Source organism: Lissotriton helveticus, chromosome 7 (assembly GCF_964261635.1).
Source record: "Lissotriton helveticus chromosome 7, aLisHel1.1, whole genome shotgun sequence".
Lineage (NCBI taxonomy): Eukaryota > Metazoa > Chordata > Amphibia > Caudata > Salamandridae > Lissotriton > Lissotriton helveticus.
This window is the reverse complement of record NC_136068.1, coordinates 1,555,773,423-1,556,061,780: the sequence shown is the minus strand read 5'-3', so window position 1 is coordinate 1,556,061,780 and position 288,358 is coordinate 1,555,773,423. Positions and strand designations below refer to the sequence as shown.

At 44.7% G+C, this 288,358-nt stretch overlaps 2 protein-coding genes across 4 annotated transcripts; one reads left to right on the top strand and one right to left on the bottom strand.

Annotated features, from left to right (window-relative positions):
• Positions 1 to 136,318: 136,318 nt before the first annotated feature.
• Positions 136,319 to 272,024, top strand: TMEM150B (transmembrane protein 150B). Of its 3 annotated transcripts, XM_078655047.1 has the most exons (8): positions 136,319 to 136,406; positions 137,967 to 138,019; positions 219,461 to 219,548; positions 240,155 to 240,214; positions 243,688 to 243,755; positions 246,060 to 246,187; positions 265,617 to 265,794; positions 269,107 to 272,024. In XM_078655047.1, the coding sequence occupies exons 2-8, from the start codon at positions 137,998 to 138,000 to the stop codon at positions 269,301 to 269,303; spliced, it is 741 nt and encodes a 246-aa protein (XP_078511173.1). In that variant the 5' UTR covers positions 136,319 to 136,406; positions 137,967 to 137,997; the 3' UTR covers positions 269,304 to 272,024. The 3 variants fall into 3 exon arrangements, with proteins under 3 accessions (XP_078511173.1, XP_078511174.1, XP_078511175.1); XM_078655048.1 differs by lacking the exons at positions 136,319 to 136,406; positions 137,967 to 138,019 and adding an exon at positions 167,492 to 167,946; XM_078655049.1 differs by lacking the exons at positions 136,319 to 136,406; positions 137,967 to 138,019 and adding an exon at positions 167,495 to 168,046.
• LOC144767537 (uncharacterized) lies at positions 160,610 to 165,074 on the bottom strand. Its single transcript, XM_078650958.1, has 2 exons — positions 163,874 to 165,074; positions 160,610 to 161,472 (listed from the first exon to the last, which is right to left on the bottom strand). The coding sequence occupies exon 1, from the start codon at positions 164,828 to 164,830 to the stop codon at positions 163,901 to 163,903; it is 930 nt and encodes a 309-aa protein (XP_078507084.1). The 5' UTR covers positions 164,831 to 165,074; the 3' UTR covers positions 160,610 to 161,472; positions 163,874 to 163,900.
• Positions 272,025 to 288,358: the final 16,334 nt, after the last annotated feature.

The following is a 288,358-nucleotide window of genomic DNA, read 5'->3' as shown; positions in this document are numbered from 1 at the left end:
AATAGAGGACGATGTCCTTTGCCTCCTCAATAGTTCTTTGGAAACTGGAAAGGTCCCCTCTAATTTTAAGGAGGCACGCTTGATTCCACTATTGAAGAAGCCGGGTGCAGATGCTAAGAACTGGAAAAATTTCAGGCCCATCTCCCAGCTGCCGTTCCTAGCAAAAACTCTGGAACAACATGTTCTTACACATCTTTCCAGCCACCTCGAAAATAACGGGCTGCTAGAACTAAATCAGGCGGGCTTTAGGGCACACCATAGTACGGAGTTGGTGATGCTGTCCATACTTGATGATCTGAGATGTAGAGCAGATAAAAAGATCCCGGGCGCCCTGGTGCTGTTAGACCTCTCCGCGGCATTTGACACGGTTAATCATGGTCAATTGTTGTCGCGGTTGGGGGATTTCGGCATCCAGGGAACTGCGCATGCCTGGCTAACCTCTTTTCTTCAAAATCGATCCCAGAGAGTACAACTGGCAGACCTGGTGTCATCGTCAGCTGGTATCTCGTGTGGAGTTCCTCAAGGATCGCCACTCACCTCTCCTTTTTAATGTGTATCTGCAACCATTGATTTCGGCATTAAATCAGATGGAATGCCACATTTATAATTATGCAGATGACACCCAGATTGTCATTCAAATTGAGGACTCACCTTTTGCACATAAAAGTTTGCAAAACATCCTGAAATACACGGTCAACTGGATGACTGCTAATTCCTTAAAGATGAACCCAGATAAAACAGAGGTGCTGCCAATTACCATCTCTGGTAGCCCTTGGAATGATTTATTTTGGCCGAAGGAATTAGGGCCTTTTCCAGAACCGGCAGTAGCCGTGAGAAGTCTGGGTATCCACATAGATGGCAAACTGACTATGATAAAACAAGCATCTTCAGTCGTCGGAACGTGTGTAGGCCTTCTGAGACAACTCCGGAAAATCTATCAACTTCTGTCCCCGGCAACCCTTAGATGCGCTGTATCAGCCATGATATTGTCGCGCTTAGACTATGGCAACTCGCTGTGTGCTGGTCTTCCCCAACAACAGCTGACTAGGCTACAAACAGTCATGAATGATGCAGCCAGATTGGTCTTTAAAAAACCAAGGCGGACACACGTCACACCTCTGTTGCGCAAACTACACTGGCTGCCAATCAGACAAAGAATAATGTTTAAGGGACTTTGTATTACACATAAAGCCCTATATGGAAATGCGCCAAGTTACATCAAAGCGCGTTTGGTTCCATATGTCCCCAGTAGGGCTCTCCACTCAACAGACGCCGCCCTTCTGGTCCGCCCCCGTTTCAGACTATCAACTATGGGTGGGCGGGCTTTCTCAAATGCAATCCCAGTAGCCTGGAACAACTTGCCAATAAATCTGCGCAAGGAACCAAGGGCCAGATGTAGGTAATTCTATTTTACCGATTCATAAATACCGAATTTTACCGATTCGGTATTTATGAATCGGTAAAATAGAAGTAGTGAGATGTAGGTACATTTCTATTTCAATTTACCGAATCTGTAAAAATCGGTATTTACCGAATCGGTAAATACCGATTCGGTAATGCCCATTGATTCCTATGGGCATTGAAGCCCATAGGAATCAAGGTAATGCCCATTGATTCCTATGGGCATTAAAGCCCATAGGAATCAATGGGCATTACCGAATCGGTATTTACCGATTCGGTAAATACCGATTCCAGCAAGGGCGCAGGGGGTGTCACTTTGACACCCTCTAGCACCCCAAATACAGGCATGTGTGCCATGTGGCACACAGACATGCCCTAAGGGCATGTCTGTCTGTCACATAGCATAGGTGTGCATGCACACATGTGCATGCACACCTGGATTCGGTATTTTACCACCCAATTGGATTGGGTGGTAAAATACCGAATCTGAAAGGCCTTTGGGACTCCCACCTACATTTGGAAGTTACCGAATCGGTAAAATTACCGATTCGGTATTTTACAGAATCGGTAAATTTACCGAATCGGTAAATTTACAGATTCTGTAAAATAGGGCCCCTACATGCCAATTCTTAAATACCGGACGGTAACGGACGAAATCGGCCGTTACCGACCGGTATTTAGGCTTCTACATCTGGCCCCAAGCCTCCTGTCATTCAGGAAGATGCTCAAAGCTGTGCTCTTCTGGGAGGCTTGGGGCTTGTCCTAATGTGCTCTGGCCTGGTGAATATTTAGGGGGTCATTAGGATGACGGGCAGACTTTGTCCGCCCGCCATCCTGTCGGAATTCGGGACCGCCCGCCATTAGGGCGGGGGTCCCATGGGGGGTATTAGGATGTGCCCGCCACAGTGGCGGGCACATCCTGCATTTATAGCATTGTGGCGGGCGGTGCTCTCTGCACTGCCCGCCACAATGCTATACATGCATCAATGCATTTGCATAAACTAAAGGGGGGTACCACAGGTACCCCCGTGTGCAGACCCCACCTCTCCTTCACTCAGGGGGCCCGCAGGGGACCCCCAGAGTGAAGACCGCCATGGAAAGGCATCTCTTTGGGCCCATCATAATATGGCTGGCGGTGTCTATGAGACACCGCCACCATATTAATCCTTTTCCGCCCCAGCCGCAAGGCGACCGGGGCGGAAAAGTGGCGGACGGTCTTTCAGTCCGCCGCGGTCCCCCCGCCATTCTAATATGGCGGGGGGAATTCAGGAGAGGATGTCGGGCGGATTGCCCCCGCCAGGCCGGCGGTGGCTACCGCCAGCCTGGCGGGGTGAATCCGCCCGACATCCTAATGGGCCCCTAAGTGTGTACTTCTGGACAAGCGCTTAGAGACTTCTGGGTGATAAGGCGCTATACAAATCTAAATAAATAAATAAATGTATAATATGCGCCAACTAGATAAGGGCGACTCCCTAATAGATAAAATCAGAGAGGAAGGCGGGGTGGGAGTGGAAGCCTTAGTAAGGCGTAATCAGTAAAGGTATTGCATGATATAAAAAATGTACCTGTTTGAAATAGAAAAAAATTATAACAGCAGGGTGAGTCTCAAGAGGAAATAGAAAATAATAAGGCCTCGTAGCTGAAAAGGGTCAGTCCATTAGCATCAAGTGTAGAAGTATTTTCCTATAGCCACACGTCAAGGGGGGTTTCTGTCCAAGGGCGTATGCCCAGAGGAAAAGGGAGGGTTCCCGAAGGGTGTGGAAGATTGATGGGGTCACAGGGTGTAGGTGGGTGGGGTGGTGTCAGGGGGAGCTCGGGTGGGGTAGCAGTGGGAGAAAATATTTAAAAAGTCCTCATTTTTTATTATATTGTAAAGAGTAGGACGTCTCTTAGTTTGCCTGACCTATGGAGGAAGGGGGGGTTGGAGAAAACTGGTATAGTATGACGTCTACAAAAATAAAGTTTCTGTCATGGAATATCAATAGGTTGCGATGCCCTCGAAGACAAAGGTTGATTATGAAATACCTGGAGCAATCTTCTGCCCAGATTCTTCTTTTACAATAGACTCATTTGAGTTATCTTGCGTCTAGAGTTGTCTTCTGTAAATATAAATGGGTAGAGTGCTTTCGCTGCTCTGAGCAGACAATACATAGTAAAGGAGTAGCGGTCTTGTTTAGATCTAATTTAGGCAGCTCTATCAAGTCCACGTTAACTGACCAATCTGGGAGGTGGATCCTGGTGCAAGTGGCTATAGGGGGGGCAGAACTTGCTATCGTATCTTATTACGGCCCCAACATCGATGACCCGCTTGTCTTTTCAGAGTGCAGACCAAACTTGTAGAAGTTACTGTCCCAATAATAATCGGTGGCGATTTTAATGTCCTCCTTAATCCCTCCAAAGATAGGTCTAACCATAGCCGACATGTGGTTGCCCAGCGTACACGTCAGTAAAAAGCATGGCCACTCCTCAAGATTAGACTACATCCTTACGGATAGATGGGGTTTAGAGCACTTAGTGGATATCTCCATCCAGCCATCTATTCCATCCGATCATGCCCCAATAACTTTCCTAGACTTAAGTGGTAAACCGAAACCCACTCCAAGGTGGACACTAAAAAGGGCAATGGTGTTGAATGAGGAGCTAATAAGTGTTATCAAAACATCGACTGAAGAGTACTTTACCGAGAATATAGGGTCAACATCTTGGGAGTATGTTTGGGATGCATTCAAGGCCCATATTCACGGAGTGCTACATAGTTGGATATGCTCCAAAAATAGGGAAGAAATGTTAGAACTTAAAAAGGTGGAGAATGGGATATCCATGTTGGAAAATGATAGATCTAGTTGCCCTCCTGTTCACCTGCCACAAGCCCTTAAGGATCTGGAGAGCCAACGTTTGGTCTATAGATACATACAAGGACCGGCTGGACAACAACGCACACAACTGCAAGGAACTCTTCAACATCGTGAAAGAGCTCTCCAACCCCAACGCCGGAAACAATGACATCACCCCGTCGCAAGACCTCTGCAACTCCCTCGCGTCCTACTTCCACAACAAGATCGCGGACATACACAACAGCTTCAGCAACCAACCAACGCAAGCCACAACCGCAACAACGCCACCCACCACCGCCCTCCGCACCTGGACTCCGATCAGCACCGAAGACACCATCCGCACAATGAACTCCATCCATTCCGGATCTCCAACTGACCCCTGCCCTCACCACGTCTTCAACAGGGCCGACGCTGTCATCGCACCCCACCTGCGGGACATCATCAACACCTCCTTCGACACCGCCACCTTCCCTGAGAGCTGGAAGCACGCCGAACTCAGCGCTCTTCTCAAGAAACCCACAGCAGACCCCACCGACCTCAAGAACTACCGCCCCATCTCGCTCCTCCCGTTCCCGGCCAAAGTCATCGAGAAGACCGTCAACAAACAGCTGGCCGCCTTCCTCGAGACGAATGGATCCCTCGACCCCTCACAGTCTGGCTTCCGAGCGAACCACAGCACCGAGACCGCCCTCATCGCTGCCACCGATGACATACGAACCCTGATGGACAACGGTGAAACAGCGGCCCTCATCCTCCTGGACCTCTCCGCGGCTTTCGACACTGTCTGCCACCGCACCCTAGTACAGCGCCTCGGCAACATCGGAATCCAGGACAAGGCACTGGATTGGATCAGCTCCTTCCTCGACGGAAGAACACAGAGAGTCCGCCTACCACCATACAAGTCAGAGGCCACTAAAGTCATCTGCGGCGTCCCTCAAGGATCCTCACTGAGCCCCACCCTCTTCAACGTCTACATGAGCCCCCTCGCGGCCATCGCACGCCAACACAACCTCAACATAATCTCCTACGCCGACGACACCCAGCTGATCCTCTCCCTGACCAACGACCCCGCCGCCGCCAGAGCCAACCTGCACGAAGGGATGAGAGATATAGCCGAATGGATGACGACCAGCCGCCTGAAACTGAACTCGGACAAGACGGAGGTCCTCATCCTGGGCTCCTCGCCCTCCGCCTGGGACGACTCCTGGTGGCCCCTCGCCCTGGGCACCGCACCCAAACCGACGGACCACGCACGCAACCTGGGATTCATCCTGGACTCCTCCCTCTCCATGACCAGACAAGTCAACGCCGTCTCCTCGTCATGCTTCAACATCCTACGCATGCTACGTAAGATCTTCCGGTGGATCCCCTCCGAGACGAGGAAGACGGTCACCCAGGCCCTCGTCACCAGCCGACTGGACTACGGCAACGCCCTCTACGCCGGAACCACCGCCAAGCTCCAGAAGAGACTCCAGCGGATCCAGAACGCCTCGGCCAGACTCATCCTCGACATCCCCCGACGCAGCCACATCTCCGGACACCTGAGAGATCTGCATTGGCTCCCGGTCAACAAGAGAATCACCTTCCGTCTCCTCACCCACGCGCACAAAGCCCTACACGACCAAGGCCCGAGCTACCTCAACAACCGGATCAACTTCTACACTCCCAAGCGCCTCCTCAGATCAACCAGCCACGCCCTCGCCGCCGTCCCCCGCATCCGAAGAGCGACAACAGGAGGAAGGTCCTTCTCCTACCTGGCCGCCAAGACCTGGAACTCACTCCCGACCGACCTGCGCCTGACCCAAGACCACCTCTCCTTCAGGAAGAAGCTCAAGACCTGGCTGTTCGAGCAGTAACGGCACCCCCCCCCCCAACCCAGCGCCTTGAGACCCTACGGGTGAGTAGTGCGCTCTATAAATGGCCTGATTGATTGATTGATTGATAGAGGTAAACTGGACCAAAAAATTAGAGTTCAATGGGCAGTCCATAAAATGGAAAACTATGAATATGGCGAAAAGGCAGGAGCCACTTTGGCATGGAAGATTAAAACCGACAGAGTGAGGAATAACATCAACAAATTGATCGAGATGAGACTGGCACGACCTCATGTGACCAGGAGGAGATGCAGAGGTGCCTCCTGTCTCTGTTTTCAAAGCTCTATAAAGAAGAGAGGGTACCTTCCACTGATTTAATTCAAGACTGGCTAAAAAGTAACGCTTTACCTAGTCTGTCAAGAAAGGGCTGGGACTTAATAGAAGGCCCCATCTCAGAAGAAGAAATTAAGAGCAGCTTAAAAAAGATAAAAAATAAGAAAGCAGCAGGGATGGATGCTCTCCCCGGCAAAGTGTATAAGATCTTGGAAGACGTCATAGTGCCTAGACTTAGTGAGCTGTTTAATTTTATTTATAGCCCTGAAGGTAGGATCCCTCCGTCCTGGAAGGAAGCAATAATAGTGCTAATCTTGAAGCCCAGAAAAGACCCGCTTAAAGCTGACTCTTATAGACCAATCTCCCTGCTGAATGCAGATTATAAGATCTTTACTAGCATTCTGGCAGGGAGGTTGGTCAGAGTCGCCCCCCAACTGATTAATGAAGACCAAAAGGGTTTTTTGCCAGGAAGATACATTCAAGAGCAAACCTTGCAACTAATTGGTTGTATAGAGCTGGCGGTGGAACGGTCGGAACCATTGGTGGTGGCCGCTTACGACGCCCCCAAGGCATTTGATCGTGTCAACTGGACATATCTTTGGGAGACCCTAAAGGTAATGGGGTTCGGCCATCATTTGTAGGTACCCTTACTAGGTGCTATGAGGGGGCTTCAGCCGTCATTCTACTTAATGGTTTATTGACATTGAGTTTTAGTATTCAAAGGGGAACACGACAGGGGTGCCCCATTTCAACCCTGTTATTTAACATCTACATTGAACCCCTGGGTCAAGCCATGAGACTCGATGTGCAGATCACCCCATTTCAGGTATCTGATTTCAACTGTAAGTTGGCCCTCTATGCAGATGACCTGCTGGTATACACTAACAACCCAGCAGAGGTGCTTCCCAGGGTGGAGGATACCTTGGACGAGTTTTGCCTGTACTCTGGATGCTCAGTCAATTTCTCCAAGACTGAGGCAATGTGCTGGGGCATCGAGGGTTGGACGGGAGGTGCTGGGGGGAGTTCAGGTATTTGGGGATCACCATAACACAAGATATAGAGGATATCCCCGTGATTAACCTGAGCAAAGTGTCCGAGGACATTGACCATCTTTTCATGAAATGGCAGAATCTCCCCCTTACTATTTTTGGCAGGGTAAACCTGGTTAAAATGATTATTCTACCAAAGTTGACGTACTTGTTTAGTGTTGTCCCTCTAGGTTTCCCTGGGAAACTTCTGGGTAAAATCCAAAGCAAAATAGGGAGCTTCATATGGGCTAATAAAAATTCCAGGTTATCCTGGAAGAAGTTAAGATGGAGGCTACTAAAGGGAGGCCTCGCCCTCCCAGATGTGTTTCTGTACTCCCTCGCCTTTCAGTTTAAAAACATCCGTTGCTTACTCTCTAGCTCTGCTAGATCAAACTGGGGGAAGATTCTAAATGCCATGGTCCATCTCGAGGGAGGTAGAACTGGATTTTTAAACAAATTTGGGGCTCCCAGATTTTTTTTAAAAGGTACGATTAAAAGTAATAAGGTCATCTCTCAGTGTATTGCAAAACATTAAAGCGAGATTGGGAACAAGATATTATTCTGATTTTGCCCCAATTTGGGGCTCTCCGGGGCTTCCCGTTTGCCTAAATGATAACTTGCCCATTCCTATTAAGAGGGCGGGAATCTTTATCTGGTTTGATTTAATATCTTCGGATGGAGTCCATCCATGGGATGTGCTAAGGGCAAAAATAAGCGATTCCTTCTCTCGCTTTAAATATCTACAAAATATGCTCCTGGTATGCTGCTGAGAAGGACCTAAGGAGGTGGAAACTGGGAGATTGATAATACACACCAAAATGTAAATCCCAGGAAGAACGAGGTGGGGCTATAGTATAGGTGTCTCCTTGATGCGGAGGACGCAGATCTCCCTCCCCCTTACACAGCATGGAATTCATCAGTCCTGGAAGATGCATCTATTAATTTTTATCTTTTTTCCCTCCAAAACCTATACAACTATGTTAAGACAACTTCTTTAAAGAAGAATCACTTCTTTGTTTTAAATAGGTTATATTATACGCCCAAACAAAATTGCAAGGTTTGCCCCAAATTCATCCCCTAAGTGTCCAAGGTGTGGTGTAGTGGAGGCTGACGACCTACATATGTTTTTTGATTGTGTTCACTTAAGGGTCTTTTGGGAGAATGTGAAGAGGGCACTGGAGGGAATTTGTAGAGTTAAATCAAATCTTAATCTTCCATTGGTTGTTTTTGGTACCGACAACAACCTTACAAACTGACTAACTAATAAATTAAGGGGTGTATTCCTTTGTTTGATACTAATGGCCCCTAGAGAGATCTGTAGGTTGTGGAAGGACCCCAGACCACCGCAGCATGAGAGCTGGTTGGGAGCAGCATTAAGCATGGTGAGACTAGACCAAGGAGGGGAAAATATCTGGTTACCATTAATCACCCGGGGTACGGAAATGAGGTTGGTTAAGCCCCCTATGGTCCAATGATTACACCAAGCCTCGCACAAAAGAAGCTGGCCTGGTTGGCCCAAAAGCGAATGCAAGAGCATGGACCCAGGGCGCCCAGGTAGGAATAGGGTCTTCAATGTGAAAATTGCAGACGCTTATGGTAAAATGAGGACCCAAAAAAAAAGGGGGGGAGAAAAAGAGAAAATACCATAGTCACCAATAATGAATCATACTGAGAACTAACACGATACTATGCATGTTAGTGGACTGGGGGCCAGGCCATTGGCAATGAGTTTGCACTAAAAGGGAAGGGGGGAACCTTATTACAATATATCAATGGATCGGACCCGAAGCATTATGAACACACCTGTATACAGACAGTATCCAATCAGATCCGAAGTCATGCAGAAAAATATATAGGTCCGATATTAATCCAATGTGAGAAACAGGTAGACTCAGTAGTCTGTGCGTGGCTGAAAAGCCAAAATAAGCAATGAAAATTAGGTTAAAGAAAAAACATACATATTTAATACAACCTGGATAGATAAATCCTCCTCACTAATAAGGATAATTTTTGCGATACAATAACACACCTGTACCTTGACTCTAGCTGTACCGGAAAAGCAGACCTAAGTCAGTATAGAGTGGCAAAAGATGTCCGGTCAGTGTGGAATCGGTAAAACACGCTCAATTCGTCCAAAATCTAGTATAAGAAATAGTCAAAAGATAACCAAATTAGGAAACCCTGTGAGGGCCTCAGCGGCCTACCGGAGTGTTATGTAAACCAAATATTACATTTAGTATCTTTTAGATAAAAGTCTGCAACCCGTCTAACACTCCCCAGTCTAATTTCTTATAAAAATGGAAAGTCCCTACAGACACACCTGTAATTATAACTCAATCGTTCCAAAGTGGGAGGCGCAGTGATCCCAAATGACAATAATACCATTAAATGAGGATCCAAAAAACGAATGTCTGCAATTGCAAGGAAAAACAACAAATTATTGCAAAAAGAGGTAAACATTTGGCCACAGCGAGAGATGAGTGAAAAGCAGGGCCGTATAATAACAAACATTGCCTGTAAACGATAAATCACAACAGTCCTGGTTGGACCTGCACATGAATGGGCAGGGATATATTGTGGTGACGCAACAGGTAAAAGGGACCCAGGGCATAGCTCCACAAGAGTTACTTTATAATAAGTCATGTAGAGACATATCATACCTATAGACCCGATCTATCCGGTAACTCCCACACGACGACAGGGACGACTGCGACTCAAAAAGATCCACGTGTATTGCATCGTAGTCCAAGAGTGATGAATGGTGTGAACACAGTATTCCTAGTACACAGTGAAATAACAAGAAAGATAAATATCAGCAAGTGCCTTTCAGTGAAAGCACTCATCCTCTATAGAACCCACTTAAGTTATAAGGAACGATCCCTGATGTAATATTGTTCGACTCCCCGACGATTCCTAACAGGACCACATGTCCCAGAGTTCCCCAGTATCTAAATATCCATTGAGGGACAGAAATTATAGACAGCTATCCCAAGCCAAATATGTTTGTGAATGACTTAACTCAAAATGATGCTCCCTCTTGCCCCCACATCCCCCATACAGAATGTGGTGAGGGGCTACAACGTCTTCCATATCTCACCGATATTTATAGAACTGGGGCTGAATAGGGGCTCCCAGACGCTTCCTGCCCCCTCTCACCCAGGAGCTGTAGTGGTCTGTGTCACTCCCCTGAGTGCGCTGCTGTTTGCCCCCCGGGGTGCAGGGCGAATCTGGAAGCGGGGCGCGTGGATAAAATGTACACAACAGAAAATCAAGTCAGTCACGGAGGGGGACTGTGGCTTGGCAAAAATCAGATTATAGACAATTGGCGACAATCGTGAGAGGCCCCCTGCAGCGGAGAAAAGGTCGCAACAAAAAAGGCATTCGTTGTTGTATATTGGAAGAGAGGAATAATCAAAGGGGCACGTCCGGGCTGTCAGACATAGCACATCTTGCGTCGTTTGTGTGTTTTTGATGGCGGACATCACTATTAATCAGATTTATTTTATCCGCTGTGCTGGAGGGGCGCGAGACAGTACGGGTGGAGAAGGGGTGCCCGGTGGCCGACACCACATCCCTCCAATTATCTGTCGAAGTGTGTCCATCAGACGGGTGCATGTGAGCTTTCTACCGGGGACTGGGGCCGATTTAAAATGGCGGTAGGACACGTCATGTGTGTCAAGTAGGATTGCAGGGCGCTGCCCTGTCGGATTACCTCCAGACTGCATCTGCTCAAGTCCTGCTGATCTACATTGACCTTCGAGACATCTACTAATTTCTCCTTTGTCCAGTTCGACTTTGTTAAATTTTCGCTGTACGCAGGAGTACAGGCATCTGAAATATAAAAGTACAAACAAAGAAAATATACAAATAGTATGAAACAACTGCTGGGTATGTTTAAAGAAAACTCACCTGCTGCAATAGTTTAAAGGCCAAAAAAAACCCAACTCTTAATGAGTATAGTTGAAGACAGGCACATCTTGCAGCGACTTTAACGTGTTTCTATATGTAAGAAACTAGGAATGCCCACACAATGTACCTATTTTATGGTCACAAATGATACCATTCGCCAAAAAGCTGCGCTTGCAACCACAGAATAGATTTTTACTATGTACTAATTCCATTTCCGAAGCAGGTAAACTTTTGGCGACTCTTCAAGTGGGATACGAATGGATATCGACTTGCAGTTTGGAAGGGACCCATTCTAAATTGTGAATCAGTATGAGATGTATCATTTTTTTTGCAACCATAATCTAGTTGTAAAACACTGAGGGATATATTCTCAAGAACGTGTGATAACTATCGCAAGCGTAGCATAACACAACTTTCAACATCGCAGTCCATCGTGGGAAAATAACCCTGTGACAACGTGGAATTCACAACACAGGATAACATGCGATAGTCTGCCGAAACCGCGGACAATGTCCGCGATACAACCACCACGATGGAAACAATAACACAAACCACAACACCAAAAAACCTTTGATGTGCCTAAGTGCCATGAGGAAACCAGCGATAAGCAGCACCAGGCCTGCAACACACACCTGGCAGGCGGGAAAAATCACCATAAAAGTAGAAAAAACACAAACAAAACTGACCAACACCCTAGCACCATGGAGGCTGCCGGAGCAAGCGCAGAAGATGAGCGCAACTCCCCAGCACCCCAGACGACCAGCCTGGGACCTCTGGGACAGGGAAGGGCAAGGACAAGAAGAAGAGGAAGACGAAGTTCAGTCCGCAGGCGAACAGGATCATAGTCACGGAGTTGACGCAACACCATCAACAACTGTTCGTCACCTCCAAAGTGTCATTGGGCACCAAAAATGGAATATAGCGGGACATAGTGGACAAGGTGAATGCCGTTGGGGAGCACAAGAGGACAATGGACGAGATCAAGAGGCGATGAAATGACATCAAGAGGCGGACCAAGGAGAAAATCTCCGCCAACCGGAAGGCAGCAACGCAGATTGGAGGTGGTGGCCCAGCGCCACAGCCTAAGCTGGATGACATGGAGGAGCTGGTGTCGACAGTCCTCAGTGTGGAGACTGTGGCCGGAGTCAGGGGATCAGACACTGCTCGACAGGACACAACACAACCGCTACAGGGTGAGTGACCACCAGGTACTGGGGGGGACGGGAGGAGATGGGCACAATGTACACAGGCACAATCAAGCACAGAACAGTGCACACCCACAATGACTCGGGCTCCTCGCTCAGATCTACAGGCTGTCACAATGTACAATGCCATGCAGTCTGAATGTCAACATGTAGCATGCGGCTACAAATATGTGGACACATTGTAGTACACCATCACCCCTTCACATCGCAGCGGCATTGTCAACACCTCCTGCAGAGCAGTCCCAGCCACTCTTTACTGATGACGAGAAGGACAACACCACCATCGACACCCAAGCCATCCAAGACATCATGGACCTCATCGGCAACTCACCTCCAAGATCAGGGCAGGCCAGCTACATTGATGAGACCCCACTCACTACTCAAACCACGCAGCAGTAGGCACCTTACATCGGATAGAAAGGAATTGAAATTAGCTCAGGCCAGATATAAAGAGTCTATTGCCAGGGCTAAAGCAGGCTTTTATGCCTAATAATGTCAACAATCAGTATGACTTGACTGAGAGACCAGTGGAAGGGCTTGAGACAGCTTCTTGTCTGGAAAACGTTCAAGCCCCCTCAGAGGACCTTTTCGACAACTTAGCCCAAAGTATCACCTCGGGCTCCCCCCGGGATCCCTTCCCGCATAGAATCTGGAAAGTATCTGGGAAGAAAACCCTTCCTTGGTTGCGATTAATCTGCAACCAATCCCTGGAAGAAGGAGTGGTTCAGGGGGCTTGGAAACAGGCGGTAGTCACTCCCTTGCTTAAGAAACCCTCCCTAGACCCCTCGGTCCTGGCCAACTTCAGACCTATATCCCGTCTGCCATACCCGGTTAAAGTCCTCAAGAAAATAGTTAGTAAACCTTTGTCAGGCTATCTAGAGGACAATCATCTACTAGATAGAGATCAATTTGGCTTTCGTTCGGGCCACAGTACTGAGTCTGTCCTGGTTACCGTAATGGACAATTTACGGATGCGTGCAGACAAGGGAGATTTCTCTGTTCTAGTATTACTAGACATGTCGGCCGCATTTGATACGGTGAGCCACACAGTACTGATGGAAAGATTAAAAAACATGGGGATAAAAGGACGAGCCTTGCAGTGGCTACAATCCTATTTATCAGGGAGGCAACAGACTGTGACTATGCCACCGTTTGCGTCCTGTCAATCCCCTGTACTTCACGGGGTTCGGCAGGGGTCTGTGATAAGCCTCATCCTCTTCAATATCTACCTGCATCCTCTACTCTCTCTAATCAAGTCTCATGGAATCAACCTGGTTAACTACGCAGACAACACCCAATTGGTGTTCTCCCTGGAAGGGAAACAGGCGGTGTCCATGGACAAGTTTCAGGAGTGTATTCTCCAGACAATAGGCTGGCTCAGGCAAAACTCTCTGCAATTCAATGGTAGAAAACAGAGGTGATATTCTGTCCGCCAACCAGCCTGCATCAACATCCAATGATGGAGTTTAAGCTCACCCCAGAGGATGATCCCCTGGTTCCTGCCACAACAGTGCACAACCTGGGGGCACTAGTGGATGATAGTCTCCAAATGGAGTCCCAGGCAAATAAAACTGCTAACGTTTGCTTCTCTCTGCTACTGATGCTACGACAGATCCTCCCACTCCTGCCGAAAGATACTCGCTCGCTTGCAGTAAGGAGCGTAATCCTTACCAGACTGGATTACTGCAATGCTCTGTATTTGGGAGCCCTGTAGTACATCTTACAGAGACTGCAGAGAGTCCAGTCTATGGCAGCAAAACTGGCGTTGAATAGGAAACAAAGGGCCTCTACGACCTGAGCCTTGGGAGATCTACACTGGTTGCCTGTTAAAGAGAGAATCTTCTTCAAATCTCTTTGTATTGTGTACAGAGCGGCGCATGGCTTGGGCCCCACCCCACTACAGAAAAGATTTACCTGGCATAATCTGAAAAGGCAGCTTCGCTCCTCTAATGCAAACCTGATAAGGACCACCAGGTTTAGAGATCAGAGGCAAGATGGCTGCCGTGGGGAAGGCTGTGTAGGCAGCTAGTTCCCTCGCTCCTGGCGTTTTTGTTGTGAAGGGAAGAAGAAATTCAGCTACTTTCCGTGTCTAATCACTACAAGAGTCGACTTTGCGATTCTCTGCCAATTCTGTTGATTCTTTTAACCAGCGGGGTCATTTTACCTGCAGATGAGTACGCTGGAACACGTTGGTCGATTCCGGCTGGTTGATGCCATTACCACAGGCTGCCCCGGGTCGGGCTGCTTAGAGACGGAGACGGAGCCGGAGTTGTGCGGAGCCTGAGAGGCGTTTACCATTTCCGCTTACTACCTTCGGGGCCGGACTCGGAGCTCCGCAGCTGCAGAGAGGCGTCGGCTGTTTCCCGGAGGGCTGCCGTATTGGCAAGACTGTTTGGTGGCTGACGCTGATTTCTTCAATGGTCGACCGGCGTCAGACAGACAGACAGAGCCTTGGAGGTAGAGCACCCCAAACTGGTGGAAGACAAGCGCATTACGCTATACTTGCATATAGCTCTAACAAATTGCTATAAATTACCCCTACAACAAACTATCCCTGCGACAGGCGGAGTTCACGAATGCTACTAAATTTCTCTGAGCTCCGACGGCGGTCTCCGCTGTGGCGCGCTACACTTTGTCTCTTTTGGGTACAGAGTAGCGTTTTTCCTGGCAGAGGGGGCTCACGAAAGAAAAAGAGGACGCCGCTTCCATCCTCTATTGCAACACGCAGCAGCAAGAAAAACGACCTTGGGCCCAAGCTGAAGGACGTGGGACAAGTGAACGAGGAGATCGCGATGGCAGAGGTAACACCACTGATCCCTGGTAAAATCGCTACAAAACAGGGTAAGAGTTCTAACAAGGGGGCTGCTACTAAATCAAATGAAATACCTGGTATGAAAAGCACTGTATCACAAACATTACCAGACCTGTTTGAAAAGCATGCTGCTAAAAAGAAAACTATTGATAATGGCATGGATAATCAAAGCACCGATTTAACTGCTACACAATCTTCTAATCAACCATCTATAAGTGGCGACAATCAGAATAAGGTTAATAATCCCTTAACTTCGATAACAGCTTCGATACCGATTGACTCTCTGAGGAAGGGTACTATGGGAATTGTAGTCCCAGGCGGAGCCATTACCAATCGATCATGCTCACTTCCATCATTATCACTGTTATCAAACGATTTATTTAGTGATCCACGAATTGAAAAAGAAACTATCGCGCAGCAACACAATCAGGAGCTTACTGAAAACTTTTACTCTCTGTCAGATCTCTCATCCGATGAAGCGACAGGCTTAAATAAAGATTGGGCAGACCTTAGTTGTGAGAGTCTATCTGCCGTCGGAGAGATTAGCTCCAGCCCTGATAATACTAATGCGGCTACCATTATTAAAAAGAGGCTGAAGAAGAAAAGATCTTTTCGTGCAGCGAGTAAAGAGACTATTCTCAGGCCACTAAACGACGTGAACTCCCTATCTCCCAATTTAATATCTACCGCTTCTGCTGCTGATGATACTTTAGGGCCTAGTCATAATGGTATACCTGACCCAACTCTGCCACCAGACAATAACGAAGAGATCACACTGAAAACAATATTTGATACTATGATGACTCACAGGGCAGAAAGTAAGGCCGAGAATCAACGCACGCAAATGACATGTGCCAAAGTTAAGAATGCAGTACGCCGTGCAATCAAATTATGTTCAGAGACCGCTGATAGGGTCACTGAAGCAGAGGTCAGGTTATCCGTGCTGGAAGAAGAATGCATGACCCAAAGACAAGAAGTGGGAGACTTCAAAGCACAAAAGGATGATCTATCTGACAAGTTAGCCAGCTTGGAAAACCAGGCCCGCAGAAGTAACTTGCGCTTTTTGGGAATCCCTGAAAATAAAGAAGGAGGCGACCCGAGGCGGTTCATTATCAATTTATTAAATGATGCTTATCCAGAAATCACTGATTGGGACTGGGCTCGGGAAATACAACGAGCACATAGATTCCCTTTTACTGCAAGGAAACCGCGACAAGGTCAAGAAAGCTATCCCAGGGCCATCTTGGTGTCATTTAATAACTTTCTTGCTCGTGAAGTCATCTATGCAAATGCAAGACCAGATAAGAAAGCGGATGGTCTAGGCTGTCAGTTTTTCGTGCGAGCAGACTATTGCCAAGCTACTGTGGCTCAACGTTGGCATTTGAAGCAATTAATTCCTGATTTTCAGAAGAAGGAAGTAGCAGTATTTCTTCAAGGTCCTGCAAAACTTAAAACTATATTCAAAGGTCAAACAAAATATTTCATTTCTACAATTAAAGCTAAGGAGTACTTGGACTCTCTCTGAATGATTTTGATTAACTCAGATGTATAGTATGAAAATTTCAGAAATTGCGTCTAGTAATTATATTGATTAATAATTATTTCAATGCAGGACTATTATGCTTTTTCTTATCTAAACTTTTCTAAACTCTTCTTATTCTTCTTTTGAATTTTCTTCTTCTCTTACTTTTCTTCTTTTTCTTTTTTTTTTTTTTTTCTCTCTTTGGTAAAGACGCTAGGGGTTGGGGACACGGCATCCATATGTTTCAGGAACTGATAGTTCCTGTGCCTCCTATAGTGGGGAGGGTGGGGGGAGGGGCTTTGGGGTCAAGGGTGGGGGTGGGTATGGGCAGCGGGTGGTGGTGGGGGTGTAAGGCAGAGGTGTTCAATGCAGGGATGGTTATAAGGCATCTAAATCATAATATAGACGAGCAAATGTTTGTGATGATGGTCAACAATCGTTCTTTTACACTGTTTTTGAAATGTATAAAAGGCTGAAAATATGTACTATTAATATTAATGGTCTCAATGATTTAAAGAAGATTGCCATGTTTCGTACAATGCTTCAAACTCTGAATATTGACTTGTTATGTATTCAGGAAACTCACATCTCATGGGATAAACGCTTTCTCTTGAATAATTTGGGATTAGAAGTTTTGATTACATCTAAACAAATGGGTATCAAGAGAGGCGTTGCAATTTGTATGCGAAAGGGAGTAGGGAAGTGTGTAAAAACATCTTCTGATAAATGGGGGAGATGGGGGCTTGCTGAACTAAAAATTGGTAGCTGCAGATTTACTCTATGTTGTTTGTATGGCCCCAATCTGGATGACGCTGAATTATTTAATTCTATGAATACAGAGCTATCCACTTGGACACAACCGATAATAGTGTGTGGGGACCTTAATATCCATATACCAGCCGATTGGAACATCAAATCAGGAAAGAGATATATGGGTCGTAAGATTCAAGTCTATAAAGCTCTTAGAGATCTGGTATTAAGTAACGGGCTAACCGATGTTTGGAATAAATTTCATTATAATGACCCTGGTTATACTTTCTTCTCTATTCCCCATCGAAAATTTGTCCGTTTAGATTATTTTTTTGTATCCTCAGTTTTTCTGGAGAAAATCCGTATTGAAATATTACCACAGGTCATTTCAGATCATAATCCCATAATTGCAGAGATTCAATTCCCTACTGACTGTCAAAACCTAAATAGATCTTGGTCATTCCAGAGAAGTTTACTATTAGACGAAGAGTACCTCCAGTTTATGGTTACAATTATTAAAGATTATTTTCTTATAAACAATGATTCTGCCTCCCCACAGGTAGTCTGGGATTCTTTTAAATCCGTTGTACGGGGGGAGACAATTAGTTTTGCAAATTACAGGAGGCAAAAAAATCAAAAAGACTTCAAGGATAGGCTAAACAAGGTCAGGTTGGCTGAGCTCGAATTATCTACCGCTTGTAAAAACAATGTTAGTATAGAGGATGTACAAATTCGACTAACAATTGAACGTTCAGGACTCCGTATACATATCGCCGAAGAAGTAGCTGTAAAATTTAAACAATATAAAACTGAACGTTATGAACTCAGCGAACGTACGGGGAAAATCTTAGCACAGCGCCTACGTCAAAAATCTTCTTTTAATGAAATACAATGTGTCAAAGACATTAATGGGGTCTTTCAAGAAAATAAGGAAGGAATACTAGACGCATTTCATGGCTTTTACAAGATGCTGTATAACGATCATAACAATGAAGTTGACAAGACTCTTAATCCCATAAACTATCTTCAAAATTCTAATCAACTTTCATTGTGTACAGATGATATCGATCTCTTCGCTAGGCCAATAAGCTGGGAAGAGATTGAAAAGGCTATTTTGAGTCTTGCTGCTGGCAAAGCCATGGGGTCCGATCAGATACCTCTTGAATTTTATCGGACGTTTAGACATCTGTTGAAGACAGAATTATTAAAAATTTTCAATGTAGCATTTCAAGATAAACCTCCTGATTCTTGGTCTACTGCCATTATAGTTGTTTTTGTAAAAAAGAACAAGGATCCAAAGGAACTTGGCTCGTATCGTCCCATTTCCCTTATCACGGCAGATAGCAAGATATATTCTAAAATTCTCGCCAATAGATTAAATGACGTCATGGCCGGTTTGGTTTCTCACATTCAACATGGGTTTATTAAACATAGGGATACTACAGATCACGTTAAATGTGTCATTGCACTGTTGGATTGGGCCCAAGCAAAGGAATCCCCAGTCGGAGTGATCTTACTCGATGCTGAAAAAGCGTTTGATAGAGTAGACTGGGGGTTCCTTTGGTCGGTGTTAGAATGGAAGGGTTTCCCATCACAATTTATCAAAGCTGTACAGTCACTTTATTTTAATGCAAAAGGAGTAATAAGACTAGGCACGGATACTTCCAGACCATTTTCCATCACTAGGGGGACCAGACAAGGCTGCCCCTGTTCTCCACTTTTATTTGCACTTTATTTAGAACCTTATTTGAACAGATTAATTACAGAACCTGGCATCCCACCAGTCCGACTCCATGAAGTAGATCACAAAGTCTTAGCATACGCAGACGATGTGGCCATTGTAACTTCCGACTCTTCCACTGCTTTACCCAAAATAATTGAAGTTGCTAGCGAATTTGGTAAATTTTCTGGTTATAAATTGAATGTTTCAAAAACCCAAATCATACATTCTAAAACTGGTACACCCACTGATCTTCCAATAAATTCCACTGCTACATACCTCGGTGTAACTTTATCTCCCAAAATAGACGACATTGTCGGACTAAACCTGGACCCTTTACTTTTATCCACTAATAGGACTTTAGAAAGGATAAATAATTTTCATTTATCTCTATTTGGACGGACCAATGTTATTAAGATGTTAATTTTTCCAAAATTTCTTTATTTTTTTCGTACTATTCCTCTATTTTTTTCTATGTCTCTTTTTAATAAAATAGATAGGATGTTGTCCAGATTTCTATGGGGGTACCGTCGGTCAAGAAGATCTCTTAAGTGGTGTACTCTTCCGCAAGGGCGTGCTGGGTTGGGATTTCCGAATTTTAGGATATACTATTGGGCTATTACTCTTAAAACTATCAAGGTTTTACTATTCCATGATCATGCTAACGAAACCTTTAAGGCACCTTCTATTTTTGAAATGCTTATGGGTGACCATGTGTGCCAATCGTTACTGATATTTATGGAGCGGAGCTATTATAAAAAAACGAAAGTTAAGATCTTTCTCTCTGCTTTCTTGGCTTGGAGACAAATGAATAAAGCTTTACGGATTATTCCCAAATATAATTTTTACACACCTATTTGTTGCAATATTTCACTATCAGGGATTTCTCAAAGTATCCCTATTCATCGATCTCGTCTGGGACCGATCCACTCAATTGGGCAACTGTACTTAGATGGGACTCTAATGTCCTTCTCCGAACTCCAAGACACATTTGGTCTTTCTAGAAATGATTTTTTTAAATATCTACAAATCCGTAGTTTTTTGGAAAAAAAAAACCTTCTATATAGTGATGTAATGGAGACTAATGATGTCTTGGAGAGTGGTAGGAAGGATGGCCGTATTGGCACAGTTTATCAGTTAATGATTAATAGGCTGCATGATGACCTCGATCAACAAGCCCAGAAATGGGAGAGGAAACTGTCTATAGTAGGGATAGACTTGGCAAGGGCATTCGAGATCAGTAACACAATACTAATCAACAGCTCTCTTAAAAGCCAACACTATATGGCTTCTTTAGATCTTTATTATACACCTGCTAAACTGGTTAAATGGAAAGCTACGAAAGGTATCAATTGTAGCCGTTGTGGAATTTTAGCAGCAGACTCATGTCATATGTTCTTCAGTTGCCCCAAACTCACTGTATATAAAAATAAGATAGAAAAATTTTTGACCAATTTGCTCAATGTTAATATCAAATTATGCCCTTCTGTTACTATCTTTGGTGTATATTTTCCATCCGAGAGTTTATCTGTTGATCAAGAACATTTTCTTTTCATTGGAATGTCTATTTATCGCTTTTGTATTACTTCAAGATGGCTAGATGGTGATCCACCATCATTTGAACAATGGCTAGGAAAGTTGTTAGACATTTATCGAATGGACAATGCAGTCTACAAATTGAAAGGACGGAGAAAGAAGACATTTGCCAGGAAGTTATGGTTTCCTATTGATAATTGGATTTAATTTAACCATGACCACATCTGGAAAGAGAGAGCATTTGAGTTATATGTTTTAATTTCTGTCATTGAGTGTCATTGCCTTATTGTTGTACTTTGTTCCATCCTTGTATCTGTTCTGCCTCTGCCATTGAAAAAAAAAAAAAAAATTTATAAAAAAAAAAAAAAAAGGACCACCAGGTTTAAGAAAACCAGGATGGGGGGAGAGCCTTTGGCGTGGCAGCCGCACGTCTTTGGAATGACCTGCCTCAGACCATCATACAGGCCAATTCGCTGACCTGTTTAAAAAAATCCCTGAAAACTTGGTTATTTCCAAGGGCGGAAAACTAGACCCTCTACTGCCAGCTTAGGTTTGCCTGCCTGCTGACTACTCTGAAGTCTAAGCGCCAGGACACCCGCAGGACAGTTTTTGTGCTATATAAATGTACCATACAATACAATACATATAGAGTGGCAGACATTCCACACCGGCACCTGAGGTGTCTGTGCCACACAGTGTGGCAGACATTCCACCCCGGCACCTGAGGTGTCTGTGTCACACAGTGTGGCAGACATTCCACCCCGGCACCTGAGGAGACAGTGACACACAGTGTGTCATAAAGACCACCTCCGGCACCTGAGGTGACAGTGCCACACAGTGCCGCAGCCGGTACAGCAACCCCCCCCCAGGTGGAGCAGGGCAAATATCCAGGGACGAGGACGTGGATGGGCTTGTGATCAGAAGGGCTCAATAGCATACATTTCCACCACCTGGCCTGTTCCTGGTCGGTCCCGCATGTGGCCTCATGACCTTCCACTGACCCCCAATTCCCTCACCTTGGACAGCGACATGGACTGCCACATCCTGTTTGATGACCAATGACACGGCGACCAGACTGCGGACTGCACCCCTCCTTTTCCGCAGTACTTGTCTTCCACGGATGGACTCTGGCTGGCCCTCCACGGGCACAGACAGTGTGGTGTATTCGGCATTGCCCTGTACCGCTCCAGTTGCGGAAAAGCACTGGATGTGCAATAAACATCCAGTGATGCAGTGCTGTGTCATGTCTTTCCTCAATCATGTATATATGTGTGGATGAATGTAGGGACAGTGATTTCCCTTGCGTCACTGATGCACTGATTACAGTCAGAGAGGGTAATATGGCAATTTGTGTCAGGGGTCCCTTGGACACCACAACAGGGACACACGCAGCAGCCACTTTCTAGTCTGGACATGGACTGAACCATGCCCAGTGCCCACAAGCATTTTCTCAAGCCCGACCCTGTTTCGGCAAACTGCATGCCAGACCACTCTGCTCACAATCCGGGGAGGGGGGATTCATTGCTACCCATCGATGGTGTTGTGCAGGTCACTGGTCTAGTTGTCAGCATGTCACAGCCACTCCCTGAGGGCAGGTTTGTACACACACCGCACCCACCCGGCACAGGTGTCACAGGCCATGTGAACGGGCAAATATAAGGGGCCGACGACGTAACATACTCCTCTGCCTGTGGTGACTGGATGGCGGACCCAAGGCCCTGCGGCCGGCACGGGCCTACCACCACATGGCACTGACTGGGTTTGCATAGGGTTTGTGGCAGTCACTGCATTGCAGCCTGCACGGACCTACCACCACGTGGCGCGAACTGGGTTTGCACAGTGTTTGTGGCAGTCGCTGCGGAGCAGCCTACACAGGCACCCTGCCATCGGACGCTGACTGGGGTTGGACAGGGTTTGTGGCAGATGCTGCATTGCGCCCAGCACAGGCACCCCGCCACGAGACGGTGACTTAGTGTGCACTGAGTCATTGGCACCTTGAGCAGCTGAGCAGGTGTGCAGCTTGCGATGATAGCTCATCCTGGTGGTCCGAACTGACCAGGATTTGTGTGTCTTGCTGTACTGCAGTGTATGTTATGTTATGTTAAAATTTCTTATAAAGCGTTCGTTCACTGATTAGTTTCTTGGCGCTGAACCTAGAAAAAAATAATTTGCTGGGACCTCATTTAATTAGTTGTCAACAAGTCTAATTATAGGCTTGGAGAAATAGCCAGGTCTTAAGAAGTCTACGGAATCTCACAAATTCCGTACAGGTTCTAATGTCTGACGGGAGAGTGTTCCAGAAGCGGGGGGCCAATACTGCAAACCTGCAACCACCTATTAGTTTCCGTTTATAGGAAGGAATGGTTAGAAGATTCTTGTGAGCAGAGCGTAGACTCGGTGCAGGTAAATATTTTTGGACAAGTCTGGATATACATTTTGGGCTAGCACCATGCAAAGCTTTAAATATAAGGCAATCAACTTTAAACACACATCTTGGCAAGATGGGGAGCCAGTGTAGCTCTCTCATAGTGGGAGAGATGTGTTCCCATCTAGGTTGTTGGGAGATCAGCCTTGCAGCCTGGTTCTGAACCATCTGCAGTATTTTTGTAAGATAGAGCATAATGCCAAAGTAAAGAGAATTGGCATAATCCAGGTGAGATATCACCATGGCTAGGACCACCTGGATTAAGCTTCCCGAGTGAGTAATCTCCTAATCTTCCTTATCTTCCTCAGCTGGAAAAAACAGGTGGAGGTCACAGCTCTTATCTGAGATTTCATAGTGAGATAACTATTGATGATCACTCCCAGACTTTTAGCTGAGGAAGAAGGGTTAGGTGGGGAGCCATGATCACTTGGCCAGAAATGAGTGTTCCAGGGGTTCAAGGGACCACCTATCGGAATCACCTCTGTTTTATCTGGGTTCAATTTTAACTGGTTGTTATTCATCCAGTCACGTATATGTAGCATTGTTGCCTGGAATTCAGAGATCGAATCCGATGAATTATTGATTGAGAACACCAGTTGCAGATCATCTGCATAATTATACGTGCATACCTTCCTGTTTTTGAAAGAGTGAAGTAAGGAGAAGAAGGTAAAGATTAAATAGGTGAGGGGACAATGAGGAGCCCTGTGGCACTCCACATGTTGTTGTAATTTTAGGTGCAGAGGATTGTGAAAGGCGCACTGGCTGAGTGTGTTCCTTAAGAAAGAACTCAACCCAATTGGATACCATGATCGACCATGTACAATGCTGCTGACAAATCCAGCAGTACCAAGGCCTGGGGGAGCCCTTATCGGCTTCCTTTCGAAGCATATCCAATACAGTGAGTATTACTGCCTCGGTAGAGTGGGCTGGGCGGGACCCTGCTTGGTTAGGATCAAGATACTCCGACTGCTCAATAAAAGTACAAAGACATTTGGTCACGTGAGATTCCAATATTTTGTTCAAACAAGGAAGCAGGGAGATAGGCTGTGCCAGCGTCCTCCGCGGGCCTACCGCAACGTGGCCCGCTTCCGGGGTCACAGAGTTAGTGGCACCCATTGGGCTGAGTGGCTATGCAGGCTGCGATGTTGCCGGGTGCCTTGGTTCATACCATGCCATAGTGTAATATGGTCCCAGCACCAGACGTGTGACCTGGTGGCCAGCGCAGCGTGGATGCATGGTGAGGAGGGTACCATGTCTGCGGGCCCCGGCCTAGTGGCTTGCAGCGGCACGTGGTGGGACCTGCAGTCTACACGCCGGTGGCAGAAGGTGAGCAGTGAAACCTGTGTGTGCATGGGTGGGCATGCTCTGATGGGCGGCGGGAGTGGCTGGGATGCCTCTGGCTGGGTGTGCATGGGGGGGCGGGCGATGTTGTCTTGTGCAAGTGTGTGTACTGTGCCAGTCATGTCTCTGGACTCTGTTTCAGTTGACGGCCCTGTCTCAGATGTGTGACCTGGTGTGCAGCTCTACATACCAGCCAGTAGTTGGAGACACACCTGTGGCTGCTGTGTGGCCTGGGTGCACAGGGTCAGCTCTCTCTCTCTCCCCATCTCTCTTCTTTTCTCTCTCTCTCTGTCTCTCTCTCTCTCTCTCTCTCTGTCTCTCTCTCCCTCTTCTTCGTCTCTCTCTCTCCCTTTCTTCTTTCTCTCTCTCCCCCTTTCTTCTCTCTCTCTCTCTCTTCTTCTCCCTCTTCTTCTCTCTCTCTTCCTTTCTTCTCTCTCTCCCTCTCTCTTCTCTCCCTTTCCCTCTCTTCTCTCTCTCCCCCTTTCTTCTCTCTTCCCCTCTCTTCTTCTCTCTCTCTCTTTCTCTCCTTCGCTCTCTCGCTGTCCTTTGATGTGCGCAGGACACTCCTTCTCATCATGTTTTTTGTCTTGCTGGTTGTGACCAACAGAATGTGTCGAGGGGAGCCGCCATGTGTCTTAATGTCATTTCTGTGTTGTTTCAATAAAGTTTAATTGTTTGCTTCAATACTTAATGTGTAATGGTCATTTCTGTCCCGACACATGCATGTCACCACTTGTGATTGTGTGACATCAGGCAGATTATTTTGTACATGTTTAGGTGTAGCTGGAGTAGCATGTCTTTGCCTAGGGGAAGCCCGGGGCGGTTGGGCTCCTGAGTGTGGTGACGGTGGGTGCTGTGGCCCTCTTCGGTGTCCGGTGGGCTTAATCAGTAGCTCCATGGCATCTGTTGTTCTTCTGGCGGGTCTCCCTATTGTGGTTTAGGCTGCCGTCCGACTTTACAGCAGGTCAGAAAGTGTAAAATTCCTGCTGCTAACGCGCCTTATCGTGTGTTTTGTGTTCTTATCGCCGATCTGTCTGGGTATTGTGAATGTTGAGGTGTGGTGTTGTCCCGGCTTTTGTCATGGGAACGCCTACTCTGTATCTTATTAGCAATAGATGAGGGGGTTCTCTGCGGCGATGTATTTTGTGGCTGCTATCGCGGGAAAAGTGGTGCTGTGGGCTGTTAGCACCTGCTTGTGAATGGTGTGGTAAATTTATCACGACTTTGGCTGCGATAAAGTGCAGTTAATTCCATGATAGCCCCTTGTGAATATGCCGCTGAATATTTTCCAATGCCTGAGGTGCAGTGGGATGCCTTCGTAAAACAGAAGGGGTCTCCTTGAAAACCCTACCACTTAATGCCCTCCCCCCCAAAAAAACTTTGTTAAGAAGAATTTGTAGGTCCAGGGGATGGCCTCCAATTGGAGGGAGTTGCAATTTGCACCCAACCTCATGAATATTAATGACATAGGTCAAATTGCGATTTTGAATTACTTTTTTGCAAACCCATCATTTTGTATATAAGTTGATTCACAAAAACCTTTCAGCTCGCAAGTTGCGACGAGTATACATACATCAGGCCCAGGAATACCACATGTACTAGGCTTTTACTAAAGAAAAAAGACACTCATAGCTTCCTTTCCCCAAACAGCCTAGTGAGAGCAATTTCTTGTCATTCCTTCCTGCTAAGTCTAGGAAAAAAACTTGTACCCTCCAATGCCACACCTTTATTAAGAACTTAATCTACTATATTATTTTATTCTGCTATGTTATTGTATAAAGTTATACCATAGCATTGCATGGATTGTTGCATTAGTACATTATCTGCAGTTTAACAGCATGTACCCAGCCTATAAGTACCATAGTTTGAGTGTAAAAATTACAAAATAATGAAGTAATACTATCACAAAATGTGCCGCAATATGCTGCATAATTTTGCCTTTTCTTGCTGAAAAATTTACTCTACCCTGCTGCATAATTTGGCCCTCCCTTGCCGCATAATTCCTGTGGCCATCACTAATACTTACAGTGAACTTGGGCCTGTTCATTGATTTCTATTGGTCAGCTTTCTTGTCAGTCTCATTCAGTTGCTCCTTATTCTAAAGCTTTACTTCCTCTACTTGTGTTTCTCCATCCCCTGGAGCACAGGTTATTTACCATACTTTTGACAGGATTGTATCCTTCCTTGGTTCATGTTGGACTCTCCCCTTTCTAGCTCATCTATTTCTTTCCCCACACCACTAGGCTTTTTTCAGCTTTATTTTTTTTATATTTCTCCTCCCCTGCCTCAAACTCCTCCATTGCTCTCTCGTCTTCATTATTTCCTGGTGCTCCCTCCATGTTGACTTCTCCCTCCACTTGCTGATCCTCCATTGCTCCCATGCTCCTCTTTGTCTTCTAAACATTGTTTTCAATCTTTTTTTGAGGGTCCAGCAGATACAATTTGTTGTTGGGCCACTCCTTTTTTAAAGAGTGATTTTGCACACATTCACATTATTTATTTTTATTTACAGATCCAAGAGTGATATCTGCCATCTTGTAACATTCAATAGAAACAACAAATGGCGACCGATAAATGCTGTATGCAGGCACAATGCGCTGCGACACATGAGTGCATATGTATCCTCACACTAGGACTCCATAGCATCCTGACACATGTACATGCATGTGTGATGCTATCGCAGATTTTCCCTGTTTTTGCCAATCATGTACGATATTACATGAGTACGGTAGGAAAGTGCCCTTTTTGTATGGTCACCTACCTACCCCACTTTTTAGTCCAATGCTGATGGGTATGGCTTTGAAAGTGTACTGACGCCTGCATCCCAGATCCCAGTGTTCACCCCCAAAAACTGCCATGCGGAAATTAGCATTCCCAATTGACATGAACTTTGTCCAGCTTATAAATCCTTAGTATATGGTACCAGTGGTACCCAGGGCATGGGTGGTAAAGGAGTCCACAGGGCTTGCGGCACTGCTTGTGCCACCCTGAGTGACCCAAGTAAACTACTGACAGCAGGTCTGACATTGCAGACTGCAGGAAGAAGTGGAAACTGCTCCATTTCGGCTTTGCCCTCACCATGTGTCAATGTCAATGCACTGCTTTTAATATATGTCAGCCACCCCTAAGGAAGGTCTCCTGACCCAGAAGGCAGTGTGTTTTTTGAAGGTATGAAGCAAAAGACACACAATTGATGGAGGGAATGGAGAACAATTCAAAACATTCACCCCCAGTCAAGAGATCTGGCTTAAATCCATCATTCCTTTGCTCACCATGCCATCCCAGTTTATACCTGGCCATATGCAAATCAGTCTTGACCCTGTGCCTCATGGAAACTGTCCAAGCCCAACTGCCAAGCCAGGTCCTGGACCGAAAACAAGCATCCTAGGGCCGGTCAAATCAAAACATTCACCCCTAGTCAAGAGATCTGGTTTAATCCATCATTCTTCTGCTCACCATGCCACCCCAGTTTAGAACTGGCCATGTGCAAATCAGTCTTTACCCTGTGCCTCATGGGAACAGTCCAGACTGAACTGCCAAGCCAGGTCCTCCCTGGTCCAGAAACAAGCATCCTAGGACCGGCTTCAGGGTTTCCCCCCTCATCAGCCAGGATAGCTTGAATCCAGTGGCACAGTGAGCCCGGTACCCACATCTTGGCATACCCGATGCACTTCGGCGAGGAAGCAAAAGGCACACAATTGATGGATAGAATGCAGAACAAATCAAAACATTCACCCCCAGTCAAGAGATCTGGGTTAAATACATCATTATTTTGTGCACCATGCCACCCCAAGCTGCAGGGGGCCCCCTCAACATAGTACTCAGACCCAAGAGCTCCAGATTAGATCGGGAGCGGAGGCCCCTCCGTGTACTTGGCAGTGGAGCCCCCTCAACTTTCGCTATGCCACTGACCTGGTCATATGCAAATCATTCTTGAACCTGTGTCCCATGGGAGCAGTCCAGACTGAACTGCCAAGCCAAGTCTTCCTTGGACCGGAAACAAGCATCCAAGGACCGGGATAGCTTGAATCCAGTGGCACAGAGAACCCAGGGCTCACGTCTGGGCATACCCGGCGCACTTAGGGTGTGGGCATGCAAATGCGACCTATATGTCCCTGTAGTGGCCTTTACCATTAAAATGCATTATAAGTGATAGGCATTCCATAGGATAACATGGGCTGAAATTCAGGCACACCTGGTGTCGCTAGCTTTATGATGGTACCACATAAATATGTCACGTTTGGTATCAAATAACATACCTTTGTACTCAAGATATTAATCTTGTTTTGAGGGCGATGTGGCATGCATCCCTACCCTAGAGGTTGCTCACCTGGTTGTCCCAGCCTCTTAATGCTCTGGAGTGTAAACATTCCCAGGGGTCAGGAACAAAGGCCTGAGCGGAAGGGAGGTCTCACCTCCTCCCTCTCTCTCAGGATGGCTAGTGAAGTGGCACATTAAGGTGGTGAGCTTCAAAGGCTGCACTGCCTCTGATATGCATCAGAGCTGCCTCCCAGAGGAGGGAACTGCCATCCCCCTGTCCCAGGCTCAGTTGCTTCCATACAGGCAGGAAATTAGGTATACCTCTAGGGTGAGCTGCATGGTCTGTACAGCTAAGGAAGTCTTCTTCCATATTAAAAAGTGGTTAAATTAGTTTGTTGTATGAGAAATGGTGACCTACAACCCAGGTGTGGTCATCTCAAGGGCGGATTAGCCGCTGGAGCAAGTAGCCCATTGACCACTGTCACCCACACCCCTATTGCCCCTAATTCCAGGATTTAAGGGCTGCCTCTGACACCAGAACCTCAGCTCTGAATCAACCTGCATCAAAGGGGACAAAAGAAGAGAATGAACATTCTCAGATTTACATGAATAGAGAATCAGGATTTCATTAAAGACACTAGGCTAACATTACGCATTATATCTTTTAATGCCACTCCTGAGCAGCTCCTTTAAAGAACTTCCATTACAAAAACAATCCAGAACAGGAATAACATTAACACTAATAAATTCCTCCTGCCCGGAATCTTAATCCTCTTTTAAATGCAATCCAGCATGGAGAAACTTCCTTTTCTTCTTGATCCTCAATCCATGTTAAATATGCGTTATTCTGAAATAAAAAAATACAATTAAAAAACTATAATCAAAATATTGTTCTTATTCTTAAACAAAATTAGTTAGTCAACATATTCTACATTTAATCTCCTTAGAATTTATTATTTAAAATTTAATTGTATACAATAAAATACAGGGGGAGAATGGACCACTTGTCCTGTGAAATCAGGGTCTTGGCTAGATTGGAACCATATAAAAAACCCTCATCAATCGTACACGGGCCTGGGGCGGTATATCTTGATTTTCCGCCTTAGTGTAACATTACAGCATCATCATAGGGTTCTTAGATTGTCCACATGCTGTCCTCCACCCGAAGGTAGACCAACTGATTTTCAGTAGTGTTCAGAGATATAAGAACAGTGAATCAAGGGCAAGTGCTCAAGTACTGTGAGTAAAAAAAATTCTACACCACTTTTGCGCAAAATTTTTATTCTTTAAGAAGTGATGTGAGAAAAATAAAAACATATTCAGTGCGATCGTAGACCGAGTTATCAGTCTACAGCACTACTAGGTCGACATGTTTCAGCCTTCTCGCAAAATTCTCAAGGCTTTCTTCAGGACCGAGATTCTTAGGTGACTTATTGCAGCCCCTCATTGCAGTGGTTAACTTACCACTCACATTATGAGTTCAGATCTGTAGTATATTTCTTCTTTGTTAATGCTTCATTCTTCAGGATGCCGTCGAGCAATACGGGCGTTGTCCGATACCGACAAGTCACTTGCTTGTGCTGGCTCTGAGCGGCATCCTGAAGAGCGAAGCATTAACAAAGAAGAAAGATACTACAGATCTGAACTCATAATGTGAGTGGTAAGTCAACCACTACAATTAGGGGCTGCAATAAGTCACCTAAGAATCTTGGTCCTGAAGAAAGCCTTGAGAATTTTGCAGGAAGGCTGAAACATGTCGACCGAGTAGTGCGGTACACTGGTAACTGGGTCTACGATCGCACTGAATTTGTTTTATTTTTCTCACATCACTTCTTTAAGAATAAAACTTTTGCGCAAAAGTGGTGTAGAGAATTTTAACTCACAGCACCTGAGCACTTGCACTTGATTCACTGTTCTTATATCTCTGGACACTACTGAAAATCTGGGTGGAGGACAGCATGTGGACAATCTAAGAACCCTATGATGATGCTGTAACGTTACACCAAGGCGGAGAATCAAGATATACCGCCCCGGCCCGTGTACGTTTGATGAGGGTTTTTATATGGTTCCAGTCTAGCCAAGACCCTGATCTCACAGGACAAGTGGTCCATTCTCCCCCTGATTATTAAATGTAACCTCTGGAAGCTGAATGGATCATAGCTTCTTTCTCCCTCAACATTGAGCTAGGCATACAATAAAATACACCAATCCCATAAAGGAAGAGACGGGAGGGATAATGTTAGCCTCCGTGTCTTTAATGAAATCCTGGTTCTCTATTCATGTAAATCTGAGAATCGTCATTTCATTACAAGACCGGAGGCTACCATTATGCATGTTGAAAGCCTTTTAACACCACTTCATACATATGTTCTACCGGTCTAAAATAGTGTCTTGCAAATGTATCCACATTTGACCAATCTGCAGCTTTCAAAATATTCTCCAAACTTCCACCATAAAGACAAGACTTACTTGCCATAGCACCCACCTCTAATAGAATATGCTTTGAATTTTCCAATATCTACACCAACTTGACTCATCACACATCTCACCCACCTAGATATTGTAGCCATACTCCCCGCCCTGAAAGGCTTTACAAAGGAAATCAATAATTGATGTTCACCATCCCGCCTGTTTTCTGCCACTCTACACTCACATTCTTTTAAACAATTCACCACACATAACTTCCTGCATTCATAATACTTAGGATAAAACACATAAGAAGACATGGTCTTAGTCCTCTTATGAATTTCAAAGTACACACCATCTGGAATAAAATATTTGTTATTAATCTCTAAACATTTCACATCAGAAACCCTCCTACATGAAATCAAACATAACAGAGTCGCTACATTGATAGAAATATTCTTATTATTCATGTATCTATTTGATGGCCAGTCACAAAATAATTTCAATATCAAATTCACATCCCATAAGACATTATAACGAGCCTTTGGAGGGCTCTTTAACCTCATACTCTTCAACACCCTATAAACCAAAACATTAGATCCAACAGATTTTCCACCTACCATTGCATGACCTGCCAAAATTGCAGATCTACAACAATTAATGGTACGATAACTTAAACCTTTGTTAAACTGCTCCACTAAGAAATTAACAAATTCGACTACAGGAGCTTCCATTGGATCCAAACTCCGTTCCAAGAACCAACACTCCAAATTCTCCATACTCCTTTGTACCTCCTCCTAGTTCCTGGAGCCCAAGATTCCTCGAGTAACTCTGCAGCTTTAATGCGAAAGTCCCTCGACAAAACTGTTCCCCTGATACTCTCCAAACAAGAAGGTCCAGCACCCCGCTCAAAATCAAAGGATGAACTTCTCCCATTTCGTTTACCAGCAAATCCTCTTTTACTTTTATTAAAAAAGGAATTTTTCATGCCAATTCCAGAACCGCCAGAAACCAAGCTTGAGAAACCCAAAAAGGAGTGACCAGAACTATTTGAGACCCTTCTCTCCTCACCATCAACAGTACCCTCTGAATCAAGGCAAATGGAGGGAACGCATAACCTCTCATGTTCATCCATGACTGTTGAAATGCATCTATAGCTAGTGCCTCTGGATCCGGCATCCAGCTGAAAATCTTCTCCAAGTGATGAGTCAATCTTGATGCAAACAAATCCACCTCCAATGGACCCAAAACTTTCAGAATCTTTCTGAAATAATTCTTTCCCAACATCCAATCGCTGAAATCCCTCACATGTCTGGAATTCCAATCCACTGCCACATTTTTTATACCATGAAGATACTCCGCTCTCAAATCTATCTTATTCTTTAGACAAAACATCCACAGCTCTTTTGCCACATTCGAAAGATCTCTCGATCTGCAACCTCCTAACGGTTTACATACGCTACAGCTGAGATGTTGTCCATCTTCAAAAGCACCGTTTGACCCTGCAATCTTTCCTTGAAACTCATCAACACATATAATGCCGTTGTCAATTCTAAACACTTTATGTGCTGAACTTTCTCTTCCATCGACCAAGCTCCACCTGTTTCTAGTTGACCCAACGAGCCCCCCAACCTAACAGGCTCGCATCCGTCTCCAGAATAACATCCGGAAGGCAACCAAAAATTGCTCTTCCATTCCAAACCTCCAAATTCTGCATCCACCACTCCAGCTCTTCTTTCACTTCCGCATCAAACACTACCTGGTCTCCATACCATAAACCCGCTCTCAACGCATTTGCTTTTACTCTCTGCAAAGCTCGATAGTATAGAGGACCTGGGAAAATAGCTTGTATCGAAGAAGAAAATAAAGCTAGAATCCTTGCCAAATCTCTTAAACATAAACTCTCTTTCTTTTGAACTCTCTCTCAAAACCTCTTTCTTTATCATCTTTACTTTCTTTGAAGGCAATCTCAATACCTCCTCGAGTGTATCTATTGTATAACCAAGAAAATCCAAACTCTGAGCAGGAATGAAGACTGACTTCTTGTGATTTATTAAGAAACCTAAACTCTCTAACATATCTACTACACTCTTGAGTTGAACTTTTAACTCCTCTGCACATTGAGACATTAATAAAATGTCATCCAAATAAACAATTAAACAGAATCCTCTCTCCCTGAAGAATGCAACAACTACCTTCATCAACTTCGTAAAGCACCAAGGTGCCGAAGACAGGCCAAAAGGAAGACAAAGACATTGGTACAACTGACCTCTCCATCTGAATTGAAGGTTACTCTGGCTGTCCCCTTTCACTGGAACAGTGAAATAAGCATCCTTTAAATCCAACTTCACTAACCAATCCTTCGATTGCAACATTTCCCTTAGGAGGTGAATCCCCTCCATTTTGAAATGCCTGTAAACCAAAGAATGGTTCAGAATCTTCAAATTTATCACAGGCCTCCAACCTTTTTCTTTCTTTTCTACCAAAAATAAACTGCTTACCTAAACTTTTTATTGCTCTTCTACCATACAGATCGCTTCTTTCTCCAGCATCTCTTTCACTTCTAAATCTACAATCTCCATCTGTTCCTTTGATAGCATTAACTCTTTTGGTTCCACATACTCGATTGGCCTTTCCACGAAATCTATCTCGAACCTTCGAACAACACTTAAAACCCAAAGGTCTCTTGTAATCTTCCTCCAAGCATCTACATAAAACCTTAAACGGCCTCCTACTTTTCTGAGGGAAGAACAAAAAATAGTCAGTATACTCACCTCTTGATCCTTGACCCTACTGACTTCTTCCTCTTCCCCCTCTAGACCTCTGGAATCTTCCTCTTTGTGGGAAAAAAATTGAGGATCCTTGAAAACCCCTTCCTGATCCTCTATCTGCATAACTGTATTGGTTGTTATATTGGGACTTTTGCCATCCTCGGCCAGCATACGGTCCCCGTCTACCGGCCTTTCCAAAAATACCAAACACTTTTCTCATGTTGTTTTGCGCTTTGTCTAGCAAAGTGAAAGTAGAGACATGTTTGCCTAAAGTTTTTATAAAACCTTCTCCAAACAACAAACCTTTTGCATCCTCTCTAGGCTCCTTAACTGCCAGATCACTTAATTTAGGGTTGATCTTCATCAAAACAGTCTTTCGCCTCTCAGTTAGTAAACAATAATTAGCATTTCCTAAGAGAACCATAGCTCTCTGACTCCAACCTCGCAAAAGTTGCACATCCACTTGATCATCATTAATATGTGCCTCTTCTGACGTATCTAATATTTTTCCTAAAGGACCTAAAACATCCAATAAACGATCCTGACAAATTTTCAACGATCGTTCCAATCCTTTTCTAGGATCTTTCCCTATTTTAAAGGGATACAATATTAGATCTGGATCTAAATTCGGAGTTTGACAGACTTTGTCATCAATTTGTGGCCTTGAGCATTCAGCTGTCAAAACACTCCTCACCTCCTTTTCAAGAGGCTTCCTCAGCCAATGTTCAACAAATTTTGCAACATGATCTTGAGGCCACCAGTCTGCACTTCTTGGATGCCTTAATTCATAAGGGCTAAACATTTCCCCTCCAAGAGCATCTTGCAAAATAACTTTTGAGGAAGATGCTTGATCATTTTTTAGATCATCTTTAAGATCATCATCATGATCAACATCAAAAACAGACTCATCAATCATTTTTTCTACTCCTGCTTCATTACTCTCATCCACATCCATATCATACTCCTCTTCGGAGTCATCCTTTGTGCCAGGAAGGACACCTTTCCTATTTGCACCGCAATGAGTACCACTCTTTTTCATGGACTTAAATCCATCATTGCCCTTCTTATTCAATTGCTTAGTTTTTCTTGCTCTTTTAGTACCTCTTTTCACTCTCCTTTCTTCTTCTTCATCAGAAAAAGACCAAAAATCCTCTTCAGACTTACTATTTTTTCTCTTTTTGTCCATAACAATCTCTATAACCTCTCTCATAGAACTCTTTACTTCCGATTGTATTAATATCCTTAAATTCTCCTCACTAATTCTCCCCTCAACCACCTGTTGAGTCACATTTGTCTCTTTAGAACTCATTTTGACACCTTAAAGAATTAAATCCCTCAATATCAAAAAACAATATCAATCTCTCACAATAACAGCTGTTGCCAACTCTCCTCTGACTCACAATGTAAATAATAATTTTTTGTTATTCAACTAACGTGTACACTCTAACAAACGCGTACATAAAACCTATATTTATAAAGTATATTTTCCCAATTCAAGATGGCCGCCGTATTCACGCTAGAATTCGGCAGCCAATCACAATCAACTAACTCTGTGACCTCACGCTCATGCGCGTGACGCCTCTACTCATACTGCCCAGATTTGAAAAATCTCCAAACGGCAACACAATTTCAAGCGCAAGAAACCCAAAGATAAACAGCCTCTCCACGCGCATGCGTCCATTAAAATAACACTCGCTCATCACGCTCGAGCAATAAGGTTTTCCCATCTATTTACACAAAAAAAACTGCAAGGGGGCGCGTGAATCTTGTCAAAGGAAAACAGCCTCTCCACGCACTCCCTTCAATATAACTAACGTTCGCGCGTAAAATAAACCGCGACATTAATGAACTTAAAACCTGTAACATAATCAATGAAATCTCCACAAAAATATCCTTACACATTAAAAAGTCTTGTAATGAATGTTTACATAATACTTAAAGTAAAATATACGATAACTTACAAGCTATATAAATGATTAAAATTCATACAAACAAACTCAAATATACCGCTTCTGTAAATTAGAAGCTTTCTTCTTTTAAACTATATCATATTAATGTACACTCCTAAACATTCAATCCATAACTCAACATTCATTTAATAAGGAATCACCTTATCTGTTCAGGAGCAGCATTTAAAAGAGGATGAAGATTCTGGGCAAGAGGAATTTATTAGTGTTAATGTTGTTCCAGTTCTGGATTGTTTTTGTAATGGAAGTTCTTTAAAGGAGCTGCTCAGGAGTGGCATAAAAAGAAATAATGTGAAAATCAAAAAAAGGTTGTTAGTCGTGCACTGCTACATTTCAGTAGGTTTACTATTTTACCGTACTCCTGAGAATCACCCCCCACTCGGGGGTGTACATCAAATGTGTAAGTTGCACTTCTGCTACTGCAGTGTGTCTCCCTGGGCACAGGTTGATTAGTGCTGTAGCTGCAGCCAGTATTGACAAAAAAATGCTCTTCACGTTGTTCTTTGTTTTCAAATGATCATATATTTTACATATTATTTCTCCAATTCATTGCTTTACATGGATATCTTCATAAAATGTAAAACTTCCTTTCCCATATTGCATCATGTTTGCAATATATTCGTTTAACTCCCAATGCATTTCGGCATAGAATGCCTTCATCAGGGGAGTATCTGTAAATGATACAACCATGGTTCAAGTAACTAATTGGGATTCTTTGCCTTAAATACAACCTCCACCATAATGGTTAGTAAGTGACTGTTTGTGTTTGCACACTCAACGCAATTCAAATTCAAAACTCCGATATAAACATAACATAAAGCTGAAATGTGAGCTGCGAGCCGATTGTGTTAAATTGTGATTGAGGTATTGACTCGGACATTAGCAAAACGCAGTTCCGATCTACGGGCCGGGAAGACACCACGTTACTGGTAACCGGTAAGCTAAATTAAGATACCAGCTACATGCAGCGCGTTTACATTTATACTCAACTATAATTTAATGATGGCTGAGAAGATTAAAACCTGGTTATAACAGTACACTCATAACGCGCACCCACGCGTTTCACCGTATTTTTGGTACCATTGACTAACGCCTGTGTCAGCACCCTTAACACAGCTTCACACAACCGGCCCGTAGATCGGAACTGCGTTTTTATTTGGTAACCTAGCTTGGCTATAATTGTGAAGGTTGTTTTTAAGGCAAAGAATCCCAAATAGTTACTTGAACCATGGTTGTATCATTTACAGATACTCCCCTGATGAAGGCATTCTATGCCGAAATGCATTGGGAGATAAACCAATATATTGCAAACACGATGCATTATGGGAAATTAAGTTTTACATTTTATGAAGAAATCCACGTAAAGCAATGAATTGGAGAAATAGTATGTAAAATATATGATCATTTGAATACAAAGAACAACGTGAAGAGCATTTTTTTGTCAATACTGGCTGGAGCTACAGCACTAATCAACCTGTGCCCAGGGAGACACTCTGCAGTAGCAGAAGTGCAACTTACACATAAAAAGATATAATACATAATGGTAGCCTCCGGTCTTGTAATTAAATCGTGTCTGCAACAACATGAATTGCACAAACCAAAATAGGAATACTCTGTCCCTGTGGCATCGTTCCTGCAACTGGCTGATCGAGACTCATCCTAGGCCAAAGCTCAGTTCCCGCAGACAGAAGGACCCCTGTGAAAACCTGAAGTACCCTCAGAGTCCACTGGACTAATGGCACTATTCCCCTGCAAACTGCAGGTAAAACAATGCTTCGGATCCCTAGAATCTCTGCCCATTGGGCCCTCCGAGGGATTGCCCAATTCCACTTGATCTAGGGTATCATGAGAACTGTAGTCCTGCCTTACATGAAGTTTCAAGCAGCTACCATGTTTCCCTGAATCATAGGACATCCAAGTGACAATCTGCTGTGCGTACAGCTACCAAGGCATGTTGGTCAATGTTAGAAATGTGGGGGCGGAGATCAGGGTAAGGGGGATACACACTCTAGGTAACCCCTGCTGACCCTCTTAAAAGCTTGGCACTAGCAGACAGGCTCATCCCAAAGGCAATGTGTAAAGTATTTGTACACCAAACACACAGTAACGCAGTGATAACACTGCAAATGGACACCACACCATTTTAGAAAAATAAAGCATTTTATCTAAACTCAACAAGACCAAAACATTAAAAATCCAGCATACATTTTGTAAAATGGCACTTCAAAACAGTTATTTCAAAAATAAAGCTTATAGAAAACAAATAGCTCCACCTGGAGCTATTAGGACGTTGTGACAGCAATAAATACAAAGTGCAGCACCGACCGCGAGGTTCACCGCATCGGGCATGGAGTCACACGAACCCCCAATCAAACACTACCTTGGAAAACAATGTCTGTGACGATGCACGGCGTCGTGCAGGTGCGGCGTCGGTGCCAAGGTTGAGGCCGGTTCTCTGGCTGCCACAGGAGAGGTGAGACGTTATGTCTATGAGGAGGCAACATGTCGAATCTAGGACAGGGGAAGTCAGTTGCATCGGCAGTGGGGCAATGCGCAGTCAGTGAGTTTGTGGAGTCACCCTCTGCGGTCATCGGTGCCGCGATAACAGAATGCAAGCACTGGTGGTGAGGGAGTCAGTGCCAGCGCTGGCACTGGGAACGTCAATGACTGCAGACATCAGCAGGCATCAAAGGGTGTCAGAGCTGCAGTGCAGGCCAAGAGGTGCGTCATGCACTTCACGAGCGGTGTCCCTGGCCTAGGTGCAGGTTGCCGTAACCAAAACTAGGTCTGGGCTCACGGGCAATAAGGACAAGCCTCACTTACTAGAACTAAATTAACAAATTAAAAATAATTGATTTATTCAGGTAAAATATAGTCCTGTGGCTCACTGTTTAATTCAGTTTGTTGCGAGGGAAAATATAGCCCCCTGTTGAAACAAGTTGGCAATATTGGTGCTCGTTTTTGGTTTGTTCTAGGTGCAGGTTGCGGCATCACAGTGGCATCACTGAGGGCAATGGAGATTGCTTTTCTTGCTTCTCTTAGATTTCTTCTAGCTCCCAAGAGCAGGAACAACCATCCAGAGGCTCAAAACTGAAATAGGAACCTCCTGGCAGGTCAGAACTCTCAGCAATAGAGTTCACGGGACCTGGGGGTGAAGTGTTTGTGTCCCTGAGACTTCAGAACAGGAGGCCAGCACACAAAAGCCCTTGGAGATTATTCTTCAATCAGGTTTCTCAGCAAAGTTCCAGTCTTTGTCCTTTCCTTGGCAGAAGCAGTAACTGCAGGCCAACCCCACACAGCACACAGCAAAAGGGCAGTACTCCTCCTCACAGCTCTCCATCTATTCTCCTTGGCAAAGGTTCCTCTTAAGTCCGGAAGTGATGTACAGTTTTTGGGTTTAAGGTCCACTACTTATATCCCATTTTGTATTTTGTTTGTCTATGTGCCATGGTCTCTGAGCCCAGTCCAAACCAGTTCCATTTTCACTGGTGCAGTGTGACCACAGGGGGTGGAGATAGTATTGTGCAAGGTAGACAGACCCTATTCAGGTGCCAGGAAAACTCCCCCCACTACTCTAAATGGAGCCAAGGTCCATTTAGATCAGCTCTGAGTCATCCAGGAAGAGCCAGGCACACCTTACCCCCCCCCCCAGTGGCTGTCTACAGTGTATGCACATCCCTAGCCCCTGTCACTTCAAAACCAGACAGTCAATCTACAAACAGGCAGAGGCACACATAATGGTTAAACAAGAAAATTCCTACTTTCTAAAAGTGGCATTTTCAAATACAGAATTTAAAAACCATCTCTACTAAAAGATGTATTATTAAATTCTGAGTTCAGAGAGCCTACACGTTATTCCTCTATCTTGTCCCAATGGGTAATTATACTTGTATGATGTTACAAAGTATCTCCCATGGCTATTCTGTGGGACAGATAGCTTTTCAATAGTGAAAACGAAATTGGCAGTATTGTACTATCAGGACATGTCACACACACAAGTACATGCCCTTGTTTTTACATTTTACATACACTGCACCCCGCCCATGGGAGTACCGTAGGTCTACCCGAGGGGTGTCTTACATGTAAGAAAAGGGAAGGTTAGAACCTGACGAGTGGGTGCACTTGCCAGGTCAACATGGCAGTAAAAACTCCACGCAGACACTGCAGTGGCAGGTCTGAGATACATTTACAGGGCTACTCGTGTGGGTGGAACAACCAGTGCTGCAAGCCCACTAGAAGCATTGGATTTACAGACACTGGGCACAGTTAGTGCACTTTACTAGGGACGTAACTGTAAATCAAATATGTCAATCATGGATAAACAATTATAATCATAATTTACACAGAGAGTATATGAATTTTAGCACTGATCAGCACTGGTAAAGTGCCCAGAGTCCTGTAGCCAACAAAAACAGGTCGAAAATCGGAGGAAGAAGCAAAAAGTTTGTGAATAACCCTGCAACAAGGGCCATTTCCAACAGTCACCAGTGCAGCACTCAATGCTGCACCTAGAAGGCACTCCATCCGCTTTTCATCCAAATTCAGCAGCTGCCCCGTTGTGTTTTTGCATCTTGTTCCCCCAGCACTGTGTAAGCCTTAAAAATCAGCTCTCTCATGTTTCCTGTTCATCCCCACAGACAGCCAGGACAACCCAGCACCCGGGCTCCATGGGCCAAGTAATATTAAACTGACTGTCGAAGCCTGGTCCAGGGACCCACACCTCTTCTATCCTCTTTGGGTTCTATACAACTCAACCGGCAAGTGACCGATTGTCACTAGCATTTTTCCCATTGACTGCAATGCAAAAGTTCAGCAGTATTGAATTGCTTATGTCTTCTTTTAAAATCCATTACTCTGGTTATATGTATGCTATTTTGCCCATTTGGTGACTAAATTAAGAAACAAATGACACATTATTTTTTATAAATTGGTGTCAGATTTCTATGGAATTGTGTCAATTACTTAGGGCTAGATGTAGGTAATTCTAATTTACTGACTCATAAATACCGAATGTTACAGATTCGGTATTTATGAATTGGTAAATTAGAAGGAGGGAGATGTAGGTGAATTTAGTTTTTGAAATACCGAATCTGTAAAAATCGGTATTTACCGATTCGGTAAATACCGATTTGGTATTGCCCATTGATTCCTATGGGCCTTGAAGCCCATAGGAATCAATGGGCAATACCGATTCGGTATTTACCGAATCGGTAAATACCGAATCCTGCAAGGGTGCAGGGGGTGTCACTTTGACACCCTCTAGCACCCCAAATACAGGCATGTGTAACATGTGGCACACATACATGCCCTAAGGGCATGTCTGTGTGTCACATTGCACAGGTGTGCATGCACAGATGTGCATGCACACCTGTATTCTGTATTTTACCACCCAATAGGATTGGGTGGTAAAATACCGACTCTTAAGGGCCTGTGACACTCTTTGAAGTGCCACCTACATCTCATTTAAAGAATCGGTAAATTTACAGATTCAGTATTTTACCGATTCTGTATATTTACAGATTCGGTAAATTTACGGATTCTGTAAATGACATGCCCCCTACATGCCAAATCCTAAATACCGGTCGGTAACGGCCGACCGGTATTTGCTCTCCTACATCTGGCCCATTGTGTCCATGTTGATACTCTTAAATGCTTTACACGTGTTCCTCTAGTTAAGCATCACTGCTCTTCAGCATTCTACCAGAACTGAGTTAAGGATTTATTAGTGTGAATTCACAGACCATCTTTGGGGTTTGTGATAGTATTAGAAGGTAAAGACTAACCAACATCTCCACGTCTCCACATATTACTCCACCTTCCTGAATGTACATTGCGTGAAGTGACATCTTGGTGCATTAGAGTAGTGCAAGAAATTGGATTATTCGTTCAAGGTAGTGAGAACCCACTTCAAGAAACAGTCACAATCCTTGTCAGGCGGAATCACAACTGTCAATAAATAAACCTGTTCCTAACCCTCTGGTTACTTGCCACAAAGCAGTCAGGCCTAACTTGGAGGCAATGTGTAAAGCATATATGCAGTTTTCAAAAAAAATAAAGTGAAAAGACAACTAAAGAAAAAATCCCAAATTAATTTAGAAAGATAGAGAATATGTTACTGTATTAATGAACAAAATAACACCAAAACAACAAAAAATCAATCAGTAGAATCTGACTTATGTAAGGTTCAAAATAGCACCAAAAGTTTGAAGCGCTGACTGCTGGTCGCACTGGACCAGGACAAAGTGACACGTCCAGGTCGACCACAATGGGTGCTGTATCTGGTGAGTATCTGGTGGGGTTCTGCGTTGCTCTGCAGTGTGCTAATGTGGATCCACTGATACCCTCATTTAGGAGCTGCATAACTCTGGATTAAGTGCCGGACCCTGTCTGAGGTCTGCTCTCTCCCCTCGCCCCAACAGCTCCGTGTTGCTCTGCTCCGACGCAGACCCCAGTGGCCCAACGCAGGCAGGGTTTGAGCCTGCTCTGTGACACCTACAGCTCCTCATCTTTTTTCCCTCATGCCTTTACAGTATTTTTTCCCCTTGTACTTCTGTGTTTTTTGTACCTCGTCATTGTTGACCTGTTTTGCCTGTATCATCTGTACGCTGCCATTGTATTCTGCCCTCAGGTCACTCTACCCTACCACCCTCTCTCGCTGGTTTTTCCCACCGTTCCCGTCCTCGCTCCCACCTCCCAGCTGCATGCTCCCACCCCCTCCCCTACATAATGGCGGCCGCTGCGCAGTCGCACAGCCGATGCACCGCTGGGGCACCGAAGGCAAGCCCATCTGCACCAGTCTGTGCCTGGACCGCGCCCAGCACCAGAACCCCTGGCCCCCGCAAGTGCCACGACACCCGACGCCACTACGACACCAACTTCCTCCACAAACTCAACACCGGCCGATCATCCACCTGCTTCCAGGCCACCCCGAAGCTCACCCACGGACCCCTCACCTGCCGTAGCTGCAGCCTCACCAGCCAACGTACATCAGAACGTCCTGCCTCCCCCACCAGGGCAGGTCACAACCACTTCAGATGCATACTATTCAACAACCGCTCCACTCACAAGCACACCATCGAACTCTGGGACCTACTCAAATCATTCTTACTGGACGGCGCCTTCAGAATCTCGACCAGCACCGAAGACACCCTCAGCACTGCCGAACACCTGCACTTCCAGATCCACATCTACCCCAACACCACCCTCAGAGGAACCCTTGTCTACAGACCCCCCCGGACCCCAACCACAGTTCAGCGACCCCATCACTGACGCCGTCAGCACGCACACCCTTGCTTCCACAGACTACATCCTCCTTGAAGACCGGAACTTCCACCTCGAGAACGCCAATGACAGAAACTCCGCCACCCAGCTCGACAATCTTGCCAACCTCGGACTCAAACAGCTCGTCACAACACCCGCCCACTCTGCCTGACACACGCTTGACCCTATCTTCTCCTCCAGCAACCATGTCACCTCCAGTTACACTACCGAACTCCACTGGACCGATCACCGCTGCATCCACTTCTCCTTCAAGAAACACAACATGCACAACCGCCCACAACGAATCCCCCACAGCAGCTGGAACAAGGTCCCCGAAGACTAACTAATCACCATCCTCGCCTGAGACCCACCAACCGACCCCACCAACACCGACACAGCCGCCTGCAACTTCAGTCATTGCGCCAACACTTTCGCCCCAATCAGGAAACCCTGAAACAGATGCACCAACAGGAGGGCCATCTGGTTCACCTCCAACTTCCAGGCATCCAATCAGAATCGCCGAAGACTCGAGAAGAAGTGGCGCCACAAACAGTTACCGGACAACCACGCAGCCCTCAAGAACGCCAGCCACAAGCACCACCAACTCATTCAAGCTGACAAAAGGACCACCTTCAAGGAAGTATAAGCTTTATTCGATTTTATCAAGAAAATCATAAAAGCATACAAGTACAATTTATGCACAAAAATTTAAAAACAATTTGAACAAATTTAAAAAATAGTTAAAACATTTCTCTAAAATTTAAGATCTGCGAGCAATCATTAAACAAAGAGTCTCATATTCTGCTGATCAATACTGACATGTACTACTTAACACATTGAATTTCTAAATTTCATCACTGACTTCAAAAAGCAAGAAACAGCAAAGATAATATCCGCATCTTCTAAAAGCAATAATTTCAGATATGCAAGTTTACAAGTTCTTATCCCCCAGCGCTTAAGTAGTGGTAAAAGAAATAGTTTCCTGGGGCTAATATACAGTTTACAAAAGAACATGATGTGAATATTGCTTTGTATTGAATGGTCGTCACATGGACATATTAGTTTCAGCGAGGTCCAATCGTTCTGTTTCGGTAGAGTGACCATGCGGAAGAAAATCCCTAGGCGCAGCCTAGTCAGGAGCATGCGAGGGTAGGGTGCTATTTCAATCCCAAGATACGATTGTAAGCCCTCAGTAAGGGTAATTTGCTGATAGCTTAGGATTGTACCTTTAAGTTTCTCCCTGTCCCATCTTGCACTTTCCAGATGTGTGATTAATGATTTTTTTAGGGCCAGCCTAGTCATGCTTTGTAAACTCTCTGGGTCATCATAAAATTCAGGGTGTCCAATGTTAAGGAACATCGTTTGTACATGTCGCAGCCATTTGATTTTTGCTACACCATCCAGAACCATACAGTCTTTAATGAGGTTTCTATTCAATAAACACTCCTCATTGGTCCAAATCTTATGCCAAAGCAGACATGGTGATATTTTTATGCTGTCGCTAAGATATTTGACACCAGTCTCAATGTGGGTCATGAAAGTCGACGTGGTTTTTGAGACGCCCAACAGATAACAAATGAAAATGTTCTCACAGGTTTGTAAAGAGGACACATTCTCAAAACCTCATAAACCAGCGCCATACATGGCCGTGGATATGCACTTTGCCCGGTAGATCTGTATCATTTCTTCAATGGGTTTACCCCCAATTTTGCCTGAGAAGGTTCGTAAAGCACCTATGGCGCGAGTGAAAGCAAGTTTCCTTGCTGATACTGCATGTTTCCACCTTCCCCGCCTATCAAACACAATACCCAGATAGCAAAATGTGTCTGTTAAAGCAATCTTTTGCTTGTCCAGAAACATTGAGCATGGGGGTCTATTGGTCTTTTGAGAGCAGGACATTGAAAAAGTTTTCGAAATGTTTACCTTCAAGTTTCTTTTACCCATATAGGATGAGAATTCGGTTACTGCTCTCTGCAAGCCTACTTTTGTCCTTGACATGATTGCCGCGTCGTCGGCATATAAAAGAATGGGTACGGGCCTACCATTGACAGCCGGATAATCGCTTGACAGGGTTAATAGACTCTCCGCAATAGAATTTATATAAAAGGTAAAAAGCAATGGCGCGAGTATGCAGCCTTGCCTCACTCCTCTATTTATGGCAAATTTTTGAGAACATTCCCCCTTAGTCCCGAACCTTACTCTGGCCCCTGCATCTCTGTATAATTCCTTTATAAATGTGAGAATTGTTGAGTCCACCCCAATGTCCTCCAATGTCGACCAAAGCAGCGCATGATCCACGCAGTCAAATGCTGAGCTGAGGTCGACAAAGGTTACAAATAGGTCCCCTTTCTTAGCCTGCGTGTACTTAGAGACTAATAGGGACAAGTTTAAACATTGCTCAAGTGTCCCTAGTCCCTTCCGGAACCCGTATTGGAACTCCGAGATGACCTTTTTCTCTTCTTCCCAGTGTTGTATTTTCTTGAGAAGTATCCTACCTGCGACTTTCATGAGTCCGTCCAATAACGATATTGGGCGGTAGCAAGCTGGGTCGTCCCTATTCCCTTTTTTGAATATGTGAACCACAATCGCATCCGACCAGGTGGTGACGAACCCGCATTTATTTCCCATATTCAATACGTTTGTAAGCAAAGGGACCCAAAAATGCGGCTCAGATTTATAAACATCCACTGGGGTGTGATCAGGGCCGGGGGCTTTACCTGAGGCACTTTCCCTGAGGGCCTCTTCGACTTCTGAGGTAGTAAATACCAATTCAATCGGGTAAGGAGATGCTGGAGAGACAGTTAGCTGGTTACCCTGTGTTATATTATCTACAGGTGAAATCGCCCTACATGGGCTCGAGGCATTCCCCTGAATATTATTAGAATAGAGGTTACCGTAATGTTCTGCCCAGAGCTCACCCGTAATAGCTACTTCCACAGAGTTATCTCTATCACTTAAATTATAGACGGATCTTATAACTTTCCAAAAGGCATTGCTATCCTTATTCCTAGCGGCTTCCCCCAAGGCTTCCCAGGCCTCCTTCTTCAGTTTCGCCCTCTGCTGTTTAATAGCCAGCTTGTATTCTTGTCTCGCCTGGCGGATTTGGACCCTATTTTTTGGGTCAGCGGATAGAGCTTTCTTTAAATTTTTCAGTGTGGATGTACATCTAGAGTCAAACCACCCACGGGTATGCCTCCCATTATCCTTATAGTTCCCAGTAAGTGCATTTTTTATGTGACGCTGAATGTTAGAAAATGCAGCCATAATGCTCTTTGGATCGGTATCTTCCTCTAGGCAGGCAAGAATGTCCGTGGGACAAGAGGATAGGAGGTTTTGGAAGAAAGATGTTGGATTCATTTTCTCCCATTTAATTGCGTACCCGTTAGTCTTGGTTAGGGTAACATCATATGGGTATGAAACCCTGCTCGGTTCGTGTGGTTTATCCCCCAACAGTTTTACCCCGAAGGTGATGGGATAATGATCGCTCATAGGGTCATCCCCAATTTCCCAGTAGGTTATGAAGTCAGGATGAGTTGGTGATATCAACGCAAAATCAATTGTGGTTTTACAACCTCTTCCATTGTACGTTGGGGCAAAGGGTACCGGGGGGGAGCATGCCTGGTTAATAAAAGTGAGATCAAAGGTAAATATGACATTATTAAGGAGAGATCCCATGTTGGTGTGTGAGAAGTGCAAGGGACCATCCTCCCTGAGATCTGAGAGGCCGCACAAACCTAACTCACAAAACGGGCAGATGGTACAGTTGAAGTCACCCACCCACAACATTATGTGATCCCCTGTACCTTGTTCTCTCAGTTTGTGGATATGATGGATCATAATGTTCATATTTGATTCCACTTCGCTAATTGGCAAGTTATTATAAAAGTTCACAAGAACCACCCTTTGCGAAGTGCCCCATTTAAATGATATAATTTGGAAATACTGACTGGAGTGAAAATCACAAACTTTTACATCCCCTACATTCGAGCTATATGTACACAGGCCCCCTCTATTACGACCCTTGGCTGAAGGCACAGCAGGTGAGTGAAAGGTTCGATAGCCCAGCATGTGGGCTTCCTCTGTAAGCCAAGTTTCCTGAAGACAGAGGATGCCATACTTCTGAACAATCTCCAGCCAAGGTTTGTGGGTGATCTTACTACCAAGGCCTGCTACGTTCCAGGAAAGAAGAGAGTGCATTGGGTTTCTACATCCCTGGGGATGAAGCCCTCCAGTCCCCTTTATGCCTTTCAGATCTTGCGAATGTGCAGGCTCTTGCGAATGTGTAGGCTCTACCGGTCGTGTAACCTGGGGAGTAAGATCTTGTTTTATAGGGGGGCTTGAGTCTAGCCCAATGTGACTTGGAACTTGGGATCTAAGCATTAACTTTTCACTAGAATCAGTTTCCATTTGGGGGTTATGGGCATTGGTAAGAATTGGAGCAACACTCATTCCCAGTCAATCCACCTGATCCAGGCACTCAAACCTATTCCTAGTGGGCGCTCCTTCCCACCAGTTGTTAATAGGTTGCCAACCATCCCCGTATCCTTTCCGTCTTCGATTGCGAACTATTGACCAAGCCCCAGGTGGCTCGACAATCTGTTTTGGGGGGTAGAAAAAAGTAAGTGGTCTGATGACAATGGATTGGTCAGTATCACCTGGGCCCCATGAACTAATATATTGGGCTGTGTGGGGGTCTGCAAATGAAACCACTATACAGTCGCCATGAATGGATTTATATGTAGGACCCACCCATGGCACTCTCCTAACCATTAATACCCTACTCCTAAGAGTGTTAGGAAGCTGCCTATTGACATTAAGCCAGTGAGTCACCTTATTCCTTAGGGACCACTGGGTCTCCATGGAGTGTGGGTCAAGTGCTGGTACACCAGCCAATACAACAACATAAGGTCGGGCGTCAGGAGGGAGATCAATATAACCCCCACGAAAGTTCTGGCGACCATGGTGCTGATTGGCTATAGATGCAATAGGAGGCATATTAATGTTATTGGGCTTATTGGCAGCCTTAGGGACTGGTTTTGGTAAAGTCACGTCCTCAGGGCCTTTTGTCACTGGTAATAAGAGTTTTGATGAGGAGAGATCTAAAGCATTAAGCTTAGACCGGGGTTTGGGTATTGGAGTGGGCTTACGTAAGGGTGGCGGAAGAACAGGGGGCACTGTTGCAGGGGCAGGGGGACTAACATCAGTCACTGGGGCCGGGTGGATACCATCATCACCATCCTGGTGAGTACCTTCAGCAATACGAGGAAAACTTGCTTCCAGTTGCTTCAGGCTAAGAGTGGCCAGGGAGACTAAGGTCTTATCCATCTCTAAAAGATTATTCTCGATGCGTGACAGTCTGAGTTCAAGCGGTGACAGTAACTGTTTTAATGTGGCCCAAACTGTTTTGAGAAAATCTTCGTCATCACTCCTCTTGTCTCTGTCCCTCCCTGACTTACTCTGCCCTCCCTCTGTAAGTTTCTCATCATATGTGGGAGAAGGCCCTAAAGTCGGGTCCGGGAGTACATTAAGATTGCTGTATTCATTACCCCCCCCCTATTAGGTGGCTATCCAAATTTGTGGTTTCTATAATCTCCCCCGTGGTAGGTAGTGTTCGTCTATTATTAAAAAACTGCAACCTTGCGATTTTAGCTTTCTTGCGGGCGTAGGCAGAGCTCGCATAGCTTTTCTTTATTTTTAACGTTGGTCCTTCTTTGTTTTTATTTTTCGCTACGGGGGGAGGAGGGTCGGATTTTTTGGGCAAAGTAATGACAGTCCCAGGCCCAATGGGCACAATTCCCTCCGGAGTTTTGGGGGGCACGGCAATTAGAATGGGTGTAGGCTCTGGTTGAAGAAAAAGGGGAGCATGGTGAACATCGGCCTGAATTAACAGTGGAGGTGGGCAGGAAACATGTTGTGGCGAAACAGCAGACGCAATTGTCCCCAAAGAGGATTTTTTGGAATGGGCAAAAGTCTGTGAGAGCCTACGTGCCGCGTCAAGCTCTAATGACACCCTCTTTTGCATTTTTGTAATCTCAACATCAATTGCCAAGTTAGTCTTTACAATAAAATCATCCAGTGTCCCGCTAGGCTTACTCAGCCCCATGGCAGTTTTACTACGGCTACCCCGTGTATTCATAGTAAGTATGAATCACAAAACCAACAATGTGCCTAATAATTGCAATGAGCAAGCTAGCAAACACAAACCAAGGGTGGTGGGCCAGGCCAGTCCTCTATGTCCTCGAACGGCCTCAAACGGCCCGCTCTTAGCCCGGTCTTCGCCCCGAGCTGCGTCCCGCGCTGCGGGAGAACAAATACTGTTTATAGTGGTGGGAAAGGGCGGGGGTGGAGATGCAGGGAGAGCGGACCGGAAGCTGGGCTCGGTCTCGCAGGGACACCTGGGTCAGGTAGTCCCTGCACGCTCGCAGCCCTGCAGCGTTACTGGCCCCGTGGTCCAAACAGGGGTTCCCCCACAGGAAGCAGGCAGAGTTAGTGCGATGTCCCACGACGAAGCGGCACCCGCGGAGCGGGTGCGGCGAGATTCAAAGTGCTGGTGCCGGTACAGAAGGTGAGCGCCAATCCAGCGATGCGCTTTGCAGTGAACAGAGTATCCCAATGGCAAGGGCTGGGCCAGGTGGTTTTGGCAACCCTGTGATGGGCGGTGGGTGGAGCTGCAGGGAGAGCGGACCGGAAGCTGGGCTCGGTCTCGCAGGGACACCTGGGTCAGGTAGTCCCTGCACGCTCGCAGCCCTGCAGCGTTACTGGCCCCGTGGTCCAAACAGGGGTTCCCCCACAGGAAGCAGGCAGAGTTAGTGCGATGTCCCACGACGAAGCGGCACCCGCGGAGCGGGTGCGGCGAGATTCAAAGTGCTGGTGCCGGTACAGAAGGTGAGCGCCAATCCAGCGATGCGCTTTGCAGTGAACAGAAACAAATCAACAACAATGCGCACAATATCAAAGAGCTCTTCAACATTGTAAAAGAACTCACCAACCCCAGCTCCAACCACATCCCGCCGTCCCAAGACATCTGCCACTCCCTAGCCAACTTCTTCCACTGCAAGATCACAGACATCAACGACAGCTTCAACACCCAGACACGCCGACAGCCACTGACACTTCAGACTCATCGTCCTCCAACCACACTGGCCTCCTGCTCTCCTGGAACTACATCAACAACGACAACACCATCAAAATCATGAACACCATCCACTCCGGCTCACCATCCGACCCCTGCCCTCACCACATCTTCAACAAAGCAGGCTTCATCATCTCACCCCAACTCTGGAAGATAATCAACAGGTCCTTCGACACCGCTACTTTCCTGGAGAGCTAGAAACACGCCGAGATCAACGCCTTACTCAAGAAATCCAAGGCGCACCCAAAGTACCTCACGAACTTCCGGCCCATCTCCCTGCTCCCGTTACTGGCGAAAGTCATCGAGAAGACTGTCAACAGGCAACTGACCCCCTTCCTCGAGGAGAATAGCATCCTGGACTCGTCCCAATCCGGATTCCTCAGCAACTACAGCACAGAAACCGCCCTCCTCACCGCCACCGATGACATCAGGGCCATGCTGGACAATGGCGAAACCGTGGCCCTCATCCTCCTGGACCTCTCGGCCGTGTTTGATACCGTCTGCCACCACACCCTACGTACACACTTCCACAACGCAGGGATTCATGATAAAACCTTGGACTGGATCACCTCCTTCCTCACCGGCAGAACACAGAGAGTCCACCTCCCCCTTTCCGATTAGAAGCCACCAAAATCATCTGCGGCGTAGCCCAAGGTTCATCCCTCAGCTCAACCCTTTTTAACGTCTACATGGCACATCTCGCCAACATAGTCCGTTCGCACAACCTCAACATCATCTCATTCGCCAAAAACACCCAGCTGATCCACTCTCTCACCAAGGACCCCGTCACCGCCAAAACCAACCTCCAGGAAGGAATGAAGACTGTCGCCGAATGGATGAAGAACATCCGCCTGAAACTGAACTCAGACAAGACGGAGGTCCTCATCCTTGGTTCTACCCCTTCCACCTGGGATGACTCTTAGTGGCCGGCCATGCTGGAAGCAGCTCCAACTCCCTCTGACTACGTACGCAACCTGGAGTTCATCCTGGACTCTTCACTCTCAATGAGCCAGCATGTCAACGCTGTCTCCTCCTCCTGCTTGTACGCCCTCCACATTCTTTGCAAGATCTACAGATGGATCCCCACCGTAACCATAAGGACGGTCACACAGGCCCTCGCCAGCAGCAGGCTGGACTACGGCAACGCCCTCTATGGGGGAACCACGGCCAAACCCCAGAAAAGACTTCAACGCATACAGAACGCCTCCCCAAGTCTTTTCCTCGATATCCCCTGCCACAGCCACATCAATGCACTGGCAACAAGAGGATCACCTTCAAGCTCCTCACTCATGCTCACAAAGCACTCCACAACGCCAGAGCAGTATACCTCACCAAACGACTCACCTTCTACACCCCGAACCGCCAGCTTCGCTCCGCTGACCTCGCCCTTGCCACCCTTCTACGCATCCACAGAACGACCACCAGTGGCAGATCATTCTCCCACCTCACCACCAAGACATGGTACACCCTTCCCATACACCGACAACAAACCGAGGACCTGCTGACCTTCATGAGACTTCTCAAGACCTGGCTGTTCGAACAGTAGCAGCACCTCACACCCACCCCCTCACCGTTTAGCACTTTGAGACCCTCACGGGTGAGTAGAGTGCTCTACAAATGTTTGATTGAATGATTATTCCAGCGAAACCTTCGGTATGCTAGGGAGATGTACACTCTGACTGCAGCCAAGACACCAAGTCCTTGAGGACAGCAATTGGGGGTCAGAACTCACTCCCATAGAGACCAGCAGAGGGGACCAGATTAGGTCCAGTTGGGTCTGGTCAGCTGGGAATGTCCTTTGAAAACTTGTTGTATTCCTGTAGCTCAAACTGGAGGTCAGCCAACTGGTCCTTGGAATTACTTTTGGGGCCCTGGGTTCAAGGCAAGCAGGCCCAGTCATCCTTCAGGATTTTCAGATAGCAGAGCAGGCCTCCTTCCGAACTTTACAGGTGAAGGAGTGTTCTGATTTCAGGTTCTGAGAGTGTCACTTTTATACGCAGTGCCAGCCAGTGAGTGGCGGGCAATCCATTGTCTATCCCCAAAAGTAGTTCTGGTCAGGTCTCCCTCTTACCTGATTTAGCTCCAGCCTCGTTAGTTAAACAAAAGTCAGGGCAGGCCTGGTGCTAGGCTCCTTTGTATGTTGTGGCAAGACCCTTTGAAGGGTAATCAGGGCAGGATACAGATCACGCCAGCCATCCTGTCAGGAAGTCTCACTGCCCTCTGCCTCCAGGTCCTTTGTCCAATGTCTGGCCTCGTTCGAATAAATATTTCCCTGTGAGGAAGCCATCAACAGTCCAAGGCAGCTGGCCACTCACAGAAAAGCCCCAGAAACTTTAAGCAGGAAAATGGCAACTTTCTAAATGTGGCATTTTCAGAATAATAATTTAAAATCTGACTTTACCATTAAAGAAAATGTTAAATTACAATTAAAATGAGTGGCGACGTATTGTTCTAGCTGTACCCAAACTGCATTTAGCACTTATTAAATATAATATTGTAAACCAGTGTTAGTATATGGGAGGCCAGTCTTGTCATAGTGTAAAACGACTTTGGAGGTTTTGTCAGCACCAGAACATGTAAAACATTAAATATGTATGTCCTACATACTTTTTAAATACTATGCACCCAGCCCTCTGAGTATTTAGGGCCTACCTTAGGGTTGAATTATAAGTATTAAAAAGTAAGGTTTAAGCCTGGCAAAAGATTTATTTTAATACCTCTAAGAGTTATCCTGCACTCAAAGTGAATAAACATGTACATAATCCACATGAATTATGTGACCTACTATTATAGGCATTACAATTACCTACTTTGCAGCCTGTTGCATCAATTTACCTGAACCTCCTGATTTCGCCTGTTATACGTTTTTCAAATCTCCAACGTGAACATAAGTCCCATTCTAATAGACAATGAAAAAGACCACCTGAACATTCATCTAGGGGCATGGATAAAATGCTTATAACCCAAGTTCATTAAGCCGCTTAGCAGTCGATGGTAGCCAAAACTCACAAAGCTTAAATGAAATGTGCCAAATCTTACAAAAAGCCTAGCTTCCCAACTTCAAGACATAATTTATCTGATTACCTCCAAAAAGACCAAGTTGATGCTATTGTCAAAATGTGAACAGAAACCACACAGGAAAAAGATGTAAAATAGATGAAAAAGAAAGCCAAAAAGAGAGCAAGTAGATGTTTAATACTTTTGACAATCAGAAAAAAAAATTCAAACTGGTATTACATTCTTTGACAAGTGGATTGCATTGACCGAAGAAGGTCTTTGAAACATAGTGTAAACTTCAGATTTACTTATATAATTCCGCGTACAAATGTATGTGTTTTCGTATCACTGTGTTAATAAAAAAAGCATTCTAGTTTATCATTTAATCCTTTGAGAATTGAATTGTCTAGATATCTGATCCAAAAAGTTTCTCTTTGCACTAATGTTTTTTGTACATCGCTGTTAAGTTGATGATGAGTCTGCCTAAAACTGTAAAACGAGATGAGCTATGTTATGATTATTGTGAAGCCAACAGATAACTAAACAGGAATTGTGATTCTTGGTTCTGATCATGCTCTTGTGTTCTGTATTCTTGTTTTGATTTGGCATTCTGTCCTGCTGACTTACAGTTGACCACAAGGACATTTAACAGCAAAATCAATGTATCTGAATTACATTCCGATGTGTGGCGTATTTTGAGGGTTATTCCGTTAGTGGATGTGTTTTAAAAAAAATGTTTATTGAGCAGAGCTAACAACAGTCAGACGATACTTGCACTCTACAAATGCTGAGAACTAGGTCCAAAACACAAAATTGTGTTAATTAATTAACAAAACATATTCAGCAAAATTGATCATGAAATTGACAATCAACAAAATGTTCCCAAATCCGCGAAAATGTCTTATTTGCCCCCACCCGTTTGCCATAAGCTTCTTCGAATTGCTCTGTACGTTTCATTTTAATAAGCCATTTCTCGAATAAAGGTACTTCCAATGATCTCCAATTTTGTAAAATTAACAAACAAGCAAACAACGTTAAAATAGCAAGAAAATGGCCCTCAGTTTTCGAGAGTATAGCCTCCCTACTAGTTATCCCAAACAGAACAGCTTCTACTGTAGGTTTATACGTTTTTCTAATGGCCCTACTAAAATATTCAAATATTTTCTCCCAAAATGTTATCAACTTAGGGCATGAGAAAAAAATATGCCGCCATCCCCCTTCTAATAAGGTGCCACAACAAAAACAGCTATTTTCCACCTCTGGATACATTTTATTTAGCGCTTCTAGGGTATAGTATACCATCTACTGAGCAAGAAATGCCATTCTGTTATAGTTTGAAGTTCTCAATATCTTGTTTCCTGTAATTGATATTTTTTGCCATTCTTGATTAAAAAAAACACATTGAGTTTGAACTGAAACTTTTTTCAAAAATGTTAATACCGGAGAGGATTCATCTAGGGAGCTCATTAAGCGATACCAATTACCCACTCCAGTCAACTTCGAAATATACAGTGCAGTGGCTATTTTTCCATGGGGGCTATTGAATATGAGATTATATATTTTTTTTAAATGAATAATTTGAATACATTAAAAAAAAGGAAGTTTGTTGTGACGAAGACATCTGGCCTGCACTTCTTCCCAAGTGATCATCCTGCCCTGTATAAAAAACTGATTAACTATCCCCAAACCAGAATAGTTGTATGTTTTCAACTGAGTGGAGTGAATATGTAAACCCAAATCTCTACACTCAGTTAATTTTAAGGAAAAAAAACAGAAAAACCCTTTTGTTTAAAAACAGTACGAAGTCTATTTTAAAAATCGAATAACGTTTTACATCTTGTTTTCTTTGGGAGCTTTGCTGTTTTTAAGAATGTGGGAACTTGAGTTCCAGATTCTTGACTCATTTTATCAATAAAAAAGTTATCGACCTGTTTCAATTTAGATAATAAACACGCTACATAGTCAAAAAATTATAATTAATAATATGAACGCATATTTGGAAGTGCTAAGCCACCTAACTGAGTATCTAATTGCAAAATCGGCTACTTAACTCTAGCTACCTTTGTATTCCAAATAAATGCCCTAATCATTGAATCGATCTCTTTAAAAAAATTAAAATTCACCTAATCGGAATATTGGTCAATAGAAATATCAAAAGGGGTAGAACAGACATTTTGATAAGTGCCACACAACCTATTAAAGTTAAAGGAAGATTGGTCCATTTTTCAAATAGTTTCTGGATCTTTATACTGGTGGCTTCGTAATTCAGCTTAACTAGCTGCCCATATTGGCCTGTGACATAAATACCCACATACCGTATGGGATCGGCTTTTAAAGCCTATTGTTTCAAATCTTCTGCAGAAACTCAGACCCGGTATTTAAAATTACAACTTCAGTTTTGCTTGGATTCATTTTACAACCCCCTATTTGTTCGAATTACCTGAATTCGGGGCTTTCATATTCCTATTGACTCGTATTCTAATTGCCAAAGGCTAAAAAAAAAGGTAAATAGAATGGATAATAAGAGGCAACCTTGCCTAGTCCCACGATTTATGTCCATTAACCCTGTTTGGGCCCCATTAACTATTAACTGGGCCGGCGCCTCTTAATAAATATTTTGAAGCATAGTAATTACTGGAGACGGAATCCCAAACCTAAAAAGTCCATAAAATAAAGTGACCCAAATAAATAAAGCAAAAGCTTTTTCTGCATCTAGCATCATGATGCAGGCTGGTGTCTTATTAACGCTAACCCCTTCCGTGCGGCCGCGATCCCCCCGTGTGCGGCCGCGGAACGAAAAGGGCGGGGTTGTGACGAACCCCAGCCGTCATCCGCACACGAGCACCGTGGAGCGTGACGGCTGGGGTTCGTCACCAGCATGGAAGGGTCTTAAAATAGTCTAGAGCTTGTATCAAGAAGTGAGTATTTGATGTCATAGTACAGCCCGCTATAAAACCTGTTTGATCTGAGTGAATTACGCAAAAATAAAATGCTGGGCCCAGATCTTCATAAGAATTTTATAGTCAGCATTTAAAAGACCGTTCGGTCTATATATATTAAGATTATTTGGTGGTTTACCCTTTTTTATTAAACTAATTACTGTCGCCGTTTTAAATTCCGAAGATACCATCCCACCAGTTTTGATATGATCAAATAATGTTTTCAAAAATGGAGTCAACTCCTTAAAAAAGGTTTTATAGAATTCGATTGGAATTCAGTCTTCGCCACGGCCTTTTGCCCCTTCCAAAGATTTAATAACAGCCGATATTTTAGCCTCTGTAATTTCCTTCTGAAGCTGAGTGGCTACACTCTGTGATATTGTTGGTAATTGAAGTGAAGCAAAATACTCGTGGATCATATCCAAATTAACTGAATATTTTGTGGTATATAATTGTTGAAAATGTTCAACAAAAATTTGAGCAATGTCAGCTCTGTCAGTTGCTGTTGCATTAGTTTTTGGATCAGTCATTTCTACAACACAGGCGGATTCTTGTTGAGTCCTAGTTGACCAATCTAGCATCTTCCCAACCATTTGGCTTTCTTCATACATCTTCTGCCTATAAGTCTGAGAGCTATGTATTTCTTCTAAAATAATAAAAGTTTCTAAATGCCTTCCTGGCCTGTTCAACTGGCCCCGAGATGAGGAGCCCACAGATTTAGAAGCATTGTCCAGCGAATGCTTCTAAATCTATATATATATATATGTGTGTGTGTGTGTGTGTGTGTGCATAACCAAGAAACCCCTATGGAAGAACCAGCCCCCTCACCTGATTGTTAAGAATGAAGGATCCCATCTATACTTCGAGGATGACACCCCGCAAGGGTCGTTAGACCGCTGCGTGTGGAAGATTCAGCATGCAGGACCCCGTGTCAGCTCAGAAGGAATTCCCCTCTAATTTGTAGGGGGAGTGAGGGTCTTTTATACTAAAGTGGTCACTCCAGGGTTTTTTCCTAGATTCAATATTTTTTTAAACATCAAAGATGCTTTTGAAAACAGTCATAAATGTTTTGAAAGCAATCACCACTGCTTTTCTAAACAACTGCGATCATGCACAGCTGGCTGTGGGCCAAGGATTAAAAAAGTGGTGACTCTTATACAGAATAATTCTGCCATGCCTGGGGACATGTTTATGTATGGATTACGATAGAATACTAAGAGCCTGGTGTCGAAGAGACAGGAGCAAGCTACTAGATAAAAGGTCACCGGTTTAGAATCGTTATTGTCGTGTGGATGTGACAAATGTATGTAATAGGGGTATACATGACAGGAATAGCCGAAAGGACATGACAGTGGATGAAAACTATTGAAATGTAAAGCATAATTTCTGTCTGTGGGTTTCTTAAAAACTTTGGTAGTTAAACCCTTCAATGTCATATCTACCAAACATGCACAAAGATCCTAAGGACCCTCCATTCAGACCCATCGTTTCGGGATGTGTATCTATACCTGTGAACGTCTTAAAGCTAATAAAACATTTCTTCTGGGACCCCTCCATTTCAGCCTGTTTTGTAGTTATTTTTCATGGGACAACTCATTCTTTTTACAGAGGATGGGAAAATCTATGGGCTTTTCTGGGGCACCATCATATGCCAATATTTTCATTGCGAAATTTTAACAACAACACATCTATGAGAAGAGATCTTGGATGGACAATCTAATCTCTTACATGTGGTACATAGATGACATTTTGGTAATTTGGAAAGGTACTAAAAATCAATTGGTGGACACCGTTATGGAACTGAACCAACATAAATCCTGCATAGAATTTACACACAACATGAGTCAATAGAGCATTCATTTTTTGGGACATTCATTTTAGACTTGACATCGAAGGGTTTAACAACCAAAGTCTTTAAGAAACCTACAGACAGAAATAATGTCTTAATATTTCAATAGTTTGTATCTACCAGCATTAAAGCAACACCTGCCAAAATCCCAGTTTATCAGAGTCAAAATGATCACCTTAGAAACGGATATGTGTAATTTGTCCACACAGGAGTTTTACTCACAATATGAGAAAATAGGTTACCCTGTTAAGGTATTGGATAATGCTCTCAGAGGGTGCATACTATGAAATGCGGGAGTCTTTTACAACAATCCATAAAACCAAGTCAATCCAGAGAGGTTTACATAGTGAAGTTCTCCACCAAGTCACCAGTTATCAAACGAATCATCAATAAAGGATGAGAAGTGATTCGACAAGAATTGGATTTTGGAGACCTCTTCAAAGAAAAACCTTTATTTGTGTGCACGCATTCCAGAAATCTTACAGAAATGTTAAAGACTCCGCTATTCCACAGACAAAAACCCATAAAAGAATTGGTGAATGTTTCAATAGCATCCACTGTAGCAATGTGATATTGGGAAACACGCTATCACATCCACAAACGGGAAAAACCATCAAGTTACGTCGCACATCGGACTGTAATGCAGATACATTGATTTATGTCCTTGTGGTTAAATGTATGTCGGCAAGACAGAAAGCAAAATAAGAATTGGGGAGCATAATCAGAACCAAGTATCGCAATTCCTGTTTAGTTACCTATTAGGTTGACAATAATTACAACATAGCTGAACCTTGTTTTACAGTTTTACGTGCGTCCAACCGGCATCGTAATAAGGTCCAGAGTTTGTGAATAACCCAAAAATTTTAACTTACACAAAAGTGTACATTTACCTTTGTGGATCAGGCCCAAAATTTGGGGGAAGACCGCGGAAAAGATGGTAATTTCTAATAAGTAGTTAATGCTTTGAGCCATACCTGGTACAATGTTGCATTTGTATCTTCGTAACAGTGACACCACCTGTTGCACTTGAGTGGTGTATACTTGAACACCACTTGGCATTGGTGGTCCGTGCAAGTAAGCGCGGTGAGCTGGTGGGGCGGTAGGGTGGGCTGGGATGGGGGGAGGCGGGTGGGTGGAAGTGACATACAACGGAATATGGAATATAAAATACATAAATAGGTAAAACCACTTACCTTGCGCCTCACCACGCTTACCTGCATGGACCGTCACTGTCACTTGGCACAGCGTTACATAGCTACATTTTCAGCAGTCACCTCCTGGTGCATTGCAGAAGAGTGTGCTTGGAGATCCGCGGTACACAATGTTACATGGGTCCATTCTTAGGGGTCACCTCTGTGTGCATTGGGGAAGTGAATACTTAGAGATCTGCCTGGCTCAATAGTACCTGGGTTTATTGTAGCAGCAACCCCCCCTGGTGCATTATGGTAGTGTATGCTTCGCTGTCTGCATGACATATTGTTGCAGGAGTACATTTTTATCAGTGGCTTCATGGTGCACTGGACTGATATATGCTTGAAGCTCAGCCTGGTACAATTTTAGATACACACATTTCTATGAGTCACCTCATGGTACTTTGGAATAGCGTATACTTTGAGCACTGCCTTGTACAATGTTACAATATTTAGCAATGACCATGTGGTGCACTGGGGTAGTCTTAGATGGGGCTCTGTCCAGCAGTTTTACATGGGTACATTTTGAGTAGTGACCCCTGGTGCACTGGACTGATGTGTATTTTTGGGCTGTTCCTGGCACAATGTTACATAGGTAAATGTTTTATCAGTGACCCCCTTAGTGAATCGAAGTGGGATATTTGGAGCTGTGCCTGGACACAATGGGCCACATGTATCAAGCTATTTTGTGTTTGCAAATGGTGCAAATTGCAAAATTTGGTCATTAGCGAATGCAAAATGGATGTAAGCAATGTATGAAAATAATTTGCAGAATAACCATGAAAATTGCAAAATTTGTGATTCCCTATTTTTCGAATAACAAATAGCAAATTCGCTATTTGAAATTCCCAAACATATGTATGATCCATTCTCAATTTTCGAATTCACGTAGCTTCCAAGGGGTAATATCTACGGCCACAACCCTATCTTAACATCGGGATGAAAATAAAAATTAAAGAAAGGTTTCTAAAACTGCGCCTTGGGGCTATCCCGATATCACCACACCTGCCTCCATGGGAGAGACCCCACGCCTCGGACTTGTGTCGCATGTGTAAATCCGGCAAAGAGGACATTGTCCACGTGATATGCATATGCCCGAAATTAAGGGACCTGAGACAGAACCTGCTGCTACCATTTTTTAGATCACATGCCGTTCAGACTTGTAGGCAGGCAGTTAAACTGTGTTTCACCACTAGCAATATCAAACTGAACTGTCAGGTTGTGAAGTTTTTTGACCTAACAAAGGAAAGACTAAACCATACTTGAAAGACCCATTGTGGCTTAGTAAAAACCTGGAATTGATCACAGTAATTGTTGCATTTTAAAAAGTAATTCATTTTCTTTTATTGTTAAATGGCTTTTATACTTTTGTAAAGATTTTAATTAATCATATACAAATCAAATAAAAAATATACTATACTATACAGCACAAGAGGTCTCCCAAAGGGCACTATGGCACCTTTTCAATGTGTTCCTGGACGCCATGTTCCAGAGGATGCACCACCCCATAAGATTTCCTACAACACTGCAGGAATTGCATTAAACTAAATTAGACTTTTATCAGCTAACCCATTTTCCCCATGTAATTAGGTGCATTGATGAGAACCATGTAGCTATATGTGCCCCTTCAGTGAATGAGTTCTTATACAGGAAATCATATCATTCACTGAATATCCAAGTCATATGCAATGGCAAAAATATAATCATAGACTTAGTGGAAAGATTCCCAGGTAGTACGCATGATTTGTACATCTTCAGACACAGTGGCAAACATAAATGTCTCCTTGGGGGTGAATTTGGCGAAAGATACCTCCTCGGTAAATGTATGTAACACTGTCTTACTGACACTCTGGTTGGTCATGGTGAAACATTGCAGTGAGTAATATATTGCCTTCTTCCTTTTTGGTGACTGCACATATGCTGTGCGCTTGTTTATACTGACACCATACCTGAATCCGACTACACCAGGTGAACAGCGGTACAATGCAGTGCACATATCGACACACAATGTGATAGAGAGGACCTTTAGTTTACTGAAGAGTAGGTTCCGCTGCCTACATAAAAGTGGAGGTGCTTTGCAGTACAGGCCAGCGACATGTTGCAAAATTGTGGCCACTTGTGCCATGTTGCACAACATTGCAACTTCAAGAAGCGTACCCGTGGACCTTAGATATAGTGAATCTGATGAAGACGATGAGCCACGTCAACATCAACAAGCAGCAGAAGGAAAACAGAGATGTGCAGAAATACCACTGAATTATTTTAAGGTGGGTAACGATGAGACAATACACTACTTGGTTTCCTTGCTATTGTGATTTATTTCAAACAAAACTCAGGTACTGTAAATGCACACATAACAAGTAAAATACGTGCAGTGAGAAAGCAATAATGCAACTAGATAACATTGCCATGGTAGTTGAACGTCAGCCCTGACAAATGAATGCTACTGGTTACCTCACCTAATGGCATTCCTGGGCTCAATACCACACTATTTTCTGTGGCTATGCACTGCTGTGGCATCGGTCTGTGTGCATTGACATGTCCCCTGTTGAAGCTTCTGATGCAGAAGTATTCCTGGAACTGCGGCTTCTGCATTCAGTAACTGTTGCAATTATGCTACTGAGGCTTGAGGCCTCCACCCAGTACATTACTACCACCAACTGTAGCAGTTTGAAAATGCTCAACAGCTTTGGTGACCTGTATCAATCCTCTTGCAACATCTCCACAACAATGGGTCATTTCTACCTGCATGCCCACAGCGCGTCGAGACAAGAGAGCTGTTGTGCTGCTCAGGCAGGTTGATGGCCCTAGTGTAGTCATCTAGGCGGTCAAGTGATTGATGCTACCTTTTGCGGTGGGATACATGGTCTTCCTGGATTACATTACATATTTCCTTGAAGGCTTGTGCCATGTGACTGAAGTTGTCTGTTGTTTCCTTCTGTCCTTCCACCACTGCTGTAGTGAGCTGTGTGATGCTGTCCTTCATATCGACCATATTTGTTTTAATGGAAATCACTGTGCATGTATTGAATGCATGTGTTTATATTGCAGGCGCTGCACCTTCAACATTGCATTCTCCAGCCCACTGCAGAAAGATGATACATCGCCTTTACCACCTTGCCATTGTGCCCTTGCCATGCGCCTCCTGATATTTCTGTGTCCCCCATGTGGACTTGGGCTGTTGAGGTGGGTTTATGCTCAGCCTGTGTTATGGGAAGGTCAGGTTGGCTCTCCTCTTCCATTTCAATCTCAGGTAGTGGTGCCACTGTTGTCTTGAGTCTTGTGAGTGCAGGTGTTGGAGGTGATGGGGCCACTGTGTTGTCATCTCCTGACTGTGCCTGAGTCTCCTGAGGGTCATGGTTTTCGCTTTCATCTGACTCCTGCACGGGTGTATCTGTGATGTAAAACAATACTATTTCAGTTTATAATGTTGGCATGTATAACACATAGTGCATTGTTTTGTCTAATAAAGCTATTAAGCAACACACAGGTGTATACAGTCTGCTTGCTTGTCAAACTTAAATGCACCTGTGCTTTCAGATTTTCCTCCTTGCCTTTCCTATTGGGGTTTCTGACTACTAATCTCATAAGGCATTTGTGTGTAGCAAGTCAAATGTGGACTGGAGTAGTATTTGCTCCTCTGATCTCACTAAAGGGGTATTTTGTTACATTTACCATGCATATGGTACTTAGCATGCATCTTACCTTGGGCAGTACTGGGTGGTGCAGAGGTGTCTATCTGCGTCACTCCAATGATAGCTTCAGTCGGAAGGGTAGACTCCACCAGGTCCTCTAAGGGTGTTGACGCAGTTTGTGTGAATGGGCCTCCTTCACTCTTCTTCACCTCTTCAAGCCTTGCAGCATACTTTTCCTTGGCCCTGCTCCACAGATCATACCACCGCATACGTACATCCGTAATGGAGAGCACTGTGAACCCCACTGCACTTATGTTTCTTTGGATACACATCCATAGTTTTCTTTTTTCACTCTCTAGGACATGGAGTAACTGTTTTCCAAACAATTTCTTGTGGCTCGTCACCACTTCCTCTATGAGGACTTCCAACTCTGTCTCCCTAAACGTTAGCGTTCTTTTGGGCACTGCAGGTTCTTCTCAGTGTTTTTTTTTACGTCATGCTTGTTTTCTTGTACAAATTTGGCTGTCAAAACAGACTTCCTAGTGATGTGCTCCTGCTGTCTGCCTCCTGCTTTCACTCAGTAACAGCATGGCATAACTCACTACCTGGTTGTGAGGTTATCATGCTGCACCGGAATGTTAGATTCGCTAATAATGATTCTCAAATAGCAAATTTTCTATTTTGGGAATTGAATTTAGGTAATCTCCATTTGTAAATCCAATTTTTATGGAATCGTACATTTTTGCGATTTTCTACATACATACGCTTTTGCAATTATCAAATAACGATTCGTTAAATGTCGCTATTTGGTCATCGTAATTTCCAAGTGTGATACATGTGGCTCAATGTTACATCTGTAAAATTTTAGCAATAATCTCCCTGATACATTGGGCAGTGTGTGACTGGTACAATGTTGCATGGGTAATATATGGCACTGGCCCCTTGTGCACTGTACTGGTGTGTGCTTGGAGCTCTACTTGCACAAGAATAACAAACATAATAATAACATTATTATTATTAACTCCTTCTATGCGTCGGACGGCCGGGAGTCGTCCGACGCAAAAGTACTCATGTGCGTAGGACGGCTCCCAGCCGTCCCCGCACATGTCAGAGAAAATCCCTTTGGTGCGGGCACCAAAGGGATTTCCTTTCCCCCAAGCAGACTCGGGAGCTGGGCGCGAGCTTCCCCAGCTCCCGAGGCTGCTTAGTTATTTTCACTGAAATGATGATCAGCACGCACGCTGCGCTGACGTCACTACAGTGAAAGTGAAATGATCCCATCAGCTTGTTTCAGTTTCAGTGCCTCTTTGCTCAGAAGGCTATCTCAGCACCCTGAGCACCGAGGCAAGCAGGAGAGGTATCATTGGAAAGGGACTATCTCCTCTTTCCAATGATACCCTCCCTAGTGGATTCCTGCATGGTGATCCCTTCATTAGGGCAATCCCCAAGTTGGGATCCACCAATGGACACCAGGGAGGGGGGCGTGACCCCTTGGGCGGTAGCCCCTAAGCTGAGCACACTAGATACCAGGGATTATTCTTTTAAGTTGCATTTAGGCGAGGGGGCTGGCCTAAATGGGCCTGCCCCTCCCTCCAAACAACCTCCGCAGACCTTCTGTCTCTCTTAACCCGTTGGCCACTTCCGCGATTTCACGGCAGTGCGGCCGTTTTAAAAAACGGGCGCGGCTGCGTCGGCCATTGGCTGACGGCAGCACCAGTGAGGTAGTGCTGACGTCGGCCAATGGCCAACGGCAGCATGGAAGGGGCTAAGGGGAAAATTAGGGGTATTCCCCCAATCTGCCCCCCAGAGGGGCAGAAAGCCCACTAGACACCAGGGATAGATGGGGGCAGTAGCCGAAGGGTATATTTGTTTACAGTATTTAGGGGTGGGGCTGCCCTAAAAGGGCATGCCAATACCTCTATCCCCCAGCCCCCCAAACAACCTCCACAGACTTTCTGCCCTCCATTGGGGGCAAATGAGGGGATTATCCCCAGACTGCCCCCCTGGGGCAGAAAGCCCACTATACACCAGGGATTTGTAATTTGTTTTATAAAAGTGGGGGGAGGTCTGCCCACAGAGGGCAAGACCATGTCCCCACCCAAATATATTTGCGAACAGTGTTTCTGCGCACTAGATACCAGGGATTCTTTTTTACAGTATTTAGGGGTGGGGGCTGCCCAAAATGGACTTGCCAATGCCACCCCCGCCTAGCCCCCAAACAACCACCACAGACTTTTATCCCCCCCCCCCCGGGGGCAAATGAGGGTTATTACCCATGATAGACCACCCGGGAGGGGGCAGAAAGCCCATTAGACACCAGGTTTTTTTTATAAAAGAGTGGGGGGGACTGCCCACAAAAGGCAAGACCATGCCCCACCCACATATTTTGAAAACAGTTTCCCTGCTCCACAGGGGGTCTGAGAGCACACTAGGGGCCCGATGTAGGTCGGTCGGTAACGGCCGAAAATCGGTATTTTCGGCCGTTACCGATCGGAATAGAGACAACGGGATGTAGGAGGGCGAAATCCGGCGAAATCGGCGATTTTACCGAATCGGAAATTCACCGAGTCGGTAGAATCCCGATTCGGAAAAAAGTACAAAATACTAATTTAAGACAAAATCCTAATTTAAGACAAAATACTAATTTAGGACAAAATACTAAAGACAAAATACTAACTTAGGACAAAATACTAACTTTACTACTACTAAATGCCTTCCGTGAATACCAAAAGTAGTAAGTTTAGGATTTTGTCTCAGGTTAGTTCTGTGAATCAGCACCAATGTGTAAAAAAGAAGTCACTTTGAAAAATGGCCCCTAATTCACATGCTAGTGTGGGTACCCATCATTTCGGAGATGTGCAAATAAGTACGACTTCTAAATTCTATATTCTTTTCTCATTTCAGAAATACATAGGTGTCCTTGATACCTATTTTTCACTCTTTAGATTTTTCCAAATGAATTGTATATACCCTGTAAATTCTCAAAACCCATTGCAAGGCGCAGCTCAGTTATTGGCTCTGGGTACCTTGGGTTTTAGGTGAACCTACAAGACCTTTATATCACTACAACCAGAAGGGTCCAGCAGACATAACTGTATATTGCTTTAATAAACTTGCCATAGTTAGTAGAAGTTACAGGTGAAAATGTTTTCACAAATGGCTGTTTTTTTCAACTCGATTTCATTATTTATTAATTTCAACTGTTATTTTCTATATGAATACCTCAAAGGATCTCAACAAATTACCCCTTGCTGAATTCAAACTTATGCCTACTTTTCTGAAATGTATAGCTTTCTGGGATCCATTATTGCTTTCTGGGATCCATTATTGCTTTCTATCACTAACTGGAAGGAGGTTAAAAGCACAAAAAATAGTAAAAATAGGCTATGTCCCAATAAAATGCCAAAACTGTGTAGAAAATGTTGCTTTTCTGACAAAAAAGTCTGCCTGTCCTTGAAATATGTGAAGACGGTGATTTCAGCACCACAAACACTTTGTTGATACCATTTGCAGGGAAAAAAAACAGATGCTTTCTTCTGTAGCACTTTTTCCCCATTTAAAAAAAAAAGCCAAAATGTTGCTCTTTTTTGGCTAATTTCTGGGTCCCCTCCAGGAGAATCAACAAACCCTGGGAACTTTTAAAATCCTCAGGATGTTGGAAGAAAAGGACACACATTTGGTGTGGATACCTTATGTGGACAAAAAGTTACAGGGGCTTAAGCGCAAAGTACCCCAAATAGTAAAACAAAGGCTTAGCACAGGGGGGAAGGCCTAGCAGCGAAAGGGTTATTAATAATAATAATAATAATAACAATAACCCTAATAATGACAACAACAATAATATTAATAGCACTAATAATGATAATAATTATGATGAGACTCAGGTAGGTCGAAACCTGTCTGCAAGGTGCTTGTGCTACCGATCACAGGGAACCTGACCTGACAGTTTGGCTAGACTTCCTTTTGGAGCAGGACAAAGGTCCATTTGCATATTGTTGGTTCCTGTCTATTGCGACACGGTGAGCAAACACCGATGGATTGGATTATGACTCACTGTAAATACTAGTGACTGAGATTAATTCAAGCATTCAACCTGTGAAAATGAATTTATAATCTTGTTTAGTCTAATAGATTCTCATGTAATGTTGTGTAAACAACCACACATATGATCCTGAATATAGCAACTGTTTGAATCAAATATGGTCATATTAGTCATGTTATGGTCATATTCGTTTTATGACTCTAGAAAGCTCAGAAGCCATAGTAGTCAGGGTTGTACTGTGTACTTTTTTAACAGTATAACTTCACTTTCAAACCTGACAAGTGGAAGCAGGATTTTGTGAGAATAGTGAGGCTACTAATGTAGATATGAATGATACCTTCCCCTCAGGCCATTCAGTGTTTCCTCATGGTGGAAGATCCTGCCACCTGCACATTAGATAAGTTTTCACTGAGAGTAACATGTTACTTTCACATTGTTAGGGTCCATTGACTTGTATTTAGAGAAGACGTATATAAAGTAGGTTGATTTTCTATGAATTTTCACTCTTTGATTCAACTGACCGTTACAGAGTTGGGTCCAAAGTTGCTAAACCTTGTGCCCCCACACCGTGACCATTTAAAGGGGTCTGTGCAGATAGTCGAGGCAGTCCTTGAGTGCAGCAGCCAAGTGAGTTGGAGCTGAGTTACTAAATTAAATAATAAAAAACAGCCTGATCCCTGCGAGTAAAGCAAAGGGCCTTAAAATGGATCCCACTTTTCACTGGGAGGCAACAACAGGCCATGTCTTTTTTGAGATCTATTAATAAAGTTTCTGAGGCCATTAACCAGTCTCACATTCTAGACCCTTTGCCCCTTTTACTTGGCCTGATCCTGAAGACCTAGGTATATTGCATTACAGTAATCTACATAGGAAAAAATACAGAATCCTATCAACTGATGCAGCTAGGTTTGAAGATAGTGTGGGCTAGAAAGGGAAGCCAATGGAGTACCATAACGATGGTTGTGATATGATTAAATTTCTTTAGGACCTGGATGAGACATGCTGGAGTGTGTAGGATACCCTTAAAGGGTGCCTGTATGGAGTCTTGAGGGCCATGGAGTAGAGTATTACCACCATCAAATGCAAAAGTAAGAGCTTGAACAGCACTTCTGAAGTCACTCTCTGGAAGAAACGTTTTGAATTTTTTTAGGGAGCTGGTACCAGGCTGCTTTACTTTTTTTTGCCCACGTGCTCCTTGAGGGTGAGTTTGATGTCCAGGATGAATCAAAGTGGCTTGCCATTTGGTTAAAGTTCAGGTTTGAAGCTGTCAGTGTTTGTACTGTTTCTTGTTGCTTGTACTTGGCACATAACTGGAATTCTGTCTTGGATATGTTGAGCTTGAGGCAAGCACTGTAGACCTAGGTCTGGGTGAGGTCCAAGCAGTGTTTGAGGTGTTAGATGTGTGAATCAGAGGAGACTTTCAAATAGAGTATTGTATCATTGGCATATTAGTAAATCTTGATGCTGTTACCTGGGAGCAGAACACCAAGTGGCTCCATGCAAAGTTTGAACATGACAAGAGACTGTATGAAGCCCTAGGGGACTCCACAGGTGATGGGTATCTATTGTGACGTTGAGGTGCCCATGTGGTCAAACTGGCATTGGTTGAAAAGGTAGGAGGAGAAATAGTGAATGGTATTACCAGTGAATTCCATTCGAGACTCCGGGGAGCATATGAAGGTGGCATGGGTAACTGTATCAGAGGCAGCTGAAATGACCAGCAATATCAGGAAGCAGGGGTCATCTTAATCTGTGAGCAAAATAGTATAATCTACAATGTGTAAGGTAGATGTTTTTTTACTGTTGACTGATCTGAAGCCAGACTTGGAGTTGTACTGTAGACAGTTATCATTGCTGTTATCTTGGAGTTGTACATAAACTGCCTTTTCAATGATCATGTCAATAAGTGGTAGGTGAATGATTGGCTGATAGTTGGCGGGGTCATCATAGCCCAATGTAGGTTTCTTTAAGAGTGGAAGTAACTTAGCTGTTTAATGAACATGAAAAGAGTATATGCGTGTCATCCGCGTAAACAGTTTCCAACCTGATTGATTGTGGAAGGCCACACAGTGGCTGGATATGCTGTAAATAACATATGGGAAAGAGCTGAGCCCTGTGGAACTACACATGGCAATGAGTTATCACTTGAACCATACTGGCTGGGCTGTTGGTGTGGTCAGTCCAAGGCTGATGTTCTACCTTAAAATCCATTCTCTGGAGGAGGATGAATCACCTCAACGGTTTGAGATTCTAACCCCTCCTCTGCATTATCCACCTGAGGAGTCTGAAGACTGTCTGAACCCGGAAGTATGGTCTCAACCTCTTGATTGCACAGGCCACTGTAAAGGATTCCTTTCTATTGCACTCCATCTCTGTTCCTGGGGAGGTAGCTTTCTGTAATGTAATGTAAATGTAATGTAAATGTAAATTGATACTTGTATAGCGCACTACTCACCCGCAAGGGTCTCAAGGCGCTTGTACGAATACCGCTGTGGAACCCATCCTGGCTTTCCCTGTGAGGTGTCCACTCCTGGGCACCCCCAAGGTGGAGGCCATGCATCCTTAGCGTTGTGGGGGCCGTTGTGGAGATTAAGCAAGCTATTGCCCAGAGTTGCAGAGTGGGACTCCATGATTGGAATAGGCACCGAGGCGAGAATTATCAGGTCCGTGGAATTTTGAGCACAAGACCCGCAGAAGCAGGGAATTGAACCCTGGTCCCGGGCTAGACCTCTACATCAGGGTCTGCCGCTCTAACCATTGAGCCACACTTCTCCACTTTCTGCAGATGAAGGCTCCAGGCAGGTCCATGCCCTCATCAGTTCACGAAACCAAAAACCTTGGAAAGTGTCCTCGGTGCGGAACTAGAGGCTATAGGGTTTCAGGGTGAGCTGGCCTCCTAACAGAACCCATTCCACACAAAAAAACTGCTACAGTGTTTTCATTATCAATTAATAATTTACCACATTTTGTAAATGTTCATACCTCCCAGCCTACGCCTAGACACACACAATAGTCCTCCCACACCACCAGGTGTCATGCTTCATTATAGGACATCCCCATGCTCTAAAAAAATCCAATTTGATGGCGAGATGGCCTACGCCCTGTATTCGGGGAGGCACTTACTAACAACTCAGGATCCGTGAATGATACGATTAAAAAACAATGTGGTGACCCAGTCTCGTTCTTTTTTTATATAGGGTACTGCTTGTTAATAAAAACTCAGGAATACAGGAATATTGGAACTATTACCTCGACCCCATTAAGTAGTGGTGTGTGAGAACATTCTGTTGCATAATGAAATCACTTGGTTGGCTTTTTTGTATGAAACTGGTCTATGGCCTCATCATTTAGCTGGTTGAGAACAGCACCAATGCCATGCTCTGATGCATCTGTCTGCACAAGGAATTCTTTGGTGAAGTCGTGTGCCTAGAGCACTGGTGCTGTGTAAATGGTGTCCTTCAAGGTTTGAATGCTCTCTGGTACAAATCAGTTCTGCTCACCTTTTTTAGCTGCTTCTTGGAAGTCCAGCTCTATTAAGGGAACAACAATAGGGCCGTACCTCTTAACAAACCTCCTGTAATATCCAGTGAGGCCTAAGCAAGGCTCTCACCTCAAAGAGTTCCCAAGCCAGGATGGCCCCAATCTTGGGCTGAAGGGGTTGCACTTTGCCCCCACTGATGTGTTGTCCCAAGCACACAACTGAATTATGCCTTATCCGACACCTTCTGGCTTTGATAGTTAAGCCAGCCCTTTGCAGTGCCTAAAAGCACTGCTTGGAGGTGGTGCAGGTGGTCATCCCAACTAGAGCTGAAGACAGCAATGTCATGTAGGTAGGGGGCACTGATGTCCTCCCACCTGGCCTTCACCCAGTTGACTAACCTCTGAAAGGTGGCAGGGGCGGTCTTTAACCCAAAGTCTATCACCCTTTATCGGAAGTGGTCCTCTAGGGTGGAGAATGCAGACCTTTCCTTGGCCCCCTTGATTAAGGCAATCTGCCAAGTCTAAGGCACACAATAAATTGGTGGCTTCCAACCAATAAATGAGCTCATAAACTCTGAGGATGGGGTGTATATCAGTCATAGTGACTGAATTGAGGCCCTTGTTCTCCATGTAGAACCTCAGTTCTGAAGTGGTGTTTGGGGGGGAGGGCGCAGTCTTAGGTACCAGTACCACTGACTGGACCAGGGACTACAGGAGGGTTCAATCATCCCCAATTCTAACATCATGGATACTTCATCTTTATTACTGGCTCTCATTGTTTCAGATAGCCTGTAAATTTTATTTTTGGCAGATATACTGTTCCCCATGTCTGTGTTATGTTATGTTATGGAACACTTATACAGGGCAACGGTTACCCTGAGGTGTCCTGGCGCTTGCTGCAGTCCTCCCACCGTTCACAGATTGCTGCCAGAGTGTTGTTCAGAACAACCATGTTTTCAACGCCTTCCTAAAGACCAATAGATCATTAGAATTTCTCAGATAGAAAGGGAGCTCATTCCAAGCCTTTGCTGCACCAGCGGCAAAACTTCTGACTCCTCATCAAACTTTTTTGATAGGTGGTACTACTACTAATTTCGCTCCTGACGAGCGCAGGGATATTTTGGGCACATACCACTGGAATTGTTGTTTCAGGTGAGCTGGGCCTGTACCTTGAAGAGCTAGGAAGACTAAGCAGAGGGTTTTAAAATGGACCAGTTTTTTAACTTGCAGCCAATGAAGTTTTTTGATTGCACTAGAGATCAATGCAAATTTAGGGGTTCCAGTCAACAATCTGGCTGCTGCATTTTGCAACATCTGTAGTTTTTGCATGAAGCGCTCCTGCATATTCAAGTATAGGCTATTGCAGTAGTCTAGTCTCGACATAATCAAGGCTGTAACCACTGTGCGCTGGCTGTCTTCCGGTAGAAGAGGCAGAATTTTCCTCGTTGTCCTGAGAATATATGTTGGGGCTGAGACAACGGCATTGACCTGACCTGACCGCACATGTCAAGGTGGTCATCTATCACCATTCCCAGGTTTTAAACTTTCCTGGAGAGTATCGGTAGAGTCCCCATTGAGTTTGGCCACCAACTTGGGGTCCAGAAATTAACATCCTTCCCAAACAGGATGACCTCTGTTTTGCTTGAGTTTAGCTTTAAACAGTTTTGAGTCATCCAGCTTCCTACTGCCTCCATACATTCCTGTGTCATAGGTACAACAATCAGTGAGCCCTGGTATTAGTGAGAAAAGAGAGACAAACTTCCCCAACAAGTGGAAACAGGCTCTCTGTTGCTCTGGGGTCAGGGTAGGGGAGAAGACAAGACCTTACACTGACCCATTTTCCTCCTTGGTAGACAGGAATTTGGGGAGGGGCTCGCTTTCCTCATCCCCATCATTATCTGTCACCAGGAGCATGGTTACTTTGAGCCTCTCAAAGTGGGGCTTGAGGCGGTCCACATGTAGGACCCTTAAGGAGTTCCTAGATAGTGGTCCACCAGCTAGGCGACCTACCCCTTCTCTCTTTTACCTCATAGGGCTTGGTCCACTGGCTCAACAGGCTCCATCGCTCACACTTTTTGGTTAGGGTGAAACTTCAACTACATTCTAAGGGTAGTTCTTTTGAGCTTGTTCCCATTCCACCTTGACAATACTGAGAGGTTTAAGGACTGGGTGCCAAACAGAAGTTCAAAGGGACTTAATCCCACTCCTTTCTGAGGCACTTTGTGATATGCAAAGAGAAGGCATGGCAAGAGACATGGGTTGTAGTAGGTCCAAAATCAGGGTCTTGTTGAACCCTTCAACAAGCCATTGGTTTGGGGGTGGTATGGAGTGGGGAACTTGTATGTGAACCCACACTGTCCCACATAGACTCCATGTAGGCAAACATAATATTTTGGGAAACCCACCGGGGTAAATGTCCCTGGCCACTGCGGACACAGTCACATCCTCTGAGAAATGGCTTCCGGGTACCGTGTGGTCCACTAAGACCATGATAAACCTGTTACCTAGGGTAGTATCGTGTCTATACCCACCTTCGAAAAGGGTGTTTCCACTATGGGGAAGGGAAGCAGAGGGGCTTTGTCCTTTGCCACTGACTTTCCACTGGCCTGGTAGGTTACACAGGATATGCAGAATGCAACTGATCGCATTCTAATCCGGGGCCAAGTGAAGTGGGTGACCAGTTGGCTAAGGGTTTTGGCCTGCCCAAGATGTCCTGCAAGGGGGATATTATGAGAGTCCAATCAAGTAGAAATGATATGTAGCACTGGGGAACCACCAACACATGGGTTGCCCAAGGCTCAAGGACCTTAGGCTCGCTATACATGGGAATATTGTGCCAATATATAAGGTCACGAGAGGTGTCACCAGCTGCCTGGGCCTTGGCATGCCGCTGTAGGCACTCGAGGGTAGATCACCCCCTCTGAACCTGAACTTCACATCTTACCAGGTGGTGTGCTCCAGGTCATTCCCCAGCAGGCAGTTAGCAGGCATTGCCAGAACCACTGATACCTTTAAGGAACCTGAGACCCCTCCCCATTTAAAGGAAACTAAAGTCACTGGATAATGGCTCATCTGGTTGTCTTCTGTCACAACCTGGTGGACTACATCAGGAACCACCTGCTCTGAGGACACCTCATGATGACACCTAACAGTGGCCATACTGGCTCCTGTGTCTCTCAGAGCCGTCACCCTCTGCCCATTGATGGTGACCTAATGGCTATATTTCTTGGTATTGGCAGGCATGTATTGCCTCTTCCCCGCTCTCTTTATCACCAACACCAACATTAACTGGGGAAATCTCCTTCCTGATCACTTCTCTCGCTATTTATGGGATCTGCCCGCCATTGGGGGGCTGTTTCCTGTGCTTGAAGATGGTATCCCCCTTAGAGTGCCCATATGGGTAACACTCATGGCAATTGAGCTTGAAGGAGCCTGGGGATTTCTTCCCATTAAAACCACCCTTCTTTTGTTCAGGGCTAGATTGGGAATCCCTCCCCTGGAAACTCTTTTGGGGGCCCTTTGAGAACTTTTTAGGTTTTTCCTTGTCTTCCTCTTCCTTCTTCTGGTGGGGACCCTTTCCACCCTTTCACCATTTGGTGATCCCCCAGTTACCTACTTGTGGTCCCTTGTGCTGAGCCAGAGGTCCACTTCCTTATCAAGCTCCCTGGGTATAGTGAGCTAGGAATCTATTAGGTGTTGACGCAGCAGTTGATAATTGCTGAACATGTGCTCTTTCACAAAAAGATTGTACTGCTCATGCAAATACTCTCTTAACAGCCTTTCATCTAACCATTAAGTGCCTTACAAGAATACTCCACGTGACCTACCTGACTGGTGACTTCTTCTGACAGTCCCTAAACTCTAGCCTGTACTTCTATGGGGAAAGACCCTATTTCTCAACAAGGGCATCCTACATTAGGGTATACGTCATCCGATCCCCTTTCACAGGGCCAGGAGGTTATCCCTCCCTGAACATGTGTTTCCACAGATGAGCCCCCCAATACTCCTCCACATTTCTAGGACCACCTCATAGCCCTCAAACCATTTTTCAATGTCATCCCCAACGCATAGCTTTGCACCAGGTCTTAAGGTATTTGGAGCATTTTACCTCCTCTACGCATCTGTGTATCGCTGCCACCCTCTATACTGGATTCTGTGATCTGTCTGGCTTTTAAGTCCAGCTTATTCTGGCTCACTTTATGAGCCATCAAGATTTTTGTCTTCTCCTCCAGAGTTAGTTCTGTTTTGCCAAGGCCATTTCATCCAATTTCTGGACATTTCACAGTGGGGCAAACACCAACACACTCTGGATGCTGGTGCTTGCCCCGCGGGGATTGCCCATGCTGCCTTTCCCCCTGTGCCCACAGGCATTACACCACCTATAACTGCAGTGCTGTTTAATTATTTCCTGCAGTGCAGGCATCAAAATAACCGTCTGCATAGTTAACATAGGCCAAATTCTGCATACCCTTTCAGGCTCAGCATTTTTATCCTCAATGGCCAGCCTTCTCTACTCTGCAGCTACTTTCTTTTCTTTTGTAGTCTATTTCAGCTGATCAGGCTACAGGTTGAGCTCTATTTCGTCTCTCCTGTCCAACAGTTTCTCAAGCAACAAGCTGTATGAAGACACACTGCTCCTGGCAGGATGCATGACTTCTGTGGACAAGTTTTCCTCCTCGTCTTGTTGCAGCTCTTGGTTTGTGGCCAAACCATCTCCTTCCTCGTTCTCATCCTCCTCATCCACCTCTGCATCCTCAGGGTCGTCACCCTCCAGCTCCTTTATTGCAGCTTGCATCCTACGGACCTCCTCAGAGTCTCTGAGGCCAATTTGAAAGTCCACTTTTGTTGGCCCCTTTTCCAAGGATAGCCCTCTCTCCTTGCAGAGCTTCCTTAATTCTGCTACCTTGAGGCTATCAGTGCTGCAAAGCTCTAACTCCATTTTTGCAGACAAGCATCCAGATGCACAAATGTGAGGCAGGAATGGAATTTGGAGAAAAGGAAATATATGGCCAATCATAGAGAATTTAAAAATAATGATTTTGGTGTCAGATTACTACAAAAAAATGTTGGTTTTACACAGATTAGTAAGTGGCACTGCACAAACAGAAGTACCGAATCCCACCACTGGACAATAATGTAAGAAATGTGGTTATTAGTTGAGAGGCATGAGAGCTCCACTCAAGTAATAAACACAAATATTTTCATAGTGAACCACAGACGTTGCTAGATGAACCTGTGCTTAACCCTTGGGTAGCTTGGCACGAAAGCAATCAGGCCTAACTTAGAGGCAATGTGCAAGGTATTTACGAAGCACTCAAAATTGTAAACGCAACACAAATAAAATCCCAAACCAATTTAGAATTAAAGTCATTTGTAATTAATATAATGGAACCAAAAATGAGAAAAATTCGATCAGTAGAACCAGAGTTATGCATTTTTAAAGTTCTAGGTGAAAATAGCATCAAAAAGTACATAGTGCCAATTGCAGTTAACTGGTCCTACTGGATCAGGTAAAATTCACAAATTCAGGTTTACCACAATAAACGTGGGTCTGATTCAGAGACCATGTTCATCCCCCAGAAGAGTATTACCTTCCCAAATCCAATTCCACACAAGAAACTGCTGTTGGAGTTTTGGGCTGACGGGGACTGCAAGGAGATGGTTGTCGGCATATCAGGTTGAACGACGATGACAGTTGCTGTTTTGGTGCAAAGAGTTAGTCGTCATTGGAGCTTCATGCTGGTGGTCAACGCAGACTGTCACTGATAGCCCAGAATGTCATGGCTGATGCAAAGAGCAGTTGTGATCAAGGTTTGTTCCGGCAGGCATCGGGACAGTTGTTGTTTGCCACAAGGAGTCCATTCATGGTCACATAGAGCCCAGAACTTGCAGTTCATTTTCCTCAGTGTTAGAAATGGGGGTCTCTAGTTGGCAGAGGTAGATACCTTTGTTCAAGTAGGGACCCTTCTTCCTAATTCGTATAAGGGGGATACACTTCTATATTTACCTCTGCTCGCCCACTTAGTCAATTGGCACGAGCTGATAGGCTTATCTCAGAGGCACTTTGTAAAGCATTTGTGCACACATACAGTAATACAGTGAAAACACTACAAATGGAAACCACACCAGTTTAGAAAAATAGGTAATCTTTATTTAAACCAAAACAAGACCAAAACGACAAAAATCCACAATACAGTAATAAAAATATGATTCTTAAAAGGTATAAACAGTTCTGTTCCAAGAACATTTAGCATGCAACACTTTTACAAAAAATGCATCGAAAAATGCAAGCAAAAAGGGGTGCAGGGAAGGTGATGCGTCAATTCCTTACACTCTGGGAAGGTGATCCGTCTGTCCCTTGCTCCGGGAGAGGTGATGCATCGGTTCCTTACTGCTGTGCAGGGGAGGTGATGCGTCGCTTCCTTACCAGAGAGGAGGTGATGCGTCGGTTTTTCACTGCATGGGGAGGTGATATGTTGGTTTTCTTACTGCGTCCCCCAAGGATGCGACAGACTTGGCGCTAGAATGCGATGGCATGATGATCCGGTAGGATGCAATGCGTTAAAACCCGGGATGCACTGCGATTACTTCAACCCCGTCCCTTCGATGCGTCGGTTCTTGTTTAACAGGGCCTGTGTCAGAATCGGTGCGGTGATCTTGGACGTCGGAGATCAGTACACACGTTTTATCGCACATCAGACACTTCAGCTGCAAGCAGGCACTGTGTTGATTCTTCAGCAGTGGCGATGCATCGGAAAATGATTCTTGCACCGCTGCTATGCGTTCGAAACAGGCGATGCATCGATTTTCACAGTTCTTGTACTTTCCAGTCCCAAAACAACCTCTAGAGGTCCAGAACACTGGCAGGCACCTCTCAGCAGGTCAGAAATCTGAGCAGAGGAGTTCAGGGGGTACTGGGGTGAAGTCTTTGTGTCCCTGAAACTTCAGGGCAGGAGGCAAGCTTTAATTCAAGCCCTTGCAGATCCTTCTCAAACAGGGGACACTGCAAACAGCAACGTCCTTCTCCTTTTTTTCACAGAAAGTGGCCACTGCGGGCCAACCCCAGACAGCATACAGCATAGGGGCAGTATTCCTCCTCAGTTTCTCCAGGTCTTCTCCTTGGAAATGGTTCCTCTTGATTCCCAGAAGTGATCTAAAAGCCTGTGGTCTGTACCCCTCTTTTTATAATCAAAAATCCTTTGTTCTCTGTGGCAGAGGTGCTCTTTGCCCAGCCAAAACCAGTTCTGTCCTCTGTGGTGCAGCTTCCTGGCAGGAGGTGGAGACGGCATTGTCTAAGGCAGACCAGGCCATTCAGTTGTGAAATAAATCTCCTCCCCTTACTCTGTATGTTGCCCAGGTCTAATCAGCCCAGTCGTGACTCACCCTAGAAAGGCAGGACACACCTACCCCCTCTCCCCCACCAAGTGGCTGACTGCACAGAATGCACATCCCCAGTCCCTGTCACTCCAAAGCCAGACCGTCAATACACAACCTAACAGAACCACTTCTGAGGATCCTGGCTTCAAGGTAGGTATGTTCAGGCATAATTCTTCAGACAGCAGGGCAGTCCTTCTGAAATATAATCAGGGCAGGACATAGCTTCTCCCCAGGCATATTGTGTGGAGGACTCACTCCACCTACACCCAGGCCCCTTTTGTCCCCATATGTGGAAGGAATACACAACCCACAGCAGGAGAGCCATTCACAGTCATGTGACCCTAGACACTGGCAGAAAGGTACATTTGGGGCCAGATGTAGGAGCCCTAATACCGGTCGGTAAAGGCCGAATTCGGGCGTTACCGACCGGTATTAGGGTTTTCTGATGTAGGGGGCCTATATTTTACCGATTCTGTAAATTTACCGAATCGGTAAATTTACAGAATCGGTAAAATACTGATTCGGTATATTTACCGATTCGGTAAATCCATATGTAGATGACACTCCTGAGAGTGCCACAGGCCCTTAAGAGTCGGTATTTTATCACACAATCCTAGTGTGTGGTAAAATACCGAATTCAGGTGTGCATGCACATCTGTGCATGCACACTGTGCAATGTGACACACAGACATGCCCTTAGAGCATGTATGTGTGCCACATGTCACACATGCATGAATTTGGGGTGCTAGAGGGTGTCAAAGTGACACCCCCTGCACCCTTGCAGCATTCGGTATTTACCGAATCGGTAAATCGGTAAATGAAAAAATGAAAAAATATAACAGCAGAGCAAAGATATATGCAAACAAATCAAACTGAATTAAAGATTGGTAGCATATGCACATAGTTCCAAATGTAATGGTTGCTCCATTTTATGCAAATTCTGCTAGAAAAAGTGCTTGTGCAAAAGTGATAGGTTACTCAGAATTTTTAAACAATAAGAACTAAAGTATGATTTGTAGTGCACGCAGCCAGCTGCATGTAGCATGTCTGTAGTCAAGGTAAGTAACCAAATTAACATCCATGAAGTAGAGGTGGGTGCTTGAATACATGTATTTCCTCTATGAGCTTACTAGTTCAGTCCAGACTAAGCTACTGAGGTTGTCAACATTTCGACTCAAAAAGAGGAGTTCAGTCATAACCTTATGTATGGGTCTTCATCGGGACAAGTAAGGATCGGGCAACCTGTGTGAGCATAGCAGCAATTAAAAACATAAATTGTGTTGTTTAAAACCTAAACTCACTCCCCCATGTATGCAAACTCACCTGGAGTTGTACACTATTCATCCCAAGGCTAGGCGAGCATAGTGGCTGAACAAACAAAGGCACGTGGTCTTCTCGTCTGTGGCAATTGCGTTTACTGTGTTCTTAAAAAATTAGATACCACTAGTGAATAAAACTGTCACTGTTGGTATAGGAAGCAAATGACTAAGTGCAAACATTCACTCACCCGCTGGGGAATCTAAGGATTCATGGAATGCACCTCAGAGTATGAATATCTTTAAGTGGAATGAAGTCAGGTCTGTAAGAAAGCCAAAGCAAAAATTGTAGGCTACCTTAATAAAACATAACCCCATAAAAGTGGGTTTATGCACTTAATACTAATGAGTACTCACCGAGAATGAAGACTTAATCAATCTATTTCAGGGTGAGAGACCCCTTCTTTATCTTCTCTCTCTGGACCGCTCTCTGTGATACCGAGAAGGAGATAGGGATACTTTGCATCAGGAGCAGTAGGCGAAGCGCTCAGCCACTCGCTTTTTCCTTTTAGCGTTAAATCATTTTCCACTATTCCGTTTTGGACAACCTTTGTAAATACCTCCTTTTTACATTTTTCTTTGCAGCTCATTCACTAATTTACGTATGAAGGGCTCTCCCACCCTGAAATAGATTGATTAAGTCTTCATTCTTGTTGAGTAATACTTGTCATTAAGTGCATAGACCCACTTTTACAGGCTTATGTTGTATTTAAGATAGCCTACCATTTTTGCTTTGGCTTTCTTACAGCCCTGACCTCATTCCACTAAAATAAATTCATACTTTGAGGCTGCATTTCATGGATCCACTGATTCCTTTGCGGGTGAGTGAACATTTACACTTAGTCACTTGCCTCCTATACCCACAGTGACAGCTTTATTTACTAGTATTATCTCATTTTTTCAGAATACAGTAAACCCAATTGCCCCAGAGGAGGAGCCGATGTGCTTTTGTTTGTTAAACCACTTCACTTGCCCAGCCTTGGGACGAGTTGTGTACAACTCCAGGTGAGTTTGTGCACATGGAGGAGAGAGTTTAGGGCCAGATGCATCATGCAAAGAAATAGCGATTCCTATTTAGCGATTATTAAGTGTTGGACCTGGCCCTCTTGGCAGGGTCATCCCTAAACTTTTTGCCTTCCTCCAATACTCTCTCTGACCTGTTTTTGTTGGTTTAATGACTCTGGGCACTTTACCACTGCTGACCAGTGCTAAAGTGCATCTGATCTCCCTGTGCAAAATGTATATGTGATTGATTTCCATGATTGGTTCATTGGATTTACTGTCAGTCCCCAGTAGAGCGCACCAGGAGTGCCAGGGCTTGTGAATGCCAATACTGCTAGTGGGCCTGCAGCGCTGGTTGCCCCACCCACAGAAGCAGCCTTGTAAAATGCGTGTAGGGTCTGCCATTGCAGAACCTGCGTGCATTATGGCACTGTCATGCTGGCTGGGCAAGTGCACACACTTGCCAGCTTCTAAACCTTCCCTTTACTTCATATTAGTCACACCTATGGTAGGCCCAAGGGCAGGGTACATTGTAAGTGTAAGGTAGGACATGGCCTGATGTGTGTGGCATATCCTAATAGTGAATTACAGCCAAATTCGTTTTTCACTATTGTAAGGCTACCTGTTCTCTTAGGCCAACGATGGGCTGCTGGAATTATTACACTCTATAATCCCAGCAGGCTCAGGGAACATGGCAGAAAGTCAAGTTTAGTATGCCTGAACTCAGAATAATAAAATACTTCTTTTAGTAAAGTTTATTTTAATATCCTGTGTTTGCAAATGCTACTTTTAGAAAGCTAGCATTTGCTTGCCTAACCATTTCAGACCTCCTCTGCTAGGATGTGTATCTGGCTGTCTGGGATATGTGAGTGACAGGGCTGGGGGATGACAGGTGGTGAATGCAAGGATTGCACCTTAGTGGGAGGTGGGAGTGCCCCTGGACTCTGAATAGGGCTATGCTCTGACACCACAATGCTGGCTCCACCTCCTGGAGAGCGACTGATGACTCAGCCCGACACCTGGCCCAGGAAGGGAGAAGCACTGTCAACAAAGTCATCCTGGCTGCCCCTGACCACACAATCCTGGCTCCACCTCCTGCGGAGCGTCTGATGTGCCATCCCTGCTCCCTGAAAGGAGACACCAGAGTACACCCAACAAAGTGCTCAGAGACTGAAAGAATCTATGCAAAGGCCCCCCTGGCCTGCAAGAACAAAGAAAATGCTGTATAAAAGTAGGAGCCCTGCTCCTTGTAAATCAGAATCCTGTTTCCCACAAATAACCTCTGCCCAACTAGAAGGAGAAGAAGATGCTGGAAGGACTGGCCTGCTGATTGCCTTGCTGAGGAAGGAAAGGAAAAGACTTGCTGAAAAGACTTTGCTGACTTGTGTTAGAAACTTTCTCCAAGGGCTTGTTTGAGCTTGCCCCCTGATCTGAACCCCAGGACTAATGGGTTCTTGGCGCCTTCGCTCGCTCTCATCTAATCCGTGAGCTTTCTCCTGCTGGAGCTGACACCTTGTGCCCCCTTTGCCCCCTCCTAGGGCCGTGACACCCAGGAGCCTGGCCGCCCGTATCCTGTGAGAGCCCCGCTCGTGCAGAGTCGCTCTCTTCCCCGTGGACCGGGCCGCCTGCTCCCCTGTTGCCTGCCTGTTACTGGAGCGCGCTGTGTGCTCTCGCTCGCCCCTCCCGCCGGAATTTTCTTCTCGAGCGTGATCTATGCCCCGGGCAGCCACCGTACGTCTCCAGCATACCCGGCCGCCCCGCTTTGCCCTCTGACCTGGAAAGAGGCCGTGCGCCCCTTGAAGCGCCCCCAGTACGGACCGTACTGGAGGAGCCGGGCCGCACCTGCCTCCCGAGAGCCGCCGCCGCCACTGAGAGTCCGAAGGTTCCGCCCCGCCGCGCACTGAAGGAGTGCGGGCAGTTGCTGCTTCCCCGGATAACCTGAACAGCGCCAAGACATCTTCACCGGGCTTGGGGCCCGCAATGTTTTAGTTCCCCGTTCGCACCACCCGCTCCGTGTGGCCGTGAGTAAACTGTACGCTTTTAGATCTGTACGCCTCGCATTGCCCATAAGCGTTAAATCAACTGTGCGCATCGTATATCTTACTGACTGCCTTGTACGCCCCGCATGTGAGGAAGTGAACTGGGCGCTTCAGTGCTAAAGGGAGAACTGTGCGCCTTGCCTAACCTTCAGAGACTGCGCTGTACGCTCCGTCTACGGTGAAGAGACCTGTGCGCATCGTATCCGAGGCTTACAGCGGTACGCTTTGCTCCTCTCTTGCCGAAGTGTACACCACGTACGGGTGCTCACGCTAGATGCGTGAACCTTGACAGAGTGTCCCGATTCCACCCGTTCTGAGCGCACGGAAGTGATGCGAAGCGTTCAGCAGGCCTAAGACTGGCCTTGCGCACCTAAAAGTACAGAAGGAGCATTTGTGAGAGGAGTATCACGTTTTGGCCAAAGAGGCTAACAGGAAATATGCGAACTGTAACTAAGAGACTAAAAGGAAGCAGCTTATAATTCAAAGAAACGCTTGCCTAATTACAATCTTGTCGCCCAAACTGAATTGTTATATTGGTCTTGTGATAAGTCTTAACTGCTCAGATATATTTTTTATATAAAGAAGACGTATTTTTACATATTCCAAGCCTGGTGTCCATTTGTGGGGAGATTGGCACATTTACTGTGTGTGATTATAAATGCTTAACTCAGAAACGCCTGAAGAATAGCCTTGGCTGCTCACGCCACGCACCTAGAGGGTGAGCAAGGGTAATTCTAAGGGGTCATCCTTTGCGCCAACCAGAGACCCCCAATTCTAACATTGGACGCAGCGGTGAGGATTTGCGAATTTGCATTTGTGGTTTACATACAGTGAATTATTGATCACCACATAGTGAGAGCAGACCTATAACGCAGCCACAGATTTTATTGTTTTGCTGTGTTATTGAAACGTCTTGCCTGGTTCAGTGAGAATGCAAAAGGCAGCAACCAGATGTCTGTCGCCAGAGGAGTTGGCAGACAGGGCAGCAACCAGGGCACATGAAATGGAGATGGCGAGATTAAAGGGACAAATGGAAATGGAGAAACTGAGATTAGCCGTGGAGGCGCAAAAACGTCAAAGAGATCACTACTTGAAAATGAGAGAACTTGATTTGGAGCTCAAGGAGCTTGAAGCCAGGAGGGCTTCAGCCCAGCAACAAGAGATATGTGTAGCTCAGAGACTGAGCTTTTCTGAGTTGGAGGTGGAGTCCCGCTCAGCTGGTGGCAGCAACATTCAGGTATCTAGTGCTGACAGCATAGTGCGCCCACCTAGAGATATGGCACCTGACTTGGAGGAGGTTAACTTACACCAGGAGGTTCAAGGGCATGAGGTAGCTCCAGTAGTGCGCAGCGTCCCTGAAGGGAATAGGTTGGCTGGAGTAGGAGTTTATGGTCCTAGTGGTGGGAGGGATTCCCCCATGGTTGAGGTCCTGGTGGGTGAGTGTAAAGACCGCCCAGAAGAGTGTGGGTTGTGTGACAGAGACAGTCCCCTACTGTCTGGCCAGTCTCAGAAGAATGGTGTGGAGTATGTGTGTGAGGCACTGGATGGAGAGGTGAAGGATAGTTTGGTTAACCCTGCTAGGGGGCTGTGTAATCCAATTGTGGGAGAGCATACCTTAAGTCCCGGTTTTCCAGAGCTATGCCAACACCTGTTTGAGAGTGAGTTCTCTGATCCCAGGGAGCTCACATTGGAGGCAGACCTTGTGGTGGATTCCAGAGGGTCTGGAGAGGCATTGGGGTGTGATCCTGTGGGGAGTGGCTCAGGTATATTCCAGCCCAGAGTGGTGGAAGTGGCGCAGAGTAGCCCAGCTAGGTCCTGTAGTAGTGACAGGGGTGTAGGGCCTCACGTCCTGTCCTTAAGGGGAAGGTGTGAGAATGGGTTTTGTCCCGGTAGTGCCCAACCTCAGTCTCAGAGCCTGGATGGTTCTTTAAGGGAACACCAGGTGGGGAGCCTAGGCTGTCCGGATGAGTCACCCTCTGAGGGGGATCCCCCAGTGGCTAGAGAACGTGGAGGCTCTGTAAACAGAGCTCCAGTAGTTCTGGTGTCTGGCAGTACCCCTCCAGTTGGGAGGGTGCAGAAGTTCAGAATGAGGGGCGAGAGGGGGAAAGAGTCCCCAGTGGAAGAACCAGTGGGTCAGGGGCCAGCCAGCAGGGCTGCGCCCCCAGGGAATGACCATGGGGACATCACTTCTGTCGTGGGGGATCTTCCCGCACTGTCAGAGGGACAGGGGTTGGGAGGTCTGCGCCAGGCAGACAGTCACACGACACATGAACTATGTGCCACGCTCAGGGGGCGCATGCGTGCTCCCCGGGAAGTCCTGGTGCGCCAGGCAATTGTTCAACTGCAGGGCTGGGTCCCTGAGTTGGAGAGCCAGGTTCAGGTGTTGTCTGACCTGGAGGGTTGGACCACTGTAATCAGTGTCCTGACCCATGTCACTTCTAGGGGTACTACTCCAGTGGGGAGTGGGCAGTACTCTGGAAGGGGGTGCAGAGGGAGGGAGTCCTCGCCTCTGACCCCGGTGCAGTTTGAGGGTTTAGACCCTAGGATAGAGGGCCAGGGGGAGGGTGTTCCCCCTGACCTGGTACCCCAGTTGCAGGATAGCACCCCTGAACTGGTGGGTGAATTGTGCAGGTCACCTGCCACAGGTGCCCTGACAATTCTGGAAGGGGGTACCACTCCAGGGGGAGGGTACAGAGCCCCAAGGAGGAGGACCGGGTATGGGAGAGCCCACCCCAGTCTTTGGTCCAGCCGCCAGGTACAGGCCTGGGGCTGGTGGGTCAGTGCCAGGATGTCATACCGGGACTGACAGAAGAGAGAATGGACAAAAGGTGCCAAGCCCCTGGGGCTACTGCCCCCCGCTCTCTGTGGCCACCAAGGTTTGAGAGCCCTGAGAGGCATGAGGCCTGGGTCTCAGCCCTGACTACTGTCAGTGGCCACTGTGATTTGATGACTGTCTGTTGGGACACACCTGTGCGCAGGTTAAGGTTAGATGCTGCACAGGTGGTGTCCACAGAGGAAGAGAAGGGTGCCCCATGGATTAGTTGGATGGACCCTGAGAGTATGGACAGAGGATTTGAAATAGGCTCAGATTGGCGTAGAACTGGAATGTTCCCCTGCTATTGCGGGCCAGGTCCATGTTCTATCGCCCAAAGCCGGGAAGTCCATCACAGTGGTGATTGGTCTACCCTGCATTTTGGCTGGAAGGGGGTTGTGTTGGACCTAGCCCTCTTGGCAGGGTCATCCCTAAACTTTTTTGCCTTCCTCCAATACTGTCTCTGACCTGTTTTTGTTGGTTTAATGACTCTGGGCACTTTACCACTGCTGACCAGTGCTAAAGTGCATATGCTCTCCCTGTGCAAAATGTATATGGGATTGATTTCCATGATTGGTTTATTGGATTTACTGTCAGTCCCCAGTAGAGCGCACCAGGAGTGCCAGGGCTTGTGAATGCCAATACTGCTAGTGGGCCTGCAGCGCTGGTTGCGCCACCCACAGAAGCAGCCTTGTAAAATGCGTCTAGGGTCTGCCATTGCAGAACCTGCGTGCAGTATGGTACTGTCATGCTGGCTGGGCAACACACTTGCCAGCCTCTAAACCTTCCCTTTACTTCATATTAGTGGAGAAGTGTGGCTCACCGATTAGAGCGGCAGACCCTGAGGCAGAGGTTCAATTCCCGACGCGGCAGGGTCTTGGGCTCAAGGTCCACGGACTCGATAATTCTCGTCTAGGTGCCTACTCTAATCATGGGTCCCACTCTGCAACTCTGGGCAATAGCTTGCTTAATCTCCACAACGGCCCCGAAAGGGCTAGGATGCCTGGCCTCACCTTGGAGGTGCCGAGTAAGGGGGCATCTCACAGGGAAAGCCAGGAAGGGTTCCACAGCGGTATACAGCGCCAAGATACCTTTCAGGTGATAGTGCGCCTTACAAGTATACACACATTTACATTTACATTTGTCACCCCTATGGTAGGCCCAAGGGCAGGGTGCATTGTAAGTGACATGCCCTGATGTGTGTGGCATGTCCTAATAGTGAATTACAGCCAAATTTGTTTTTCACTATTGTAAATAGGCCAAGATGGGCTGCTGGAATTATCACACTCTATAATCCCAGCAGGCTCAGGGAACATGCTAGAAAGTCAAGTTTAGTATGCCTGAACTCAGAATAATAATATACTTCTTTTAGTAAAGTGTATTTTAATATCCTGTGTTTGCAAATGCTACTTTTAGAAAGCTAGCATCTGCTTGCCTAACCATTTCAGCCCGCCTCTGCTAGGATGTGTATCTGGCTGTCTGGGATATGTGAGTGACAGGGCTGGGGGATGACAGGTGGTGAATGCAAGGATTACACCTTAGTGGGAGGTGGGAGTGCCCCTGGACTCTGAATAGGGCTGTGCTCTGCCACCACAATGCTGGCTCCACCTCCTGGAGAGCTACTGATGACTCAGCCCGACACCTGGCCCAGGAAGGGAGAAGCACTGTCAACAAAGTCATCCTGGCTACCCCTGTCCACACAATGCTGGCTCCACCTCCTGTGGAGCGTCTGATGTGCCATCCCTGCTCCTGAAAGGAGACACCAGAGTACACCCAACAAAGTGCTCAGAGACTGAAAGAAGCTATGCAAAGGCCCCCCTGGCCTACAAGAACAAAGAAAATGCTGTATAAAAGTAGGAGCCCTGCTCCTTGTAAATCAGAATCCTGTTTCCCACAAAGAACCTCTGCCCAACTAGAAGGAGAAGAAGACGCTAGAAGGACTGGCCTGCTGCTTGCCTTGCTGAGGAAGGAGAGGAAAAGACTTGCTGAAAAGACTTTGCTGACTTGTGCTAGAAACTTTCTCCAAGGGCTTGTTTGAGCTTGCCCCCTGATCTGAACCCCAGGACTAGTGGGTTCTTGGTGCCTTCGCTCGCTCTCATCTAATCCGTGAGCTTTCTCCTGCTGGAGCTGACACCTTGTGCCCCCTTTGCCCCCTCCTAGGGCCGTGACACCCAGGAGCCTGGCCGCCCGTGTCCTGTAAGAGCCCCGCTCGTGCAGAGTCGCTCTCTTCCCCGTGGACCGGGCCGCCTGCTCCCCTGTTGCCTGCCTGTTACTGGAGCGCGCTGTGTGCTCTCGCTCGCCCCTCCCGCCGGAATTTCCTTCTCGAGTGTGATATATGCCCCGGGCAGCCACCGTACGTCTCCAGCGTACCCGGCCGCCCCGCTTTGCCCTCTGACCTGGAAAGAGGCTGTGCACCCCCTGAAGCGCCCCCAGTACGGACCGTACTGGAGGATCCGGGCCGCACCTGCCTCCCGAGAGCCGCCGCCGCCACTGAGAGTCCGAAGGTTCCGCCCCGCCGCGCACTGAAGGAGTGTGGGCCATCGCTGCTTCCCCGGATAACCTGAACAGCGCCAAGACATCTTCACCGGGCTCGGGGCCCGCAACGTTTTATTTCCCCGTTCGCACCACCCGCTCCGTGTGGCCGTGAGTAAACTGTACGCTTTTAGATCTGTACGCCTCGCATTGCCCATAAGCGTTAAATCAACTGTGAGCATCGTATATCTTACTGACTGCCTTGTACGCCCCGCATGTGAGGAAGTGAACTGGGCGCTTCAGTGCTAAAGAGAGAACTGTGCACCTCGCCTAACCTTCAGAGACTGCGCTGTACTATGGTGAAGAGACCTGTGGGCATCGTATCCGAGGCTTACAGCGGTACGCTTCGCTCCTCTCTTGCCGAAGTGTACGCCGCGTACGGGTGCTCACGCTACATGCCTGAGCCTTGACAGAATGTCCCGATTCCACCCGTTCTGAGCGCACGGAAGCGCTGCGAAGCGTTCAGCAGTCCTAAGACTGGCCTTGCGCACCTAAAAGTACAGAAGGAGCATTTGTGAGAGGAGTATCACGTTTTGGCCAAAGAGGCTAACAGGAAATATTCGAACTGTAACTAAGAGACTAAAAGGAAGCAGCTTATAATTCAAAGAAACGCTTGCCTAATTACAATCTTGTGGCCCAATCTGAATCGTTATATTGGTCTTGTGATAAGTCTTAACTGCTCAGATATATTTTTTATATAAAGAAGACGTATTTTTACATATTCCAAGCCTGGTGTCCATTTGTGTGGGGATTGGTACATTTACTGTGTGTGTGTGATTACAAATGCTTAACTCAGAAACGCCTGAAGAATAGCCTTGGCTGCTCACGCCACGCACCTAGAGGGTGAGCAAGGGTAATTCTAAGGGGTCATCCTTCGCCCTGACTTAGAGGAGAGGGTCCCTGCTTGTAACAAGTGAATACTTGCGCCAACCAGAGACCCCCAATTCTAACATTAAGGAATCGCAAATAAGGACTCGCTGTTAGCTATGCATGATGAGGATAGCGAAAAAATAAAGAATCGCTAAAATCGCTAAATACAATAGCGATTCCATGTTAAGGAATCGCTATCGCAAAAAACAACCATTCTCGCATATTGCAATCGCGCTATTTGCGATATCGCGAATAGCGATATCGCAAATAGCGATTTCGCAAATAGCGAGATCGTGAAAACTACAGAGTCGCATTGGGAGCAGGCTGATAACATCACAACCAGGAAGTTAATCAGCCCATGCTGCCAGATGTGCACAGAGGAACAGGGAGGCAGAAGCTGAGTGCTGGGAGAGAGAGCAGAAAAAACAAACTGTAGTTTGCTTACAGGTGGAGACAGCCAAAATGTCCCAGCAGCTACAGAGGAGGGTGCAGTGGCCAGGAAGAGAAAAACCAAGTTCAGTGAGAGTGAACTTGAGCACCTCATTGAGGAGGTGGCAAACAACCATGAGAAGCTATTTGGAAAGCTCTCCCTCAAAGTACCAGAGGCTGCGAAAAGAAGGATATGGAACCGGATTAAAAACAAGGTCAATGCTGTGGGGGTCACAGATCGCAGCATAGATGATTTAAAGAAACGCTGGTACGACCTGCGTAGCCGTGCCAAGGAGCGGATAGCGGAAAGGCTGAAGGAGGCAAAGAGGAGCCGAGGAGGAAGCCCAACAGTCCCAGACAACACAGCCCAGGTGGACATGGTTGAGGGCACAATCAAGCCTGAAGCAGTGGTGGGAGTAACGCAGCTGGATACATCCGGGGCGGCCAGTAGCACACAGGGTAAGATGCATGGAAATCAACATATCAATGTACATACTGATAGTGCCCAAATTTAAATCAACCTGCAAACTCACAGTAGAAATAGTCCAGTCCACATTTTACATAGGGACACCAATGCATCATGGGACCTGTAGTCTGTAGAACCCAATTGCCTGTCAGAATCCAACATAGTAAGCCCAAATGCTACCAAAATGCAGTACAGTCGTTGATGAGAGACAGTGAAAGCATAAATGTATTGATTTTTAATGTTGCTCAACTAATGCAACAACATAAAATAACATTGCACTGTTTCACATCACAGATGCAGCAGAAGTACACACTGATGACAGTGATAGTGGAGACAGCACACAGGTCATCCAAGAGGCTGCCGTGTCAAAACCTGTGACACCACCACCCAAATCCAAGGCACCAGCAAAACGCAGGGCCACAGTTACACCACTGGAGCCAATGGAGTCAGAACAGGTACCAGTTACTGCTCCTGGGACAAGCCGTCCGAGTGCGAGCCACACAACTACACCGCAGGCACATGTCCGTCCAGGAACAAGACGCAGGCCAAGGACCCATACCCAATGAGTGGGGTGGCGTGGAATCACAGATGTTGCGGGTGCAGCGCCTGCAAGCGAGGCATATGGGAGCCATCAACCTGCAGATGACGAAAATGAACAAAAACATATCAGTAATGGCCGAGAGTGTGAGGGAGCTCACTACTGCACTAATGGAAGCAAACAGACAATCAAACAACACACTGCAGGAGTTGGCGCGTATGATGCAGGAGGGAATCACCACACAGAGGAGGAGGCATCACCAGTTCGTGACCTGCATGGGTGGCTATACCAGGTCCAACAACAAGATTTGCGCCAGCATGGCACAGCTGTCACGTCGGTCGGTGGAAATGCAGATTGATATGGGCCATTGTTGTGGGGATGTGTCCAAGGCACTTGGCCAAATTACCACTGCCGTTGAACTGATGCAGTCTAGCACTGGTGGTCAGGGCAATGTTACAGGGGAAGAGGGTAGTGAGGCATCCAGCCTAAGCAGCATCACTGCGCCACTCACCACTGTCAGGAGGAGGAGTAGCCGTAGACAAACACCTCCCGCTGCATCTGGGAATGCAGATGCAGATGCAGGAGAAAGACATTTGGGTGTGAGAGGGAGGAGACGCTAAACATTATCAGAAGGGTGTAAATCATCATGGTGACGTAACCATGTCCAAGACATTCTTTGTGACTGCATTTCAAGTCCTTTGTGTGTGTCTTGTGTCCTTCAGTGCATGCAGTTAATGTGCTAATGGCCACCAGCTCTGTTCAATTTTACACCCCTACCGCCTGACATGGTGATAAATACTTTATCTTCAAATGCAATTGAGTGTTGTGTGTCATCATTACATACCTTAGAAATAATGCTGGGTGATGTCTGTACGTTTTCTTTGCCCCTCCGCTGAACTTCCAAGATGTGCCCGGCGTGGGTGTGCTGGGGGGTGGTTGCCCTCTGTGTCGGATTCCTCAATGGGGATACCTCTCCTTGTTGCTATGTTGTGCAACATAGCACATGCCGCAATTATCCTGCAGCATGTTTCCGGTTGGTACAGCATTGCTCCTCCAGTTTTATGCAGGATGCGGAAGCGACTCTTGAGCAATCCAAATGTCCGTTCTATTACATTACGTGTCCTTCCTGATTTGGGCTGCATTGTACCTCTGTTGTTGTGGGCTGGCTGGGTTCAGGTATGGAGTCAAGATGTAATGCCTCCCCGCGTATGCACTGTCACCTACATAGTTACAAACAATATGTTAGTGTCAGGTATGCATTGCCATTACATAATTCAGTGATGAGTATTGTATTCAATTTACCTAGCAGGTGTCTGTCACCTTTGGGTCACAAGAAGGTAAGTAGCCAACACTGAAGGGGGTCGAGTTAACGTTATTTATTGTGGATAACACAAAGTTAGAGTTCTCAAACAAAAACACAGTGAGGGTCCAGGGTCCTTCCTTGGTGTCCTCAGCGTCAGGTATTGTGGCGGATGTCCGAGCGTCCCAGAGCATGTAGGGAAACACAAAGAAAACAACGAGGCTATTAGGTACTGGTCACGCTCTCAGAAGGTAGGGGAAGGGAGTGAGGGGAACAGTCAGAACCACCACCATCAAATGCGTCTACCCAGGCACCCGTGCACAGTGCTCGAGAGGTCCGGTGAGATATCCCGGTACTACAAAGGCAGTATTGACAGACCTCCCCTCCCATCTCTCTACTCGCTCCCGCCCTTCTTAGCTCGGAATAGCGAACCCAAACGAGCACGCACCTGGGTGAGCCACGCGTCCTCCTTTGCGTGGCTGGGCGATACACGGTATCGTTGGCCTCCTGGCGTCTCCTTTGCCGGTCTCTGCCTCACATCCGGTTCTGTCCTGGCGCCTTCTGCCCTCGCTGTGTCGGCTCCCGTGCAGGATTCTGCCGCCTGGGTCCCGTCCTCCTTTTCGGTTGTCTTGGTCTCGTCCTCGGTACTCCAGCTCGCGTTCTTCTTCTCCTGGCGTTGAACCGCAGCTTCCCACGAGTCTTCCATCCGCGACCCGGCGTCTTCCGGATCCTCCCTGTTAAGTCCCCATCCCGCTCCTGATTGGTTCCCGAAGTCAGCTGGTCCAGAGGCAAGAACCTCGTCATGACCAGAGCGGGTATTCTTAAAGGGCCAGTAGTCCTCCTGTGGAGAAGACGAAGAATCCATTAGCCGATCCGGAACCAAGCAGGGGACCGGCCAGGGGACCCCGTGACAGTGTCCATCGCCAAAATCACCCCTGAGCAGACGTGTGTGCAAGCCACTATGGTGGAAGATGTAGGAATCGTGAGTGCTCCCAGGGTATTGTGCTACGAGTTTGGTGATGATGTTTTTAGCATTGCACACAGCTTGGACATTTATTGAGTGATATGCTTTCCGGTTGCGGAAGATATACTCATTGACGACAGGGGGACATATGGCTACGTGGGTGCAATCTATGCATCCGATCACGTGTGGAAACTGGGCAACTTGGTAGAAGTCCTGTTTTGTTTGGCTCAATTCCTATTGGGTTGTGGGGAAGGTGATGTGGTTGTTGATCAAATACATCATGGCGGCCAGGAAGGATTTAAAGAACCGCGAGAGGGAGCTCTGTGATTTTGTTTTTTTACCACCTGATTGTGATTCCCTTCAAACTGCTATCGCAAAATAGCGATTTTTGTTATAATCGCTATTAGCGATTTTCCATGAATCGGGTTTGCGAATATTTAGCGATTTCGCAAAATTGATATTGCGAAATCGCAAAATATTTCGCAGTATCCTTGGATTCTCGCTAATTACGATTTGGGGGTTCAACCTGGATTCTGCAATTTATTTTGCGAATTCGCATATTTGATTTTGCGAATTCGCATTTTTTGATTCAAGGACCCACCTCTACTTCATGGATGTTAATTTGGTTGCTTACCTTGACTACAGACAGGCTACATGCAGGCATGTGTGCCCTGCGAATTGTACTTCAGTTTAAATTGTTTAAAACTTTTCAGCTACCTATAACTTTTGCACGAGCACTTTTTCCAGCACCTTTTGCACATAATAGAGCAACTATTACACTTGGAACTATGTTTATATTGTAACAATCTTTAATACAATTTGATTTGTTTGCATATATCTTGGCTCTGCTGTTGTTTTTTTCTTTTTCCCTCTCTCCTTCTTTGTTTTGATCACTTGCAGGATCTAAATACTATGATGAAGTTTGTATACTCTGTGGGAATTTGTTTTTCTCTTTTATATCCTCCTTTAGAACTATTGTGTTGTCTATGGGCCTTCACGGCCTACATTAGGGTGACATATAGGTATTAAAAGGAAGGCTAGAGCCTGTCAAAGAGTTTATTTTGCCAGGTAGCAATGGTGGTTTAAAGCTGCACTACAGGCTGCAATGGCAGGCCTGAGGCATGTTTTACAGTGCTACTTTAGTGAGTGACACAAGGAATGCTGCAGCCCACTTGCAGCATTTAATTTACAGGCTCAGGTTCATGTAGCATCATTTACAAGGCATGTATTCGTACATTAACTGTGCCAATTGAGTGCATGACAATTTTACGTCTTTATCATTGGTTAGTAGGGATAAAGTGCACAGAGTTCTAAAGCCAACAAAAACTAGTTCATCAAAAATGGAGGAGTGAAGGCCAAACGTCTGGGGGAATAACACACTAAGGATGTCAGTTCTACCCGTTGCCATAGGCACTATGGTGCAGCAAGCCTATATCTGATGTGAGGAGATCATTCCGTCTTCCAGGGTACAGGATCTTGTTGACAGTGGACAGGACACTGACTACTCCAAGCCATGGAAGAGGTGGAAGTCAATAGCAAGACTACCACGTGGATGTAGGCGTTTTGGGCAAGAAAGGAGTGGCTTTCCTCCTCAGGAATGGCCTACGAAAAGGTGGGCTGGATCCATGGCCTGAAGTTGACATGGCATGGGCGAAGTCAGCAGAGCTTGCCAGAGCAAAGGCTACACGTCAATCTTCTAGTAAGGCAAAGTTAACAATGTGAGGGCTAACTCTGTGAAGGTACTTGTCCAGGTGCCAAATATCCCTGTTCCAGATGAAAAGGCGGATGAGCACCCTTAGATTGACCCGGTGTTGGAATCTGGGGTCCAGGTTTATGAAGCCATTCCGTTGTTATTGCATCACGCCAGGAGGAGCAAGGCAACGCAAGAGCTTCAGGGACATTTACTAAACCATACAAAGACACTCTGTGTAGCTCTGCGTGGCTTAGTACATCAGGAGTAACGTAAGACAGCCCAGGTTGCTGCCATGAGTTACTGTGCCCTGGGAAGGCGTACCATGGGTGGATAATGGGTTTTCCCAAGCATCCACCCCTGTTTTTTGGCACATTCCCAGATTTACTAACACTAGTAAACCTAGGCACGAGTCAAAAATTCTACGCCTTCCCAGGTGAGACATAACGAGGACAAATATGTTTATTTCTCCTTTTTGTGTTCTTTTTCTACATGTGCTGCATTCTGTGAGAGAGGAAGAAGCCTCAGAGGATCCTTTTTGTGCGGGGAGGTGTCCGTTACTGCATAAAAACAATCCTGCTTGTAAAGCAGGCACTCTTGCACCATGGCACAATGGTGCCTACCTTAGCACTGGCTGCACTTAGTGCGCCTGTGCATGGAGGGTGCAGGAATGCGCCATATCTTAGTAGATATTGCGCATTCCTGCTTTCAACCCATCATGCAACAGAGCACAGAAAATTGTTGTGTTGAGTGATTTGTTAGTAAATCTGACCCTGGGTCCCCACCATAGCTACAAGAGTTCTTAGCTGCTTGAGGACCTACCCAGATAGAATTTTGCAAGGCCCAGACAGAATGCTCTGTCCTTGTTGGTCTCAGAAATTTGGGCCAGAAGTGATGAGTAAGTTCAACGTGGCTTGGAAAGATGGATTCCTTTATAGTGGGCCTGCTTATCCAGAGCCAGTAGCAAGTAAGTTCCTAAAAGTCTTGCAGGTTCACAGGAATTTCGTATTGCAGCTAGCTGATAAGGTATTATTAGCCGGGCAACTGAGCATCAAGAAAACTAAGAAATGTGATGTGTAGAGATTCTGTTCGATCTGTTGGAGTAAGGTCGACGGTTAGACCAAGCCATCTCTGGTACCTTTTCATCATTGAGGTACCATTTGAGTGGGTGGAAGTCAAAATTGCTAACCCCTTTGAGCCCCTCATCTTCAGGGACCATTGGTACATAATTGTGGTGAATCATACCTCCAAGTATCCTGAAGCGGTGTACTTAATGGGCACTACCGCCAAAATAGTAACGACTTTCTTTTCCTGGGTCCTTTTTCTCCAGATGGTGATTTTGATGCAGATGGACTAAGTTTATTTCATCTTGCATGTGGGCTAAGTGGGATGAACATGAAGTGGCCTGCTGTGTTCCCATAGCTTACCACTCTCTAGGCCAACACAGGTAAGACCTTAAGTGACCAAGTCAAAAGGGGTCAACAAGTAAGAATATTTTCAAATTAGGGCATTAGAAAATGTTAATTAATGTATATCTTTAAAGGTCGATATTCTCACTTAACAAAAAGGAATGAAAGAGGCGGAATCAACAAGATCCGGCTACTTATGGTATTGACACAAACACTTTTACACATATTTTTTTGTACCTAGACATGGTTAAGGATAATGCATAAATCACTATGGCCATCATTATCAGCATCCTTATGATAAGTGGGGCAATAACTCTGGATTGAATTCCTCTATTCACTAATGAAAGCGACCTAGTGTCTCTTACCAGGTCTGCCAGTTCTGGACCCAGGAGTCTTGGGTCACAAACTCGGATTCCAATGTTTCCAGGTCCAGAGACACCAGATGATCCTTGATATCCTACTGGTCTAAGCAGATAGAAGGTAAAAGTATTAGCAGATAAACACAATGGAAAAGTAAATAGTATTCAAATGTTCATATGGTTAATCCTAATTCCAAAGACAAACTTGTAATTGCCGAATTGTAGTGTAGGGATACCTGCCAGAATCAGCAATTTTGCGCCCCTCCATCCCCCAGAACTCTAATGAGGGCCCATGTTTAGACATCTTCTATTTTTATTATTTGCCTACTTTTAGATCCTTTTAACCCTTTTAGTAGAAAGTGTGAGATTTTAGACATGTTTAGAAGTGTTTGTTTCATGTCTGCCTCCTATCTAGGCAGATGTATTTTTTGTTTTTGGTATGGACACTGCCATAACATGATGGACACTTACTGTGGAAGCTGACATGCTTTTATTGTTTTAGTTATAGTAGCATATCATCTCTACATGTAAATCGAAATGACACATTTATTGTCATAGTTGTTATTTGGTCATGTTGAGGCATTAGTGCCTGCAGGTACTGTTTTATTTTATAACTATGAGATAAAATCGTTGATCAGATACTGTGCTGTGCCCTGGGCACCCCCCAACTTTTTGCTGACTGGTGCTGGGGGGACATACCATGTTGTTTCTTTTGTTTGTCGGGGCATCTTCAGTCAGCCAGCAACACCCTGGTGGGATTTTCATCCCAGGGTGCACCACAACCCACCCGCTCTCCCCGCAGGGCCGCAACAAACCCTGGTGGGACTTCAAGTCCCATGGTGCCCTGGACCACACGCTGCTGCTTCAGGTGTGGGGGAGGCACCCAAACCGCTCTCAAAAGCGATGTCATTCCTCCCACGGCGCGGGACACACCACGCTGTTTCTTTTGTTTGCCTGGGGCATCTTTGGTCAGCCAGCAACACCCTGGTGGGATTCTCATCCCAGGGTGCACCACAAGCCTCCCGTTCTCCCCGCAGGGCTGCAACAATCCCTGGTGGGACGCCAAGTCCCAGGGTGCCCTGCGAGCACACGCTGCTGCTACAGGTGTGGGGGAGGCACCCAAACCACTCTCAAAAGTACTGTCATTCCTCCTGCGGCACGGGACACACCATGTTGTTTCTTTTGTTTGTCGGGGGTATCTTACGTCAGCCAGCAACACCCTGGTGGGATTCTCATCCCAGGTTGCACCACAACCCACCCGTTCTACATGCAGGGCCGCAACAAACCCTGGTGGGACTTCAAGTACCAGGGTTTCCTGCGGGCACGCGCTGTTGCTCCAGATTGGGGGGGGGGGGCCCAAACCACGCTCAAAAACGCTGACATTCCACACGTGGTGCGGGACGCGTGCGGTCGGGCCCAGGTGCCGGTCCTTGCCCTTCATTGCCAGGAAGAGGCAGGACAGGGCCACCCACCTTGACTTTGAGTTTTTAGCGGTCTCTAGTCGGTACGAATTTTCTGGACCTCCAAACTAACTCTTTGCACCCTGCATCTGTCCATAGTTTTGTATAGCTGCTAACATTTTCCCCTTACTCACCTGTGGGAGCTGGTGGTGGAACCAGGAAACTGTAACTCAGTGACCCACATAAGCAACTTGAGAATACATCCAAGTTATGTATTACGTGGTGTATTAGCAGAGACATTTTCATCTTGTCCATTGACTACTTGACTTCCTCGTTCTAATTATTTATCTGTATTATTTTTCCAATTGGTTCATTTGATTGTATCTTTTTCCCCAATTGTAATCCTAGTCTTGTGCCCAAGTCTACCCTATACTTATTTGGCCTACACTGGGAGCGAGGTGGCATTATACCCTTCCTTGGTTTGAACATGGGCAAGCGTGCTTGTGCAGTAAAAAAAAAACACCTCCAAGAACCCATTCCTGCTCCTTTGCCCCAAACCTCAATAGGCAGGATGCTCCAGAGGGCTATAGGGGTGGTAACGGCCAAAATAGAGCTGACAGAGAGGCACCTATCCTCAACCCCAGATATCTTCTGTCCGGTGCCTGAGCCATCTACCTCCCATGTTACAAACCCTGGATCTGCATTTAGGATAATAGAATTTACATCTGGGGCAATAGAGTCCCTCCCACATTAACCCCAAGAATTGTCAGTGAAGCCATCAACTCGTAAAGGCGGCAGCACCACTAGATCATCTAAGAACGGGAGTCGCAAAACAGGAACTGGGGCAGGAGCTAAGATAAAGAAAGATAGGGAGTTTACACCTAGCAAAGAGGAACTAGCTAACACCGGGAGAGTGACAGAAAACCCCACTAACCCCCAAACAGTTTCTGATTGCCCTTCTTGAGTGAGGAATTTGACAGCGGATCTAGAGACCCAGATTAGAGTTATTTTAAAGGAAGAGTTAGCTCACCTACTCAACCTCATAGGCACAGGACATTTAACGGGTCATAGCAGTCAGGCTAACTCTACTGATCGCACTGCCCATGCCCCAGAGAAGAGGAATGACTGTAGCTCCCAGACGGACATCGCAGGACATTCCCCTCCCCCCCAGGCAAACAAGGTCCCCCGAGGGCTGTACCCCCCAGTGTGCCAATGGGCACTAGTAGGGCAGAGGATCTTAACACAGAGTCAGCTGAAATCATTCTCGCTCACTCAGCAAAGACAGGTAGTCAGCAGGCCCAAGATAGGAGGACAGTAATTGGCCCCAGGAGCTTCACTAATGTGAATGGGAACCACAACCCTGCTTCCAATAAAGAGGATTTAAACAGAAGAAGGCCCATCCATATAGAGCACAGGGTAGGCCAGGAAAGGGTGGACCCTGTAGAGGTAGATGATAGTGGACCAGGAGTATTGACCCCCAACGATAAATATACCCCCAGCCTCTCTTCCTTACGTTATTATACTGACAGGAGTACCCAAGATCAAAAATGGCGAGAAGGAAACACAGCTGGACCTATGGAACAAGTTGCTCTTTTGGCTGGCCAGGCACAAGCAGTACTCCTAGGGCAGGAGAAATTTTAATGGTTCGCAGAGTTGGCTGGGTGGGTAAGAAACCAAAATCAACGCAAGGGACTGCATAGTCATTAATTTCAGTAATCCCCTGATTGTACACATCCTAGCTGGCCAGATGGCCTGTCCCTACACACCACACACAGGGGTCAGAGCCCATACTCGGGACTATTTCTATTCCCATACCCACAGCCAACCTTGGCCCCCAAACTCCAGGACCCCAGCTAACTGGGTTCGAGAACAACCAACTGCAGACCTATCCCCTACACCCCTTATATTTAACATCCTAGTAGTAAACAGATTTGGGGCCTTTGAGGAGGTAGACTGACTTGTGCTGAAAGGTGGCCATGATTCTAGTTATGGGTCCAGGGGGGCTGCCAGGGAATCTGGAGAGAGCAACAGTGGGCAGCAGAGCCAGAACACCCTTGGCGGCAATGGGGATGAATCAGGTGGTCAACAACTCGAAATCCATCGCGCAGCCTCAGACCATGAAAGGACCTGTGTAGATGTGCTTAACATACCAGCTCTTTCTACTCCCGACCTTTTAACTTTTAGCCCATGTAGGAGTGGTCCCTCATTGGAAGTTGCAGAAGTAGTCCCCATGGCCCAGTTGGAAATCTCTCAAAGCCCCAACCTTAACAATCGTAATGCCCTAGGTGACAACTCTAACCCTGGCCATAAGCTGAGAGTCTTATCCTGGAACATCTTCGGAATAAAAAGGAAACGTCACTCCCGAGATTGGGAACAATTTGTAGGCAAATATGTTGTGTGTATAATTCAGGAAACATGGGCAAGGGAAGACTTTGTGAGGCTGGGCCATGCAACTTACAATGTGTTGGCTACGACGGGTGGAAGAGGCAGACCTTCGGGGGGCTTATGCACTTGGGTTGCCACCCACCTGGACTGCACTGTGGAGCAGTTGAATACCATGTCCAATGAAATTCAATGTATTGTACTCACCTTCCCTTCTAGTATTAAAATTGCCTTCATCAACATTTTTTCCCACCCTGTAAGCATTAGTCAGGAATCCCTGACCATATATCTACTAAACACATTTATTGACTCAGCCCCCCTGAATGTAAGGCTAGTTATAGTGGGAGATTTTAATTGTCAATTTTTGCCCCTTGCTGCCTCCAATGATGCATCTTCTAGTGATGAAAATAGTCTTTGACTAATCTCTGACTCTCAAATTCCACTGATAAAGGCCTGGACTCCTTTGGCACTCCAGATTAATGCAGCATCATTAAGCCATTCCCTGAGATCGTGCAACAGCCGCACCAAGTCAGATCAGCCAGGAAAGTTAACCTTTAATAGAACAGGACAATCCTCCCTGCGTGATTATACCCTAGTGGAGATAAGATTATGGCAGTGGGTTGTTGACTTCGCCCTCATGCCAAGACATGACAGTGACCACAACGCCCTGACTCTGGAGCCGGAATTCCCAGACCTTTATATTCCTACGCCACTAGTACTCCTGTTGATAGCAACCTAACTCTGGTCAACAACAGGAGAATTAGATGGGGGACACTCAAGCAGTCACCAGACAAGGTAGCCGCACTATACTCTCTAACTATTCTGCCCTTATCGGAATTGGAGGAGGTTGTCATGGCACCGGACTCTCCCAAAACCATTAGTAGAATTGAGGCACTGCCCGTAGACTGACAACTAGCCTGACTAATACTTTTAACCCTCTGACATGTTCTAAGGCGAACAAGGGTGCCAAACAAACTTGGTTCAATGATACCTGCCGCAAGGCAAAGGGAGCCGCCATAAATGCCATCAAAAGTAAGGATAGATTCTTAATCAAACAATTGAGGGCCCTTTATCGAGGCAGTATCAAGCTAGCAAAGAAGAACTAGGAGCTAGATAGATGGCATGCCATTAGAACAGCACTATCTAAAAGGGGCATGAAGATGTTCTGGTCACTAGTGAGCATAAACAGTAGTGAATTGAAGCTAGCCCTGGAGCTGAACATCGCTGCAGCTGCATGGAAGTCTCACTTCAAGCACTATATTCCACTGACAAAGTTACAGAACCAAAATGTGTAACATCTCTAGAAATTACAGGGACTTCCCAAGAAGAAGCCCATGGGTTTACATTAACAGAAGTCTTAAATGCAATTAGGTAGCTTCCCCTTGTAAAAGCCCCTAGTCTAGACAAGATTCCAGGGGATTTATTTCAGGAGGAACCAAATATATAGGGACCCTACCTTTGGGCAATTTTGAATGCTATCCTGAGTGGTATAAAGGTCCCGGACACCTGGCTTGGGGCTGAAATTTTCCCTGTTTTCAAGAAAGGCTCACCTCTCCTGCCGACCAACTATAGGCTGATCAGCTTGATTGATGTCACTCAGAAACTGTTTGCTAGGATCCTCCTCGATCGCCTTCATTTGTGGATGGATTAGTGTGAAATTCTGAGCGGGTAACAAGCTGGTTTCCAGAAAAACATCTCCACTATTGACCACATTTGTAGGCTCCAATTAATATATTGGAAGATGATGTCAATAGAGGGTGGCAGCCTCTATCTGGTATTCGTCGATCTGAAAACGGCCTTTGATCTGGTCCCCCTAGATAAACTATGGGAGGTTCTTGAACAACTGGAAATTCCTCCCTACCTTTTGTCACTGATCATGCGACTGCGTGCAGGCAGTTTTGCGAGAAACACAGGGAATTTACCCCCCGCTTCCCAGTCAACAGAGGAGTAAGGCAGGGGTGTGTGCTGGTCCTTACCTTGTTTGGTCTTTTTATCAACGCTCTGGTGGCCCAATTAAATGAGGTGGAGGACAACGGTGCCCCAAAGTTGGTGCATAGTAAGGTGCCTGCAATGATGTTTAAAGATGACACATTGTTATTATCTAAGTCCCCTATTGGCATTCAGAGCTTCCCGGATAGTTTTTCATCATTCTGTAAAAACAGGGGGCTAGCGAGCAATACATCAAAGACCACATTTATGGTCTTTGACCCAGCCAAAACATTTCGTCCAAACCCCTTTTTAAATGGCACCTTTTTAGAGAGGGTGGCTGTTTTTGACGATATAGGTGTCACGCTGTCTGAAACTTTTGAATGGGGCACGCAACTAGCCAAAGCAAGCTTGAAGCTAGCTCAGACGGTAGGGGGACTCACAAAAACCTATAGGAATTCCTCCCACTCACCGCCTAGCCCGGTGGCTGAGATATACAAAGTACAAGTCAGAAGCGCTGTAATGTATTGGGCCGAACTTTGGGGTCATCGTTCCATGAGTGGACTGTCCAGGGTAAAGAACAATTTATGAGACAGTTGTTGGGCCTACCGCCTAGCACCCCCTCATCCCCCTATGCCTGGATCTAGGAAACAGGCCTATTGCAGAGGAGATTGGAATCAGACCATTAACCTTTTGGCATAGATTGTGGGCGACCCCGGAATTAGCTGTCTACCAGTCAAACTAAAAGGGATTTTGGGACTCCCGGGGCAGGGAAACTACCATGGTTTTTACATATAAGAGATGTATGCCTTAGAATAGGCATTCCAAACCTATGGAGTGATCCTGAGGTAGTGTGCCCGACAATCTCACATCTAGAACTAGTAAGTGCATATATATATCACTCAAACTAGCCGGCATCCAGGGGAACACTAAACTTGGTCAGCTAACTGCTGACTTCCTTAATATTAAACCTGAGTACCTAATTGGGCCTTTTTCTGGATGACATACAACCTACTATGGCAAGGAAGTTATACATTCAGTTTAGAATAGGGATCTTGCTGCTGCGTGCAATTACGAACAAATGGCTAAAAGCCCCTTCCCTTGGGTGCCCTGCCTGCAACTGCACAAATGAGTCAGACATTCATGTCCTCTTTTTTTGCTCAGGATATAAAACAGCCAGAGGGCATTGGCCTGTACCACTTTGTAGAAATATGGGGTGCAGGCAGTGTTCGGAGGCATATAGAATACAGAGAACTGATACCCACCCACCTATTGTCTTTGCCGTGTCCCGATGCTTGAATTTCATGTGGCATAGTCGTAGGGTGCTGTTAAGTTCACCACTGCAAGTATAAATATCTCTCTCTGTACACTCTGCCATATTTTAATTATTTTTAACTCTTTTAACTTTTTTTACTTGTTTTTTACCATGTTTTTAAAAATATTGATGAAATGTTACCTGACTAATCAAAAATCCAGTGTGGCCATCTGATGAAATAGTAATATTGTTGAAAATAAAGTTATCTTTGTATCTGTATCACCTACTTTGTATGGTCTATACTGACAGAAATAAAGTTTGTTGGAATGGAATGATAACTGACTCTGACTGACCCTGGGCTCTGCCTAACCAGGGCAAGTGCTATGCTGAAGCACACTTAGAATACAGTGAAAACACCTACATATACTAGGGTACACTATTGGTTGGGGTACCCCCGTGATTGGCATGACCTACCCTATAAGGCCCTAGTACATAATAGGGCAGGGGGATTGAAACTACCACTCAGTCCCTGGTATGTATTAGGGCATGGCAGTTTAGAGGTCAGCAGCCCTTTCTGCACTTGCATGTGTGCACTGCTGAAGCCTGAGGTCAGTTTAAAGTGGCTCTGTGCTACAGGACTGCTTTTAAAAAAATCAATTGTGCCCAAACTCGACTTTGGTGTTCGGGGCACTTAAAAATGGATAACCTACAATGTTTGGGCATATTAGGTACCCCCAGGGTCTCCCCTAGGTGTCCAAGGTGTGGGGGTCAGGTAGTTATAAGGAGGAGCCTGATAAAAGGAGTTTTATATGCCCTGGGTTAAGTTCAATTGCACCTTTGACTCCCCACATTGTGATACAGTGCTGCACAAAATCGACGTTGGAGCTAGGGGCACTGTGGAGGGAGGATCTGCAATATGTGTACATATCCAGAACCCCTAAAGTCTCACCTAGGTGTGCCAGGGGTGGGGGCCTGTAGATATAGGCAGAGTATCTATAAAATATGTTTTTATAAGCCCTGGTGCTGAAAAAATGACCCAAGTCATTTTCCAATTGCAAATCCCATGCCACATAGGTTAACATGGCAAGAAGTTATTAACTACTAACTCTTGATAGGAGAAGGCTGAAAGTACCACTCAAAGACAACCCAGAAAGGTATTAATAAATCCAATAGGATATTGTTGAATTTCTCCTAAAATGTACAGATAAGAAGTTATAAGACGTTCTTGTTTGTAAGCCCAGATTCAGGTTCCAGTGGTCTATCCTGATTGGTCAGAGTTAAGTGGATTAGCCAAGCTTCTTTTAAGAGGTGATAAAGAGCTCCCGGGGTTGACCAGCTCTGCTGTCAGGGCAGTGTTCTGTTACACATGAATGCCCGAGCAGGGAGAGGAGTCATGAACAATGGACTTCAAGGGAAGGGAAAGACACCAGTGTCATTTACAACTCTACTCTTTTGAACCCAGCCAGATGCTAGGCTTAAGGAAGGAATGAGCAGATGCAAGGGAGAGAGACTATGGAGATTAGCCATCCTAGGGGTGTGTTTAGCCAGCTCTTCTCTCCCTGCTGGAAAATCAGCCACAATGAATTTGGAAGAATTGGTGCACTCTGGGACAAAATAGTGCTACACTCTGCAGGAAGTGGTCAGACCTTGGGGTGGAACCCTTCACCCCATTAGACATGAATGACCTCTGCTTGACCCAGAGAACTTGGAATAAGTATCTGAGAGGGGCAGAGCCTCTCAGATCTGCAGCTTGAAACCTAAGAAAGCTAGACGGGCCATGCTGAGAAGTTTGATGTGCATTTCCTAAGGCCTGCACTCTGAAGATTGCATCTTCTGCACCATCTGAAACTACAGCATGAGTATTACCTTGCTGTAAAAGAACTAAAGAGTGGACTACCTGCAAGCTACAGTCTACAGAGCTCACCTGGAACATTACCACCAAGAATCCTCAACCTGAAGAACTACCAGTTGATTTGTAAGGGTTTTGTCCAAATAGACTGCGGGAACTGAAGTCCTCAACTTTCAAGGACCATCTTGGAGATTACAGACCATTGGGTGAGTTTGAGAGACTTTGGGACCCTTTGGGGAACTTCAGGAAGAAGTTCCAGAACTTTGGAGAACTTTGGAGCAACTTTGGAAAAAAGCTCCATACGTGGACCGTTTCAACCTGGTCAGCCAAGCCGCCTGCCTTCAACCGTGAGTTGGCCTGCCGTCCAAGTTTGTCCTACTGAAAAGCTCCGCAGGTCCTACTTCCAGAGTTTGACCCGGAGTAGGCGAAATCCGAGGCCAGTTAACCCTCACCTAATCCGGTCTGGTGAAGTGCATCAAGGGACCTCGTGAGAAAAATCTCTGTAAGAGTTTCTAAGTCTGAACGAAGAAAAGGTGACCGGAAGCATCCGCGAGAGCCAAGCCGCCTGCCTTCAACCGCATGTCAGCCTGGATCCTTGGTTTGTCCCGCTGGAGAGCTCGGGAGGTCGTATTTCCATAAGTTTGACCGGGAGCTCGTCGCAAGGCAATCCGGCGAACCCTCACCGAATCCGGACTGCCTGAGAGCTTTGAAAGACCCCGGGAAGAAAAACTCCAGAAAAGTTTTTAAGTAGGAAGGTAAAAACTTTGACTGAGACTTACCGCGAGGAGTAGCTGCCCAGGGCTCCTTTACGGTCGTCCTGGAAATTTGACTTTGACCCGGTCTATCACGATCAGATGTCCCGATAAGGCGATATAGCTTTCTATGTGCTAGATAATGCTAAATCTTAGAAAATTCATACCTCCAATTCCCAAATTGGACTTTTGCCATTTTGGTATCATTTTAATGATAACAATATTTCCTATTTTTATAAATTGGTGTTAGATTTTTATTGTGCATTGTGTCTTAATTGTTTACTGAATTGTTGTTTTTAAATGCTTTACATGTCTCTCTTTGAAGTTAAGTCTGCCTACTAGCAGCCAAGCTACCAAGGATTGAGCATAGGAATCATTTTCTAAGACCTATTCTGAGCCCTATACTGTGTTAGTGGCCTTATTGCAAGTGGCAGATCTACATTTGCCCCTACCATTAATCCACTTTCTAACAGATACTATCTAACCATAAGTTGGAGGGGCTTCGCTCTAGGAATATCACGCCAGAGCTCATGCCGTTTTGTAGCGACAACCAGCCTCAGTCGGAGGCACCTCTGGGAATGGTACAGAGAAGTGGCATTCAGCCTTTCATTGCATATCATTCCTGAGAAAAAGCTGTGATTGAGAATAGTGAAACATCCCATTTTTACTGAGAGAAGGTATGCTGTGCGATCTATCTTAAGGAACTCGATTTATAGACTTGTTATTGCTTCTGCTCAAATTCAGCATAGCACTTGGAAGTAGCTATGGGTGTTAGGGTGATAGGAACTTGCTAACCATGATAGGAATGTTCATAATGTTTTTGCTGGCTATATCATACATTGCTTCAATTATTTTTTTCATTCTGTGTGATTACCTTTTATATTTTATTCACTTCATTTGGGTTTTAGAAATACACATTTTCAAGTTTATACCCTGTCTCTTAGTGCTATTTTGAGTGTGTTAAAAATAGTTGAATTAGCTGATTAGTTGTATTTATTGATTCTTGTCTTAATAATCCTGTAATGATTTTTTTTACTGTGTCTATGAAATGAAATGTCTACGGTTTTTATTTTTTGTATTGTTGATGCTTTTATGATTTTTAATCTAAAAAATCGAATAAAGCTTATTTGACTTGAGTGTGTTTCCCATTTTCCAAAGAGGGTTTGGAGAACCACAGTGTCGCTGAAGTGTACTAGTGGGACTGATTGTGACCTGAAAACTCTTACTACACGTTACTGCTCCATGGTTTATGCACGGGTCACATTCCAACTGGATTTCTAGTTCATATTGGTGCATTGAACTACGTCCTTGCACCAGGAGGTTAGAAATCTGACCTCTGTGGCTCTGGGGGGAATAGGAGCCCAAATTCTAACACATGTATAGGTATTTGAACAATATATGGGCATGGTTTATTGAACGGGATTTGTAGGAACCTTTTAGACCAGTTAAAGTAATTACAAGGACAATCAAAGTGTATCATTTATGCAGTGGTCGAAGTGGGGAATAAAAAGAAGGGGAACTGAGGGTGGAGAATCAGGCGGCGGGAATAACCGAAGATTGGATCAGTGGGCGGAGTAAGGGGTGTGGCTAGAAATCGCAAAACATACCAATTTATTGTACGTTTGGCATTTCACTGACCAGTTACAGCTTATAACGTTATTTAATTCAAACAATGGATAAACATGTTTATTTGAGGTTTAATTCAGGAACAGCAAATAATCTTAGGGAATACAGGTTTATGTAAAGCGTGCAAAATTTAAGCAGGAACAATGGCATGGGCGCAAATTCAGGATGGAGAGTGTAAAAATTCAGGACAAGGGGTCAAATTTCAGGACAAAAATTCAGGACAGGAGGACAAAATACAGGACAAAAATTTGGGGCAACACGTATGCTTTGCAGACACATCAGTGGATGTCATGCAATAGTATATAAATAAATAGCCAAGGAACATAAGTACAAGTCACTTCTCCTGCCCTGTCAATGCTCCTTCGCTGTCATTTCCCCTGCCCCGTCACAACTCCTGCCCGTTCACCGCTGCTGCCCATTCACCGCTCCTGCCCGTTCACCTCTCCTGCCCATTCACTGCTCCTACCCATTCACCACTCCTGCTTATGCCTAACCACTGCTCCTGCCCAATCACTGCTCCCACCCAGTCACTTCTTCTGCCTCGTCACTTCTCCTGCCTCGTCACTTCTCCTGCCCCGTCACTTTTCCTGCCCCGTCACATCTCCTGCCCCGTCACATCTCCTGCCCGTCACTTCTCCTGCCCGTCACTTCTCCTGCCCCATTAACGCTCCTGCCCCGTCACCGCTCCTGCCCCGTCTACCGCTCCTGCCCTGTCCACCGCTCCTACCCATTCACCGCTCCTAACCATTCACCTCTCCTGCCCCAGCACTTCTCCTGCCCTGTCCACCTCTCCTACCCATTCACCGCTCCTAACCATTCACCTCTCCTGCCCTGTCACTTCTCCTGCCCCTTCACTTCTCCTGCCCCGTCACTTCTCCTGCCCCGTCACTGCTCCTGCCCCATCCACTGCTCCTGCCCCATCCACTGCTCCTGCCCCGCTCACCTCTCCTGCCCCGTTCACCGCTCCTACCCATTCACCGCTCCTGCCCCGTCACTTCTTCTGCCCCGTCACTTCTCCTGCCCCGTCACTTCTCCTGCCCCGTCACTGCTCCTGTCCCGTCACACCGCTCCTGCCCCGGCACCTCTCCTGCCGTTCACTGCTCCTGTCCCGTCTACCGCTACTGCCCTGTCCACCGCTCCTACCCATTCACCGCTCCTAACCATCCACCGCTCCTGCCCCGTCACTTCTCCTGCCTCGTCACTTCTCCTGCCCGTCACTTCTCCTGCCCCGTCACTGCTCCTGCCCCGTCCACTGCTCCTGCCCCGCCCACTGCTCCTGCCCCGTCCACTGCTCCTGCCCCGTTCACCTCTCCTGCCCCATTCACCGCTCCTACCCATTCACCACTCCTGCCCCTTCACTTCTTCTGCTCCGTCACTTCTCCTGCCCCGTCACTTCTCCTGCCCCGTTACTGCTCCTGTCCCGTCACTGCTCCTGCCCCGTCACCGCTCCTGCCCCGGCACCGCTCCTGCCCATCACCGCTCCTGCCCCGTCTACCGCTCCTGCCCTGTCCACCGCTCCTACCCATTCAGCGCTCCTAACCATTCACCGTTCCTGCCCCGTCACTTCTCCTGCCCCGTCACTTCTCCTGCCCCGTCACTGCTCCTGCCCTGTTCACTGCTCTTGCCCCGTCCACTGCTCCTGCCCCGTTGACCTCTCCTGCCCCGTTCACCACTCCTACTCATTCACCGCTCCTGCCCAGTCACTTATTCTGCCCCGTCACTTCTCCTGCCCCGTCACTTCTCCTGCCCCGTCACTGCTCCTGTCCCTTCACTTCTCCTGCCCCGTCACCGCTCCTGCCCCGGCACCGCTCCTGCCGTTCACTGCTCCTGTCCGGTCAGCACTCCTGCCCGATTACTGCTCCTGCCCCGTTCACTGCTCCTGCCCCGTTCACCACTCCTGTCCTTTCATTGCTCCCGCCCGGTTACCGCTCCTGCTCATGCCTAATCACCACTCCTGCCCTGTCACTTCTCCTGCCCCATCACCTCTCCTGCCCCATCACCTATCCTGCCCTGTAACTTCTCCTGCCTGTTCACCACTCCTGCCCGTTCACTGCTCCTAGCGTTCACTGCTCCTGTCCGGTCAGCACTCCTGCCCGATCACCACTCCTGCCCCATCACTTCTACTGCCCCATCACTTCTACTGCCCCATCACTTCTCCTGCCCCGTTCACTGCTCCTATCCGTTCACTGCCCCTATCCGTTCACTGCCCCTATCCATTCACTGCTCCTGTCCATTCACCGCTCCTGCCAGGTTATCTCTCCTGCACATGCCTAATAACTGCTCCTGTCCCGTCACTTCTCCTGCCCCGGCACCTCTCCTGCCCCGTCACCTCTCCATCCCTGTTGCCTCTTCTTCCCTTTCACTTCTACCTGCCCCTTCACTTCTCCTGCCCTGTCACTTCTCCTGCCCTGTTACTTCTCCTGCCCCGTCACTTCTCCCGCCCCGGCTCCTCTCCTGCCCCGTCACCTCTCCATCCCTGTTGCCTCTTCTTCCCTGTCACTTCTACCTGCCCCTTCACTTCTCCTGCCCCTTCACTTCTCCTGCCCAGTCACCTCTCCCGCCCCATCATCTCTCCTTTCCTCTCTCCTCTTCTGTCCCTTCATTGCTCCTGCCCAGTTGACTCTGTGTATAACATCGACAAATTTCACATGGTGGCAAGTTCCCCACAGTACTCTGTCTGGGGAAAGCTCCTCTGTAATCACTAACTCAGCATGATATGCTAAAGTCAGAAGGCAGCGCATTGTCATTCGAAAGGGGATAATCAGCCTCAATCGGAATGACAATGGGCCTGCCCTCAGCCTGTGAGAGCTCAGGGAGGGGCTGCTGCAGGGCCCGCCCTCGGTCTGTGAGAGCTCAGGGAGGGGCAGCTGCAGGGCCCGCCCTCAGCCTGTGAGAGCTCAGGGAGGGGATGCTGCAGCGTCTGGAGTTCAAGAGAAGTTCGAGCAGCCCCTGGAAGCTGAAAGAAAAAGTTATCGTTTTTAAGTTGGACTATTCTTGCCGTCCCGGGAAGTAGGGGAACGGACTGAAATCATTTTTAAAAGTAGGGGCACACCGTGCCCTTCCGATCCTGCCCACTTCTACCACTGCCTTTAAGAAATAAGTTACAACAGTGTGGTCCCAGGACACCACTGATAACCGGCTCAAATTGACACTGTCAAACCAAATTTCAAGAACAAATGAGTACGACTTTGGATGTAGCGAAGAGAACCTACGCAAACACATGCTGGCTCATTTTTATGGGATGGCTTGACAGGCCAGCTGTCGCCAGAACATTATGAGACACGCCCTAGGAATGGGTTTTGGGTCGGTCCACTTAATGGAAACTAGGAGTACATGTTTTGATTGGGAAGAAGTTGTGTGCTTCTACAACAAGCATTTTCAATGCAATAGGTCTCGCATTAGGAAAGTTTGACCTATTGGTATTGTGAATGACAACTTTTGTATTTATGTGTTGGTTTTGAAAATAGCGAAATTAATAGCTTTGTCATTTACAATGCCAATAGTTTTAACTTTCGCAAATGTGACACCTATAGCATTTGTAATGCAATATGTGTTGTATTTACGAGACTTAGATGTATTGATATTACAAATAACAATGGCTTTTATTTATTTTTAATAATGAATACTTAAATAAAAGTTATTGTAATTTATAATGGCAATAGCTTAAACTTTGGTAAATAACTTTCATGAAGATTATGTGCAGTGTATTATATTGTGACGAAAATCCAAGAACAGGAGTGAAATATTAACATATTTATGTGACATTTGTAATAAAGCTTGAAACATTGAGAGAACATATTTGAATCAGTTGTTGTTGAATGGTTGCACAGATTGATGCTGGGGTAGCGTTCAGTGATGCTGTAGTCACGCATAGTGATGTTGTGGTGCCCCTGAGTGATGCTGTGGTGGTGCTGAGTGATGCTGTGGTGATGCAATAGATAGAGTGAGTGTGATAGATAGATAGAGTGTGTGCGATAGATAGATAGAGTGAGGGCGATAGATAGAGGGAGGGCGATAGATAGAGGGAGGGCGATAGATAGATAAAGTGAGGGCGATAGATAGATAGATAGATAGATAGATAGATAGATAGATAGATAGATAGATAGATAGATAGATAGATAGATAGATAGATAGATAGATAGATAGAGGGCGATAGATAGATAGATAGATAGATAGATAGATAGATAGATAGATAGATAGATAGATAGATAGATAGATAGAGGGCGATAGATAGATAGACATAGATAGAGTGAGGGCGATAGATAAGAGTGCGATAGACAGATAGAGTAAGGGAGATAGATAGATAGACAGATAGATAGAGTGAGGGCGATAGAGAGAGGGTGATAGAGAGATAGATAGAGGTGTAGAGAGAGGGGTGTAGAGAGAGAGAGGGGTGTAGAGAGAGAGGGGTGTAGAGAGAGAGGGGTGTAGAGAGAGGGGTGTAGAGAGAGACGGGTGTGGAGAGAGAGAGAGGGGCATAGAGAGGGGGTTATAGAGAGGGGGGTGTAGAGAAAGAGGTGTGTAGAGAGAGAGGGGTGTAGAGAGAGAGGGGTGTACAGAGAGGGGTGTAGAGAGAGCGGTGTAGAGAGAGAGGGGTGTAGAGAGAGAGGGGTGTAGAGAGGAGGGTGTAGAGAGAGGGGTGTAGAGAGAGAGGGGTGTAGAGAGAGAGGGGTGTAGAGAGGGAGAGGTGTAGAGAGAGAGGGGTGTAGAGAGAGAGGGGTGTAGAGAGAGGGGTGTAGAGAGAGTTTGTTTATCCTACTCTCAGCTCCTGTTCCTTCTGTTATCGAATTACAACAATCCATTACTCAGTGAAATGATTTGTTTATCAGACTGACCGTTTGCATGAAGTGTTTTAATGACTCTAAATTTCCGGTGTATGATATACGATTTCACACAATTGTTCTGCGTTACGCAATTCTACATTGTGCTAAGAAGTACTCAATTCCTAAACAAATATAGTCACATCTCGAATCTGCTACCATTAGATTAATAAAAGAAAAAAAATTATATTTTGTTGAACGATTACAATATTGTTTTGCTTAGACAACTCAGCGTTTGAAAAAGAGCATTGAATGTTGAATTAAAAAGTGCGTCAGCTGGCTACTCAAGTACCTGTTAGTTGCTTGATATGCACCACTTTCAACATTTCATAGTCTTTTCGTGGCTGTGTGCATCTTAGACTTAAAACGTCTTTGGCCACACTGATTGAACTTCACAGCAAAACGCGCCATTAATAGTACACTCCCGAACACGGGTCGTTTATCAATACATTCACGACCCTTAGGGCAACCCATGTCATCGGGGAAGTAAGTCCCTCTTTCCATTTCACATTATTTACTTCATCTTGCAGTCACTCAGATTGTTTACAACTTACAGATGTCTTGTTTCTGTAGATGTTTCATGCTACGCATGACTCTTCCACAAAGCATGCACTGAACGGAACCTCTAGATATCTAGATGATGTCAGGTCATGAGTGGGTGTTCATCAAAGGCCCCCATTAAGCAAGGCGTGTTTCATGAAGGAATGCAGATTGCATGCTCATGCAATTATTGGCCTCTCAGAGCGATGTTCGATTGTGTGACACAGCGCGAGTCTGTTGCACGTGTTAGTCTTTGTGTGTGTGCAAGGGCATAGTGAAAGGGTTACACAGGTAGGAGTCTGAAAAAGGTCCGAGTGACCAGACAGTGATGAAGTAGAGGGAGCTGATGTGTGAAATAAGCAGGGGCGCATTTCAGCAAAATATGGATGCAACAGAAAGAGAGAATGCATGGAAAGAAGGAAGAACTGGAGTGAATTTTTAACTCCTAATCTGCCTCTGACTTCCACAGAACTGTAAAATTCAGTGCAACTGAAACATCTTCTATTCTTGTTATTCACAACGTTGTGACTGGTGCTACTCATTCTATGATACTGACAGTAAGCATTGGTAAAGTCAATAGATCTGGCTTGTGTTAGGTGCATGCCATTGTTGTGCGATATATATCTGATGCACTTAAAGAAAGCTCCGGTACTAAATCATGATCACGGGGTGCTCTGTCTCAAGAACAGGATTTGGGCTCAAATTTTTAAAGCTTTTTGGAAAGTAATTCTCGCTATGCTTTTTTTTTCATGCCCCCTTTGGACACCTAGCCCTCACCTTGCCCTCACCTTTTTGATCCCTCTTAAAGCACTGAGAATGGGCGGGGCAGAGATCACTTAAAATTCTAAAAATACGTCTGTGGAAGAAGCCTTTACTTGTACATTTCTGGCTGGGCTCTATGTTGAGCAGGGTGCATGCAGCTGGGGGGCAGCAATGGCAGTGACTGCACACTGGCATCACCAGGTCTCTGTGAGGCATTATATTACGGTTGGTAACTTTAGAAAAACAAGGAGCACCCACGCCAGTCAGTTAGCTGTTTTTAGTTAATTATGCGGCAATTACTCTTCATTTCCAAGTTTCCTTCTACCACCAATATTACAGCATAGCCTGCTTGCACATGGAAAGGGTAGTCAACAGTAGAGACAGCGAGTGTGGTTGCAAAAGCCAATGAGAAACAGGACGGTGAAAAGATCCCCTACCTACACATTGTAAAAAAAGATCAGTATGTGGGTCTGTGTGATAAATATCTAGTGGGCCGAGTCCTGACATGGGGCAACTTCAGAGTTTTCAACTTGATCAGTGGTCTCTCATGTGATTGTGGGGAATACTGTTTTGATATTCATACCGTAAACACAAAATGAAATTTCCCTAAAAGGAAATAAAATAAAACTGACGATTTTAACTCCGCACCACTTCTCTGCTTGCGATAAAGGATTACTCAAGCGTGCCACACCACGTGTTATGCAAACATCATACTAGGGGCAACCTTAAGTAATTTCACACATTTTGTGTCAGACAAGTAGTGAACTATGAATAGGCATGGGAACGATTACTGCACCCCGATGCCAAATATAGCGCTTTGCTGATAGTATTTTAGAAACAACCCCAGGCAAGAAGCGGGATATTCTGTCCAGTGAAGCAAACACAATGAAAAAAAATTTAGACAAAGTTTTGAGAATTTATATCAGCACTCCGGTCACCAAATAAGCATAACAATTAGGGCATAAGTAAAGGACCCTGCCACTCTCAAAGGAAATTTTCTAAATCAAACTCTATTGGTTCTAGAGCTGTTTAAAGATATCAGCATATGTCTTTATCAAGACAGGGATTCCAAAGATGTATAGTCCACTTATTTGTTTCTTTCTTTTCAATCTTTATTTTTTCAAACAAACAGGTATTTCCAGCAACAAGTAGAGATCATCAAGATCACCAACACGTGTTTCGTCCTCCACAAGGACTTTTTCAAGGCTGGAAAATATACAAATAATGTACATTGTAAAATCAATTCATAATTCTATATCCTAAATCTATATACATTTCATATACAAATTCCTAAATATTAAAAAAGAGCTACATATTTACATGCCTATGATCAAACAAATCATATTTACACTGAGACATGACACACAATTGTTTGTGGTATACATAAAAGTGCATAATGTAATAACTCAAGCTGAAATGAAAGCAGTTAACAAATGGTCTAAATTTGTACAGATTAAAATAGGTATTCCCACCAAAAGTGGGTTAACCCACCATGAGCGGGGCATATGTGATTAAACAAAGTCACTCATATTAGGCACCCAGAAGCTTCATACTGAAGGGGCCAATGTGGCAAAAATGGAGAGTACGAATAATAAGTTAACACCTATGTCAGCTGATGCCTCTGTCAAACCAAAAAGCACACGCTAGTATGAATTGCAAGGAGTACTGAATAGCTGAGACTGGCAATATAAATAAGCCACACAGCCGGTAAGCAGTTCTGCAATAAATGGTCGAAAGACGAAACGAAAAAGTACGTCAACTCACCAAAATTATAAGTTGTAAGAAGGGCTGGAAGTGCGGGTCGAGGAATATGGGGTGAGAGGATCACCACAAATAATGGCTGACCTTTAGAAGAAAAGTAAACATGTCAGCAAGTATTAAAAGTACACAAATAGAGTACAATTTCATTTAAATAAACGTGGGCACCAATTTCATGCCAAAGTTTCAGCTCAGCGGACAGAAAGGAATGCACATAAGCATCGGGACCAAGATGGATTGCCAATATTAGCCTAACCTGGTTAAAACTTTTTACATGTAGACCACATAAACCCAACCCCACAAATAAATGTGAGGCGATATGTAAATGGTGTCTCGAACAGCATCCCTGTATGCAGGAAAGCGGAATTCAATGTCACGAAAGTTTGTCGCATGGAACTCACCTAGTTATAAATGGAAGTTGTCAAATACACATATAAAGTGTGCTACCGGAATCCCAATATGGACCGACGGTGCCAAGTAAAAGTTCAAATAAACAACCATGGTAAGTTGTGATTCTGAAACGATAACGGAGACCCATTTAGGAATTTAATTATTAAAAGAACAAATCACAAGGCCCCCTAATGTCAAGCACAAGCAAGCATACACACATGCTTACCATGATATTCTTCGTCACAAATATAAAATATGCTACCGGATTCCCAATACGAATTCAGCGCGGACTAGTGCATCAAATATCCAACCATAATAAGTTGTAGAGCTGAAACAAACCGAAAGGCAAGTATAAGTAAGGTATTAATGGGACAAACTTAGCCCACCAGCGTCTAGACGAGTACAGAAGTACATGCGTACTCACCATTATAAGTGTTGTAATTGTCGTCACATCTCCAAACCCCAAGCCGTCTTAGTAGCGCGAAGCGAGGCCTCGTACCTGCCGCATTAAGTAACCCAGCCCAGTATCCGGCAACGCCCAAATCCGCGCGGAGAGGGACTCTCCCAGCGAGTAAAAGACGGACTCTCCCGAAAATCGAATAGTCTACTTAACCCCTTTAGAGCTTGTAAACAAACCTCCCCAGTGCTGCGCTGTCCATTATCCAGTGCTGAACTGGACGTCCAACGGTCGTGCGCAGCACTGGGGAGGTAGTGGCCGTGACGACCGTTGGCCGACGGCAGCAATTAAGGGGTTAAATAACGGGCTCCATGTTTGAGTGTCAAAGGAGCAGTATATACGCTTGTGCATGTAAAGAAAAGCGTGCCAAGTAGGCTGAAAAGTACATCTTATAAGATGAATGAAAAGTATGAACACAACGAGTGTAATCTCAAGGCCAAAGTGTGAACCTAAAAGGCAGAAGGCGCAAAATGTAGCTCTAACACTGGCAACAGCAAACAAAAGACACTGTATAGTCTGTCCAAAGACAAACGACAGACCAAAGTAATTTAAAATTAGAGGAAATAGCGAAGAAGCACAAATTGGTACATTTAGACAGTAAGAGAGTATAGTCACAACTCGAAAAAATATTATTCTGGCTGTGTCGCTCATTTACATGAAGCTAATGCATACAATGAACATTGCTCATTTAAATGAGATTGGAAAATGCATATTTTTGAGACAAATAAAATTATCGTCATAACAAGATTGTAATTCAGTTTCTGGCTGTATCGCTCATTTGCGTGAAAATAATGTATGCATTGGACATTTCTCATTACAAAAAGCTTGATGGATACATATTTCTGAGAAAAGTACATATTTCGTCAAAACAGGATTGTTATTCAATTCCTCAAAGAACATACCACAATACATGTCAACACGAGGCTAATCTTTAAGAAAGACATGGAGCTCACGATCAGAATTAAGCCCCATATCAACCGCTCGTAGTTTGATAAGCCATTGGGATTCACATTTGCGTAATGCTAAGGTTCTGTCACCTCCTCTCGGGTTAGCTTTTATCTCAGTAATGCCATGGAACTTAACAGAAATTACTTCAGAACCAGCATGGACTGTATTATAATGAACGGCTAGAGGATAACTTTGATTGCCGTTACGAATGGCTCTTATATGTTCTTGAATTCTCTCTTTAAGAGGTCTGGTGGAACTACCAACATAAATAAGTCCACATTGACAAACTATGCAGTATACAGTAAATTTAGTATTGCAATTCATGAATTGATCAATGTTGTGAGTTCTTTGTGAGTTATATTTGAAGTTTTTCTTTTTGTCATCAGCAAATTGGCAGACACAGCACTGAGTGCATTTAAAGAAACCCTTAGGTTTATCTGGAAACCATAGGGGAGGTTTTCTCATTGGTGTGGGTTCCTTGATTATCGATGGACTAATCTGGTTTCTGAGTGTTTGTCCTCTCCTGTATACAATTCTAGGATTATTTGTTAGGTATGTTCCAAGATCTGGATCCATCCTAAGAATATTCCAATGCTTTTTCATTGTTTTATATACTTGATTGCTATAGAAAAACTTCAAATATAACTCACAAAGAACTCACAACATTGATCAATTCATGAATTGCAATACTAAATTTACTGTATACTGCATAGTTTGTCAATGTGGACTTATTTATGTTGGTAGTTCCACCAGACCTCTTAAAGAGAGAATTTTTGACGAAATATGTACTTTTCTCAGAAATATGTATCCATCAAGCTTTTTGTAATGAGAAATGTCCAATGCATACATTATTTTCACGCAAATGAGCGATACAGCCAGAAACTGAATTACAATCTTGTTATGACGATAATTTTATTTGTCTCAAAAATATGCATTTTCCAATCTCATTTAAATGAGCAATGTTCATTGTATGCATTAGCTTCATGTAAATGAGCGACACAGCCAGAATAATATTTTTTCGAGTTGTGACTATACTCTCTTACTGTCTAAATGTACCAATTTGTGCTTCTTCGCTATTTCCTCTAATTTTAAATTACTTTGGTCTGTCGTTTGTCTTTGGACAGACTATACAGTGTCTTTTGTTTGCTGTTGCCAGTGTTAGAGCTAAATTTTGCGCCTTCTGCCTTTTAGGTTCACACTTTGGCCTTGAGATTACACTCGTTGTGTTCATACTTTTCATTCATCTTATAAGATGTACTTTTCAGCCTACTTGGCACGCTTTTCTTTACATGCACAAGCGTATATACTGCTCCTTTGACACTCAAACATGGAGCCCGTTATTTAAGTAGACTATTCGATTTTCGGGAGAGTCCGTCTTTTACTCGCTGGGAGAGTCCCTCTCCGCGCGGATTTGGGCGTTGCCGGATACTGGGCTGGGTTACTTAATGCGGCAGGTACGAGGCCTCGCTTCGCGCTACTAAGACGGCTTGGGGTTTGGAGATGTGACGACAATTACAACACTTATAATGGTGAGTACGCATGTACTTCTGTACTCGTCTAGACACTGGTGGGCTAAGTTTGTCCCATTAATACCTTACTTATACTTGCCTTTCGGTTTGTTTCAGCTCTACAACTTATTATGGTTGGATATTTGATGCACTAGTCCGCGCTGAATTCGTATTGGGAATCCGGTAGCATATTTTATATTTGTGACGAAGAATATCATGGTAAGCATGTGTGTATGCTTGCTTGTGCTTGACATTAGGGGGCCTTGTGATTTGTTCTTTTAATAATTAAATTCCTAAATGGGTCTCCGTTATCGTTTCAGAATCACAACTTACCATGGTTGTTTATTTGAACTTTTACTTGGCACCGTCGGTCCATATTGGGATTCCGGTAGCACACTTTATATGTGTATTTGACAACTTCCATTTATAACTAGGTGAGTTCCATGCGACAAACTTTCGTGACATTGAATTCCGCTTTCCTGCATACAGGGATGCTGTTCGAGACACCATTTACATATCGCCTCACATTTATTTGTGGGGTTGGGTTTATGTGGTCTACATGTAAAAAATTTTAACCAGGTTAGGCTAATATTGGCAATCCATCTTGGTCCCGATGCTTATGTGCATTCCTTTCTGTCCGCTGAGCTGAAACTTTGGCATGAAATTGGTGCCCACGTTTATTTAAATGAAATTGTACTCTATTTGTGTACTTTTAATACTTGCTGACATGTTTACTTTTCTTCTAAAGGTCAGCCATTATTTGTGGTGATCCTCTCACCCCATATTCCTCGACCCGCACTTCCAGCCCTTCTTACAACTTATAATTTTGGTGAGTTGACGTACTTTTTCGTTTCGTCTTTCGACCATTTATTGCAGAACTGCTTACCGGCTGTGTGGCTTATTTATATTGCCAGTCTCAGCTATTCAGTACTCCTTGCAATTCATACTAGCGTGTGCTTTTTGGTTTGACAGAGGCATCAGCTGACATAGGTGTTAACTTATTATTCGTACTCTCCATTTTTGCCACATTGGCCCCTTCAGTATGAAGCTTCTGGGTGCCTAATATGAGTGACTTTGTTTAATCACATATGCCCCGCTCATGGTGGGTTAACCCACTTTTGGTGGGAATACCTATTTTAATCTGTACAAATTTAGACCATTTGTTAACTGCTTTCATTTCAGCTTGAGTTATTACATTATGCACTTTTATGTATACCACAAACAATTGTGTGTCATGTCTCAGTGTAAATATGATTTGTTTGATCATAGGCATGTAAATATGTAGCTCTTTTTTAATATTTAGGAATTTGTATATGAAATGTATATAGATTTAGGATATAGAATTATGAATTGATTTTACAATGTACATTATTTGTATATTTTCCAGCCTTGAAAAAGTCCTTGTGGAGGACGAAACACGTGTTGGTGATCTTGATGATCTCTACTTGTTGCTGGAAATACCTGTTTGTTTGAAAAAATAAAGATTGAAAAGAAAGAAACAAATAAGTGGACTATACATCTTTGGAATCCCTGTCTTGATAAAGACATATGCTGATATCTTTAAACAGCTCTAGAACCAATGAGTTTGATTTAGAAAATTTCCTTTGAGAGTGGCAGGGTCCTTTACTTATGCCCTAATTGTTATGCTTATTTGGTGACCGGAGTGCTGATATAAATTCTCAAAACTTTGTCTAAATTGCATGTGTACCGTGTGTGTACGCTAGTGGCACCTTAAGGTGGTAGGTGCTTTGAGATATTCTGGCACCCTATTTGGATTATTTGTGTGATAAACATATACATTGTGTACGTTACTTTGGAGACATCACTAGTGTGTGTAGAGTGTGTGCGGACGTTTCCTTTTTTGGGAACACTACCACCAGGTCTCTCTTTTATACAATGAAAAAAAAGGTTAAAATAGGTCCCAGCACAAGACAATACACCCTAGACCACACGACTCTCCAGTCTTCCCCCACCCCATCACTACATTTATTAATGCTGTGTCCCTCTTCCATAACTTGCCCTCGACAAGGATAAGAAAAGCTTTGTGCTGTCACATTACTTTGAACACATCAGTGGTCTCCCTACCCCCACCCCCACACTGCTATACCTTCGCGTAACACTGGGCAGCGCAGTTCCGATATATCAACGGTCCAAAACCGCACCAGTGAAACCCTGCATCGTACATTACTGCTGCATGACCACTAACCTCTCTGAATCCAAAGCGTGCCCTCTGTTAATACTCACAGACTGCACTAATCACACGCGCCTCTTCCTCGACACCCGAACACTGACCCGCAGGCGTTTGTGCGGAGCGTCCGAACGCCCTACGCACGAGCGTGTGCGCGCCTCCTCATCCGGCTGGCGGATCTACGAGGGGCCCGTCATAGAAACACAAGCCCGTGCAGCCGCCACCACCGCGGGACGAGAGGAGCCCGAGAGACCCGGTGAGTGGGGTGGGGGGGTGTGGGTGCGTGCGTGTGCGTGTGTGAGTGTGTGTGCACGCGTGAGCCCGTGAGTGGTGTGGGGTGGGAGGGCGGGGTGCATGCGTGTGTGTCTGTGCGTGTGCGACCCGGTGAGTGGGGTGGGGGGGCTGTGTGTGTGCACGTGAGCCCGTGAGTGGGGTGGGTACATGTGTGTGTGTGTGTGTGTGTGTGTGTGCGCACGTGTGCGCGCGTGTGTGTGTGTGTGTGTAATCTGCTTCCTGGCAATGTGGGACAGGAGACGTGCGCGCTCACATGGGGGAATCTCCTGCGCGTGCACATCCCCTGTCTCACATTCCCGGCAAGCCGACAGCAATAGGTCATTCGCTTGACAGCGAGACCTAATAAAAAGCACCAATCACATTAGTTGACAACAGCTGAACGGAAGCGCACAGGAGAGTGTGCACAGGGCCAGCAGAAGCGGCAGTGAGGCGGCTTTTTACATAATTTGTTGATTTTAATTAATTCCATCACATGAGAGCTATCGTAGAAATGATATATTGTAAGCCGTTCTTTTAACCGTAATGGTGTCAGCGACAAGAAGGGTTACGAAGTTTGATACGTGGTAATGCTTTGGAATTTAAAAGCAACCATAGTCCCAGTGAGGCGGCTTTTAACATACCTTTGCGACTTTTAACACCGTGGTTAAATAAAAATCACCGAGCACATTAGTTAACAATATCTGAACTGAAGCGCACAGGAGAGTCTGCACACGACCAGCAGAAACGCGTGCCACTTGCCTAAAATAATTAGATGTGGAAGTCATTAGGCGCGATCACAACAACAGATCTGCAGCGCCCTGGAGAGTCAAGCGCGTGCAACTTGCCTAAAAAAAATGCAAGGCACGGAAGTCATTAGGCGCGATCACAACAACAGATCTGCAGCGCAGATCTGCAGCGCCCTGGAGAGTCAAGCGCGTGCCACTTGCCTGCAAAAAAAAAAAGCGTGTGCAACTTGCCTAAAAAACAAGCATTTGCAATGCAATAGGTCTCGCATTAGTAAAGTTTGAGCTATTGGTATTGTAAATGACACATTTTTTATTTATGTGTTGGTTTTGAAAATAGCAAAATTAATAGCTTTGTCATGTACAATGCCAATAGTTTTAACTTTCGCAAATGTGACACCTATAGCATTTGTAATGCAATATGTGTTGTATTTACGTGACTTAGATGTAATGATATTACAAATAACAATGGCTTTTATTTTATTTTATTCTTAAATAAAAGTTATTGTAATATATAATGGCAATAGCTTAAACTTTTGTAAATAACTTTTGTGAAGATTATGTTCAGTGTATTTTATTGTGACGAAAATCCAAGAACAGAAGTGAAATATTAACATCTTTTTGTGACATTTGTAATAAAGCTTGAAACATTGAGAGAACATATTTGAACTAGTTGTTGTTGAATGGTTGCACAGATTGATGCTGCGGTGGCGCTGAGTGATGTTGTGGTGGCAACGAGTGATGCTGAGGTAACGCATAGTGATGTTGTGGTGCCCCTGAGTGATGCTGTGGTGGTGCTGAGTGATTCTGTGGTGATGCGATAGATAGAGTGAGGGCGATAGATAGATATACAGATAAATAGAGTGAGGGCGATCGATAGATAGAGTGATGGCGATAGATAGAGTGAGTGCGATAGATAGACAGATAGAGTGAGTGAGGGCGATAGAGTGAGGGCGATAGATAGAGTGAGGGCGATAGATAGATAGATAAATAGAGTGAGGGCGATAGATAGATATAGTGAGGCGATAGATAGATAGCTAGTGAGATAGAGTAAGAGCGATAGATAGAGTGAGGGCAATAGATAGCTAGAGTGAGGGCGATAGATAGATAGAGAGATAGAGTAAGGGCGATAGATAGATAGTGAGGGCTATAGATACATAGATAGAGAGTGAGGGCGATAGATAGATAGAGTGAGGGTGATAGATAAATAGATAGATAGAGTGAGGGTGATAGATAGATAGATAGCGATAGATAAATCGATAGATAGATAGAGCGAGGGCGATAGATAGAGTGAGGGTGATAGATAGATAGATAGATGGATAGATAGATAGATAGAGTGAGGGTGATAGCTAGCTAGATAGAGTGAGGGCGATAGATAGATAGATAGATAGATAGATAGATAGATAGATAGATAGATAGATAGATAGATAGATAGATAGATAGATAGATAGATAGATAGATAGATAGATAGATAGATAGATAGATAGAGGGCGATAGACAGATAGATAGATAGATAGAGGGTGATAGACAGATAGATAGATAGATAGAGTGAGTGCAATAGTTAGATAGAGTGAGGGCGATAGACAGATAGAGTGAGGGCGGTAGATAGAGAGATAGATAGATAGATAGATAGATAGATAGATAGATAGATAGATAGATAGATAGATAGATAGATAGATAGATAGATAGATAGATAGATAGATAGATAGATAGATAGATAGATAGACAGATAGAAAGATAAAATGAGGGAGATAGATAGATAGACAGATAGATAGACAGATAGAGTGAGGACGATAGATAGGGTGAGGGCGATAGATAGATAGGTAGATGGATAGATAGATAAGATAGAGTGAGGGCGATAGATAGAGTGAGGGCGATAGATAGATAGATAGATAGATAGATGTGTGTGTGGTTGTGGTTGTGTGTGGTTGTGTGTGTGTGGTGTGTTTGGGGTTGTGTGTGTGTAGTGTTTGGGGTTGTGTGTGTGGTTGTGGGGTTTTGTGTGTGGTTATGGGGTTGTGTGTGTGGTTGTGTGGTTGAGTGTGGTTGTGTGCTTGCTTGTGTGTGTGCTTGTGGTTGTGTGTGTGTGGTTTGTGTGTGTGTGGTTTGTGTGTGTGTGGTTGTATGTGTGGGGGGTGTGTGTGTGTGTGGTGTTGTGTGTGTGGGGGTGTGTGTGTGGGGCGTTGTGTGTGTGGGGGGTTGTGTGTGGGGTTGTGTGTGGGGTTGTGTGTGTGTGTGTGTAGAGTTGTGTGGGGTTGTGTGTGTGTCTGGGGTTGTGTGTGTGGGGGGGTTTGTGTGTGGGGTTGTGTTTGGGGGGTTTGTGTGTGTGGGGGTGTTGTGTGTGGGGGGGGGTTGTGTATGGGGTTGTGTGTGGGGGGGTTGTGTGTGGGGTTGTGTCTGTGTGTGTGGTTGTGTGTGTGTGGGGTTGTGCATGTGGGGGTTTGTGTGTTTGGTGGGGTTGTGTGTGTGGGGGTGTGTGTGTGGGGGGGGTTGTGTGTGGAGTTGTGTGTGTGTGGGGTTGTGTGTGTGGGGGGGTTGTGTGTGTGAGTGGAGTTGTGTGGGATTGTGTGTGTCTGGGGTTGTGTGTGTGTGGGGGGTTGTGTGTGGGGGGGTTGTGTGTATGGGGACGTTGTGTGTGGGTGTGTGTGTGTGCATGCGGGTTTGTGTGTGGGGGGGTTGTGTGTGTGGGGTTGTGTGTTTGTGGTTGTGTGTGTGTGTTTGGTTATGTGTGTGTGTGGCAGAGTTAATTACACTCTTTCACACGCTCAAATTCCTCAATTGATAGTTCTGTAGAAAGATGAAAATACATTCTTAGAAAAAGCCACATTATCCGGAGTAACCTATGAGCAAATCTCGTTTCCAAATACACAAATAAAAAGCAAATCGAGAGTGAAACTATTTAAAGTCGTACAAACAGTTCTGTGACAATTAAGGGAACAAGGGGCAAGGATGTGAGCATTGGTTAAAGGCCAGATCTACCGAATTTGGAACTGGGAGACCCTGTTCGAGTTTCGGCGTCGGCTCATCATCATCTGATTGTGGGCAAATCACTAAACTGCCCGAGCCTCAAACAAAAGGATGTGTCCTTGTGTCATGTAACTGGTGCTTGTGTGAAGCGCTCGAATACCTTCGGGTCGAATTTGCTTTACATAAAACTGCAAAAAAACAGGCCAAACTATTTCTTTGTTTAAATCCCAAAATGAGGGGAGAGAGAGCATGTGTATTTGTGTGTGTGTGAGATTAGTTGGTGGAAAAATACACTAAGCCAGAATGTTCTACATTCCTTGCGATGTTTCATGGAACATTGCCAAAAGATGATGTCACTTCCTTGAAAGTTACAGCAGTTTCATTGCTATCATTCTATTTGTCCTGCCTCATACATTTCTAGGCCCGCTTCTGAGATTGCCCTTTAAGGGCTGTGGCATGGGTGACCAGCCTGCCGTTTCTGCTAGTGCCAGGCCTCACATTGCATCACATATTCGGCCAAAACCGCAGTGTAATTAAATGAAGCATGTTCTACTCATGGAGTTCGCACAGATCACTGCAAGGCCTTCTCTGGTATGTGATGCCGGATCAGCGCGGGAGATGTGTGCCATAGCTTCCAATGAGTTTCACAATTCACTGTAAACACATGTTAACGAAATGTGAGCATACTTCGCAATGAGGGCACTGGTGTACCTTTGCAGTGACGATGGCCACATCTGCTCTGCACTACGCTGTGGCCATATCTCAAAATAAAGGATGCTCACATTTCCAGACTTGGAGCCTGATGTACCAAACATGTTTCCCCAAAATACAGGCTTCGCGGGAGCTGTGCATCTATAATAGGCCTGCGTGGCTGCAGGCAGAATACAATTAGCCGTGCACTGTGCAGTTGAAATCCCGGGGGCGGGGGCACTCTAATTACCGGGCCCGTGTGCACGGGCACCAGAGCTGCTAACGAACCCTACGAGGGGCTCCAGTTCCGAGGCGCTAATGAGGCCACTGTGTGCAGAGAGTGGCACTCCAGGACGGCCACTGTGCAGACATCCTCGGGGGCGCACAGTGCGACACACGGCGGGAAAAATGGTTTGGGGCAAGGACCAGGCGCTATAGGGCTTCAAAAGCAAACAGAATATGGATAATTGTGACAAAAAGTGACGTAGTGCTACTTGGGTAAAAGCGTCAGGGGGTCCAAAGGGTACACGGACCAGAAGAATAAGGCACATAAGTAGAAAAAAAAAAACATGAGCCAGGGAGCATAGCAGAGGGGAACAGAGAATGGCGGTCATGGAGCATGGAGAGTAGGCGCTATAAAGACCAGGAAGTAAAGTGGGGTCCACAGGTGCGAAGCAGCATAGGAACAATCGGAGCAGAGGGTGGGGCAGGGGAGCCAGTCCGCATAGGCAGAAGGAAACAAAAGGACAAAGAGGAAAGGCGACCTGAGATCATGGGACCCAAGCAGCGGAGGGACGAAGGACGGCGACTGCTTTAAGGTGTAGGGCACAATTACAAATAGGCAGATGCTTCCGGAAGCATAGGATTAATGGACACAAGCGCACAGAGGGAAAGGCATCGGGGACAAGGAAACACAGGAGGCACCGTGACACGCTGGCTGGAATAACAACAAGCAAAACAAGTTAAACAGGTTTTAAAAGGAGACACGGCCTCCGGCCGTGAAACTGAAAGTACGGCCGGGCGGCCGTGAATAATTAGGTGGTGACAAATGCGCTGGGAGGGCTGCCTTTGATGTGGTAATGCGAGGCAGGCAGGCAGGCGGCTGGTGGCATTGTGCACGCGCTTTTTAGGGCTTGCGCAAGCGCAATGACCTAAAAAGCACATGCACTCAAAGGAATCGCCAGTGGAATCGCCAGTGGTGGTTAAACACTGGATAAGCCCCTATAGAGCTTCCAGCTGTGCACATGTGCACAGCAGGCGAGCCCTAAAAACGAGACACGGAAGTCATTAGGCGCGATCGCAAAAACAGATCTGCAGCGCCCTGGAGAGTCTGCACACGTAATGCAAACCCGACTGCAGAAGCGCGTCCTCGAGATGAAATCGCCGAGGTGAAGCGCGTAACCACCCCCTGTACCCCATTTCCGGCAAACCCACAACAATAGGCCTTTCGCTGGAGCAGCGTTTCGCGCCGCTAACACCAGCGAGACCTAAAAAACGTTTGTGGCCTTCCACACAGCTGTGTTCATTTTGTTGATTTATCCAGCTGTCTAGGCTTGAATTTTCGGCGGCACTCACATGCCATTGTAATGCTTTTACAGTGTCTTAAATGACTAGATCATTTATGGCGTTTTTCTCTGGCAGTTGGGAGGAGGGCATTAATTAACGTACATGAATGTTTAGGTGTGGCTTAATGTCATTCTTTAGACAGTCCTGTTGGTATTGCCAAGGCTTGTGTATGAATTAGCCCCATATTGATCCCAGGTCTGTTTTTATTCTCACGCGCTAGAAACGCAACTACGTCAGCTCCATGGCCTTCTGAGATCCCATACTTTGTGCGCAAACATACAAATGCTCCGCCTAATGGTAATAGTTTTGAACAGTAACATAAAACTTGCTGATGGTAGAATACAAAAAAAAGTGTAGTCTTTCCGAGCCCCATCGACGGCTTCGCTTGGGAAAATCATTCAATGAGGTGGCACAACGTAACTGGGGCTTTGAGCGGTGTTTTTAGAAGGTGAACAGTATGAGGAGGTGTGGCCTAATGGCCAAAGCTGACGACTTTGGACCTCGGAATCCAGGTTCGAGTACCGGCATTATCTTTACATTAGTAATCGGCCTGTGCCTTTTAAAAGGAATCTAACCTTCTGTAATATAATCTGGCGTTCATGTAAAACGCTCCCATGACCGCGATCCAAGTTTGAGCTATATTAAAAACACACAAACTGTATAAAAAAAATCTAGGTTATAGAAATGGTCACGCATCAAACTGAATTCAGATCTGAAAAATCTCGCACCTCATTCTGCAACAGCGTCCGGCTAAAAGTGTACCTGGTCCTCGGCAAAGCCGTTGCTGAGCCCCTGCCCCCCGGTCCATCTTGCTTCATTGGCCGCGGCTAGTGGCCCATGGGCCCAGCTGGATACCTCCATTGACTTCGTCAAAGCAGAGCGGCCAGCGCGTTGATTGCATCACTGCACAATTTCACTTGTGGGGTTTCGTCATTTCCTTGGGGGGCGGGAGGGCAGATGGGACAAAACTCGAAAGACGTGAGTCTGGGTTCAGAGTTAAGCCTCAGGGGGGTCCCGAGTGGTCAGAGAGGTGTCAGCCACAGGCCTTTCTGCTTAGTCCGCTGCTGGACTCTGCAACCACGGTGCCCTCTGTGCCGGACCCTGCAACCCGTTCAATCTACTTAAACTCTCCCACCACCACGGCCTGGTTCCTGTTGGTCTCATCTTGGGCACTCGATTCACCAGAGCGAGGCATTCCGGAAGATTCCAGAGGCACAGGTAAACTTATTCCAACGTGTTTTAGCTAGGTATATTTCATTTTAGGCGGCTGTCATAGTAACGAAACAAAAGTCAAAGGAACTGTTGTAATTTCAAATGACGGGATTCCGTCCAAGTCTTTAAACTTTGAATAAGCAGTGTGCCATGAAAATACGATTCAGGAATGAAGAATGTATGTTTCTTGACTTAGATTTATTCTAAGAGCCAGCTGCTGTTTTGTTATGTTCTCGACAGGCCTGACACTTTCTTCTAAAGCACGAATTCACTTTTAAATTGTAAAATTATGTAATACGGCCAGTTTTTTCATTTCTTGGTACAAAACAAAAAAAATGCATAGCTTTCTGGGGCCATTAACGTGTGTGCATGCCGGCAGTAGTAAAAGGGAGCGACGAGGGAGGAACAGGGGGAGAGAGTAGACCGAAGGACCCCCCTTGTGTGCATGCCGGCAGTAGTAAAAGGGAGCGACGAGGGAGGAACAGGGGGAGAGAGTAGACCGAAGGACCCCCCTTGATGAAATAAAAAGTTAATGGATGAGAGGGCAGCCGTGAATCGTGATGAAAGGAGACGTGAATCGTGATGAAAGGGGAGGGCAGGAGTGACAGGAGGCATGTGATGACATAATGCGAGGAGGCTGAAAGAAAATACAGGGGAGGAGAAGAGAAGCACCGTTGTGATGGAAACAAAAGCATAGAGAGTACAGAAGAAAAAAGGAGAGAACTGGATCTTGTGATGAAAGGAGGAGCAGGTGGAGAACAGAGAAGACAGTGAGCCTGTTGAGAAAAGACAAGCAGGGAAGCGGGAAGTCAGTCAAAGAGCCTGCAATGAAAGGAGTGGCAGAAGGCGGTCGAAAAAGAGGGCCAGTGATGAAAAGTGAGGAGTAGCGACAGGGGTCGGCGACAAAGGATGGTGAGGGAGAATCAGGGGGGGGAGAGGAGGTGAGTACCAAGAAGAATATGATGAAAGTGGGAGCGGAAGGAGAAGGATGGGACCTCAGTGCGTGGTGAGTTATTCGGGGACAACGAATTCGATCACATTTCATGGACATCTGTAGCGAGTCAGTATCCGGGAAACTGCTCGCCGCTCTCGCGATATGATGTCATGTTTTATCGTATGTTATAAGTGACGTGGTGTTTTCTTACGCGGCTCCGTTATATGTTATATTCTGCTGCGTTACCTTAGTTAGTATGATACAATACTTTGTGCTGTGTGCTATATGGTATGTACGTGGTGTGCTTTGTGTAGGCCCATGCCATGTTTCGTTCTGTTGTATTAGCTATAGATTGCACTTTCTTGACTATTGTGGTTCGGTGTACTTTCTGTTGGGCCTGACTATGTGGCATGCCATCTTACGTTGTGCCTTATTGTGTGCCATGTTGTTTGCTGTGATGTGTTATTGTGTGTAGAGCTGTCAGCAATTTGTGGCTTTTCACATTCACTTGCCTTGATTGTGAGTGCTGTGTTATTGGGGATTACTGCATACAAAGGGAGCCCAACCGAAGACATTCCGCAAACATAAAAGCAGGACTACACTCTTGAATCCACCAAGGGTCACAGAATGACTCAATTAACACTACTATCTAATGAAGAAAACACATACAAGGGGAACGGGAATTAAATGCAACTATTACAGACAGCCTTCTGTATTAATTAAAATATTCCCTGCTTGTGACTGTTCACTAATACTGCGCTGGGACAAATACAATCTTCCCTCTAGCTGTGTTCAGTCGTCCCTGTCCAAATACAAGCATTGGCAAAGCCAATATTTCTCACCTATACAAGAGCTGTCAGCTTTGATATACACCAGCTTGGCAGCTGTTCAGCATTGCTAAAAGTTAGTGGTGTAAGGGAGAGTGGCGTGGAGTAGAGTTGCGTGTGGTACAGTAGAGTGTTGTGGAGTAGAGTGGGGTGTTATGGAGTGGTGTAGGGAGTTTTGGATTGGTGTACAGTAGAGTTGAGTGGCGTAGAGTCGAGTCGAGTGAACTTGGTTACTTGGAGTGGTATAGTGTTGTGGAGTGTCATAAAGGGAGTAGAGTGTCATAAAATAGAAGGGCGTACAGTGGAGTAAAGTGTTGTAAAGTTGAGTGGTGTAGAGTTCAGATGGAGCAGAGTGCCTTGGAGTTGCACAGGCTGTTGTGGAGTAGTGTAGAGCAGAGGGGAGTTGCGTAGAGGGTGTTGCGTGGAGTAGAGTCGAGTCGTGTAGAGCAGAGTAGATTGTTGTAGAGTGGAGTGTCAAAGAGTGGAGTCGTGTAGTAGAGTGGAATGGCATAGAACGGCATAGAGTGTAGTAGATTATCATACAGTGGAGTGGAGAGGCATAAAGTGTCAGAGTGGAGTGGCGTTGAGTGAGTTAAGTACTGGTGTGGTGTAGAGTGGCGGAGAGGAGTGAAATAGAGTGGAGTAGTGTGTCATAGGGAGTCGCATAGAGCATCGCAGAGTGGAGTTGTGTCATAGAGTGTCATAGATTGGACTAGATTGTTGTAGAGTGGAGTGGCATAGAGTGGAGTAGTGTCACAGAGACGAGTAGAGTTTAATGGAGTAGAGCATCATGGAGTGGGTTGCTGTAGAGTGGGGTAGAGTGGTCTAGAGTGAACTGGCGTGTAGTACAGAGGTGCAGATTAGAGTGGCATGGAGTACAATGGTTTAGAATGCACTGGTTTTAAGTAAAGTGGTGTAGAGTGCACTGCCATAGAATACAGCGGTGTACAGTAGAGTGTAGAGCGGCATAGAGTAGAATTATGCAGAGTAGTGTAGACTGGAGAGGCAGAGCATAGATTGCAGTGAGTATAATGGCATAGAGTGGAGTGGCACAGGGTGCATTGGAGTGGTGTAGAGTGGAGTGGCGTAGATTGTTTCAAAGTAGAGTGAAATGGTGCAGGGTAAAGTGGAGTGGCGCAGGATAGAATGCAGTGGTGTAGAGTGGCGTAGAGTACTATGGCATAGAGTCATGTAGAGTGCAGTGGTGTGGATGGCAATGGTGCAGAGTAGATTAGAGTAGCATAGAGTGTAGTGGCATAGAGTGCATTGGCATAGAGATGAGTGATGCAGAGTAGAGTGCATTTACATTGAGTGTAGTGGTGCAGAGTAGCGGAGAGTTCAGTGGCAGAGAGTGCAGTCTTGCAGAGTAGAATGTCTTAGAGTGCAATGGTGTACAGTGTATTGGTTTAGAGTGCATCGGCGCAGACAGCAGTGGAGTGCTATAGAGTTCAGTGCAAACAGTAGAGTGGTGTAAAGTAGAGTAGAGTGGCATTGAGTGCAGTGACATAGAGCACAATGGTGTAAAGTGGCTAAGCATGCAGTGGTGTAGAGTTCAGTGGTGGAGAGTACAGTCTTGCCGAGTTGAGTGTCTTAGAGTGCAGTAATGTACAGTGTATAGCGTAGAATGCCTTAGCACAAACCGCAGTGGCACAGATTAGAGTGTTGTAGAGTAGAGTGCTCTAAAGAGCAGTGGCGTACAGTACAGTGGTGCAAAGTAGAATAAAGTGGCGTGGTGTTAAGTGTTGCAGAGTAGAGCATAGTGACGTAGAGTGCAGTGGTGCAGAGTAGTTGGCATAGAGTGCAGTGGCATAGAGTGCATTGGTTTTGAGTAAAGTGGTGTAGAGTACATTGGCTAGAATGCAGTGGTTTACCGTAGAGTGCAGTGGCGTAGAGTAGAGTGGTGCAGGGTGGCTCTGCACAGAGTAGAGTGGCATAGAGTGCCGTGCTGTAAAGTATAATGTTTGACAGCAGAGTGCAGTGTTGTAGACTGGAGTGATGCAAAGTGGAGTGTTGCAAGGTAGAGTGTAGTGGCGTAGAGTGGAACGATGCAGAGTAGAGTGGCCTAGAGTGCATAAGCATAGAGTGGCATAGAGAATAGTGGTGCAAAGTAGCCTGCAGTGGTGTAGATTGCAGTGGCATAGAGTAGAGTGGCATAGAGTTCAGTAGCAGAGAGTGCAGTGTTGCAGAGTAGACTGCTGTGAAGTGCAGTGGTGTATAGTAGAGTGGCGTAGAGTGCTGTGGAGTAGAGGGGTGCAGGGTAGAGGGTCGTAGAGAGCAGTGGCATAGAGTACAGTGGTACAGAGTAGAACAGGGTAGCATATAATGCAATGACAAAGAGTATAAAGATGTAGAGTACAGTGGTGTAGAGTGTTGCAGAGTAGAGTATAAAGGGATAGAATGGGATAGAGTGCATTGGTGCAGGTAGATTTGCGCAGAGTGCGTTGTTTTTGAGTAAAGTGGTGTAGAGTGCATTGGTATAGAGAGATGTGGTTAGAGTAGATTGCAGAAGTGTAGAGTAGAGTGGTACAGAGCAGAGTAGAGTGACGCAGAGTGGAGTGGTGCAGTGTAGATTGCAGTGGCGTAGAGTGGAGTGGCGCAGAATAGATTGTGTCAGAGTAGTGCGAAGTGGCGTAGAGTGTAATGGTGCATGGTAGAGTGGAGTGGTGCAGGACAGAGTGCAGTGGAATAGAGCTCAGTGGCTTGCTGCAGAGTAGATTAGAGTGGCGTAGAGTGAATGGCATAGAATGCACTAGCATAGAGTTAAGTAGTTCATCAAAAATGACAGAGAAGGGTCCCCCTCACCAAAGAGACAGGGCACCAAAAGCGACTATGTAGACAAAAAGGAATTTTCCCTTTGGGTTTATTAGTAAATCAGTCACCTATTTCATACTTTTATCACTGTATAAGAACGAGATTTATGGTTATTGGATTGATGAGAAGAATTCCCAGCTCTAGAAGGAGGGTAGTTGAATCACACAATTATTTGCACATATTTATTCATTTTTATAATAAATGATATGTTTTTATAAATGAAGCAGAATAGTTTTATACATATGCTTCTGATGCACTATTTTAGTGATATTGGAGGTGCATTTGAATGTGTGAATTAATAATTTGTGATAAAACTATGAAATAGGTGACTGATTGACTAATAAACCGAAAGGGAAAATTCCTGTTTGATTGAGTGAAATGGTACAGAATAGAGTAGAGTGCATTGACGTAGAGTGCAGTGGCATAGAGTGCAGGGTTTCAGACTTGAGCAGCATACCGTGGAGTGGCATAGAGTAGAGTGTAATTGCGAAGAGTACAGTGGTGCATAGTACAGTAGAGTGCATTGGCATAGAGTGATGCAGAGTAGAGAGGCGTAGACTGAAGAAGCTTAGAGTTGAATGGTGTGAGTGGTGCAGTGGCGTAGCAAGGGAGCTTGGGGGGTGGTCTGCCCCAGCCATCACGGTTTTGGGGGGCAGAGCTACCCCGCTCTCACATCGCCCCCCGCTCTTCAGCGGGAATGTGGGGCAGAAAAGGCAGAGACCACTAAGGGCGGCTAAGTGCCTAGCCACGCCACTTGAGTGGTGCAGAGTAGAGTGCAATGGTATGGACTGATGCAGAGTAAAGTGGCGTGGGGTAAAGTTAAGTATGCATGGTGTGGTAGCGCACTGCCATTACAGGCAACACATCTTCAATTGGAATGACTATTACATTTGCACAGGTATACAGTTTTACTGATAAAAGTATACCTCGCACAAACATATAATGTGTAGAAATGTCATCACCTATGGTATTGATCTGTTTTAATGGCATTAAAATATTTGTTTCCACCACACTTCAGAATTACCCCCAGTAGGCAGTATGATTACCACACAAATCCCTCACTTTGAAGTCAGAGAAAGAAAAGTAAACACCAAGCTCCCTCCAAAGATGGAGCCTGACATTTGATCTCTGTTTTTCAGTGCACAGCAAATGTGACAAGAAAAGAACAAGATTTAAAGGGCTGTTTACAGAAAGGGAACACTCAGAAGGATCCTGTGAATAAGGTTTGGGCAAGGGAAGGGACTAACTTAAGCTGATCATCCTAAACCAAGTAAAGCCAGTAAATAGAAAGCGAGAAAATGTTAATTGCAAACCAACACACCATTGGCAAACAATGGGCAGAATGCATTCCCAGGGAAGCTCTCCGAATGTCCCCAAGATCTCATTAGCAAACGAGACAGCTACAATGCCTGTTAGGCTTCCACATCAAATGAGATTTTCACTGGGGACAGGGAAGTGCTCAAATGTTAAAGTGTCATTTAGCTTGGAGCTCTGAAGATTCTTGCACCGGAATTACCGACCAGATGATGCAAACGCAAAGAGAGAAATCAGCAGGGAGGAGGGGGACGTGCCCCTTAGAAGAATTCCTCTTTGAGATAGATTGTCATGATTTTCTAGAATCCGATCACAAACACGGTAATTCTCAGTGATCGTGTTTTGTCTGCATTTGTATTGCATTTTAAATGGCTGAGAATCCACAGAACGGCAGTGTTACAACTGGAAATCCGGGACGGTCTTAGGTTTCCAGGTGTAAGGCTCAAGTCTTCTATCTCCCATCAGTTTTAGACATGGGTTTACAGTAGGTGTTGCACTTTCCTATCTAACTCCTTTTTCCTCCACATGGCAAATTATTTTCCTGGTGGAGAAACCTCTTTACCAACACCCCATTAAGTAGGAGGGGCTCTTCTCTTTCCCGCTCTGAGTGTATGCCTCTTCCCGTCTTTTACAAACATACTTTTTAGTGTGAATACACACTCAGTTCCACAGATGCCACGGGGGTGGCAATGCTATTTCCTAACGTGGCCCTCTTTCCCCAATCTCCTGACTCAAACTTACTAAGTATACAAACGTAGGTGGCCTTTTTGCTTAAGTGAAATGTTCATTGGAAAACCTACAAGTTTGCCTACGTGTTCAACATTAGGCACGCCTAAGTGATACTTAAGTTTTGTGTCTAAGGCCCGGAATGACCTGCCAGAATCAAGTTATCCAGCTTAATAGTGTAGCCAAGAGCCTCCCGGTTCCAAGGCCCATGCATTAACCCCCTACAACCATCAACGGAAAGGGATCACGGTAGGTAGGTAACTTCTGAGTAACGACAACTGTTTTACAAAATGAAAAAACACTAAAATGAATAACTAAAATTAATAAAGCATATGGTAATGAAGAAGCAAAAGGGAAAATGTGAAAATGTTTCTATATTTGATTATGAATTACCTAAATAGTTCAATATTTGAGCATTTGCTTAGTGTATTCTTGATTTTGCATTTTTGTGTACTGTTTTGAGGTTCAAATGATAGAAATAGCGTAGGCTCCTGGCCCCCCCCGCTTCTAATAATAATTAAGTGAGGGTCCCCGGATTCCAGTTATGATTCATTAGTGGTCCACAGAAGTTAAAGGATTAAGAACCACTACTATATACCATAAATAAATGTACATAAGCAGGGGTGAGCTGGGCAGCTGCACGGTCACATGGGCGCAGAGGGGGTACACTGAGGTTTAACACCACCTGTGACAGACTGTTTATTCTGAAGATGGCCTTTCTCTTTACCTGCCTCACAGTTTTTTATCCTAATAAACTCCCAACCTCACATCCATCACGCTCAGTAAGGAGGACAAAGTAATTTTTTTTTGTATTAAAGGGGGTGGTCATTCAGGCATGCAATGTCACCATTAGATCAAAAGTTTCACTAATTCGGATCAATTATGTCACTAATCCGGGCCAGCAATGTATCTCACTAGGACTTGGTGCGGTTCACTCATGGCAAGCAAAGTCACTCATTAGGACGAGCAATGGCACTCTTTTGGTACAGCCATGTTGAGTCTTTTGGGCCAGAAGTCTACCCTTTTGTGGTAGCATTGAGAAGAAGCAGCACCGGGAATAAGGATGGGGCATAACAGCCAGAGCTGCCGACTTTGGAGCTGGGGTACCAGGTTCGAGTCTCAGCTAAACAACCTGTGATTCTGGGCAAATTACTTAATCTCCCCATGCCTACCAAAAATGTATGTGTGCTTGTGCAATGTAACTGCTGCTCATGTAAAGTGCTACAATACCATAGAGGGTTGAGTTCACCTAAAACCTACAGATAGAAAAAAAAACGCCCATTTCAGCCAGTCACTCAATTTAGGTCAGCATCCCATATTTGGATAAAAATAAATCTTCGTAAATTGCATAAGCGGCGCCACTAATGCGGACGTCTAGTTTCACTCTTTTGAGCCGTTAATGTAATTTATTTTTACCAGCGAAGTCGCTCTTTCGGTGTCACCCACTGGAGCCAGTGACGTAACTCGCTGAATAGCGATGACGTAATGTAGGCCGCTGATATCAGATTCCTATGGATAGATGTCACTCATTAAATACAGGATGCCCTTTATTTTGATAATAGCTAATCAGCTGCACAGTGATGTCACTCATAAGGACGTCGGCGCCACTCATGTCGAACAGTGATGTCACCAGGCCCTTGGACCAGATATGTCATGTTACTGATATGGATAATACACGTCACTAATGTGGACCAGTGGTGCGCACTCATTTGGACTGGTTGCACGAGGCAATTCAGTCCTTTGCAAGAGGCGTGTCGCTCACTCGCACATTTCGCCATACATACCTAAGTGGGTTAATGTTCCTGCTGCATAAATCAGCATGCGGAAGGAAAGCACGCAGCGGAGACCTCGACATTGAGGAAGCAAAGATTCTTTGCTTCCTCAATGTCGAGGTCTCCGCTAAGATCACACATGGCGTGGCGTCCAAGGTGACAAGGAAGCGTGGAGTCAAAAAACCAAAGCCTCAGGCCGCTCCTGCCGACGGATGGCAGACGCGGCGCGTGGGCTCCCTTTCACTCGTTTGCAGGGCGACCCTTGGCCGAGACATTACATGCCGTCGAGCGCTGAAACGAGCCCACGCAGCTGGGGGTGTCCGTGGAGGAGAACATGCTTTTCATTTTGGTAATTGCTTATTCGTTAGTGCATGTGCGCTTTTCAGTCACGCTATCTCCTTATTCTGTGCGTGTTTAATTAAGGCTCATTTTACCACCCAAAACGGCGGTGGGGGGTCTCATGACCCTGCTTGCACCAGGGTCCCTGGCACCACTTTCATGCCAGTGCACGTCTACATTATGTGGCAGGCGAGGCCCTGGGCGGGGTTGTGTGTGTGCCACCAGGGCGCTGCCTTCTAGGTTCACTCTCGCAATGTGTGATATCTTCTGCTGCCTTCGCTTCCCTTTCTGCCACTTTTAGAGCGTTCAGGAACGGGCTGCCTTCATTATATGCAGTAGACCTTGTACTCTCTACCATTCCTATGTGACTCTTAGAGTATATCCGTTCGTATCCCTTCCCTATGTATATAGAGATAACTCTAATCACTAGTATGTGCAGTAGACCTATGTACTCTCTACCACTCCTATGTGACTCTTAGAGTATATCCATCCGTATCCCTTCCCTATGTATATAGAGATAACTCTAATCACTAGTATATGCAGTAGACCTATGTACTCTCTACCACTCCTATGTGACTCTTAGAGTATATCCATCCGTATCCCTTCCCTATGTATATAGAGATAACTCTAATCACTAGTATATGCAGTAGACCTATGTACTCTCTACCATTCCTATGTGACTTTTAGAGTATATCCAACCGTAGCCCTTCCCTATAATCACCAGTCTCTTCTTTGTGTGACTTTACATCTTGTACATTTGCAATTTTTTCTGTTTGTATCTTTTATGTAACTCATGTAATCCTTAGTCCTTGTGTTTTGCAACTGGTTCTTATGTAAAGCGCTCTGACACCTTCGGGTAAAGATTGCGCTATATACAATCGCATTAAATAAAAAAATTAACAAGCATTGTCAACGCCAGTAGGTCTGACTTGAAAGGAATGTCGTATGATGATGTGTTTGGTGCATTACAAGCAGAAAACATATGAATTGATATGTGTTTGTGTGGAAGCAAAGAACTGCAGAATAATATTAGTGGGGGTTAAAAGGTCAGATAGATGATGGTTGCACTGCCACGCCACACCTAAAAATCCGTGCAGGTTACTGACTGCCCTCCTTCCATCTGTGCTGCTGCCAGATAAAACAGCATACATGATCTACTTATCTACAACTCCTTAAAGAGTGATTTTTGAAGCACTTACGATTTCTCACCGTGTGCTCCATGACCCGGGTCCTAAATCCTTGAATTTGAGGATTCGTAAATGCTGCCCTGAGACTCTTGCGCTCCTTCAACGATTGGCACCTGTCTGTCAGGCTCTTTGAGAAAAAGAGACGAGGGATCTCTTCTTTCTCCATTCTGGTAACTGCTCTCTGGAACAGCTCCCGGTCCAGTTAAGAAACATTAAGAATGAGACTGCCTTCAGGATATTGTTAAAAAAACACATATTTAGCGACTAATGCTCTCTGTGCCTGACACCGTGTTTAGTGCCAGGACACCCTTGAGTAGTTGAGCGCTTTGAAAGTGCCCTCATTCATTCATTCATAATGATACCCGTGTTTTTTTTTGTTTCAGTGACTAAATCACTTGTTCAGCAAGTCATCCCATGGTGCTGTTTGGGAGAGGAGGTGAGTGTTCGTTCGAGAACAGCTGTGTTTTAATGTTTTTTAGTGAATTGGTGGGTCGTGGTCGACAATGAGCTTTTATGCACTTTGGTGGACCCGTAGTAAAATTCCCTGGACAGGAAAGCATTTGTCTCCCTGTGAGCTGCAGTGTATGGTGGGAGATCCAGAGATGATTTTAGCTGTTAGGTAGTGGTGCTGTATGTTGCTATTGGGGTATTTTGAGGCCTTCTGTATTCATTTGATGCATGTCTGTACTACGGGTGAAGATCATTGATCACAGACGTTGTAACCACACTGGGGCTCATCAGGGAAGTGGATCGTCAGTCATCTATTCTAGCACACCCATTGCACTTATGGCGCCTCAATAAAAAAAAAAAAGCTCTCTTAAAGTATTGGTGTTGGTTGCCAGTCTTTTTGCTTTGTAAATGCTTGTTTTGTTTACTCATGGTTTTTGTAGATCTTCATTTTTGAGGAGCTCCCAGGGCCTCACCAATATATTAAATACATATTGTCTGATGCAAAAATACATTTCGGCCCCACCTAGCTGATTTTGCCATATCAGTCCCTGATACTTTGTGGGTATGTGCTGTTTGTGAAAGGCAGAATGTGAAACTCACAGAGAAGTTAGCCAATGGCCCAAGCCCCATTGCGCCATGCTGTAGTGGGCCGAAGAAAACTATGAATGACACAACAGTAGAACAATAAATGAAGAGGGCTGGTGAAAGCCCATATGAGTATCTTGTATGTACAATTTTAGTTGAGGAATATCTTTCAAGTCCCATTTAAACCAGTTGTAACAGGTCATCCACAATCTTGGTGGAACTTCCTTAGAAGGAGTTGATAAGTGTGATTTTCTTCACAATAATTTTTAGAAAGGCATCACCCAGCCTGAAAAGCGTCATCATGTTTGGTAAAGTGTGTATGATTCTTAATAGCATATCGCCACATGAGCAAATGTGTAATATACAATTTGATTGTCTACATTATATACACATTGGTTCTGAATGGTTGTGACAAGCTTTGTGCCACTAAGGGATTGACATAAAAAGTAGTATGAGTGTTAACATCAGAGGTTTCAAAAGGGCTATAGAAATTTTGTGCAGTTAGTTTCCACTCACAAATTAGTGACTTTTTTGGGTGTTAAAATGTTCCACAGTTATCTGGGTACCAAGCTTGTAGTTACTCAAATGCAGATAGGCATGCAAAATACTATTCCATCACAAAAAGGTCTTAGTTGAATTTGTGGCCACTTTTTGTGAATGGAATAACAGTATGTGAGATCCCTAGTATAAATCATGCAAATGCATGAATTCAAGGCGATATGCACACACAATGCAATGCGTGCATTATACACACAATTCATTCTTGAATACTAACAAAGTCATATATTAATACAGGTGTTAGAATATTCATGGAATAGCTTATACATGAAATTCTGCATCTTTTGATGCTTTGATACGAAATGGGGACGTTTGCAAAGAGTTTCCTGAGCAACTTTGCGCTACCAGTAGTTGGGTGATATTTGTGGCATTTACCACTGATGTCCTTCGTCATGGGTACTTTTGACAAAAGTTGCCCTTCCAGACTACTCCTTTTGTACATTTGGCTATTCAAACGTAATTAACCCCTCCACTGCGCCGCCGATTTTGCGGAAGTGCGGCAATTCCGCAAAACGGGCGGGGCCGCGTCGGCCATTGGCCGACGGCAGCACCAGCGAGGTAGCGTTGCCGTCGGCCAATGGCCGACGGCAGCATGGAAGGGGTTAAGTCAAGCAGGGAGGTTTTATTCCAGGCCGGCGCTAGTAGGTTTTGATATCAGCGCAGTATAATGCAATAACTACTTACAATAAACGTAATGTCCAGTCAGGGCTATATCATTTAAAAAGAACATGCCTTTTACTGCCACAGTAAACGCAAAGCAATTAAAAGAACGAACCGCGGAACGAAATAAAGAAAGTCCCAGCCCCTATTGGAAAAGAGATATGACCGCAAACATATTTGAATTGCTTAAGCTACAATGCAGAATAATCATGGTTGTCATTTAGCGATCGCCAAGGGTTGCAGTTGCGACCCCTGGCTTGAGTGCTGCTGCCCCTAGCACTGTCCTTGTGACTCCTTGCATCAGAGAGTCTCAAAGGCAGTGCTATGGTGAGAAATTGTAGCTTTTTATTTTCCACTGAGTCTGGGGCAGATGCCTCTTTTGGAAAGCAATTGGGCTTGATGGAAACTATAAACAGTTTCAAATGCAAAAGTTAAACTTTTACCATTTGAACAGACCTGCAGAGGTGATTCCTGGAAACAAGCTAGCAGGCCTCCCTGAGCCCAACAACCATCAAGCATAAGGCTGCGAACTACTCTGCAGGGTCAAGCAAGCAGTATTCTTGTAAAGCACAACTACTCACCTGTTAGGGTCTCAAGGCACTGAGTGGGGGGGGGGGGGGGAGAGAGTTCTGCAGTTCAGTCCAAGAGTCGGGTCTTGACGTCCTCCTTGAATAGAGGCATAGACTGTGATTGCCTGAGATGTAGAGGCAGGGAGTTACAGGCACACGTTATTGGTGCCACACAGCACACAAAAATGATCAGTTCTGTAATCCATGTGTGTGCATTGCTTTTTTATAAATGGAAAGATGGCATGTCTAGGCCCTTCTGCTGCTTCTGCATAATATTTGAAGAGGAGATGCACAAGGCCCAATTCCAGAGACATAGCTGAATTTGTTGATGGTCGCAAGTGCACACTCAATAACCCGCCTCCATTGAACTCAGGATCATACTACCCATACTCTTGTTTAATGTACTTCTGCCACTGGTACTGCATTTTATGATAGCTTTCTTGGTTAAGGCTCCTTGGAGAGAGATCTACGTATATATCCAGAGAATTTGATTGTTTAGTACTGATAGGACAACTGAGGTGGTTAATGCATTTACTTGAGAGGTCTCTTAGCAATTTATTTTTTTGTTAAATAATTTTTATTAAGGAAATAACCACAGAAAAAAATGCTGGCAACAGTCAATATTTCTAAGCATTACAATAAAGCAATAGCATATAGGATATTCAATAAGAAACATATTAGAAGCAAAAAGACAAGAATGAACGAAATGCATAAACGTGCACAAGATAATCGCAGGTAAACAAGTTATAAGTGGAAAAGGAGGATTAGGAAAAAGAGCAATTCTGAGGAGCAATTAGTGTATAACAGAACTATCAGAAACCTTTTATGAGAGGAGGGGAGAGAGAAAGGAAAAAAGAATGGGAAAGAAAGAATAAAAAAAGAGAAGAAAGAAAGAGAAGAGGAGAAGGAAAGGAAAAGAGAAGGAGAGAGGCAATTATGTAGAAGGCAAGTTCGAGGATAAATAAGTAGTAAATGGCAACCATAATAAATCAGATTTGATCTTTAAGTGTGTTGAAAAGGAAGACATAAGGCAATTCTGTGTTTGTTACAAATGAGATTCCACCAATGCAAAACAGACTCTTTAGAATTATCTTTCCAATGAGTTAATATAACTTTAAAGGCGACAGCAAGAAACAAGTCAAATAGAATAGATTTAGGAGAGACTTGGTCAAAATCAGGAGATAAGGTACCCAAAAATATATTAGGAATATTAAAAGGAATAGTATTAGAAACAAGCACTGGTGTTGCCAATAGGTCTCGCAGTAGGAAAGTTGGAGCTATTACAATTGCAAATAACAATGCCTTTTATTTTTGTTTTCATTTTAAAAACATAAAGGGCTTTGTCATTTACAAAACCAATAGCTCCAACTTTCCTACTGCGAGACCTATTGGCAAAGAGTGCAACCGAGGTTACTGAATGTTATTCACAATTTGAGTTTATAATTGATATGTATGTTTCCTTAATTGTGCAACACTTGTTTATAAAGGGCATCATGCGCAACTACATATATTAGTTCTGTTACATATGTATTTGTTTAGGAGACCCAATTGTCTAATAACAAGGAGTTACTGTTTAAACTTATCAACTATTGCTTTACAGACGTTTAAATTTATCTAAGTAAAACGTGATCAACATTTCTAATCTTGTCTGGTAACCCTACTATGGTAAACAAAAATCCTAATATCGTCCCCATGCCTTACATACACCCGTATCAAGAGTAGCTCGTGCTGTATTATCCCTAATGAAAGTAAACAGCATTTGTAAAGTGAAAGTTAAGAACAGGCTACTAAGAGAGCAATGCTTCTTGCTAAATGAATGTGTCTATGTTAACTCTGGGATTACAAAAGATCACGATAACATGTTTGTCACTTGAAGTATGTGTTGTTGTGGTATACGGTGTCCAAATGTCAAACATGAGGGTTTCTGTTCAAGGCACGGTGAAAGTCTGGCCTTACTATGGGACTGTGCACTTTTTTGCATAGCAAACTTCGTGAGCAACAGAAAGAGCGACCTTTTTGACGTTTTATATTTTGATGTAGCTGTTGTTTCAGAGCGTTGGGAATCAGGGGTCGCATGCATCTCTGGGACCAGTGAGGCCAGCAGGAAATGCACTGAGTTTTGTGTACTTGTTAGTTATGTTTATTGTTTCTGCTCAAGATCGCAAACTGTCGGGAGACTTCCGGCTTTGCCACCCAGGACAGGCGGGATGTACACAAGTGTGAAGAGGTGTCAGTGTCACTGGCTGTAACTCAACTATCGACACAAACAAACTTGGTAGTGCGTAACCTAGAAGCCGTGGGAGCTTCGAGTCAACAACCGGATGAGAACACAACACCATCTGTGGCCAGCTCAGTGAGGAGAGCTGCAAACTGCCATACCAGGGACGGTAAATACACACCAGATATCATACCATGGACTGTACCCAATCAGAAGGAGATGCCATATGAGGGTGAATGCAGGCAGAGGATACACAGGAAGGGGGGAGAATCCGGAAGAAAGAGTAGAGAGAAGAGAGACGGGGAATGGGGTAGACGTGGTATGGGGAAGAAAGAGGCTAAAGGAAGGAACGGCATTAGAGTGCATAGAAAAAAAAGTACGGCCGGCCAGCCATGATTAATTAGGGGAGGAGAAGCCGCAGAGCGCACGCTGGGCGAAGCCCTTTGATGTGCTGTGCGGCCGTAAATGCAATTAGGAGGGAGGGAGGCTGATGCGGCAGCCTGTGGTTCGACTGCATGTCTCCTGGTGCACAGATTACTAGCCCTGTTGCATAGTCTGCACGACCACTGAAAGTAAAGAGAGGAAAGGAGAGAGAGAGAGAGAGAAAGAATGAGAGCGAAAGAATGAGAAAGAGAGAAAGAGAGGGAGAGAGAGAGAAAGAGGGAGAGAGAAAGGGAGAGAGAAAAAGAGGGAGAGAGAAAGAGAGAGAGAAAGAAAAAGAGAGAAAGAAAGAGAGCGAGAAAAAGAAAGAGAGAGAGAGAAAGAAGAGAGAGAGAGAAAGAAAGAGAGAAACAAAGAGAGAGAAAGAAAGAGAGAGAAAGAGAGAGAGAGAAAGAGAGAGAAAGAAAGAGAGAGACAGAAAGAAAGAGAGAAACAAAGAGAGAGAAAGAAAGAGAGAGAAAGAGAGAAAGAGAGAGAAAGAGAGAGAAAGAGAGAGAGAAAGAAAGAAAGGAGAAAGAGAAAGAGAGAAAGAAAGAGAGAAAGTGACAGAAAGAAGGAAACAAAGAGAAAGAGAGAAAGAGAAAGAGAAAGAGAAAGAGAGAAAGAGAAAGAGAGAAAGAGAAAGAGAGAAAGAGAAAGAGAAAGAGAGAGACTAGCCCTCTGCAGGTACATAAACAGCCCAGGCCTGCAAAGAGCAGTAACAGACAAATGGCCAGCCATCACCCATGGGTTATTAAGGCAGGCAGCAGCAATCTATCAGGACAACACTAGGGCATACATCTTGTGTCAAGCATGGAAACGATGCATTGCAAGGGCACAGGCTTAAGGTGCTGCAGAGACCTACATGGCTAACGTGTTGAGAAATGGTTGTGCACGAGGTCAAGGCCGATGATAACACGCCAAATCTGCATGCGTCGCAAGCCTCTCCCTTTACAGCGTCCAGTGTCACGTGCTATCGGGGATTCACCAGATTGGTTGAATTATGCGGCCATCTGTGAAAGTACGGCCGGCAGGACAACACTAGGGCATACATCTTGTGTCAAGCATGGAAACGATGCATTGCAAGGGCACAGGCTTAAGGTGCTGCAGAGACCTACATGGCTAACGTGTTGAGAAATGGTTGTGCACGAGGTCAAGGCTGAGGATAACACGCCAAATCTGCATGCGTCGCAAGCCTCTCCCTTTACAGCGTCCAGTGTCACGTGCTATCGGGGATTCACCAGATTGGTTGAATTATGCGGCCATCTGTGAAAGTACGGCCGGCAGGACAACACTAGGGCATACATCTTGTGTCAAGCATGGAAACGATGCATTGCAAGGGCACAGGCTTAAGGTGCTGCAGAGACCTACATGGCTAACGTGTTGAGAAATGGTTGTGCACGAGGTCAAGGCCGATGATAACACACCAAATCTGCATGCGTCGTAAGCCTCTCCCTTTACAGCGTCCAGTGTCACGTGCTATCGGGGATTCACCAGATTGGTTTAATTATGCGGCCATCTGTGAAAGTACGGCTGGCCGGCCGGCCAGCCATGATTAATTAGGGGAGGAGAAGCGTGTTAGGGGAGGAGAAGCCGCAGAGCGCACGCTGGGCGAAGCCCTTTGATGTGCTGTGCGGCCGTGAATGCGCGTGCTTGTTTGGTCACGTGATTCACGTGAACTTAATGAAAACCGCAGCGCAAGAAGCCCTTGGTTTCACGAGCGTTTTGAGGACATGAATTCTCGCTCCGCTCAGTGCGCTTGCGCGCATTGATAGGTCGCGAGACCTAAAAATCAATAAACATTTTGACCAAATATGTCTCCAAAAAGAATGAACATTAGGACAAAGAAAAAGCAAATGTATTAAAGAACCTTCCTCAATAAGGCATGACCAGCAGGAAGATAAGATGGAGTGATTAAATATATGAAGAAGAGAAGGTGTAAGAACAACTAACTCTATTATAGACAAAATATAGTGACGGTGTTATGTTAGCAGCTTTGGAGGTTTTAAATAGTTTTTGCCATAATTTGTCCCATTGAAGAATAGATAAAGTTTGTGATAAATCGTGTTCCCATTCAAGTTCAACCTTAGATTTAGTACAAGGAGAGGGTATAGTAGATAAGAATTTATATAAAAATGAGGCACTAGGTACAACATCAGAAGAGATAGTAGAAATAGGAGTATTAGGTGAGAGGGAAAGCGGAAAAGGTTGAGAGTTGAACTTTTGTAGAGAGGTATGGAGAGAGGCAATTAGAGTAGTATATTGCTGGAGGCATGAGTCGGGTAGGTGATAAATCTCTTGCAATTTATGGAAAGATAAAATCACATCATCTGCAAACAGTTGATAAACATAAAAGATACCCTTTTCTTTCCAATGTTTGTAGTAAAAGGACTTATGTCGAAATTTGATGTGACTATTAAACCATAATGAGGGGGCTGTGAAGGATTGATAATCATCAAAAGGTGTAAAGAAAAGTGTTCGTAATATGTGATGGGAATATTTCAAAATTGGATATTTAGAGATAAAAGTACAATTAGACACAACAATCACATCCTGAAAAGAGAAGTCATTTAACAGTGAATTCTCAACAGAAACCCAAGAAGGTTTAGATACATCTTGATAATCTCCATATAAAGCATAACATTGGCGAATTAAAAATGCATTATGATACAATTTAAAATCAGGAAAATGAACACCACCTTCAGATTTAGGATGGGACAATTTGGAAAGGGCAATACGGGCACGCTTATTGTTCCAAAGAAATTTAGTACATATAGAATTAATCTGAGAAAAATAATCATGAGGAATTTTAAAAGGCAACATTGACAAAATAAATATTATCTGGGGAACAATCATCATTTTAATTGTGTCAAGTCTACCCCACCAAAATAAAAATAGAGGGGACCAAGAGGATAGCAAATTGGTAATTTTAAGTTTAAGGGCAGTAAAATTATGAGACCGTGTGTCACGAATATTGGAAGAAAACCAAATTCCTAGATATTTAATTTTTTGGGGACACCATGTAAAATTAGTAGACTCAAACATAAACTGAGAACAAGAATCATTTAATGGTAAAATCTCTGTTTTAGAGAAATTTAATTTGTATCCGGAAACAAGGGAAAATGAGGACATTTCTTGTAAAAAACGTGGGAGAGAAGTTACAGGGTCAGACATATAGATACGGTAACTGAAATATTCAATAAAACTTTTCTGAAATTAAAAAAATAAATAAAAGACATATAGATAAGAATATCGTCCGCATATGCAGATAGTTTAATATGGTGAGATTTTAACTTAAAACCAGAAATGAGCGGATTGTTTCTAATACGTTGAAGAAAAGGTTCCAGACACAGTAAAAAGAGTAAAGGGGAAACAGTGCATCCTTGGCGTGTGCCCCTTTGTAGGCAAAAATATGGGGAATAGAGACCATTAACAAATACACAAGCTTTCGGATTTGTATATAATAGTTTAACATAAGAAATAAACTTGGAACCAAAACCAAACCAATGTAAAGTATGTAACAAAAACTCCCAATTGATCCGGTCAAAAGCTTTTTCAGCATCTAATAATAGAGCTGCTAAAGGGGAGGTGTATTTTTTGCTGAGGGTAAGAATATTAGAGAACATTCTGGCATTATCAGAGGCCAAACGACCTTTTACAAAACCAGATTGGTCTGGATTAAAAAGAATAGGGATAACATTTTCCAATCTAGTAGCTAAAATTTTTGCAAAAACTTTACAATCATAATTAATTAGGGAAATAGGATGAAAATTCTTACATAGGGAAGAGTCTTTATTTGGTTTGGGAATAACTATAATGAGTGCTTCTAAAAAAGATCCAGAGGCTTTACAATTGGATAGAAAAGAGTTAAAAAGTTCCAATAATTTAGGGGTAAAAATAGAGGAAAAAGTGGAAAATAATTCCACTGAAAAACCATCAGGACCAGGGGCTTTGGACCATTTCAAAGACTTAATGGCATCAGAGATTTCTTGAAGGGAGATATCTTCCTCTAGAGCGGAGAAGATATCAGGAGTGGTAGCCGGTTTTGGAATGTTTTGGAAAAAAGCAGTGAAATCCCCTGTGGTTGGATTAGTCGTTTCTGTATATAAATTATTATAGTATGATTGAAAAGTGCCAACAATATCAGAGTCAGAGGATAGAAGTCGATTGTCTAATTCTGAACGAATAGGGCCAATATTTTTCCATTCATATTTAATTTTTAAATAGTTTGCCAACATCTTCCCAGCTTTATTTTGACCCCCATGGTATTTTGATTTAATTTTAAGAAGGACATTACATGCATCTAAAGTGGCAATTTTATTTAACTCAGATTTAGCTTTAATTAGTTCTTGTAATGCAGAGGGAGATTTAGAGAAAAAGTAAGTATGTTCCAATGTTTTGATTAGACTGAGCATATTTTTATATTCAGCATTCAATAATCTTTTCTTCTTGGCTGAATAGGCAATAGTAAAGGCTCTAAATGATGCCTTAAAAGCATCCCAATTATTGTGGATGGAGGTATCAAGGGAGTTGTTGAGTTCAAAAAACGCTTTAATAAAAGAGGTGGCTTCTGAAATAAAAGAGCGATCAGATAAAAGATCATTATTAAAACGCCAGCGACCTTGTTTGTGAGGAAAAGGGGATGTATCAATACGGGTAGAAACAGGAGCATGGTGAGATATAAAAATAGAACCAATGACGGAGGATTGGAGACAGGTCAATAATGATTTTGAAATTAAAATATAGTCAATACGGGAGCGTGTGTGGTGAACAGGGGAGAAAAAGGTAAATTCAGAGGTATCAGGGTTACATGTCTTCCAAGAGTCAAATAGGGAACGGGAGGAGATGGCAGATTGGAATGATTTATGAGTTTTGTCAGGTTTAAATTTATAATTCGACATTCTATCAGAAAAGGGATCGAGCCAATTATTAAAATCACCGCCAATTATAACATTAGGATTAGAAATAGACATCAACTTCAATTTGATAGAGTGCCAAAATTCAGGATCAGGTTTTACAGGACCATAGACATTAAAAAAAGTAATAAGCATATTATTAATGGTGGCGTCAACTATCACCCAACGACCATTAGTAGCACTGTCGGATGATATAATTTGAGCTTGAATAGATTTATGGAATAACACAGCAACCCCACCATGACGATCAACAGCAGGTGAAAAAACAATTTGATTAACCCAATTGCGCTTAAGTTTTAGAGATTCAACATCATTACAATGGGTTTCCTGCAGAAAAGCAAAATGAGTATTATGTTTAGCTAGATCAGGCAATACCTTTTGATGCTTGATAGGGTGACCTAGGCCACGGACATTCCACGAGACGACATTAACCATGGAGTCGGATTAGGGAACATGAAAGGAAACAGTAACACAAGACAGCATATTCAACAGAAAGAAAACTGTGGAACAAATAAGAAAAACAAGAAAAACACCAATTATGCAATGATGATAAAAGAATAGTGTAAAAAGAAAGCATGTAGAGAACATCAAAATCGCCAAGAAAAGGACGAATATAAAAGAAAGAAAAAGAGAAGGATAGAAAAGGAAAAAGAGATGGATAGAAGAGATAAGTAGACAGATCAAGGAGGAAAATCCAGATCTGAAGAGAACGAGAAAATCGAGTTAAGGGGAGCATGGTGACAACAAAGGACACGGACACCCAGAGGAGAAGAATAGAGGAGAAAAAAGAACCTCAATAAGAACAAAGAGAACTGGCAACTAGAAAGATACTACACAACATAGTAAAAATGGAGAAAAGAGAACAACTCTGAAAAGGAACAGTGGATTATACAGAGAGCCGAACAACAACAGGGTCCTGAAAAAGAAGAGACATTAATCATTAACGTCCATGCCCTGTGATGAAAGTGTATCGATGAAGGTCTTCAGCTTGGTAGGATCATCAAAGGAACATGATGGGCCATCATGTGTGATTTTGCAGATGCAGAGATGAAGAATTCCATACATGATGTTGAGTCGCCTCATTTGAGGATATTCTTCACGGCGAGCATTAGTGGCAGTAGAAACGTCTTGAGAGAAAAAAATATTATGACCTGACCAAGATAGATGACGTTTAAGTCTGGCTGCTCTCAAGACATGCATAAGTTCCGTAAATTCCAAAAAGAGCATGATGATACCACGTGGCTTGTTGGACACGGAATTAAGACGACCTAAGCGGTGAGCCCTTTGAATATCGAGAGGAGATGACGTAGCTTGAAGATCTAGCAATTCCGGGAGAAATTTCTGTAAAAAAGCAACCAAGTCAGTCCCTTCAATATTTTCCAGAAGGCCAAAAAGGCATAGGTTGTTCTTTCGATTACGATATTCGAGATCCTCAGTGTGAAGTTTTAATTTATGAATTTCTAGTTCAAGGAGTGGAATTTTCACAGAGACATCCTGAATATCACTAACTCTTTGTTCCAAATCCAGTACCTTACTCTCCATGACATTCCATCTTTCCTCAATTTGTTGTAGCTTTTCATTGGTAGTAGTCATAAAATGCTGCAGGCCACGCACCTCATCTAGAACGGAGTCCAAAACAGGATTTTGTGAGGATAGGATGGGAGAGGGTGGGTCATTTTTATGCCTCTTTGGTTTGGTACCAGTGGAGGAGGACCTCGCAGAGTGATAGTCATTAGCCATAGTGAATAAGTATCACGTTGGTGAGAGGAGCCCACACTAAATAGTAACTGAAAAAGCTTGAGGACAATGATGAAAGTCCCCTCACAAAGATCGCAGTAAGCACTTGGGGGAGTATGTCAAAACCAGTGGAACAGAAAAAAGTTAGTCAAAAGAAGAAAGACCGTCCAAGAGGCTTTACATACAGTAGAGGTATATGTGTATACTGGTCTGTGTATGTATTAATCCATAAAACCACTGAAATAAGACCAAAAAGTCAGATTTGCAGGAACTCAACCACAGTATATATAATGCAAGTTGAAATATTTAGTATCTGGTCTTTATGGTGGTATAGATGACACCAGTATTGCAGAGATACTAGGTAATTGCCTCAGAATATATTGACTGAAGAGCTTACATCACCAGTGCTGAAGAAAAGAGGTAAAAAATGCCAAGGCAGACATTAAAAAATAATAAGCAGGCATAAAAAAGTGGAGAAAATAAAAGGGGACATCGTTAATGGCACAGACTGCAAGTGCAGCGGCAAAGTAAACAAACTCACGAGCACCGCGTTAGGAAATGGCGGCCGCTCGCGTCTTCCTGAGGAAAAAATGCCACGGTAAAAAAGACACCCAGCAGACGTCGTTGGCGCCGAGGATAGCAGCCTGGTCGACTCACCCCTCCTTTACATGGCGGCAGGTAGCGGTGGAAGACCAAGTGTGGGCGGCAGAGGTCCGAAAGGCAGCTTCGAGTTCCATGACTCGACGGAGCTCACACGGGGTCCGCCATGTTGCTTCGGCGGCCAAGCCACACCCCCCTCTTAGCAATTTCTAACCACAGATTTAACTCATAATATAGCTCATATGGTTAAAATGACAGCTAAAAAGCACAGCATATAATGTGTAGATCACAGATTTATATTTTATGCAAGATAGCTCAGTGAGCGTGCGGAGCCTTCGGCTCACCAAACAAACGGTGCCCTATGCCCCGAACCTGCCTCTGCTGGGGACGCCCCTGGGTGCAGGCACGCTGTCCTCGGCCGAACTACGCAGCTGGACTGCGGTGGACTTGGACGACCTGGGCGGCCTGTACAGCGACGGGGAGCTGTTGCCCTTCGAGACCTTGGCCACGGACACAGAGCTGCCGGTGGGGCAATTTCTGACACACGCCAGACTCCTACGTGAGTTGACAAAGGCGTGGGGTGACCTCAGTCACGAGCCGTCCACACACCTACTCATCCAATACCTGCACGTGATGGGAGATGGTTCACACCTTGTACATTGGCTTGCGCAGGCCTTACACAGCCACACGCAATTTTCCTCTCGGAGATTGAGGGACAAGTGGATGGCCGACCGTGGCACGGACTGGACAGACAACCAGTGGAATGCTATTCTAGCGGGCGCCAGGGTCGTCCCCCGCAATGCGCGATTCAAGATTATACAGTATTACATCATCCACCGGGCATATCTATCTCCAGACAAACTGAATCGTTACTTCGGACTCACTTCCTCGGCGTGTCCCAGATGCGGCCTCCAAGACTCGGACCTCCTGCATGCACTCTGGAGCTGCGCTCATCTTACCTTGTACTGGTCTGCGGTCGCGGACATGCTGACGGCGGCCACGGGCGAAACTCTTCCCAAGACTTGGGAAGTGTGCCTCTTGGGACTCTACAGGAGGACCAAACAGACCAAGATGCGGGCGCGCTTTTGGGATTTAGGCCTAATCACGGCCAAGCGTCTTATCACACGACGCTGGAAGAGTGCCGACCCACCGCGCCCTACGGACTGGCGCCGCTCTTTTGCCACCTGGGCATGTGCGGAGAGTGTGTCACTTCACAGGGAGGAAACCGCTGGACTCCGGAAATACCCGATCGCCCAAGACTGGGACGCTGCCCTGATTGCGTATCACCACGCATGCACACAAGCCGAAATAGAGTGCCGTCCCGTTGCGACATAGGGAGGGCTCCATCGACTGCTGTCCGCACCCAACATGGGCTCCACCGCCCCTTTCCTTCTCCCCTCCTCCCCTTTGCCCCCCCCCTTTCCCCCCCTCCCCCCCGTCTTCCCCTCCGCTCCGCGCGCCCCCTCCCCCCCCCCGGTGGCCGAGACCGTGTGTGGTGGAGACATCCCCTGCCGCGTTTGCCCTCCTGCTGCTTGTGCCCCCCCCCCCCTTTTTGCCTCGCAGCCGCGGCGACGCCGCTTCCTCACTTGTCCCCGCCCCTGCGTGGCCCATATCGGATGCACCACACACAGTTAGGATCCTGGGTACACTACCACACACACGAATACTAGTCCAACAGTTTTTTGGAATGTTTTTCCCTTCCCCCTGTTTTAGACTTCCCAGTTCACTCTTTGGTTGACACAGAGGCCGATTATACTGTACCCCTAATCATGCCCGACCACACCTCCTCGTCTATATCTCACATGGAGCTGCTTCGATACTTTCGGGACTGGGGAGCGGACACCCAGCGACCCATGACCCATGGGAAGGTATACTGTTGCCTCTATCCTCTGCTGCATTGTACAGGGAACTCAATTTCATGCACTGACTGTGGACTTTTCTTTTTTTGAACACGCTGGGCCCTTTCTGCAGTGCTGCGAACTGCGGGCACTGCACCATGAGTCACTCCCTGGCACAGTCACTTATGTACCAATGCATTTCTACCAGCAACTGTTTATTTTCACTTATGTATAACTGCTGTGTTAACATGTGCAATCTGCTAGGTACTGTTTGTGGCAATAACCCGTTGTTCTGACACTGTATGTATACATACTGGCTTATCTGTGAATTTAAATAAAGTTTGGGACCATTGGTCTTAAAAAAAAAAAGATAGCTCAGTGAGATAATGATGTTGTTACAGAGAGCTTTCTCTAAACTGCAGGACGCAATTTACAATCCTTTTAAAATGAGTCATTGAGTTATGCACCCATATCAAATGGCTACATGTCACCTATTAAGTCATATGTTTGAAAACTTGCTAGTTTTAACTCACTCATTCTTTATTCTAAGGTTGTAAACAGGCTCCCTTCTGTAGTACTAAGCACTTACTACTAAGAGCTATGGGAATGCTTCGTATTTGTGGAACTGTAATTGAAATAGCTGACATTTCTTTAGAGCACAATGACGCGGATATATGTATAATCTGACAAACATACAGGGGCAGGTTTGTCGGACTTGCGCCACGTTTACGCCACCGTTGCGTCACGCAACGGCGGCGTAAACGTGGCGCATCCCTGTGACCCATTTACAACGTGACGCATCTAGGCAGATGCGTCACGTTGTAAAGCCCTGCGCCACATGTGGGCGTTCCGGCGCAGGGTGGGCGTTCCGGGGCAGGTGCGCCTCGCAGAAGGGCCTGCGTGAAATCTACAAGATTTCACACAGGCACCATTAGGCCAATGCTGCGTCAAAACCCTGCGCTTGCTTGAAGCAGGCATAAGGCTTGACGCAGCATTGGACAGATAGGGCCCCCCAGAGCATTGCTGGAGCTGCGTCGCGCTTGTGACGCAACTCCAGCAATGCATCGCCTTTACGGCACAGATGCGTCATGCATCTGTGCCGTTTTTGCCCCATGGTGCGCCGCATTGTAAATGCCGCGCACCAAGGGTGGCGGAACGACGGCGCACAATAACTGGCGCATCCCTGGGGATGCGCCAGTTATTATAAATCTGCTCCACACAGTTTAAGAATGTCTAAATCTCCGTCTCTTCACAGCCTGTGAAGTAACAGGCTGCGTGCCTGTGTTTACTCTCACGGGCATCTGCCTGATTCTGATGGAAAGGCAGTATGGGCCCAGTACCCAACTGTACTCTGTGCGACCTCACACTTTATGTAGCCAGGACGAAACTCAGATTAAACCGAATTGCCGATTGTCCTTTAAGTGAGGCATTTCTGCAGGGTCGCCCTGGAAGGGAAGATAAGAGCGCCCTACCCCTCACCGTGCGTCCTGGTGTCTGCATATTCTACTGGGACGCCGTGGGCACGATTCCCTAGGGCAGCAGGACACTGGTTCCTACTCGAGAACAGCTGCTGCCAGAGCCCGAACCTTACTGTTTCTGGTTGTATTCTAGCCATGACAACTCATACCGTGTCACCAGGGCTCGAGTCGGGGGTACGCATGGGCGGACGGCGTCCACCCACTCTTTTCGCAGGGTGGACACCATCCTCCCTGCCAAGAAGTTGAGCCCACTCTAAAATATGCTGAACTCGTCCCGTTTGAGACACCGGGATACCTTCAGCAGCGCATGCTCGTTATCTGCTTTCCTTCCGAGCAGCAACGTCCAAGGGGGGGGGGGGGGGGGGGTGAGTTTGTCATTTGAGACTTCAGCAGGGCCTTAACCCCTTGGCTGCGGCGGTAATTCCGCCGCAGCGCTGGGGGGGGGGGGCCGCGGCGCCGCCATGCTCGTGACGGAACCACTCCGTCACGAGCCTCGGGCGCGCTGTGCTTGTGTCAATAGAGCGCGCCGCGCAGGCGCGAAATCAGCGCCGAACTTAAGGGCACATTTGGCCTTCTTTGTTCGAGTATCCAGGCTGGGAGATGCCTGAAGCCTCACACCTAGATCTAAGTGCAGAGGAAGGGAAACAAAAGCAGCAGCTTGTTAACACTTCACAAGCGCATAAGAGAGGCACAATTTCCACTTTGTTGGAACCCCAATACATAATAGATATTCATGCACTGTAAGAATGTCAGATGCGTTACTCTGTCCCAGTGCAAAATAACAATTTAAATACCAGTATTTTTTATTTGTTTTACAGCGCTATTCATCCCAATGTAGGGTGCCAGATCACTTTACAGCAAACATACATATTATATTGTCAATAAATCACACACGTTTGTAAATCATTGTACAGGATGTCTTACATAAGACAGTGATGTTACTGAATGTGGGAGTAATATATCATCCTTGATAGCTCACTGTGCTATACTAAATGGATTACAATGCAACTGCATGTAACAAAAGGATCTCTGTGTTCAAAGCAGTAACCTACTTACCTATTTACATAAAATAAAATCTTCCATCTGCATGTTACATGATGTGCTTTGCAGGAGGCCCATTAACCCTGTCTTCTAATTTAAGTCAAAACTAGGACTAGACCAAAAAATCTTTCCATCAAATGTGTTAACCACTAGGCAGCTAAAGCAATCACATCTACATGGAAATGTGCTGCACATGGAATATTATGACTGGTGGGGTAGGCTGGCTGCAGAGTTAGTTTGTCAATCCTTGGGTAAAGAAACCTTTCACGCGCTTTGATGTCACTTCCTGTGATGCCACTTCCCATGATGTTACTTCCTGCAATGCCACGCACCGTGATGTCACTTTCTGTGATACTACCTAACTTGAGTGTCCCCCCACTTCTTTTTTTAGGACTTGTGCCCTGTATGTCACCCTTCCTTAACCAAGCTCATTAGAGAAAAGCTGGTGGTCGAGGCGCCCTCTTGTATTAATGTAACAATCATAGTCATCTCATGAGTGACAGCTAGAAGTAAGTCCTAGACGTTCGTGGTTGAATGATTTCCACAGGTTCAGGGGCGACATGATCCCTACTCCTGGGAGCTCTCCTCGCTCTGGTCTGGCCAGGGCAGGTGACCTGGCAGCTTACAAGGAAGCCAAGGACATGCTCCATCTCACCTATCCTTCTGTGTACGTTTCATGGATATCTCTGTACTGCACATCAGAAATACCACAGGGCAGGGGCGGCCTTAGGCATGTGCAAGCTGTGCACCTGCACAGGGCCACCAAACCCCAGGGGCCGCCACACCAATATATATCCTTAATATAATAATTCCTTGAGGATGGATACATATTTGCGTGGCGGCCCCTGGCAGGGATTTGGCTGCCTCCGGCTCTGTTCCACTTCCAAACACCCTGACCCACCCCTCTTCACGGGCCTCCGCGCCTGCATTACTCCGGGGGCACCCTACCTACACTCCCTGCATGAGCCTGGAGCCGCCCCTGCACAGGGTGGCGCCCTAACACCACAGATAAAGTTATGTCTGTAGTGTCTGTCTTCGTACACACATAAGTAATGAAGCAGGCAGCGGGAACGCATTGGTTAGCTTCTATATTAATAAGTACCTGGCATACAGGAAACAGATCCCCTCCGGTCCTTTGTCACAGCATCAGTGACTCACAGAAGGCTGGTCAGTAGCACCAAGACCGGTACACATCCCAATTTCCACAGCAAGTGATACAAACCATAACACATACCCCTCCAATAATGAAATAAAAATAAGGCAATACATTTTAAACAATGACCCCTACTACCAACTATACAAAAAACAATAATAAACATAAATACACAATTAACTAACCCCACAAAATAATCCTCCAACCACCCAGGCAGCTCCCTCTTTCTGTTCTCAAAGTCTGTCACTTCCACTTGTGGTTCTTGCACATCACCCTCTTCTAAAGCACCACTGGTGCACTCCTCTGAATTTACACTAGGCACTCACAGGGTGTCCTCGATACCGTCCAATGGTGGTGTGGATTGCTCACCGGTAAACTCAACCATATCTCCCGACCAAAGGTAATCCTTGCTTCCACTGGCCTCCTTACCATCACAGTTCTTTTACTGATCATTCAAACCCAAAGCCACCTGCTTCAGGTTCCACACTTTCCCACTCCTGAGTCTAGTATCCACCAATGGTGCAAATAAATTGACTTTCACCCTTTGACACTTTATAAGGTTTCTACACCTGTACCAAATCTCCATTTTATACATGAATAGGTTTGACACTATGAACAGTATCGTTGTAAGATTTACTCTGTACATGTGTCTCTTCTAATTTCTTCTTAACCAGGTCAGGTGGCCATTGTTTCAGTGTACTGTCATGCACCCACGCCAGAGTGAACGCACATCTGGGCCTCCTTCCTCCCATAACCAGAAATTGATACATGCCTGTGGTATTATTCACTGTCACCCTATAAGCCCACGCAGCCTTCCGTACAGCAATGTGCCAATTGTGCGGCTTCCGAACCGCACTCTGACTAACCCCCTTAATCACACAGCTAAACCTTTCCACAGTACCATTCCAACTGGGATTATAAAGTGATGTAGTCTTGTGCTTCACACCCACCTTCTCAAAATAAGCCTTGGCTGCATTAGAAACAAACTGCACACCATTATGGCTTAACAACACTCCCGGAATCCCTTCTGAACAAAAAGCCCTATCCAAAAATCCCAAAACTGTGGCTGTATTGGCTCTCTCCACAATATCCACAACAGGCCATTTAGAAAAGAGATCCATCAGTATTATCACATATTCCTGCAACTCCCCCACGGTGCCCAATGAATCCACAGCTGCATGTTCCCAAGGGTCACTGGGAAGGACATAGTCACTCATTAGTGGTTTTAAAGTTCACAAGGATTTGTCAGTAGAAGTACTTCCGGAGGTCCTGACAAACCTTTCTCCTGCCTTATCCACTCCAGGTCACCAAATTAATTAATGTACCACCGATTTGGTCCTCATGATCCCAAAATGTACTTCATGACAGAGACTTAAAATGACCTCACAAATCAGTTCCTTGTCAATGGACAACTCTGAACTAACTCCTTGAAAGGATTTGCACCCATCTGTTAACAGTTCTTTTTTTGGCCAGCCTTCAGACATATTTCTCAAAATTAATTGCAAAATAGTATCCTCCTTTTGTTCCTTCTCCCAAGCCTCCTTTTTGATAGCCGATGAACCAGAATCATGTACCAACGCAATCTTAAAATCGCTCCAGGGATCATCCTCACAATTTTTCTAAAGGGCAAGGCATCCTTGATAGGCAATCTGCCACCAAGTTGTCTTTGCCAGGATCAGACACAATGTGATGGATGTAATCTTTCCTCATAGATATTCTTGCAGACCTAGCAGACGCGGTAACATTCCTCTCCGTGGTCAGTAATTTAACTAAAGGCTTGTGATCACACTGAAAGGTAACCCGTCTACCCCACACAAAGACACAAATGTGCTCTCACACTTAAGCATGTTAGTGGATGTATGACAGTACAACGCGATCATTTTGATTGTGGTACTTTACATTGCGGTTTTTACAATGCAAGTTGTTACAACGACTTGCGTTGCAGGGCACTGGATTGAGGATTAATATGATTTTCTATTCCAACTCCAGCCCACGTTACAGTAGGGAAGGTGTTGGAATAGAAAATCGCACTATTCCTTAACCAAGAGCACCATCCAGCGCAAGTCGTAGTAATGACTTGCGTTGTAATGGCTGCGTGGTAAAGGTCGTACGGTGTAAATACCGTGTTGTAAATGGTTTCCCCATGCTAGTGCCTGCTTCTCAATAATGGGATATTTCTCTTCAGCAGGAGACAAGGATCTGGATGCAAAAAGAATAATACTTTCATTACCTTTATCATCTCTCTGTGACAGTACTGCTCCTAACCCTTTATCACTTGCATCTGTGGTTAGGAAACAATCCACTTTAGGATCAAAACTACCTACTGCAGGCAATCTTTCCAAATCATACTAAATTCTACGGAATGCCGCCTCACTTTGCATGTCACACAGGGCCTTCACTTGTTTTTTTTTAGCAGTTGTCTAATATTGTTCACTTTACTTGAAAATTAGGGATACATTTTGCGCAGTATTTGGCCATTTTCAAGTACGACCTTACTTCATCTTTGTTTGCAGGTTGGGGTCCCAGTAATAGCATTGACCAATGATGGTTTAGATTTGCCCCCCTCCTTCACTGAACACATTCACAAGTAAGTCACTTGTTCAGCTCTCAGTCAGCACTTTACTTTCCAGAATTCCTAACACCTTCTGTAACCTCTCATCGTACTTCATTCTGCTCGCCCCAAAAACCAAAAAACGTCCAGAAAGAATATTACTCAATTCTTCCTCCCAAACACTCTGTGAATCAGGCTGGTCAGGGCCAAAAAGCATTCATTTGAATTGAAAACACCCAAAAGGTGTTATGAAAGCTGTGAGTTTCCTGGACATGGGTGTAAGGGAGATCTGATGGTACGCAGCTGGAAGGCCTATTGTTGAAAACAATGCCCCCCCCCCTTCAAGCAGGACAACATTGCTGTGATGTTTGGTAAGCGAAAGCGATGAAATACGATATTATTATTAAAAGGTGGTAAGCCCACACATGGATGGATTTTACCATTACTACGGCACACTATCACCACTGGAGAGATCCAGTCCGAACTCTCTACAGGTTTAATCTCATCCATTTCCACAAGCTTGTCTAGCTCCTTTGATACCTCCTCCTGCACCATCATTGGTACCAACCTCACTTTGTGTACCCCGGAGTGGCAACACTTTTGAGTACTATATAATGTTCAAAACCTTCCTGCATTCCTAAATGTTTGCTAAACACCTTCGGAATTTTTTTGCTTTGTCATTTCCCACAGAGTTCCCTTCATCTACCATTAACATCTTTTCCATGCTGTTCGGATCTAGAACAATATGTAGTTTACAGCGGTCATGCCACTCCAGGATAGATGGTCCGTGTTTTGCCACATACAGCTTTCCTCTCGCTTACTTGCCCTTGAAAACAAAGGCTAACCATCTGAAACCCAACAAATGTATTATTTCACCATTGGAACTCTGTTGATTGATATCTGATTGTGAAAGATGTGTGCCACATCACCAGTGACTCACAGAATGCTGGCCAGTGAAGCCAAGCCCTGTACACAATCCAAGTTCCACAATAAGTAACATAAACCATAACATGGTGTTTGTCTTTATGATGGTGAAAGTGGGTAAGGTGGGCACTCCTCACAAATAAAGTCCAACACCCATATCCCAATGGAGGGCCCTCTGACCAGTTTTACTTGTAGCTAAAGCCATTAGCCTCGATACACTTCACCTCTGATCGCTTGTGCTCACGTTGATTTGACCTTTCCTCGGCGGTTCTCCACCTTTACCCTCTACACCAGTGGTTTCAACCTTTTGAAATCTGTGGATCCCCACTGAATCATTATTGGAATCCAGGGACCCTTCTGAGTCATCGCTTGTAGTTGGCGACCCTGATTGTAGCAATTTTGATGATTTGAACCACAAAACAATGCAGAAGCTTTCATCCAAGAAGTACACACATGATGAAAAATTTTATTCAATTCACAAATACAAAAATCTAAATTGTAATTTTAGTGGAAGGTTGGAGAGTTTCTAAATTCCATTAAGGTCACGTTTCCCCCAAACTGTGTTCTAATTGGTGCACTTGCACTGCTCCCACAAATAAATCTGAGGATAACAACTTTATAGTTAGCCTCCAAATTCAAATTCCTTCACATTTACAGAATATTTTAAAATATTCATATTTGCAGTTAAAATTAATCTGGCAGTATCATATAATTTGCTAAATTGTCACTGACCCAAGTAGGTGTCACGGACCCTAGGTTTCCCTTGACCACAGATTAAGAACCAGTACTCGACACTGCAGACCATCAGGCTCCTAAGGCCTAATATGCAGCCTCAACCCCACACTCAAAATCAGCATCAGCTTTGTCAAACGGAATCTGCAATGCTGCATATAAATATATAAATATATATATATATATATATATATATATATATGTTTTTTGCACAAAGGACGCCGCACACAGCAACTTCTTTTTATCGGTTTATTTCAGTGCCCAGTCTAACACAACGCGTTTCAGCCTGACGGCCTTGCTCACGTGAGCAAGGTCGTCAGGCTGAAACGCGTTGGTGTTAGACTGGGCACTGAAATAAACCGATAAAAAGAAGTTGCTGTGTGCGGCGTCCTTTGTGCAAAAAACTGTCTTTTTGGCCATTGGTCTGGCCCAACGCCAGCACCCGCTGTGGAGCGATCCTGTGAGCAGACCACATTGTTTGAAATTGAAAATATATATATATGTATATATATATATACATATATATATATATATATATATATATTCTCTCCTCCAATGCCGGTTTGCGCACCTTGGGCTGTCGCGGAACGGTCCCGGATAGGCCACCGACAGGCCTTAAATTTTTACGCCAATTACCTCCTCTTTTCAGAAGTAAGCCAGGACGCCCGGAGTTTGTTTGCAGAATTTATTCAGCAGAGTGAAAAAGTGCGACGCGTTTCGCCGATAAGGCTTGCTCACGCTCGTCTTGATTACATTGACGGCCATTTTTAAAGTGCTCAAAACACACCCCCAAGTGTATACATATCACCACCATGGTAATGCGGGCTGCCATATTGTAAGGATACTTGTACAATACATTTCACTACTTCATTATATGTACATTATGCTGATATCATAGTTAATCACTGTGCCATGAGTTATATCGTTAGTATAACGTAATCATATTGAACGAATCAAAATAAAACACAATGTACTAATTGTAGGATATGTTCGTTAATGTCACTGCTATTTAAACCAAGCAACATTCAAGCCTGTAAAATGGTTAAATAGACCCATGTTATGCCATATGCAACCAGAGTTGTCACAACACCCGACAGATACTGTATTTCGTAAGTCGCGATCACGTGTTATGCATCTATACGTAACCCAGGTTCTCATTGGGTATTCAGCAACAGGCTCGTGTTAAGCCTGATGCGATTGGTTCATGTTGCTTTTGTTATCGCGTGTGATGCAAGCTTGCAAAGTCCTTGCCCCAGTGGGCTAAAGTTGTACGTTTGTATTGCCAGGTTTCGTAGGTACATAGTTCAATACGAGAGCCATTATCGGTTGCTGATACTTCCAAAATCATGGAACAAGTTCTCGCCCCAGTGGGCAAATCATGCACATTACACTTAGTATACATATGGTGTCAATGGTAGTATTCAACAGATTCATTGTATCCAGCAGTTCCCCACATTACCTGTGAATAAAATTAAAATATTTAAAATACAGACAGCAAATTTTCTAATTAATGACATAAATTATACATAATTATTCTTCATACAGATGTACTGACAGTTCCTCACTTGTATTAAGCCCCGAAGGGGTTAGACATTGAAAGTCAATTATGTATTTAGACTCTAGCTTTCTCATGGAAAGTTCGTAATTGCCACCTCGTATTTCCAGATCAACACAGTCAATAACCACCATGCGTAGTTTGGTCTCATCTTGCATGTGGTGCTCAAAAAAATGTCTTGTGACCGGATATTGTCTGTTGAGATTCCGTATCGCTCTCAGATGTTCCAACACCCTCTTTTTAGCCTCATGCTTAGTGCTGCCCACATACCATTTGTTACATGGGCATATCAATAAATAAACACTATATAGGGTGTTGCATGTTAGTCTCTTTTTGATTGTAAATTCTCTAGATGTTCCTGGTATCGTTAAGTTCTTACAGTCTCTGCTAAATTTGCAAGCTTTGCATTTTCTGCAGCATATAAACCCCACATTTGTAGCATGACCTGATTGACTTATCTCTGTTACATAATTTTGACTGAGCTCATCCCGTAAGGATTTACCCTTCCGGAACGTGATCTGGGGATTGTCGCTTAAATACTTCTTGAGATGTTCATCGGTGTTTAAAACATGCCAGTGTTTTTTAAACACCTTTCTCACATCTTGAGATTGCCCCGAGAAGGTAGTAATGAATCTGATTGTTTCAGATTCTGTCTGGGGCAATTTTTGAGCTAATAGTTCGTCCCTGGTTTTGATGTTACTGCGTTCTACTGCTTTGGCAATTACTTTGTTACCATATCCTCTTTCTCTAAACCTCTGACACATCACAACTTCTTCTCTTTTGTACCCATCTTGTGTACTACAGTTGCGCCTAGCGCGCAGTAGTTCTCCATAGGGGATACTGTAAACAAGATTCTTGGGATGGCAACTTGAAGCTCTCAAAAGGCTATTTCCTGATGTGCTCTTTCTGAAGAGTTTAGTGGTCAGGGTGTTATTGACCACTTCCACTTCTACATCCAGGAATTCCATCTTTGTCTCACTAATGTGTTCAGTTAAGACCAGGTTCAAAGTGTTGACATTCATTTTGTCAATGAACTGTTTTGCAGAGTTCATGTCACCATTCCAAATGAAAAAAATATCGTCAATGTATCGCAGCCACAGGGACACATTGTTGAATTCAACCATTTCTTGGACAACCTGCTCCTCCCACCAGCCCATGAATAAATTTGCGTAGCTGGGGGCGAAGCAGGTTCCCATGGCTGTGCCCTGTGACTGACGATACATGACATCATTAAAATAAAAAAAATTGTTAGTGAGACAGAAGTCTATCATAGACAAGAGCATTTGGGAATGTAGTAACAGTGAGATCGACCTGGTATTTAAATGATGTTTAACTGCTTTCAAACCATGTTCGTGTTGAATGCTTGTATGAAGACTGCTAACATCCAGGGTGACCAGAGTAAAGTTTGTCTCCCAATGAATCCCATTGATGATACTCAGGAATTGGGTGGTATCTTTAACATACGATGGTAATGCCACCACAAAGGTTCTCAAATAGTGATCGATGTATTTGGAAGTGTGTTCAAGAAGGGAACCAATGGAAGAAACAATGGGGCGACCCGGTGGATTGCATCGATCTTTATGGAGTTTTGGGAGGAGATACAATATTGGGATCTTCGGTGGGCACAGTATAGATATTGATATTCCTCGGTTTCTATCAACCCCTTATCCTTCCACTCCCGAAGTAGATCTCTAAAGTTGCTGTTGGATTTTAAAACAGCTATCTATCACTTCTGCAGTAACATGCTGTATCCTGTAATTGTCTCAAGCCCTCCTGGAGGTACTTCTGCTTGTCAAGGACCACAACATTCCCTCCCTTGTCGGACTGTTGTATCACTATGTCCTTGTCTGCTCTGAGGGATTCAATAGACAATTGTTGAGTCTGAGATAGATTCTTGTTACTCTCGGGTATCTTCTTACATCTTAGTTTCAAGAGATCTTTTAATACACCCCTTTCGAACACATCTATCGTGTCACATTGAACTGCAGGTAAGAACACACTTTTAGGTTTGAATTTCAACCCTGGGTTGTTATCTAGGTCAAAACCCCAACTCTCCCAATCAGGTCATTCTCTCATATTCACACCATCCCCATGAATGTCCTCTAATAATGCAATATCCTCTACATCAAGATTACTCAGCATATTGCTAGCAGGCACCGTTAGTCTGTCCTTAGGTTTGGTGCAGTACCATTTTTTTAATTTTAACTTTCTTGCAAACAAAAACAAGTCTATACGGGTCTGTGCAAAGTTCATGTTTTGTGAAGGACAGAAGGAAAGGCCAAGTGCCAAGATCTCTCTCTCTCACCTTCAGTTAGCACATGACGAGAAAGGTTCACCACAGTGATATTAATTTCGAATTCTTGCTCCTTGTTGCCATTCCCATTGGAGCTTGTGTGGCGTTTGATCCTCCTCTTTTTTGCTTGTTTGTTCCTCCTGTTCCTCCTCTGCTTCCACGTCCTCGACCTCTTTGTTTCCCCCCTTCCCCCTGAAAGGTGTCTGTCCGATTCTGGCTCATCATCTGGAACTGTGTTAAAAAATTCACCTTCTTGTTGACATTCATGGAGGGCTCTTGAGTGATGCCAGATGTAGAGGCGTCCGATAAGTTTCCATCCGATACATCGCTTTCAACTGCCTCGGCGCTTGGTCCTGACTTTGGTTGACCGGCCAACGCCATCCCTGTTTTCTTGTCAAAGAGATGGTCGTACTTTTTCTGAAATGTTAAAGTACGTCCAGAGTGATAGTCTTTGAAATCCTTAATGAATTTCCGTTGTTTTTTGGCTGTAATTTCTTCTTCCAATTTCTCCATTTTAACATTCAGTTTCTTTAGATGTTCTTCTAATGCTTCCTTTGCCATCAGCGGTTCAATTTCCGCTAAAAGATCCTCTATGTCTTTCAGAAGCTTGGCCCGGTCTTTCAGGGCATATTTCACAAGGATTTTCATCATTATCATAGAACATGATGAGGTGTTGTCTGACCATTCATTGATCATATCTGGATCAGGATCTTCATATGTTGGAATTGTAAAGATCCGGAGGCCTCTTGGAACTCGTTTGACCTCAATGTATCTGGATAGTGACTCCGCCTCCCACCACTTGAAGAGTTCTTTTTTGTATAGTTTTTCTAGCATACCTAATTTTGTTTGCAGGGTTATTTCTTGGCCGATACTAGCTGAAGTCTGGGCTGGCTCTGTGTTTACATCTGCAATATTGAAGAATAATTTGTCCGCTGTCTGTTTTCGACGAGAGTCCAATTCACCTGCCATGGTGATGTTATTTGGGCAAACAGTTTCCGTGTGTGTCTAGAAGCTTCTGATCGCCTATCAGCTTCTGCACGCTCTCCTACTTTCGTGTATTGGCGATGGTTGGCAGAGATCCCGTTCCATGCACGCCTACGTAATAGCTTCAAGGTGCTCCCACCTTGTTGCTCTCCGCCAGCGTGCCTCCACAGGTCCTCCGCTTCTCCTCCGTGTCGATATACACACAGCAAGAATCCTGAAACTTCGGAACCTCCGTCTCCAAGAACTCAGGTACAGAACTTCAAACAATGTGCTCCAGACAGAAAATAGTTCAGTGCATAATCTTTTTATTGCAGTTTAGCCAGCATGACGCATTTCGGCTGCGGGGCAGCAGCCTTGATCACATGACACCCCGAACATAGTGCTCGACTTAAATAAAAACACTTCCTGGTCAGGCTAGATTGCTCGGCAAGTAGAAACAGAGAAAATGCTACCAGTAATCACATAAATATCCTGGATCCAAATAAACAATGTACATGGTAAATCGTAAATACTAGCAATTAAAACATAAATATGTTTTAAAACCAGATAATATGTTTATGATAAAAAAATGCAATACAAAAGGTAAATATTGATAAAAACGTGTAAAAATCAGAGTCAATCAATATTATTGTAGTCCTTAATACAAATATATATATATGTATTTATATATATGTGTGTGTGTGTGTGTGTGTGTGTTGATATCTATATCTAAATAAACATATATACATACATATATATATATTTTTCAAAACAAAAGTCCTTCCTCTACGAAAAGACATAAGCCCACACAGGTAAGCTGGGTTTCCTGTTTTTATTTCATTTCAGCAAAGTGAACAGCATGATGCATTTCTGCACAATTGCCTTCTTCAGATGCCTCTTGTCGCCTCGGAATTCACTGTCCGCTTTTAAAATGTAGAGCGCCTCACTGGGATTGGTGGAGACACTCCAGCATGCTTCAGAGGGCGGGTAATCCAAACTCAATGTCCTGAGTCCTTTTGGTGCAGAGACACATGCGTACGTACCTGCCCCAGTGGGCAGTGTCTGCAGCTCCACCTCTGAATCATTGGTCTTATTGTGGAGAGAAAAGCTGGATTAAAAGACCTTCATCCAGCCGAAAATGCCAACAGCGTGCCGGAACACGCACCCTTTCAGTGAGTATGGGTGTTGGGTATGCAGTCATGACCCAGCAATTACCGGCTGGGTCATGACTGAATGACAGATGTATATATATTACCCACTGGCAGGTCGCCATTACAGTAAGGACCGTGTTTCTATTCAAAAAGCGTTTTTTCTTTTGCCAATATTTTTGGCGCCATTTGACGAATCTTTGCAAAGTTTTCAAACCTAATGGTCCACTTACTTTAGCTGCTGTGTTGAAAATGTCAGGGTGATTCGTCAAGCACTGTTGACGCAGCTACAGCCCGAACTTCTGAGCAGAATTACACCAAATTTGACAGAAAGGTAGCTTTTGGTCCAGAGCACACTTTTTTTGTTAAATGGTGTAAATCCGTGCAGTAGTTCCTGAACTATTTAAAGATTTCTCAGATATACAAATATGGCCACTGAGGATCTGCGAACCCTCCTAATCTTGAGCCTACAATCTGATTGGCAGCCAACACTTCAAACTAGGAAGTGTTGGCAGCCATCTTGTAACTTGGTTGAACAGAGTCACAGGAAAAAAGGTTAAAAAACATTAAAAATCAAAAAAAGGGGTCGGGGTAGAAACACCCTGACCCCCTGGGCCTGCTCAAGCATTTTATTAAAAACATTACGTCAAGAGTCGCGGTAGATTCACGAATCCGGACAAATTGTGTTTAAAAAACGAAGCGCAGGCTCCTGTGTATTATTTTATTTAAGCTTCCGGGTGGGCCACGTCCCAGGGGCAATTTAAAAATGAGATGCGGGTGCCCGCGCGGCCCCGCCGCAGCCCTGGGACCACCACTTCACCGAGGCTAATTATCTTAAATGCAGGTGGGCCACGCGACACCCCTCTGGGCCCCCCCTGCTAGCCCCACCCCGCCCCCCCAAAGACCCCAGGGCTACATTTAGAAAGATGCATCATGGGACCACCACCTCCCCAGGACTAAAACGCTGTTGGAGCCGTAAATTGCTTTGCTTTGCGGGGCACAATATATAGTTAGCCTAGCTAATTATAATGGCTGAATTTCTCTGGTTTGGTACGAGTGAAATGTCAGTCTAACTATAACGTCCCTGTAACCTTTGGTTTACAGTGAATTTCAAAGGTTTTTAAATGCTAATTCCTAACTATAACGTCCCTGAAACCTGTGGACTGAGAGACGGCCACGGATAGACCATAGACCGCTGGTCCAATCAAAACAGGTACATGGCTTGATGGGGGGTGGATAAACATGGGTGGAGAAGGAGGTGACTGACCAATGGAAGGGCGGCTACGTTGATGGATAAACAGACAGACAGATGGATGGCCAGAAGGGTTAGCGAGAGAGAAGCAGAGGCTAATACAAAGTACAGTGCAGTCGGCACAAACTGATAATGCATGCTCTCTGGTTTGTCTATGGATTTCAGTATATGATATGGGATATGACTGTATGGTTAGGAGATGACTGCCATCTGGACAAACAGACCCGGCCCATGTTCTGTGGTGTAAGGGTCAGGTATCTCTGAGACGTCAGCCATTCACCTGAAGTCTCCAACACCAGTCCAGCTGCGCACGCGAAAGGAGCAAAGAGAGACAAAAGCCGCAAAGAGCAGGATACAGGCCCATATCCGATTTTGACTTTTGCCCGAGGGAATATATAAGACGACGTTATATTTCCCGGGAACCTGAAAGAAAGGAAAAAAATTGCACCTCAATGTGAGTATTTAAAAATAGAACACCCGATAACCAGGCTGCAGATAAGGCCACCGTAGCGCTGCACTTTGGACAAAGCCGCGGAGAGTGTCGGGGGAGGCGCAGGGCTCATAAAACTGGGCGCAACCCGGAGCCGCTCTCTAGCACGCTGTCTGCGAGTCCGTGCTGCCGAGGGACCCGGAGACCTCTCCTAGGGAGCACGGCTATTTCCAGCCTAAATCTACCAGGATACGCCAGGGCTCGCGGCCCACGGAGTCCCCCAGCAACGCAAGTGAGTGGGATGACAGACTCGAGTTGTGTGGGGAATCCGGACACGGAGCTAATATCCCAGGAGCTAAACTGCTTTTTGGGACACGTGCTACTCTAGACACGTAAGGCGCAATATGGTACATATAAATGGTATGTGAAACAGCTATGAGGTGTACGGGACAATAAATTGCTAGCTGGAAAATGTACGTGGTATACAAGACACACGTTGTGTGTGTGGTGCGATAAAATACTATATGGAATCCAGAAACATTATACACCAGGGGCACAGGTCTCACAAGCTATTAATGGGATACGACATCTATGCACGGGGTATTTAAGTGCTCTACAAAATATGTGCATGGCATATAGAAATAATCATGTGTCGCATCACAAGTGCATAGGATATGGGGCATGTAACCAGTATATGAGGCATAGAATTGAGGAACAGAACAGATAGGTGGCATATCTAAAACAAGGGGTATATACAGGGCATGTAAGTTAAATATTGGTGATTTAACTGGTAGGGACTTATGTGTGTGTATATAGAGCGCAGCATTTAACATAATGTAATATAACATAAAGGAACATTGTTGTTGTTAAAGCAAACTGAGTTTACGTCAGTAAAGTTCCCTGTAGTCTGTTATGTGTATAGATAGGTGTGCCGAAGATATTGCAAGCCTTATTCATAGATAGGAGTTGATTTTGTACATGTGAGGGTGGTGTATGTGTATGCTAAATTTATCTGAGTGGTTGTGAGATGTATGTTGGTGTGGTGAGGGATAGTGCGGTTGAGTTGCAGTGCCTTTCAGTGATATGGCATTGGCAAAGTTGAGGGTGGCTGGGGCTCTGTCTTGGGTATTCTTTTATGGAAACAGACATTATAGAAGAGAATGGAAAAGTGTTGTGTAAAGACAATTATTGGGTGTAAGGTGCTGTTGGGTGTGGATTATTGAACATCAGAATTGTGTTGATGTGTGTGTGGTAAGATCTGACTACTCTGTACCTCTTGGGCGGCTGTGTGGAGTATCTTAGGTTGGGGTGGTGTGTGCATCATAATAACGATAGCCTGTTCACCAAACCTGAACTGCTTAGCATCAACCTCGAGCTAAGTAAGCTCTTGACAGTGAGGCTGCCCCTGGGCTGTCCTTTGAGGGAGAGGCAGGTACTGAATAGTTCAGGTGTCAGAATTATTTGTGGATAGCTCATAAGGTGGACACACACAGTATAAAGCACTACTGGCTTCAGAAATAATAGTAACTAGCTCATAATGCGGTCACAGAGTGTGTCTGACAGATTCCAAGGCATTTTAAAGAACTTAAAAGAATGATTTTAAAGGTGAGTTCTCAACAGGGCATAGTTTAACCTAGTGGCGGCTGGCTAATGTGCGTTGGGGCTCAGCCGCTCCAAGTTTCCAGAGTGAGGAGGGACGTCTAGTACATGTCATGCAGGTTCTTTAATGTCATCCATCCACTTGTTCAGAACTGTAACTGTGCTTTGATCACATATTCGCCAGTACACTATCTTGACAACAGAACTGCGCATGCGTGGGCACAGGCTTCTCATCACCCCTACCAAGCCCAGTGCATGGGAGGGGGGCTTGCAAGAGTGAGAGGAGTGTTTGTGAGAGTAAGATGAGTGTTTGTGCGATTGAGAAGCGTGTTTGTGCGATTGAGAAGAGTGTTTGTGAGAGGAGTGTGAGTGAGGACTGGGGAGTGAGTAACAGGAGTGCAATCAAGGAATATGATGGGAGTTTGCATGATGTGGAGTAAGCAAGTAATGTTAGGCAAATGAGTGAGGGGTTTGTGAGTGAGAAGAGAGGGAGTGTGAGGAATGTGAGTGTTGGTCAGAGAAGTACCGATGAAACTGCAAGAAAAATGAGTGTAAGCTAGAGCAGTGTTAGAGTCTGCCTGGGTGGCGGGTGTGATCCTTAGCATATATGGTGTCTGCTGTCTATGTTGGTGTTTGTCCAGAGCGAAAAGAGGTTTGAGGTTGATTGGGCTAGGTGAGGGCCGCAGAGCCAATCAACAACATTTTGTGGATTTTTCTGACAACACTAAGCACTGTGTAGCATCATAGTAATCCATCCTCAACATAATGTGGGCATTCTTTGTGACACTCTAGCCACCCTTTGCGTAACTTAGGCTGACTCATGGCATATTGGGAGCTTATTTGGCAACATTCTCGCTATCCATACCACAGTACTTGCCCATCTTGACGTGTTTTGTGTAGTACTGACAGTATCCGAAATATGGTCCTCTCTGAGATATCGTGGACATAGGTGACTCCACCCAGGTTGTCAGTGGCACAGTGGTTGTGCGCAATCTCGCCATGTGAAGTGCACCTCTACTATTTGTAGATGATGATACATGGGTGTGAAAGGCTATAGCAGTACATGTGGTGCTTGCTGAAAATAACATACTGCTGTTTGTTGTATTTGCAAAACAATAACTCAATCTGGTATTTTGAAACAAAAATAGCTTTATTCATGAAAAGGGCAAGCTTTTGTGGGAGGGAACTGAACTTAATTATGCAAAATGGATATATTATATGTAATGTCTTTATTTCAAAATTGTCAATCTGATACTTCAGACAAAATTATTGCAATTAGGAAATACATGTAAAGGTGGTATTTTCAGGAAAACCTAAAGAAGGTCTACATACCCGCCCATCTATTTTGGGTGATAGGAAAAGTAGTCATTTCTCCGACTGGCTGCCCTTACTTCCTAAGGCCGTCGGAGGGGATTACTCATGGCGGCGCCAGAGTAGTCTCTACCATGATTAACCCAAAGGCCCGCCCGCATGTAAATGTGGCGGGTGGAACCCTTGTTGGTGTTGAGGGGACTCTGTTACTATTAAATACACTCTCTGCTAATATATAAAATCAGACACTTGGTCTTAATATAGGACTGAAAATGTAACCTGAAGAAGCACCATGGACAAAGATGCTATGTATAATGTCAGAAATGTTGGGCTATCTGACAAACAGCTGTTTAGCTGATTTTTTTGATAGTTACACTGTAAAATTCTCTATGTTGACACTGTATTCTCAAAGTTTACCTGGGAGCAGGGCCGGCCTAAGGCATGTGCAAGCTGTGCACCTGCACAGGGCCACCAAGCCCCAGGGGCCGCCAAGCCAATATATATCCTTAGATACATATTTGCGTGGCGGCCCCTGGCAGGGATTTGGCAGCCTCGGCCCCCTACCTACACTCCCTGCTCAGGGCATCCGTGAGCCTAGAGCCGGCCCTGCTTGGAGGATGAATTCCCAACAACACCTGGTGATGTTAATGCTGTTAATGTTCACCTATCATACCATAAAATTACTAAAATAGTTCATTCAGAAACTGTGCGTGAAAATCATTCAGTAAAATGAACCATTTGGCCTTGTTTTCTTAATCAATTAATCAATCAAGTAATTTGTAAAGTGCACTACATACCCGTGAGGGTTTCAAGGCGCTGGGGGGTGCTGCTGCTATTGGTCGATGAGCCAGGTCTTGAGTTGTCTCCTGAAGGTCAGCAGGTCTTCGATTTGTCGTAGGTTGAGGATGAGGGTGTTTCAGGTCCTGGCGGCGCGATGGGAGAAGGATCTGCCTCCGGAGGTAGTTCTACGGATGCACGGGACCGTGGCCAGGGCGTGGTCAGCAGAGCGGAGTTTCCTGTTGGGTACATAGAAGGAGAGCCGGTTGTTGAGATAGGCTGGTCTGGTCTTGTGGAGTGCCTTGTGTGCGTGGATCAGGGGCTTGAAGGAGATTCTCCTGTCAACGGGGAGCCAGTGCAGGTTCCTCAGGTGGGGGGTGATGTGATCGCGGTGCGAGACATCGAGGATCAGGCGTGCAGAGGCGTTCTGGATTCTCTGCAGTCTGTTGATGAGCTTGGACGAGGCTCCGACGTAGAGGGTGTTTCCGTAGTCGAGTCTGCTGCTGACTAGGGCCTGGGTGACTGTTTTCCTTGTGTTAGTCGGGATCCATCTGTAGATCTTGCGGAGCATGCGGAGGGTGTTGGAGCCGGTGGAGGAGACTGCGTGGACTTTTTTGGTCAAGAAAACCTCTGGGTGGAAAACCATCAAACTACCCTCGAAAGAGTCTGTCTTGCTTGCTTCACTCGCTCAGTCATATTTGACATGGACATGTATGGCTCTCCACTCTCAAAGTTCAACAGCCGACACTGATTTGACCACAGATACCAGGGCCACATCACTCTTGCCAGCACCCAGATGGAATTCACCAGAAAGCATAAAAGAATATCCTGTTACAGAGTAAAAATTATAGTTAATTATCACTTTACAGCAGGATATAATGCATAAAATATTTACTTGTCAAGTCTGGCTGGCCTATTTATATATTTAGATCGTTTATATAGTGCTTTGTGTGTTGTTCTGGGTACTTCAGAGCCATAGGTGAAATACAGAAAAATGGGAATTGAGTGTCCTGTTACTGAGGAGAGGAGTCCGCCTAGTATTTTTCATTCACTGTGCCCAAGATGTGGGATTTAGTTGATAGCACATTGGAACAGTTCCATCTTCAGCCCTTTCTTTAAAAAGTTGTAGTTTTGCTTCCACCATGAGTTTTTTGCTCAGGGAGCTGCACAGTCTGGGTCCCTGGACCTTGATAAATCGTGTCTCCATATTAATTCCAGATGTCCCACTTGTAGCCAATGTATTGTTTGATTGTTCTACTAAATCTGCCACCACAACTCGTGTGCACTGTCTATGTGATTTTGTAATTGTAACACAATGCTGAAATATTGTACTTGATTGCACTTTGCACATTATTTCATGATCATTTCTGGCACACCTGGTGGAGGCCTTCATCGTTAGTGGTGTTTCTAGTGGCTTTATTCTTTTTCTGTGTTAAATCATGTCATATTATGAAATTCGACGGGGTGTTAGTGATAAACTCTTTGTATCCTGTACGTTTTAACTGTTTTATTGATTTTATGGTCGTCAGACCGAAATAAAGTACTTATGAATGAATTACGCCTCAAGACCTTTCAGGTCTAAGGTTTGCCAACCATGAATGCAGACTTCTTTTGGGCACACAATGGTGTACCTTCCCTAGTAAGCCTTTGGCATTATACAAATAACTTTAAACATTGCTTTAGCATCTATTAGGATCTAGTGTATTACTCTCTAGCCAGGCGTTAAGAGGTTGCATCGCCACTGATTCTGGCCGCTTGGTCCTGTAGCCTTTGAAACCCGCCAGTGAACGTTTCCGGGAGCCTGTTTTAATCGAAGTTATAACATTGGAGATAGGCCATCACAAGAGCGCAGCTCTATCCTGTGATTGGTTTGGACAAGTAGAAGGGTACTCTGCAGTTGGGAGACCTGCAGACCTGCAGACACACACATTTGACCACTGCAATGACACTGGGAAGAAAAGAGAATTACGCCTCAAGGCCTTTCAGGTCTAAGGTTTGCCAACCATGAATGCAGACTTCTTTTGGGCACACAATGGTGTACCTTCCCTAGTAAGCCTTTGGCATTATACAAATAACTTTAAACATTGCTTTAGCATCTATTAGGATCTAGTGTATTACTCTCTAGCCAGGCGTTAAGAGGTTGCATCGCCACTGATTCTGGCCGCTTGGTCCTGTAGCCTTTGAAACCCGCCAGTGAACGTTTCCGGGAGCCTGTTTTAATCGAAGTTATAACATTGGAGATAGGCCATCACAAGAGCGCAGCTCTATCCTGTGATTGGTTTGGACAAGTAGAAGGGTACTCTGCAGTTGGGAGACCTGCAGACACACACATTTGACCACTGCAATGACACTGGGAAGAAAAGAGAATTCAGAGTGAAATGTGTCTTCACAATGTGGCGGACAGAGATACTCCTAGACTGGGGGCCACTTGAATAGCAGAGAAATTGATTTTAGTCCTCTCCTAATCCAAATTTCTGTCTTGGCTCCATTCGAGGAAAGGAAACTCTTTTGTTCAGAAAAATACATGGTTCAGACAGGTGGAGAAATTGTCTACTTTGTTGGTCTGCTTTCTGGCTGAAACCTATCAGCTACATTTGGAGGTTCATTTAACACTGTAGTAGGAGTTGTACGGCTGGACTATGTAGATGTTAAAGAACAGGTATGAAAGGGATGGCCCTTGGGAACTCCACATGACACCTGGCAAGGGAACAGTTCTGTTGACCCAATTCAGACACTTTGGCTGCAGTTGCAGAGGCAGAACTTGACCCATTCAAAGACAGAGCCTGTGACTCCAGCCCAAATATTGAGTCTGCCGGCAGAATGTTCACGACCACGTAAGCTGCTGAGAGGTGGTACACTATGAGGTCTGTGGTCTTGTTTTCAACCCAGACCAACAGCAGCTCTTCTCTAGTGTTTGCCAGGGTGGTTTCAGTGTCAGTAGCTTGTCAAAGCCTCAAATGGTGAAATTGAGGATCAGAATTTGTTTAATCTATCCTTGAAGATGTCTTCTAATTTCTATATATACCAGTGAGCAGCACCCTGTGTCATGGAGAGTAATTGAGTCTTTCAAGCAGGTGCTCTTTATTACCACCACATGGGGCTTATGCTCTGAGTGAGTGTAAAATGGGACAGCAGGGGACCGCTTTTCACAGGTCAGTTGCTGGCAGGCTGCATCAAGGCAATGACTTGCTTCTGAACTCAAACACCTTGCACCTCCCCCAGCTCACCTCCGTCAAACTGGTGCCAAGTTGTTTGTTGTGGTGGGGAGGGGGTGTTGCTGTGTGGCGGCAGGGGGTGAAAGGCAGATGGTAGGGCAAAGAAGGGGACTAGTAGGGTGTTAAATACAGCACTTGCAACACATTATGAAAAATAATTAGAACAACTTTAAACAGGGCCGTTTCTACCATTAGGCAAGCCTAGGCGGCCGCCTAGGGCAGCAAAAGGGGGAGGGCGGCAAAAAACATGAGTTTGGCCCTTGACTCCAGAGGCTCTGGGGTCACAGAGACATTTCTGGCTTCCAATGTGACTGCTTGTGGGATCTTCATCCAAGAGAGTGTAAAACAAAGCAGCGCCTTCTTTGAAGGGCTCAAATGAGGGACTTAATTGGGGGCCAGTGACTTTCATGCCAGAATGAGGCACAGCAGCAGATCCCAGTGCATGGGGTTCACGGGTGAGGCACCCCCACACTGCTCCTATGAGACAGTCTGTGATTTATCACCTGGAGGAAGCGATGGGCATGAATGGGGGCCCTGGGTCAGGGGAGGGGGGGGGGCGGAGCAGCCTGTCACTGCATGCTTCTTTTCAGCGGCCAGAGGAGCCAAACTGTTCCCTGAAGGGTGGGCGCTGCCCAGGCCTCTCTTACAGCCGGTACAAGGCCCGAAGAAATTCGGCCTGTGAGCGCTGCTGTGCAACAGCTATAAAATATTGGCGCCTGAAAGGGCCTGTGCATGGAGCTTGGGCACAGGAGGAGGGGGGTGATGTTCATTGGCAAAAGGGGTATTCAAATCTGCCATATTAGACCAGCTGACATTTAATAAAAGACCGGGAGGCCGGCTGCCTTTTCCTGCACTCCTAAATCCTAACATGCAGTTCAGGCACACAGTAGGCGGCAAACATTGTCACGATATGGATGTAATATTTGCAGCGGATGCCTAATTTAGGCAATTGTCTCATAACTGTGCCAATCTCCCCCCACCCCCCCAACCTCCTGCTCCCTCTCCACCGCTTCACTCATCACTCCACTCACTCTTTGCCTCTGAGGGCACTAACACCATCTAATCATCAGTCCACTCACTCCTTCACAAGTCAAGATAACCCGGCACCACAGACATCTTCCGCCCGCTGGTTTATTCTTCTCAGCCTCACAGCAGCTCTCGAACCAGCACGATAGATCTCACTTTCACTGACTGATCTCCTCTTTGTGCACTCATCCTAACCTGCTGTCAGTCCCATCATTCTCTTAGTGCCCCCAGGCCCCACAATGAGCCAGAGTCTAACTCACATAATCAGAAAAGGATTATTCTGGCTTCTCTTTAAAGTTCAAATCCTTCACCATTACTACCCCCCTCGTTAGCATCTTTTCTTCTCTTCTGCCGAGTCTTCAGTTATCCCCTTTTGACTCACACAACGTTTGTCAGCCTCCCTCGTTTCCCTACAATCTCTGATCCTCCTGAGATGCGAACACCACATAGCAGCAATGCAAAATTTCACTCAATCATCCACTCCGCCAAAGCCTTACCTCGAGACACAGATAGTCCCCACCCTACCTAATAAAGCAAGCATTGGCAAAGCCAATGGATGTGGCGTGCATTTTGAAACCTGACTAATGTATTTTTAAAACGCCTATAGTAGTGCAAAACAAAGAAAAAACAATTGCTTTTCTTATACAGATAATATTTAATATAATATTTTATAATTTAATGTGACATGATTCAGAGATGTGATATAGGAGGGGAAAGGATACAGCCAATAGCATGAGTTCAGAGAAAAACTTCTCTGACTGAAGCTTACTGTATGGGTAATTTAAAGAATGACTATCAATGGTTGTAGAGACAGCTGTGTCGACAAGCCAGAACTAAACACGGATCCCCTGGTCATTATTTTATTGTAGCCATCCTATTTCTCCCAAAGTTAGTGATTGGATTTTAAAAGTCTGATCCTCCTATCTCTCATCAAATAACATTTGTTGCCCTCTAGTTGCATTTGCCATGAATGTATGCTACAGAAGGGGTGCTCGCACACACCTCCCGCCCCCTCACCACATCCCACCACGGCCATCTGTGCCTATGTCCAGCCTCCTTCGCCTGTGTTCTGGGTTTCATATTTACCCCTTATCTTTACTGAGTGTCCCTGACTGTTACCCCATCAGTTCGCCTCTAACTTATTTACCTGTTTCTTTTTGTTTTCCTACTGCCCACCTATTCCACACACACACAGACACCCACAGTGCCCTCAGCAGAACTCCCAGCCCTCATACACACATCCTTAGTTATCAGATACCAGTAAACATGCTTAAAGTGACATGTTTTATCAACTTTCCGGACAAGAATGTTTGTTTACCTTTGTCACATTACGAAGAAGAAATGCTTACTTTGGTCGCCGAGGAAACCTTTGCACCTTCTTACAGAAGGAATATTGTGCCCTTCGTTCTTTAACTCTCTTTAGTAATAGAATTCCAGTTGTCTACGGGTCTCCTGCTACATTAAAACCTGAGTTACCTTCAACATTAATACATGAGGTTCTGTAAGATGTAATTACATTCTTTATCATCTCTAAAATACCACCAATCCTTTCGAGTCAGTGAACTTTAACTGTAACCTTTTATGTAGGAGCCTTGTGTATGTTTCAGACAGAGACAGGTTTTGCTTCCTAGTTGTTTCAGATAGGGTAGGGTTGTCAAAAAGCACAGTGCCCGTCGCGTGGAGTGTGCTCTGTGTGATCTAGCCCCAGTCGGTGGGGCGAGGAGGAGGGAAGGAGATCGGCGAGTGAAAGCACGCCAGTGGGATGTGGCTTCGGATGTTGAAGGTACACACACTCGTTGCCACCTAAGTTGACGACTGCAAAAAGAACAGAAGATGGACGGAATGCTGAGCCAATCAAACATTGCCCCAGTCAGTCACAGATCTGGGTTAAATCCATCGTTTTTTTTGCATGCCACGCCATTCCACTTTAGACCCAGCCACATGCAAATCAGTCTTGACCCTTTTTTTCATGGGAACAGTCCAGCCCGAACTGTCTGGCCAGATGCTCCCTGGACCAGAAACAAGCATCCTGGGACCTGTTTCGGGGCATCACCTCTCATTAGCCAGGATAGCTTGAATCTGGTGGCGTAGCGAGCATGCGACCCACGTCTGGGCATACCCTTCCCACTTAGGGTGACAATTGCAAAAAGAACATGATGGATGGAATGCTGGGCAATGCAAACATTCACACCCAGTCACAGATCAGGATTCAAGCTAGCCTGACTGATGAGGGCTGAGACCTTGAAATCAGTCCCAGGGCTCATGTTTCTGGTCCAGGGAGGACCTGGCCTGGCAGTTCGGGCTGGACTGTTCCCAACAGGGGCAAGACAGATTTGCATATGGGTGGGTCTAAACTGGGGTGGCACGGTGAGCAAAGGAACGTCAAATTTAACCCAGATCTCTTGACTGGGGTGAATGTTTTATTATTCAGCATTCTGTCCATCATCTCGGCAGTAGGGCCTTGAAGGTAGGGACATGTTCCTTGGAGAACAAGCACTCTCAAAACAGTAACAGGGCTTAGGCCGCACGGAAAGTTCAAATCTCAGCTCATGGGAGGCAGAGACACAGCACATTCGGAGACTCTCCTTAACACCCAGCCTGTGTTCTCAGACCTTCCATCGCCTAGTGGCTCTGACCTTCTTGGAGCTCGCTTCCTCTAGCAGCCCCCTGCCCTTTGGACCATCCAGTGCCCCGGGGGAGTCTCTCGGAGCTACCACCAGCCCTCTCACCAACCCCTTCCTCTAGCTGCTGCGCCCCCCAGTCCTCCCAGAGCCTATGTCTCCTTGCAGCCCTCCCTCTTAGTTCCCGTCCTCAAGCAGTTCTGGTCTTTTCGAAACCCTTTTTGTCTGGACAGCTCCTGTCCTGGCTGTTAAATGTTCCACTCCAGTCATATCAGAACTCCCTACCCCCTGGCAGACCGGGCCTTCCCCGGAGCCCTCAGCATTCTAAGCTCCTGTCCCAGAGCTTCCGGTCCCTCAGACCTCCCATCCACTAGCAGCCTCTGCACCTTCAACTCTCATCCTCTAGCAGTCCCAGCCCTCTTAGAGCCCCTGTCCCCTAGCAGCCTCAGTCCTCACAGAGCACCAATCCTGAGGTCCTAGGCCATCTTCAGCTCTGCTTCAATGCATTTTCACCCTAAAATATGCTGTTTAAATATTTACTTTCATATTGAAAAGCCTGGATGAAAGGGGGAGAGAGTGATGGTAGTAAAAGGGAGGGGGTGACATTTTTCAATTCTCGCCTAGGGCAGCAAAACACCTAGAAACGGCCCTGACTTTAAACTAAATCGCTGGAGCCAAGGTACACTAGGGAGGTTGCAGAAATAAAGCTCTATGAGCCCCCTCTGAATATTGGCGCACTGGGAGTGGGCCCATCTTGCCCTTGCCGGAAGCTGGCCCTGATTACCACAGCCATTATGATCGCAAGGCACTGAGACAGATTGTTAGCAAAAATTAGGAACTATGTGCAATGAGACCACAAGTGCCCCTTTGTGTTTCAGTAGTGACCTTGATTAATTACGCATCATTAATTTCTGTCAATCACATAAATAATTTCACTATAGCTGGCACGATCAGTGGGATAATTCTCCTCCCTGTCATCTCCTGCCATCTGCAGTTCTTGAGTTTAAATCCCAGTAATGGTAGCTCAGACTTCCATCCTCCCATGGTTGGTAAATTGCAGCCGCGGCCCGTGCAGGTAAGAGCGGTGGGGTCGGGTAGGGGTTGGGATTTCGACAGATGACGATGAGGGGAAATTAATTAATTAATTAATTTTCCCTGGTGGTCATCTGTCGAATCCCCCCCCCCCAACCTGGCCTCACCGCTCTTATGTGCATGTGCCGCAGCTGGTAAATTGATTACCACTAAATTGTGCAATAGTGAATTGCACTCGTCAGTGGCGTCAATAGAAATGGACGTGCATCACGAAGCACCCTGATTTATTATTATTAAGAAGGTGTAAATATTAAACTAAGCATAAGAAAACTGTAGGGAAAGCGCCTCTCAAAGGTATGATATGATATTAAAATGTCACCTCTCCACGGAGAGCATGCAGAGAACCCTACCTCTGTGTTTCTTTTAATTACTCTTTGTGATTGACAAGCAAACCTAAGATAACTTTACAGTCTTTAATAAATGAGAAACTATGCAATGAAGTATTTATATGTTTTATTACTTTGCTCTTACTGTAGAGAGAAAGAAAGACATATGTTTTAAAGCCTCAACTCCCTCCGTTGCACTGCTCTGTTTAACCCTATACCTCTCTCAAAATATCCTCTACCTCCTCTCTCTGAATCATCCCAACCTCATTCTACTACCATGACCTCCCTAAGATCCTTTCTTGCCTCTTCCCTCCTCTCACCCTCCTCTACACGACCTAAACCTCACAGTAGTGATTTACTACTATGATCTTCAAAAGAAGACATCCCAGGCTCTTCCCACCTGTGCCCCTCCTTTAACTCACCCCACACCTCATTTTACTTCTATGATCTCCCTAATAACCCTTTCTAGACTCATCCCTCCTCTTACCCCCCTTTGACTCCTTCCAAACCTCATCAAACTATGATCTCACAGAAAACACTATCTAGACTCCTCCCACCTCTATCCCTCTTTAATCCAATTCAATTAGACTACCAGACTCACATGCCCACCGCTCAAATTAACAATTTATAGTTCCCTGTGCTAATCCACCACTAATCCTTTGGGTTCCGGAGCAGCATGCTACTTGCTGAAAAGTGCTCCAACTCCTCGTCAGGGATAGTAAGCGCTATATACAATTAGAAAAACAATCACAGAGTCTGCAGTAAATCTCACTTATGTGGAGATCATCAGGCCCTGCTGATGTTACTTCCGGAAGTGGCAGAAGTCCCAGTCTGAGTCTGGTCAATGTTTTAGCTGCATTGGGCAATCCCACTCCCCCTCGAGTGGTTGCAGCATAATAAGAGACACAGGCATTTGCATGCCCCGCCCAGCGGAGATGTATCATACTCAAACTCTGTTCCAGTCCATTCTTGAAGCTGTGGAGACAGATCTCTGCATACGCGCTCGCTACACCTTCACTGCGATTCCTGGAAAGAAGCAGGCTGTGAAGCCACGCGGGTAATCTCTTCATGGCGGATATGTAAACAAGGATGAGGCGGGCTGGCTGCCAGCAACTTCAGAGCGTTCACTCAGGGCTAGCCCGAGAGGCCGATCTAGAGAGGAAGCAGGCTTTCTGGTACGTACTGACCCTTGACCTGCGGCAGTCACTCACCGGTAGAGGTTAGGTGGGCTGGGGTAAAGTCAGCCAGACGTAACAGACTAGTGCCTCTGAAAGGCTGGTGGAGTTCGGGTAATAAATAGTCAGTGCCTATGAAACGCCAATTTGGCTTTGATAGCGTTATTTCTATTCATCTGGAGGCATGTTTCAATGTATCCATGTATGTATGTAAATGTGCACGCATATCTATGCATGTATGGCAGTATATATATATTACCTACTGGCGGTCGCCAGTAGGTATATATAGTTAGGATTTTTTCTCTATGGGTTTTTTGAAAATTCTATGTCTAATAACTTTGGCGTTTGTGGACGGAATTGGCTGAAATTTTCAGGAAAATGGCACATTTTGTTTCTGAGCAGCCCCTGGAAATTTGGGGGGGGTTCGTCAAGGGGGGGCCGAGAAAAAAGGGGGGTCCCAAAACGTGTTTTTAACATTGAGTTTTCCATAGGGCGGTTAGCCTCACTTTTAGGCCGAACGGCTGAATGGATTTCCACGAAACTTGGCAAAATTGTAGGGACTGGTAGCCCGATGTGCCTTTGCTAGGTCTCAATATATGTGCTTCAGTGGATTTTGAGAAATTAACGTTCAAAAAAAGATATATATCTGTAACAGTGGACCAGGCAGCGCTCCGGTTCGCGGACTTTACGCGTTACGGAGCTTTGTGAAGCGAAGCTGATTGGTTCTCCGGCGTCTGTAAACATTCCAAACAGTCCGTAGCGGCCGCCATCTTGTCTCTCGGTAGGATCGAGAGACAAGAGGAGGCCAAAGCGAAGGGGCAAATGACCATAAGGGGGCATAGTAGATCCTCCCTGACCCTCTAGGTTTGATGTGGAGGTTTTAAAAGGGCCCCGCGGGGCAAAAAAAAAAAAAATAATAATAATCGAACGGCTGAATGGATTTCCACGAAACTTGGCAAAATTGTAGGGACTGGTAGCCCGATGTGCCTTTGCTAGGTCTCAATATATGTGCTTCAGTGGATTTTGAGAAATTAACGTTAAAAAAAAGATATATATCTGTAACAGCGCTCCGCTTCGCGTACTTTTCGCGTTACGGAGCTTTGCGAAGCTGATTGGTTCTCCGGCGTCTGTAAACATTGCAAACAGTCCGTAGCGGCCGCCATCTTGTCTCTCGGTAGGATCGAGAGACAAGAGGAGGCCAAAGCGAAGGGGCAAATGACCATAAGGGGGCATGGTAGATCCTCCTTGACCTCTTAGGTTTGATGTGGAGGTTTTAAAAGGGCCCCGCGGGGCAAAAAAAATAATAATAATAATAATCGAACGGCTGAATGGATTTGCACGAAACTTGGCAAAATTGTAGGGACTAGTAGCTCGATGTGCCTTTGCTAGGTCTCAATATATGTGCTTCAGTGGATTTTGAGAAATTAACGTTCAAAAAAAGATATATATCTGTAACAGCGCTCCGCTTCGCGGAGATAAAATTATCTCTGTATTACCTAGCTGTTGCTAACACCAGTTAGCGACCGCTAGTAGGAGATAGCGACCATCTTGGGCCCCACTTTGCATGTGAGTGATATTTATCACTAATGACATGCAAAGTGGGCATGCCAAGATGTTAGCGACTGGAAACAGTCGCTAACATCGCTATCTCCTATTACCAACTTTTGGAAATATTCGCGATAAGCGCGAATATCTCCAAAAGCTACCACCTGCCCTGAGCAGTTCTTAGCCATGTTATCCAATGGGAGGTGGATAACATGGCTAAGAGCATTAGCTCGGTAATGCATGAATATCGCTGAGTTTTCAGCGATATTAATGCATTGCGGTCGTTTTTATCGTATTTGCGATAAACCTTGATAATAGCAAGGTGTATCTGCGATAATTTCTGACGATGCTTAGCGGTAAAAAATTCGTTGCTAAGCATCGTTAGGGATAAATATCGCTTAACTTTGGTAATATGCCCCAACGTCTGTTAACGTTCGATTCGAAGGAAATCAGGAAGTGTTGAAAAACATTGTCTGCGCCATCTTGCCTTTTTTCAAATGCCACACTTTTGTCGTGCACGGCAGTCATTTTAGATGCCTTGACCAGACCCACTCTCTGCACGCTGTCGATCCTTAGCATGGCTCCCCACCCTCGCAAGCATCTCCCCCAGGCAGTGGTCACCCCCGCTCTCTGTCTTATGCATGGGTAATAAACCTCCCCCCATCTGCGCTGCTCTTCCCTGAGAATCACACCCTGTGCCCGCCCGACACCTCCCTTTCGCCCTATTCACTACCGCACCCTCTGACACTTCTTTTCCTCTGTGTCCGATTGTCCAGGCCGGTCCTAGGCTATCAGCTAGCCCTGCAGATGTAGTTTATGGCCCCAGCTGTAAAGAATCACCCCTCTTCAAAGGAGTTATAGTAGATCAAGGCCCACACTCGATGAGATCCGTCACAGCAGACGCGTTCCTATTATCTGAAAACCATCCTGTATTGTGATTGGGGAGGGGACCGAGCCTGAAGCGGAAGATTCCAGGGATGACTCTTTGTACATCAAAGTTTTTATAATTATGTGTCACATTAAAAATATATAGCACTCCAACAAAGTAGTAAGATTATAAAACTTTAATAACTTATAAATATATACAACAAAACAAAAACAGTAATAACATATAAACATTTTTAGGGAAAAACAACGAAGTAGCGGTCGGCTGTGCGAATAGTCCCAACGCAGCACAACGTCCAGATTTCTGGACGGCACCCAGGTGATGTTGCCTGGGTGCCGCACTGATTTCGGCATCCGGCATGGGGCGTCGCGGGGGTGGGTCATCAGTAGCAAACTGTTGTGCGAATAGTTCCAAGGCAGCAGAACGATGGCACCAAGGTGATGTCCAGTAAGTTGCCGCACTGGTTTTGGTATCCTACAATGCTGCTCCGAATAACGGCGTGGGGCGCCCCGGGGGGGGGGGGGGGAGGCGGCGTGAACGGGCCTCTCCCGGTGGAGTCTCGTCTGTTGTAGTGGGGCGCCCCTTTACCGTTTCAGTTGCCATTCCGTCCGCTTTTGGTCCACTGTGTCAAAAGCCGCAATTCAGCTGAGTTGCGCCCACTCTTGCGGTGCAGCGATAGGCGGCTGTCACAGGACTCTCAAAATGGCGGCAGGCTGTTTCCCTTTTGGGCCTGGTCCACTGAAATGGCCCTGGGACACCTTGGAAATCGGACGCTTGTCTGCTAGGTCTTGGACCCCATTCTCGAAAGCGTCCCCTCCGCCTTGAGGATTCATCAAAAGTTTTGGGGGCCCCCGACTCCTGCAGGCTTCTGGTGGGGAGCGGCTGCCATGATTGCTCGCGGAATGACCACGACGGAGCCACGAGATGGTGGTGCTTTCATGGTGACTCCAGCTTCAGTCTGAAACATCCAGAAACAAGGTGGGGCTTTCATCGTTTGGGAAAAAAAAAAGTTTTCATCCAATGAAAAGTGTTATTTTTAGGTCATATGATCAAGCCTTCCATCATTAGGAAACCAAAAGTAAAATGAACCAATGAAAAGTTTTATAAACAAGTCACATGACCTGTTATGCGGCATAGGGTATAAAATGCGGAGAAAATACGTTGGCACGTGAGGCGGCGTCAGTAGCGGACCGATGTGCGAATAGGCCGAAGGCAACACAACGCGCCAAGATCCGGATGGCACCGAGGTGGTGTCCAGCAAGTTGCAGCACTGGTGTGGCCATCCTACAATGCTGAAAGTCGGCGTGGGGCGCCCGTTGGCCTGTGAGTTCGCGTCAGTAGCGGACCGATGTGCGAATAGGCCGAAGGCAGCACAACGCGCCAAGATCCGGATGGCACGAGGTGGTGTCTAGTAAGTTGCCGCACTGGTGTGGTCATCCTACAATGTTGAAAGTCGGCGTGGGGTGCCCCGTTGGCCTGTGAGATGGCGTCAGTAGCGGACCGATGTGCGAATGGGGCCAAAGGCAGCGCAACAATATTTTCTGAATAGAAGACACCACAAGGCGCTGAGATGCCAAGATCCGGATGGCACCGAGGTGGTGTCTAGCAAGTTGTGGCACTGGTGTGGCCATCCTACAATGGTAAAAGTCGGCGTGGGGCGCCCTGTTGGCCTGTGAGATGGTGTCAGTAGCGGACCGATGTGCGAATGGGGCCAAAGGCAGCGCAACAATATTTTCTGACTAGAAGACACCACAAGGCGCTGAGATGCCAAGATCCGGATGGCACCGAGGTGATGTCTAGCAAGTTGCTGTACTGGTGTGGCCATCCTAAAATGCTGAAACTCGGCGTGGGGCGCCCCATTAGCCTGTGAGATGGCGTCAGTAGCGGACCGATGTGCGAATGGGGCCAAAGGCAGCGCAACAATATTTTCTGAAGAGAAGACACCACAAGGCGCTGAGATTCGGTTACCACCGAGGTGATGTCTAGCAAGTTGCCGCACTGGTGTGGCCATCCTACAATACTGCTCCGAATAACGGCGTGGGGTGCCCGAAGGGGGGGGGGAGGCGGCGTGAACGGGCCTTCCTAGGTGGAGGCTCGTCTGCTGTAGTGGGGCGCCCCTTTACCGTTTCAGTTGCCATTCAGCTGAGTTTCGGCTGCTCTTGATGCTACAGCGACAGGCGGCTGCAACAGGACTCTCAAAATGGCGGCCTGTTCTTTGGATTTGGGCCTGGTCCACTAAAATGGCCCTGGGACACCTTAGAACTCGGACGCTCGATTTTTTTTTCCTTTCCTGTACATGCAAAAAAAGGTAAATGCCCGGTACGTTACACGCTTCATCTGCCACGATGTACTCTCCAGAGGAACCGAAAAAAAATATAGTTATGGTAACTATACCATGCATCGTCATATGGAGAGGTGGCACCAATTAATTATAGTGCTGCATAAAAGAGACATTTGGAGGAGAACCCCCGACCTGCCAGTACATTCATCAAAGAAGTGGCACTGACAGCATCAGAGGCAAGGGAAACGGTCCCAAATATTTAGAAGAACTTTGGAAAGATTAAAATGACATGTTTAGATTGTGGCAAATTAATTTCATGTGGACAGATGAGTGTTACTCTAATAAATACAGCATATGAACATCATCATAGTCGATGGTTGCTAGAGACATTTTGACTATATCCTGGACCTGCCCGTCCTCGCCCAAAATGGCGCCGGAATAAATGGGACTCGTAACTCCTTGTTGTGTACTGGTTGCAGAACCTTGAAATCACGAGATACGTATGCAGTTTTGAAGCACATGGCGGGCGGGGACGAGAATTGATTGAATATTTCGACATCCCTATTGATATTAAGTTCTGATGTGTTATTGATTACTGTACTATTGAAAGTTCGAATTAACGTCACCCATGGTACTTGCCCGCAAATGTATATCTAGATAATTTTATTGTAACTGGCCCTGTCGTATTTTAATTATAAAATGTACGTCCACCAATTCCGCAACTGTTAGACACCTTAGTTCTTGCAACCTAATGGCCCGCCCGTTACGTTCCTCTACAGTGTAAATGTCTACTCATCATATACGATTACAGTTTGCTTCGTGGCCGGCCCACGTGGTTATAGGCTCGTATTTGTATAATGAAATTTTCACAATAAAGGTTTTTAAAAGAAAACATGGTAGTAGTATATACATTGGTAAAGTTTTTAATAATAGTCACTGTTTTAGAATCATTAAAAGGCAAGTGAAATAAAGCAGACCAATTACATGAAGGGTAAAAGGTATAATACGCAGGAACGCAGTAAAGATAAATGGTCAAGGGCTGTTGTGTTTTCTACTCCTGCAACATAAAGTGATTGATAAGAATCTCATATTCAGGCGTATCGGCGACTAAGACAGCAGGTCGACCCTCTTTTGCTCAACGGCTCCGTCATGGGACGAAGAAACGCTCTTTTTCTCGAAAAAAGAATATATTTTACTTGCAGGACAGTTGTAAATTTTCCGGGAAAGTACATTAGCCTGGAACATTATAACATATATTTAAGAAAAAATAATGTTCGGAAGTAATAAAAAGCGTAATTTTTAGGTCATATGACCAAGCCTTTCATCATTAGAATAAGAAAAGTAAAATGAACCAATGAAAAGTTTTATTAACAAGTCACATGACTTGTTATGCTTACGTTACGCGCTGCGCGTCGCGCCCCGGATGACTTCCGGATGCGCTAACGCGGCGCGTCATATGACGCATTACGCGACAACGCAGGTCCAGAATATAGTCAAAATGTCTCCACCAACCAGCGGTCGGAACACAACCCCTTTCAGCAGGCTAAATAGTTCTGTTAAATGACAACAGAAGGGACAGGCAACAAGAACCATCAGTCAAAGAGGGGAGGGCTAGTTCTTCTCTACCGGGTTACATTGGGGCGCTACCGGAACTGATCGAATTGGTAGTCTACAGTGTTTCTGGATGTTTCAGACTGAAGCTGGGGTTAGCATGAGAGCACCACCATTTTGTAGCTCCGTCGTGGCCATTCCGCAACCAATCATGGCAGCCGCTCTTTATCGTTATTTTGGGCGGGGTGGGTGGCGGAGCCGAGCTGTTTTGCAGCCATCATTGTGTGGAGTTCAGTTCATCTCACTAGTTTCGTATTTGTCATGAGGGGTTGTTCCTAATGTTTCTATTTTAGCGAGGTCAAAAAGAGATCCCATTAGTGGCCTACTGATTTTGCTCGATTCCTTTTGTTTTTTTACACGATTTTTCGTTATCTGCAAAGACTAAACAGAGTATTGCGACTCTGTGTTTGTTTGTAAATAGAGAATGAACCAAAGAGAACCAATTCTAAAACAGTAAATGCTTGGATAACAATCAATCAAATGGAGAGAGAAGCAGGCACGACGTATTACAACGGGGGCAAAGGCCTGCGTTAACTACCTTTCACTATCTGCAAAGAGAGAGTACTCCTAATAGAAATGAGGGGGGGGGGGGGCAGCATTCAAAGCAGATCAGTGTGCATAAACACGAAAATGTTTTTACTTACCATGTACTTGACATTCGACAGCTTATGATATTTGCTATTAAAAAACCATTGAAATTCACTGAAAAAACCATAGGTTATAGACCATATATAGTTAGGAATTAGCATTTACAAAACCTTGAAAATTCACTGAAAAAACCATAGGTTATAGACCATATATAGTTAGGAATTAGCATTTACAAAACCTTGAAAATTCACTGAAAAAACCATAGGTTATAGACCATATATCGTTAGGAATTAGCATTTACAAAACCTTATTTTACTCACACAAAACCATTGAAATTCCATATATAGTTAGTTGCACTAACTATATATTGCGCACCCGCAATCCACTGCTGATGATGTCACATATTACATCATTCATGACATGGTCAGTGACATCACTGATGACATCACTGATGACATCTCAAATGACATCACTGATGACATCACTGATGACATCTCATTTGACATCAATGACCACATCACTGATGATATCATTCATGTGACAATACAATGCATCTCCTCACATTTTAATATAACCTCTGTTTCACCCAGTGTTAAATACAGAGTATAATTTTTGAAACCATTGACACACCAATACTAGTTACTACATACGCACTCACTGATTCCTACGTCTACACACACCTTCACTCATTCACCCATACAATCATTCATACATACAATCACTCATCTTTACAACACTATCATATGCACTCATACACCTATACAGACACTCACAGTCTGCCACTCATCCATGGAGTTACTCACTCACCTAGTCAGTCATGTAAAGAATCAATGACACTTCCATTTTCTTGTCTATACAGTTAAACATAGAGCACCTTACATTTTCAAACATATACTAACACATACTTACCTTCTTATACAATCATTGATACAAGTACACATTGATCTGCACAGAGTCACACACCTCCCAGCCAGCCACACACACTCAGTCTCCCATACAAATACTTGGGCAATCAATCAATAACCCATATAGTTACTCATACAGCTACTGATCAACACATGCAGCAGTTTACAGAACAACAGACATAATGATGCACAAATTAAGACAGTTTAGTCACTAACCCATGCACTCAGTGAGACACATTTAATCACTCACTCATACAGTTAGTCATGCACCTACTAAATCCTTCGTCCAGACACTTACACATCCACTCAATCTTCAATATGTAAGACATATTTAAACTTTACAGAAACAAAAAATCACTGGATGTTGTTATCAGTCATGTCATCAGTGATGTCATTTGAGATGTCATCAGTGATGTCATCAGTGATGTCACTGACCATGTCATGAATGATGTAATATGTGACATCATCAGCAGTGGATTGCGGGTGCGCAATATATAGTTGGTGCAACTAACTATATATGGAATTTCAATGGTTTTGTGTGAGTAAAATAAGGTTTTGTAAATGCTAATTCCTAACGATATATGGTCTATAACCTATGGTTTTTTCAGTGAATTTTCAAGGTTTTGTAAATGCTAATTCCTAACTATATATGGTCTATAACCTATGGTTTTTTCAGTGAATTTTCAAGGTTTTGTAAATGCTAATTCCTAACAATATATGGTCTATAACCTATGGTTTTTTCAGTGAATATATATATATATGCCTTAGATCTTGTCGCCCTGCATATCTAACCCTGCAATCTCTTGAGTCAAGTTTTATAGCGAAGTTCATAGCCAACTTTTTAAAAGCCTGTATTAAATATCGACGCAATTACGAGTAACTCATATTTTAGTTCCTGTTTCTTAAGTTAATGTGTTTTCCTTTCTTTCTTTCTATCTCGTTTATAACATGATTGACTTGCTCCGAAAAACGCCTTTTAAAAAAAAAAGTATAATTTTTAATGCCTTTGTACTTTTTATGGTTGCAATAACAAGTGGCAATCGAATAAAAGTTTATGAAACAAATATATATATATATATATATATATATATATATATATATATATATATGTTTCTATGTAATTAAGACGACTGTGAATCACATGTAGCAGGCCGGTGCATTTGCATTAGAGTCAGAGTCTTGACAAGTCCGGCTGGGGCTCATTGAGTAACACAAGTCCTTGCCTCTGAAAGGCCAGTGAGAATGCAACAGAGACCGTCAAATGTAACCCTCGGGTGCATCTGAAACGCCAATTCACATGTTACAGGCTGTTGGCTCTGAAAGTCTGGTAGAACTGATTTAAAGTCAGTCACATGAAGAATATTTTCAACCTCCTTCTGCTACCTTAGCCGCACTTTTTTGATGCTCCGGTGGCGCAGTGCGCCAACACCCATGGATACTGACGCATTCCCAGATTTACAAGGTTTCGTAAACTTGGGGATGCCTCAGATTCTGAAGGGGAGGCATAATAGTGGTGCAACGAGGAGAAATACCTTTATTTCTCCTTGTTTTTCCTCTTTCTATGGATGCTGCATTCTGCATTGCCTGCTTTGGTTCTCGGCAGCCTATTGTGCACCAGCACACAGGAAAGCACAGGGATGCGTTGTATTGCTGTAAATATGATGCACCCCTTCACTTTCCTAATGACGCAGCTCGACGCAGCAAGATGGCTTGCAGCGCCACGCAGCGTCATTATCTTGTAAATATGCCCCAAGTCCTCAAAGACAATGGGTTGTACTAGAGTGACTCACTTGTGAGTGGCCATTTTCTCTTAGAGTCTGGGTGGGCTGGGTTAGAGTAACAGTCATATGCAGCAGGCTGTGCCTCTGAAAGGTTGGCGGGCTGTGGTAGGTCTGTCTTATATGCCAGCATGGCTTTCTGAAAGCGTAGCTTGGCTGGGATTTGATTCCACTGATTTGGAACTTTGAAACGCCAGTAGGACTGTGATAGACTGTGTAACATGTAGCAATAGCAATCTTCTTAAAGTCTGGTAGAGCCAGTCACACGTAATGAACGGGTGCCTGTGAAAGGCTTGTGGGACGGGGGGGTGCTTCTCAGAGTCCGGTAGGGCCCAATTAGAGTCAGTCACATGTAACAGGCAGGTACCTCTGAAGGGCTGCTGGGACTAGGGAATGCTTCTCAGAGCCTGGTAGGGCTTCTTTAGAGTCAGCCATATGCAGCAGGCAGGTGCCCCTGAAAGGCTCATAGGTGCTGGGGAGTGCTTCTCAGAGTCTGGTAGGATTTGCTTTGAGTCAATCAAACGTAACAGGCAGGTGCCTCCCCTCAGTTAGAATCAGTCCCGCGTAGCAGGCAGGTTCCTCTAAAAGGCTTGCAGGACTGTGGAGTGCATCTAAAAGTTGTAGGGCACGGTTAGAGTCAGTCGTACGTAACATGAAGACGCCACTGAAAGGCTCATGGGAGCTGGGTACCGCCTCCTAGAGTCTGGTAGGATTTGGTTAATGTCAGTCACATGTAGCAGGCAGGTACCTCGGAAAGGCTGCTGGTGAGTGCTTCTCAGAGGCTTTTAGGTTTGGTTAGAGTAAGTCGTACGTAACACACAGGTGCTTCTGAAAGGCTCGTTGGGGATGAGAAGGGCTTCTCAGAGTCTAGCAGGGCTCAGTTACAGACAGCGGCATGTAACATACATGTGCATCTGAAAAGCTTGCAGAGCTGAGTAGTGTCAATAGCAAGCTACAGGTAGGTTACTTTTTAAAGCAGGTAAGGCTTGAGTAGAGTCAGTCACCGATAACACGCCGGTGCCTCTGATAGGTCGCTGGGGATGGAGCAGAACGTGCCACGTCGCCTTCTTTCAGAGGGATTTGGTCTATTGAGAAATCTCCATAATATACCAAAGGTCAGTCCTTTCAAGTAAAGCACTGTTAAAGATTAAGGTCCAGATTTATGAAACTTTTGCTGCACTATGTGAAAGCGAGAGAGCAAAATTGCGCCATATTTAGTAAGATATCGCATACACCTGCTTTCTCCTTGCACTGGCACTCTTGTGGTAGCCTAGCGCCAATGCAGGCACCTTTGTGGCATGGCACAAGGGTGCCTTCGTTGTGCTCAGAATAGTGTCTGTGCAGGTAGTACACCTTCCTGCACAAACACTAGTCTTATAGGCTTATTTCTCTTTTTATGTATGCTACAGAATGCAGAGAGAGGAAGTAACTGGGAGAAATAAAGAAATCTCTCTTCATTACTCCAGCCTTGAGTAGACGCACAGTTCTGGTGCAAACCCAGGTTTACAGAGTTTAGTAAATCTGTGTTTGCATCAGAATATGTGGGTGGATGCACGAGAATTCCCACACTCTAGCCATGTAACACCTGCCAGACGCAAGGTAATGAAGATGTGCAGCCCATTGTCTTTGACACTGAAAGTCTTAATTGCTTATTTTTGAAGAGACCAAAAGTAAATGGGAGTCTCCTCTAGGAAGCAGGGAAAGGACCTCTTGGTAACCGGGGTGTCATTGTTTGCTCCTTTTCTGCATTGGTGCTCTTATTTCCCAACAGTATGCGCTTAAATAATTCACAAATTCACTATGTCATATACGTATCCAAAGCTTCCCTGCAGCTCCTCTCCCACATCTGGAACATCCTGAAATCTTCAAAGTCACACACCCGATACCATCACACAATGATTTGCTGTCAATAATCTAATTTCAAAAGGCAGAAATTGCTATCTTGACAGAGGAGCTGAAGAAGGTTAGTGAAAACCTTGAGATTGTTGGCATACTAAAGCCGGTCAGACCAATGGTAAAGTCAAGAACATCACAGACTAGGCTGACACAATATGACACAACACAGCATGCATGTACTTCCGAGCATCTTAGATGCAATGGTTGACCCCTCTGGTAGTAATGATGAGCACAAGGCCAAGGCCCCTCTGCGGATTTGCCTGGTGGGCCTAAGTTGGCTGCACCTGTTCATTTGATACCGTGCAACAGATCCATGGAGGCAGGGCTGCCACTATAAGAAGGCTCAAAGCTATGAACATAAATGTCTTGAGCGGTAACTTGGAATAGAAGGTGAAAGAAAGTTCAGTGACAGAAGATCCCGGGGGAACTCAGGTACATAACCCAATGGCTGGTGAAACCAAAAATGTTGAAATGACGGTGAAATGCCTAAAACATCCCAGGCTGAAAACTCCCTCAGGGCCGTCACCTGCTAAAATCTGGTGCCCTTCAACAACCGGGTCTCCAATGTGAGACGATCAGCCAACGCCATGGTCTTCAGGGCAGCATTTCATACCCCAAACGGTACACAGGTGGCAGAAGGGAGAGCTGCCGAGACCCTCCCTCCATATATTAAATGTGGAGGTTCCAGGCTGCACAGCCCTCTGCCGCGTAAAGAGGATCCGCAAGCCCTTCAACCACCACTCATTCACAGTTATACAGTATAGGAGCATGTCTGAGGTGGTTATCCCTAACTTACAGCCGGTTGACAACCTTTCGTCAAAACAATTTGGAGAACACCCCACCCCCATAGCGAAAGTCCAATTTGTGTGTTGACCTTACTGAAGAAGGTTTTATTGATTGGGAATAGATTGTTTTGCAATTGGTAGAGTAGACGTGGGAGGGTCACCATTTTAAAAAGGAGCGCGCATCCCCAAAGGGAAAGTAGAAGAGTCGACCAGAGCTTGACGTCTCTTCCAAGGGCAACTAACTGAGGCATCATTTTCAGTTCAAAAAATCGGGTCAGGCTCGATCACTAGCACAAAAAGCAGAGGTGTCAAGGGACAACCCTGATGGGTGCCCCACGCCACCAGGAACCACTCTGATACCACTTCTCCAACCCGGAGAACAGCCATGACAACGCGGGGATTACCCCGCACTGCCATTACAACGCGGGGATTACTACGAAAGTCGTTACAATGACTTTCGCTGGAGGGCGCTGTTGGATAGGGAATAGTTTAATTTTCTATCCAACACCTTCCCTACTGTCAACGTGGGCTGGAGTTGGAATAGAAAATTAAATTATTCCACTATCCAGCACCCTCCAGCGCGACTTTCGTTGTAATCTCCTCGTTGTAATGGCATGCGGGGTAAAAGCCCGCGTTGTAATGATATACAACCCTCCAACTCGCACCCTGCCACCAAATTGGTGGAGAGAAGCGCACATTGCTCACAAACTACAGAGGAGGGCAAACAAAAACAATCAGTCCACTGACTTGAAAACCTTCTAAAACTCAGGGCAATTGCATTATGAACTTTCCGTAGATTATGCCCGGTAGTCTGATGGGGCATGAACTCGGACTGGTCGGGGTGGACATGGTGAGCAAATACTCCCTCTAGATGGGCAGCCAGCATTTTAGCCCAGATTTTCACTTTTGAATTCAAGAGTAAGATTGGTCAAAAGTCCCTGCAATGTGTACTCTTTGTACCCGGCTTTGGCATTGCCATAGTCGCAGACATCCTAAAATCAGCGCAACTCGCCCATTTCCATGGACTCTCAAAAGGTCTACAGTAGTAACAGGCCAGTCTGTGGCCACACTGGTCACCAGGACTCGGCTGGTAAACCATTGGGACCCAGCGCTATACCAGCCTCCAGCTGAGCCAAGTCTGGGCACAGCTCAATGCATGTAACATCTGCCACCAACTCTTCCCACTCTTCGTGGGCCAGACGAGGCATCAGCAAATCCGAAAAAAAATGTTGGTAGGTCTGGGCGGGGTCTTAAGGTGTCCGCACTATACAACTTTCGGTAGTAAGCTGTGAAGGTACCCACGATGGGATCGCTCCCTGTCACCCAGAACCATTGTCTGCCAACAAGTAAGCTACCAGAACTCCCACCTATCTGGGGGTGCACAGCCAGTGCAACGTCTGACTGGCTTTATCGCCCCATTGATAGGCTCTACTGCCGGTGGCCAGACACACCGCTCTTTCCTCCTGCGTAAGCGCCTGTCGGAGCAAGGTCTGAATGTATAGTGAATCTTGTAGTAGGGATTCCTGTTGTGTACTGGCTCTCTAAACCGAGCATATGATCCTCAAGGTCCCTGAGATTCCACCGATCTCTGTCTCTTTGACCATTCAAGTAGCTAACGATTTGACCCCTGACCATGGCCTTCTGAGCCTCCCAAAGAGTATTGTCAGCAAGGAATTGCTGACATGTATTTTGGCACAGATTCCTGAAATCTTCCTTCTGGAGGTTACAGCAGTCCAAGCGCGATTGCGTTCCACCCTCTCCGTGACCCAAGCCAGCTCCACCACCACCACCACCACCTGCGAGTGATCGGAGAGTCCCCGGGCCAACAACCGAAAATTTAGGATCCTGTGACTCTCCTGGCCTTGCATGAAAAAGTAGTCCAATTGGGAGAAGGTAAAGCCTTTCTCCCCGGGATGGTGTACCCTCCTCACATCTATCAGGTTCCAATTACGTGCAAAGGTCGTGGGTCCATAACCCATCCCCATGGTGGTCGAAGAATAGTCAAGGCTTGCATTGTACACCCCATACAAATACCCACCTATCAACCATGGTGCATTCGGCAGTTCCTGTAAAAGGTCCCCATTTTAACTAGGAAATCTGAGGCATGGGGGGCGAGGCACATACTCTGCTCAGTGAGATGTTTGTGGAATACATCAGATACTTCTATACAGCAGCCCAATCGAGTGTGCCATAACCTGGAGCCCACCAAAGAGGCACACCCTCTAACTAAGATGGCCATGCCCCAAGAGCCCTGGTGAAACCCAGACTGGTACACCTGGACTGACGTCATATTTTTAGGATGTGAGATCACATTGTCTCCTTACTACGTACTGAAACTAGTTGTGTGAATGCCACTCGGAAAGCCTATGGGCCTGATTGGCGGAGAGGGTACTCCATCGCAATTGGAGAAAGCAGAAACCAGTAAGAGTGAGATAAAGGGGCAGGGAGTGTGGAAGTGGATTAAAGAGGCGTGAGATGGGTTCCAGACTACGCAACATTGGAATTTGGCCCGCCAAAGTGTAAGAGCACCGGCCATGGGTGCCGGAGCAGAGCGCTGGGCACCGGCATTCTAACTGAGTTAGCATACTAACTGCTGCCACGTTTAGTATTACTGCTACTACTGCTACTACTACTGCTACTATCACATCCAGTGCTGCTGCTACTTCTAATACTATTAGCAGTACCACAATCAGTATGATTCTTTGTACTACTTGCACTACTATTACAATACTACTACTGCTGATCCCTAGTACCCAAGTAGACTCCAAAGTGGAATGTAAAAAAACCTAAAAAGACTTGTCAATCTGAGATCGTTAGGCATGCCGATGTTTCCAAAGGAATTAGATTTAAAAGAACACATAAAATGCTCCCTCAACTCATTGGCAGAGGGTCCTAATGGGAGCGGGTGACAGTTTTGATGAGAAAGCCATCAGGAAGAGGTACTGAAACTCTTCTGAGACCCAGACACGAGGGAGAGAATGTACTTAAGAACCCGTTTGGGTGTACTGTATCATATAGTAATATTAATATAGCATTGATTACCTCAATGTTGGGCACTGAAGCGCTTGTCCACACAGGGCGCATGCTACACCATGTAGGGTACGTTGTTGGAAGGTTGTTGTCCTTCTTTTGATCCTATGTGGGAAGAGTTTCTATTCCATGTCTGATAACCATAGAGTTGCAATCATCACGTTATGGGATGTAATAGAAAATGGCGTTTAGGTGATAGTAAGTGTATCTGCCAGCAGTGGTGTGTGTCAGTGCGCACATTACTGGAAGGCTGGCAGAGTGCACGTGCAATTGATACTCTCAACACTGGGCGGCTCATTTATGAAAATTGTTGCATTGCTGCTGAAGTGAAAACAGCACTTTCAGGGCGCCCAACATGCGACACTGAAGTATCTGTCGGCGCAAAAATAGCGCATTGCTGGAGTGTGTGACAAGCCCCATGTGAAAAGGCCTGAGTCACACCTTACGCCTGCTTCAAGCAGGCATAAAGATTTGACGCAGTGAGGCAGCAGAAGTGTTGCAGGGAAATCTCATAGATTTCCCTGCAACACTTCTACAGGCCTTTTCTGCTCTAGAATGCCAGCCCTGTATACATTATACCTGTTGCAGGTATAATGTAGCACAGGAGTTTAGAAAGTGACGCATCTGCCTGGATGCGTCACTTTGTAAATATGGCACAATGTGGAGCCTTTTATATGCTACTGCAACGTCACAAAAAGTGACGCAACAGTGGTGAGTTTGATGAGAGAGAAAACTTGAAATCCATTGGAAGGCTTGTCCTTGGATTCCAGTTTCTTTAAGGCTCCTGAGCAGAATCTGATGAGAGACTGTGCCGAAGGCAGCCGACAAATCGAGCAGTACAAGAAGTACTGCTTGTCCATTTTCCAGGGACTGTCTACTTTTGTCAGAAACAGCAATCAACGCTGACTCAGTTCTGTACCTGGGCCTAAATCCAGACTGAGATGGATCGAGGCAGCTTGTGGCTTCGACATAGTCAGACAGATGTTTGTTGATAGGTTTTTCCAGTATCTTGCTCAGGAGAGGTAACAGAGAAATTGGGGAATAGTTGGATAGGTCTTCCATAGGGGTGTTGATGTTCTTACGGATGGGAATTATTTGTGCCGCCTTCCATTCAATGGGAAGTTGGCCCTCTCTCATCGAGAGGTTGAGGATCAAGCAAATTGAGGGTTTGGGGGGGATAGCTGTTTAGAGAGCAGTGAGGTGGTCTTTGCCGGAATAATATCCAAAGGGGAGCTTAATTTTGATTGTGTTCAGTAGTGACTCTACATCACTGGCAGTGAGCATGGGGAAATTTTCCAACATCTGCACATTAGGCAGGGCAGGAGAGTAGCATGGTATAGAATCCTTCTGAGAGTTCCCGACTGAGATGATTTTGTCGTAGATCAGTTCCATTTTCTGAGTAAAATGTGTTGCATTAGCAGGTGGGAGTGGCTGAATGTTGACGCTACCCGGATGAGTGATTGCTCATGCTAATTTATATGTCTTGTAGCAACAATAAAAACTTTAATATAAAAAAAAAATGTGTTGATATTTTATCACAGAGAGCTTGGGAGGGAGCTGCTTTGTTGTTACATGCCTTCGGGTTAGTGAAGGATTTGGTAGAGAACTTTGGGGGCATTCCCTGCCTGATTAAGTTGGGTTCTGTGTGCGGGTTTTATATTTTCATGATATTGAGCCAGAGCGATCTTATAGCTCTCTTTGTCCTGTGCATCATGGGAATGGTGCCAATGCAGTTCCAACTTTTTACAAAGACGCTTTTCCGTCTGGAGGAAAACCACACTGTCTGGGGGTTCCTAGCCAAACTAGGGCTTTGTTTCAGGGGAGCCAGGTGATCAGATGAGTTGCATGCTACAGGAAGGACATCATCAGGATCTGACATACATGTGGTTGCAGGCACAAGGTTCTAGATGCCTTTTGCACATCATTATTAATTACTTGACAATTTGCCAGTATTACAAGTTCATCAGTGCATATATATCAGGTGTGAGAGGCGTTAATTTCTGTGTATGACTGTGCGTGATCAAGCAATGTTTGGTACCTATTAACAAGTCACACTGAGAAAATTTCATAGGCCTCTGCTTCATTTGTAGTTGTGCTTTATTGGGTGCCTGTGAGGTGTTGTGTATATTGAATAAGTGTGCCATTGGTAGCTAAAAAGAACCATGAAATGTTGTCACTGCCTCATTTTTTGTGGCTAAGGATGAGGCTCCTCATATGGTCTGGTAGCTTTTGAAGTGAGATTTTCATCTTTGTTCCTGGCTAACAGGAGATTGAAAGAAGGAAAACAGGCAATCTTCTTATCTTATTTTGGTCTTTAGAAAAAGTGACGGTGTTCCTCTGAGGAAGGTTAACTTGTAAGACAAGACTGAGGTTGGTATGCGGAAGCTAGGAAAATGTTGGAAATACTGTGTGGTGTAATGGCAATCATAATGTTGGAAAGTTGTTTTGCTTACCTAAGGAACAAGTGAAAGTGTGGATAGTTACATGGCTTAATTGAAGATGTTTGTTTTGACTTCTTCATTATAGGAAATCCAAAAGTTCTAAGCCAGAATACTAGCTGCATAAATATTGTGCTACTATAATATTCCAGCTACAATAATAACACCACCATATGTTGTGAAGGTAAAAATATGTTGGCATGTATAGATTTACTGTTTTTAACTTCACATCTACACACCTTTAGTGTATTTATGCTCTTTGTCGGTCTTTCTTGTTGTGAGCCTAGAATGAAGTACAAAACAGTGACCTTTGATGTGAAACGAGGGTGAGAGAGAGAGAGACAGAGATACCCTTATGGTGGCTGAATTTCAACATTTTAGAACCAGATAAGCTGGAATCAATACCACTTCCCTGTTTGTACAAATTGTGTGATCCTAAGCAAATATTGAATTTCACAGACACTACTTTTTCTTTATTATTACATATGAGTGCATTTTAACGTACTTGAGCTCAGAATGTACACTGTACAGCCCCTTCTTCAGTGCTTAATTTCAGCTGGTGGATTCCTTTATTTGCCACTGGCACGTAATTGTCAACACCAGCACTTATGACAGTCTGCCACACTGCCACATGGTTGCGGTGTTTTGACAATTTTGAGATGGGCACAACAACTCTTGTTTATGAATTCAATGTAATAAAAAAATGGCTAATAAATGCCAGCCCTGCCATTCTCATAGTTGTTGGGGCCTGGAATAGTCTGAATAGTCGCACTTGTAAGAATGTGATGGTTAGTAGGTGTGTTGGTACTGTCATTGGCAGTGCAGACAGGGGCATTGGCTAGTGCAAGCTGCAGTGGCTCCCTGAGGAAGCCCTGGCACTTATGATTTTACAAATTAAGCTCTGCCCCTCTTATATTTGATTTAATAGACTGGAATGATGTTCTACCTATAAAAAGAAACGAGGCCATGTTTAGGGTTTATATGACTTCTGACTGGTCTCTAAGTTCACTAAATGGCATTGTCGCTGGGGGTGGGGGGGGTGCGGGCGAGCCATGAATGTTTCTATACACTATGACCTTTAATAAATGTCAATCCATGCAGTGATATCATCTGATGTACTAAGGTGAACAAGTGTTAAAGAAATACAATTTTTTGAATTTTGAAAAGATTCTATCATATTTTTACATTATGTTTGTTGTTCGATATATACATGCCAAACTTTTTCATGGCTCAGCTTGTAAGGGATTCTTAGAGCAAAGCGAAACCCATGCCTTGACTCTAGCTTGCCTAGCCCTATTAATTTGCCTATGCACCCTTTTCTATTTGCGACTAGGGCTTAGTACATGGAACCAACAGTCACTTGCCAAAATGGTTTGTAAAAGGCGAGTACCAACAACATGGAGCCCTGTACCATCAAAGCTTATTATAGCAGAGACAAATAAGGGTATGTGCAGTATAAATTCATTTAGAAAATTGATCCCAGGACAGGGACTCCAGGCTGTTGTGTTGTATGTGCCAGTAGACATGAGTTCCCAGGGAAAACTACCAGGCCCAAGTGGGACAGGCAGGGGTTTAGCTTGAGCAGGGGTGTTTGCAGTAAGACACCCCTCAAATGCATTCCTAGTTTTATAGTTGGGTCTGGGGACCATGAGCTGGGTCTGCTATGTATGTGTCAATTTTCTGGTTGTTTGCATTTAACTAGCAGGTTTTAACTTGTTCATAATTTGATCGGGATTTTAAATGTACAGTGACTGGTTTATCAAAAAAGTAGCAAATCTGCTCTCATAAAAGATTTCCTTGAGTTAATTCAATGAATGCCTAATTTACTACTTTTTGGCAGCCACAAAAACTGCCAGCATAAACCCTGGAAAGCTGTGCTAGTCTCAAATTCCGGGCATACTACTACTGGCACTCAAACCCCCAACAGGTGTTGGGATGAATGGTTGCAAATTGTCTAACCATTGGCAACCGCTTGGAGTAGCATTCCAACTCATTATTTTGCGCACATTGTTCCTTTCTAGACAGAGGCCCATGTAATGCAGATAAATTGAGACCATGTTCTTCATGGAAACAGTCTTTCCTGAACATGGGTCATCTCACCCACCCCCCCCAATGGTCCATTGCTTTTTTACTTGGAATATTTGAGATTCACTCCCCACCACAAAATCCTACTTACTAAACTATTCCCCTGACCATACTCGAAAAAAAGAACGCTAAGTTAACAGAAGCCTTAACCTTTCGATGGTTGATTAAAAAAATAGATTTGCTAAATACTACAATAGAGTCAGTAAATATTATAATTTGCTATCGCAGTGCTTCGATTGGCATAAATCTACCTGAAAAGAAATACTGTTTTTCATTTATTTTTTCCACCTGCTGTTTCAGGTCTTGCCTAGGCGCTTGTGCTAACTCTTCGAGACATACTGTATTCAGGATATGGGCATAAAGCTCCGCCCACTTTCCATCCTTTTTTTTAATTGGCTCATGTCCCTGTCCTTTGTAAATGGTGACTTTTCATTGGTGAATAGGCTTAGTTGTCCCTCCTTAGTACTGCCTTGTCTCTTCTCGTAACCTCCCACGAGAACACCCCCTGTTACATATGTTGTTACTCCCTAGGTTTTAATTACAGCCTCAAGGCACTATTTTCTTAAAAGGCTTCAGGCAGGACTTGGTCGTAAGCTAGTCTGGCAGTGATTACTTCACTCACTTGAACATCTCACATTTATATGAGACCGTCTATAAATTTCCCTTCATCAGCTCCACATAGAGTACAACCTAATCCAAAATTAATGTAATGATTCTTTTGTCACATTTCAAAGCTACTAATTGTATATATGGACATAGCTATTTGAATGTACTCGTAGTACTGTCTTGCATGCAATGCATTATTGGTAGGGTGGATTTACCATATCTTCTACAGGGTGCAGTACCATATGTGACCAAGAGAGGTCCCCTTTTGGCCACATATGGTACTGAACCCTGCAACATGGCTAGGTAAAAAACATTGCCATTTATAATGGCAATAAATCCAACTTTGTAGACATGTAGTGTTGGTGTCTTTCTCACCAGGGACCTCTAAGAACAGCTTGCGGTACTGCACCTAGACATGTAGTGCTGGTGCCTTGCTCACTAAGGACCTCTAGGAACAGTTTACAGTACTGCACCCAGACATGCAGTGCTGGTGCCTTGTTCACTAGGGACTTCAAGGAACAGCTTGTAGTACTGCACCGAGACATGCAGTGCTGGTGCCTTGCTCACGAGGGACCTCTAGGAGCAGCTTGTGGTACTGCACCAAGACGTGCTGGTGCCTTGCTCCTGTACAGCACCTAGACATGCAGTGCTGGTGCCTTGCTCACTAGGGACCTCTAGGAGCAGTTTGCGGTACCGCACCTAGACCAGCTAACTGGTGCCTTGTTATTACTAGGGACCTCTAGGAGCAGCTTGCTGTACTGCATTGAGGCATGCAGTGCTGGTGCCTTTTTTTCTCTAGGGACCTTTAGGAGCAGCTTGTGGTACTGCACCTAGATCTGCAGGGTGAACAACCATTACAACGCAACTATTACAACGACATACCATTACCACGCAACTATTACAACGACTTGCGCTGGGGGTGCTCTAGGATAGGGAATAGTTTAATTTACTATCCAACACCTTCCCTACTATCCACGGGGACTGGGGTTGGAATAGTAAATAAACTGCTCACTATCCAGCACCCTCCAACGCAAGTCGTTGTAACGACTTGTGTTGTAAAACCTGCGTGGTAAAGGCATGCGTTGTGAAAGCATGCGTTGTAATGACATACATCCGACATGCAGTGCTGATGCCTTGCTCACTAGAGACCACTAGGAGCAGCTTATGGCAATGCACTGAGACATACAATGCTGGTTCCTGGCTCACTACGCAAGCATTTACAATGCACTAGGTCTTGCATTACTGAAAGTATGAGCTATTGGCGTTGCATTATTATTTGCAACACCAATACCTCAAACTCTCAGTAGTGCGAGACCTATTGCATTGCAAATGCATGTTTAACTTGTGAGATAAAAGTGGCACACCGTGTTTCTTTCAGACACTCTGGCTAACAGAGACAGTTTTTGCCTGGAGTGTTTGAATCTGATGGTAGTAAATTGCACCATGCCTGGCTTTAGCACTTTTCATTGTTGTTGTCAGTAGTTCATGATGTAAGTTTTTCACAATGTTAAGTTACAAACCGCAGCCTAATGAAATACCGAGTCAAGGAACAAGATGCTAAGCAATGAAAAAAGAGGAAGCTTACATCATATAAAGATGCATTCAGTAATATTTCTGAAACCCTAAAGCGCACAATGCATTCTACTGTGAGTGCAAAAACTACCAAGGCACATTGTGAGTGTTTTGATGTTTGAGGCGGATGCTGAGCACTGCTCTTGCTGCTACATTAATCGAGTGAGTGGGTGCCTGTTCGAAAACACCTTTGCACACTACACACTGTTCTTACACTTAATATTGAAAACGCTTTTCCCTGATAGATTTAGCTCGTGTTTTAAAAATTGCTAATTGAGAAGACAAAGTGAATTTCTTGATTGTAGGACGAATTTTAAGAGTTTGTGGGGGGGCATTTTAAAAGCTACAAAAATGTTCTATCTGCGCTGCTGAAGCTCGGGGGCAAACCAAATATTAATCTGACTCTCATTGACTGCAGGTAGGTGCAGGAAGTTGAACGCCATCTTTGTTGGTCAGCATTAAAAAGCCTACCCTGGACCCTTCCAAACTAGAAAACTTCAGACCTATCTCTTTGCTCCCATGGGTGTCTAAACTTGCGGAGGCCCACGTAAACAACGTGCTGTCCCAATATATGCACCAAAACAACATCCTGGACCCATCACAAAACGGGTTCAGACCTGGCCACAGCACTGAGTCTGCCCTACTGTCCACAACCGAACACCTCCGGACGATTCTTGATGCCGGTCAGAGTGCTGCACTGATCCTGTTAGATCTCAGCGCGGCCTTTGACACGGTATCACATGACATCTTGTTACATCGTCTGGCGACAGTGGGGATTACCGGTCTCGCCCTGGAATGGTTTCGTTCATTGTTAAAGAACAGATCCTTCAGGGTGTCAGCTCCCCCGTTTCTCTCCCAGTCCCACTCCATCGGCCAGGGAGTCCCTCAGGGCTCTGCACTTAGCCCATCCCTTTTTAATCTCTACGTGCAGCCACTCGCGATAGTGGCTATAGAGTGGGACCTTACGCTGGTGTCATATGCAGATGACACTCAGCTGGTCATCACTCTTACCGAAGGGCCATCTACTTCGGCCTTGAGATTCAGGAGTGGGCTGGCTGCAGTAGCCCAGTGGATGACGGACAGTTGCCTGCAGCTTAACACAGGCAAGACGGAGGTGCTGCTTGTCGGGAAGAACACCATCTACTGGAACGAGAATTGGTGGCCTTCTTCTTTGGGCACCATCCCACCGCCCAAATCCCTGGTTAAAAACTTGGGAGTCTGGATAGACTCCTCGCTCAGCTTCCAGACCCACACTAAAAGAGTTGCAGCCACCTGTGTGGGCCTGCTGAGGAGTCTCAACCCGATACTGAAATTTTTTTACTCCAAAGTCCGGCAGCTCATTGTACAGTCCATAATCCTCTCTCGCTTGGATTATGCCAGTGTTCTACTTCTGGGCGCTAATAAAGCGGAGATAGCGCGATTACAACGAGTTCAGAACTCGGCAGCAGGATCTTTGGTGGGTCTTCCCCGCAGATGTTCTGTTAAAGCCACTATCAGGAAACTGCACTGGCTTCCTATTGAATCTCGTATTCAGTTCAAAACTCCTACCCTGGCATTCAAGATCCTTAAATCCAGGTGTCCAGAACTGCTACGCCCGCTCTTGACACCTTATGTGCCACAGCGCAGTCTGCGATCATTAGGCCAACACCTAGTGACTGTACCCCGCACAAAGCTCTGTCGCTTTGGCGGTCGCTCCTTCAGGGTGCTGGGAGCTAAGCTCTGGAATTCCCTACCACTGAACATTCGCTCTATGGAGAACCTGTCTGCCTTCCGGAAAGCCGTTAAGACTCATCTGTTCCCCCCTCTTTAAGACTGCTTGCTCCAGTTCTTTTCACCTCTATTGGTATGGCACTTGTTAATCCTCAGTGCCGGGACGCCTCTTTGCTGGGGCAGCTGTCGCGCTTACACAAACTGTTAACATAACATAACACTGTAGATTGCAGTGCCCCGCAAGACACCGCCCCTTCCTTGGGGTCAGTCCTAACACCCACACCCATCCAACACACCCATCCAACACAGGCATCGCCAGTCAAGTGACCCTGCTAATAAAAGGGGCCAGGCCAGTTGTACCCACTATAACCATGCATCTGTGTGGTCAGTTCATTTAGTATGCAGGACTACTTTACATAGGTGGCTCATGAGGGATATTTAAACGGCCTCAATTCGCGGCCACTTGCATCTGAGTGTTTTGATGTTTGAGGAAGGTGCTGAGCACTGCTCTTGTTGTTTAATTATTGAGTGTTTGGATGCCTGCTCACATACTCCTTTGCACTCTGAACCTTGTTCTTGCACTTTAATATTGAAAACGCTTTTTCCTGATTGATTTAAGCCGCTGTTTTAAAATTGCTAATCTAATTGAGGAGATAATGTGTATTACTTGATTGAAGGACACATTTAAAGACTTTGTTTGGGGTGTTCTCATTTTTATTCTGACATTGATTGGCTGCCGGTGGGAGCAGGAAGTTGAGCACCATCTTTGTTGGTCTGCACTCTAGATGTGTTAGGGGCATATTTAATCAACCTCACTGCGCAGCCGTGCCAGTGGTATGCCGAAGGCAAGCCCTTTGGCACCTGCCTGCACTATGCCTGTTTTAGGAAGTAGTCATCAACCCACCCCCATAAATTGAATAAGGTAATCTACCATATATCACGCAACATTGAAACAGAGTTATATAACAATGGTATCCTTACAACAAACTCGCTAAATTTTGACAAATGTATGAGGATAGGAAACAAGATAAGTATGTGGCAAGTAGGGAACCTGAAACACACCACGACACCATCAAGGTGATCTATCTAAGATCCTGTCCAATAGTAAAACATAATTAGAAATTATTGATATACGTCACTCTAGAAAGTCTGACATGCTTCTTTTAACAGAATCGTGGCTTACCGACGACTCCGCACCCTCTATAATTGCTATAATACCAGACAACTATTACGTCCTCTACAAGAATAGGTCTAATAATAAAATGGTGGGAGGCCCCTCAGCCATCATTAAATGGTCTCTGTATGTGGCAAAGCTATCATAAAATGTCATTTAAAATACTGACATATTACTATTAAATGTGAAATTAACAAACATCAAATGCACTTTTGTATTAATTTATCGACGCCCCCCTATTATATCTGTAATTTCTGTAAGCAATTCAGTGAGATTATGTGTCCATTGATGATCAGACATTCAAAATTGATTGTATTGGGCAACTTTAACTTTTGGGCCAATCATGCAAATACAAAAACTATAGACATTGGGTTTATAAGATTTATGAATTTATTGAAACTATAGCAACACGAAAGTGAATTTACTCTCCAAAAAGGGCACACACTGGATCTAGTCTGGGCCCTTAATTGTGATGTTACTAATATTAAAATCCGACCTTTTGTCTGGTCTGACCATTATCTAGTTAGTTTTGATTTAGTTATGTTAGATCAAGTTTATACAAATTATTCTGAAATCAAAACCTCTAGAAGATGGAATAGAATCGATAATGGAAATTTCATAGAAACTCTCTCTGCATCTACCCACTAATCATAAAGAAAAACCCTTATCACAGTGGAATGACAGTGCAGCACATATCCATCTAGTTAGTTTTGATTTAGTTATGTTAGATCAAGTTTATACAAATTATTCTGAAATCAAAACCTCTAGAAGATGGAATAGAATCGATAATGGAAATTTCATACAAACTCTCTCTGCATCTACCCACTAATCATAAAGAAAACCCCTTATCACAGTGGAATGACGGTGCAGCACATATCCATGCCCCAGTAACAAAAAGCTGAACATTTAAAGGAGCCTTGCCTGCTCCTTGGTTCACATGTGCACTAATGGATGATAAACTACAACTAGAAAGACTCAAGCACCAGTGGCACAGATCTTATGATTAACTGAGTAAACCTAAGTCATGCAAGGCATGAATGTGTACCCGCACAAACTAAAAGTACCTATTACTCAAATAAAACTGTCAAGCCCAAAACCTGCAAAGGGAAATGTTTGAAATCATGCATGATCTCTTGTCCATTGAAACGGTCACTCAGGATGGGAACCCTACTCAATAAAGATGCAATCAATTCAACTCATTTTTCCTAAACAAAATTACATCAACATGATGATCGCTAATAGTCCAGCTATAAAAATTGATGACATCGAAGAAGAATAAAATCAGGGTTTCCTAGAATAATTTAAATCTCAAAATAAGGGATCACTGGAGAAATTGATGAATACAATTATATTTGGTTCCCTAATGGCTCATGTCTCCCTGAGCTAATGAGATTGATAATTCCTCTAATCTCTGACCCCTTTCTCACAGTGCTGAACTCCTCCCTAAATCAGGAGGTAGTACCTGAAAATTGCAAAAATGCTGTGGTGATACCTCGCATAAAAATGCCAGGAGACAAACCAGAGGTTTTAAAGAACTTACAGCCCATTGCATTACTACTGTACTGTGTGAAGATACTGAAGGGACACTTAACACAGGAAATCAGTTCTTTTTTAAAAATAACAAATTATGTGGATCCCATACAAGCTGGCTTTTGTCCTAAGTATAATACAGAGACAGCAATTCTGTCAGTCATTGACAATCTGAGAGCAGATCTAGCCAAGGCTCGATAACTGCACTCATGCTACTAGATTTAGTCACAGCTTTTGACACTGTTGATCATAAAGTACTATTACAACAGATCCAGGCTGATGGGTATTGTCAGCACCCCATATGTCTGAATCCTACTTAAAGAATAGAAGACAAGCAGTACAATTGCTTCTCTATACAGCTGCTAGGCTATAAGTAGTTTGTGGAGTCCCTCAGGGATCTACATTGTCTTCACATCTAGTTAATATTTACCTAAGGCACCTTATTAAGGAACTGGAAAAGACAAGCTGCAGGATGTACAACTATGCAGATGATTCTCAAACACTACTTTGCTTAAAAGAGAATGTGCTACTGCAGCACAACTTTCAGGACACTGTGCATTTTGGATGAAAGAAAAACCACCTGAAACTAAACACTGTTAAAACTGAGATAATAGTAATGAAGGGAAATCCACAACTCTGGACTTGACAATACTGAACGCAAGAGATGGGACCTTTTCCTAAATCCAAAAAGTCTGCAAAAAATGTACGGTTAACCGTTGATAAATTGCTATCCCTGACACCTCATTCCCATTGCTGTTGCATCAAAGTGTATCTTTATACTTCGAATTGGCAGAAAACGACATGGTTACTTTTCAGTCGATTGCAAAATGAACAATTGATGGACGGAATGCAGAACAATGTCATACATTCACCTCAGTACACAGATCTGGGCCTAAATCCATAGTTTCTTTGCTCACCATGCCATTCCAGTTTGGACTCAGCCATATGCAAACCAGTCTTAACCCTGTGCCAAATAAGAACAGTCTAGGCCAAACTTCCAGGCCAGGTCCTCCCTGTACTGGAAACAAGCATTCTAGGACCGGTTTTGGGCTTTCAGCACTCATCTGCCAGGATAGCTTGACTCCAGTGGCTTGGAGAGCACGGGACCCACGTCTGTGCATACCCTTCCCACTCGGGGTGACAAATGCAAAAAGAACAATTGATGGACAGAATGCAGAACAATGTCAGTAGATAGATCTGGGCCAACATCCATCGTTGCTTTGCTCCCCATGCCATTCCAATTTGGACCCAGCCATAGGAAAATTAGTCTTGACGCTGCGCCCAATGGGAACAGTCCAGCCCGAACTGTCAGGCCAGGTCCTCCCTGGACTGGAAACAAGCATCCTAGAACTGGTTTCTGGCTTTCAGCCCTCATCAGCCAGGATTGTTTGACTCCAGTGTCATGGAGCGCATGGGACCCATGTCTGGGGCATTTCCGTGCCACTTGGGGTGACAAATGCAAAAAGAGCAATTGATGGACATAATGCAGAACAGTGTCATACATTCACCCCAGTTCAGAGATTTGGGCCTAAATTCATCATTTTTTTGCTCACCATGCCATTCCAGTTTCGACCCAGCCATATGCAAATCAGTCTTGACCCTGTGCCCAATGAGAACAGTCCAGCCCGAACTGCCAGGCCAGGTCCTCCCTGGACTGGAAACAAGCATCCTAGGACCAGTTTTGGGCTTTCAACCCTCATTAGCCCGGGTAGCTTGACTCAAGTGGCATGGAGAGCACAGGACCCACGTCTGGGCATACCTGGCCCACTCGGGCTGACAAATGGAAAAAGAACAATTGATGGACACAAGGAAAAGGGTCAAGACTGATTTGCATATGGCTGGGTCCAAACTGGGGTAGTGTGATGAGCAAAAGAATGATGGATTTAACCCAGACCCTTGTGACTGGGGGTGAATGTTTGCATTGTCCAGCATTCCGTCCATCAATTGTTTCTTTTGCATATGTCGCCCTAAGTGGGAAGGGTATACCCAGGCGTGGGTCCCCTGCACACTACACCACTGGATCCAAGCTAGTCTGGCTGATGAAGGGTGATGCCCTGAAACCAGTCCCAGGATGCTTGTTTCCGATCCAGGGAGGACCCTGCTTGGCAGTTCGGGCTGGACTGTTCCCACAAGAAACTGGGTCAAGGCTGATTTGCATGTGGCTGGGTCCAAACTGAGGTGGTGTGGTGAGCAAAAGAATGATGGATTTAACCCAGATCCTTGTAACTGTGGGTGAATGTTGCATTGTCCAGCATTCCGTCCATCAATCGTTTCTTTTGCATACTTTTCAGTCGAGACACTAAAGATGTCTGCTGTAGTTGGTACTCGGTTGGATTATGCCAACTCTATTTATCTCAGCCTTGCTAAGGGCCATCTAGCTAAACTACCACTGATACAAAATGCTGCAGCCAGGTTAGTATATAACCTACTCAGGAAAACCCACACTAGCCCTCTCCTGAGAAAACCCCACTGACTACCAATGAAACACTGTGTACAGTTAAAAATATGTTATCTTGCTTTTAAAGTCATGCATGGATGAGCTCCATAATTCCTATCTAACAGTATCTTAAAATATACTCCCTCAAGGAGATTGCCCTCCTCGACTGCAAACTTGCTGGAAAACACCTACATTTTAAAAAGTGAGATATGGATCGAGCAAGTGTTCTAGCCTCGCCTCGGTGGAACGGAACTCTCTACCATGTGGCCTGCGCTCCAAACCTGATCTGGAATCTTTTAGAGCAGCACTGAAAACCTGGTTGTTTAAACAAGCCTTCATCTTAAGGAACCCATGACATGCCCTGCCCTGATAGGTCAGGATGGGTACTCAGTTGTGCCCCATCTCTGACACTTAAGGCATAATTAGCACCATGAAACGTTAGGGTGTGCGAGTGCTTTAACAATTAACATTGACAAGTCACATGTCTCACAACAAATATCATATCAATAAATAAAGGTAAGAAGCCGAGGAAAAACAGGATCCAAAAATTAAACATAAAAAACAAATTACCAAGAAAGAAAAATGGAATTTTACATTAATAATTGCCAAGCACACCTTCAATTCAGAAGTTGTGTATTTTGACAATTTACAAGTGTGCAGTACAGCATTGGTCTGTTCCAGAAACACAGAGGGGTTGGGGGGTAACTGAGAATCTGAGGATGACTTTGCGAAATGGTAGACTAGTTTAAAAAATCAGAGCAGTAGTACAAATTCAAGTTAATATTTAAAGGTCAAAACATACTTTAAAAACATAAAATGAATGTAAAATACAAAACAAAGGCTGATATCAACTCTCATCAGGAGCTGCAACCCCAATGATCCTCTCAAGGTCAAATATAAAAGTAGAAAGCAGTGCTAAAATAACATTGAGTAGAAAGAAAACAGCTATAATACTTTATCTGTTAGGTATTGGGGTTAAAAGAGTGGACAGACATATTTGTTCTGTAGAATAGCACTGACCACGTTCCTGTTACAGACACCAGACAGGAGCAAATGGAACATGTTTGATCTAATTTTAGTAGATTGCAAGATTGGAACCTTTTTTTCTGCAATTACAGGGGAGGGCTTTGGGCAGGCCAGGAGCTGAGTTCAGAATAAAGTCGAGGAAAGAGGGTAGCACCCAGCTCAAGTGGTCCACTATCACAATCTTGGAACCAAACTAAAGAGCAATACCCGCCGGCCCCGATGTACTATTTTTTCATTCACATACATCCAATAATATTGCATATTCGCAGCATAAACACTGAGCCAAAAATTATCGCAGACAAAGATTATTTATATATATTTCCACAGTATAATTAATGATTTTCACTTTTTTATATATTTTTTTCTCATCGTCTATAAATTAACTTCTCATTTGTGGAAAGTCATAGGTCGTAACCAAACAAAGACTGATAAATCAAAACATAATCTAATTATGTGCAACAAGGTCCTACCAACCTTTTTCCACAAAACAATCGAAAACTTTAACGTTCGCTCATACATGTCTCCATCAATCCTCACACATATCTCAATTGCAACCAATCTATCAAAACATGTCAAACATTTCGGGTAGGGTACTATAGGAAGAAGATAAACACATCATAATAGGCAAATTATAAACATTGAATAACATCAAAACAAAAGTGTACTCATTTACATTGCTTTCAGAACTCCTGTTGGCGGCGGCGGGGTTGACTATATTGACGTTCCTTAGTGCTTATATAATAGTTAGGGATGGTGCCAGACTATAGAGTGTCCTCTTCGGCTTCAGTGTCTGAACTTTAGTAAACGGCGGACTGTCATTGTTATAAGGCCACAATCTACACTTTTTTCAGCGTTTATTACCATTATATATAATGTGTACACAGGGTAATCGGCATTTCGATTGTTAAAAATTCACATCACGACAATCTCGAGCGTCACAATTCTATCACACACAGTACACAAAGTTCATGTTACAGTGCGGTGTAAACATCCTCCATTGTGTGCGCAGTTCATGAGTGAAAAGTGAGGTGCACTAAATGTTTTAGCCCTCATGATGAGTCCGTGAGAAGTATGTCCATATAGAACGGAGTGTTTAAGTACATATTAATAGCATCGCTGTCACGCTCAGTGCCCACAGGCGGCACTGCTCCCAACCATGCCCTTCACCAGTGGCACGTGACGTAACAGTGCATGTTGTAGCGGCCAGGATAATGGGCTGCATGGCTAAACACATATAAGGTCCGCCCAAAGGCGAGAACTATTGGCTATGCCGATAATGCTTCTCTATTTTTCGTGTCGGTTGTTGCTGAAACCGGATAAGTCTTCTTGTCGCAACTGTGAAACTGTGACACCCACACGCGCGCTCTGTATGCGGTTCATGCTTTGCATAGTTTTACCTCTAAATACTTGAGAAGTAAAGGCACGTCACACTGCACTTGCTTGTAAAAGCATTGCAAAGGTCCAGTTTTAAAAACCCACCTCACGTCGGAAAAGGGAGAGGTTATCAGGATTTTCAAGAAATACACAAGGGTTATGAGAACATCTCTACTGCATACTGCTAATCTGGAATCATGTGTTCACCTCGCTGCACACCCCTACGACGATGCACTTGATTTGGTTCCTCATGCCTGCTTCATCTTCATTATATTCAGTCAGATTTGCCTGTCCTTCGTGGATTGCCTTATTTATGACTGATGCTTAAAAAGGATTTGCATTTTGTTGTAAACTATGGTAATCTTATTTCTTTTATTTTATTGATTTCTAAAGCACAGCAAACTCACCCAAAGGCATCTTGGCCCTTCGAAGGGGGCGATAAGAATTTAAAAAGTAACAACATATCAGCAAAAGAGAAAGATTTAATAGATTTCCTAAACTGTGGGTAGAAAGGGAGTCCCTCAAGGGCAAAAGAAGGCCTTTCCAGACTTTGGAGCCTAGGTAAAATCCGGCGCAGCCCAAATCTGGACCTTGTAGAGCAGTGAGATGAATGAATGAATATCACCATTTATAAAGCGCTTGGTTACTACTAAAGTGTCTCGGTGCTAGACCAATGTAGAAAGTAGGAGAACCCAATTTAATCTTTGAACACGTGTGTTTTCAGTTGTTTGCAAACGGTTTAAGTATCTGTGATACCTCTAAGGGCTACCAGGAGTTCATTCCAGGCTTCTGTTATTGCACAGACCGAACTGCCCCATTTCTTTCGTCTTATACGAGGAATGCATAGCGAATGGGCGGACTGAGATCTCAGGGGCCTTCACGGGCGGTATGAGTAATCGCAGACTGGATTTGGGCCACAGATTGCACGTGGACTGATGGATAGAAAAGTGCTTATGAAGGCAGGAGCGTTCTATGTCATAAAAAAAACCTCTAAGCACAGTGCATATTGGACCTTGACTCTTTGCTCCACAAGCAGCCAGTAGAGGTGTCTTCCGGCAGATAAAATATGATCGAATTTCCGTAGGAGATACATATTCCAAAGAGCAAGACAGGCGCTATACCAATATATCAGTGCTAGCGCTATACCAATGAATCAATGGTGCCGCACTTCCCCTAGTGTATTGATATATACCAATTCATAACAATGTGAGTCAGCCACATTTATGAGGGCACCCAGAGACTGCAGAATGTTACCTCCACTCAGAGACGCAGTGACGTTCCCTCATCCATCTAAATACAAACAGCTAATTGGCTTCTGCCTACAGCAGAGATACTCGCCAGCCCCTCTTCCCACGAGCCTCGGGCGGTTGTACCTGCTTTAAATGCCTCCTGGTGCTTCTCGCAAGGTCCCAGCTCGGTTCCGCAGCCTTGTTCATACCTCTAGCAAGTCTAATCTCTCACTCGGGTTCTGCTTTCTGTCATTCAATGAAGACAACGGTGCCCTTGGTCTGTCCGCGTTTCTTTTCCCTCATGACTAGTGCTGGGAAGTTCTGGTTCTTAGAAGGGAACTTACCTTGTCTAGGGTGGTTCTGGAATAGAGCTAGAACTTGGAACAAACTTGACGTTCTTGATAAATACTCAAGACATTGCCTTGAGCGGCTGGACTTGGAGAAACAGGGCCTGAAGGAGCCTAGAGTCTGGGCACGGGTGTCCCAGTCTGCCTTTCGATGGTGAGTTTAGCAAGAGCTTCATTTGTGCCTGCGGTTGCAGGTGGTTTTGGGGACCGGACTTTATCATCATCAGCCTTTGAGCTAGAGAGCGAGAGCAAAGCAGAATAAGCATTGGCATAGCCAATAGCTCTCACTTTTGGGACCTTATAAGTGTTTAATTATGCAGCACAATATCCTTGGTGCAACAACATCAACTGTTGCATGGCTAAACACTTATAAGGTCCCAAAGGCGATGACCCATTGGCTATGCCAATGCTTGTTCATTTACTGTAGCCGCCACCGAGTATTAAACAACAGAGTGGGATAAGCCCAGTGGGCAGAGCATCTCATTATAAAATCCCCCAAAAATAATCCACAGAGAAATGATGGTTCAGTGCCAAGAACAGACAAGGATGCTTGCTATACAAATCCACAGAAATTCCCCTAAAACTTCAGTTGCAATGCAGCGCTAAAAATACACTGAATGGTGTCGAGCAAAGCAGTCAAAACGCCCCAGAATGCACTGCTCCTGCCTCATTACGGTGTCCCCGTTGATGACGCAAGAGCTCCGGCTTCGCTCGTAACCCTCTTGCTTGTTAAAGGGGGGTGAGGGGGCACAGCAATGCTGGGAGACGACGTAGGCAAGCTATGGGAGTTTAGTAAGATTTCATAACATCTAGCAGGCAGGGAGAGCCGAAGCAGAGTCAGTCACACGTCAGTCTCCGGCTGTCATCTAACTGTCCCTACTCCAGCCCTACTTGCCTCTGGGAGCCACCGGCCTGCCGTGAAATTTCCAGATTTCCATGCAGGCTAGTAGCACTCTGGCACCAGCACAATCTCTGGAGAGAGCCTCTGCGAGAAGCAGGGTGCCCAGAGAGCACAGCCCGCGTCCCGGAGCCAGGAGGAGAGGTTCCGCTCGGAGTTAGCAAGCGGAGGGAAGGAGGGAATGAGGCAAATAGAAAGCTCTTAAGGCCCCTCGACAGAACGGCGGAGCAGGATAACTTTCTTCATCTGCCGTCTAAGGAGGACCCGGGTGAGCGTTCACTCGGACTGCACCCACTTGGTGTGTCTGGGTGAAAGGCCTCTGTCGAGCAGCATTAAATAAATCAATCCACTGCCAGGCATTTTACAGTCTTCCTATCCCCGACCTCTTGTTTTTCTGAGTGAAATGTTTGAAGATAAGAAGGAAGGAAATAACGAACTTTGCAAAGGATTGCTGGAGCAGCAAGGACAACCGCAAGCTGTTTCCGCGCGCCCCCGCTTTATCTAAAGATGTGAAAAACAATTTTCTATCAGCGTACCATAATTAGGCATTTTATAATCGGAGACAAAAATGTGCCCTACGTTTGCAGCGTGGCAAAAAGATCTGCAGAAATTAACTAAATCCTCAAGTGGAACGCAAGTTTATTTCCAAAATAAAGCTGGCACAGGAGTGCAAAAAAAAAAACAGACCCACAAAGCGTTTTCCTTGTGGGAGCGAGCAGGGGCACCATCTGTTTGCAAGTTAATTACAAACAGATATTGCCAAAGCTTACTCCCACAAGGGAATCGCCAAACATGCACGCTTTGCTATTGAAAGCAATGCAAAGTTGCACGTTTTTGGCCCCACAAGCGAATTGATTACAAGAGGTCTCCTTCTATGCAGCGCTTCCGCGCTGCATAGACATGCGCTGCGTAGGCGAGACCTAAAAAAGGAAGAGATAGACAGGAAACAACTGGCAAAGGGAAAATGTGTGATGAAAAAGAAAGTGAGTGTGACAAAGAGGCAGGAAGTGTAGGGTTATGGAAGAAAGAATCATGAAGTGGATTCATGATTAGAAAGCCTTAGCAGTCGGCACCTCGATACCGACTGCTACAAAAAACCTTGATCCCCTGCACTGTTTTACTTTTTTTTTTTTTTTTTTTTTAAATGAAGTAATATTTACTTCACACTTGTCAGACCCAGTGCCTAATTTGTGTGCGTGGTTGCAGTGGTGAGTATCAGGCTCCAGTGCTTAATTTGTAAAAGAATAAGAACCGGGGCTGAAAGTTGAGCGCAGGTGTCCGTGACCAGAGCTATTGGATGTCAGCGTGCCGAATACCAGGGCTGCATAGACTTGATTCCTCCTCATACCTCTTTGAACCTCCGCAAGACACTCCCTATCCCCTTATCTCACTCTTGTAAGTTCCTCCTGTCTTCCTTTGTCACTGTATTTCTGTCTTTCTTTTCCACCTTCTTTCCCCATATATGTTTTTCAATCTTTTGCCCTGAGTCAAAATCTGATGAAAAAAAATTACTGCAGGTCCCCAAAAATTAGTACTGGTGGGCTCCACCAACAACCACTACCTCAAATATACCAGTGGCTGTGGCACTCCATTTTGGGGACTTATTTCTCATCCTCAGACTTTGCCCAAATCAAAGAGAGAATTTCAGAAAAGAGAGAAAGATGGAGGAAGAGAAAATAGGAAAACAGTAACAAAGGGGAAAAGAAGAAATGAAAAAGAATTTGCAAGAGTGAGGTAAAAAGATAAAAAAGTGTAGGGTGGTGGAAGAAAGAGGTGTGAAGTCGAATCAAAATAAGGCAGCTTTGGTATTTGGCATTGTTGCCTTTGGGGAGCACCTGCGGTAGCTCCGAAGCAAACTTTGTGCCCCTGCATTGTTTTTTAGCATTGGAGTTGGCGGACTAGCCATCAATGAGTAGTTGGAGGCAGGGGAAAGCCTACACATACACAGAAGACTGAAGTAAAAGGAAGTCCAACAGGACCATATCTAAAATGCATCGGTATACCTTTTTTGTTTATAGTGAAACTCTTTGTGTGCTGGGCATGAAGGTTCGTGCTTCTCAGCCTCTGAGTCTAAAGGAGGGTGGAATCAATGGTTTGGGAGAGTGATCCTTTTGCTATCAATGAAACTGAACCTTTTGTTTTGGGGGTGTGGGCGCCTTCAAGCCTATCCAGACCTGGCATGTTGAGAGGATGGCGGTAATCGCAAGGAGGGCAAAGTAAGATAGTTAAGAAGGGTTGCTCATAACAATAAAGGACACATTCCTTAAGTTCTTTAGTTTTATTTTTGTAAGTCATTACATACCATGAGAGCATTAAAAAGTGCCTTATTTATGAGGCCCTTATGCCCCGTTGCATCACTTTTTGTGACTCTGCGGTGGCGTAAAAAATGCACCACCCTGCGCCGTAATTACAAAGTGACGCATCTATGCAGATGTGTCACTTTGTAAACACCTGCGCTACATTACCTTTGTCAGGTATAATGTATGCGATCCAACACTGGAAAGCCATGTAGAAGTGATGCAGTGAAATCTCTTAGATTTCACTGCGCCACTTCTAGGGCGTCAGTACGTCAAATCCTTACGCCTGCTTTAGGACGCAGGGCTTTTTACACGGGGCTTGCCTAAGACAGCTTCCCTTAAACTGGGTGAGGAAGCATAAATCGATCAATCGTAGACAAAACATAGACACAATATCTAACATGTAGAATGTACAGTCCTTAGAGCAGTTGCGAACTTGTGCTGCAGGGCAGCACAAGCAAGAGAAATACGGAGCAGCTGTTTAGAAGCAGCTCTGTGTTTCTCTGTGCAGTCGGTAAGCCGCATGCACTTTAAAGACGGATTTGAGATCACCTTGCAGGCGGGTTCAGTGAGTGACTGCACCCGCCTGCAAGGGGATGTCTGGGTGGGTCCATAGAACCCCCTTTCCCTCCTCCAGAGGACTGAAATCAGAGGGCGCACTGACAGTGCGCCTCCTAACAGCATCTTTGCCTTTGCGCCCGCAGAGGCTAAGGGATTCTATCACTTGCATAGGGCCATGCCCCCATGCAAATGAGGGAATGCCCTCTTGAGAAAGCACCGGTGCGAAATGTGTGCTAGCGCTTTCAGTATTACAGAAAGGGCCACACAAGTGTCTGTGGCCCCTTTTGTAATACGTGCCCAGAGGGGGGAAAGTTGGTGCACATACCCGTTGCACCCCTGGGGCATGTTCTGTAATATGGCATGGGGACCTTTCATTTATACGGCGGAGTTTCCTCGTTTGTGCCGGGCGCTCCTTTTAAAAGGTGCACCTGGTGAAAACAAGGAAAATACACCGTATGAGGATGAATACGCTGCACCTAGGGCAGCCGCAAACTCATGCTGTCTCCAGGGCAGCGCATTAAAAATGGAGCAGCTGCTTTGAAGCCGCTCCGTGTTTCATAGTGCAGACGGCAATCCACCTGCACTTTTAAGGGGGATAAGAGAGCCCCTTGCAGGCGGGTGCAGTGAGTGACCACACCCACCTGCAAGGGGATGTCTGGGGGTCCCATGGACCCCCTGCTCCCCCTTCAGAGGGCTGCCATTAGGGGGCGCACCTACAGTTTAGGTGACGCACTGACAGTGTGCCTCCTGACAGCTTCTTTGATTCCGCGCCCGCATCTGTAATAAGGTGCGGGCGCAGAGGCAAAGGGATTCCCTCATTTGCATGGGGCCACACCCCTATGCAAACGAAGGAATGCCTTCTGATGGTAGTTCTGAAGCTTTATGTGCGCCAGCGCTACCAGTATTACAGAAGAGGGTGCACAAGCATCTGCGGCCCCTTCTGTAATACCAAAGCACCCCGGGGCCACGCAAAGCAACCCAAACACCCATTGCGCCCCTGGAGCACTTCTTTAATATGACCCCTGGTGTTATTCACATGGACCTGTGGCCCGAGGATGAGAAACATCTGAAAAACCTTCTCCTCCACAGTGACTCACGAGTTGATGAAAGAGAGAGCTTGCCTTGCCCACAGGTTGAGCTTTACATCCTGGACTTGCTCATCCAGCCTACATGCAGCCCCTCCCTGAAGAGGGTCTTCCAGCACAGCACCACTGGATCTAATGGAGCAGCAGGTGGGGTAGAAGGACGTTCTAATTTGGGGTAATCTGGAGACTGATACCCAACTTTGCCAGGTACCACCTAGTATGCTTGACTGTACTGTGGGATGCTGGGCAGAAGGACACTTCCCCAGAATTGAGCAAGACAGGAAGTGCGTGTCCCCCGTCCCATATATAGCGATACAGTTTGGCCCCTTACTGAAAAGTCTAGTTCTCTGACAGACAGGGACAATGGACACGTTGAATCCACACCTCACCCAGAGACACATGAACTCAGAAGTGGGATCAGCCGTCTGCGACTTCCTGTCGATTCTTAGACTCTGAGCTCGGCAGCCAAAACCCAGATGACCATCTATCTTTCCCCACTTTTAACCATTCCACATGTTCCAAGAGAGAATCCTACACATTCCAAAGTAGAGAGGGAGTGGGCTGAACTTCAACTTTTGATGGCGAAGGAGTCTGACAGTTACAGGAAAAGATACAACCCATCCCTCCAATGCAGAATCTAACTTGACATTCTGACCCACAGTGCTCACTCTGGTGGTGTGGTTGCCTGTATTAACTCACTTCCGCTATCATGCATGCAGGTCTTCATGGTTACAGTGTTTGGATGCAAAACATAGCTATAAAATAAGATGTTGGCACTGTGCAAAACATCTGGAATACATTTAAAACGTAAGCAGATTGAACGTAAGAAGATTGAATGAACATTCTGTAATTATGTATTTAGAGCTTGCACAGAAAAAGCAGTTTATCAATAGCGCCATGTTCCTTGCAGAGACTCATGCTCGAACTCACAGTCATTGTTCAGTATTTGATTCTGACACCTAATTTACCGATTTCTCTTCTTTTTCTTAGAGGAATTTGCAGATCGCATAAGGATGTGGGCCTGGAGCCTGGTACCAATCGCTATTGCAGTCTGGTCCATCGGGGGAATGTGGATAGTGTAAGTTTTACTGAAACCCTTCTCTGTGACTCCCCTAACCAGATGCAGGAATCCTCTTTGCAGGATGCAGAAGTGTATATGAATCCTCCTCAATACATCTTGGGGCAATGCAGTGGTTACTAGACAGTACCCTATATGAGAACTGTCCTTTGCCACAGTTGTCCGAGGGCCTTAGGGCCCAGGAACTATTGCACTCCAGCTCAAGAACAGGGATGTATGAAACTTGCATAATTTGCTGTACATGTAATTATACAAAATGCATCTCATACTAATTACCCTAACGGTTCGTTTGGGTAAAAATTGAACTTGGAAATGTAATTTAGAGTGGATTTCTGGTCACTCGTGTTCAAAACAATGTTGCTCGCATTCGGATTTGAAGTTTTGTGCTAAAAAAAATCTCAAACTGTTCAGGTAAAAAAGTGATATGAAATGTTTCTTGACCACCACCTGTGTCAAAGGAACTGCCATGTTAAAGGAACTGCCGTTCACATTCAGATTTGTAATTTTGTGCTAAAAAATACTACTGAACGGTCTGCTTGGGTGAACAGTCTACTTGAAATGCTACTCATGTTCAAACATTTCCCGAATGGTACATCTTGCAATAAAGTGTCTCCCAGGAATTACGCTATTTGGCATAACGTCTTAATCTTGTTCATATCATGTATATTTCATTATGTAAAATTACCAGCATTACCCAAATTACAATGGCATACTAAAAATGTTCCACAGGACTACTCAAGAATCAAGTTACTCCCTTTCAGCACTTGACTCTCCCAAAGTAGATCAACTAGTAGAGGTGATGGATCTTAGCTACAGCACAACACAAAAACCACAAATATTCAATCCAGAGCATTGTCAAAAGGCATAGGGCATAAGTTGCATATGAAAAAAAAGAGAGCAGTTACAATAATGAAAAGCACAAAAAGCCAGAAGAGCTCCTGGGGCTGAAATACAACCCAAAGGTTTATATGACGCTTATGCGCTAAGACACTACAATCCAAATAACATGGGCTGAAGGGAATATGAGGTCCTACTTGGGAAAGATTGTGTTTTCGGATGTCCTTTGGATAATTTAAGTCTTATCCCTCTTGCTATAGCTTTGCTGCTCCCAGTTCCAAGTCAATAGAAGAGAGGTTCCAGACAGAATGTTACAGTGTGTTCACTTTCCTATCACACGGCAGCCCTTAGCCCCATGTATTTTGTTGTTCCTTTGTGCAAGGTGCACAGCTGAGTGTGTTTGAGCCCCAGTAGCTGAGACTTTACCAAAAATGCTGGAAATGTTTGAAATACTAAAAAGACAATACCCAAGGTAAATTGGGATTCACACGCACCGAAAAAGTATCATTTTAAGTTGCACAGAGTTACTGGTCCATAATTAAATTTCTAGTGACCGGTTAACAGATCTACAGGGGCTCCAGCGGTTGGTGCATAGGAGAGTAGTGGAAACCTTCAAGGACGAACAACGAGTCAACTATGCTACTAATTCATAAAAAATGGACTACTGCGGCTGTAAATGGACCAGCTTCCACAGTAGGCCTCTTGGGTTAGAGACTTACATGAGTCCCTGTCTCATGACTGGCTGGTTATTGTTGATATTACCAGATGAGAGTGATACCAACAGGACCTCGGGCAATTTCTGGAACCAACGGTTCTCAATAGAAACTGGGGCACTGAGATTTAGGATTAGCTTCTAAGGTAATCTTTAAACGAAATACCCATGTCCATCTAGGCCTTGATATGGGCGATACAGGCTAACATAACATCAGAGATGGAAGAATGTGGGTTAGGGTGATGCAGGCTATCCTCGCAATCATGAAATGACTCCCTTCGGCCCCAGACGCTCTTGCGGAACAGATGTTTGAGTATGCCTCTAGTTCTGCGGCAAATAAGCGTACTGGGGTTCCTTGGAGATTCCCTTCCTTGAGACAGTATCCACACAGGGCTTCACTCCTTTGGCATTGTTCATTGCTCTTCAAGTCATGGGTCACCTAGCACACCTTCCTATGCCCCAAGGCAGGTAACAGAAGCAGTGGTTACTCCCAGTCTTTGGCGTGTTCATTGTCTTGGCGAGAACAGTGAGTTCCTGAGCCTTAATACTGGTCAGACATCCATGTGTGCTGGTGCACAAGAGCTTCTTAGGAATTGCAGACAAATATGACCTACTTGCTAGAAAGGGCCTGTGTGTATCTAAAGTTGGGGTTACAATAGGAAGCCAGTGTCAATCAGTTCAGTGTGACCGACAGAAGGAAACACCATGACTGAGCCAAACAAAGTGGAGAGTGTCTTTACAGACATTTCCTTTGGCGTTCACAAACAAGGAGAAGGGCAGGAACCTACTGGTCAACAAAATGGATTTCCAGTGAGCAGTACAGATTGTCCGACTGGTATCGCTGAGATTTCAAGACCGTCCTTCGTGGAGATCAGAGCTGGACCACAAGATGTGAATTAACTGGGTTTCATGCAAGTCAGCTACTGTGTATGAGGGGGTCCATTATCTTTAGACAGATCTGTAAGATTCTAGTTAAGCCTAGGTGGGCAAACCAGTGTAAGCAGGACTTTTGCGCCCAGATAAGGCTCTAGGTTGAATCTGTTTTCCAGCCAGAAACCAGACTGGGGTGTATGTCTTAGAGTCAAAATTGAGGGACTGATTCACGTACAGGGAAGATGAAGGGTTTCTCCTTGCACAGGGAACCATCATCTTAAGATGTGTGCATTATTGTCCTCAAAGAGGACACCATTGGTATTGCACAAGCGCCCCTCGTACTACCACATGTACATAGAAACATACAACACACTCTACTTCATGCAGAACAAAGTGAAGGACCCAAGTTATGTGAGGCTGAATAGATTTTACATGGATGTGCTTTCACTGAGGTACAGCTAAAAAAAATGTGCCCATGACTAGACTCTCACTTGTCACCACCTGTCTCTTTAGCCTGCTTCAAGGCAGAAGGAGCTACCCTCCACTATGGCTAAGGCTATAGTTGTGTTGCACTTTGTGCTACATTGATGGATCATCAACCTTATGAGTACCCCTGGGTGAGTGACAGATGTACAGTGAGGAAAAATGCAGGACAGGGCAGAAAAAGACCAAACAGCATATCTTTTCTTGACACATAAGGAATTTCGGGGCATATAAAAAAAACAGTTAGATTGCAGAGCTGGGCCAAACATGGTAATGCCGCGCTCTGACATTTTTAAAACGCAGGGATGTGCCATATTCACAAGAATTCAGTGAACCCCTGTGTTTCCCCTAGCGCTGGGACAAAAAAACCTGCCTAGCACCAATGCAGGCACTCTGCCGCTATGGTACGAGGGTGCCTGCACTGCAGGGATGATTGTTTATATGTAGAAAGGGACACCTTCCTGCACATAAACTATCAATAATGGTGATTTCCTCTTTCCATGAACGTATCGTCATTCTAATGCTTGGTATTACATTGCGTTAGTTTTTGGCGCTGCCTCAGCCTTGTAAATCTGGGACAGCGTCAAAAAGCAATGGTGTTGTGGTGGAATGCTCATAGCAACACCAATTGCCGCAGAGGTCTGCGGCAGAAAGGGCCATATTTACAAAGAGGCATTAAGCCACTCTAAGTGTCTTAGTGCCTGCTTGTAAATATTGTAAATGGCGCTAAGCCACTGGAGCATCAAAATAAGTGATACTCCAGTGATGATAGGGGCTTGCAATTATACTCCTTCATCTTGTAGTGTAGTTCCTATATTCCCAATAGGCTCTGCGCATTGGAATAATATAAACAGCAGTGTAGACGTAGGACTGAGGTCATCTAGGTCTCTACTGACTATATTCGACTTAATTAGTTTTGCCAGCTATATCAGAGGTCACTAGAAACTTTCTCGAATGTTCAGGAAGGAGTTAACTCTCCTGATTTAGACAAGAAGGGATTAGTTTCTGACAACCGCATAAACGTGACAACTTTGCTCCCTCAGAATAAAGAGTATATCTCTAGAGTCGTGTGAAAACAATAGACGGTTATTTCACTCAGTCAATCGTGCATACTTAGTTTCACCAGAGTGCAGAGAAATAGAGAGACGGGCGTTTTCAATAAAAAGGTGTTATTTATTGAGCAGTCTTCTTTCTCATGCAAGAGAAATGAATTGCCACAATTGCAATACTTATCATGAAGTAAAGTGCGTACAGTAAAAGGAGTATTATAAATCAATACTGTAAAAGCATTGATATGGTTTCTTAGCCATTTCATACTTTAAAATGGATAAAATATATACATACATAAAAACATTGACTAACGGACTCAACTGGTGCTTCCAAGATACGCCTACCCCGGTGTACCTGACCTAAGCCTAATACGTGGGAAGGAGTAAGTAAGTTGCCGTTTTAAGTTAAGTTGGTTTTTGCCAAGGAATCTGAATCAAGAATTCTCTTAAGGGTTTAGTCAGCTCCGTACCTTGGTAATAGAATGTAGGAGGTCTTGTATCTCTCTCTCAGGACTCGATCTCCCAGCAACCCGCAAGGGTGACTGGAAACACCAGAGCTGGATTTTCTCAGCTGGAGAAAAAGACAGCGTCTCTCTCAGTGCGTCAAATGGGAGGGTCGGGTTCCTTCAGCTCTCGCATCAGCTGGGTTTCGGGCAAGTAGATAGCCGCTCTGCTCCAAACCACTGTGTGTTTGCTTAAGGCAACGTTGGTATATTCATACCTGAAAGGTGCCGAGTTTGACGTAAGTTTGGACATAAGACGTCACTAAGAACTAACCGTTCTTTCTGGACTCCAGGAGTTCTTGTGCAAATCAAAACAAAAGCAGGGGGATTTCCCGGGCTGCTGATGGCTTGGTTTGTTTAAAGAACGCGTTGTACTTTCTAGGAGTCTATGGGAATAGCCTTGCCGTATTTGGACTGCATGGGCTATGACTAGATACGGACATGATTCCTATGCCTTTATAAGGATATGTTTTGTTATAACCATATAAGGGCATGAATCGGGGATATCTTGATTAGGGTCCTAGATAGATTCACAACACCCACTCCACATATTAATGTCCATCATTACTTAAATACTAAGCAATACTAAACATGCATGTGTTTTCCAACCCACCCCAAAATACATAAATTGCATTTGAAATGGTGTATGGTATATACACGAAAATGAGTATTTGTACTTTACGTTTTTCAAGCAGTGGTATCATTCAGTTAAATGCATATATATATCAGCTGAATGAATTGCGGAAATTACACATGAAATGGCTCTGTATACAGAAAAGAAGGTCGAGACCATTTCATCACAAATTATACAATACTGTACATGTGCATGGCTGAGGTAAAATATTGTCTCTAGTATCTCTAAAAATAGAAGCTCTGTTCTCTAAGAATAGTTCTACTTTAAGCAGAGTACCATGTGCCAGAAAAAGGTAAATATTTTGGAAATGGAAAAAATAATTTCGCTTTCAGGGGAAAAAATAGTTCCAAATGTTTTCAGTAGTTTTGTTTATCAAAACTGAAGGCCGAATTCAGAGATTAGGGAACGCTGTGTGCTCATTGTTTTAAAAGTTATTCTCGTTGTTAGGAGAGAACATCATATCAGACAGGCTTGCGAAAAATTGGTCTACAACATCAGGTGAAAGTTCGACCAAGTTCGAAAATGCTGAAATTGTGCATATGTGAGAATGATTGCTATCATCGATGTTTGGATCAGCAATGCTCACAGAAGGTTGTACCTGTTTGGTGCTGCTTTCCTCTCGTACTTCACCGCCACCTACTCGTAATGGTGAAGTCTCAACTAATGCCGTCATCAGAATAGGTAGCCGCTGGGGACAACACGTTGCATGAGTCGTTACCGGACCTAGCAAAGTATCGATATCTATTGGTACTGCTGATGGTAGTTTAAGACAGACGTCCAACACACATTCTTCTCCGCATAGCAGACATCGAAGCACAGATAAGATGCAATCTTGCCAGATTGGTCTGAATGAAAGAAACCAAGTTGCACTCAGATCTCTTAGCCGGGCTAATCCGAGGACTGTAGTGATTCGGTCTCGGTACCGTATTGCTAAGATCGTTTCTCCCATCGTAGCTGGAGTTTTGTCTGTGGCTTGGCTTGCCGGAGCAGAAGGATCAAAAATAAAATTCCTGCTACGAGTCCCAAAAGAAGAGGCAGGCCGCCGAAGACAGAATGGACAAAATTCGGGAAAATGCCCAGAACTAAATGTCTTAAATACATGTGCGATGCCACTGGTATCAGACATGTTTAAGATTTGACCTAACATTTCTACGAAATGCACGGGGCAATTTGTTGATAATTGGGAATGTATCTCTGCAGCTGTCCTTGCAACTTGCAGATCATACGTCTCTTTGGATGAGGTTAAAGGCACAGTTGTCTGTAAAAGAATAGACTTCATTCTGCTTAAAGTATCAATTCGAATAGAAGAGATATTCAAAGAAGGCCATATTGCCGCCTCCATGTCTGGATTGCTGTTTGGATACAATACTTGCATACAGCAAGTGACCATGGAAGTAACGCTCACGAGATAGGCTTTTCCTGGCACCATGCCACAACAGCTGTGGTCACTTATTAGAACATAACTGCCGTTGGAAAGTTGTCTGAAAAATGGCTCTATCTGTGTTGCAGGAGTGCCATGTAGGTGACATGAAAGGTTATTTGTAGAACCTTCGCAGGCTCAATTCAAGTTAATACCTTGACACAGAAGTGTACCGCTTAGTGATTTTTTACAATTGTTACCACTGAGGAATACCTCTTTTTTTCCTTCACTATAACATTTGTGTGTATAAGGTAAATTCCATGTTGACTTGATGTATCCTTTACCCAACCTTTCATACAGGCCTGCTGGTATATATTTTTGGCAATACTTAAACTGGAAAGTTGTTATCGGAATTGTAATTGTTCCGTGTATTATCCATTCAATGACAGGTCTCTCTGACATTGTCAATGGTAATCTCTCAAGTTTTTCAATGCTCAGAATCGTATAGTCTGCTCCTTTTTGTGCCAAACTGATTTGTTTATCAGTAAGGTTAAAGGTAGAGAATAATGACGTTATGTTGATTAGACGCCATGGCACGTAGCCTGAACGCGGGTTTTGCAACGTCCAGCCAAGTTGTACAATAGAACGCAATTCGGACTGACCATGTTGTAACATTAGCAAGTGAAATCAGATATGTTTCTTTTAGTTGGTGAAAAAGTTCAGTCACTTTGTCTTTGAATGTTTTTGTTGCAGGCGTTTCTTCATGCTCGCTTGGATCTTCAGAAAAGTAATCGAAATTGATGAAGTAACCAGATGCAGTTCTGTCAATTGTTGGAATTGCTTCCGGATTCTCATTTGTCTTTGCATTTTTCTTTGTTTCATTAGCATAGTCTGAGGCTAAATCGTTGTAGACTGGTGTTTCTTGACGAACTGTTGCAATTTGGGTTTCAAGAGGCACAAGTTCCATGGCTTTGTTGCATAGTCCTTTTTTATTCACTGCAGGTTTATCAAAAGTGATTAGTGTCTCAGTTTGAACCTCTTGAATTGTAGCAAGATTTGGTCTTCTGCTATTTCTTGGGAGTCTACTGGGCCTACTACTTATTATTGGCCACATGATTGTGGTTTTACCAGGTCGATGGATACAACTCTGTTCTCCTTTTTACCAGCAAGGGGCGGTAGTACTACTGATCTTGTTCCGCTGACAGCTAAGACAGGTACTGCTTTTCTGTAAGAAGGCTCAAATTCCTTCTTCACCGCGATCTTCTCTCTGACCAGATCCCCAATCTTTGGAATCCAGACAGGTATTGCTGGGACAGGTGGTTTTTCTTCAGTGGCTGTTGGCTTTAACTTTATGTTACTTAGACTTCTTCTTGTTTCATTTAAGTCCTGTAAAACAGCCAAACGGTCTTTGATATCAAAGGCTTTTTCTTCTACCACTGAAGTGTGACAATCTAAGTCCTGTATGTGCATTCTAGTGCCGAACAATAGTTCGTAGGGAGTGAGACCTTTTAGAGAATTTCTTGGCAGATTGTTAAGACTATGTTAGACACTTGTTAAATGTTTGACCCACCCATCACCCGAACCTAATACCCTCGCCGTTATAGATTGCTTTATGTCACGGTTTTTTCTTTCAACTACCGCATTTCCCTCAGGATGGAAGGGAGAAGAGTACCGCAATGCAATGCCCATGCTAGTCATGGCCTCTTTGTAAGCTCAAGAGCTAAACGCAGGACCCTGGTCAGAATGTAGCATGCCAATTGCGTATGTGCTGATAAAGACTCGCAAATCTTTTATAACAGTTCTGGCGTCAGCCGAGCGCTGGGGTCTACATTTTAAGTGAATCTAGTCTTAATATTTATGGGAACGCATTTCTCCGGCTGGATTTCTGCGTATAGATAGCCTGATGCTTTCTAAAAAAGGAGTCCTGGCAGTAGTCTGGTCCGGTTCACAACTGCGATCTCTGTTGCAGTCTGGACAATCCTTTGCAAATTTGTAATTTCGCAGGCTCATCCCCGGCCACCAGTATTCTGATTGTAATTCTTTTAGAGATTTTACGATCTCTTGGTGCCTTAGACCCTCTCCCATGTGTGCTTCTTGAATCAAGTAAGCCCTCCTGTTCGTGTTTGGAATTACTCTGTCCCCCACTCCAGGGATTTGAGCAAAAGGAACGGAGTTTGCATCAATTATGTATGTATTATTGAGTGGATAGTCGAGCGGTAATGCTGCATAGTCGCCTTTTAGTGAGGCTTTTACCGCCAGCATGGTTTCTCCGTCTATGTTTTTTTTAGAACGCTTTTTTGTGGCTACGGAAGCCGGTTGAACCGCTTCCGCTGTGGCTCTGTCGGCCAATGAATTCCCTGCAACGTGAACGCCACCACGTTGATGACTCAATGTATGTATCACGTGAGTCTTTTGTAGTTCTTTTTGCAAAAGAACTACTTGTTCCCAGAGCTTTTTATGCTTTATTGTGGCACCTGTGTCATCTTTGTAATCGTTTTTGATCCATGTCTGCATGTCATTATTGTAAGACTTGACGCAGAAATGCGAATCGCACACTATTAGTGTCGGGAATTCACGATCGGCATTTTCAAGCGCCATCTTTAAAGATCTTATTTCAGCTTGCTGGGCTGTACAGTTTCTGAGTGATTCAGTTTTTGTTATTATCGGTCTGAATTTACCTAAGCCCCAGCGACCTTTAACAATCGTGCACGCTGCGTTGTAAGATTTTTTATCTACATCGTAGTGTTGTGCAAATCTGTCCATATAGATTACACATGTGTACTGTTCGAGAGGCAGAATTTCGATTGGCAGAGGATATTCTTCTTCATATTCTAGATCTTCTAGTTTTTTCATTTTCGTGGCAAAATAGTGCTTCACGTCTTCTGCAGCAAGAGAATTTTCCCATTGTATCCATTTTGGATCTAGTGCCACAGCATTCAGATTGCGTGGGCTTGTTAATGCTTCAAGGGCTGATTCTGCTGTTAAAACAGATATCCTCCTTCCTTGGGCTAGGGCTCTTTCTTTTGCTACAGCAGTTTGAACCGCTATTAGAATCTTTTCAGTAGAACAGAATTTCATTTCAGCTAGTGTGTACACGTGAGATTTGTAAGCTATTGGTACCGTTTCCCCCTCATTAGAGGTCAGGTACGTGAATCCGCATCTTCCTGGGATGACTCGGATTACAAGGTTGCGTACGTTTTCGCGTGCTTGCAGTTTTGTTTTAGCTAACATGTCTGTTTGTAATGATCTTAAAACTTCTGTGTGTTTCTGAGTCCAATTGATTGGTTTGAAATCAGGTTTTATTCATTCATAGAGCGGTTTAACCTTCTCTGCATAATTTACAATGTATGTTCTTCCAAAATTCAGGAAACCTAGTATTGATTGTAAATTCTTCAGCGTTTTTGGAGCTTGGAGTACAGCGCACTTCTCTAAGAAGTTGTCTGCTAGGCTTTTGCCTTCACTTGATAATTCATATCCTAAAAACAGGACAGTTAGGTGAGCAATTCGTGACTTTTTAACGTTGAATTTGTACCCTTCAGCTGCAAACCCAAGTATTATGGTGTTCACTCTTTTCAAGTGTGTCTCCAGGTCATCATCTGTGAGATAGATGTTATCAACATAAGATAATGCCTCATCATCATATATTTGTAGTAACTCTGTTACCCTTGCTGAGAATAATCCTGGGCTGTTCTTGAATCCCGGTGGGAGTCGACAGAATTGTTTTTGTGACCCCATTATTGAGAAAGCGGTCAAATACCTGCTTTCAGGTGCTATGTTTTGACAAAAGAATCCATTAGAGATATCTAATGTTGTTTTATATTTTTTGCGCACGATGTTATTCCTTAGTGCTGCACTGTGTGAGTTTTGTACTGCAAATGTTTTGCAACAGGAGTTTAGGTGTCTGTAGTCCAAAACTAGACGATATGAATCGTCTGGCTTGGAGACAGGAAACAAAGGATTGTTCATTTGTGAGGTGCATGTTTCAATCACCCCTTGATATTCAAGTTGATCTAAGATCTCCCTGACTTGTTTTTTAGCTTCTTGTTTAACTGGGTACTGCCTTTGTGCAGTAGGTTGACTTTTTAACTGGATTTTGAGGGGAGGAGAATCCTCATCCCATCCTACATGATTTTTATATAATGCAGGTGCTTGGGCTACTGCCCATTTTCTTGCAAATGTATATTTTTTATGTATTGGAATATGATTTGAAAAGGCAGGCATAATCATTTCTTCACTTCTGTCCAGAAACCTGAGGGACAGAGGATACCCCTCCAGAGAGGTAACCAGGGCACGTAAACGTGCACAGAACAACCACAGGGGTGCCCTTCTTGAATATAATACTAGGGCCACACAGGAGATAGATCTCCTTACTTGTGTAACCACCTTCTCGCCAGCATCTACTGAATTGAAAAAGATAATCAAGCGACATTGGCAAATTCTTAATACAGGCAAACTCAACCTCACAACACCTAGATTTGCCTTCAAAAGGTCCAGAAATATAAAGGATATGTTGTTACATACTAGGCCAAAAAAGACTGAGTCAACAAAACAAACCACCCTGTGGCAACTACCACCTGTACAGGGCCATTACCAATGTGGTTCTTGCAGTGTGTGCCCCTTCACCAGCACCTATAAATCCATCCTCCTGACGGACACCTTCTGCTGGGAAATACGGGGCCACACTAACTGCAATACCCCAAACTACATTTACCTACTGATATGCCCGTGCGGGCTTCAATATGTGGGCATGATCTCCCGTCCTGTGAAAGTCCGCATCTCTGAGCATAGGAGTAATTTCCGCTGCAAGAAGACCAACACTAAAATGTGCAGGCATTTTCAAGAACTAAACCACTCAGCTGACTCAATATCCTGGTTAATTCTTGAGGCCTCCCCAGACAAATCAAAACACAATCTATTCCTAAAGGAACAAAGATGGATACATCGTTTGTCTACCGATAGCCGGGGATTGAATGAGGATATCCCCTGGAGCTCCCTGTGAACCAATCACCATAACCACAGACATGAGTAAATGAGTGACACGTGCCATGTTCTGTTCCCATACGCTGGTTCAGCATCGGGCAATTGGGTCAACTAGAACTCTTCCATATCCAACAGAACTGCAGTACTCTGCCTGCAGTGACATATCGGGCAACGGTTCAATGATGTGACAGACCCCACTTAATTTAATATAACCAACTTCCCCTTGTATTTATTTGTTACACATTGATTAACCTATTATCATTGGTTCTTCCCTGGTTAATTTTACCACTCTATCATGGCCGCCACTCTGACTACACTGATCACATGATCCGGTATGATTACAACTTCCTGCTTTTCACTTAACCCGGCTTCCTACTTAACCCTGAAGCAGACGACCGGGTCCTCACCATCCGGACCCGGCATGAAGGGTAGGCGTAGCAGGCTTCGGCACAGGCAATCAGAAGTAAGTGTTACGGTTGGCAGGCTTGTGGGTTGATGAGAGAATTGTGGTTAGACACTGGGCGGATCTCCGCCGGTCTGGGACATCCGGACCCGATTTACATTAAATTCGGGGTCCTGATATACCACGATTTACATTAAATTCAGGGTCCTGTTTTACCGCGCCTTCCACCTCCCTCCCCCCGCACCACCAACACAACTTCCCTGACCCCAGAGTTTGTGCAGGGGCTTTAACGGAAACCTTCACCAAGAGAAAGGCGGCGCCTTCGGCAGCGCGCCACACTGACCGTGGATACTTTGCGGCGCACACCAAATTAACATAAATAAACAAACCCCCGCCGGGGTTTGATCAGCAAGCACAAGGGCATCTCCTGCGGTAGCGCTTAAGACTGGCCGTTGTCACACAGCGGCATGCGCCTAATAATTATAATCTAACAAACGCTGACCGGCCCATCCTCAGCCTGAGTTTACAACCACGGCGGTTTATTTCTAAAGTGCAATGGGCAATGGAAAGTTGATTGTAAAGTGCAATGGGCAATGGAAAGTTGTTTGTAATCATATAACTGTCTTTAACCGGGGGTTCCATCCATCCTGTGATACGACCCCACATCTCACTCGGTGTTCCTAATACCAACTTAGGATTTACATGCAATAGGAGCTTGTACCTGCACTCTTAGTTATCACCCACATTGGAGCAAGTCCAACATCCACAGATATTGGACCCCACCAGGTCCACTTGGCAAAGCGGGGCACATACATAACAATCTACCATACGAACCACTTGTTAAGTGTCACTGATCCACATTGACTTCCCTCCCCAGCCCAAACACATTGGCTTCATGCCCGATGCCAGATCCGCCGGGTACTGTTGACACCCCTTTATCCTAACCCTTAGGTGAGTAACAGCCACACCTTTCCAAGGTTAATGTGATATCTTTTAATGGATACTGCTGCATTGAGTTTTTAACTTGATTTTAATCACATACTAGTCACTTTCTTCACTAGTATGTCACCTAAGCACAGTGTGTTCACGGTCACGCACAGTGTTTTTCACGGTCACTACAGTATCACTTGTTGCTACTTACCTGCTGAAATGCTCTCTTTTGTCTCCCACTACTCTAGGTAGGAACAGTGTCAGACAGGTAGTACAACTAATGTGCCTTGTTTAAACTGATACTTATTACTAGATCATGTTTAAGTAGATTGTAGTTTTCATATAGGTCCTGAAAAATCGCAGTCAACGAACTAGATGCGAGAAACATGTCGACCACACCTTTTGCACCATTAGCCCTGGATCACTCTGGGAAACTATAGTTCCCACGAGTACCGGCTATCCTTGAATTTACTTGTGGCAGGGGACCACCAGAATAAAATTGTTTCCGGTACCTTGAGCCACATTTTACCCTCACCCACATTTTCTACTCTTTCCTGGCCCCTCACCCGCACTTCACCATAAGGAAGTTGGATAAAAGATCTCCGATAAAGAGCCCCTCTTTGAGGTGAGCCCGTTGGGCATTGCACCGCCTGCCCAAGGAGGAGCATTGCCGATGATGAAGCATGACACTCGCAAGGGTGTGTGAGGCCATTATATCCAACAAATTGGATACCCAGGGGTGGTCGTCCACTTGAGCACCAGCCCCTCCCTAGTGACCGTCACCTCCTTTCCATTTCTCCCTCTAATTCTTTTAGGAACAGCCTAGTCACCTCCTTGTTGTCTCTGCCCTTGGGGCTACGACTGCGGCTGGACCTTCCATTCCTTTCCCTGTGAATGGTAATATCAGCCCTACTGGATCGCAATTGATCCCATCCTTTCCCCTACTTGTTGCTACATAATCATTTCTTCGCCATGAGGGCACTCCCTGACAAACTCTGGTGGCCAGTCTTTCTCAGCTAACAGGATGTCATAGCCTTTCGAAAGGTTATCCCAAAAGAGACCCCTTACTTTCCTAGTTTTATCCCCCTCTATACGCAATGTTATTTTGTATAATTTATGAGGTTTGCTAACTCTGGTGTCTACAGTTTCCACTTGAATGTATTCATTCGTGTCCACTGTCTCCAGAAGATTCATCAGGATCTTGCGAGCTATGGTTACTTCTGCTGCGCTATCTAGCATTGTCTGGGCCCACTCTCCGTTTTTCAGTTGTGTCCTCAGTATCCTCGGCATGTTTTATTTTAATACTGGCTACCTTCTTTCTTGGAAATTGTAAATTTTTACTTTGATGAGCAGGTTCCTTGTCTTTGGACTTGACGTGTTCTGACCGTCCTCTTCTTTCCGATTTCTGTGAGGAAGTCTGAAAAGATCGAGAGGGACGTGTATCAATATCTTGATATCTATCAGGTTTTCTTAATTTATCCCTATCTCTAAGGTTGCATCTTTTCTCAGAGGGCTCCCTCTGGGGAGACGTGTCTCCTCGGTCTGGAGATCTATCTCTCCGTTAAGGAGACCTTCCTCTGGACTGGAACCGTTTTTCTCTGGGAGTGGATTGTTTATTACCCTTCCAACTCTTTTTTGGAGTGTTCAGATTATTTTTAATAAAGGTTTTTTCAGGATTTTCAGTTAGTTGGGGTTTTATTGGTTTCCCACCCAAACTATCTCTACCTAGTTCTTCATAGGATTTTTCTATGATTCTGGCAAGTTCAAAAGGTTGTTCTGCTATATCTGTTTCTTTCAATTTCTGGCGGATCGCCACAGATGCTGCTTCTCCTTTTATGTTGGCTAATAATATAGCCGAGACCTGCTTGAAGTCTTTCAGTAATTTCATACCCAGAGTTAAAGCAGGTTCTGGACCGTATTCATTTTGAATCTGTCGCAGCACATCTGGTATTATCGCCATAGACGGAACACCATGTGTTTTTGTGTATATTGAAGCAAAGACTGTGCCCCAAGTGTCACAGTCCTCCACATGTGGTGCGACCCCCATTGGAAGGCAGATAGTCAGAATTCTGTGTTTCTCATGAGGTGTAGTATCAGGAAATACTGCCTCTATCTGAGTGATTTTTTGTGCTATCCAGAATGGAATTTGTTCCCGTTTTGCGGGTATTTTGCCAATGGCTGATTGTATATTCTGTGGTGTGATTTTATTTGTGTTACCCTGGTGAGGTGTGGTCTGTGGAATTATTATTGCTGGTTGGACTGTTGAAGTCCGCATGACATATTGGACCAATTGTCTATGTATTTTAATTAGTAGTTTTAGCTGAGCTAAAAGTTCCCGGTCTGACATTTTTTCAATGTCTGGATGTGGTGTGTAGCTGTCTAGAACCGGCCACGTGGCTCCTGGTCTACCTAGTGGACCGAGCCCTGTGATGTGATTGGATGTATGACATTACAACGCAGGCTATTACAACGCCTGCCTTTACAACGCGGTTTTTACATTGCATACCATTACAACGCATAGCGCTTTTGGGTGCTGGATAGTGAATAGTTTAATTTACTATTCCAACTCCAGTCCCCGTGGACACTAGGGAAGGTGTTGGATAGTAAATTAAACTTATTCCCTATCCTAGAGCGCCCCCCAGTGCAATGCGTTGTAATGGTTTGCGTTGTAATGACCGCGTTGTAATGGTAGTGCGTTGTAAAAGTTTCGTTGTAAGTGATGTTTACCATGTAATTTTGATGTTTTAGGGCGCCTTTAAACCAGAGCATGTGCTCTTGGTAACTTAGTGGGATTTCAACGTCCTCGAAAGGAGCGTATTCATCTGGAGGTTCCTCTATTTTGTAATAGTGGAATTCGTGTGTCACAGCGTGTGCTGCTGGAAGTTGTATCCATGAATAGAATACCTCTGTCTGCCGATATTCATGAGCCTCTACCACGAATATGACTGTACCACCTCGTGATGATACTCCATTTTCTATACGTTTTTTAGTTATAGTTTTTCTTACATTGACCGGAATGATTATAGCATTCGGGTGATTTTCTTGGAGACTTGTGTCATTCGCTAGGAGTTGAGCTGCTAATTTAGCTTCCTCCCTTTCGTCTTCACTTTCCATCATTTTTACTAGCAGAAAGCTTTTTGTTGCAGATCAAGTTTCAAGGAAACAAAGATTAGGTGCACAATATTTTGGAACACTGTATCCTTCAACGTTGACTAAACCAAAAACGAATACATAGGAATTTCTTCCTACTAAGTTCCGGCGGATATTAACCTTTTACCCACTCCAGACGTCTTTTGGAGTTTTTACGGGAAAAAGGTGTCTGTGTGAAAAAGCACGACTGAGTTACTCTAATGTCTTGCGTTAGATTATCGCCTTACCAAATGTTGGGCGCCATGTAGTATAGTTCCTATATTCCCAATAGGCTCTGCGCATTGGAATAATATAAACAGCAGTGTAGACGTAGGACTGAGGTCATCTAGGTCTCTACTGACTATATTAGACTTAATTAGTTTTGCCAGCTAGCTCAGAGGTCACTAGAAACTTTCTCGAATGTTCAGGAAGGAGTTAACTATCTTGATTTAGACAAGAAGGGATTAGTTTCTGACAACCGCATAAACATGACAACTTTGCTCCCTCAGAATAAAGAGTATATCTTTAGAGTCGTGTGAAAACAATAGACGGTTATTTCACTCAGTCAATCGTGCATACTTAGTTTCACCAGAGTGCAGAGAAGTAGAGAGACGGGCGTTTTCAATAAAAAGGTGTTATTTATTGAGCAGTCTTCTTTCTCATGCAAGAGAAATGAATTGCCACAATTGCAATACTTGAAGTAAAGTGTGTACAGTAAAAGGAGTATTTTAAAATAATACTGTAAAAGCATTGATATGGTTTCTTAGCCATATGATACTTTAAAATGGATAAAATATATACATACATAAAAACATTGACTAACAGACTCAACTGGTGCTTCTAAGATACGCCTACCCCGGTGTACCTGACCTAAGCCTAATACGTGGGAAGGAGTAAGTAAGTTGCCGTTTTAAGTTAAGTTGGTTTTTGCCAAGGAATCTGAATCAAGAATTCTCTTAAGGGTTTAGTCAGCTCCGTACCTTGGTAATAGAATGTAGGAGGTCTTGTATCTCTCTCTCGGGACTCGATCTCCAAGCAACCCGCAAGGGTGACTGGAAACACCGGAGCTGGATTTTCTCGGCTGGAGAAAAAGACAGCGTCTCTCTCAGTGCGTCAAATGGGAGGGTCGGCTTCCTTCGGCTCTCTCATCAGCTGGGCTTCGGGCAAGTAGATAGCCACTCTGCTCCAAACCACCGTGTGTTTGCTTAAGGCAACGTTAGTATATTTATACCTGAAAGGTGCCGAGTTTGACGTAAGATTGGACATAAGACGTCACTAAGAACTAACAGTTCTTTCTGGACTCCAGGAGTTCTTGTGCAAATCAAAACAAAAGCAGGGGGATTTCCTGGGCTGCTGGAGGCTTGGTTTGTTTAAAGAACGCGTTGTACTTTCTAGGAGTCTATGGGAGTAGCCTTGCCGTATTTGGACTGCATGGGCTATGACTAGATATGGACATGATTCCTATGCCTTTATAAGGATATGTTTTGTTATAACCATATAAGGGCATGAATCTGGGATATCTTGATTAGGGTCCTAGATAGATTCACAACAATCTCTATGGTGTGGCCAGTCTCCTATCTCAGGTCTAATTGTAAGCAGAAACAGCTGGATCCCAGTATCACCCTAAAAACAAATTTACTATATTTATGCCAGAGGCAGGCTCATATGCCAGGCTTGTAGGGAAACCAAATGAAATGTAATACCAGGAAGGCAGGTCCCTTTCTACCTGGGCAGGTGAATTACTGCTTCAGTCCTACTAACCTGTCTGAATTGAGCCTAGCACATCTCTGACTCCTTCCCAGTCCTGACGACCTTTCATGAATGAGCCAGACTTGAGGACTCAGCCCCGGTCAGTGCAACAAGAGGTGAATTTGGCATGCGAATGTGTCTGTACATATGCGTCATTTAGGGCCATCAAAAATAGCAACTTCTACCCCGGGCTGACCATTGGCACTGTCTTTGAGCCCCAGGCTTCTGACAGTGGGCAAATGCAGTGTCGAGAACAGAAAGCAAACTGTGCCCTAAGGAGCACTGTTTATTTTCCTGAGATGCCACTGTGAGTTTGCCTTCTCAGTTCTATAACAAAATCAAATAAGTAAAAAAAAACATATTTTTCGTCACCATGAAGCCATTTTTCATTATTGGAAATACATGAAAGATTACGTTTGAACGAAATCTGAGCACAAGTGATAGTGTCTTGTAAGTGACCATAAACTAAATTTGTTAACAATGATAAGAAATCATGTAACTCAACAGCTTAGTTCATATTCAATACATGGTCCATATGAATTAATTAAGGTGGACATAATCACTAATGTTTTTAAATCTCAATTTCTTTGCATCTGCCTGTGTTTTATCAATAGAGTTCTCTTCTAGGTGTATACTGGGGAACCCATCAAATCATGAAACTTCATCGTGTATATATACTTTGTTTTTTAATATTGTTCTGTGTTTTCTGGCACTACATGCTCATATTGGGAGGAAAACATAATTTTTCCTATAATTAAAAATAAATGAGTAATGTTCCCTTGGCATATCATGCAAGCACTCTAGGAGATAGGTGTGTTGTTATATTTGTGCACTTATAGGTTTCTTAACTTTAGCCGTTTTGTTTGCGTGATGCCATCCAGATGGAAGTCATGTGACCATCTCCTGGGAAGTTTCAGGGTCAAAGATCATATGATGTTACTTCCTGTGATGTTACTGCAGTCAAAGTGTGTGCAATGTCACTTCCGCTACATCCCGCCATTTTGATTAATTGAAGTCCATGGCTCAGTTCAAGCTAGAGGTGAGCCTCACATATCAATGATTCTGCCCTGGGCCTACTACCTTTCCTCAAAGATGTGGACAATATATGGGCAACTCTTTCCCAGAAATATTGACTTTGAAATATTTCTCCACATGTATAGCTGGAGAAGACAGGAGCTTGTTCATTTACAGTGAACATGGTGGATATCTGTTTCCGTGCCCATACTTGTTAGAAGATCTGGTCAATGATCATAAATGGTATAGCCGTGATGGTTGAGTGATGTTTGCCAGAGCTACCAAAAGATGTAAAGGTAATAAATTACGAAATTCAAATTGTACTTCACTGAGATTTTAGAGACCCTTTCTGCACCTTATCAGGCTAAAAATCCATACTATCGTCCCTCCGGTCCGCAAATGCAGATGCCAGGACAATAGTAAGATTTTTTTTTCATGACATCAGGTTTAGTTGGAGCAACTCTCATGACCTTGCCCCACCAATAATTTTGGTCCTTCTGCCTGCAAATATGACATTCCATGCAATCTTTCTGAAGCAAAGAAGAAGCACTGGCATAGTTAATAGGTCTTGCCGATGCAGGCTGCTGTTGACTTTGTCAATGTATTAAGCCAATTTGTAGAGCCGCACGGCTGCAGTGAAGCATGGCTAAAAGTTATAAAAAAGCTCTGTGATGCGCCGAGCACTTAATATGTTATAGCATTTTTATTTTCTCATGGTAGTTGAGGGTGGCTAACATGGATAACAAAGTACAGGCAAATTGAATAAAAGGTGGGAGGATGGGGAGGAACAGGAAACAGGACAGTAAAAAAAAAGTGCTTTGAAGTGGCTAGTGTTAGCCGCACTGTAACACTTTTTTTCTTATGGGGGGGGGAACAACACAGAAAATGGGAGCATGGCAGCGTGAAAAAGAAGCAACAGAGACAATGGGAGGGTGGGGGTTGAAGGGGAAGAAGCAACACATACAATGGGGTGATGGGAGGCTAAGAAGCAACGCAGACAACGGGGGTATAAGGTGAAGAAGCAACAGTAATAGGAGGGGCTGGAAAGGTAAAGAAGCAACTTTGACAATGGTGGTGTGGAGGTAGCAGTGGGCGGGTCAGAATCAATGACAATGGGGGTGGAGGAGAAGAAGCAACACAGGCAAGAGGACTGGGAGGCAGAAAACCCAACAAGGACAACAGGGGTGGGAGTAGGAAGAAGCTACACAGACAACAGTGGGCGGCAAGAAACAACACAGAAAGTAGCATCACAGGGGAAGAAGAAGAACGCATCATGGGTGAAGAACAAAGAAAATAGTTCCTCAACAACAGTGTGAGCAGTGGAAGGACACTAATCAAGATGAAGAAATCAGTATTCGGTCCATGCTCCACACGAAAGAAGAGAAAGTGAAGCTAACATGCGCTGGCGAATTAGGAGGCAATGGATAAGAGTGTAAATGAAATCAACAAATGGTAAGCAGTGGGCGGGGTGCAAACCCCTTTTTGTATACAATATCTTTCACAAGCAATAGCTCATCTGCACTGTTTTAGGAGAGACCTAAACATTTACAGTGTCACTTGACAGGCCCACATTTTCAGGTGAAAGAAGTGCAGAACAAAAACAGTTTTTTTCTCTATTACAGAGGACATTCATGTCTCTCACCATCATACTTAAATTGTTTGTCCCATTTTCACATGAATGGCAAATCCCTGCTCAAACCAGAGTTTGCAGGAATGTTTCTGCAGATGAAGGATCTGAAACCACATCCGAAAGAGCACAGCATAGGCATGTCCACAATCACCAATGTAAGGAAGGTTTTTATTAACAAGCAGGATAGTTTCTTTTCAATAAATGGGCAAGTTGGTAGCCTTACGTATGCATGTTGTTGTTATGGGAATGTGTGCTTCTGAGGCCGGTGTTCATAGTCCATTGGTGTCATTGTACTGAAGCTTCTCTCTCTGTATCCTCAGGTATTTCATGGCCGTGGCTAACGGATCAGTGAACATCTCCGAAGTCTTCCCCTATATTAGGTATGTGCAATTGGTATGGTCACCTAAATGTTCACCACACACAGACACACACACACATCATTTAATCAGTATATTTGTAGAGTGCTACTTGTCACCTGTGAGGGCATCCATGCGCTGGCAGGGTCCAGTTGATTGGTCAAATAGCCAGGTCTTTAGGGACTTTCAGAACTCTGGAAGAGATGAGGAGGTCCGTAGATAAAAGGGTAGCTCATTTCATGACTTCACTGCTAGGTAGGAAAAGGAGCGACCTCCGTATCTGCAATGTCGGATGCAGGGTGAGAATTAGAGAAAGGGACGCGGATCAGAGATGTCCGGTGGACTGATGGAAGTTCAGGCCATGGTTAAAGTAGGCAGGTCCCAGTTGTGTAGAGCCTTGTATGCACGGCTCAGGAGCTTGAACTGGCCTATTTTCTGTATAGGGAACCAGTGGAGTTCCCTGAGGTAGATGCTGATGTTGGTTCATCTAGGGAGAGCCAGGACAAGTCTGGCTGCAGCATTCTGTATGGTCTGTAATCCAGTCAGCTGGGGATAAGGGCCTGGGTAATGGTGTGTCTTAAGCTTTGGGGTAGCCATTTGAATATCTTACGAAGCATGCGGAGGATAAAGAAGCAGAAGGAAGAGACAGAGTCGACCAGAGTTGTCATGGTTAACTTGTTGTCCAAAATCATGCCTCGGTTCATTGTGTGGTCAGTGGGGATAGGGGTAGGTTCGAGTTCTGAAGGCCAACAGGATGCGTCACATGGGGAGCTTTTGTTTCTAAAATCAGTACCTCTGTCTTGCCCGTGTTGAGCTTCAGACAGTAGTCCTTCACCTAGTTGGCGACGTCTGTCATGCAGTTGTGGAAGTTGGTCTTGGTGTTGGTGGTGTCTTGGGAGAGGATGAGTTGTGTGTCGTTGGTGTGGGATATAATGTTGAGTACGTGGATTTTGACAATGCTGGTTAGAGGTGTAATATAAGTGTGGAAAATGGTGAGGCTGATGAGGAACCTTGGTGTACTCCACTGGTGATCTCCATGGGTTCAGAGGTGAATGGGTGAAGGTGGACTTTTTGCATTTTTTCTGTGAGGAAGTAGGCGATCCATCTGAGAGCGACTCCTTAAGTGCCTATGTTGTGCAGCCTTGTGATGAGTATGTGGTGGGAGACCGTATTAAAGGCAGCCGAGAGGTCTAGGAGAATCAGAGTAGCAGTCTCTCCTCAGTCGAGTAGCGCTCAGATGTCCTCAGTAGCCGCGATGAGGGCTCTCTTGGTGCTGTGGTTGCTGCAGAGTCCGGATTGGAAGGAGTTGAGTAGGAGGTCCTGTTCCAGATGTGAGGTGAGTTGTTGGTTGATAGCTTTTTCTAATACTTTGGCCAGGAGTGGGAACAGTGAGATTGGTCAGTAGTTGTTGAGTTAGCTATTATCTGCCAATAGTTTCTTTAATAGGGCATTGACTTCTGCATGTTTCCACTCCTCGGGAAATGTGGCCATGGAAGTTGAGGTGTTGAACAAGGTGGTGAGTATGTGGATAATTCTGGCTTCACCTAGGTTCAAGATGTGATGTGCGCATGGGTCGGTTGAGGCCCCTGATTGGACCAAGTTGATAATGGAGGCAGTGTCCTATGGGGCAAGCTTGCTGCATTTGGTTATTCAGGTGTCTGTGGTGGTAGCAGGGTTATTGTGTTGCTTGAATAAGTTGGTGGACTTAGGCTGGGGTTTGCAATTTCTGTAGATGTTGGCGATCTTGTTGTGGAAGAGGCTTGCAAGGTTGCTGCAGAGTTCCCAGGAGGGGGTAATGTTGTTAGTTGCGGCCTAGAAGTTGGAGAATTCTATGATGATGTTGAAGAGTTCTTTGCTGTTATTGGTGCTTGAGTCGATGCATGAGGCTTGCATGATGCCTTTTTCTTTGATTCTCTCAACTGTCTGTGGTAGAGGTTGAGGTCTGTCTTGAAGGCGGTCTTGTCAGCCGTGTCCTTGCTGGTGTGCCAATCTTATTTCCAGTTGTTTTCAGTGTCCTTTAGCATTCCTAAGGTCTTCAGTGTAGCAGCTAGCCTGCATGGTGCACCTTCTGTGGCTGTTGCTGCTGAAGGAATATACCCTATTGGAGTAGTTTGTGATAACGTTGTTTGAAAGAGAGGGGATGGGTGGAGTTGAGGGCGCTACTCCATGTGTCCTCTGAGACTATGCTTCAGCTGTGGTGGGGGCGGGGGGCGCTTGGCAGAATGGGGGAAGAGGTCTGTGAGCTGGTAATGTTGTAGTGGACGATGGAGTTGCTGGTCCAGGTGAGTGCCATGGTGTTTCTGTACCTGATGTGGTAGCTGGAGGGGATGATGGGTCTAGCATGTGACCTGTGGTGTACATGGGGTCATGGATAAGCTGGGTAAGTTCAATGTTGTTCATACTGTCACACACACACACACATTTAGGGACTTTTGTTACCAATGACACATAAAAAAATATTTTGGGGGGCAATTATGGCAGAAATGGAGTGAAAGTACCCTTTATACACGAGACACACTGTTGGTTACAAACATGTCAACAGTACCCCTTGATGGCATTATAGGACACGTGCAACAAATGCAATGAAATATAAATACTGATATGTATAATGTTTGCTACAACATCTGATTTCTAATTCAATTAAAATGAAAGTTAATATAAAATGTATATTATATTGAAAATATATTAATATACAGAGATTTTTTACTAAGCTTGAAGCTGGGTGGGAACTGTGTCCTCTGTATTCAAGGATCCTGCACCGGTTGCTTGAAAATTTAGAGGTCTACTAATTTAGGATATTTTGCCTCCCCTGGCTGCAGAATTGTAAAATATTTTGTTAAGGTCAGGAGATGGTGGAAGTGAGGTGAAGGTATCCTCTACTTACCAGTGATGCTTTTATTTACAATCATGTCCGTAGAATCCGATAATGGCTTTATAGGACCATCAGGCACAGTTGCCTTATATATATGATCTTTATAGACATATAAGCATTCATTTAATATAATGAATATCATATATTTACACATATGTAAACAGTAAAGTTTATTATATGATTCATACCCCAATTAAAATGTAAGCTGATATAAAATGTTTCAGAAATAAAATTTCTTTACAGCACATTTACAAGAGATTTTCCTGAAAAAAATCACAATTATCATTACAAAAAAAATTCCTCCATATTAATCCGTTGCAAATAATGTTCACATGTTCCATGTAGTAGGTAAGTGTTTTGCAGATTGCATTTACAGTGGTCATTCTGCTGCAAACATCGCTTTGAAAACATAACTTTTACCAGGGGTGTAAAGGGATAAGATATATGGAGACTTCACAATTGCACATAATTAGCGATTTGTTAAATAAATGTTTCACTTAGCATGCGACTGCAGCGGCATGTATATCTGTATTATAGTCATGGTGTGGTATTCCTGGCGTGGGTGCGTTCCAAAGAGCCGAGTCTCAGTACTGTCAAATCATATGCCTTTACTTTCCTTCTCCAGCACTTGCGGGTCCTACCCTCCCCAGAGCTGCATCTTCGGCCAAGTCCTCAACGTGGCAGCGATTCTTGGTATGTAGTGTGAGTGCTGTATGTGTAGACCCTTGCCCAGGGACTGTGGCATAATGCAAATTGATGAGTCCCCCTACAGAATGTGATGAAGTCCCCCACTGTGGTTTGGTGACTTGAAATAAAGGTAGGCAAGCCATCAGATGTATAGGGGAGGCAAGTTAGAGCTCAGCCAAGGGTCTGATTTGGCCCTTATTGCCAGAGCACGAGCTCAGTCATGATCATATTTGGCATATAAGACATTAAACAAATGTCATGTAAAAAGTAGTGTAAAATATGATGAAGATACTTCAAAATAATATACATCTTTAGTATGCAGAAGTGTTTCACTTTAGAGCATTGAATGATATCACTGCATTGAGTGGCATTTATTACAAATGACAGTTTCAAAACATGAACCCCCTCCCCACCCACCCTGATGAAAATGCAGTTAGTGACTTAAGAAGCAAGTCAGTTGTCATATATATATATTGAGCTAACTATAACTTGTGTTACCACAATTCAGTGGTTAGGATATCACATATTACATCACTCATTACATGGTTAGTGCCATCACTGATGCTATCATCCAGACAAACGCTTACACACCTACTTAAATCCTCAAACTCTCTCTGAAACACCCTGTCTGCATTAAGTTATTATTGTTGCCCCGGGGAGGTGACATTTGATGTTTGTCAAGTTTAGTCAGAATTTACCACCACTGTGTGAACGGTCCAGTTCTCATAGTGATTTGTATACATATACCACTAGCAAGGGTTTTGTCTATCTTCTGATTGAGCCACCCATGTTTTGGCATTTGAAAGATATATGAACTCGATGGACCTTTTATCTTTTTGCATCTGTGCACCTCTATTAGGATTAGTGAAGACAGTATATCAATGTACTTACTATGGTGATGTATGACTTCCTGTAATGAGGCAGGAGGAGCAGTCTGTAACTCAACAGTAATGCTCCAAACATCTATTTCATAGGGTGCCCCTCCTCTTCCTGGGAGCAGATGGGATGTGAATTAATCTCCTCCAGCTGTAATCAGTCCTATTGATACACTGTCCTGCCAGTAAATCCTTCAGATTTTTCTTAGTGCTAGGAAGGTTAAGACATCTTCCTGGTGTTTCCTCACCATGACTTTAATGTATGCCAGTATGATTTATTGTAGTCTAAGATATGTAATCTCTAACCACCAAATAAATAGCGTACTTTGTTTCCCACAGTCATGCAATACAGGATGCTCAGTCCTGGGAAACATGTCCTAGAATACCCTGGTTTGTGAAAGGTGAGCATTCTTGCTGGCCACAGGCATACAGAAAATATTTGGCAATACACTCTCAGTTCTAGGTAGATAGAGAGATGACCTAGGCATTTAGGCCCCATTTTTTGGGCTCTAGTGTTTGATTCCCCACTTAATCATAGTGTGTGATTCTGAGAAAACACTCAAAATCCCTATGCTTCACTGACTATATTTGCCAATAATGAGGACAGTGAGTAAACTTCAAGAGCTGACTCATAAAATATGTAAAATATGAATTGGGAAAGTCAGTACATACTGTTTTTAGTAATGTCTGTGTGGTGCAAGCATTGTCAAAACCAATACTATCAGGTGGCCATCTTGGAATTCAGTGTTTTGTATTTTGTGATACAGCTAGACCATTTCAAGATGATTGCCACATGTGACATGTAAACACAAAGTGGCAGCCATCTTGGAAATCAATTTTTTGTCATCTTTATAATGGCTACGCCATTCCAACATGGTTTCTACATTGCTTCTGGATGCAACATGTTGGCCACCTTGTAAAGGTTTACCTGTAGTGAAGAATCCAAAAGATAGAATTTCTACATGGTCGTTGCTGCCAATAATAGCTTCATAAAAACTAATTGTCTTTCTAAGGCCAATATCAGTAACAGCAAAAAGTGGGGTTTGATGGTGGATAGCAGCAGCTAGTGGGTACGCATGATTATTGTGTTCTGGCACCAACGGGGAGCCCTGAGACAGAGAAAAAAAGTGTCCTGACATCAGCAGCGGAAGGGTATGACTAATCGTCCAATACAAATATGGTTTGAAAGAAGGGCTCATCTGAGAGGGACAAGCACGAAATAGGGAGGCAAGCCAATCAATGACGTGTATAGACCCGTGAAAAGAAAGATATCTAATCACATGCAAGGGGCAGACTCAAATTACTTTCTAGGTGTACGTTAAAGTATTGGTTACAATGCTATCTGCAACAGATAGTTAAAACTGTCTTTAGTAAGATCTCAAAAAATGTCAACCATGGTGTACCAGATAATTAATGGGCCTTTCTTCTTTTCTAGTGGTATGGGTGGCATTTATTCGCTACCAGCAGGTGAGGGATTTGGGGTGCCACTCACATCTCAACACAGCCAGTACCGTTCTTGGAGTCCTAAGTGCCCTAGGGATATCCATGGTCGGAAACTTTCAGGTAAGAAAGCTATGTTATACCTATACATTTTCAGGTGGTGCTACATCATGCTGATATTCAATGATATTAGAGTGCAGGATAACTGAATGAGGAGTGGTATGGTTCTGTGTCACACCCTTTCTATAACCAAGACTAGCACTTCACAAGAGAAAACCAGGTATTGTTGTTGCCACTAGATAAGGTACTGGTAGTGGGTTTCACAAGCACACTTCATTGACCTGTTACATCAACCTAAAAAAACAAGCATTTACAATGCAATGGTTTCGCCTTTTGAAAAGTTTGAGCTATTGGCATTGTAAATGACAAAATTTTTATTTATGTGTTGGTTTTGAAAATAAATAAATAAATGGCATTGTCATTTACAATGGCAATAGCTTAATCTCTCGCAAACGCGAGACCTATAGCATTTGCAATGCAATAGGTCGCGTATTTACGTGACTTTGAGCTAATGATATTGCAGATAACAATGCGTTTTATTTATGTTTCAAAAACCAAAACATAAATAAAAGGTCTCTCACACTGCTGTCTCTCACACACTGCTGGTAATGGGGACACTGACCCTCCATCTCTGGGATTCCAGCAATCCACCAGAGCTGTCAGTTACCTCAATATTCATTTACAGGCGTGTGTCCATGTGCGCAGCTTCTTTAGTACAAATCTTTTAAAACATAACAGGGGTGTCTCCTGAACTACTCGGAAGCCCCACCTATCTCGAGGGTCCCCATATTTCGTAATGTTGTTGTAAAGCGCCTCGGGCCAGTTTCAAGCAGATCACAAGGCCTCTTCAAAGGGATCTGTATTGGCAAGTAGCCATGTACGAGAAATTACTCGGGGCGTTCGGTGTGTGTGTTTGTGTTTGTGTGTGTGTGGGTGTTTTTTGCCGAGAGGGCCATGTCTTCTTATCAAGTTCGGCATCGATTTCTTTTAAGCATGCGCCGGGACGCCGAGCGCCTCGATGTTTCTGAATATGTCTGGGAGCGGGGAACGTCGTTAGCAAAAGTTCGACCCCATTTTGCGGTGTGGACAAATGCCCTCGCCTTTCCTGGGCGACTTGGGATCGTTGAACTGACGGGGCAGAGGCCCCAACAATTTGTAACAAGCACCTATGGGCACACGGACAGCGGGAGGGGGCGGGAACACGAACAGCGGGAGGGGGTGCAGGAACGGGCACACGGACAGCGGGGGGGGGGCAGGAACGGGCACACGGACAGCGGGAGGGGGGGCAGGAACGGGCACACGGACAGCGGGAGGGGGGGCGGGAACGGACAGCGGGACATCGCGCAACCCACCCCTGCAAAGGACACTTCCGAAATGGTGGAAAACAAAGCTGTAAAAAAAAATAATAAACACCGCCCACCTCCACATGACGATCGCAAGGGGGCGGGATAAGTAAAAATGGCCGGAACGCGCACGAATCTGCTCCGGCCATGACGGACAGATCTCTGTTCCAATGGCTAGCCTCCATTTATGGAGCTAGCCAATGGAACAGAGGGGCGGGACATGAGTACACATCTCTAGACATAAGATTTCGCCTTGCGCGAAAGTCTGCTGCGCAGCTTTCGGCGAGGCGAAACCTAATGAATAAGAAGACTACATTCATTTCACAATTCCAACATATTTCTTCCATCTTAATAACCCCACCCAAACCACTCTGAAATCCGTCAACAACTATAAAGCCGTCTACACGTGTCCATCTAGTTATAACTAGTGCTCACGGTTTTATGGTATTTGTTTTTTTTTACATTTCTGTCTGTATTTATCCATATTTATTTTTGGCAAATTTTATCTTTATTTATCCATATTTATTTTGGGTTTTGTGGAAACATGAGCTGAAATTAGTATATTTCCAAATTTATTTAACCAATAAATATGAACTCATGCTTGAGCGCCTGTCAGATTTTAATGCTGTGAACACCCACTGAAGATAAATCAATGCATTTATATGAAAATATGCAAATTTCAGTATCAACCTTGTGCAAACCTACTGCTGTTAAACCCTCTTCACTAAAACTCCTTTCTTTTTTAACCCTCTTACCTATCAATCCAGACAGCTATTGGCCTGGCAGTCATGACAGACCGTATTTAGAATTACTCAAAAAGTAACCCATATTCCGTTTTTATGCACATTTAAAAATGAATACAAACAAGAAAGTAAATGTTTTCTGTCTGTATTTATCTGTAAAATTCAGTAAAAACGGAAAACAGGGAGCTTTAGTTATAACGCATCCTCTGCTTCTGTTCTTTATGAGAAACTTTAATAAGTTTGTAGATAATGGTTTATAAACATTCCTGCAGGAAAGTGCCTTTTTTGACATAGTCACCCCCCACTTTTTGCCTAGTATATGATGGGATTTCGACTGGAAATGCACTGGGTTCCTGCTTAGCAGGTCCCCAGTGCCCGATCTCTTTCCCAAAACTGTGCAATTGTTTTACCCAATTGGCGATACTTTTAGGGCCATCTATAAGTCCCTAGTAAATGGTACCCCGGTACCTAGGGCCTGACGTACTAAAGAGGGTTCCAAAGGGCTGCAGCACGAAGAGACCCCTCATCAAGCTCATACAAACTGCCAGCAGGCTGCGTGTCTTGGTGCAGACAAAATTGAAAGCACACAGCCTGTATGCCTTACCTGCAGACACTGCGTACAGCAGCTGGAGTGACATTACACTCCAGCTGGACGCACAGCTTATATTCCATAGTGTCTTCATTCAAGTACTCCGCAAAGTTAAACACTTGGCTTTTTTCTCCAAAGAACTCTTATGATCCAAAGAGTTTATTCTCCGAATTGATGATACCCACTGCAATTTAGTTGGAGAAGTAGGAAGTACACTACTATACTAATCTCCCTCCTTGCCAGCAACATTAACATAAACAATAAAGATTTGTGTTTCTTGGATAACTTAATCATTCCCTCTTCTACCCCAAATATTGCCATTGATAGGCTTATCTCAATATCATGGTTAATAATGTCTTTAACCATCTAACCCACGTCCAGCCACAAGGACTCTATCAAAGGACACAGCCATAAATGTGGACATCATCAGCCCTTTCCTTACCACACTTAGTGCATTTCTTCGGCTCTTGTCTCCCCAGCTTAGACAGCTTCCTTGGTGTTCAATACCCTCTGTGCACTGTGAAAAGATGATTTTTTCTTGAGGGGTGCAGACTTTACAGTAGAACAAAATATAGTCATCGATACTTGCCATAAATCTTCAAACTTCAAACTTGGCAAGTCCCTCTTCCAGATCTCACCTAGCATGGAGTAGGGTTCTTTCTCAAAGTCGATCAATACCCAATATCATTTTGCAACCTCCTTCTTCTGAGGGGATCTTAGTTGGTGCTTCCTTTCAAAGTCCTCACTACTTTCTCCTGTTTTGTTCAAAGCATTTTGCAGCTCAAGAGTTGGTAATATTACACCGGATTGACACAATTGAAAGAGTGCTGGGTCAAAGACTTGGGAGACCTAGAAAATGACAAATGGGCGAGTCCAATTAAAGATCTTCCATAACGCTTATTGTGCACAGACCACACTGGTTAAAATTTGCAGTGCGCTGACTGCTGCTTGCCAAAGAGGTTGTGGCCAGACCAGTTCCTTTTATCATATGATTTGGGACTGCCCAGCATAACACGGCTTCTGGGTGGTAGTCACTGCCTGCTTGAGCGAGGTATGTGGGGATCCCCTCACCACCTCAGTGAAATGGTATCTCTTAAATGCCTGGGAGGAAAAGACTTGCTCAGCATGGAACAAATATGAATCACCCTGGGGTTGGTTGTGTCGAAAAGGAATATGGCCAAGTTGTGGGGTGCGGATCAGGTACCACAATTGGGAAACTACGATATGGACTGGTGTAGGTTAGCTGAGAAAGTTGTGTATGAACCTGAGGTTGCCCCCACAAATGGGCATAACTTTGGAAATATTAGAATGAATATAGAAGTAACATATGTGAGGGCCCAGCCCCTGAAAACATGGGCGATCAGTAGTCAAAGACCATGCGGTGGATTGTGCTGAGAGATGAGGCATGTCAGGAAACGTAGTGGTGTGATGTGATTAGAATAAAGAGGTCAATAAATTTTACAGTGCACCGTTAAAAAAAAAAAGAGTTGGTAATATTTAAACTCAGACAGACATCCGTCTGTTGCTCTTTCTAACACTTCCCAATAAACTAATCTATTATCTTGCAAATGTTTACCCCATTTGTTTATCCCCGCTTGTCCTAATGGGGCTGCCAGTTTGTCTGCAAGGCAAATAGGAGTCCTTGGGGAGTACCAGATTGGAGCAGAAGCACAGTAACATGACATCGTCAACAACCGTCTAATCTGATACCATAAGCTATTTGCGGTCTTCAAGATCTTTTTTGCCATTTCTGTTTCCTCCGTCATTACGGTCTTAAAAAGTGGGGTGTAAGGAGCATTCTCCAAGAGAAGAGATCTGAAGGTCTTAAATTGAGAGGCCCAGCAATATATTAATAGATCAGAACTCATGATTCCCCCATAGATCTTTCTCCGACATAACTTTTTCCATGCGATCCTTACCCTTTTATTTGCCCAAATAAGTCTGCTCAGTATTCCGTGCAATTTTTTAACAGCATCCACATAAAATTCCAGGGGATTTGTATCACAAATAAATGTAAACTGGGGCAGAATGGACATTTTCAGTACGTTGGATCTGCCTAGAAAGGATAGAGGGAGACTATTCCAAGTCCTCAATAGACTTATAGTTTCTTTTTTTACTTTTGCACAGTTTACCTGGGCCATGTCACTGAGATTCTGAACCATCTGAATCCCTAAGTATCTGTTCTGTTGTTTCACCAAGGGGCTAAAACAACTGGTGTTTCACTCCATTATTTCTGTTTTTGCTGGTTGACTAGGTATCCTGATACTTTACCGATATCCACTAACGTTTTAAAAATCTCTAGATGGGATGTTTCCATTTCACTGATATAAGTCATCAGATCATCTGCATAAAGACCCACCTTTTCCCAACATCTATACTTAAAAGAACTATATTTGAATTTGCTCTTATTTTTGTTGCCAAAGACTCAATATATATGGTGAAGAGTAAAGGGGACAAAGGGCATCCCTGGAGAGTCCTTCGTTTGAGATCTATCTGATCCGTGAGATTCCCATTTACCAAAATCCTAGCTGTAGGATTATCATATATCGCTGACACTGCTCTTGAGAAATTCTCCCCTAGTTCATGTTGCCTAATTAACCACTGTAGGAAGGCCCAGCTGACCCTTTAGCAGCATCAAAAGTAAAGATCGTCAAGGAGGTTTACTTGTAGTAGTTAAATCTATTATGGATTTATGAACAGAATTAAACCCTGAACGATTTCTTACTATGGATGCTTCTTCAAGTCTAGAAAATATTACAGTGGTGTCTGTTGGCATGACTGTCTAAGTTCCATAGCTTAATATAGTGGCATTATTTGTTGTAATTAAGCATAGTATGAAAATATCAACTGCTGTTCATACTTAAAGATAAAATGCTAATTAAACACTCCATATGACTGAAGCGTTACAAGTCCAGTTGAAAGCAATATTTAGAAATTCCTTTAAGAACAAATGGCTGGACACTAAGCAATATTTGTTATTGTCTTATACTGAAACAGTTGAAGAGTGTGGTTAATTAGAACTAGTTATCATACTAGTTAATTATACTAACAATTGCCTTTTGAACTCGGTGATAAGCAGCACATTTGCTACCATCTCTAATGGTTCTCAAGCAACACTAGCAGATTTCCCCCCCCCCACTCTCTCAAAATCTGGAGAAGGCCCATCCCATCCTGCACTACTTTACACCAAGGTTTCCTCAGGGATGCTCCTGGGCTCCAAGGACGGTAGGTGAGGCTTGCACAACATGACCTTCATGTCCAAGGCCTGCTCTCTTTGCCAACTATCTCCACGCCTCCTTCTGTCTTAGACCATTATTCTTTTTTTTTTTATTTTAAAACCAGAACTGAAACCGAAATGGGGAAAATACAAAGAAGGTGAAAAAATATAGACTGCCTACCACCACCTATTTTGTGCACCTTCCTCAATACACCTTAATATGTTAATTGAATCATCTGAGGTTTCACACCATTCAGCGCTATCAATCTCGCACCTCTTTCTAGTCCAAATGACTCAGACTAAATTCATCATCGATTGACTGTTAGCCCTTTAAAATCTCAACTTGCAGTCAGCCCTTAGAAATATTTTTTTTGCCACCAACTTAAACCCTGCGTGAGTTTCCAAACCTTTTCCGTTCAGCTTTGCCATGCCACTCCAGCCGTATAACTTCTCAATCCCTCTCTAGAAATGTTAGTTGCGTTCATTTGTTCATGGACCTTCAACCTTGCAAACTAATCGTAATCTTGGTTGTTCTACCCATAAAACACACCAGCAGTCCTATAACCCTGAAAGATCACCATCCACTTCGCCATGCATGCATGCCATTCCGGGCACCTGCTAGGAGACTATGGTGTTAGATCCCATCTTTTAGTGCCAAGGGATTATGATCTGTACCACTCTAATGAGTCCTACAATGAGCTGATACCCTGTACACAGCTAGAACCTCCCATGGGAACTGACCTTTTCACAGTCTCGCCGAGTGTCCCAGAAGGAAATTAAAATGTTCCACCTTCTGTACCTAGCTCTGGCCAGCCTCAGCCCCATGGTATACTGGCAGTATGGATAACAAGAGTATAGCATTTGATATCAAAGGTCTGTAATGCTGGTGTACCCTTTACATGCACTGTCAAATCCTTAACCATGTTCTGAAATTCATACATTCATGAAACCTTTTTCACCATCAATAGATTTCATATTAGTCTTTCATTAGACACACACTAGTACTACTCTGGCAATCCAAGATATGATTCTAGTTGGTCTTCATAGACAACACCTTCTTTCTAGTAGTTTGCCTTATGTAGGTAAAACATCTTTACTTTCAGGTCCATTTTTCTCTCTTGATGGTTAAGCAACAATACTCTTGTTTGTTCGTAAACACATACATCGTTGATGACACGTCCCACCTCATGAGAACTATGCTCCAGTATGTCATCCTGGGATTACTTTAAACCCATCATTGAAGATCCTTTGCTTTGCCATCCAAAGCACACATATGGCAGACACCAAGCCAACCAGCATTTGTTTGAAATGAAAGATCACAAGTGGTGTAAAATTATGTCTCAAGTGGTGGGATGATGGGTGCAATTCAATCAGATGATATGTCAAAGAGGGATATGGGTGGGTACAAATGTGCCTTCACTAGCACTGCAACCATTTCATATGTCTCTGATATTTCTTTTCACGTACCTGAGGTTGCCAAAGATCCTGATCAAGCTGCCATGTTTATTGTTGATGCCCAACAACACCCCAATCGGTTCTGTCGTCTCTTGGGCACAGCCTCCCAAAGGTCTCCATTAGCTGGCCTCTTATATGCACTGGAATGTACCACATGGAAAGTTTACCTTTTGGGCACGTTGTCATGACAAATCCCCTAGAACTTTCCCCAGTCCTGCAGAATAACTCTTTCAGATATATATGTATTGGTATTTTTATAACACAAACCCAGATAGGGAGCTATAGAGCGCTGTACATTATAACTTCTTTTTATTACATAATTACATTACTTCTCACATTTACAGTTCACGAATTTACATTTTAGTCAGTTGTCGATGAAGTGTGTGCCCAAAATCACACAACTTTCATTCAAGTGCCAAGGCTAAGATTCAAGCCCAGGCCCCCAGGATCAAAGTCAGCTGCTTAATCAGTAGAATGTTTTGCCTCCCTGTTGGCCATGTTTTATCCTAGAGTACATAGTTTTCATACTCTGTTAATTCCCCTCTTCCCTTCATCCTTTGCTACCCCCAACTAACAAACCTTGATCCACTGAGCTAGACTCCTGCTCACTTTTAATCTAGGTCTTGTGTTCATAACCCAGACTGGACCATTCTTTCTCACTCAGTGCACTCTAATGGGAATACATGCTTTCCTAAACCTCCTGAGGTTTAAACTACTCTGTGATATTCTCCTTCCTTCCTCCCTGTGGGCTACATAGATGTACGTCCTTATATAGCTGTTTGTGGGTTTACTGGTGCCTGCCTAAAGCCATTTTGATATCTCTCTACAGACCTGTTCATGGTCTCTCTATCTTATTTAAAATGTAGTCTCCAGTTCTGACCACCATACAGGAGAACTGGACACAGTAAACTTCATCACTCCGAATTATTGGGCCCAATGTTCCTTATATGGTCTCCTGAACTCCATGTCATCAGTCTAAGCCTCGAGAATTGGATGCAACACCCTAGAATTTGTTTCCAGAAAAAAGGAAAACCTGGCGTTTCATTAATGCCTTTAGATACTGTTTCTTTTAATTTTCAGGAATCTTTTTTTATTCTGTCTTTTAGCACCAATAATACTTCTTGGGTACCAGCCAGATTCAACCGGTATTTCCGATTCCTGGCGAGGACCCATTGCGGCACACAATACACTAGTGATACTGCTTCGTTGAGTTAGCCCACCGTCACCGGAGCTGTCTGCCGCCCCTGGAGGGGTTCAGCACCAAGGGACTTGCTGTGTTCCTGTTGTGGGGATAATCTAGCACGCCGCACGGGACTCCATTGCCCAGGAGTCCGTGCGTGTTACCACCTGTGCTCAGGACCGCCCACACGCCCACCGGCACCTGAAAACTGCTCGCGGAACCCGCTGGCGCGGGTCCCGCTTCGCTGAGTTAGCACACCATCACCGGAGCTGTCTGACGGCCCTGGAGGGGTTCAGCGCCAAGGGACTTGCTGTGTTCCTGTTGTGGGGATAATCTAGCACGCCGCACGGGACTTCATTGCCCAGGAGTCCGTGCATGTTACCACCTGTGCTTAGGACTGCCCACACGCCCACCGGCACCTGAAAACTACTCGCTGAGTAAGCCCACTGTCACCGGAGCTGTCTGTCGCCCCTGGAGGGGTTCAGCGCCAAGGGACTTGCTGTGATCCTGTTGTGGGGATAATCTAGCACGCCGCACAGGATTCCATTGCCCAGGAGTCCGTGCGTGTTACCACCTGTGCTCAGGACCGCCCACACGCCCACCGGCACCTGAAAACTGCTCGCAGAACCCGCTGGCGGGGGTCCCGCTTCGCTGAGTTAGCCCACCGTCACCGGAGCTGTCTGCCGTCCCTGGAGGGGTTCAGCGCCAAGGGACTTGCTGTATTCCTGTTGTGGAGATAATCTAGCACGCCGCACGGGACTCCATTGCCCAGGAGTCAGTGCGTGTTACCACCAGTGCTCAGGACCGCCCACATGCCCACCGGCAATATTTAACATCTTCCGCTTCCCGCGGCGCGGGACATGCCGGGCGAAGCCCGGGCAAAAGGCAGGCCGTCTGTGGCCATCCGTGGACGACCGAGGACGGGACGGGCCACACCACTAGCATCCCGACATAGTGGTTACATTGTTCGGACTCCTCCAGGACTCAACCCATGTAATAAGGTACAGTGTGCTCTCTCATTCACGAACATACTGGTGTGATTGTTATTAAAAGCGCTATAGGAAATTTTCCGAACTATGGGCAAGCGCAAATCCATGGAAGGCGGAGGGGGGGAGTTGAGTCGGCTAAACCCCAAAAGCAAAGCAAAAAGAAGAAAACGAAGGGGGACCAAAACACGCTGCCATGAACTGTGTACTCAACAGGATTGACTCTATTGACTCTATTGTTGATGATTGCCATGACATCTTGATTAATGAAATGGGGCCCCCGATCTAACTGAGTCTATCAGGTGGATGGGGGGTTGGAGTCAGTTATTCAAGAACTAGCAAGCCATCCTATTACCATCCCCGAAATGTTTCAAAAACAGTCTAAACCCCCAGCTGCTAGGTCACCACACCAAAGTCAGAAAAGATTGTGTGGGGGGGAAAGGAAAAAAGGGCAACTAGTTGGCGAAAGCCCTAGTCAAGCTGGAAAAGCCCATGAAACATTTGTAATTAACCACGAACCAATACCATGCTCAAATAGATTCATGACATTAGCAGAGATTCAACAGGAGGCAGCAAATGCCACTCCTAGCCACACAACCAACACACCCCATAGCACAGAAAGAGGTAAGGGGAGTGATCTTTCGAACCCCAATGATTGCCCAGGAACCATTAATGAGTTGGTTAAATTAGTCTCAATTCTAAGGGATGAGATTGAGGTAATGAAATTACTGATTATTAATTTAACCCCGGCTCCAAAATCTAATGTAGGTGACTGCTGGCCCAGTTTGGGGGTTCCCAGTAAGCAAACTACCGCCTATCCAACCAAAGCGATTCAAAGAAACCAAGCATTAGTGGGAAAAAGTGTCTCCTTGAGTGGCAAAACACCCCAGACCCACACTGTAGATGGAGAGGCGAAAAGGATATCAATTACCCCTACAAACCCAACTAATAGGGCCCATGGCTCACCGAGGAAAGATAGAGTAGAAAATCAACCTAGGACTGTTGAGCAGAGGAACACGAGGGGTGCCAGTGAGGGTAGGGGGTTAGTAGGAGCGTCCCAGCAAAGGGATCCTAGGCCTGTGGCAGGGGCATTCCAAAATAGCATCCCCAAATGTTCTAAACAAGGGACACTAAATTCTAGCACTGACCCTAGTAAGGGGTCAAGCCCTCTCGAAAGGGAACTTTGTTAAAAGAAAATATTTATGACTAACGTCCCAAAGCTAGAAAGAAGGGCTGACTCCCTCAGGGAAGGGGTAGACACTCTGATGAACAAGGCCATTCATTGGCTGCGTTACGTCAGAGGGTGTAGATCAGTGATAAGGAATGATATAATAAAAGCAAGGAGGCTGACCCATCCCGGAGAAAGTCAAGATGTCATTGAACTAACTTTTTCTACTGAGGATTTATCTGAGAATTTATTCCAGCTAGAACTTAGCTCTGGGTTGGAGGCCATAGACTGACTGCCATCCAATGGGATAGGGGTAGCAATTGTGGGAAACCAGGAACCTAGGGATAGTGAGCCTATTCCAAACTGCAGCGGGTGTGAGGGGATAGATTGTGCGTGCCTCTCAGGGGTAAATTCAGTAATTGATACTGTGCCTAGTGTTCCTGAGGGCATGGTGGTTAATGCTCCAACCATGGTCCAAAACATGGGATGTGAACAACAAAGGGTAAATAGCACAAGCACACTAAATCTAGCTACCCCAGGATTTCTGAAAGATTCCATGGGGGATGGGGGTCGGATAGTATCCTGAAACCTGGCAGGATTGGGCCCTAGACTACAATCACCGGAATGGGTTTCTTTTGTAAATAGTTTTGACATCTGTCTCTTTCAAGAGACCTGGGCCTGTGAGCCCCAGTTTCTCTTGGGTTTCTTGAACTTTTTTGTGCCGGCACTTAAGGGACCTAAAGGTCGACCGAAAGGGGGGTTAACCATTTGGCTACGTCAAGCACTTTTTGATAGAGTGGTGGAACTCCCAACTAACAGCAGGGACATACAGCTGATTAGGCTAACAATGGGCTCTCTGGGCATCTTGGATATTTATAACTTGTATGTTAGAGGGTCTGGTGGAGAGAAGTCCCAGGTACTGGTAGCCCTTGACCAGCTGATTGGTTCCCAGCCATGTGAGCATAATATAATAATTGCTGGTGATCTAAGCATGACCCCTCACAGTAGGCGACTGGTATCCAGGGAATGAAGAGGATTCCCAGTGGGGGATACCTAAATTGGATTTAAAACCAATAGACAGATGGACAGATAGCATAATCCAGCTAAATGCAATATGTAATGAAAGAGGACTTAGAGCATTAAACGGAAGAACAGTGAGTGATGGTCACGGAGAAAACACCTTTGATAATGGCCGCTCAAAAAAGTAGAATTGATTATGTTATCTGTAATATGGCAATTTGGCACTTGATAAAAGATATGAAGGTTGTTTCCAGGCAGGAGAGCGATCATAACCCCCTATGTATTACTCACCAATTCTGGGAAAGGGAGCTAGAGGGGTCCGAGCAGGGTGAGGAGCCTACAGCCGATATTGTCCCTACAAATGACATGAGAAGAGTTAGGTGGCCCCAAGTTGTAACGAACACCATGGTGTTGGAGAATATTAGTGATGAGCTGAATAAAACCACATTTGATATGGACACCATCCTGAGGGCAGACAATGTGACAGGAAAAGACCTGAGAGACATCACTAATATGCACGATAGCTTTTTTGGGAACATAAAGGGCCATTTTTCAAGGTAGCTCCAAAAACCAAGAGAAAAAATAAATGCCATAAGAGTGCGGGATGGTATAATGAGGGTTGCAGAACTGCAAGAAAATCCCTTGGAACTGCAATCAAAAGAAGAGACCCTATTGCTGTCAGGGTAGCAAGGCAGGATTACAAAAAAAGCATCCACAGAGCAAAGAAACAATGGGACGAGGAACTCTGGCAACAACTCAAATTAGCCAGTGTTGCTAGGGACTCCAAACTCTTTTGGAGTATTGTTAAGTGGGGGAAAGGAGAACACCCTGAACCACCAACAAACCACGTAGCGCAGAGTATGTGGGTAGAGTACTTTGGCCCCCAATACGCATGCCGTCCTGAGGACAAGGAGAGAGAACCTATGAAATACATTTTATACTTAGTTGCACCTTTTAATATTAATGACACAGCAGTGGCACTTGACTCTGTCTCGAGGGGGAAAGCACCAGGACCTGACGGGGTCCCCGCAGATGTTTTTCTTCATGACAAAAAACACTGGGGACTTTATATAACAAAGCTGGCCAATGCCGTGGCACTAGGGGCACCAGTACCAAAGTCTTGGCTAGTGGCCGTCATAATCCCGATGTATAAGAAAGGTGACAAATCACAGCCTGGAAACTACAGGCCTATTAGCCTGTTAGACACGGTACAAAAGGTGATTGGAAAAATGACCCTAGAGAAAATATCGGCCTGGGTAGAAGAGAAAAACATTTTGACCCCCTTCCAGGCTGGTTTTCGTAAACTAACTAGTACTACAGACCAGATATTCAGATTTACATTACTATATTGGAAGACGGTAGTACTAGGAAAAGGCAGCATCTATGCAGCATTTATAGACTTACGTGCGGCCTTTGATCTAGTCCCTAGATCCCAGATGTGGAAAGTGCTAAGCGAGATGGGTATGCCGCTAGAGATTCTAACACTTGTGATGAGGTTGCATGAGTCAAAATATGCAAAAATACAGTGGGGAGGTCATGGCCAAGTAACTTCTGAATTCCCTGTAGAGCGTGGGGTGCGCCAAGGCTGTGCTATGGCCCCCACGCTCTTCTCATTGTACATTAATGGGATAGTTGATCGTATGTTGCTGGGAAAAGTAGATGCTCCTAGCCTGGCTGGAGTGAAAACTCCAATTCTACTATTCGCAGATGACACGCTCATCATATCTAAAACCCCTAGCGGATTACAGCGAGCCCTGAAGATTTTTGAGGTTTTTTGTCTCAATCAGGGGTTGGAAGTTAATGTTACAAAGACAAAGCTTATGGTATTTAATCCCCACCATAGCTTTAGAGGGAACTTCTTTATGAATGGACAAAAAGTGGAAATGGTATCGGATTTTGTTTACCTAGGTATCCACGTGTCAAAAGGAGTAAAATGGGGGAAGCACAAAGAAATGGCGGCATTAAAACTCCGCCAAAACACGGGAGATATAAGTCGGGAGCACAGGAAGTCCCTGACCAAGCCGGTACAACCAGCACTGCAAGTATATGAGGCGCAAGCCCTAAGTTCGGCCCTTTATGGTGCCGAAATATGGGCTTATGATAAGTTAGCGCCACTAACGCTTGTGGAAAATAAATTTCTGCGTAATCTTGTTGGCCTTCCTAAAAGTAGCCCAATGCAACCACTGCGCTATGATCTAGCCAGGAAAGCCCTCTCAGATATGGCTAGATTACGACCTATTTTATATTGGCGCCGTATCTGGGTCACTCCTGAACTTACGCATTATGCTCTGGGATTTCTGGATGTAATCAAAACTGATATATTCCACAAGATAACTTGGCTCAAAGAATTCCATAAAGTATTGGGAATAATCGGTATGCAGGGGCTGTTGGAGAACCCTGAAACAGCCCAGTTCCCATCCAAAGACGTCATAAAAGAAAGGTATTGGGAAATGGTCGCCTACCGGAACTGGAATGATGTTGATCCATCCACTATGGAGGGTCGCTTTTTGGAAACAAAAGTTTCTCCTAGCCTAGAGCCGTATTGGGACAACATCACAAAGCCGGAGGATAGGAAGCTCTTTTTCCAGCTTAGAGCAGGGTCACTCCCTATAAGATCATAGCTACGGCGCTCCTGTGCTCATGACGAGCTCAGCTCGTCACAGGTGTATTGCCTCCCGTGGAATGCTCAGCACAGCAGGGGAATTCTCCCCGCACCTGAGCGTTCCACGGGCCATGACGAGCTGAGCTCGTCATGAGCACCGGAGAGCCGTGGCTCATGACGAGCTCAGCTCGTCATGAGCGTCCAAGGGGTTAACGGGTTTTTTAAACTGTAGTCAGCATGCTTTCTTTTAATGGTTTTTAATTGTATTAACTTACATGATGAACTTTGTGATTTGTAAATATTTTTAGTAACTAATACTCTTGTTTATATGCTGTATGCTTTTATGAGTTTTACCTCGAATAAAGCAAATTTGACTGACTGACTGACTGACTGACACTAGTGATAAGGAGTGCCGGCTAAAATAGTAAACAGTAAATAAGACATGGAATTCTCTACGTGAGGTTTCACCATTTATTTATACACTGGCTACACATCTTCCTTTACTGATGGATAAGCAGTAGCTCTTTCTGTAGCCCCCTCCCTCTAGCTCTTAAGACTGCCCTTCTCCATACTTTCGAAACTTTGAGATGGCTGAGTGGGAAATCCAACAATCTCTTCCATTTCGTGCTACTCCCTAAAGTTTCTCTGCTTCATACTCAAAGATTATATATATATATATATATATATATATATATATATATATACATATATATATATATTTATATATACTAGCAGCCCGTCCCGACGTTGTCTGGGTATGAAATAGAATGTGTGTATTCAGATACGGTCATTCGCGTGTTCCCCCGCTTGAGGCCCAGCTGCAGCCCTGGTTCATGTTAGCAGGCGCATGTAATTAGTGTAGTGATCCGCCGCCTGAGCCCGGCTACAGGCCTGGCTGATTTTGGCAGGCGCGTGTAATTTGGTTTAATGTGATAGTTCAGTAACAGCGTGCATGAGAGGCTGCAGTAATTGTCCCAGCAGACACGCTCAGTCGCGTGAGGGCCAGCGGCGACCGTCTAACAATTAGAATTGTGTGAGTCTTGAATTATTGTTTCCCGCTGTTCATATTTTTTTATGACCCACACCGACGCTCTTCGGCCTCGAGTGCTTTTTAGATGCACCCAGGCCAAGCCACACACTTCATTCGACCCTATCAGACGCACCCAGGCCAAGGCACACACTGCATTCGGCACCCCCAGTATGTGTGAGACAACGGGCAGTCCCCCAAGGGAGTCTTGCGAATGGTTACTTACCACGTTTCCTGGTGAACGCCTTTGTGACGCCCCCAGCACACGGCCACAGCAGACGATCTGATTAATGTACGACCCAGATGGCATGAAGTGCGGAACGTAGCACATGCCCCCAGCGTTTGTCACGCCCCCAGCATGCCCCTTGATGCGGCGCAATTGCGTAATTGGCGCTTCACATGACTTGAAGGGCGGACACACGCCCACAGCGCGGACACACGCCCACAGAGTTTGTCACGGCCCCAGCGTGTCACGGCCCCAGCGTGTCACGCCCCCAGCGTGCCCCTTGATGCGGCGCAATTATGACTCACATGGCATGAAGGGCGGAACGCACCACACGCCCCCAGCGTTTGTCACGTGCCCAGCACACGCCCACAGCAGAACGCAGACACGCCCACAAGGGACTACTTTGGTGGCACGGTTCTTTTACCTTTTAAATATATATGGTGGCCGTCTGCATAGCCTATGTCCTTCTGCTGCAACTGCTCTTTCCAACGCTGTATTGGGTGTTGTGATTGGTGCTGTGGTTACTGAGATTACCCGCCTCAAATGTTTGGGCTTTCTCTTTATAATATTAGTATGGATATATATATATATATATATATCCAAAGCACTCCTCCCAAGAAAGAAGAAGAGGCCACAAGCGGGGAAACATGGAGGCATTTTATTCAAGAACTCACGACGTGGCAAATGCATTTCGGCATCTTCTTTTCGCCTTCTTCAGTGCCAGAGGTGTTGCGAGGATGCAGGCCCCAATGACTGATTTAAGTATCCCGCCCCATCCTGTTTCCTGGTCACTCACTCCGCCCCCAGGTAAGTCAGTATGCAGCGTGATGTGAATCGCCTACATGTCCCACAATGCAATATTCGGGAAGGTGTAGTGACGGGGGGAGGAATGGCACCACGGAAAATTCCAACCCTCAAGTCTGTGTGCCTCTTGAACGTCCAAGCCTCCTCGAGTCCCCTGGACCGCATCACCCCCCAAACATCCAGGATCTGTACAGCGGGGGCTAGGTAGAGCATCCACCTCGCCCAACGTGCAGTCAAGTGACGGCAACACCGCTCCAACTCCTCCCGTGCTTGGTGGTGGGCCACGGAAAATCCAGTAACCTGGAAACCAAAGGAAATCCGCCGAGGCAGAAACCAGCAAGTCCGTAATATATATATATATATATATATATATACATATATATATATATATATATATATATATCAAAGCACAATCCTGGAGAATGAAAATACCAAGGAAAGCAGCACTCGCAGGGGGTTGTTCCAACCAGTTTATTACGGCGGAACAAACAGCAACGACGCGTTTCGCCGTAGGGCTTTGTCAAGTTGTGAGAGAAGCGAGGACATACAAACAATTTAAACTTGTCAGGATGTAATGGAAAGTAAAGACGGACTGCATATTTTCAAATAAACAGCGGCCATCTTACAGTGTATATACATTCAATGCAAAGTGCTTAACTTATACAAAATAACCATCTTGTCATATCATGTCATATATTAACATGTAAATTGCTATATAAGCATTTATACCTGTTTTGGTATTCTGCGAGGACTGAGACCTGTCCTTAAATTCTTCGACCCCCCCACGCGGCAACTGGTGGTTCAGGCCTCTATCCTTTCTCGGCTGGACTACGGGAGTGCTCTGCTGCTTGGAGTGAATCAGGCTGAGGCCACTAGGCTTCAGATTGTGCAGAATGCTGCTGCACGGGCCATTGTAGGCCTTCCGAGACGTTGTTCTGTCTCCCCTGTCCTGACCTCCCTTCATTGGCTTCCGGTCAGACAGAGAATTAAATTTAAGGCCCTCTGTCTGACATTTAAGATTCTGAAGCTTTCCTCTCCCCCTGCTCTTGCTGGCCTTATCTCGCCGTATGTTCCCACCCGGTCTCTCAGGTCTGAATCTCACCATCTGGCGATTAAACCTAGGTTCAGACTGAGTAGGATGGGTGGACGCTCTTTTCGTGTCTTGGCGGCGGATCTATGGAACTCTCTCCCTGTGCACATCCGTGCCTTGGATAGCCTAACTCTTTTCAGACGCGCCATTAAGACTCACCTTTTCGCTTCTGTTTCTTGATTTTTCTTCTTTTCAGCTTTGACCTGTTGTGTTGTGGTATCTGATCAGGCGCCAGGACGCCCCTTCGCTGGGGCAGCTGTGCGCCGAATAAAAGTTATTAACATAACATAACATATAGCCCTGTATGGGCACAAAAAACGATCCTAGTAACATCCTGAATAACAATGAGGGCTGATGTCAGAGCACACCCCATGGAAATTCGATCTAGTTAAACCATGCTTAACAACTGTAAAATCACAATAATGACATGTCAAACAGCATGAACATTACCACAAAGGTACAAAAATATGGCCCGCTGATGGGCTGATCCATGGGTGCAAAGCCTACATGCTCCCCTAGTCCAATGTCATCTCCACAAAACAAAAGACATATCAATAGCCAAAATCCTCTATAATGATTCAAAATTTAAAGAAAACAGTCACAGTTGAAAATTAAATGAATCCATATTTTTGTACCTTTGTGGTAATGTTCATGCTTCTCTCACAACTTGACAAAGCCCTACGGCGAAACGCGTCGTTGCTGTTTGTTCCGCCGTAATAAACTGGTTGGAACAACCCCCTGCGAGTGCTGCTTTCCTTGGTATTTTCATTCTCCAGGATTGTGCTTTGATATTTTGAAACGGGTACACCCCCGTTATGGCGTGCACCCGCCCATGAGTGCAACCGGCTGGTGTTTGGGAGCTGATGATATATATATATATATATATATATATATATATATATATGTACCGGCGACTACTTCCAGCACTTCCTTTCGGCGAACATGGAACCAATGGACCACCAGGCAGCTTGAAATGACAGGTAAGTTTTTATTTTTCCTTCTCTCTCACTCCTCGCATGATGCGTTTCGGGCAACGAGTGCCCTTGATCACATAGTGAGCCTGAGGTACGTCATTGTTTTTTATACATTTGTTTTTTTCTATATGCTATACCACGTGACAGTAAACAATGAAAAAACACTCATGGAACACTTGTATTACGAGGCTTTTTGCTCTGAGACCAAAGCTTTTTTGAAATAGTTACAGGATGTATTTAAATATTGCCTGATGTATTTAACCACACAAAAAGAAGTTCTAAAATGTTTGTTGACACACTGTACAAATTACTCCATTGTGCAAATACCGATATTGACATGTGCAAATACCGCAATATATGTTCACTACCAGACCCTATATCTAAGTCTTGAGGCGTATTTCATGTGCAATTTACGTATCTAGCGATTACATCCCAAACTGTAGATACTTTGTGCAAATTACAGCATAAATGCTGGGAGAATGTGCAAAATATACAACAACGATGTGCAAATTCCGCAACATATTCACATTTAAAACATCTTGATCCAAGAGTATATTTTTGTGCAAATCACGCAAAAAGAACTTGTGCAAAATATGCAGACACAAGTGCAAATTACCGCTTAAATGCAAAGATAATGTGCAAATTATGCAAAAATGAGTGAAAAATTACTGACTAAATGCAAAGATGCTTTCAGATATATTCAACCCATATAGTTGATATTCTCGTTGTATGTCCGAGAAAGCCTCCTTATTAGTATCTACAACCCTTAATGCTTACGGTTCAGAATCAAAGAGAATATTTCTGAATGATATAAAATTCATGCATTCGCATATAAAAAAGCTCCAAGTCATATACATTCTTATTTTCATGATCATAATATATGGTTCCAAATGAGTGTAAAGTGTCTAATGCAGATTATAGGTGCAAAAAATAAATCCTCACAAAAAATAATTAAGAAAATATAAAAAACCGAGGCGGTATATATATGGATGGATTTAATGAAAACGAAAAAAACAGTTTGAGTAGCAATAACAAGCAACAACTAAAGTCACCATCTTCTTCCAACAGCAATCTAACCAGTTCGAGGCTCACGTTGTCGGGGCCATCCTAGCTTTCTTCGTGGGCGTGGCATACTTCTGGCTGCAGACCATCATGACGTATAGAGTGAAGCCAAGATACTGTGGGCGATGGGTCGGCCCCCTCCGGTTCCTTCTCTGCACCGCCTGTACTGTTCTGATCATTATGAGTATCCTTTTTGTTGGTGTTTATTACAATGTGCAGTGCTGTTGCATGAAGCAGGACTACTAGAGAGAAGGGAAGTATATAGAGAATGAAAAGAGATGAAAGATCAAAGAAGGAAAGAAAAACATACTACCATTAGTGTAACATGAAAATATGTGAAACGAAACAAAGCAAGATAGTGAAGTAACAGCAAGGAATACAAATAAATACAGGATAAAAAATAACAAGAGAAACAAACACTTGAGATAGAAATAGTGGGGGGAGGATAAAGCCAGTAAACAGGAAAAGATAAAGCAAATGAAACAAGCATTGACAAAGCCAACAGGTCCCGTCTTTTGGCTGGCAATGATGACCTGTTGGCTTTGCCAGTGCTTTTGCCAATAATATTCAGCATCAGTAAAAAATAAATACTGTGCAGCATCGGCAAAAAACTTAAAAAGCGCTGTGATGTGTATGTACACAGAAAAGCCTAATCACTTGTGATCATGTGTGCATATGTGCAGCTGCCATTTTGTTTATTTTATTCAGTTAATGCCACACGATGATAGACGCCGATCTTGGAGCTGTAACAAACAATTATAATAATAACCTAAATATGTGCAAAAGCTTATTTTAAGAAAAAGGAACAGCCCAGCAGCAAGCTCATGATAGGAGTGCTGGGAGCAATGGAGGGTCAGGGGAGGGAGAAGTCCAAGCAAGGGGTAGCAACAGACGACCTTGTGGCACTGAGGGAAATTAGAAAAAATAAATAGCAGGCAAAATAAAAGTCAGGAAGGATGGGGTAAGCAACGGATGAGCTGGGGGAGAAGGAGGCAACACGGAGAGCATGGTGGGATGGGTGTTGGGGGTGCAGGTCTAAGAGGTGGGAAGCAGCACATGAAGGTGAGCACAAAACAAACACATTTACTCTCATGGAGTGCTGAAAGAAAAAGTCAAAAGAAGTTTCCTGAATATGAGCAGTGGAAGGACGCAAGTCATTCAATCAAAAGCATTAAAAATATGCTATGTTCCATTGGACAGACAAAAACGAGAACAGGAAGGAAAACCATGGAAAAAGAACCAAGCATACGAGATTGACACGGAAGCTAAACAATGGTAAGCAGTGTACTGGTGCAAATCCCACTATAAATATTGGCATTGTCCAGAACAGGTCTTCAACAACAGACAGCTAAGCGATGTCTGGAGATGAAACCTATAAAGAAACATGGGATTAAAACTAAGGTGTTTGGGGTAAATAACAGGATGATAAGAGGAACAAAGAAACAAGTATTATAAAAGTTAAAAAAAAGAAATGGACTAGAAGAGAAAAAGATCATGTATTTATGGCCAAGAAAACAGGAGAAAGAAAGAAAATGATATATAAGGAAACAGAGGGGAAAAGGTTATAGAATTACAGGAATGTCAGAGAAATGAAATAGATATCAAAACATAATTAGAAAAAAAGGAAAATAAACACCAGAAAGAAAAAGGAATGGACAGACAAGCAAGAGAGGAGAAATATGGAAAAATAACAAGATATGCAGAAGCAAAGAAAGAACGAAAAATGAAAGACAACAAAGCAGGGAGGGGGGAATAAGTTATGAATGAAAAGAAGGAATAGAAAGAAAATGGCATGCAATTAATGTTCAAATGAGAAGGATGATGTACGAGAAAAAAGAATACAGATAAGTGAGAATCGGTCATGGACATCATCACTGTTCGCTAAGGTTCAAAGCGTGACACCTGGCTTGCCCCTTGCGACACATGTACTGTGTTTTCGACCCTGGCCTCAGAGGTAGCAAAATCAGTGCCAGAAACACAGTGGCAGCGTGTTCTTATTGATGTCAATTGGGGATCCATGCTGTTTTCTCTTAATTTGTTTTTACAACACTAAAAGTGAATAATGCTTAATTTTTCACTCTCATGTAACTTTTTGTGACGTTCTGTGGTGCAGAAACCTGCTTCATATTTGCGAGGCAGCACTAAGCCACTTTTTTGGCTTAATGTTGCCTCGTAAATATCTTTCAGTTTAACATAGTTTTCTGCATTAAAGGGGCGTGCAATGGGTGTTGCTGGGGGCGTTCCCAGCGACATGCACGGTTTTTGATGCTGCCCCAGTTTGACGATAAATTGTAAATCTGAGGCAGCGCCAAAAACTTACACCTCCCCAGGGAAGGCGCAAGGGAGGCACAATGAGGAGCATTCTGCAGCTCACATAGAAATAGAAAAAGCCTCTTGTGATTGTTTTTTTGCAGTATGGCTTACAGGAATGTGCCGTATCTTGTAAATACGACGCATTCCTGACCTTTTATTTTTCCATTGGGCAGCACAGCAGGAAAGTCTAAGGTCTGTAGCACTGCCCTATGGCAAAACCTCATAAATAAGGCCCTCAGACATATTTACAAGCCCCTATCGCCACCACAGTGTCACTTTCAGTGACAACGTGATGGCGAAAGGGTCTCGCCTTATTTACAGGGCAGCGTTTTGACACTTAACGTTGCTTTACGCAGCCTTGTAAATAAGGCACCCTTTCACAATGTGTTTAGCGTGAAAGGGGAGGGCAATGGATGTTGCCGATTTTGACGCTGCCCTTGTAAATAGGAGGCAGCACCAAAATTAAGACCAGGGAAAACCTGGTGTTAAACAGGCAAAATGAGGAGAAATGCTTAATTTCTCTTTGTTTTTGCTGTTTCCATGTGTGCTGTCTTGTGCAGCACACATAGAAACAGCAGGAAGGGTGGCACATAAACAATCTCCCCCTCAACACGGACACCCTGCGTTGGCGCTAGGCAACTAAAGTTAGCGCCAGTGCAGGGGGAAATGCAGGCCTGCACCATATTCTAGTAAATATGGTGCAGCCCTGCATTTCTAAAGTGACGAAGCTTGTCGTTAGCCTTCTTGTCTTAACGACATGCTTCACCACTTTAGTGTAAATATGCCCTCCAGTGTTTTAAAAAATAGAGTACCATAAGCCGGAATATGAACTTCCCCAGGAGCTAAGGCAAATAAAAATGCTTCAAAACTATGTTGTGTGTGTGATTGTGGATGAGTGTGTGTTTACGTAAGAGAGAATGTGTCTAAGTGTGAACGTGTGTATGTCTAAGCGCGTGCTTGCGAGTGAAATTGAAGGCCAAAGTTTGTCTCATGTTACTTTTGCTACAACTGGCATTTTGGTGAATTGACTTTTAAGGAATACCTGGGAGGGTGGAAAGAATGCTAAGAAAGACAAATGAAAGAACAAAAAAAGCTTTTTCTTAGAAGTAGTTTGAAAACAGCAATATGAATTGAAGTCAGCAACTGCTGCACATCTGTGACATTTCCTTAACAACATCCTCAGTGGGGGTTCTCCATTCACAGAACATGAAAGGTGTAGCTGCGATTTGTGAGTGGATTGCTGCCATGTTCCTGTTTCTGCTGTTCGCCTTATTCACAGTGGAATTCCGGCATATCGATGGCCATTTCTTTCATGTTCAAAAGAAAGTGATTAGCATACCCAACGAGATGCAAGTTTCCACCCTCACCCTGGGGGTGTAGTCTACCTTTGTGCCTGCCTAGGAACCCTTGGAGCAGTGATTCTCAAGAGATATGGAGACTAACCTCCACCATAAAACAGGCCTCTATGAGATCGCCCAGTTAATCTCTACCATGGGTGCTGGCTCCCATGAAGAACTCCAGATTAACTTCCATTATGAGAGCTAGCCTGCATGAACCCTCCAAGGACAACTATAGATTTTGCTCCACCTTCATAAGATCTTTAGTAGAACTTCCATAATGACTGCGATTCTCAACAAATATTCTACAATTAAAGTCCACTGAGGGTGCTGTCCTCAATGGATATCTTCGGTGTGATCTTCATCATGGGCGCTGATCTCTGCGGACATCTTCAGTTTAACTTCCACCATTGGAGTTGACTCCCATCATACCACCGGTGGCAGCCATCATGGCTGTTGACCTTTCTGTTTTTCTTAGATTATTCATCAACATGGTTGCTGGTGTCTGTCATGGGTGTTAGCCTTCATGTAAACTCTAGATTGACCTCCATCATTAATGCAGTTCCCCTTCTTAGGTGCTGGGTTCCATCACAGTTGCTGACCTCGACTATGGGTGCTAACTTCCAGGCTATCGCCAGGTTAGTCTGCATCATTAATACTGGCCTCCTCGTGGTGTAGGCCTTCCTTATGGGTGCTGATTGTTTATATGGGTACTTGGTTGTTAGGTGCATGCCTTTCTCTTGGGTTACGGCTTTTAGGCTTACTTTTAGCTGACTTCCTGCTGCAATGCTGGTGCCCATGAAGACGTCGAAGACCTAGCATTCTCACTGATCTTAGATCAACACATTACACTTCCCACCGACAGAGAGATTTTAGGACACTGTCTTGTGTTACCCGCATCTGGAAAGGCTTTGTACATTATTTAGTCCTACGTAATGGATCATGCTACATTTCACCGTAGAGGACTTGAGTTAATAAATTGAGCTGCCCTCTTCCATAGCAATATAGAATCATGACATTGTGATGCTGCTTCGTAATGCTGACCTGCAGGCAGATCTTGTATTTACCCTCCAATACACTACTGAATTACAGTACACCATCGCTTTAGCATCCCTTACAAAGATGATTTAGGGACATCTCTTGAAGCTGATGGCCATCACAACAGTCATACAATGCAATCCAGTTAAATCATCAAAGACTGGCAAGAAGCAACCTAATACAAGGTCTTGACTACGCCTCTGGCAGCCAGCTTCCGACCTTACCCTATCCCTACCTACCTTTCAGACATCCCTATATTACAGTCTGGCTCCGGCTATTTTATTCTCTGAATTCACCGCCGAGACTAGATGCCTTGTGGTCAAAGGGTAAGGTTGCAGTGGAACACCAGACAGTGCCTGGGCATGTAACACATTCACATTTGACTTCTACTATTTCTTTTGCTCCTTGGCGTGTTTACAAATGTGCCTTGCAAACCACCTGCTCCTGCTAATGACTGCACATGATGAGAGGCACCGTCCATACCCAGGCCACTAAAATCATGTAATCCTGTGGGAAATACTTCAAAGTATAGAGTTCTCAGCAGCTGCTATGTAATATGCTAATATCACACAAGCCATACCACGCGCTCTAATAGAACAAAATGCCATCAGCATACATGCTCCATAACCAAAATGACTACACTTGACTCAAAAGGGCTTTATTAAACTAACAATTATTTGTGGTTGCTAGCTTTCAGGGCGGTATGGTCCTAAGCAGTAACACCCAAATGTAAGTGTTATTTAATAACAGTATCATTAAAGTCAGATTGTTTGTTATTTCGTTCATTAATATGGACTTTCATCTGTCAAAGACTGTATGCCTCTTTCATCATGGGTATTGTAACTATATATTAAGAAAGTAGCTCCTGTCAGCTGTCAATTAGGTGACATAATTTGGAAACTGTGTATTGCAAAACGTTTCCACCCTTGCAGTAGCAAGTGCCCCACAGCCCTAGAGACCCTGTTCATGTCCAATGGTGACACAATCTCCCACCCTGCCCCTAATAAAACACACAAGGAATGATTTGATTGTCGCAGGTGCAGCATGGCTAACGTTGAACATTGGTGGAAGCACAACTGGGCAGATCTGCATTGGACTTCTAGATACAAAGACTGCTTGTCATGGCTCCCTTTATACATCCGTATCAGCCTGCTGCTAATGAAGGACGATTGGTGTTCCGCCCAGGCCCCACTCTGGAGAGATCTGCTTAGCATTAGGATTGTGATCCAATAAAAGGATGGATCTTCTCAAAACGTGGACAGGACTTGATCAACTGAAAGAATATTTGACCAAGAACAGACAAGAACTTAGGGCGTAGAGAGCATGGCCTGCAGCCAAGCACCATAGTTCTTTTGACCGTGCCTTAGCACTTTGATGGTGCCTTATAAGTAACATGTAATCACCGCTTTGTAAGTCTCCACTCTACTGATGCAGAACAGGTAGGGTTTAATAACCAAAGATGCATAATAGTTGAAGAATGAAATGTGGGGCAGTTGGCTGATTTACACTGGCTGTAACTCAACTGATTCCCTTTAAATGCCAACAGTGATATTGATGCTTGTATACATTTTTGGAATTGAGGTTCTGAAAAACGATTGATGTGAGATGACAAATGGACAAATTGAAAAGTGTATGGAAAAAAGGATCCCAATTCTTGGGATGTAGACCCCAGCCCACTTCCCCATTTTAATTTATAATAAAAATGTATTTTTCACAACAAAAAAAAGCACTTCTTTCTTTGGAATAAGGTGTTATGTTGTGTTTGTGTAATTCTATCAGTGGAAGTAACCTTACCTGTATTATTACCTTACCTACCTTAACTTACCTATTTGTTTTCGCCACATGCGATTTGCGAACCCTTCAGAAAGTGCTGTAGTATGGGGCTAGCTCACTTTGCATAGTGAGATTTGTACGCTCATATATATCTATTCATGGGAAAATGTTGTAAAAGACGTCAAGCTTCTTTTCTACGATCACACAATAACCTATAATATTAAAAAACAACATCATCAAAGCACCATGGATTCCCTCACAAAAAACCTAAGCGCACGGATTATCACATATTTCAGTTGACTAGCTAGTACGGGGATAATCCCTCCCACCCCCCAAAAACCGAATTAAATTACTACATTTATGGCAAGCTATGTGACCAGGACCACCTCCGATGGTCTGCTCATAACCAAAGATAACAAATTATTACACCACTGATAACATCACTGGTGGCATCATATGGCATCACCTGTGACATAATTGATGCCTCAGACAAGGAACAAGAGACATGGGATGGTTTATGCCGTACAGTACATGTACCACATAGGGCATAATCTTAAACTCTGCGCTGTGCCAACTACATACAAGAGTACAGGGCTTAGTGGCCACTGGACCTGATGGGCTGATAAACTGTGTTCCACGGAAAGCCTGATTAGTTATTAAAGGTCCTTTTTCTGCAGACAAACGTTCATAAGTGATACCCAAAGGGAATGCAGTGACAACAGCTCAAGGTTATGGGCCAGGAACTGACAAATGAGCCTCCCACTGTGAAGGACACAGAAAACAGAAGATGGGAAAGGCGACAGAGAGCAAGGTAAGAAAGGGTGAGCAGGTGAGAGAAAGATAAGAAAGAAAAAAAGAAGGAGCGGAGAAAAGAAAGAAAGATATGTAGCTAAAATGAAGGGAGTGATAAAGAAGAATGGGTTAAAAGAAGCAAGTGTGAAATGAGTGAAGGTTGGAAGGAGGCAAAGGTGAAAGAAAGTAAGGAAAGGCAAAAGGAAGGAGGGGTAAAAGGAAGGAATGGTGAAAGGATGTGAGTGAGCAAGGGTGAAAAAAGAAAGACAGGAACTTGAAAAGTTAGAAAGAGGGAAGGATAAAAGATTGATAAATAGAAGGGTGGTAGAACGGGGAAATGAAACAATGATTCGATAGATCAAAGGTTGGATGGATAAGTGGGTGAATGAGCAGGAGGGCGAAAGTCTGGGTGAGTGAAGGGATTTTTGGATGAGAAAAAGGATAGATGGATGAATAGACAGACGGGCAGATGGAAAAATTGAGACAGGATGGGTGGATCGCTGAGTGTAAGGAAGGGTCAAAGGAACTCTTCTAGTGAGGCCAGGCTTGTTCTCATTGCTTGGTGCCATTAAATGGTTGGTTCAAAACTGGGAGTATTTTAGCTTTCTGGCTGTTCCCTTCGACAAGCATATATGGCAAGGTTTGCAGCCAAGCCCTGTATTAGGAGCACATCTTGTATTGCCTGTGGCCATGTCCTAGCTCTGCAACATACAGGAGCATACCTATAGAGTCATAGCCTGAAGTAATGCCCTTTATTTTGCATACTTCATATGTCCCAAGTACAGAGACATGGAGCATAAAGATGGTCTACAGCCACATGTCCTCTACTCAGTACTGCTTGCAATGCTGATATTCTCTTGCTTGCGTAGTTTATTAAATCAAGTCGGCTTTTAAATTGTCGACTCTATTAAGGTCAAAGAAATCGTCTAGGTAATAATGTTATGTGCTACTTAATTCTGACAATACCAAAAATGTCGAATTTTCAAAGTCGTTGTTTCATTAGTTGCATTAATTTTTTCAACTGTACACTAATAACTCCTTAGCAGTCCTTCACAACCATGAAAGCCTAAAAACCCAAGCTACCCCTTGACTCTATCCTTCAGGTCCGGCCTCAGCAGAGTGAAACAGAAGAGATGGTGATGGTGAGGGGGGAAAGGAGAAGGTAGGCCCCAGTTGTGAATGGACTGTCTCCAACTGCAGTGCTATGGAAGAGAGACCCTTGGCCCCCTACTCTCCTGCTTGGACTGCTGAGGCTGCCTGGCGATTTCGTGGAGGGAGTAGGGTCTTTCCTGTGCTGGAAGTGAGTTACCCTGGTCCACAGATACTGCTTCAAGGTGCCCCGGGGTTGAGCATCTAACAAGATCCCTCGCAGGTGGGTCCAGGAGTGGGGGTGAGATTCCATGCCCTGGAGGCGAGGCCATAGTGCAACACCACCAGTAAAAGACACAGGGGCACAAGTGCCCACTATTAGGAGACAGTTGCACATGATGTCAGGCCACAAGGGACTGTGGTGTTGGTGCATTCCACGTATGAAATGTATCTTACATCACAGTGAGGTAAGATGGAACTAAAGGGAGTGGGAGTTCTTGGGGATGACAGTTACCTTTGAATGATAGGTTTAGATGTACTTGAGCAAATGTGCTTTGCAGAGTTGCCCAATAAGTTCCTTGAAGACTACTCAAGTGTACCAGACTATACTTTACAAACTGGCTATGAGGAGGCAACTTTGCAGAAACCCATGCAAGCAAGAAGAAAAAAAAAGAGACGAAACGGAGGAACAACGGAAGTACGAAGGATAAATGAAGATTTAACCTCAAAATTAAGATGAGCCAGTGAGCGAGCCATTGAGGACGTAAGGCATGTGGCGGTGAATGAATTTTAAAAAAAAGGAGAAGACTTACAGTAGAAGTTACAGTCGCGAGAGGAAGAGCAGTTACGTACAGTGCATGATGGCGATGGCGCAGCGGAGCACGAGAGGAAGCTGTGATGAGCAATAGAGAAACAAAGTACCCAAGCTCTCAAGCGTGAAGCGTGACGTGGTGACGTCAGACGTTTTAAGCGGCCATTTTCAATATGTTTGGCAAGCCATTGAGCGTGAAGAGTTACGTGGTGACGTCAGACTTATTCGGCGGCCTTTTTGAGTAAGTTTTGTCAGATTTTGAAGGGAAACTGTTGTATGCCAAGTAAGAAATCTTGAATCAGGTTGAAGTTTAAATGCAGATTTATTCTACCTTGAAGGATCCCATCCACCAGCTGGATCTAAGTAATTCCAACCGTCTTGAAATCCACAGCTTCTCTGACACTACTACTATGACATCTATACATTCCAACTAGAACTTAGAAAGAGCATTAAATTAAACAGGGAAAGAAAGGATAGAGAGCATAGAGACATGGAATATAGGATCAATATCACACTTCTCCCTTCCTTGAGAAAGAAAGGAGATTTCCACCACAATGAACTATTTCCAAATTTTATAGCATGAGTTAGCTTCAAACATAAACATCAAGATGTTTAGGTCGTACAGATGGTCTAGATGATAAACATCGTAACACAGCACCTTCATCTTTTTTGCTATTAGAGTCACATGATATGTTTTCTGACATTTTACCAAGTTTACTTTTCAACACCACCACCTTGTTCAGATTCCAAACCCGATAGTTGTGCGTTTTCACTGCATTATTAAAAACTTTAATAACCTTCATGGGTTTGTAATACTTGAAATTAGTGCTACCGATCAACCCTGGACGCTTAATGGAAACCCAATCACCAACCTTCACATGTACCTTCTTAACAGATTTTTTATAGTCAAAATAAGCTTTTCTTTGTAAAGCTTTATGTTCCTCTCTCACTTGTACATCATCACCACACACACGGCACTCCTTACCCTTAATGAGGCCGTACTTGTTAACCCATGGCGGTTCAAGATTAGTGTTAGGAATTCTACCTCTAAAGAGTAAGAAAGGTTCCCGTAGTGGAATGAGGACTTCATCTATACTCATCTATTTTTTTCAAAACTTCACTCTTCCAATCAAGAAACATTGATTTCGCCAAAGTGATAGTATCTTTCAACACTCTATTTAACCTCTCCACCATTTCATTGGCCTCAGGATGATAAAGAGTACATAACTTATGAGATATCCTATTAGAAGAAAAAAATTCCTCCAATTCTTTAGAGACTAATTGAACACCATTATCCGTAAGTATGGTACTTGGAATGCCTTCTCTGGAAAATAATATTCGCAAACATTTAATGATATGACCAGAATCTATGTTAGATAAGAAAACTTCTGGCCAATGAGAATACATTGTCTACCAATACCAGAAGAAACACTTGAGAACCCTTTTCATTTATGGGACCAAGAATATCTAACCCAACATCCTACCAAGGACGTAAAGGTCGTCTTCTCACGATCATGGGTTGAACTCTTGGTGATTTTGATTTATCACTCATGCTGCACGGTATACATTTTCGTATTTCCCTCTCCACCATTTTGTCCATTCCTGGCCACCAGTATGACATACGTAATCTTTCTTTAGTTTTTGTAACACCAGGATGAGTCATGTGGGCTAAATTCACAAATTCTTTCCTAAGACTAAGAGGGGGAACTAATTTAGTTCCTAGAAATAACAAACATTTATCAACTGACAATTCATGTCTCACATACCAAAAAGGCTTGGTTGATTCCGAACCCAACTTAGCATCAGTCCAATTCCCTTGTAATAAAGATATCACTTCTTTAAGAGTGACATCCAAATCAATAGCTTCACACCATCTCTCTTCACTTATATGTTCATGGTCAACATCACATACCCAATCATTACTAGTACAGACTTCATCACCAATAGAATCAGAATCCTCCAGAGAGATGTGACGTGAAAGAACATCAGCAATTTTGCTTTCAACTCCTGGGATATATTTGATGGAAAAAGTATACTCTTGAAGACCTATTATCCACTTGGTAATCCGACTGGAGACAGAATCAATCCCCTTTTTTTCAAAAAATTTCAACTAAGGGCTTGTGGTTTGTTCTAATTAAAAAATCTATCCCCCACAAAAACTATTTAAGTTTTTTTACAGACCAAAAAACTGCCAGGTATTCCCTTTCGACTACAGAATATCTAGTTTCCAGTTCCTTTAAACTACGGGACAGAAACATTATAGTCTTCAGACCAGAAGGAGTCAACTGTTGAAGGACTGCACCCAAACCCTTTTCACTAGCATCTGTAGTAAGGATACATTTAAGTTTAGGATCAAAACTCTGAAGAAAGGGTGCACTGTGTAAGCTTCTCTTGATTTCAACAAATTCATTTTCACACTGGTCAGACCATTCAAAATTCACCCCTTTGTGCAAAAGCAACCTCATGTTTGTAGTATGATCAGCGAAATGTTTTACAAACTTGGCATAGTATTCTACCATACCTAAACATTTTATTAACTCCTCTTTATTAGGTGGAGAACTCATTTTGTGTATGGTAGTAACCAACTCTTGTTTTGGTCTAATCCCATTTCCACTTGTGTTGACCCAAATAGTTTAAAGCATTAGATCGAAAGCTACATTTTTCCACTTTTATAGTCAAATTACATTCACTTAGCTTTGTGGAAAAGTAAATTTTGCCATGTTCTGTGTCCCTACGCTTCATCCATCATATGTTATGTGTGCATGACCAATATGCATATGTTGTTCCCCATGTCTGATTAATGACGCAATTATAGTTGTGTCCACCTCTGACATTTCCCAGTCCTCGTGAATACTACGAATATCAGGCCTATGTAAAGTAATGTTGCCACGTTTCTCAGTGTGCACGTTATTCCATTATAAAGTCCCCGTTTCCAGGCCTCAAAAGGGCCCGGACCCTGGATTCAGCTCCTGTCTCCTGAAAGCCTCGCTGAGGAGCGATACAGCCCCCACCTGTATCCTCGACCCTTCACTTACTTCCTGCCTCGCAGTGCCCGGTGCAGCCCGGCTCTGCCTCTGAGTCTGCCAAAAGTATGTTATGATTCCAGCTATCAGTTCAGTCCTCCTTCTTTGCATTCCTAAGCCACTGAACTGCATCAATAGTTTCCGTCATTGTCTAGCCTATTCGGCTCCACGTTAGAGAAATACTGTATTAATGGTCATTTAATATTCTTCATCACGCACTACATGTAGAATAATGCATGGTCCAGTCTTAGAGTCAAGTTAGCTTTTCCCTTCATGACTTCTAGTTTATATCAACATGTTCCCTAAACATTAGATACCAGATAGGGTTTAGGTACATGTCGCTCCGACCCTCCAGACTCTAGTCTCTGCTCCTAGCACAGAGTTCGTAGCCCCCAGCTTCTCCTAGTAATACGTCATTGCCAGTTTTCGCGCACCATTAGGTTAGAGGTCCCGGCTCCTTAGGTAGCCCCCTCCTATGTTTCCGCCCATTCATGACATATTCCGTTACGTTTGCATCACATGTCTATGTATACTCCCAGTTACACCTACTTTTACTGTTATCTCTCGCGACTGCTACGCGTCACGCCTTCTGCTCCACCCACTGCTACGCCTACTGCAATGTAATGCTATGTGTTTGCGCTATGTATATAAGTTGATGTATTGTTATTAAAAGTTAGCGCGCTCATCCCAGATCAAGCCCCGGCAGCTGCTGGGCCCCAGTTGTCCTGCTGGGCCCTGTCACCTCTGTTCCTATGCAGGTTGTCCTGATCCTGTCCTTATGCTGTAATAAACCTGCAGAAACTCCTACTACCTCGAATCTTGACTCTTATTTTATTGAGCTATCTGTTATTCATTCATTCATCCAAAAATAGATCCGGTATTATTTATTTATATACCACATAATGGCGCCCGAATAGGGACTTGCCCTTTCCCCACGCGTCGGTGAAGCCACGCCGACCCCCTGACCCTCTGCAGTCGTGACGGAACCATACCGTGCACTGGCAGATATTTCTGCTCCAAGTATCCCTCAGGCCCACGGAGGAGACGGAGGAGGCGGTCCAGCATCCAAACGAGACGGTGGAGGAACGCGGCGAGTCCCGACCAGAGCCCAAGCCGAGAGTCCAAGGTCCGAGGTATCCGGAGGCCCATCCGTAACTGAAGTCCGAAGTTCGTCGTCCGTCGTCCAGTCCAGTCCGAGGCCTTCCGTTCCGTGCTGCCCGGTGAGTACCATTGCTGGGGTAGTATCTAGACAGGACCAATCTAAATTGACTCCTGGTCCGTGGGTTGGTGGTGCCCAGACTCACAAACGAAGTGTTCACCTAGGTGGATACGGGTCTTGATGCGTCCCTTTATGGGACCGGTATGTTCCGTACTGTTACAGCAGTGCATCCAGTAACTCTAGTCTGTTCCGTTCTCGAGAAAATCTGTTCTGTTTCTGTTCTCAGTATTCCAGGTAATATTCTGTTCGAACTGTTATTTATAATGTTCTTCATGTATTTTACTGTTGTGGTATGAGTGCGATGTGATTTCGTGTTTTTATTGTGTATTGTATTGTGTCCAGATTACAGTTCAGTCATGCCTATATTTTCCAAGTTACGTCAGTTAAAAACTAGAAAGGGTTTATTAGAAGAAGCGGTTCCTGTCCCGCCCAGGGACAGTCCAGGTCACTTTATGTATCAGAAACATGGCATAAGCGCCATAATGTATCTAGATTTATGGGTAGAGTATACCAAACAGTTAGAAGAAAAGTATAGATGGCCCGTATCGGGTACATGGGATGCCGAATGTATCATGCGAGTAGAAGAAGCATTATGGAAAAAGAAAGCCAGACAGTCACAGAAAGATGCCATCGAGTTATGGCGTAAGGAAGCTCATAGAAGAACTGAAAAGGAAGTCAGAAAGTCAGAGTTAAGTAGAGAATCCCAAGAACGAGCCCAAGAAAGAGAATTAATCGAGATAGGTGAACAAGTCAAAGCCGAACAGTCAGACAGACAGAGGCATGCCCTTATTAAGGGTATGTATCCTCTCCTTGCCGAAGGTTTGCCAAAAGCGACCCCAGAGGCATCCAGTAATTTCCCGCCACCATTAATTCCGACCAAGCTACGTCACAAACAGACCGCAGCTGATATTTTTATTTCGTCCTATCTGGACGACACAGTCCCCGAATACGCAAATCCTGTTCGCGCTCCGCCAGTCCCTGTAAACCAGGTAATTCATGCTCCTCCAGACACCGGGGTGCCCTTAACAGCTCCCCCGGCCCAGTCCGCCATACAAGTCCAGCCCACGTTACAACTACCGACTCTGCCAGCACGAAGAATGTCAATCGACGATTCCAGTTTAGGGGCCGCAGGAGGAGGTCTTCCTCAAACCCCGCCGCCACACAAGCGTTTAACATTACTCGAATTACATGCTCAAGCGTTACAGCGCACGCCCAAACATCAGTCTGTTACAGAAATCAGGCAAACCCTTACCGAATGTGTCTATGATCCAGTTCCAGGCGAATATAATATGGTTTTATATTCCTTACGTGTAAGGAGAGTGACCGAGTATCTAGTCACCTTGCCGAATATGAAAGAAGATCTAGACAGAATATATCGTTTCATCCGTACAGGGGATGATCCAGAAAGTATTGGCGAGATTATGTCTCAAAGGAAAGCCGAGATTCAGCTCATGATATTAAAGTTCCTGATCAATTGTCTAATAAGAGAACAAGATTACCCGTCTAAAGATCCCGCCGAAATGAGAATCCTGACAAGGTGGAGTGATAATATAGCCGAGGGTAAGCACAAGACCGTCGGTGCCATGGAGAGTATGTACAAGAAAATTCGTAAAGAAATAATAAGGTTACACGACCAGCGTAAAGCAGCACAAGTAAGCGAGAAAGAAAGTATCTCTGATCCTGAAGAGGAAGACGAGAATTCCGCCAGAATAGCGTATGTAGGAAAATCTAGATTTCCAGATCGCCATTTACGTCTAGAACACAAGTCTATTTTTCATCATTCAGCGCCAGAACAAGGTTCCCTAGAACAAGTATTCCAAGCTACCGACCACATTCTGAAATCACGAGTCGGTTACAGTGAATTAAGTACTATGCATGAACAAGAACTAGCCCGATCAGCAGTCCGATGGATTACTGATTCTACCACTTTTCCAGACGAAATAGTGGCACAAATGTTTCTGAAACTGCCCCCAGCCGAGCAACGACTGGTGGGTATGTATATGACCCAGTACCTCATTACTCTGTATGAGGGTCAACATTCTGATCCAGGCCCGTTACACGATATCCTGAACGAGTTACTCCAGTATAGATGGAGAGGTCTAGGTACCGATTTAATGAGTGTCATTCTAGAACAGCGCCACAAATATAGAACGTTCCTGAATCCGCATTTTGTTCATGTCTCACCCCCAGAAAGTAAATCATTTTACATAGACAGACAGAATCCGTTACGAGAAGTCCACCCAGTCCAAGGGGCGGGTGGCGTAATGCAACGAGTGTTTGTATACACTCCGATTTCAAAGATGGAACTTCTTGAAATGAAGAAATTAATTCCCTGTCATGACAAAGATCCAGCAGGGTTCCATAGAGAATTAAAAGACATGCTCCGTATGGGAGAATACACTTACCCAGATATCATTAAAATGTTAAAGGTCCTGTTACCCGCAGGGGTATATGAAAAGTTAAAGGAAAAGGAATGGGAGGTGGGAGAGAAAAAGATCGATTGGGCAGTTCTAGAAGCTGAAGACAAGGCACGAGTACCAGGTACCGGTCTTGGAGATAAATGTAAAGAATTACCAGAATTATTGATTCAAGTTTTACCCAGATTATTGACAACGAGAAAAGAAGACTGGGATGCAATCTCAGCCTGCAAACAGAAACAAGATGAAGATATTAGTGATTTTTATTCTAGATTTGAGAAATGTTTCAGTATTAATAGTGGTCTCAAGACAAGTAGTGAGTCATACCCTCATCTTTTTGTTACTAAATTAGTCGAGAATTCAAGCCCACAAATTAAAAATCGAGTTCTGAAAGTCGAAAGCACCTGGCAAGCTAATACCCCGTCCCAGATGCTCCAGATGCTCCAGTATCACCAGAATAGAATCAGGGAAGAGCAAGAACACGAGAGAAAACGTATGAAAGACACGAAAATGAAGGTGCTAGTTGCACAATCCATTCCTCAAGACAGTCAGAAGAGGGGTCCGAATCAAGCCAGTCATCCTGCAGCTCCCGTTAAAGGGAACTGCAATTATTGTAAACAGCCAGGTCATTTTATAAACGAGTGTGCAGTTCTGAAACACAACATAGCTACTGGTAAGACTAAAGAAAGACCACGTCCGCCTAGACAAGAACAAGTTTCACAGACTCCGCAGTCACAGAATGCACCACAGACAGTTTCCGCACCGCAGCCTATTGCTGCAACACAGCACGTTACATCGCAGATGTACCAGTATGCTCAGACAGAGTATCCAGAGTACCAGCCATATTCATGAAACAGCCTAGAGAGGGAGGTAGGCTTGCCTCTCATCGAGATACCTGTAGATCAAGAAGGTCCCTATGTTCACAGTCAAGTATTAGGGAAAGACAGAAAGTTTTTGATCGATACAGGGGCAAGTAGGACCACAATTAGTCATGCCGAAGTTCCAGGGGCTCCGCTCTCAGGCTCAAGAAATGTTTCCCTTGGATTTTCAGGAAAGCCAATAGTTAATGAGATTTCAAAGCCAGTCACTCTAGAAGTAGGTCCATTGTCCCGCACTACTGATCTGTTACTTACTAAGTCATGTCCAGAAAACCTATTAGGCATTAAGACACTGAAAGAATTAGGTGCAGTTATTTGCTGTTCCCCAGAGGGAATACGTCTGTTCCTACGTGACTTTAAGGGTCACTATGTATTACGAGATTTTGATTCCAGATTGTCTAATGTTCCGCAGCATTTATGGGCGCAAGGTCCAACTGATGTAGGTTACATGCAAATCACACCCCATCGTGTGACTCTCAAACCAGGTGTAGTGTTACCCCGAATCAGACAGTACAGATTGCCACCTGAGGCTGTAGCAGCCTTATCCAAAATTATTGACGAGCTCATGGCTCAAGGAGTAGTTGTAGAAACTGACTCCAATGTATGTAATTCTCCGATCATTCCAGTCATGAAACGTACTGATCCGAAGGCACCCCCAGTATATCGATTAGTGATTGATTTACGAGAGCTTAATAAATGTATTATTCCTCAGTACCCAGTTGTCCCAGACATCTCTTCCCTGTTAACAGCCATTGATTCCGAAGCCATGTTCTTCACTGTCATAGACCTCAAGAATGCATTTTTTAGTGTTCCAATTCATCCAGACAGCCAGTTTCTTTTCGGATTCTGTTTAAATGGAAGGAGCTATATGTTTACACGCGCTCCTCAAGGTTTCACAGAAAGCCCTAGTATTTACAGTCAAGCACTCAAGAGACAACTAGACAACATTCACATGCCAACTGACACTGCCCTGCTCCAGTATGTCGATGATCTACTGATCACAGCCCGTTCTGAACGTGACTGCGAACGAGCATCCCTTACAGTCCTGTATTTTCTAGCCGAGATGGGGCACAAGGTGTCACCTTCGAAGCTTCAATTCTGTGTCCAGCAAGTGGTATACTTAGGACACTTGCTGTCCAAGAGGGGTAGGCAGTTGACACCCGACCGTATCCAGTTAATAGCGAGTCTTCCCCAGCCCAGAACCCAGAAGGAGGTACGTGCTTTTATCGGCCTTACTTCTTATTGTAGACAATGGATTCCTCAGTATGCATTTCTAGCCAAGCCACTGATACAGTTAACGACACAGGAGGCAGCCGTATCGACTGTCCTCCCTTGGACATCTGACCATACACTTAGTTTCAATGAGTTAAAGAAAGCCCTATGTCAAGCTCCAGTTCTAGCCACACCGAACTACAGTAAGCCTTTTACACTTTTCGTTACGGAACGGGAAGGTACAGCATTATCTGTTCTCACACAAGATCAAGCAGGTCAATACAAGCCCTGTGCTTACTTTTCGAGCACATTAGATCCAGTCGCCCAGGCGTTGCCTGCGTGCCTCAAGTCAGTTGCAGCCACAGCACTAGCTATCAGACAAAGTGATTCCATAGTTTTAGGGCATTCCCTGACAGTACAAGTTCCACACTCCGTAGAAGTTCTTTTAAACCGAACACAAACTCAGCACTTGACAATTGCACGTTTAACAGGTTATGAATTGACACTGTTCCAGCCACACATAGAAATTAGACGCTGCAACGTCCTGAATCCTGCTACACTGTTACCATCAGTTAGTTTAAATCCTGACCCACATGACTGTGTGGAAGTAGTTAACATTACGACTAAGCCAAGACAAGATCTGACAGACAGTCCGTTACCAGATCCTGACCTGACACTCTATGTGGATGGTTCATGTATGAGAACTAGTACAGGAGAACTAGTCGCCGCGTATGCAGTGACTACTGACACTGAAGTTATTGAAACACACCGTATTGATACTCTGTCCGCTCAAGCAGCAGAGCTAGTCGCTCTGACACAAGCCTGTATACATGCCAAGAACCTGAAAGTTAATGTTTACACAGATTCACGTTACGCATTCGGAGTTGTACACGACTTCGGAGTGCTCTGGCAGGAGAGAGGTTTCATGACTTCTCATGGAACCAAGATTCAGCATGGTCTCCTTATTCAAGCCCTGTTAGATGCCATACATTTACCGACATCTATTGCTATCATGAAATGCAAAGCACATACGAAAGTTACAGACATTATTTCCCAAGGTAATGATCTAGCAGACCGCACAGCCAAGCTTACAGCACAGACTCCAGACATTCCAGTTAATCAGACACACACTCCAGATCCGACTACATGCATGACAGTTAAGGACCCTACACAAGATGTCATAGATATCCAGTTACATGCTACTCCCGATGAAATCAAGAAATGGTCTGAACAAGGAGGGGTCCAGACAGATCAAGGATGGTTAACGAAGGGTAGAGCCACATGGTTTCTCCCCGATTCTATGGTTCAAGTCATTATCAATACCGCACATAGTCCAGCACATTTAGGAGAAAAAGCTATGTTAGACAGTATCCAGAACATTTGGTTCAACAAGCATTTACGAACTGCAGCCAAGCAGAAAGTCCGTACCTGTATGATATGTTGTCAGTTTAATCCAGGTAAAAGTGTCCCGGTGGAACAAGGTGGTTTCCAGCCCCCTGACCACCCTTTTGAGGTCCTCCAGATGGATTATATTCAGATGGAGCGATGTCGAGGTTTCAAGTATGTCCTTGTAGTTGTATGCGCTTTGTCCAGATGGACAGAAGCATATCCAGTCCCAGATTACACAGCCGCGACCACTGCCAAGCAGTTGGTTCGTGAATTCTTCCCTAGATACGGACTCCCTAGAGTCGTATATTCTGATAACGGCCAACCATTCTCATCTGAACTCATGAAGCACGTTTCCCTGTTGTTAGGGTACCAGTGGAAGTTCCATTGTGTACGCCATCCTGAAGCAGCCGGTCTAGTCGAAAGACATAATCAGACCCTGAAAATCCGTATTGCCAAAGTCTGTAAAGAAAAAGGTGTGGACTGGCTAGTAGCTCTGCCAGTCGCTTTGTTTTATATGCGCATGGTCGCACATTCCAGATCAGGTCTGTCCCCGTATGAGGTCGTATTCGGCCGCCCCCCTAACATGTGGGGTACTCCTAGACCCCGAAGTATTACCGATGTTTCATGTAATATGTTGACAGATTACCTAGCTTCCTTGATGTCTGCCCTCAACTCATGTCGTTCACAGGTTGCTGCCGCCTTTCCAGACAATACCGAGGTGGCACCACATGAAATCGTTCCAGGCTCCCTAGTGATGGTCCGGAATTTCGACAGATCAAGTCCGCTGGAACCACGTTGGAAGGAGCCACGTCAGGTCCTCTTGACCACCCGTACTGCCGTCAAGTTGGAAGGCAGAAAAGGATGGATCCACCTTTCTCATGTTAAACTTTTTAAAGGATTGAAATCTGTTTCTAAAAACATTTCCCAGGATTTGAAGGACTGCCAGAATATTGCTCTTAAGGACTGTCCCGCACAAGACATTATTACAACCCCTCCCTGGTTAGAGAAAACTCCGCAACAGGAGTATAAGTTAAAGCTCAGGTCTAGTAAAATAAGTCAGTCAGTTTGATTGTATAAGTCCTCCCCTAGGTGAAACGGTTAGACTGTTTCTGACATGTATAAAATAGACCCCCATAGTGAGAGAGTCAGTCAAAATTCAATCAGATGTATCGTTTTTCTGAGTTTCATATTATTCATCAGCATTATGATTTCCTGCACCAGCTACGCATTTTTCCTGTATTTTCCAATTCCTCATGTAAATATGTCTGCTAATGCTACAGTAGAGCACACGTTTAGTGATCTGCCTCCTCACGAATATTCTTACCGCCTCGCTATGCGTAACAACACATTTATCCGTATGTTACATTATTCACACCAGACCAGCAATGCCACTAATTGTTGGGTGTGTGGTCGACTCCCCCCTTTTCAGACACCGAAGGGAGTTCTGCCACTCTTTCCTTATCCATTCTCACATAATGGTTCGTGTGGAGCATGGTCCACGTTAACGTCATCCGCAACAGATATGTCTTTTCTTAACAGTACATGTTTTCCAGACAAGCAAGGTCTCCCCCACAGAACAGGTTTAGATCTAGAAAATGAAGTATATAATTTAGGTAATTATTCGTCGAATTTCATGGTCCTGAATGTTCAGTCTGATACTACTCCAGACTTACCTGCTATTTCAGTACTACCTGTCAAAGGCGAATTATGTGTCCGTAATTATGGTTCTGTACATGTAGGACATAGTGAATGTACTACTGTTGTCAAGTATAGTGACAGTAGGAAATCTATTTTTAAAGCTTCACGCCATTCTTATTTTATTTGTGGTCAAACTGCATATGTCCGTCTGCCCCTCGATTGGGAGGGAACCTGTTACATTGCTTTCCTACTGCCACCTGTTTTCCTAGCCCCATCTGATTATCACAGAAACACACATCTAGTACACATTAGACATAGAAGGGAGTCCCCAATTGTCGATTATACTGAAACTACTCTAGAACAGTATACAGATTTCAATAAAGGTTTCTTCTTCTTTGTAGGACCTGTCCAGAATAGTAAACTGATCCGTAGGTTAACAAGAACCCTTGAAGCTGTAGTAAATGAGACTGCCTCTGCTCTAGGTAACTTAACCGAAGAACAATCTGCTATGAGATTTGTCGTTTTGCAAAATCGTCTCGTCCTTGACGTCATACTGGCCGATAGGGGCGGGGCCTGTAGAGTCATCGGATCTAGTTGCTGCATTTTCATTCCAAATAACGCGCCGTCTGTTTATTCAGCTATAACCAGACTCCATAAGATTGCCCATCTGTTACACCAAGATCCAGGCACCTGGACATGGTCCGGTTGGTTCTGGAATATAATTTCCGCCTGGGGATGGAAAGTCCTGTCCTTTCTAGGTATTGCAGTAGCGATCATATTTAGCTGCTGCCTCTGTATACAATGTGGCCCTGCGATTTGCAGCATGTGCGCTACCTCTTGTATTCCTAGTCCCAAGCCCCGTTCTAAATCCCGTTCCAAGACAATTCGAGACGAGCAAATGGTACTGTATGAAATGATAGACGGTATCATGAAAATTGATGTTTCCTGATGGAAACGTAGTGACAAGGAGGGAATGTGGAAAAGTAAATTTTGCCATGTTCTGTGTCCCTACGCTTCATCCATCATATGTTATGTGTGCATGACCAATATGCATATGTTGTTCCCCATGTCTGATTAATGACGCAATTATAGTTGTGTCCACCTCTGACATTTCCCAGTCCTCGTGAATACTACGAATATCAGGCCTATGTAAAGTAATGTTGCCACGTTTCTCAGTGTGCACGTTATTCCATTATAAAGTCCCCGTTTCCAGGCCTCAAAAGGGCCCGGACCCTGGATTCAGCTCCTGTCTCCTGAAAGCCTCGCTGAGGAGCGATACAGCCCCCACCTGTATCCTCGACCCTTCCCTTACTTCCTGCCTCGCAGTGCCCGGTGCAGCCCGGCTCTGCCTCTGAGTCTGCCAAAAGTATGTTATGATTCCAGCTATCAGTTCAGTCCTCCTTCTTTGCATTCCTAAGCCACTGAACTGCATCAATAGTTTCCGTCATTGTCTAGCCTATTCGGCTCCACGTTAGAGAAATACTGTATTAATGGTCATTTAATATTCTTCATCACGCACTACATGTAGAATAATGCATGGTCCAGTCTTAGAGTCAAGTTAGCTTTTCCCTTCATGACTTCTAGTTTATATCAACATGTTCCCTAAACATTAGATACCAGATAGGGTTTAGGTACATGTCGCTCCGACCCTCCAGACTCTAGTCTCTGCTCCTAGCACAGAGTTCGTAGCCCCCAGCTTCTCCTAGTAATACGTCATTGCCAGTTTTCGCGCACCATTAGGTTAGAGGTCCCGGCTCCTTAGGTAGCCCCCTCCTATGTTTCCGCCCATTCATGACATATTCCGTTACGTTTGCATCAC

Bases quoted from the DNA above. Each gene is read 5' to 3' on its own strand.
- LOC144767537 (XM_078650958.1), bottom strand. From the start codon at position 164,830: ATGGCAGGTGAATTGGACTCTCGTCGAAAACAGACAGCGGACAAATTA.
- TMEM150B (XM_078655047.1), top strand. From the start codon at position 137,998: ATGGTGCTGTTTGGGAGAGGAG. The intron at 138,020-219,460 runs GTGAGTGTTCGT...TCTTTTTCTTAG, and splicing joins GGTGCTGTTTGGGAGAGGAG to AGGAATTTGCAGATCGCATA. The intron at 246,188-265,616 runs GTAAGAAAGCTA...TTCTTCCAACAG, and splicing joins CCATGGTCGGAAACTTTCAG to CAATCTAACCAGTTCGAGGC.